Here is a 288,358-nt window from a genome sequence, read left to right as displayed (position 1 = left end):
ACAAGGCACTAAGTCTGGATGAAATCCTCTCCATTTGCCTGGATGGCCGCAGCTCCAATAACACTCAAGAAGCTCGACACCATCCAGGACAAAGCAGCCCACTTGATTGGCACCACATCCAGCACCTTCAACATTCACTCTCTCTGCCCTCAACAAACAGTGGTAGCAGTTTACAAGATGCACTGTAGGAACTCACCAAGGCACCTTTGCCAGCACCCTCTAAATCCACAACCACTAGCATCGAGGTGGGCAAGGGCAGCACCACCTGGAAGCTCCTCTCCAAGCCACTCACCGTCCTGACTTGGAAATATATCACCATTTCTTCACCATCACAAGATCAAAATCCTGGAACTCCCTCCCTAACAGCACTGTGGCTGTACTTACACCATTTGGATCACGGTAGCACAGTGGTTAGCACTGCTGCTTCACAGCTCCAGGGTCCTGGGTTTGATTCCCAGCTCAGGGCACTGTTTGTGTGGAGCTGGCATATTCTCCTCATGTCTGCGTGGATTTCCTCCGGGTTCTCTGGTTTCCTCCCACCGCCCAAAGATGTGCGGGTTAGGTTAAAGAACAACCCAGCACGGGAAACAGGCCCTTCGGCCCAAAGAGCCCACGCCGCCGCATCTTCCCACACCTACCCCGCCCTGTGTGTATGTGAGTGGAACCCCTAATGTAGCCAGATTCAGGGGAGAATAGTGTAGGGTCAATTTGGTACACCAATCAGCCTAAGAGCACATCTCTGGGGTGTGGGAGGAAACCGGAGCGCCCGGAGGAAACCCACGCAACCACAGGGAGAATGCGCAAACTCCCACAGACACAGGCCCAAATCCATGTATCTGCACAGCTAGCAGTGCTAGTCACTGAGCTGTTGTGGTGCCCGTCTACCGGTCCAGGATTAAGCACACACACCGACATGAAGTACTAGGCCACTCCCGGAACCTCCAAGAGCAGCCCACGCACAGCCCACCGTCTGCATGCCCCTCGTTTGACAATAAGGTGGACCGACACCTGTGGAATAAAAAGACAAAACATTAACATGTAACACTACATTTCCGGTGTCGTCCCGAGGCTCTGACCCCATTTAATACCCTCTACTATAACCCTCCATCCTTGTTTCGCTCATGTGTCTGTCTAAGTAAACCTTAAACAAGTCCAACGTGCCTGCCTCCACCACCCTACTCGGTAGCGCATTCCATACCCCATGACCCTCTGCGTGAAAAACCTTCCTCTCATATCCAAATTATACTTCTCTCCCCCTCACCCTTAGATCGTGACCTCTCGTAATTGTCCCCAATCTAGGGAAAAGCCTACCACTGTTGACTCTATCTATTCCCTTCAGTATTTTATATACCTCTATCATATCCCCCCTTAATCTCCGTCTTTCTAAGGAGAAGAGCCCCAGTTTCTCCAACCTTTCCTCGTAACTCAGTCTTTCCATGCCAGGCAACATCCTGGTAAACCTCCTCTGCACCCTCTCCAGGGTCTCCATGTCCTTCCAGCAGTAAGGTGACCAGAACTGGACGCAGTACTCCAAATGCGATCTAACCAACGTTCTGTACAACTGAAGCATTAGATGACAGCTCTTATACTCTATACCCCTTCCGATAAAGGCTAGCATTCCATAAGCTTTCTTCACAACCTTCTCTACTTGTGTCAACACCTTCAGAGACTTGTGCCCCTGCACTCCCAGATCCCTCTCTATTTCTATACTCTTAATCGGTCTACCTTTTATCACATAACTCCTCCCTGCGTTATTCCTTCCAAAATGCATCACCTCGCATTTGTCAGGATTAAATTCCATCTGCCATCTATCTGCCCAATATACCAACCTATCTATATCCTGCCGTGTCACCTGACAGTCCTCCTCAGTATCTGCCAATCCTGCCATCTTGGTGTCATCCGCAAACTTGCTGATCACACCACGTACGCCCTCTTCCAAGTCTTTTATGTATACTACAAAGAGGAGCGGCCCCAGTACTGAGCCCTGCGGCACACCACTGGTGACTGACCTCCAGCCAGAAAAGGACCCTTCGACTACTACTCTCTGTCTCCTATTGCCCAGCCAGTTTTCGATCCACCTAGCTACCTGTCCTTGTATCCAATGTGCCTTAACCTTTTCTACCAGCCTACCATGAGGGACTTTGTCAAACGCCTTACTGAAATCCATATAGATGACATCAATGGCTCGCCCATCGTCAACCATTGTTGTCACCTCCTCGAAGAATTCTACCAGATTCGTAAGGCAAGACCTCCCCCGAACAAAGCCATGTTGCGTATCTTTAATCAGATCGCGACGCTCCAAATGCTCATACATCCTATCCCTAAGAATTTTTTCCAATAATTTTCCTACCACTGATGTCAAACTCACTGGTCTATAATTACCAGGGTTATCCCTACTACCCTTTTTGAACAGCGGTACCACATTTGCTAACCTCCAGTCTTCTGGGTCCTCACCTGTGTCCAAAGAAGAGACAAAGATTTGCATCAGAGGCCCAGCAATTTGATTGGTTGATTGGCCATGCTAAGAAATTGCCCCTTAGTGTCCAGGGATGCATAGGTTAGAGGGATTAGTGGGTATAATATGCAGGGATATGGGGGTAGGACCTAGGTGGGATTGTGTTCGGTGCAGACCTGATGGGCCGAAGGGCCTCATTCTGCACTGTAGGGTTCTATGATTCTATGGCTCTATGATTCTAAGAAGGCCGCTCACCACCACCTTCCCAAGGGCAACTAAGGATGGGCAATAAATGCTGGCATAGTCAGCGACGCCCATGTCCCATAAATCAATAAAATTAAAAATGGAACTTGAGGAAAAGCTTTAATGTGGTGAGTGGTTTGGATCGGGAATGCACTGCCTGTGGTGGGGCTTTCCAAAGGGAAGTGGCTTAAAAGAAATAAGTTTCAGTTTTGGAGACAGGGTAAGGGTGTGTGTTGAGCTAGGTTGCTGTAGTGGAGAGCTGACTTGGACATGACGAGACCTTCCAGTGTTTAAGTGTCCAGACCACCAACAACCTGCCCTGGTCCCCCCATGCCGACACTATAGTTAAGAAAGCCCACCAACGCTTCTACTTCCTCAGGAGACTAAGGAAATTCGACTTGTCCACTACGACTCTCACATTACAGATGCATCATAGAAAGCACCCTTTCTGGATGTATCGCAGCTTGGTATGGCTCCTGCTCTGCCCAAGACCACAAGGAACTACAAAAGACTGTGAATGAAGCGCAGCCTATTACACAAACCAGCCTCCCATCCATTGACTCTGTCTACACTTCCCACTGCCTCAGAAAGCAGCCAGCATAATCAAGGACATCATGCACTCAAGACATTCTCTCTGTTACCTTCTTCCATTGGAAAAATAATACAGAAGTCTGAGGACACGTACCAACCGACTCAAGAACAGCTTCTTCCCTGCTGCCATCAGACTTTTGAATGGACTTATCTTGCATTAAGTTGATCTTTCTCTACACCCTAGCTATGACTGTAACGTTACATTCTGCACCCTCTCTTTTCCTTCTCTATGAATGGTATGCTTTGTCTGTATAGTGTGCAAGAAACAATACTTTTTATGGATCCCAATAAGTGACAATAATAAATCAAATCAAATCAAAAGCAGCAGGAAAATGTGTTCTGACCTTTCTCTGATTCTTTAAAAAGCTGATGTAAGAGATTATGAATATGTGAAATTGTCATGATAAACCCAATTGGAAATCTAGTGTCCTTACCCAGTCCAGCTTGCCTGTGACTCCAGTCCCCACTCATTATTGCTGTCTCAAGCGAGCTACTCTATTCCCTCAAAACTGCCAAGAAGAAAGCTCGCTACCTCTGCCATTTCAAAATAACTAGAGAACTATCATATTTTTTCAAAAAAAGAAGGTATTTACTGTCTCCCCTTGTGCCAGTTAAGTTTTCACTCAATACTATGCCTGAACAGTCCCTCCCAATATGGTGTTCTCGCAACCCTGGGCCAGATGGCGCCACGGCAACCGCTCCCAAGATGGCGCCTGAACCACCCAAGCTCTGAGTGTCAATCCTGGCCTATAACCTGCCCTGGAGAGGTTGCAGAAACAGTAAGAAGTCTCACAATGCCAGGTTAAAGTCCAACAGGTTTATTTGGTAGTAAACGCCACTAGCTTTCGTGGGTTTGCCAGGTGAAACGCAAGAAATGTTGGATTTGCCAGTGATATCCACAACCTGAAGATGAATCGATAAAAGGGGTACAAAGCACATATCAGTCATTTGTTTTATCACCCTTACACAACAGCAAAAGCTGGAGATAGGGAGGTTTACACTGACAGTTGGCCTTTGTGGCAACAATTCCTGCAGACAGCAGGCAGACACCGGGTCAGCAACTGCAGAGGTCATCCTACAAGGATTGACATTGCAAGAGAAGGAAACAATAAATGACCCAGTTTGTTCTTATCTGACCGAGAACCAGACCCCCCTGCTTTCTCCACTGACCAACAATGTTATCAGAAACTTGCAAGAAACGTGACACGAGATCCCAGGAGGACGAGGGACAGGAGCAGATAGGGTAATGTTCTGATCAGGCGGGGTCATCATGGGAGTATGAAGAGAGCAACGTCTTTAACCTTTCCTCATAGCTCAGATTCCTGATATCTAGTATCATCTTCAGTCTGTGTTTCTGCAACCTCGATGATAGCCATGATGCGGAGATGCCGGCGTTGGACTGGGGTAAACAGAGTAAGAAGTCTCACAACACCAGGTTAAAATCCCAACAGGTTTATTTGGTAGCAAACGCCACAAGGTTTCGGAGTTTGCCCCTTTGCCAGGTGGTGTCTCACCTGGCAAAACCCTGAAAGTTAGTGGCGTTTACTACCCACTAAACCTGCTGGACTTTAACCTGGCATTGTGAGACTTCTTACTGTTTCTACAACCTCTCCAGGGCAGGTTACAGGCCAGCATTGACACTCAGAGCTTGGGTGGTTCGGGCGCCATCTTGGGAGTGGTTGCCACGGCACCATCTGGCCCGGGGTTGCGAGAACACCATATTAGGAGGGACTGTTCAGGCATTGTATTGAGGGAAAACTTAACTGGCACAAGAGGAGACAGTAAATACCTTTATTTCTGAAAAAATATGATACCATCCAACACCCCATTGAATATCAGAAGCAGCAATTTACGCGTAGAAATTATGAAATGGTGTGAAACATCTGCCTCTGGCTAAAATAATTTTTCTAATTAAAATCCAACAACAGCTAAGCTCCCTTTAGCTTTCATCTTACCAGCCATTTTCCAGGACTGTTATCAATTCACTACTTGATATTCACCGCTCCAGACACTAGCAGCTCCCCACCAACTGGCTATCGTTGGTGGTGGAGCGGGGGAATGTTTAAGGTGATGGCTCAGGTACTGAGTACTGATCAAACAGGTTACTTTGACCAGGATGATGTCAAGCTAACTTAAATACTTAATATTCATGGCAGCAATGGATGTGAAAGTGGTGTTAACCGTTGCAAACGCTTCCCAATTGCAAATAGGTTTGAAGTGTTACACAGGGAGGTCTTGCTGCAACTGTAAAGGGCATTGGTGAGGCCGCAGCTGGAGTACTGTGTGCAGTTTTGGTCGCCGCACTTGCGCAAGGATATTTTGGCCTTGGAGGGAGTGCAGAGAAGGTTCACTAGGCTGATACCGGAGATGAGGGGGTTAGACTATGAAGGGAGACTAAATAGACTGGGTCTGTACTTGTTGGAGTTTAGAAGGATGAGGGGGGATCTTATAGAGATGTATAAGATAATGAAGGGGATGGATAGGGTAGAGGTAAAGAGATCCTTCCCGCTCAGAAAGGACAGCAGGACTAGAGGGCACAGCCTCAAGATAAGGTGGGGGGCAGTTTAGAACAGAGTTGAGGAGGAACTTCTTCACTCAAAGGGTGGTGAATCTCTGGAATTCTCTGCCCGTTGAAGTGGCGGAGGCTACCTCACTAAATATATTTAAGACACGGGTAGATAGGTTTTTGACAGACAGGGGAATTAAGGGTTATGGGGAGAAAGCGGGAAAGTGGAACTGGTCCATTTCAGATCAGCCATGATCTTATTGAATGGAGGGGCAGGCTCGAAGGGCTAGATGGCCTACTCCTGCTCCTATTTCTTATGTTCTTATGTTCTTACATAAGTGTTGCATTTTGGAAGGAGTAAGTAGTCTCATAACACCAGGTTAAAGTCCAACAGGGGTTTATTTGGTAGCAAACAAATCTACCAAATAAACCTGTTGGACTTTAACCTGCCATTGCGAGACTACTGACAGTGCCTACCCCAGCGTAACGCAGGCAACTCCACATCATGGCATTTTGGAAAGTCAAACTGGGATAGGACGTATACAGTGAATGGTGGGGTCCCGGGGAATGTTGAAGAACAGAGGGACTAAGGAGTACAAGTACATAGTTTGTTGAATGTAGTATCTCAGGGAGACAGGGTGGTGAAGAGGACATTTAGCACACTGGCCTTCATTAGTCAGGCATTGAGTATGGGAGTTGGGACACTATGTTACAGTTGTATAAGTTGTTGGTGAGGTCGCACTTGGAGTATTGTGTAGAATTTTCCTCACCCTCTTATGGAAAGACATTGGATAAACTGGAAACAGTGCAAAGAATATTTATAAGAACATAAGAACATAAGAAATAGGAGCAGGAGTAGGCCATCTGGCCCTTCGAGCCTGCCCCGCCATTCAATAAGATCATGGCTGATCTGTCGTGGCTCAGTTCCACTTTCCCGCCCTCTCCCCATAACCCTTAATCCCCTCTCTTATCAAAAACCCATCAACCCGCTTCTTGAAAATATTTAGCGAGGTAGCCTCCACCACTTCAACGGGTAGAGAATTCCAGAGATTCACCACCCTTTGAGTGAAGAAGTTCCTCCTCAACTCCGTTCTAAAACGCCCCCCCTTTATCTTGAGGCTGTGCCCCCTAGGCCTACTGTCTTTTTTCAGTGGGAAGAGTCTCTCCACCTCTATCCTATCCATCCCATATAAGGACTGGTGGGCCTGAGTTATAGGGAGAGATTGGCCAGGCTAAATACTTTATTCCTTGGAATATAGGAGAATGAGGGGTGACCTTATTGAGATATATAAAATCGTGAGGGCATACATAGGATGAAAGCATAGGGCTGGATTTCACTGTTCTGTCCACCATGGAAGAGGATGGAAAATCCTGCCCATAATCTTTTGCCCGGGGAAGTGGAATTAAAAACAACAGGGGATAGGTTTAAGGTGAGAGGGGAAAGATTTAAAAGTGACCTGAGGGGCAATTTCTTCACGCAGAGGGTAGTGGGTATATGAAATGAGGTGCCAGAGAAAGTGGTTGAGTCAGGTACAACAGTAACATTTTAAAAAGCATTTGGATATGTATATGGATAGGAAAGAATTAGAGGGATATGGGCCCAAGGCAGGCAACTGGGACTAGCTGGGATGGCACCATGGTTGGCAGGGACCGGTTGGGCCGAAGGGCCTGTTTCTGTGCTGTATTATTCTAGTCTGAGGATAAGGGGTAAACTTTTTAGAACTGAGGTAAGGGAAAATTTCTTCACCCAGAGTGCGGTGAACGTGTGGAATTCACTCCCACAGAATGTAGTTGAGGCCAAAACATGGTCTGATTCTATGTTTCTATTATTTTACAATCGCACAACTGCAGTATGTAACAGCCAATGAATTCCTGAACCTGTTCTTTTATAATTGGCCTCACCCCCATGTTACCCATATTACACAGCGGAAACCTTCTGTCTCCGCTTAGTGACCTGTGGCAGTGGGTTGCCTCAGAGTCAGTCGTTGTGGGTTCAAGACCCACTCAAGAGACTTGAGTGCAAAAATTGAGGCCAGCTCTGGATTCCATATTGAGAGTGTACTGAGGTTACACATTTGGTGGAAAGAGTTGGGAAAAAGATGCAAAAGTCTAAGATCACGTATCAACTGACTCAAGAGCAGCTTCTTTCGTGCTGCTGTCAGACTTTTGAATGGACCTACAATATATTTAGCTGATCTTTCTCTATACACTAGCTATGACTATAACACTACATTCTGCACTCTCTGCTTTCCTTCTCCCCTATGTACTCTATGAGCGGTATGTTTTATCTGTATAGCACGCAAGGAACAACACTTTTCACTGTATACCGATAAATTTTGATTTGATTTGATTTGATTTGGTTTATTATTGTCACATGTATTGGTATACAGTGAAAAGTATTGTTTCTTGCAAGCTATACAGACAAAGCATACAGTTCATAGAGAAGTAAAGGAGAGGGTGCAGAATGTAGTGTTACAGTCATAGCTAGAGTGTAGAGAAAAACCAACTTAATGCAAGGTAGGTCCATTCAAAAGTCTGATGGCAGCAGGCAAGAAGCTGTTCTTGAGTCGGTAGATACATGACCTCAGACTCCTGTATCTTTTTCCCAATGGAAGCTAGAAGAGAGAATATTCGGGGTGCGTGGGATCCTTAATTATGCTGGCTGCTTTTCCGAGACAGCGGAAGTGTAGACAGAGTCAATGGATGGGAGGCTGGTTTGAGTGATGGCTTCGCCACATGTGGCAATAATAAATCAAATTTCATAAAAAGAGTGGAATCGAGGGGCCACATGGCCTCTTTCACACTCCAGGTATGAGAGGCTAAAATCTGGCAAACACTTTCTACAGGTTAGGATTTCCCAGATGCTCAGCCTCACTTACTGGGAGTGAATTGGAGAGAACACTGTTGGTGCAGGACTGAAGGAGTGCTGCATCTTCAGTAGTGCTGTATTACTGAGAGGATGTTCAGCCTTGCTCTCTCAAGTAAGTGCAAAAGATCCCGTGGCACAATGGTTAGCACTGCTGCCTCACAGTGCCAGGGACCCAGGTTCGATTCCCGGCTTGGGTCACTGCCTGTGCGGAGTTTGCACATTCTCCCCATGTCTGCGTGGGTTTCCTCCGGGTGCTCCAGTTTCCTCCCACAGTCTGAAAGATGTGCGGGTTAGGTTGATTGGCCATGCTAAATTGCCCCTACTGTCAGGGGGATTAGTAGGGTAGATATGGGAATGGAGCCTAGGTGGGATTGTGATGGGTGCAGACTTGATGGGCCGAATGGCTTCCTTCTGCACTGTAGGGTTTCTGTGATTCTGTGAAATCTGGTGCAGGGCAGGGCAGATTTCCCCTGTGACATTTATACAGCAATTGACAAGATTAGATCGCCCATTATCTCATCAGTGTCTGTGCACAAATTAGTTGCTGCATTTTTTATATTACAGTGGAGTACATCTCGACATTTGGCTTTAAAGCACATTGGGGACGTCCTGAGGTTGTAACCATGGGAATACAGACCTTTCTCTTTCCGAATTTAATCACCACCAAGAGAATTAACTGTTCTTCCTCAATCACGTTCCCCCGCTCAGCCTTCTCTGCTCTGAGGGAAAAAATGCCCAAATTATCCAGCCTCTCTTTGTAGCTGAAACACCACAGGCCAGGCAACATCCTGGTGAATCTCCTCTGTACATCCAGTATCATCACAATCTTCCTATAGTGTGGCAATCAGAACTGCACACACTAGCTGTGGCCTAATCAGTGTGACCAATGTTTTACGCAGCTCCAACTAGTGTGGCGACAATAATCTCTCTCTCAATGCCAATAAAAGGAAGGAGATTGTCATCGACTTCAGGAAGCATGGAGAACATGCCCCTGTCTACATCAACGGGGGTGATGTAGAAAAGGTCGAAAGCTTCAAGTTTCTTGGTGTTCAGATCACCAACAACCTGTCCTGGTCCCCCCATGCCGACACTATCGTTACAAAAGCCCACCAATGCCTCCACTTTCTCAGAAGACTAAGGAAATTTGGCGTGTCAGCTACAACTCTCACCAATTTCTACAGATGCACCATAGAAAGCATTCTTTCTGGTTGTATCACAGCTTGATATGGGCTCCTGCTCTACCCAAGACTGCAAGGAACTACAAAAGGTCATGAATGTAGCCCAACCCATCACACAAACCAGCTTCTCACCCACTGACTCTGTACACTTCCCGCTGCCTCGGAAAAACAGCCAACATAATTAAGGAGCCCACACACCCCGGACATTCTCTCTTCCACCTTCTTCCACCGGGAAAAGGATATAGAGGTCATGTACCAGTTGACTCAAGAACAGCTTCCCTGCTGCTGTCAGACTTTTGAATGAACTTCCCTTGCATTAGTTTGATCTTTCTCTACACCCTAGCTATGACTGTAACACTACATTCTGCACCCTCTCCTTTCCTTCTCTATGAATGGTATGCTTTGTCTGTAAAGGGCGCAAGAAACAATACTTTTCACTGTATGCTAATACATGTGACAATAACAGATCAAATCAAATCCATATCCCCCTTCTCTTACATTCAATATCTAAGTTAATAAAGGCAAGTATCCTATTATGCCTTCCTTAACCACCTTATCTACCTGTCAGGTTATCTTCATAGATCTATGGACATGGAATCATAAAATCCCTACAGTACAGAAGGAGGCCATTCAGCCCATCGATTAATTTAGCATGGCCAATCAATCTAACCTGTACATCTTTGGAGTGTGGGAGGAAACCAGAGCATCTGAAGGAAACCCATGCAGACATGGGGACAACGTGCAGTCTCCACACAGACAGTGACCCAAGGATGGAAAGGAACCTGAGTCACTGGCGCTGTGAGGCACCGATGCACACCAAGGTCCCTCTGATCCTTTGTATTTCTAGGGTCCTCCTTACACTTTTCAAGGTTAAATTCCATTTGCCACAGTTCTGCCCATCTGACCGGCCCGTCTATGTCATCCTGCACCCTCAGGCTTTTCTCCTTACTATTTCCCACACCAACACTTTTTGTGTCATGTGTGAACTTACTGATCGTACCCCCTACAGTCACGTCCAGATCTTTATTATACAATGCATGCTCTGACTACTGACAATACTTGCCAGTATTTACCAATGAATGAGTTTAATACTAACAACAATTATCTGTATGGTAACTGTTTCCTATAAAGCCTGACTTTTACAATCTCTTAACTGTTATCGAATGAGAGGACTGTGTCACTCCCGCACTGTGACAGTGGCTGGATTTCTGCAGTGGCATTACAAGCATCTTCCCACGATGGGGGAGGGGAGAGAACAAGGGGCTACAGCGAGGACAGGAATTCAGCTAAGATGTATTTGAGGCTGGGTGCTGATCTCTGTATGTCTTTTACAGGAACTAGTTTTAGTTTGGTTTATTTCTTAGTGTCACAAGTAGGTTTACGTTGACACTGTAATGAAGTTATTGTGAAAATCTCCATGTTGCCGTATTGTTCGTGTACACTGAGAGAAAATTTAGCATGGCCAATGCACCTAACCAGCACGACTTTGGAGTGTGGGAGGGAACCAGAGCACCTGGAGGAAACTCACACAGACACGGGGAGACCCTGCACAGACAGTGACCCAAGCCAGGAATCGAACCTGGGTCCCTGGTGCTGTGAGGCAGCAGTGCTAACCACTGTGCCACCCTGTGTACTAGGCTGGCCTTTAACTATGGCAGCGATGACATTGCGAAGGAGGCCAATGGGCTAACAGTTAATACCTCATAAATAAAATCTCCTGCACTTGTTTTGGTCAGCTGAGGACGTCGGAGAAGAATTTTCCAGAATTTCCTTTCTGCTCTTCATGGCCCTGCTATTTTTAATTTTTTTTTGGCCAATGTTCTTTGCCTTCTGTGTTTTATCATTTGTTCATGGGATCTGGGTAGATTAATTTTATTAGCTACCCTTTATTATCTTTAAGAAGGTGATAGTGAGTTGCCTGTGGTTTAGGAACACCCACAGTGCTGATAGGCAGTTTCTGTTTCTGTAAAAAGAGGTGATGGCTTGTGGTATTATCACTAAACTATTAATCTAGAAACTCAACTAGTAGCCTGGGAACCCAGGTTCAAATCCTGCCATGGCAGATGATGGAATTTGAATTCAATAAAAAAAAAATCTGGAATTAAAATCTACTGATGACCATGAAATCATTGCTGGTTGTTGGAAAAACCCACCTGGTTCACTAATGTCCTTTAGGGAAGGAAATTTGCCATCCTGACCTGGTCTGGCCTACACGTGACTCCAGAACCACAGCAATGTGGTTGACTCTCACCTGCCCTCTGAAATGGAGCTGCGAGCAAGCCACTCAGTTCACAGGCAATAAATGCTGGCCAGCCAGCGATGCACATGTCCCAAGAATTAAAAAAAACTTACATTTCTAACTATACAGCCAGTGGATTGAGATTATTTTTCCTGCTTATGAAACAAGAATGATTCTGAATATCTCTCTTAAAGTTCCCTTTATCACCTTATAGTCACCAGCTGGTTTTTAGTTTGTTTAGTTTTTAAAGTTTATTTACTAGTATCACAAGTCTGCTTACATTCACACTGCAATGAAGTTACTGTGAAAATCCCCTAGTCGCCACATTCCGGCGCCTATTTGGGTACACTGAGGGAGAATTTAGTACGGTCAATACATCTAACCAGTACGTCTTTCAGACTGTGGGAGGAAACTGGAGCACCCGGAGGAAACCCATGCAGACACGGGGAGAACATGCAAACTCCGCACAGACGGTGACCCAAGTCAGGACTCGAACCTGGGTCCCGTGAGGCAGCAGTGTTAACCACTGTGCCACTGCACCACCCTTTGGAGGAGGCAATGGGATATGGAATGGGGTGAAGGTACAGAATGCAAGAGGAACAAGATGAGAAGGGAGGGGACAGCTGGGAGATGGTGGTGGGGACGATTGGTATTGGATGTAAGGAGAGAGAATGCAAGGGGGGTGGGGGAATGCAGAATAGAGTGTGGGAAGATGGAAAGCAGGGCAGTGAGGCGTACCTGAACAAGTCGGGAAGTGGGCAAGGGGGAAGGGTGGGGTGGTGATGGATCGGGGGGTTTGCGGAACAGAGTGTGAGGAGAGTGGGGAGGGGCAAAAATCAGCTTCTCTCTGCACCCACCGTGTAGGAGAGAGTGCCCTTACCCCAATCCCTCTCCACAGCTCTCTAGCAAATGTGGGGAAGTGGGGATGCAATGGCTTAGTGCTATTATCGCTAGACTATTAATCAGAAACTCAACTAATGTTCTGGGGACCCAGGTTCAAATCCTGCCGTAGCAGATGGTGGAATTTGAATTCACTAAGAAAAAATGGGTAATTAAGAATCTACTGATGACCATGAAACTATTGTCGATTGTCGGAAAAACTCACCTGGTTCATTAATGTCCTTTAGGGAAGGAAATCTGCCATCCTTACCTGGTCTGGCCTACATGTGACTCCAGAGCCACAGCAATGTGGTTGACTCTCAACTGCCCTCGGGCAACTAGGAGCAGGCAATAAATGCTGGCCAGCCAGCAATGTCCATGTCCCACGAATGAACTTCCTAAAAAGTGAGATGGTTTAGTGCCACGAGCTACATTCGCCGTGCTGCTGGGGAATGCCACAGATCCTCATCCCCCCCTGTCTCCTGCCTCCCTTGACCCAGGCTTTGTGTGGTAAGGGTAACTCGCAACTCACAGAGGGACGGGGAAAGGTGAAGATAACAATAACAACGAGAGCAGAAACACCAGTTTCATTAAGTGTCGAGTAACCCTCTGCACCACGTCAATGTTAGGGTTACGACAATATATACCCGTACACATCATAGCCAGTCAGGAGAGCGATAAATAACCTGGTCATGTTTAACGGAAAGGATCTCCATTCTCGCAGCAAGGCTCCGCACTTCCAGTGAGGTCTCTCCTCTTTTTATTATTTTCCAATTTTAAAATCTCAATATTTAGGACACACTGTAACCTCTCAGCTCATAAACCAAGGCAGGATAAAGGCTGCTCTGACAGCACACTTAAAGCCAAATGAGAAACACCAGCCCTCTTATTGCACAGCTGCAGGCTCGCACAATCTCGACACTATTAGAAAAGATCTGGCGACAATGACTGCTTCGTGAAGTCTGACTCCCTCCCGACCCCACGCACCCCAAACGTAACCACCCCGCAAAGCCCCGACACTTCCTGAGTCAGGATGTCGAGTGGTTTTCACCTCTGAGAACATTTCCCCTTCTGGCCTGCCTGACAAACCCATTGCTATGTGCGGAGTTTCGAAGGAACAATTCATTGCCCCGATTCCTTCGTTGCAATGATCTCAGCCCTGGCACGCACAGCCTTTGGGCGATGGAAGTTCCAGCTTCCCACCACCCTCTTTCCTGACAAAACACTCCTCGCTTTCAATCCTGAACAACTTAGAATCGTAGAGTCCCTTCAGTGCAGAAGGAGGACATTCGGCCCATTGACCCTGCACTGGCCACAATCCCACCCAGGTCCTATCCAGTCCATCACTCAAACCAGCCTCCCATCCATTGACTCTGTCTACACTTCCCACTGCCTCGGAAAAGCAGCCAGCATAATCAAGGACCCCATGCACCCCGGACTTTCCCTCTTCCACCTTCTCCCTTTGGGGAAAAAAATACAAAATCTGAGTTCATGTACCAATGGACTCAAGGGCAGCTTCAATATCCTGATTCCCTCCTCCCCCTGATATCCCTTGATCCCATTAGCGCCAAGAGCCATGGGTGGCGCAGTGGTTAGGACTGCTGTCTTACACCGCCAGGGACCTGGGTTCGATTCCTAGCTTGGGTCACTTTCTGTGTAGTTTGCACATTCCCCTTGTGCCTGCGTGGGTTTCCTGTGACTGCTCTAGTTTCCAGTGTGAAAGACGTGCTGGTCAGGTGGATTGGCCACGCTAAATTCTCCCTCAGCTTATCCAAACAGGCACTGGAGTGTGGCGACCAGGGGATTTTCACAGTAACCTCATTGCAGTTCTATTGTAAGGCTACTTGTAAGCTAATAGATAAACTTTAACTAATTTATTATGTAAATCACACAATGTTTTGGCTTCAACTACTTTCTGTGGTAGTGAATTCCACACACTCACCACCTACTGAGTAAGAAATTTCTCCTCACCTCAGTTCTAATATGTTTGCCCCTTATCCCCAAAGTATGACCCCCTAGTTCTGGGCTCCCCCCATTGGGAACATTATTTCTGAATCTACCCTGTCTAACCCTGTTAGAATTTAGTAAGTTTCTCTAGGATCCCTTCTCACCCTTCTAAACACCAGTGAATATAATCCTAACTGTCTTAAGCCAGAATTTTACCATCCTGCCTGCCACGAGAATTGGAGTGGGTGAAGGCGGACCATGGAAAGGTTCGTTGACTTCAGGCGGGGTTTTACAGTTTCAGGATAAGCTAGGCCGTAAAATCCCACCTTAGTCTCTGCTCATATGACAGACCTGCCATCCCAGGAACCAGACTGGTAAACCTTTGCTACTCTCTTTTACAAGGACGCTCCTCTTATAGCTAACAATAGTTAGGTAAAGGGAATGAAATGCAGAATTCAAATGTAGAACTCTAGTCATTTGTTCCAATTAACTGGAATACATTGCATGATGTCACCTATTTAAAAGTCAGTTGAATTTGACCTCAGGCAGGCAGACAATTTCTTTTTGATATTGCTGGAAAGAGGGACATGTCGCCAAGTTTTTCATCTTGAATTCATCAGGCTTAAAATGCGAGAATGCCAAATTTCAAGCAGTCAGGACAATCTATACAGCACGAGACAAGAATGCTGATTAGAAACACAGCTGTACGGTGGTTAGCACTGCTGCCTCGCAGCGCCAGGGACTCGGGTTCAATTCCCAGCTTGGGTCACCATCTATGTGGAGTTTGCACATTCTCCCCGTGTCTGCGTGGGTTTCCTCCAGGTGCTCCGGTTTCCTCTCATCCAAATATGTGTGGGTTAGGTGGATTGGCCATGTTAAATTTCCCCTTAGTGTCAGGGGTACTAACTAGGGGTAAATGCACAGGGCCTGGTTGGGATTGTGGTGGGTGCAGACTCGATGGCCCGAATGGCCTCCTTCTGCACGGTAGGATTCCATGATTCTAAACTTAGAAAGTTGGAGCAGGAGTCTGCCATACGGCCCATCGAGTCTGCTTTACCATTCAACGTGATCATGGCTGCTTCTCTATAGCAACACCAGACCCCCCATTCCCTTTGATGCCTTAGACTCTTGAAATTGATCTGTTTCCTTCTTCAATATAATCAGTAATTTGGCTTCCACAGTCTTCTGTGGCAGAGAGTTAGTTGGCAAGTCAACTCTGGTTGAGGCGTTGCCATGGAGAAAGCAACTATGGCTCCCCAAGCTCCCGGGTAATGTTAAAAAGAAGCAAGGCTTGAATGTATTCCTTTGTTTGCAGAGAATAAATCCCTTGTATGAATATTGGCTTTAGTAATGGAAGATTAACCAGGGCAGCATAAAGAAGTCAAAATAGGAGAACATTCAGGCAATGGTGATCATAACATAATGGTCACTATTGCCTAGTCCCTATGGTGACTTGACAATAGTCACTACGGCACCAATGGTCACTGTGCCACCAGGCACAGTGGGTTAACACTGCTATGTCACAATGCCAGGGACCCTGTTCGATTCCCACTTCGGTCACTGTCTGTGTGGAGTCTGCACCTTCTCCCTGTGTCTACGTGGGTTTCCTCTGGATGCTCCAGTTTCCTCCCACAGTTTGAAAGACATGTTGGTTAGGTGCATTGGGCTGACCAGGCACTGGAGTGCCGCTGACTCAGGGAATTTCACAGTAACTCCATTGTATGTTAATGTAAGCCTTACTTGTGACTAATAAATAAACTTTAAACTTCAGAACACCACTTCCAGCAATGAAGTTACTGTGAAATTCCCTGAGTCACCGCACTCTGGTCCCTGTTCAGCCCAATGAACCTAACCAACATGTCTTTCAAACTGTGGGAGGAAACTGGAGCTTGTGATTATCTTAGATTGGTTGTCTGTGTAACTACGAGCACACCCAGGATAATTTAGTAAGTGCTGCCCACTCACAGAATCGCATCCAACAGTAAATGTTTTGGGGTTTGCCAGTGTGGGCTGGTTGAGAATGGTTTATATTCTGCCTATTATGAATAGCCAAAGGAACTTGTAGTTTGATTCCATCAGCCAATCACTTGGACGTGTGGTCTATGTGCCTGACATCACATTGGTATTAAAGCTCATCCACCACATCGCTCAACAGTGTGACACGCAGAGCATCTCTCTGGAATACCATTGGTATAGCCATTGTCTCACACAAATTAACTTGCTCAACACCTTGAGATATTTTGCCTTTACAGAATAATTTGACCCTGACCAGACAGTTCCCAGGTCCAAAATCCAGCGTATAGAAACACAGAAACTAGAAGCAGGAGGAGGCCATTTGGCCCTTCGAGCCTGCTCCGCCATTCATTTTGATCATGGCTGATCATCGATTTTAATATTCTAATCCCCCTTCTTCCCATATCACTTGATCCCTTTAGCCCCAAGAGCTATATTTAATTTATTTTTGAAATCAGGCAACGTTTTGGCCTCAGCTACTTTCTGTGGTAGTGAATTCCACACATTCACCACCCTCTGGGTGAAGAAATTTCTCCTCACCTCAGTTCTAAAAGGTTTACCCCTTACCCTCAAACTATGCCCTCTGGTTCTGGACTCCCCCATCACCGCGACCACTCTTTCTGAATCTACCCTGTCTAACCCTGTTAGAATTTTATTAGAAGTTTCTATGTGATCATTCTCACTCTTCTAAACTCCAGTGAATCTTATCCTAACTGACTTAATCTGTCCTCATATGACAGTCCTGCCACCCCAGGGATCAGCCTGGTAAACCTTCACTGCGCTCCCTCTATAGCAAGGACATCCTTCCTCAGATAAGGGCACCAAAACTGCATACAATACTCCAGGTATTGCCTCACCAACGCCCTATACAATTACAATTTGATCCATTTGACCTACCACACAGCATGAATCTGATCAGGGTAATCATTGTCCCTCAGGATAGCTTTGACGCAATCTGTTCCTGCATCAAGCTTGCCCTGTGAGCAAATTTACAAGGCAGCTGTAAAGACTAATCTGGTAACATGTGGAGCTATGTGAATCCTCGTGTGTATGTTGACCAGTGAAGATAGGATAGTAACGGACTGAGGAGAGCCTATTACCGGGTACCTCGACCAGCACAGCGAGGAAGTGAGCCTAGTTAGACTGATCCATTTCGAAAGTGAAATTGAGCACAGGATGGAGTACATCAAGGTATGTAGGGAAATCTGAGATTGCAAGCTCATTTTGAATGTGCCATTGAAGGAAGCCATTGGCGTTAGTACCCCAATGCCACTATATCATGGCAGGACCAAATGGCCTACTCATAGAATCCTAACAGTGTAGAAAGAGGCCATTTGGCCCATTGCCAACCACAATCCCACCCTGGCCCTGTCCCCGTAACCCCATTTACCTTAGCTAGTCCCCCTGACTCTAAGCGGCAATTTGGCATGGCCAATCCACCTAACCCACACATCTTTGGGGTGCTTCTATTTTCCACGTTTCTACGGCAACCTGGGCATGTTACGATTTCCTGAATATATATTCATTGAACTTGCGAACTTCATAAGCATCAGTTCACTTCGCAACTCGCACAGACTATAGAAGCAGAGTAGAATTGTGGAAAAGAGGCACACTCTGCTTAAACATAGGAAACGTGGAGGCCAACTTATGTACAACAACCTCCCACCAATAGCAATTGAAAATGACCAGATTATCTGCTTTAAGTTTATTTATTAGTGTCACAAGTAGGTGTACATTAACACTGCAATGAAGTTACTGTGAAAACCCCCTAGTCGCCACTCTCAGGCACTTGTTTGGGTACACTGAGGGAGAATTTAGCATGGCCAATGCACCTAACCAGCACGTCTTTCAGACTGTGGGAGGAAACCAGAGCACCTGGAGGAAACCCACGCAGACACAAGGAGAATGTGCAAACTCCACAGAGTGACCTGAGTCAGGAATTGAACCCAGCTTCCTGGCACTGTGAGGCAGCAATGCTGACCACTGTGTCACTGTACCGCATTTTGTGGTGTTGACTGACACTTAACTATTAGCCAGGAGACCGTGGAAAATTGCCTTGTTCTTCTTCAAAATAGTGCTCTCGAATATCTTACATCTTGCCAAGCAGATAACTGGGGTCTGAGGCTAGCCACTTATCTGAAAAGTACCACCTCCAACAGTGCAACACAGGAATTGTAGTTGAGCCCATACATAACCCTGTTAAACTATTTCTATTGTTGTTCGACATCATTGCAATATTGTTTCCTATTCCACCTTCCCCCACCCACCAGCATCCCTCAGAAGGTCTATCATATCCCTCAAAATCAACATTTTCCAATGTATTAACCTGGCATTCATCTTACTCGTATCCTTCTCTTTAATCTTCTGAAATATTATGGTCACTATTACCTAGATGCTCCCCTACTTTTATTTCTCTAATCTACCCTAGTTCATTCCCCATTACTGAATCCAATAGTGAATCTTTCCTTGTTGAATTAGGAAGGAGTTTTGTACATTCTGTAGGAACTCCATTTCCTTATCCCCTTTTCTTAAGTATCCTTCCTAATTAATATCAGTGTCAGTGAAATCCTCTGAAATTCTTTGTGCTTTACTCAGTTCCATAATATGTTGGCAGATTTCTCCCTCTATTTCCCTTCCATTATGAGATGGTCTGTAGACTATAGCAGTGTGGTTGACCCTTTAACTTTTATCTTTAACCATATGGATCCATATGGATATTCATTATGATTATATGGACATAAATTTGTAGAGGGGAGTATGTAGCAGGACTGGGTGTCCTTGTGCACCAATCACTGAAAGTAAGCGCGCAGGTGCAGAAGGCAAATGGTATGTTGGCCTTCATAGCGAGGGGATTTGAGTACAGGAGCGGGAGTGTCTGAATGCAATTATACAGGGCCCTGGTGAGGCCAGACCTGGAGTAGTGTGTGCAGTTTTGGTCTCCTTTGCTGAGGAAGAATATTCTTGCTGTAGAGGGAATGTAGCAACAACAGGCTGATTCCTGGAATAGCAGGACTGAATATGACGAGAGATTGAAACATCGAAACATCGAAATGTAGGAGCAGGGGGAGGCCACTTGGCCCTTCGAGCCTGCTTCACCATTCATCATGATCATAGCTGAACATCCAACTCAATAGCCTAATCCTGTTTTTTCCCCATAACCTTTGATCCATTTGCCCCAAGTGCTATATCCAGCTGCCTCTTGAATACATTCAATGTTTTTGCATCAATTACTTCCTGTGGTAATGAATTCCACAGGCTCACCACTCTTTGGATAAAGAGATGTCTCTTCATCTCCATCCTAAATTGTCTACCAAGAATCCTCAGTCTGTGCCCCCTGGTTCTGGATTCCCCCACTGTCGGGAACATCCTCCCTTCATCTACCCTGTCTAGCCCTGTTAGAATTTTGTAAGTCTCTATAAGATTCCCCCTCATTTGTCTGAAGTCCAGCGAAAACAATCCTAACCTAGTCAATCTCTCCTCATACATCAGTCCCACCATCCCCGGAATCAGCCTGGTAAACCTTCACTGCACTCCCTCGAGAGCAAGAACATCCTTCCTCAGAAAAGGAAACCAAAACTGCACACAATACTCTAGGTGCGACCTCACCAAGGCCCCTGTATAATTGCGACAACACATCCCTGCTCCTGTACTCGAAACCTCTCGCAATGAAGGACAACATACCATTTGCCTTCTTTACCGCCTGCTGCACCTGTATACTTACCTCAGGGATTGGTGCACAAGGACACCCAGGTCCCTCTGCACACTCCCCTCTCCCAATTTACACCCATTCAGGTAGTAATCTGCCTTCTTGTTTTTGCTTCCAAAGTGAATAACCTCACATTTGTCCAAATTGTACTGCATCTGCCATTAATTAGGAAGAACAGGGAGGTTACTTATCTGTTGGAGGTGCAATATTGGTTCTGGCAGAGGAATAACAGTGTCTCAGAGCACAAATACATCATTCACTAAACATTACATCACAGGTTAGCAAGGCTGGAACAAAGCAACAGGCTTTATTTCCAGTGGGTTACAATTAAGAAAGGGGGGGGGCAGTATTAAACCTCTTCTCAGATCACATTTAACATGTAGTTCTAGTTGTCATTTTATAAAAAGGATATGGAAGAATTGAAGATGATGGAGTGAAGATTTACAAGGTTGGTTCTGGAAGTGAGTGGGTATACAGGAAAGGAGTAACCTCCTGGGTCTCTTTTCCCCCAGATACAGAAAGCTGAGGAGGTTGGAGTTAATATATATCAAAGAACAAGGGAAAGAACAGGCCCTTCAGCCCTCCAAGCATGTGTCCTAACTAAGCTAAATAAAACCCTTCTATCCTGACTTGGTTCATGTCCCTCTATTCCCTCCCTATTCATAAGAACATAAGAACATAAGAAATAGGAGCAGGAGTAGGCCATCTAGCCCTTCGAGCCTGCCCCACCATTCAATAAGATCATGGCTGATCTGTCGCTGCTCAGTTCCACATTCCCGCCCTCTCCCCATAACCCTTAATCCCCTCTCTTATCAAAAACCCATCAACCCGCGTCTTAAAAATATTTAGCGAGGCAGCCTCCACCACTTCAATGGGCAGAGAATTCCAGAGATTCACCACCCTTTGAGTGAAGAAGTTCCTCCTCAACTCCGTTCTAAACCGCCCCCCTTTTATCTTGAGGCTGTGCCCCCTAGTCCTACTGTCCTTTTTGAGCGGGAAGAGTCTCTCCACCTCTATCCTATCCATCCCATTCATCATCTTATACGTCTCAATGAGATCTCCCCTCATTCTTCTAAACTCTAACGAGTACAAGCCTAGTTTATTCAGCCTCTCCTCATAGCTCAACCCCCTCAACTCCGGTATCAGCCTAGTAAACCTCCTCTGCTCTCCCTCCAAGGCCAAAATATCCTTGCGTAAGTACGGCGCCCAAAACTGCACACAGTACCCCAGCTGCAGCCTCACCAGTGCCCTATACAGCCGCAGCAAGACCTCCCTACTTTTATATTCAATCCCCCTCGCTATGAAGGCCAGCATCCCATTCGCCTTCCTGACCACCTGCTGCACCTGCAAGCTGGGTTTTTGCGACTCATGCCCATCCTCTTAAATGTTGTTAATGTGCCTGCTTCCACCACCTCCTCTAACAGCACGTTCCAGGCACTCATCACTCTCTGCATGAAAAACTTTCCCTGTACATCTCCCTTAAACTTTCCGTCTCTCACCTTGAACCCCCTTGTAATTGACACTTCCATCCTGGGAAAAAGCCTCCGACTATCCACCCTGTCTCTAAGCCTCTCATAATTTTGTAGACCTCTATCGGGTCTCCCCTCAGCCTCCGCATTTCCAGTGAAAACAATCCCAGCTTTTAAATTTTAAACTTATGAGATGTTTTGAGAAAGTAGATTCAGGGCGGACAACTGAGAGAATGTGGGGAAGACCATAACTAAACGCCATCGATTTAAGATAGTCACCAAGAAGTCTAGGAATTCAGAAGAAATTTCTTCACCCAAAGAGAGGTGAGAATGTGGAACTCGCCACCACTGGGAGACGTTGGAGTGAACAGTATGGACACCAAGCTGGGTGGCAGTGTGTGCCGTGAGGAGGATGCCAAGAGAATGCACGGTGACTTGGACAGGCTGGGTGAGAGGGCAAATACTTGGCAAATGCGACATAATGTGGATAAATGTGAGGTTATCCACTCTGGTGACAAAAATGGGGCGGAAGATTATTATCTGAATGGTGGCAGTTTAGGAAAGGGGGGAGCGCAACGTGACCTGGGAACAGTCACTGAAGGTTGACAGGCAGGTACAGCAGGCGATAAGGGAAGCTAATGGCATACTGGCCTTCATAGCAAGAGGATTTGAGTGTAGGACTAAGGATGTCTTGCTGCAGCTATACAGAGCCTTGGTGAGATCATACCTTGAGTATTGTTTACAGTTTTGGTCTCCTAGTCTGAGGAAGGACATTCTGGCCACTGAGGGAGTCCAGTGAAAGTTCACCAGACTGATTCCTGGAATGGCAGAATTGACATATAAAGAGAGACTGGATCGACTGGGCTTGTACTCACTGGAATTGAGAAGAATGAAAGGGGATTCCATAGAAACATATAAAATCCTGATGGGACTGGACAGGCTGGATGCGGGAAGAATGTTCCTGCTATTGGAGAAGTCCAGAACTATGGGTTGCAGTCTAAGAATAATGGGTAAACCATTCAGGATTGAGTTGATGAAGAATTTCTTCACTCAGAGAGTTGTGAACCTGTGGAATTTTCTATGACAGAAAGCTGTTGGAGCCAGTTCATTAGATATGTTCAAGAGGGAGCTGGACATGGCCCTTGTGGCTAAAGGAACCAAGGGGTATGGAGAGAAAGTGGGAGTGGGATACTGAAAGTGCATGATCAGTCATGATCATATTGAATGATGGTGCAGGCTCGAAGGGCTGAATGGTCTACTTCTGCACCTATTCTCTATGTTCCAATGACCAATTTAAGGGGAAGCTTGATGAGGGAGAAGGGAATCGAGTGTTACGGTGATAGAAGTAGGTGAGAAAAGATGGAGGAAGGCTTGAGTTGGGCGCAAACACTGATTTGGACTTGTTGGGCTGAATGGCCTGTTGCTGCACCAGATATCCTCGGTGGTCCCAGTAATTGCCTTTGTATTGATATCCTGTTTCTCACTGTCTCCTGTGTTTCCATTCTGCACCTCATTCCCTCCTACATAAGGGATGCGTACCTGCTCCCAACTGCTGGGGAGGAACTTGGAAAGAATCATAGAATCTTACAGTGCAGAAGGAGGCCATTCGGCCCATTGAGTCTGCACTGACAACACTCTCACCCAGGCCCTAACCCCTTAACCCCATGTGTTTACCCTTCTAAATGCCTGACACTAAGGGGCAATTTAGCTTAGCCATTCCACCTAGCCTACACATCTTTGGACTCTGGGAGGAAACGAGAGCATTCAGAAGAAACCAACGTAGACACGGGGAGTGTTAAGAATGGGTTAACTGCAACCTTTCACTTCAGACCTCATTTGTATGTTAATTGTTTAATAGTACTCACCAGAATATATAAAGGGGTTTCAGGTGGCACTGGGTGTTGGGTGTGTATATGGAGTTATAAGAGAATAAAGTGAATTTGTGAAGAAATTGGACTTGCATCATCTTTTATCACTGGACTGCAACTGAGAGGCCTAACAGGGAGAATGTGCAAACACCACGCAGATAATCACCCGAGGCTGGAATTGAACCCGGGTCCCTGTCAGGCAGCAGTGCTAACCATTGTGCTACTGTGCCACTCTATTTGAAACTAGACAGGTCACAACCTTTGCCCTATCCCAGTCCATAGAATAGAATCCCTAGTGCAGCAGGAGGCCACTCAGCCCATCGAGTCTGCGCCGACAACAATCCCACCCAGGCCCTATCCCAGCAACCTCATGTATTTACCCTTCCAATCCCCTTAGTCTAAGGAGCAATTTAGCACGGCCAATCCATCTAACCCACACATCTGTAGACTGTGGGAGGAAACCAGAGCACCCGGAGGAAACCCACGCAGACATGGGGAGAATGTGCAAAGTCCGCATAGACAGTGACCCAAGCCGGGAATCAAACCCAGGCCCCTGGCACTGTGAGGCAGCAGTGCTAACCACTGTGCCACCTGAGGGGGAAGGGATTAATCCAGCTGTCGTGGTTCAGGTTGGTACAAACAAAGTAAACCAGATGTTGGGACCTGGTGAAAGAGTATCAGGAGTTAGGCTCTAAATTGAAAAGCAGGGCCTCAAAGGTAATAATCTCTGGATTATTGTCCATGCCAGGTCCAGGTTGCCATGGGATTGAGAGATTTAACATGTGGCTAAAGGGCTGATGTGGGAAAGATGGCTTCCTTTTCAGAGGGCACAGGCATTCGGTCCAGGGCAGGGGAAGCTGTACTGATGGAGCAGGCGCCACCTGAACTGGGATGGAACCTGAATCCTCATGGAAAGCGGGAATAGGGAGGTGGCAAAGGCTTTAAACTTGTAAGGTGGAGGGGTGGGGGTGGGGAATGAAAATAGTCTGGATGTCATCAAAACACAGGAGAAAAAGAGCAGGGGAAAGGATTAAAATAAGGGAGGACATTGACGGCAAGGGAGTAAAAAGAGTTAAAGAACAGGAGCCTCAAAAAAGATGGGTAGACATAAAGTGAGAGGAAATCTTATTAAAAATGAATAAAAATGTCTGGACAGCAGTGCACATTCTGTCTAATAAAACAGGAGCTGGAGGCAATTGTGTATTGAGAGGAACTAGTCGGGATTACTGAGGCATGTCTACAGTAAAATCAGAACTGGGAATCAAACACTGCAGGTGTAATGGACATTTTAAAAAGATAGCGAGGAAACACAGGGCAGTCAAGTCGCGATATTTATTCAGGGTTACATGCAGCAGAACAAAAGAGATGCAATTGTCAGCACGACAGAATTACAAACTTGAAAAAAAACTGGAGCAGGAGAAGGCCATTCGGCCCATCGAGCCTGCTTTGCCATTCATTCTGATCAGGGCTGATCACCCAACTCAATAGCCAGATCCCTCCTTCCCCCCACCCCGTATCCTTTGCTCGCTTTCACTCTTCTTGAAAAATTCAATGTTTTGGCCCCTATTACATTCTGCGATAGTGAATTCCACAGGCTGGCCACTCTCTGGATGAAGAAATATCCTCATCTCTGTCCTAAATGGTCTACTCTGTATCCTCAGGCTGTGACACCCCCACCACCCGCCCCCCCCCGCCCCAGTTCTGGACTCCCCCACCATCAGGAACATCCTCCTTGCATCTAGCCTGTCTAGTCTTGTTAGAATTTGATCGGTTTCTATGAGATTCCTCCCTTATTCTTCTGAGCTCCAGTGAATACTAACCGACTCAATGGAGAATGAAGTTGATTCGGAGACCCGGGTGCTGAACCTTAATAAAGGAAACTATGAGGATATGAGGTGTGAGTTGGCCTTGGTAGATTGGGGAGAGTTACTTATAGGGATAACAGTGGATAGACAATGGCAAACATTCAAGGAACGCATGAGGGAACCGCAGCAACTGTTCATTCCTGTTTAACACAAAAGCAAAATGGGTAAGAGGGCCAATGCATGCCGAACGAATGAAATTAGAGAGTATCTGATTTAAGGAAGAAGCATTCAGATTGGCCAAGAAAAATATTAGGTTTGAGGATTGTGAGCAGTGCAGAATTCAACAAAGAAAGACCAAGGGATTGATAAAGAAGAGGAAAGTACAGTACGAAAGTAAGCTTGCAGGGAACATAAAGACTGACGTTCAGAGTTTCTATGGATACGTGAAGAGAAAGCGATTGGTAAAGACAAATGTCGGTTCCCTACAGATAGAAACGGGAAAGGTGTAACTGGGGACAAAGAAATGGCCGAGCAACTGAATGCATACTTTGGTTCTGTCTCCACAAACAAGGCCACAAATTAAATGCCAGAAATGTTAGAGAATGCAAGATTTAGTGAGAGGGAAGAACTGAGCGAGATCGATATTAGTACAGAAATGGTGCTGGGAAAATTGATGGGATTGAAGGCGGAAAAAAAATCCCCAAGGCCTGATAATCTACATCCCAGAGTACTTAAGGAAGTGACTCTAGAAATAGTGAATGCATTGTTGGTGACCTTCCAGGATTTTATAGATTTTGGAACAGTCCCTGCAGATTGGTGGGTGGCTAATGTCACTCCAATATTCAAAAAGAGAGATAGAGAGAAAACAGGAAATTATAGACCAGTAAGCTTAACATCAGTAGTGGGGAAGATTCTTGAATCCATTATCAAGGACTTTATAGCAGACCATCCCAAAGGTAGGGGAGTCTAAAACCGCAGGGCATAGGTTTTAGGTCAGAGGGGAGAGATACAAAAGTGTCCAGAGGGGCAATTTTTTCCACACGGAGGGTGGCGAGTGTCTGGAACAAGCTGCCAGAGGTAGTAATAGAGGCATTCAGATAGTTATATGGGTACGATGGGTATAGCAGGATATGGGCCAAATGCGGGCAATTGGGATTAGCTTAGGGGTTTAAAAAAGAAAGGGCAGTGTGGACAAGTTGGGCCGAAGGGCCTGTTTCCATGCTGTAAACCTCTTTAGCTCTATGACTCTAAGGCAGTGACAGGATCAGAGTCAGCATGGATTTATGAAGGGGAAATGATGCTTGACAAATCTGTTGGAATTCTTTGAAGATGTAACTAGCAGAGTTGACAAGGGGGAACCAGGCGACGTGATATATTTTGACTTTCAAAAAGCATTTGGCAAAGTCCTGCACAAGAGATTATCATGCATGATTAAAGTGCATGGGATTGGAGGAAGTATAAACTGGTTGCAGAGTTTATAATTCCTACTTAAGAATTAAAGGGTGCTCTTCAAATTGGCAGGCAATAACTGGTGGGGTGCCACATGGATTGGTGCTGGGACCCCAGCTATTTACAATATATATTAATGATTTGGGTGGGTAACGAAATGTAACATCTCAATGTTTGCAGATGATACCAAGTTGGGTGGAAGGGTGAACTGTGACAAGGATGCAGAGACCCTTCAGCGTGAACTGGACATGTTGGTTGAGTGGTCAAATCAATGGCATATACAGTACAATTTGGATAAATGTGAGATTATTCACTTTGGAAGCAAAAACAAGAAGGCTGATTACTACCTGAATGGGTGTAAATTGAGAGAGGGGAGTGTGCAGAGGGACCTGGGTGTCCTTGTGCACCAGTCACTGAGGGAAGCATGCAGGTGCAGCAGACGGTAAAGAAGATAAATGGTATGTTGGCCTTCATTGCGAGAGGTTTCGAGTACAGGAGCAGGGATGTGTTGTTGCAATTATACAGGGGCCTTGGTGAGGCCACACCTAGAGTATAGTGTGCAGTTTTGGTATCCTTTTTCTGAGGAAGGATGTTCTTGGTCTCGAGGGAATGCAGCGAAAATTTACCAGGCTGATTCCGGGGATGACGGGACTGATGTATGAGGAGAGATTAACTAGGTTAGGGTTGTTTTCGCTGGAGTACAGATGAATGAGGGGGAATCTCATGGAGATTTATAAGATTCTAACAGGACTGGACAGGGTAGATGCAGGGAGGATGTTCCCGATGGTGGGGGAATCCAGATGAGGGGTCATAGTCTGAGGATTTGGGGTAGACCATTTAGGACGGAGATGAGGAGACATTTCTTCAACCAAAGAGTGGTGAGCCTGTGGAATTCATTACCACAGGAAGTAGTTGATGCCAAAACGTTGAATGTATTCAAGAGGCAGCTGGATATAGCACTTGGGGCGAATGGGATCAAAGGTTATGGGGAGAAAGCAGGATTAGGTTATTGAGTTGGATAATCAGCCATGATCGTGATGAATGGCGGAGCAGACTCAAAGGGCTGAATGGCCTCCTCTTATTCCTATCTTCTATGTTTCTAACAAATCTAATACCCCACATTTATCTGAGCTTCATTCGACAATTATGTGCCTCTTCTGCTGGTTTATTAATATCCTCTTGTAAATTGTTGAAGCCACTTTTATATTGACTAACCAGCATAATTTGATGTCGTTCATAAATTCAGAAATGATGTTTTTGGTTTTGATCCAAATCTTTAACCATTATTACGGTAAATACACTCCAGTAGTGAGAAACAGAGTTAGCAGCAGAATAACAGTACAGAAGACAGTGTGAATAACAATGCAGGGTGACTGAGACAGAGTAACAACGGAGTGGGCAGTGAGGCAGAGTAACAATGGAGTAGACGGTGAGGCCCAGAGTAACAATGGAGTAGACAGTGAGGCCCAGAGTAACAATGGAATAGACAGTGAGGCCCAGAGAAACAATGGAATAGACAGTGAGGCCCAGAGTAACAATGGAATAGACAGTGAGGCAGAGTAACAATGGAATGGACGGTGAGGCAGAGTAACAATGGAATGGACGGTGAGGCAGAGTAACAATGGAATGGACAGTGAGGCCCAGAGCAACAATGGAATAGACAGTGAGGCAGAGTAACAATGGAATGGACAGTGAGGCACAGAGTAACAATAGGCTTGGCAGTGAGGCAGAGTAACAATGGAATTTACGGTGAGGCAGAGTAATAATGGAATGGACGGTGAGACAGAAGAACAATGGAATGGACACTGAGACACAGAGTAACAATGGAACGGATAGTGAGGCAGAGTAACAATGGAATGGACAGTGAGACAGAGTAACAATGGAATGGACGCTGAGGCAGAGTAACAATGGAATGGACAGTGAGGCACAGAGTAACAAGCAAATGGACGGAGAGGCACAGAGTAACAATGGAATGGATAGAGGCAGAATAGCTGTGCAATTGACGCTCAGACACAGAGTAACAGTACAGCGTGCAGGTAACCGAGCAGAGCAGAACTCCCTCTGGCTGCATGACTCACACTGAATGTATACAGTAGCACAATTGTACGGAAGTATCTCAGAATGTAACTTGGTCTATGTAGACAACTTAAATTCCTGTGTGCCATTTCTAAGGGCTATTTTGAAATTTCTTTGACCGTACAGAATCACCGAAGAGAGTAATTTGATGTATGTGGAGGGCATGAATATTGTTGCACTTTGTTTGCAGGACAATTTGAAATGTTTGTAATGTCCTTCCAGATATTTTATGAATGAAGTATATTTTTGTGTCAAAAAATGCCTTGTACAAGTTGTGGGAGAGTAACAGTGTAAATTAGAGGGAAAGATGAAAGTAAGAAAGCGGGCAATAGACAGATGTAAAAGTAGAGAATGCTACAGGGCGGCACGGTGGCACAGTGGTTAGCACTGCTGCCTCACAGCACCAGGGACCCAGGTTCAATTCCAAGCTTGGGTCACTGTCTGTGTGGAGTTTGCGAAATTCTCCCTGTGTCTGCGTGGGTTTCCTCCGGGTGCTCCGGTTATCTCCCACACTCCAAAGATGCATTGGGCATGCTAAATTGCCCCTTAGTGTTGGGGGACTATCTAGGGTAAATGTATGGGGTTATGGGGATAGGACCTTGATGAGATAGTGGTCGGTGCAGACTCAATGGGCTGAATGGCTTCCTGCTGCGTGGTAGGGATTCTATGAAAACACCCTGAGTAGATATTAGAAAGAAGGGCAGCGTTAGTTAAGGAGGGAAGATGCATTGAAGAGAGACAGAATTTAGCACAATATGCATAAAATATGATTCTGTTGTGTCTCAAAACCCAATTGGAGTCACACAGTTACACAAAATATTATTCCTTTGCCCATAATCCTGGTCATGGGATCTGTTTGCACATCTATGCGTTATTTAAAGTATATCTCTAACTGGTCAATTAATAACCCATCCTCCCCCCAGGAACTGCAGTCCCACTGGGAGTGAACGGACCTGCGGAGGCTTTGAAGATTCATTTGACTACAGCTCCATCTACAGGCCTGAGGGAATTGGACTCTTCCTGGTCCAGTGGCGTATCGATCTGGGGGAACCCTCACCCAGGTACGTGGAGGGACTGGTGGAAGGTTTTGGGGTACTGCAGCAATGCAGTCTGCCATCTCGCAGGGTGCAATAAATGGGCATTTTGCATGCGGGCAGCTCAGAAGAAAGGCTGGCGATCTACATTTATGATGTGAAGATGCCGGCGTTGAACTGGAGTAAACACAATAAGAAGTCTCACAACACCAGGTTAAAGTCCAACAGGTTTATTTGGTAGCAAATGCCACTAGCTTTTGGAGCGCTGCTCCTTCGTCAGGTGAGTAGGAGTTCTATTCACAAACAGGGCATATAAAGACTCAATTTACAAATTAATGGTTGGACTGCAAGTCTTTACAGGTAATCAAGTCTTAAAGATACAGACAATGTGAGTGGAGAGAGCGTTAAGCACAGGTTAAAGAGATGTGTACTGTCTCCAGACAGCACAGTTAGTGAGATTTTACAAGCCCAGGCAAGTCATGAGGGTTACAGATAGCGTGACATGAACCCAAGATCCCGGTTGAGGCCGTCCTCATGTGTGCAGAACTTGGCTATCAGTCTCTGCTCAGCGACTCTGCGCTGTCGTGTGTCGTGAAGGCCGCCTTGGAGAATGCTTACCCAAAGATCAGAGGCTGAATGCCCGTGACCGCTGAAATGTTCGCCAACAGGGAGAGAACAGTCTTGCCTGGTGATTATTGAGCGATGTTCATTCATCCGTTGTCGTAGTGTCTGCATGGTCCCCGCAATGTACCATGCCTTGGGACATCCTTTCCCGCAGCGTGTCAGGTAGACAACATTGGCCGAGTTGCAAGAGTATGTACTGTGTACCTGGTGGATGGTGTTCTCATGTGAGATGATGGCATCCGTGTCGATGATCCAGCACATCTTGCAGAGGTTGCTGTGGTAGGGTTGTGTGGTGTTGTGGTCACTGTTCTCCTGAAGTCTGGGTAGTTTGCTGCAGGCAATAGTTTGTCTGAGGTTGTGCGGCTGTTTGAAGGCAAGAAGTGGGGGTGTGGGAGCGTGTGGGGAGAAAGCAGGATTAGGCTATTGAGTTGGACGATCAGCCAAGGTCGTGATAAATGGTGGAGCAGGCTCGAAGGGCCGAATGGCCTCCTCCTGCCCCTATCTTCCATGTTTCTATACATCATGTCGCACTGTAATAGTGTTTCAATGTGGGCAGCACGGGGGCACAGTGGTTAGCACTGCTGCCTAACAGCGCCAAGGACCTGGATTCGATTCCCAGCCTGTGAGACTGTGAGAAGACTGAATGTTCTCCCTGTGTCTGCATGGATTTTCTCCGGGTGCTCTGGTTTCCTCCTACAGTCCGAAAGACCTGCTGGTTAGATGCATTGGCCGTGCTAAGTTCTCCCTCAGTGTACAGGTGCTGGAGTGTGGCGACTAGGGGATTTTTCCCAGTAACCTCATTGCAGTGTAAGTAAGCCTGCATGTGGCACTAATAAAATAAACTTTATGATGCACCTTAAAGCCCACCTTTTTCAGTCAGCTGTACTCGTATCTTCTTCTTTAATTTTACTTAAATGGCTTTGGGCTTCTCAGGCAGAAGTGACACAGAACTCCCAATGGTTATCTTCCCAATATCTCCTTGAGTGACTCTGTGTCATCGTGTGTTTTATAATGCTCCTGTGATTAACTTCGGGGTGTTTTATTACATTAAAGGTGATACACAAATGCAAGTTATTGTTGTGCAGAGGTGACCTGGCTAAATTTGTCCCTCTCATCCTCTGCTGGCAGGGTAGGTTCACCCTACTGGGGGCAGGTTTCTGCATTTTCGACATTTCAACATTGAATGAAGTCCTTCATTGGTTCTGAAGCACTTGGGGACATCGTAGATAGATCGCAGAATCCCTACAGTGCAGAAGAAGGCCATTTGGCCCATCGAGGGGCGGCACGGTAGCATAGTGGTTAGCACTGCTGCTTCACAGCACCAGGGACCTGGGTTCAATTCCCGACTCGGGTCACTGTCTGTGCGGAGTTTGCACATTCTCCTCGTGTCTGCCTGGGTTTCCTCCGGGTGTTCCGGTTTCCTCCCACAGTCCAAAGATGTGCAGGTTAGGTTGATTGGCTGCGCTAAAATTGCCACTTAGTGTCCTGAGATGCATAGGTTAGAAGGATTAATGGGTAAAATATATGTAGGGATATGGGGGTCGGGCCTGGGTGGCTTTGTGGTCGGTACAGACTTGATGGGCTGAATAGCCTCTTTCTGCACTGTAGGATTTCTATGATGAGTCTGCAGCGACCACAATCCCACCCAGGCCCTACTCCTGCAACTCCACACATTTACCCTGTTAATCGCCTGAGACTAGGATCAACTAAGCATGCCAATCAACCTAACCCACACATCACAAGTAGTCTTATATAACACTGCAATGAATTTACTGTGAAAATCCCCTAGTCGCCACACTTCAGCGCCTGTTCGGGTACACCGAGGGAGAATTTAGCACGGCCAATGCACCTAACCAACATGTCTTTGGACTGTGGGAGGAAACCGGAGCTCCCTTAGGAAACCCACGTAGACACAGGGAAAGTGTGCAAACTCCGCACAGACAGTGACCCAAGCCGGGAATCGAACCCGGGTCCCTGGCGCTGTGAGGCAGCAGTGCTAACCACCGTGCCACCATGCATCCTGAGGAGATGAAATTTCTTTCCAAGCTGTTGTGGTAAATGAAGGGGGTATTTGCCAATTGTAACTTTCTCTAACCTGCTGAGTTGAGACCAATGGAGGCCCCGCATCCCCATACCTTCTTCTCACTGCCCTCCCTACTGCCTGTCACCTGTCAGCTGATGTTGCGGAGACTGCAGGTTGTTTATGGGTTTTCCCAGTGTGGAGTGTGGCATGGCATGGTGGCACAGTGGTTAGCACTGCTGCCTCACAGTGCCGGGAACCCAGGTTCGATTCTTAGCTTGGGTCATTGTCTGTGCGGAGTTTGCGCATTCTCCCCGTGTCTGTGTGGGTTTCCTCCGGGTGCTCACATTCGAAAGACGTGTGGGTTAGGCTAATTGACCATGCTAAATTGCCTCTTCGTGTCAGAGGGTAATTAACAGGGTAAAGGCATGGGGATACGGGGATAGGCGGGATTGTTATTGGTGCAGACTCGATGGGCTGAATGGCCTCCTTCTGCACTCTCAACTTTCTAGTTCTCAGGACCAATGTTGGCTTGTTCATTGGGCAGAAAGGGTTAAAGAATACATGCATATTCTGTCATCCCAGTCTGTTTTAGCAACGATTCCAAGGCTCCTCCTGGTTGCCAGATGTGGTATTATTTATTGCTGCAATAAATTAATTTCTCCCTGACTATTAACCAACTTATGGCCAATGACAAGCTTGTCAGCTACGCAGAAAATCTGTTCAAACACCAGTTCTGACAGAGAAGTGGAACCACACACTGGGCAACATGCTGTTTAGAGCCTGCATGTGCATTTCTTTAAACTCATTGAAACTGAGTGCTGGCCAGCCAGCGTTGCCCATATCCCGTGAATGAAATAAAAATAAAATCAACAGGGTGACAGTAGCTGAGATTTTCCAGCGGCAGAGGTGGAATTCCAGTGGATTTTCCAGCAGCCTGCGGGATCTTCCAGTCCTGCCGCAGTCAGTGGCCAGTTGCGCTGCTCGCTGGTCGCACCACTAGTGATCCTGTGGGTGGGAGAGTGACCAGAGATTCCGCCATAGGGAAGGCCTGGAAAACCCAGACAGGTGGAGTAGTGCTAACATCACGTGCGTTGCAAGTTCAAAGGAAGACTAAAGCTTTGAGACATAGGTTCAAATCCCACCAGTGGCAACTGGTCAAATTTATATTCCTATGAAAAATATAATATTTTGAAATTTAAAAGCTACTCTTAGCAATTGTGGCCATATGATTATTATCGATTCATGTAAAAACTCATCGGGTTGGTACATTGAGGAGACCATGCAGACACTACAACAACAGATGAATGAACACCACTGGACAATCACCAGGCAAGTCTGTTCTCTTCCTGTTGGCGAACACGTCAGCAGCCATGGGCATTTGGCCTCTGATCTTCGGGTAAACGTTCTCCAAGGCGGCCTTCACGACACACGACAGCGCAGAGTCGCTGAGCAGAGACTGATAGCCAAGTTCCGCACACATGAGGACGGTCTCAGCCGGGATCTTGGGTTCATGTCACGCTATCTGTAACCCCCGTGACTTGCCTGGGTTTGCAAAATCTCACTAACTGTCCTGTCTGGAGACAACACACATCTCTTTAACCTGCGCTTAATGCCATCTCCACTCACATTGTCTGAACCTTTAAGACTTGATTAGCTGTAAAGACTCGCATTCTAATCAGTATTCTGTAAACTGAGTGTGTGTCTTTATATGTCCTGTTTGTGATCAGAACTCCCCACTCACCTGACGAAGGGGCAGTGCCCCAAAAGCTAGTGGCGTTTGCTACCAAATAAACCTGTTGGACTTTAACCTGATGTTGTGAGACTTCTCAATGGACTTAACCAGCATGTCTTTCAGAATGTGGGAGGAAACCAGAGCACCCAGAGGAAACCCACGCAGATACGGGGAGAACGTGCAGTCAGTGACACAAGCCAGGATTCGAACCCGGGTTCCTGGCACTGTGAAATAGCAGTGCTAGCCACTGTGTTACTGTGCCATCCCTGTTTGTCAGACTTAGGGAGTCAAGGCAGCCTGAAGGGGCACTGGTTCACCTTCCCGCACTGCATTGTGGGGAGGTTGCTATGGGCATTATTACTGCAGAGCCTCGATGAAGGCCTGAGGCCTCTATCACAGGGTGGACAAAGGTGAAAGGAGCAGAGGAGACAAAATCAATCAAAGTAATGAGTGTGAGGTGATGGCAGTTTTAATGTAGGAGGGAGGGATGACTGAGAAAGTCAATCAGGAACACATTTACTGCATCTATTTTTTACATTTGCTATATTCCAAACTGTGTGCTTGTCCACATGTAAGGTATTATTTATTGATATAAAAAGCAAAATGCTGGAGATCTGAAATAAAAACTGAATGCTGAGACAAGCCAACATGTCTGACAGCATCCTTGGAGAGAGAAACAGAGTTAATGTTAAGGTGAAAGGGGAAATATTTACAAAGGACCTGAGGGTGGTGTGTAGGTGGACTGAGCTGCCAGAGAAAGTGGTTGGAGCAGGTACAATAGCAACATTTAAAAAGCATTTGGATAAGTACATGGATGGGAAAGGATTAGAGGGCCAAATGTAGGCAATTGGGACTAGCCAGGAAGGCACTGTGGTCAGCAAAGACGGGTTGGGCTGAAGGGCCTGCTTTGTGTTATGTTGCTCTATGATTCTAGGAATTTATGATCCTTCTTCAGAACCAGGGAAAATGCTGGGTCTCGTGCTGTTGAGAAAAGTGGTGACGAAGAGGTTTGGGGGTGGGGGGAAGGGTGAGGGGTGCGGGCACTTGCTCAGGTGGAACCAAAGAGAAGGTTAGGTTCGAGGATGGTGGAGATTAATCGACTAAGTTGTCTTAGCGGGAAAAGGCAAAGGGAGCGGTAACGAACAGACAAGGGAGTCAAGGGTCGTGGGGAGTAGGCAGAAAGGTGGAGTTGAGACCGTACACAGTCCAGAGTAGATAATAATGGCAGAAGAAAGATTAACTCTATCTGAAAGCAGAAACAGGAGAACATAGAATCCCTACAGTACAGAAGGAGGCCATTTGGCCTATCACATCCATACCAACCACAATCCCACCCAGGCACTACTCCCATAACCCTACACGTGGCACTGAAGTTAATTTAACATGGCCAATCACCCAACCCACACGTCTTTGGACTGTGGGAGGAAACCAGAGCACCCGAAGGAAACTCACGCAGGAGAATGTGCAAACTCCACACAGACAGGGACCTGGGGCTAGAATTGAACCCAGGAGAGGTAGCAGTGTTAACCACTGTGCTACCATGTTAGCCCAAGATATAGATGGTCACTTGTTGGGAGGTGGGGGGCGTGGAGGAGGTGGAATTCAAGATACTGCTGTTAACAGGGCTCGTGAGCGTATCCGACCTACTTCCCATACTTCTGTCCTCACCCCTACCCTTCTCTCCCAGACCATGATAGGGTTGCCTGTGCCCTGACTTGCCTCAGCATCAGCCTTCATATTTCTGCTATCTCTGATAAGATACCTCCACTGATACCTTCCCCGACCAGCATTGTGAAGGGAATGTTCCTTCCCCAACACCCTTGTCCACTCCTCTACCATCTTTGACACCTCATCCCCTTCCTACAGCATCTTCCCTTGTAATGGCAGGAAGGGTTTTACTTGCCTCTTTCCTCTCTCCTTCCTCACTGTCAAAGACAACAAACTCTCCTTCCAGGTATAGCAGAGACTCACTGATACTTCCTTCACTGTAACTTGTCCCAGATACAGGAACTCCCTCCCTAACAGCACTGTGGGTGTACCTACACCACAGGGACTGCAGCGGTTCAAATAGGTAGCTCACCACCACCTTCTCAAGGGCAATTGGGTGTGGGCAATAAATGCTGCCCTAGCCAGCGACTCCCATGAAGAAATCTAAATGAACACATTGTATTCATTGATCACACTGCAGTCTCCAACAATTGGGGACCAAATACCGTCTGGGTGACCATTCTATAGGACACTTTCATTCAATCTTCCTCAAGCATGGATGAGATAGAGAATCTGGTGAACTGTTGCGGCAACAATAATCTCTCCCTCAATGTCAACAAAATTAAGGAGATTGTTATCGACTTCAGGAAATGTAAAGGAGAACATGCCCCATCTACATCTATGGGGATAAATAGAAAGGGTCGAGAGCTTCAAGTTTTTAGGTGTCCAGATCACCAACAACCTGTCCTGGTCCCCCCATGCCAACACTATAGTTAAGAAAGCCCACCAATGTCTCTACTTTCTCAAAAGACTGAAGAAATTTGGCATGTCAGCTACGACTCTCACCAACGTTTACAGATGCACCATAGAAAGCATTCTTTCTGGTTGTATCACAACTTGGTTTGGCTCCTGCTCTGCCCAAGACCACAAGAAACTACAAAATGCTATGAATGTAGCCCAATCCATCACCAAACCAGTCTCCCATCCATTGACTCTGCTGTCAGACTTTTGAATGGACCTACCTTGCATTAAGTTGATCTTTCTCTACACTCCAGTTATGGACAGTTCTCTGAAGAGATTCTTTTCTTAGCAGCAGGGAAGAAGCTTTCTTGAGTCAGTTGGTATGTGACCTCAGACTTTTGTATCTTTTTCCCAAAGGAGGAAGGTGGAAGAAAGTATGTCCAGGATGTGTGGGATCCTTAATTATGCTAGCTGCTTTGCCGAGGCAATGGGATGTCTAGACAGAGCCAATGGATGGGAGACTGGTTTGGTGATGGATTGGGCTACATTCATGACCTTTTGTAGTTCCTTGCGGTCTTGGGCAGAGCAGGAGCCATACCAAGCTGTGATACAACCAGAAAGGATGCTTTCTATGGTGCATCTGTAAAAGTTGGTGAGAGTCATAGCTGACATGCCAAATTAGTCACACACACTGGTAAATAATTTACATTTGGTTCAAAGAAGTAGGTCCAAGACAATAGTTGTTTAACCGCGTCCTGTCTGTAATGTCATAATCTTTAGTGGTAGATGAATGGAATGTCCATTCAGACTTAATCATGTCTTTAAATGCAGTTTCGGAGCTGTTGGCAAGGACGTTCAGCTGTGTCCTGTTGATAGGTATAGCGAAATATCCCCTTTGTCTGCGCTGACTATTTCACACATATGCAGACAGCCAGTCTACACTGAGGGTGTAGCTAGTTTTCCTGGCCCCCTGGCCAACTGCGTGCTGAGCTCAGTTCTCTTCTCCCATATAAAGAAAGCTGCCCTTACCCCCTACCCCCAACCAACATCCCCCTACCCCCACCACTAGAAGGATAAGGATCCTTCACCTGAGAACAGAGTCAGGCTTAATTGCAAGTCATCTCAGGCAGCCTATTGATATTAGGTTTGTGTAACATCTTGTACAGAGTGACAACCACCAAATGGGACAACTATTTATTAACAGGGATAACTATATACCTATAACTTTGTGGGTAGTCAGTGGTATTGTCTCTGGATCAGTAATCCAGAGATCCAGGGTATCACTCTGGGGATCCGAGTTGGAATCCCACCATGGCAGATGGTGAAATTTGAATTGAATATAAATCTGGAATTGAAAGTTGGAATTGGAATTGCACCGTCCTTACAAGGTCTGGCCTACATATGACTCCAAATCCACAACAATGGGGTTGACTATTAATCCAGAAACTCAGCGAATGTTCTGGAGACCCAAATTCGAATCCCAAAAGTGGAACTTGAATTTTTAAAAAAATCGGGAATTAAGAATCCACTGATGACCATTGTTGATTGTTGGAAAAACCCATCTGGTTCACTAATGTCCTTTAGGGAAGGAAATCTGCCATCTTTACCTGGTCTGGCCTACATGTGACTCCATAGCTACAGCAATGTGGCTCTGGACTCAACTCTTAACTCCCTCTGAAATGGCCTAGCAAGTCACTCAGTTCAAGGGCAACTAGAGATGGGTAATAAATGCCAGCAACGTCCATGTTAACAACTGAGCAAAAAAAAAACCCCTTAAATGTCCTTGTGGATGGACAATAAATGCTGGCCCAGCCAGCAAAGCCCAAATCCCATGAACGAATAAAAAAAATACAGAGAAAGATGTGACCGATTACTTCGACTCCAGTCTCCAGACTGCCTGGGAGAGCCCCCACTCAGCCCCAAAATCTGCGCTCTTCAACCCAATTGGTCGAATTGGTCACATGATCCTTCAAAACCCTGGCCTCTTAAAGGGGCTTGCTACTACAACCCTCCAGGATTGATCTGAAATCTCCAGGAATCGTAGATCAAACTTTAGGACGTAACACCGGGACATTAAAAACGATTGGGTTTTTTTGTCATTTTCTTCGAATGAAAATTGGGGGAAAAACGGGTGGTCGGCCGACAGTCAGGCATCATCCAATTGGGTGATGAGTCTTGTTGCTTGGCGTAGGAAGGCAGTGCATCACAAAAATGGATGCGTTGGCTGAGCAATGGCTGGATCCATGTAATCAAACCTCTGGGAATACATTTAATTACACTTGAGAAGCCTAACCCACATCCCCTGACTAGGCCTCACTGGCCAACAGTGAGGAAGTGCCAGGGGATGACTGATGCCCTTTTGACCAGTAATGTGTCCAGTCTTTAGGGTTGTCCATGAAGTAAAGATCAAAATCCTGGACGCTTGCAAGCAAAGAGAGACCAAAGGAGAAAAATTACGGAATCACAGAAATAACGGAAGTGTTTCTTTCCTTATTTCTTGGCCGTAGAATGAGTGGATAGGGTGAGGGTTGGAAGAAAACCCCCTTTTGACAGAACGCAGTGGCGGGGCAGAGGGGGGGTTAGAGTTAACAGCTCTTAAGATTTCCCCCCAACCTCAGATTAGGTGTGGGTCAGCGAACCAGAGGAACTCCAGCCTGTTCAGGTGGTGAGTCAGTTCATTCCCAGACAGGGATAAAGAACACAGAATAAAGAATAAAAAACAGAGGAACATGCCCTTCAATCCACCAAGTCTGTGCTGACGCAGATGCCTATCTAACCTAATATTTTCTTGCCTCTGCATGGTCCGTATCCTTTTATTCCCTGACTATTCATATATTTATCCAGATACCACAAATATTTTATGCAGTTTTGGTCTCTTTTTCTGAGGAAGGATGTTCTTGCTCTCGAAGGAGTGCAGTGAAGGTTTACCAGGCTGATTCCGGGGATGGTGGGACTGTTTTTGCTGGAGTTCAGACAAATGAGGGGGGACCTCATGGAGATTTATAAAATTCTAACAGGACTAGACAGGGTAAATGCAAGGAGGATGTTCCCGATGGTGGGGGAGTCCAGAACCAGGGGTCACGGTCTGAGGATTCGGGGTAGACCATTTAGGTCGGAGATGAGGAGATATTTGTTCACCCAAAGAGTGATGGGTCTGTGGAATTCATTACCACAGGAAATAGTTGATGCCAAAACATTCAAGAGGTGGCTGGATATAGCACTTAGGGCGAATGGGACCAAAGGTCATGGGGAGAAAGCAGGGTTAGGCTATTGAGTTGGACAATCAGCCATGATTGTGATGAATAGTGGAGCAGGCTCGAAGGGCCAAATGGCCTTCTCCTGCTCCTATCTTCTATGTTCTGTGTTTCTATACCTCTTGAACATTGTTACAGAATCTGCTTCCACCATCTCCTCCAGGCATTCATCACCCTGTGCCTGAAAATCCTGCCCCTTCCATTCAAACTTTTTCCCCTCTCACTCTCAACCTTTGCCCCTGAGTAATTGACCCTTCAACCCTGGGAAAAAGACTCTGACTATCCACTCTAGCCAAGCCCGTTATAATCTTGTAAACCCCTATCAGGTCCCCCTCACCCTCTGACACTCCAGGGAAAACAATCCAAGTTTGTTCAGTCTTTCTTCATAGTCTATACCCTCCCAGCCAGTCAACATCCTGGTAAATCTCTTCTGCACTCTTTCCAATGCATCAACGTCCTTCTGATAGTGTGGTGACCAGAATTGTACACAATTCTCCAAATGCAACCTAACCAAAGTCTTAAACAGCTTAAAAGGTGATAAGCTTTTATGTAAGATTTGGTTTTAGGTTTAACAGTACACAGTTCCTGTGTGCCCTCTGCCCCTGCCCCCTCCTCTCATCCCCTGTGGCCTGCTCAGTTTCATAGCCTGCCTGCCAGACCCGGTGACAGAAGCATTGTGGGGCCAGTGATAATATTTTGAACTTGTTTGCTTACTTACTGTCAGCGCTGTCCGCACCTAGTTATTCACGGCGCCCCATCGAGTTGCACTTTGTTACAGCGATGACTGTTTATGGCCCGACGCGTTTGGCGGATTAGCCACAATTTATAGTTGGTGGACAGAGACAAGGCCCTCCCTCGCTGAGAAGCAAGCAGCAATCTCTCTGCAGGACATAGAAACCTTTCCCACTGTCAGGTTTCTGCTGACGGAGCCAGTTGTAGCCAGGTCCCTGCAGATATCACCAGGATGCCCTGTCCGGCTAACTGTTTTTACATAGAAACTAGAAGCAGGAGGAGGCCATTTGGCCCTTCGGGCCTGTTCTACCATTCATTTTGATCATGGCTGACCATCAAATTCAATATCTTGATTCCCCCTTCCCCCCCTATATCCCTTGATCCCTTTAGCCCCAAGAGCGATATCTAACTTCTTCTTGAAATCAGATAATGTTTTGGCCTCAACTACTTTCAGTGGGAGTGAATTCCACACATTCACCACCCTCTGGGTGAAGAAATTTCTCCTCACCTCAGTTCTAAAAGGTTTACCCCTTTATCCTCAAACTATGAACCCCCTAATTCTGACTCCCCCATCATCGGGAACATTCTTCCTGAATCTACTCTGTCTAACCCTGTTAGAATTTTGTAAGTTTCTATGAGGTCCCTTCTCATTTTTCTAAACTCCGGTGAATATAATCCTAACTGACTTGGTGTCTCCTTATATGACAGACCCGCCATCCCAGGAATCAGCTTAATAAACCTTTGCTGTACTCGCTGTATAGCAAGGACATCCTTCCTTAGATAAGGAGACCAAAACTGCACACAATACTCCTGATGTGGCCCCACCAATGAAACATCCCTATCCCGATACTCAAATTCTCTCATTCTGAAGGCCAACAAACCATTTGCCTTCTTTATTGCCTGTTGTACCTGTGTGCTTACTTTCAGTGACTTTCATATTTTCAGAACTAGTAAATGAAAGCATTCAAAAGTAGTTGAAAGGACACCATTATTTTAATTTCCTGATGATTTCCCTCTTTGGGTTTGCTCAGGAAAATGTCCTAGTGATTAATCCTTATTCTCTGGAGTTTCCAGGGCAATTCTGGAGGGTTGACAGCCCTACTCGGTTAAACTGAGCAAACATTCCCACCTTCCCTTTCTCAAACCCCATCCTTGCTGGGAAGGGTGGGCGCATGCCAACTACAAGATGCAGCAATTCCCGCAAGGCTCCTTCGACAGCGCCTTCCAAACCTGCAACCTCTACCACCGAGGAGGACAAGGTCAGCAGTTGCCTGGCAACGCCACCACATGCAAGTCCACTTCCAAGCCAGACACCATTCTGACGAGGAAATGTATATCGCCGTTCCTTCACTGTTATAGGGGCAAAATCCTGGCACTCCCTCCCTGACAGCACTGTGGGTGCACCTACACCACATGGACTGCAGCGGTTCAAGAATGTGGCTCATCGCCACTTTATCAAAGGCAGTTGGGGATGGGCAATAAATGCTGATCTAGTCAGCGACGCCCAGTAACAAACTTAGAAAAAATATATCATGGGTGTCAGCTATGAACCCCAATTTCTCCTTGACATTTCTCGGGGGCTGTTTTTCCTCTTTATTGGACCAAGGTAGTGCTTTTGTGATTCCTGACAAGGGGTTCCCAAACGCAATGATGAGAGGGAAGTGGACATTTTGTCAGTCCACGGATCCTGAGGCACTCCTGGTCAGGTGACTTGAGTATGCATAGGCCCAATGTTACACTCGGCTTGTTAACCACCTCCCCCCCCCATAATTAACCCTGGGATTAAGCATTAATCCCTTAGTAGCTAGTGATGAGTCACTTCCCAACTCAGCTTTCATTGAATTCAAAATGGTCATTATTCGGAAGAAAGCAAAAGGATAAAGTATAAAAGCAAACTGCTGCAGATGTTGGAATCTGAAACTAAAAGGGAAAACACTGGAAAATTTCAGCAGGTCTGGCAGCATTTGTAAGGAGAGAAAAGCTGGCGTCTCGAGTCCAGGTGACAGAGTTTGACAAAGGACTCGAAACATCAGCACTTCTCTCTCCTTACAGATGCTGCCAGACCTGCTGAGATTGTCCAGTGTTTTATCTCTTGGGGAAAGGATAAAGTTTTCTCTGTTTGTTTTTAAAGTTTATGTATTGGTGTCACAAGTAGGCTTACATTAACACTGCAATGAAGTTACTGTGAAGCTCTCCAAGTTGCCACAGTCCAGCACCTGTTCAGGTACATTGAGGGAGAATTTAGCACAGCCAATGCTTCTAACCAGCACATCTTTGCACTGTGGACGGAAACAGGGGCAGCCAGAAGAAACCCACACAGACACGGGGAGAATGTGCAGACTCTACATAGACAGTGACCCAAGCCGGGAATTGAACCTCTGTCCCTGGCGCCGTGAGGTAGTAGTGCTAACCACCGTGCCACCATGTTTTCCCAGGCCTTCATTGGGGGCAACTGTTGGCCAAGTTTGTAACCAACAAGTGGGAAAGATTAAAATATGTCAAAAATTGCTTTGGACAAATTTAGTGAACGTTCTAAAAGGTTCGACTGTGATCTGTCCTCATGTTTAGTAGTTACTCCTGACAACACAATATACAAAATAACAGTGGAAGGGTCACACAATTAGTCTTTTCAGTTGTTGGGAAGTCCAAAGATTCCCATCTGAAACAGCTCACCGTTAATTCTGTAATGTTAAACTGTTTTCAGAAATGGGTGGCACGGTGGCACAGTAGTTAGCACTGCTGCTTCACAATGCCAGGGACCTGGGTTCAATTCCCTCCTCGGGTCTGATTGTTGAAGCTGAGAGTGCAGGAAGGAGGCCAGTTTAAAGCCAATTCCAACTCTTAATGGAGAGGTCATTCATTCTCACTCTTGCCCTCCCCTTTCCTTCCAGTCTTCGCATGTTCTTCGCTTTCTTGAAGCATTTCTCCACTATCCTTTGTACTGCTTCCTGCTTTTCGACCTAGGATGTGGTGTTTTTGGGCGGGTTGTTGCTGAGCTGTTATTGAAAGCCAGCCATGGGTGCACTGGGGAGGTTTATTGTAGAATTTATACATTGGACATCCTTCCAACGAGCAAACTCAACTTGCCAATGGAGCTCTTTTGCAACCCGTTCTGAAGGAGTTTTCTTCTGCTGGTTGGCACTCAGCAGTATCTCACTTTCATGGGATGGTCTGATGTGGAGATGCTGGCGTTGGACTGGGATAGGCATGGTAAGAAGTCTCACAACGCCAGGTTAAAGTCCAATAGGTTTATTTGGAATCATGAGCTTTCAGAGTGCTGCTCCTTCATGAGGTGAGTAGGGATAGGTTTCACAAATATAGAGTATGTAGACAAAGACACAATTACAAGATAATGGTTGGAATGTGAGTCTTTACAGGTAATCAAGTCTTTATAGGTACAGACAATGCGAGTGGAGAGAGGGTTAAGCACAGGCTAAAGAGATGAGTATTATCTCCAGCCAGGACCGTTAGTAGGATTTTGCAAGCCCGCGCATGGGGGTTCAGTGTGACGGTGGCCCCTCCCTTGTCTGCTGGTTTGATGGCAATATTACGGTTGGTCTTGAAAATGCGTGGGATAATCTGGACAATACCAGGCTGCACAGACGAAGTGATACATGGTAGCGTGATGAGGTAACCGTATTCATCAGAACCAGGACTGGGGAACTCTACAATTGGCTTCAGTGCCTTTGCTACTGGTTTTTGAGCAAACTCGCCTGCAGGAAGGTATCAAGCACAGGGCTTTTGCACTCCACCAGGTTTTACTCTGGGTAGGGTGGCCGCCAATCTTTCCAAAGCCAAGACTGGGACATATTGAAAATGATTCATAAATCATTATGCAATTTAGCTATACAGGTCCACTGTTTGAGTCCTTATTTCAGCAAATTAAAGCAAGTGCGAGAATTTTCAAGCACATGTTCGGAGAAAGGTATCTACAACATTGTGGTAGCATGGCCCCTTTAAACCCTCTGTGTGAAAAATTGCCCCTCTGGACCCTTTTGTATCTCTCACCTCTCATCTTAAACCTATGCCCTCTAGTTTTACACTCCCGTACCTTTGGGAAAAGATATTGAGTATCTAGCTGATCTACACCCTCAATATTTTATGGACATCTATAAGATCAGGGAGGAGAAGAGAACAGACTGTGCATTCGTTCTGTCAGACTCTTATCTTGTATATACGTGTATTTGTTATATCAGTTAATAGATAGTTTTTGTTGAAACCACAGTGAGTCAAATTTACGACAAACATGATCTCAAAAACAGACCATTATGATCTAAAGCCTGTGTTAGAATTACGTTTTAAAGCAAGTTGCAATAAATTGAAGTTCATTTGCAAATCGGATTTCATTGAGTAATGGAAATTAAAGTGAAAGTTTGATAGTTTGATCGTATTTAGATGAGCACTGGAAACTTCATAACATTCAAGGGTATGGGACAAGTGCTGGAAAATATAACGAGGGGGATAGAATATAAAAGTAGGGAGGTCTTGCTGCGACTGTACAGGGCATTGGTGAGGCCGCAGCTGGAGTACTGTGTGCAGTTTTGGTCGCCGCACTTGCGCAAGGATATCTTGGCCTTGGAGGGAGTGCAGAGGAGGTTTACTAGGCTGATACCGGAGATGAGGGGGCTGGACTATGAAGAGAGACTAAATAGACTGGGTCTGTACTCGTTGGAGTTTAGAAGGATGAGGGGGGATCTTATAGAGACATACAAGATAATGAAGGGGATGGATAGGGTAGAGGTAGAGAGATTCTTCCCACTTAGAAAGGGTAGCAGGACTAGAGGGCACAGCCTCAAGATAAGGTGGGGGGGCAGTTTAGATCGGAGTTGAGGAGGAACTTCTTCACTCAAAGGGTGGTGAATCTCTGGAATTCTCTGCCCGTTGAAGTGGTGGAGGCTGCCTCACTAAATATATTTAAGACGCGGGTACATAGGTTTCTGATAGACAGGGGAATTAAGGGTTATGGGGAGAAAGCGGGAAAGTGGAACTGATCCACTTCAGATCAGCCATGATCTTATTGAATGGTGGGGCAGGCTCGAAGGGCTAGATGGCCTACTCCTGCTCCTATTTCTTATGTTCTTATGTTCTTATGTAAAATGGGATTAGCACAATGGTAGTTATTGTCGGTGCAGATCCGATGGGCCCAAGACCCTTTTCTGCGCTATACAACTCTATGGGAGGAAGGCACGGGAATCGTAGTGGGCGGGACACGGACCATGTAAATGTCCGTTGACCTCTGGTGGGATTTTCCAGTTTTGGGGCGAGCACGTCAGAAAATGCCGCCTATTGTCTCGATGATAGGATTTTTGACTCTGGGGGTTAGACACTAAGGTCTGTGCATAGGGAACAATAAAATACAAGCGTCCCACACAAATAACAAACTTGATCAGGAAATTATCGGGAAATTAAAATATCGCGGGGTATGTAACAACCTTGTTTATTGTCATTTCCACATGATGGGTTCTAACAATAGGCCAGAAGTTGGATTTTGGAACTAATGAAGGGACCTCAAGGGTGGGGAGATTGTGATGGCTTCAGCCAGGCTAATGAGGTTAGTTTAATTAATAGTTAAATCAGGGAGTCTCATGTTTCCTATTTAAAGCAAGTGTGTCAGACTCCCAGCCTGCATTCAGTAGGCAGAAACTGGAGAGCTCGTTGTGTACAGGTGTATGGTGTAAATAAAGTAACTTGGTGACTGGACTTTTGCCTCCATGGATTTATTAGAGATGTTGTTTGTAGCAATTTTTCAATTAAAAATTTGGTAGAACGCACTATGGATTAACTGTGCCAGTGTTGATTGGTGCTTTATCAATGAATGCCATCCGACTATCTCTTCAAATGGCACAGCACAGTGGCACAGTGGTTCCAGGGACAATGTTCAATTTTGGCCTCGGGTGACTGTCTGTATGGGATTTGTACATTCTCCCTGTGTCCACACGGTTTTCCACCAGGTGCTCCAGTTTCCTCCCACACTCCAGAGATCATAGAATCATAGAATCCCTACAGTACAGAAGGAGGCCATTCAGCCCATTGAGTCCGCACCGACCACAATCTCACCCTGGTCCTATTCCCATAACCCCACATAGTTACCCGCTGCTAAGCCCCCTGACACTAGGTTTAATTTGGCATGGCCAATCCAGCTAACTCACACATCTTTGGACTGTGGAAGGAAACAAGAACAGCCAGAGGAAACCTATGCAGACATGGGGAGAATGTGCAGACTCCATACAGAGTGACCCAAGCTGGGAATTGAGCCCGGGTCCGTGGCACTGTGAGGCAGCAGGTCTAACTATTGTGTCACTGTGCCGTCTCCTACATTTCTTATATTTGCTTATACTTTGAATACTTAAATTACAAAGATTTACCTCTCACACACCCACAGTGTACACACCCCCACCTCACACACCCACAGTGTACACACCCCCACCTCACACACCCACAGTGTACACACCCCCATCTCACACACCCACAGTGTACACACCCCCAGCTCACACACCCACAGTGTACACACCCCCATCTCACACACCCACAGTGTACACACCTCCACCTCACACACCCACAGTGTACACATCCCTATCTCACACACCCACAGTGTACACACCCCCAGCTCACACACCCACAGTGTACACACCCCCATCTCACACACCCACAGTGTACACACCCCCATCTCACACACCCACAGTGTACACACCCCCACCTCACACACCCACAGTGTACACACCCCCATCTCACTCACCCACAGTCTACACACCCCCACCTCACACACCCACAGTGAACACATCCCTATCTCACACACCCACAGTGTACACACCCCAATCTCACACACCCACAGTGTACACACCCCCACCTCACACACCCACAGTGTACACACCCCCATCTCACACACCCACAGTGTACACACCCCCAGCTCACACACCCACAGTGTACACACCCCCACCTCACACACCCACAGTGTACACACCCCAATCTCACTCACCCACAGTGTACACACCCCCACCTCACACACCCACAGTGTACACACCCCAATCTCACTCATCCACAGTGTACACACCCCCACCTCACACACCCACAGTGTACACACCCCCATCTCACTCACCCACAGTGAACACACCCCCATCTCACACACCCACAGTGAACACACCCCCACCTCACACACCCACAGTGTACACACCCCCATCTCACACACCCACAGTGTACACACCCCCACCTCACACACCCACAGTGTACACACCCCCATCTCACACACCCACAGTGTACACATCCCCACCTCACACACCCACAGTGAACAGCCAGTATTCAATAACAACTCTGTTAACATCTCCCATCCAATACCCCCAGTGTGAGCAGCCCCAATCACATACCCACCCTGTGAACTGGATGAACACAACTGATTTATTTTGACTTATTATTGTCACTGTTTTAATATACAGTGAAAGGTATTGTTTCTTTCACGTTATGCAGACAAAACATACCTTTTATAAAGTACCTAGGGAAGGAGGAAAGGGTGCAGAATGTAGTATTACAGTCATTACTCGGGTGTGGAGAAATATCAACTTAGTATATGGTAAATCAATTCAATTTGATTTGATTTGATTTATTATTGTTGCGTGTATTAGTATACAGTGAAAAGTATTGTTTCTTGTGTGCTATACAGACAAAGCATACCATACAGAGAGAAGGAAAGGAGCGGCTGCAGAACATAATGTTATAGTCATAGCTCGGGTGTAGAGACAGATCAACAAGGTAGGTCCATTCAAAAGTCAGCAGGGAAGAAGCTGTTCTTGAGTCGGTTGGTATGTACCCTCAGACTTTTGTATCTTTTTCCCGACGGAAGAAGGTGGAAGAGAGCATGTCTTGGGTGCGTGGGATCCTTAATTATTCTGGCTGCTTTGCCAAGGCAGCAGGAAGTGTAGACAGAGTCAATGGATGGGAGGCTGGTTTGAGTGATGGACTGGGCTTTGTTCACGACCCTTTGTAATTTCTTGTGGTCTTGGGCAGAGCAGGAGCCATACCAAGCTGGGATACAACCAGAAAGGATGCTTTCTATGGTGCATCTGTAAAAGTTGGTGGGATTATTTACGGGGACCCAAGACAACCAGTGTTCTTCAGTGGAAGATGTGAGTTTTCTTCTTTCAGACCCTGAGACTTACAGCATCACGTAGGCACTACTTTTCCAGTCCCGAACATTAATCCCTTCAATCCTGAACAGCCTAATGCCACATTATGTCAGAAATCCAGCTGCAAACTGCGAGGTAGTAAAAGTTTAAAAGTTTATTTATTAGTGTCACAAGTAGGCTTACATTAACACTGCAATAAAGTTACGTGAAAATGTTCTAGTCACCATACCTGTTCGGGTACACTGAGGGAGAATTTAGCATGGCCAATACACCTAACCCACACGTCTTTTGGACTGTGGGAAGAAACCGGAGCACCCGGAGGAAACTGATGCAGACACGGGGGAGAACCATGCAAACTCCACACAGACAGTGACCCGAGGTCAGAATTGAACCCAGGTCCCTGGCACTGTGAGGCAGCAGTGTTAACCACTGTGCCACCCACATAATAACCATAAAACCTGTCGATTGACGGATAAATGTTTTCTCGGAGGCCAGGAATAATGCACTTCTTTTCAGTAGTGTCATGGAATCTTTTACATCTTAAGACAACAGCCAGGGCCACAGCTTAACACCTCATCAGAAAGTCAGTGCCCCCTCCCCACATCACCCCCTCAGCACTGCACTGGCTGTGCCTGCCAGGGTTACGTGCTCAGGTTGCTGGAGTGAGACTTCAACACAAACTTCTATCTCAGAGGTGGGAAATGCTACCTACTGAGACCCAGGTGGCTAACTAATCTCTCCTCCTTTGCCTCGGTGCCAAGGTTTGTCTCCTTTCTGCACCAGTGGCGCACCTGGGGAGGATTTCCTGGTGTTAAAGGGTGCTGTGTCGCTGCAAGTTCCTCGGAAGGGAGGGAATTGGAGTCAAGAAAGCCATTTAAACTTTAACAAAGATCCATTGCTTCAATAGATTAAGCCACCTTTGACAAAACAGCTGGCAAAGCAAACTTGGCCCAGGGACAAGCCTGACAAAAGTCCTTTGACAACAACCATGCCCCTTCAGCTGCCCTTTATGATCAGGCCACCAACATCTTTGCAGCAGACGCTTACATTCTGGGTTAATTGCCTTTAAATTAAGTAACAATAACAGATGTACAATAAAAATATCACTAAAAGCAGTGTTTCCCTGCTCATTATCACTGGTTCCTGTAGTTTCAAGGAAAGTGGAAGTTCGTTGTTGTGACTGCACGCACCCAACTTGGACGTCTTACACTTAACCCTTCCTACACAAACTGAATTACTGCTTTCATTAGCTTGAAATAAATTTGGATTATATTTTAGTATCGCATGAAAAAAGACATTGGGTGAGATTCTCCAGGTTTCCAGCCTCGGGTTTCCCACTGGCAGGAGGTGGTGTGTTGTTTGTTAGTGGCGGGATTCTCTGGCCCCATCACTGTCAATGGAAATTCCCATTGGGGTCAACCCAAGCCAACACTTACCAATGTTATACTCCATCTGCCAGATCCTCGCCCACTCACTTAGCGAGATACCAACGTCAGGGGAAACCCATCGGCAGGAATGTGCTGCCGGCGGGACTGGAAAATCCCACCGGCATGAACGGCCGGAGGATTCTGGCCAAAATGTCGAAGGTCTTCATCTTGCACCCATCAGGACAATCATAACAACATAAGAAATAGGAGCAGGAGGAGGCCATCTAGCCCCTTGAGCCTGCCCCGCCATTCAGTAAGATCATGGCTGATCTGAAGTGGATCAGTTCCACTTACCCACCTGCTCCCCATAACCCTTAATCCCCCTATCAATCAGAAATCTATCTATCTGTGACTTAAACACATTTAATGAGGTAGCCTCCATTGCTTCAATGGGCAGAGAATTCCAAAGATTCACTACCCCCTGGGAGAAGAAGTTCCTCCTCAACTCTGTTCTAAATTGACTCCCCTGTATTTTGAGGCTGTGCCCTCTAGTTCTTGTTTCCATCCTAAGTGGAAAGAATCTCTCTGCTTCTCCCCTGTCTAGGTCCTTCATTATCTTATATGTCTCTATAAGATCTCCCCTCAGCCTTCTAAACTCCAATGAGTACAGGCCCAATCTACTCAATCTCTCCTCATAAGCTAACACCCTCATCTCCAGTACCAACCTGGTGAACCTTCTCTGTACTCCCTCCAAGGCCAATATATCCTTTAGCAAATAAGGGGACCAAAGCTGCACACAGTACTCCAGCTGCAGCCTCACCAGTACCCTGTACAGTTGCAGCAAGACCTCCCCACTTTTATATTCTATCCCCCTCGCTATAAAGGCCAGCATCCCATTCACCTTCTTGATCACCTGCTGCACCTGCAGACTGGGTTTTTGCGATTCATGCACAAGGACCCCCAGGTCCCTCTGCACTGTAGCTTGCTGCAGCTTTTCACCCTTTAAATAATATTCCATTTTACTATTATTCCTTCCAGAGTGGATGACCTCGCACTTGCCAACGTTAAACTCCATCTGCCAGATCCTCGCCCACTCACTTAGCGAGATACCAACGTCAGAGGAAACGGTAACTTTATGCTGTGTGAGAAAGAGGGTGCTTACAGGTTGGCAAGGACGGTGGAGGGGTAAGGGTTCTCTTGTTCAAAGGCACTCAATGTCTTATCAAGGGCATGGGAAGGGAGGGCCCTGCTGAAACCACCCCCTTTCAGCTGGCCTTCCCTCCACTCCTCCTCCATGCCCCACCCCTCTCCCCCACTCCTGACATCACTCACTTGTGTCTGGACCCCTCCTCAATCCGAGGCCTCTCTCTCACTGCCGTCTTTCCTGTTACTACCTTCATTTCTCCTCGGTGAAGTGCCCAGCACGTAACAGCTTGGCCGAGCACCTCGGACAAAGTCTCCTAATTGACTCTATAAAGGCTCAATGATGATTCAAGTTGTCCGCAGTCAACGTTTGAATGGTGGCACTGTGAGGGTGGACAGTTCTTCCAAAATGTTGCTCGTTGACCTTGAGGAGTCAGGTCGTTTTAGCTTCATTTCGGTAGATTCGAAAAAAGCACAGCCCACAGTAGCTGAGATTGTTTGGGAATGTAGAACATATGAACAACGAAGGCCATTCAGGCCCTCAGGTTCATAAGATATCGCTCTTGGGGCTGAAGGGATCAAGGGATATGGGGGGAGGGGGGATCGGGATATTGAATTCGATGATCAGCCATGTTCAAAATGAATGGCGAGGCAGGCTCGAGGGGCCGAATGGCCTACTCTTGCTCCTAGTTTGCTTCTATGTTTCTAAATAGACAAAGAATCCATTTCAGAGGATGGAATGTCGGATTTCCAACGCACATTGGGGGAACAGACGCGCTATTGGCTTGATGATAATGGGGCTGATTCTCCCAAAAAGATTCTAAGTGTTGAATTTATGTGAAAATTGGAGTAAATCCTGCTAGTTTTTCCAGCGGGAGTTTCCAAATGAATCTCCCACACACCGTGAGCTGCCGAGTGCCTCACGTGAATCAGGCTGAATAGCTGTGGGCTGGGTCTCTTCCCACTGGAACATTGCACTGAGTGGGTCACTACGCACGCGCCGATCTGTCAGCGCTGAGATCGGCACTGCCGACCTCCTGGTCAGTTCGATTGCCCCGCATCCTCCCCCACCAAATCCAGCTCTCCAACTCCCCATGGCCCAAAAACTGGGCCCCTGGACGTGACTGGCCGGCCTCAACACACTTCCGCGCCCCCCCCCCCCCCCCCCCCCCCCCCCGCCCCTGGCCCACTTCAATCTCTCTAACCCGCCCCCACACCAATCGCCCTGATCTCCCCCTTGTCCCACAATCCAATGCTCTGCAGCCCAACTCCCCCCCTCCAACAGACTGACCACCCCCCCACCTCAATGGCCAGCCCCAGTTGCTGGCCTCCCTCTCTCTGTTATTATGCCCTATAAGAAGTCCAACAGGTTTATTTGATAGTAAACGCCACGAGAGAGAGCGTGAGGGAGCATGAAAGAGAGAGAGCATGAGAGAGAGCGTGAGAGAGAGAGAGCGTGAGAGAGAGCGTGAGAGAGAGAGAGCATGAGAGAGAGCGTGAGAGAGAGAGAGCGTGAGAGAGAGCGTGAGAGAGACAGAGCGTGAGAGAGAGCGTGAGAGAGAGAGAGCGTGAGAGAGAGCGTGAGAGAGAGAGAGCATGAGAGAGAGCGTGAGAGAGAGAGAGCGTGAGAGAGAGCGTGAGAGAGAGAGAGCGTGAGAGAGAGCGTGAGAGAGACAGAGCGTGAGAGAGAGCGTGAGAGAGAGAGAGCGAGCATGAGAGAGCTTGAGAGAGAGAGAGTGTGAGAGAGCGTGAGAGAGAGAGAGCGTGAGAGAGAGCACGAGAGAGAGAGAGCGAGCATGAGAGAGCATGAGAGAGAGAGAGTGTGAGAGAGCGTGAGAGAGAGAGAACAAGAGAGAGACAGCATGAGAGAGCATGAGAGAGAGAGCGTGAGAGAGAGAGCGTGAGAGAGAGAGCACAAGAGAGCTGCAAAAGCAGCAAAGCAGGCTGTGAGAAAAGGAATAAAAATTGCTTAGCTTCTTCATACAGACTGAGTTTATTAATGTCCCTTAACTAGTCAGCAAACAGTATCAAATTGCGTTTGATCTTACCCCATGAAGCACTATGGGTTATATCTGTATATTATAGATGCTATATAAATGCAAGTTGTTGTTGATAAGATGAAATGCCAGTATTAGCTATGTGTGTTCACCACTTTTCTTCCCCCATCCCTGGAGACACTGATTCTCACTGGGGTACAATCCCACAGGCCACAGCACTGTACTGATAGCTTGCTCTGGAGGGTGTTCGCTACGAGGAGAGGTTGGAGAAACTCGATTTGTTCTCACTGGAACGACAGAGGTTGAGGGGTGACCTGATAGAGGTCTACAGGGTTATGAGGGGCATGTACAGAATGGATAGTCAGATGCTCTTCCCTAGGGTCAAGTATTAGGGGACGTAGGATTAAGAAGCCTGGGGAAACATTTAGAGATGTGCGAGGCAAGTTTTTTACATGGAGGGTGGTGAATGTCTGGAACATGCTGCCCAGGGAGGTGGTGGGGGCAGGTACAATAGAGGTATTTAATGGGCATCTAGATGAGTACACGAATAGGATGGGTATGGAAGGATATGTAAGTGCATATGGTTTTAGTTTAGGCAGGCATCATAATTAGCACAGGCTTGGAGGGCCGAAGGGCCAATTCCTGTCCAGTTCTGTTCTTTGATCTTTGCTATGGCCATTGGTAACACATGAGCCTGTAGGTTTATAGGATGTGGGCATTGCTGGCTGGGCCAGCATTTATTACCCATCTCTGAGGGCATATAAGAGTCAATGACATTGCTGTGGCTCTGTGTAGGCCAGACCAGGTAAGGATGGCAGATTTCCTTCCCTCAAGGACATTAGTAAACTGGATGGGCTTTTAAAGCAATTGAAATGATTTCATTAGACTTCTAATTCCGGATTTTCTTCAATTCAAATTTCACCATCTGCCATGGCAGGTTTCGAACCTGGATCATAGATTATAGAAACCCCACAGTGTAGAAAGAGGCCATTCGGCTCATCGAGTCTGCACCGAACACAATCCCACCCAGGCCCTACCCCCATATCCCTACATATTATACCCACTAATCCCTCTAACCTACTCATCCCTGGACACTAAGGGGGTAATTTCTTATCATGGCCAATCAACCTATCCCATGCATCCTTGGACTGTGGGAGGAAACCGGAGCACCCGGAGGAAACCCACGCAGACATGAGAAGAATGTGCAAGCTCCACACAGACAGTGACCCGAGCCAGGAATCGAACCCAGAACCCTGGAGCTATGAAGCAGCAGTGCTAACCACTGTGCTACCATGCCGCCCTAGATCCCCAGAGCATCACCTTTGATCACTGGATCACGAGTCCTTTGATAATACCACTGCGCCACCATCTCCCGCCAAGTTGAGTGGCAGTCGGCTGCTCTGCCAAGCTGAAGCCTATCTAATCAGCGATTAAATAAACTTTAAACTTATATCTGTGAGTTTGGCATGAGTCCTGGGGCTATAAGGCCTAAGATGTTGTTTGTGTTCATGCTGTACAAGAACGTTAGCGCTGCTGCCTCACAGCACCAGTTACCTGGGTTTGATTCCTGACTTTGGTCACTGTATGTGCGGAGTTAGCACATTCTCCCAGTGTCTGCGTGGGTTTCCTCTGAGTGCTCCTGCTTCCTCGCACAGTCCATATGTGTGCGGGTTAGGTGGATTGGCCATGCTAAATTGCCCCTTAGTGTCAGGGGACTAGCTAGGGTAAATAAATGGGGCTATGGGGATAGGGCCTGGGTGGGATTGTGGTTGGTGCAGATCGATGGGCCGAATGGCCTCCTTCTGTACTGTAGGGTTCTATGATTCTAGGGTGTAGAATGTTGGTTCAATTATACTTTGAGCACTGTAATAAATCTGGTCTCCCATAGACACACTGGAGCAGGTGATTAAAAGATTTACAAGGCTGATGCCAGAACTGAGACATCGTAACTGTTAGAAAATGCTGAACAGGCTATATCTCTTTTCTTTAGGAAGGAGAAAGCTGGAGGTGACCTAATAGGAGTCTTTAAAATGATGAAAGAGTTTGACAGGTTACACATAGAGAAAGTGTTTCCACTAGTGGAGTGTCCAAAATAGGAGCCATAAATATAAAGCTCTCATTCATAAATCCAATACAAAATTCAGGAAAATCATTGGAATTTGCTACCACAGAGAATGGTTGAGACAAATGGTATAAATGCATTTAAGGGAAAGCTAGATAGGTACAATAGGGAGAAAAGGATTGAAGGTTTGATGATGGGATTCGCTTAAATAGGGAAGGTTTAGGCTTGTGTGGAAACAGTGGCACAGGGTTTAGGGTAGCACCGTGGCACAGCGGTTAGCACCGCTGTCTCACAGCACCAGGAACCTGGGTTCGATTCCAACCTCAGGTCACTGTCTGTGTGGAATTTGCACATTCTCCCCATGTCTGCATGGGTTTCCTTCGGGTGCTCTGGTTTCTTCCCATACTCCAAAGATGTGCAGGTTAGGTTGATTGGCCATGCTAAATTGACCCTAGTTTTGGGGGGATTAGCAGGGTAAATATATGGGGTTATGGGAATAGAGTAGGATTGCTGTCTGTACAGGCTCAATTGGCCAAATGGCCTCATTCTGTACTGTAGGGATTCTATGATGACATAAATACCACCCACTGTTGGCACACTGGGCTAAATGCTTCTGTGCTGTAAGTTCTACAGGAAGGATTTTCCGGAGGTGCTCACCCCAAAACTAGAAAATCCCACCTGAGGTGAACGGATCTCCGCATGTCTGCCCAATGGCAGACGGGACGGGAAAGTGTGAAAGTTAAGTCTTAACATCACTGTTAAATCTGCTGGCTTAATTTGTACATTCACTTCATGCAACTAGACAATGTGTAGTTTACCCTGAATACCACAAAGTCTAAGGTTAAAGTTTATTTATAAATACGTTAACACCACAGTGAGGTTACTGTGAAAATCCCCAAGTCACCACACTCCATTATCGGGTACACTGAGGGAGAATTTAGCATGGCCAATGCATCTAACCAATACTTTTGGACTGTGGGAGGAAACCGAAGCACCAGGAGGAAACCCACACAGACATGGGGAGAATGTGCACACTCTGCACAGACAGTAACCCAAGCCGGGAATCAAACCCAGGTCCCTCACGCTGTGAGGCAACAGTGCAAACCACTGTGCCACCATGCCACCGTAACAGGCTGACAGTGTGGTGCATTTCTATCTACGTGTCAGATCAGGAGAGTACGGTAGGTGCTCGTCCCAGGGAAAAGGGATTTTATTAACTCTGTAGATTTAGGTTCTGTCTCTTTTACAGTCACATTTCCTTGTTGTTTGTGAGGTGCACTATGCCCCATTCAATTCATTCATGCATACACAGCAAGCCCTCACATCCAGCAGATTGTCCTGGTGTGTACAGTTCACTGCCGCAGAACTGTATTGAACAAGGCTGGGGGTTAGGTTCACGGATTGAGTGGGTTTGGTTGCAGAAACCAACCCGTATCATGAACATGAATAGTATCAGAGGGCGTGTGAATCGTACCACCTAGTGGATCAACACTGTGTTTGCCTGCCTAATGTTCAATCTTTAAAATGAAAGATATTGAGTGATAAAGAATATTCGGTAATCACTAATCCTAGTTTATTCAATCTCTCCTCATAGCCAACACCCTTGATACCAGGCGACATCCTGGTGAACCTTCTTTGCACTCTCTCCAAAGTTTCCACATCCCTCTGGTAATGTGGTGACCAGGACTGCGCACAATACCCCAAATGTGGCCTGACCAAGGTTTTATATAGCTACAACATAATTTCCCAATTCTTGTACTCAGAACCCAGCTGATGCCATATGCTTTCTAAATCACCTTGGCCATTTGTGTTGCCACCTTTAGGGAACTGTGGACCTGCACGCCCAGATGCCTCTGAATTTTAATGTTCTTAAGTGTTTTGCCATTCACAGTATAATTCATACCTAATAAAAGCAAATTACTGCAGATGCTGGAATCTGAAACCTAAAGGGAAAATGCTGGAAAACCTCAGCAGGTCTGGCAGCATCTATAAGGAGAGAAAAGAGTTGACATTTCGAGTCCAGTTGACCCTTTGTCAAAGCTAATTCACACCTAAATTTGATCCTCTAAAATGTATCACCTTGCATTTGTCCAGATAGAGTTCCATCTATCATTTCACTGCCCAAGTCTCCAATCTATCTATATCCTGTTGTATCTTCGACAATCACCAGCCCTATCAGCAACTCCACCAATCTTCAACTGCAAACTGACTGATCAGACCATCTACATTTTCCTCCAGATCATTTATATGTACTACAAACAACTGAGGTCCCAGGCTGATCCCTAGCTACAGATCTCCATTCTGAAAAACACCCATCCATCGCTACTCTGACCAACGCAGTCCTGTATTCATCCAGCCAGTCCATTCCAAATCCCATGTGATTTTGGTTTTTACATAAGAACATAAGAACATAAGAAATAGGAGCAGGAGCAGGCCATCTAGCCCTTCGAGCCTGCCCCGCCATTCAATAAGATCATGGCTGATCTGTTGTGGCTCAGTTCCACTTTCCCGCCCTCTCCCCATAACCCTTAATCCCCTCTCTTATCAAGAACCCATCAACCCGCTTCTTAAAAATATTTAGCGAGGCAGCCTCCACCACTTCAACGGGCAGAGAATTCCAGAGATTCACCACCCTTTGAGTGAAGAAGTTCCTCCTCAACTCCGTTCTAAACCGCCTCCCCTTTATCTTGAGGCTGTGCCCCCTAGTCCTACTGTCTTTTTTGAGCGGGAAGAGTCTCTCCACCTCTATCCTATCCATCCCATTCATCATCTTATACGTCTCAATGAGATCTCCCCTCATTCTTCTAAACTCTAACGAGTACAAGCCTAGTTTATTCAGCCTCTCCTCATAGCTCAATCCCCTCAACTCCGGTATCAGCCTAGTAAACCTCCTCTGCACTCCCTCCAGGGCCAAAATATCCTTGCGCAGGTGCGGCGCCCAAAACTGCACACAGTACTCCAGCTGCGGCCTCACCAATGCCCTATACAGCTGCAGCAAGACCTCCCTACTTTTATATTCAATCCCCCTCGCTATGAAGGCCAGCATCCCATTCGCCTTCCTGACCACCTGCTGCACCTGCAAGCTGGGTTTTTGCAACTCATGCACAAGGACCCCGAGGTCCCTCTGCACCGTCGCCTGCTGCAGTTTTTCGCCACGTAAGTAATAGTCCTTCCTACCATTCTTCCTACCAAAGTGGACCACCTCACACTTGCCAACATTAAATTCCATTTGCCATTTCCTGGCCCATTCGCCCAGCCTATCTAGATCCTTCTGCAGACTCTCCACACCCTCCGCACAATTTGCCTTTCCCCCAATCTTGGTGTCATCAGCAAATTTCGACACCCTGCACTCGGTTCCCTCCTCCAGATCATCTATATAAATGGTAAATAGCTGAGGCCCCAGCACCGACCCCTGGGGCACCCCACTAGTCACCAACCGCCAATCCGAATAGCACCCATTGACCCCCACTCTCTGCCTCCTATTTGACAACCAATCCTCTATCCACGCTAACACCCTACCCCCAACTCCATGTCCCCTGACCTTCTGCAATAACCTCTTGTGAGGTACCTTGTCAAACGCCTTCTGAAAATCCAGAAAGACCACATCCACCGGCTCTCCTCTATCCACTGCCCTAGACACATCCTCATAGAACTCCAGTAAATTTGTCAGACACGACTTCCCTTTAATGAAACCGTGTTGCGTCCGCCCTATCAAGCAGTCTACCATGTGAGACCTTGTCAAATGCCTTACTAAAGTCCATATGAACTACATCCACAGCCCTTCCTTCATCAATTATCTTTGTTATCTCTTCAAAAAACTCAATCAAGTTGGTGACTATACTTACCACCCTGCTTAACCCTAACCCTAAACAAATCATATAGGGAACGCAGTGGAAGTATAAGTGCCAAGACATGGGAAGACAACAAACCCTACAACCCACAACCTCCCCAGCAACATCCCTATCAGGAAACTTCCAGGACTTTTCCTCCACCACCTGACCTCCCCCCCACCTGCTTCCTCCACCACCCCCCCAAAAAAAAGTTTGAATCTGACTCAGCAACAGACTCAACAACCAGGAAACGCCTAAAGAAAACTCTCCAGCACACACACTACCTTGACATCCCCCCCAACCCCCAGAAAGGCATAAACTCCCAACCTGACAGTTCCCCCCCCCCATAACACACACCACCTCAACAACAACTTCCCCCCAAACCACCTAAGGTATGGCAGAACCAGACCATCGCTGTGTTTTCCTCTTCCCCCACCCCCATATACCCCCCTTTTTATTCCCCCACATGAGGGCACCCCCCCCATTCACCACCCCACACAAGTCCTGATCTGACCCTGCTTTAGAAAGCAGAAAAACACTTTAACAGCCAACTAAGAGCTTCTGAAGTGCAGACACTCTTTCACTGTGGAAAACTTTACAGCCAACTTACGCAGAGCAAGCTCCCACAGACAGTGACATGATAGTGATCAACTCATCAGCTTTAGAGACATTCATAGAATTATACAATCTTCCATGCAGAAGGAGGCCATTTGGCCCATTGAATCTGCACTGACCACAATGCCATCCAGGCCCTATCTCCATAACCCCATTCATTTACCCTAGCTAGTCCCCCTGGCACTAAGGGGCAATTTAGCAAGGCCAATCCACCTACCTGTGGGAGAAAACCGGAGCACCCTGAGGAAACCCACACAGGCATGGGGAGAATGTGCAAACTCCATACAGTGACTCAAGATGTTTCATTGTGATAGGGGGTGGTAATGCACTGCCAGAGGAGGTGGCAGAAGCAGATACAATGGCAACGTTTATGAGACATCTTCACAGATACATCAATAGGCAGGAAATAGAGGGATAGGGACCATGTACAAGCAAAAGTTCTCTGGTTTAGAAAGGTGTCATATGTCGGTGCAGGATTGGTGGGCCAAAGGACCTGGTCCTGTACTGTTCCTTGTTCTTTGATTGAGGGATAAATATTATCCAGCAAATAACTCCCCGGCTCTTCTTTGTAATAGTGCAATGGGGTCATTCATGGGCAGCTGAGAAGGCAGAGTTGGCCTCAGTTTAATAGCTCATCCAAAAAAACAGCACCTCCAGTAATGCAGCACCCATTCAGTACTGGGGGTGTCAACTTGGATCCTGTAAAGTTTATTTATTAGTCACAAGTAGGCTTACATTCACACTGCAATAAAGTTACTGTGAAAATCCCCTAGTCGCCACAGTCCTGGCACCTGTTCGGGTACACTAAGGGGGAATTTAGCATGGCCAATGCACCTAACCAGCACATCTTTCAGACTGTGGGAGGAAACTTGAGCACCCAGAGGAAACCCACGCAGACATGGGGAGAACGTGCAGACTCCGCACACAACTCAAGCTGGGAATTGAACCCAGTTCCCTGGCGCTGTGAGGCAGCAATACTAACCATTATTTCACCGTGCCGCCCTCAAATGTTTACTCAAACCTGGAGTGGGACTTGAACCCATGGCTTCCTGCCGCAGAGGCCAGAGTGCTACAGCATACACTCATGGTAACAATAATAAACTGATCAGCTGGCCTCCATGAATCACTGTCAGCGCTCACAGATGACTGTACCACGGATGAGGTTCCAGAAGGCAGTGGGCACCCTATAATGCCACCGGTATCTGCCCCTTCTATGGTTTTGTGAGGGAGGGTAGAGGGAGTTTCTGGTGGAAAGGTGATGGCGGGAGGGAGGGAAAAGCTGTTCTGCCATGATGCTCCAGCTATAAGACCAAAAGACATAGGAGCAGAATTAGGCCACTCGGCCCTTGAGTTCGCTTAGCCATCCAATCATGGTTGGTATTTTTCTCATCCCCCTTCTCCTGTCTTTTTCCCATAATCTTTGATCTTCTTATTAATCAGGAGCCTATCTATCTCTGTCTTAAAGACACTCAATGACCTGGCCTCTACAACCTTCTGCGGCAAAGATTTCCACAGATTCACCACTCTCTAGCTGAAGAAATTCCTCCTCATCTCTGTTTTAAAGGATCATCCCTTTAGCCTGAGATTGTGCCCTCTGGTTCTCATTTTCCTACTAGTGGAAACATCGTCTCCATGTTCACTCTATCCAGGCCTCGCAGTATCATATAAATTTCAATAAGATCCCCCTTCATCCTTCTAACTCCAATGACTACTGACTCAGAGTCCTCAACCATTCCTCATACAACAAACTTCATTCCAGGGATCATTCTTACAAACTTCCCCTGAACCCTTTCCAAGGCCAGTACATGCTTCCTTAGATACGGGGCCCAAAACTGTTCACAATATTATAAATGGGGCATGACCACAGCCTTAGGAGAACTTCAGAACTACATCCTGCCCTTGTATCCTAGCCCTCTGAACATGAATGCTAATATTGCATTTGTCTTCCTAACTGCTGACTGAATCTGCACATTAATCTTAAGAAAATCTTGAACAATGACTCCCAAGTCCCTTTGTGTTTCTGATTTCCGAAGCATTTTCCATTTAGAAAATAGTCTATACCGCTATTCCTCCTTCCAAAGTGCATAACCTCACACTTTTCCACATTGTATTCCATCTGCCACTTCTTTGCCCACTCTCCTAATCTGTCCAAGTCCTTCTGCAACCCCCCCGCTTTCTCAATACTACCTGTCCCTCCAAGTATCTTTGTATCATCTGCAAACTTAGCAACAGTGCCTTCAGTTCCTTCCTCCAAATCGTTAATGTATATTGTGAAGCGTTGTGGTCCCAGCACTGACCCGCGAGGCACACCACTAGTCACTGGCTACCATCCTGAAAAAGATCCCTTTATCCACACTCTCTGCCTTCTGCCAGTTAACCAATCCTCTATCCATACCAGGATCTTACCCTTAACACCATGGGCGCTTCCTTTATTTAACAGTCTCCTAGATGGCACCTTGTCAAAGGCCTTCTGGAAATCAAAATAAATCACATCCACTGGTTCTCCTTTATCTAACTTCCTTGTTACATCCTCAAAGAACTCTGATGGACATGACCTTCCCTTGATGAAGTTATGCTGGCTCAGTCCCGTTTTATAATGCACTTCTAAGTACACTGCAATCTCATCTTTAATAATGGACTGTAAAATCTTGGCAATAAAGGTTTGTGTAAAATAAAATCCTTAAAAATTTAATTGGAGGAGAATGTCTTGCTGTAAGATCTTACCATGCAGTGTCTGACCAATCTCAACTAGCCCCTGGCCTCAGGCAGAAATTGGACATCCCCTTTGTAGGGAGGACCATTCTGCTCCCATCACTCAAGCCTCGCCTCAAGATTGTTGCTTCCTATTGGAGGTGGTGGAGAGGGCAGAGAAACAAGGGCTTACGTTAAATGATAAGGGGTCAAAATTATGCTCTGTAATGTTATAACTAACATGTTAATGTGTTAAGTTGGCCAGCAATGTAATGGCATATAAACATACAACCTAGTTTATGACATGATAAATGGTACACAAATGTTCAACCAAATAACAATAAATTCCAATAGAGTTACGAAAACCCACCAACAGCTCTACTTTCTCAGGAGGCTAAGTAAATTTAATACCTCCATTATGATTCTCACCAACTTTTACAGATGTACCATAGAAAGCATTCTTTCTGGTTGTATCACAGCTTGGTATGGCTCCTGCTCTGACCAAGACCGCAAGAGACTACAGAGGGTTGTGAACATAGCCCAGTACATCACTCAAATCAGCTTTCCATCTATTGACTCTGCACTTCCCGCTGCCTCGGAAATGAAGTCAGCGTAATCCAGGAAAACATGTACACTGGACATACTCTCTTCCAGCTTCTTCTATCAGGAAAAAGATACCAACTGACTCAAGAACAGCTTCTTCCTTGCTGCTGTCAGACTTTTGAATGGACTATTGTGCATTAAGTTGATCTTTCTCTATACCCTAGCTATCACTGTAACACTATGTTCTGCACCCTCTCCTTTCCTTCTCTATGTATTGGTATGCTTTGTATAGCGCATGGGAAACAATACTTTTCACTGTATATTAATACATGTGACAATTATAAATTAAATCAAATCAATAAGGAAGGTAGGTATCATAGGCTGAGTTGCAAATTTAACTCAAAAATGTAACAAAGGTCCTTCCACGGGCAGGCACAAAAAACCTCAACAGTAAAACGAATGGTAAGGCTTTGCTCTATTATTCCTGTAAGCATATATATTTACTGACACCTTGATATATTTCCTCCCACTGATACCCACTTCACCGCCACCCTGCAATTTGTTAACTTGTCCAAGTGGGGATCTGTTTCTTACCAAGAAGAGCAATGTGAAGCACTTTCACAGGAATAAATGCTTCATGTCTGCAGCTTAAGCCAACTTTGATTGCTGGGTAATCCTACACTCTTTGTTTCGATCCGTCATTCTGGAAAAGAAGGAAGCCATTGTAGTTTAGGATAACCTTAGACATCAGGTTTAATCCAGCTAAACAGCGCAGTGTCACGGGAACCAAGTCTCTGTGTAATAACGAACAAAGCCAGTGGCCTAAATAGCCTTTTACAGTTAAAATTTGTTTTCCGTGCGAAGAGAACCAGCTGAGGCAGCTTTATTTGTGGCCCAAAACTTCTTTAAAAAAATGCAACTTTCCCGCTCTCATTCAGGCTTTCTTGGTCAAATCGCTGTTTATCAGGTGCATGTGGGTCAGTGAGTTTTGGTGGGCTATTTAGTCATGGCAGGGTTTTGGAAGGCACATTACTTCCTTGCTTCCCACATTCCTCTCCTGGTTTTCACCTTCCATAGACCCATAGAACCATAGAATTTCTACAGTACAGAAAGAGGCCATTCGGCCCTTCGAGTCTGCAGCAACTCTCCAAAACAGCAGCCTACTCAGGCCCCCAGCCCCCTCTGCCCTATCCCTGTAATTTCACACATTTCCAATGGCCAATCTCTCTGGAGAGAAGAAGGTTGAGAGGCGACCTGATAGAGGTTTATAAAATGTTGAGAGGTATAGATAGGGTGGATTCTCGGAGGCTATTTCCCAGGGCTGAAATGGTCGCTACGAGAGGACACAGGTTTAAGTTGCTGGGGAGCAGGTACAGATGTTAGGGGTAAGTTTTTCACTCAGAGGGTGGAGAGTGAGTGGAATCGCCTGCCGTCGGTGATGGTAGAGGCGAACTCGCCGGGGTCTTTTAAAAGACTTCTGGATGAGTACATGGATTTAATGAGATTGGGAGTTACAGATAGTTCTATGGCTTGGTAGGTATGGATATGATCGGCACAACTTGTGGGCCGAAGGGCCTGTTTGTGCTGTAGTGTTCTATGTTCTAATCCACCTAACCTGCACATCTTTGGACACTCAGGGGTGATTCAGGATGGCCAATCCACCCAATCTGCATATCTTTGGATGCTCAGGGGCAATGTAGGATGGCCAATTCACCCAACGTACACACTTTTGCACACTCAGGGCTGATTCAGGACGGCCAATCCACTTAACCTGCACATTTTTGGACTCTAAGGGGCGATTCAGCATGACCAATCCACCTAACCTGCATATCTTTGGACTGTGGGAGGAAACCGGAGTACCCGGAGGAAACCCACGCAGACTCTGGGAGAATGTGCAAACTCCACACAGTCACCCGAGGCCGGTGGTGAATTTGTGGAACTTGCTGCCTCATAGCGTGCTGGAGTCTGAATCATTAAATGGTTTCAAGAAGGGGATGGAACTATCTCTGATAAAAAAGAATGGGATAAAGCGAACATGTGGGGAGGTAGTTTTGTGACCAGGGATCTGATTGAATGGCGGAGCAGGCTCGAAGGGCTGAATTGCTGACTGCAGCTCCTAATTCATATTTGTATTCCTTCGTCCTTGCCCACATTTGCTGAGGGCAATTTAAAGTTGCTGTCACTGCTGCTCTCAGTAGTTAACCCAGTAGAAAGAAGTGGGCTTTATTTTGTCAAAATAACAATGGTGGCTACTGCAAACTCACCTAATTGAAACGCATATGGTTCTTAGAATAAAACAGTGCATGCGAGTGGAAATAGGACCCCCCACCCCGCCAGCCTATTTTCATCACTCCATCATAGAACCCTGTACCTTTAGGTTTCTAGGCCCAAAGCTCGCAAATTAATTCCCTAAAGCTCTTCACCTTTAAGAATCTCCATTAAATAGCACATCTCAGGGCCTCAGAGGATCCCAAAACTCTTTGGAGCCGATGTTTTAAGTGTAGTCACCACTGTAATTTGGTAATAGTGCAGCTAACTTGTGCACAGCAAGATCCCACAAAACAGCAATGCAACAATGATAAATAACCTTGTTGTGCAGAATAATTATTGGTTAGGACACTGGGGAGTACTTTCTGCTTTTATACATAGTGCTGTAGGATCTTGAATATCAGTCTGAGAGAACAGACAGGGACCTCATTTTGACATCTTAATTTGATTCACCTCAGCACTGCATGACAGTGTTAAGCAAGGTTTAACACTTAAGTCCCCAGAATGGGATTTGAACTCACAACCTTCTGATGAAGCCCCCTGCTGCAGCTGATCCGTGACTCACCTTCACGGTGGCACAGTGGTTAGCACTGCTGCCTCACAGCGCCAGGGACCCGGATTCGATTCCCAGCTGGGGTCACTGTCTGTGTGGAGTTTGCATGTTCTCCCCATATCTGTGTGGGTCTCCTCCGGGTGCTCCAGTTTCCTCCCACAGTCTGAAAGACGTGCTGGTTAGATGCATTGCCCATGCTAAATTCTCCCTCAGTGCACCCGAACAGGCGCCAGAGTATGGTGACTATGGGATTTTCACAGTGACTTTGTTGCAGTGTTAATGTAAGTCTATTTGTGATACTAATAAATAAACTTTAAACTTAAGGTTTAACATTAAACTTCCATCAGTTTTGATGATGGCATGCTTCAACAATGATGGAGCTGTTGAAGATTCATACCAATTCACAGGAGAGTGGTGGGGAAGGAGTGGTATTGCTGCTGGACTAGTAATCTAGAAATCCAGGGTAAACCTCTGAGACCCAAATTTGAATCCCACCACAGAAAATGGCAAAATTTGAATTCAGTTAAAAGTTTATTGATGACCATGAAACCATTGTTATTTTTGTAAAAGGAGGCAAGTGGTATTATTGCTAGACTATTAATCCAGGAACTCAACTAATGTTCTGGGGGACCTGGGTTCGAATCCTGCCATGGTGGAATTTGATTTCAATAAAACAAAATCTGAAATCAAGGATCTACTGATGACTGTGAAACCATTGTCAATTGTTGGAAAAACCCATCTGGTTCACTAATGTCTTTTAGGGAAGGAAATCTGCTGTCCTTACCTGGTCTGGCCTACATGTGACTCCAGAGTCACAGCAATGTGGTTGACTCTTAAATGCCCTCTGATCAATGGCAGCTAGGGATGGGTAATAAATGCTGGCCAGCCAGCGACACCCATGTCCCACAAATGAGTATTAAAAAAACTCATCTGGTTCACTAATGTCCTTTAGGGAAAGAAATCTGCCATCCATACCTGGCCTACTTGTGACTTCAGATCCGCAGCAATGTAGCTGAACCTCAGTTCAAGGACAGTTTGGGATGGGTGATAAACGCAGGCCCATCCAGAGATGCCCACATCTGATTAATGAATGAAAAAATAAATCAATCCCTATCTCCAATGGTGGAATGCATGAAGGATCTATAACGAGGTGGCACAGTGGATAGCACAGCTGCCTCACAGCACCAGGGACCCAGGTTCAATTCCAGCCTCGGGTCACTGTTTGTTGCAGTTTGCACATTCTCCCCGTATCTGTGTGGGCTGCCTCCTGGTTTCTTCTCACAGTCCCAAGATGTGCAGGTTAAGTTGACTGGCCATGCTAAATTGCACCTTAGTGTCAGGGGGATCAGCAGGGTAAATATGGTAGGTTGTGTGAATAGGGCCTGGGTGGAATTGTGGTTGGTGCAGACTCAATGGGCCAAATGGCCTCCTTCTGCACTGTAGGGATTCAAACTCTGCCAGTGCATTACATACCGGAGAGGATAGAGTGGCTTCGTACATCACTCTGTTCAAGGACAATTAGGGATGGGCAAAATGTGCTAGCCCACATCCCACTGAAGAATATTTCAAAAATGCATCCTTATGGCCCTGCATTATGGTCAGTGCACAGTGTGAAACAGTTTGAGGCACAGCATAAATGTAAGTATTATGAAGCTCGGTGCTGTCTTCAATTGGATGTAGCCTTGTTAGTGATAAGCCACACCAACTGTTTCCTCGCTGCGAGGTTCAAATACAGAGAGATATCAATCATGACCAGATTAAATGAGCGTTCCTGCGTTTAGGCAGCAAAGCAGCTGACAGATTTAGCAACTGTGAACGAGGGGTTGGCACAGGCATGGTTACCTTCCTGGTCAACCCTCATCATAGCAAATTACTCAGAACAGTGGTACTGTTTAACTACATGTGAATGTCACGAGGCCAGGTAATCACACAGGCCATTCATTATGCAAAATTTAGACACGGTGTGGCACTCACATAGCGCAACTGCTGTTATTAATTTCCACACAAAACATGTAGAACATTCCAGGCACCATTTATTCACATAGTTATCCAATGAATGACACACAAGCAATAATGTGATTTTTTTATCTCCCAGTCTTAAGCAGAAAAGTGGTATATTACAAGAAAATAGATGGCATTGTTAAATAAAACCTTTGACATAGCTAATGCAAGCTAACTGAAACCACGAGTTGTCAAGAATGCAGGTTTGATGGTGTCATGCTTAAGCAATCAGAGAAACTGAGTTCACAATACAATCATAGATCTATTCGTAATTTACTGCCAGGTAGGAGGCTATTTAGCCTAACATGTTCGAACCAGCAGACGAGTGGTCAAATCCAGCCTAATCCCACTTTCTGGCTTTTGGTCTGTAGACGTCTGTATTATGGCACATCAAATGTTTAAAGTTTATTTACTATTGTCACAAGTAGGCTTACATTAACACTGCAATGAAGTTGCTGTGAAATTTCCCTAGTCGCCACACTCCGGCACCTGTTCCGGTTCACTGAGGGAGAATTTAACATGGCCAATGCATCTAACCGGCATGTCTTTCAGACTGTGGGAGGAAACCAGAGCACCCGGAGGAAACCCACGCAGACACAGAGAGAATGTGCAGATTCCGCACAGACATTGACCCAAGCTGGGTATCGAACCTGGGTCCGTGGCGTTGTGAGGCAGCAGTGCTAACCATTGTGCCACCATGCTGTCCCATCAGGTGCATAAAAGCGAAATTTTTAAGTGCTAAGGAAGTCCCAGTCTCTACCACCCTTTTAGGCGAAAGAGCCATTCGGCCCATCAAGCCTACTTTGCCATTCAATTAAATCATGGCTACTTTCCTGTGCTATCTGCATTACCTTCAATGTCATTCATCTCAACAGATTTATGTCTTGAACGCGTTCAATGATTCAGCTTCCGCAGCCCTCTGGAGCAGAGAATTGCAAATATTCACCACTGTTATAACGCCCCATGAGGTCCTTGGGGAACTACTGATTGTTCTCCCAGTGGGGCTTAATGAGCGTGAGTTCCCCTGGTAACAGGCAGTGGCCTGCCCAGTTAGAACTCACCACCTGAGCCTTTATAAGACAGGCCCAGGACTGGGCCTGCTGAACTTCGGTCCCGAAGTATGGTGGTTTTACTTTGCATTTTGTCATAAACTATGTTCTTTTCCAGTCAAGCTTCCTGAGACATTATCACCAACTTCTGGGTGAAGAAATTCTTTCTCGGTTCAAACTTAAATACCCTGCCCCTTACTCTGAGAATGTATCCCTGGTTCCAGACTCACCAGCCATGGGAAACATCCTAGTCATTCAGTGAATTCCACAGCCCCAATAGCCTCTTGATAAAATAAACTTTCCCTTGAATTCCCTCTAAATCTCCAACCTATTTTTTTTGGAATGTGGGCATTGTTGGTAATGTCAGCATTTATTGCCTGTCTCTAATTGCCCTTGAATGGACTAAATTTAAAACTTTATTTATTTAAATTTTATTTATTAGTCACAACTAAGGTTTACATTAACGCTGTGGTGAAGTTACAGTGCAATTTCCCTGGTCACAACACTCTGGCGTTTGTTTGGGTCCATGCAGCTAACCAGCACATCTTTCCGACTGTGGGAGGAAACCGGAGCATACAGTCATAGAAGTTGACAGCATGGAAACAGGACCTTTGGCCCAATTTGTCCATGCTGCCCTCTCTTTTTTAAAACTCCTAACCTAATCCCTATTGCCCATGTTTGGCCCATATCCCTTTATACCGATCTTACCCATGTAACTATCTAAATGCTTTTTAAAAGACAAAATTGCACCCGCCTCTATTACTACCTTGTTCCAGACACTCACCACCCTTTGTGTGAAACAATTGCCCCTCTGGACACTTTTATATCTCTTTCCTCTCACCTTAAATCTATGCCCTCTTGTTTTAGATTCCTCTACCTTTGGGGAAAGATCTTGACTATCTAGCTGATCTGTGCCTCTCATTATTTTATAGACCTCTATAAGATCACCCCTCAGCCTCCTAGGCTCCAGAGAAAAAAGTCCCAGTCTATCCAGCCTCTCCTTATAACTTAATCCATCAAATCCCGGTAGTATTCTAGTAAATCTTTTCGGCACTCTTTCTAGTTTAATAATATCCTTTCTATAATAGGGTGACCAGAATTGCACACAGTATTCCAAGTGTGGCCTTACCAATGTCTTGTACAGCTTCAACAAGACATTCCAACTCCTGTATTCAAAGTTCTGACCGATGAAACCAAGCTTGCCAAATGCCTTCTTCACCCCTCTGTCCACCTGTGACTCCACTTTCAAAGAGCTATGAACATGTACCCTTAGATCTCTTTGTTCTGTGACTCTCCCCATTGCCCTACCATTGACTGAATAAGTCCTGCCCTGGTTCAATCTTCCAAAATGCATCACCTTGCATTTGTCTAAATTAAACTTCATCTGCCATTTGTCACCCCACTGGCCCAATTGATCAAGGTCCCATTGCAATTGGAGATAACTTTCTTCATTGTCCACTATGCCACCAATCTTAGTGTCATCTGCAAACTTACAAACCATGCCTCCTGTATTCTCATCCAAGTCATTAATATAAATGACAAATAACCGTGGACCCAGCACTGATCCCTGAGGCACACCACTGGTCACAGGCCTCCAATTTGAAAAATAGCCCTGTGCAACCACCCTCTGGCTTCTGTGAAGAAGCCAATTTTGTATCCATTTAGATACGTCACTCTAGATCCCATGAGATTTAACGTTATGCAACCAGAGCACCCAGAGGAAACCCACACAGACACGGGAAGAATGAGCAAACTCCGCACAGACAGTGATCCAAGCCAAAAATCAAACTGGGTACCTGACACTGTGAAGCAGAAGTGCTCACCACTGTGCCACCATGCCACTGCACGGTTCACCAAGGACTACCCTTCCAAGCCATTTCAGAGGGCAGTTAAGACTCATTGCTAGGGGGTCTAGATTCACATACAGACCAGGGCCAAGTAAGGGTGCCAGATTTCCTTCCCTTAGAGTGAACCAATTGGGTATAAACAATAATAGGTTCATGATCATCATTATTGAGACAAACTTTCAATTTTAGGCACTGGGTGATTTAATAAAAAAAGAAAGAATGTGTAATTTTTTACGAACAGAGGCTGGAATTCTCCCATCCCGCCCGCCACTGAAATTTTAACGGGCAGATTGCGGACAATGTGAAACCCCATTGACAGTCGGTCAGGAATTTCCAGGTTTTAGGCAGAGAATTCCACCCAGAATTTTAAATCCCATTAGCTACTGTGGTGGGATTTGAACCAATGCTCCCCAACATTATTAACCTGGGCCTCTGGGTTACTAGTCCAGTGGCACTGCCACTATGCCACTGTTTCCATCATACCCTAATCTATGTCCCCTTGTTGAGTACCTGTCAACCTAGAGCAATAGGGTCTTCCTATTCACCCTATCTGGAGCTTTCAATTATACACATCGCAGTTAGGCCTCTGCTCAGCCTCTTTTGCTCAATAAAACATCCCTGGCTTGTGCAATTTATCCTCATAACTGAAAATCATGAGTCCAGGCAATATCCTTGTAAATCTCCACCCTCTCTAGTGCAATCACATCCTATTTGTGATGGCCAGAACGGCACACAGTGTTTCTTCCATTGGATGTGGGTCAAGCCAGCACCTATTCACTATGCCCAGTTGCTGTTGAGAAGGTGATGGTGAGCTGCTGCCCCTGTGATGTAGGCACACCCACAGTGCCGACGCAGTGCTCTGATTCTGATCAACGGTTCCGCCACAGATCCATTCAGAATGGAGCCAAGCAAGGCAGTAACATTGCAGGATGTTCTTCTCCATCATCCATGTCTGTACTCTCTATCTCCATCCTCAGCCAGCTTCCCAATGGAGTGCAGCCAAACTCTGGAACAAATGGGGATCTGTTGAACCTCCACCACCTGCAGGACAAACCCAAGGATGTCATATCCTCCGTCATTCTACCACAGTATGCAGATGATGCTTGAGTCTGTATATATATCGGGGAAACAGCTTCAAGCCATTGTCAATACCTTCACCGAGGTGTATGAGGACCTTACACCAAACATCCGTAAGACAAAGATGTGTACCAAACTGCCCTGCCACACAGCACTACGCTCCAATACCACACCCCCATCCTCATTGAGGCTATGAAAAATGTGAACCAATTTCCATGCCTTGGGAGTCAATGGTCAACAAGGGCAGATATCGATGATGAGGTTTAACTTCAGTGTGTCAGATAGTGTATAAGATAATGAAGGGGATGGAAAGGTGTAAGATAATGAAAGGGATGGATAGGGTAGAGGTAGAGAGATTCTTCCCGCTCAGAAAGGACAGCAGGACTAGAGGGCACAGCCTCAAGATAAGGGGGGGGGGCAGTTTAGAACAGAGTTAAGGAGGAACTTCTTTACTCAAAGGGTGGTGAATCTCTGGAATTCTCTGCCCGTTGAAGTGGTGGAGGCTACCTCGCTAAATATATTTAAGACACGAGTAGATAGGTTTTTGGTAGGCAAGGGGATTAAGGGTTATGGGGAGAAAGCGGGAAAGTGGAACTGAGCCACTTCAGATCAGCCATGATCTTATTGAATGGCGGGGCAGGCTCGAAGGGCTAGATGGCCTACTCCTGCTCCTACTTCTTATGTTCTTATATTCTTATTATGTCAGCGCAACCTTTGGTTGCCTGAGGAAAGAGTGTTTGATTTGATTTGATTTGATCTTTGATGTGTTTTGATTTATGATTGTCACATGTACTAACTTACAGTGAAAAGTATTGTTTCTTGCCCGCTTTACAAACAAAACATACTGTTCATAGAGAAGGAAACAAGAGAGTGCAGAATGTAATGCTACAGTCACAGTTAGATTGTAGAGAAAGTTCAACTTAGTGCGAGGTAGATCCATTCAAAAGTCTGACGGCAGCAGGGAAGAAGCTGTTCTTGAGTCGGTGACCTCAGACTTTTGTATACTTTTCCTGATAGAAGAAGGTGGAAGGGAGAACGTCCGGGGTGCGTGGGGTCCTTAATTATGCTGGCTGCTTTGCCAATGCAGCAGGAAGTGTAGACAGAAGACCTGGAGCTAAGATTTGGTTCCAAGCTCATGGTCAACACTGCTGCAGTGATATCCGTCCTCCTATATGGCTCAGAGACGTGGACTATATACAACAGGCACCTCAAAACCCTGGAGAAATACCTCCAGAACTGTCTCCACAAGGTCCTGCAAATCCATTGGCAGGACCAATGTCAGTGTTCTCGCTCAGACCAATATCCCCGGTATTGAAGCATTGACACTCGATCAGCTCAGTTGGGCGGGCCATATCACCTGGATGCTTGACATTGGATTCCCAAAACATTTGGAACTTCAGCACAGCAAGCGAGTCCCAGGAGGGCAGAGGAAATGCTTCCAGGACATTCTCAAAGCCTCTTGAAAAATTGCAACGTCCTCACCAATACCTGCAAAGCCCTGGTGCAAGACTGCATGAAGCGAGGGGAAATGCCTCCAGGAAGGAGTTCAACATCTTGAGTTTCATTGTGGACAGCAAGCTAGCGCCAAACAGCAAAAGGAACATGTGGCAACCTGGGCACCTCACCAGCCGCTCCCCTAACCAACTGGGCACCCCACCCACCCACTCCCCTGACCATCAGGCACCCCACCCACCCACTCCCCTAACCATCGGGCATGCCACCCACACACTCCCCTAACCAAACGGGCACCCACCCAAGAACTCCCTAACCACGTGGGCACCCACCCATCCAATCCCCTAACCACCCAGGTACCCACGCACGCATTCCCCTCACCAACTGGCACCCCACCTACCCACTCTTCTAACCAACCAGGCATCCTACCCACCCACTCCCCTAACCATCAGGCACCCCACCCACCCGTTCCCCTAACCTCCCGGCGCCCCACCCACCCTGTCCCCTGACCATCGGGCACCCCACCCACCCATTCCCCTAACCGCCCGGCGCCCCACCCACCCGCTCCCCTAACCATGAGGCACCCACCCACCCACTCTGCTAACCATTGGGCATGCCACCCACCCACTCCCTTAACCATTGGGCACCCACACACTCACTACCCTAACCATTGGGCACCCCATCCACCTGCTCCTCTAACCAACCGGGCATCCCACCCACCCACTCCTCTAACCATCGGGCACGCCACCCACCCACTCCCTTAACCAACTGGGCAGCTCATCGACCCACTCCCTGAACCACCGGGCACTCCACACATCCACTCCCTGAACCACACGGCGCCCCAGCCACCTGCTCCTCTAACCACCATCTGCCCCTCCTGTGACAGGGAGTGTAGGTGGTGCATTGGACTCCTCAGTCACCTGAGAATTGATTCTTAGTGTGGGAAGCAAGTCATCCTCTACTCCGGGGGACTGCCTTCAACTGCAGTGAATTGACTTTGGGACATCACAAATTTGATTTAATTTGATCTCATTTATTATTGTCACATGTATTGGGATACAGTGAAAAATATTGTTTCTTGGGCGCTATAGAGATAAAGCATACCATTCATAGAGAAGGGAATGAGAGACTGCAGGACGTAATGTTACAGTCATAGCTTAGGTGTAGAGAAAGATCAACTTAATGCAAGGTAAGTCCATTCAAAAGTCTGGCAGCAGCAGGGAAGAAGGTGTTCTTGAGTTGGCTGGTATAAGAATCCAGACTTTTGTATCTTTTCCACGAAGGAAGAAGATGGAAGAGAGAATGCCTGGGTTGGGTGTGTCCTTAATTGCAGAGGGAGGAGCCAAGTTTGGAGATGGGTTTTGTAGGGATGATGGTGTTGAAGGCTGAGCTGTAGCTGATAAATAGGAGTCTGACATTGGTGTCCTTGTTAGCTAGATGTTCTGGGGTTGAGTGCAGGGCCAGGGAGATGGTATCTGCTGTGGACCTGTTGCAGCAATAGGCAAACTGTAGTGGATCCAGGTAGCCTGGGAGACTGGAATTGATTTGTGCCATGACTAACCTTTTGAAGCACTTCATAGTGATGGATGTCAGAGCCACTGGCCCATAGTCATTAAGGCACAGGTACTAGGACAATGGTCATCTTCTTGAAGCAGATTGGGACCTCAGATTGTTGAAAAGAGAAGTTGAAGATGTCTGTGAATATCCCACACAGGATCTGAGTGCTTGTCCGGGTACCCCATCTGGGCCGGTCACTTTCCGTGGGTTGACCTTCAAAAAGGTAACGTCCGAGACTTCTGGGGTGGAGGGCGTGCTCTCGCTGACCTCTTGCCCAAAACGGGCGTAGAATGTATTGAGCTCATCAGGGAGGGGTGCGTTGGAACGAGCGATTTTACATGCCTTCATCTTGTAGCCTGTTATATCTTGCAAACCTTGCCATAGTCGGCGGGGGTCGGTGTGGTTAGCCTGGGGCTCTAGCTTGGTTCGGTACTGTCTTTTGGCATCTTTGATGGATCTCCTTAAATCATATTTGGCTTTCTTTTATAGGTCAGGGTCGCCTGACTTGAACACCCCGGACCTGGATTTCAGCAAGCAGCGGATATCCCTGTTCATCCACCTGTTGGGGAACACACGGATTTGTTTCTTTAGCATACGGTCTTCTACACACTTAATAATGAAGTCAGTTACTATAGTGACATACTTGTTCAGGCTGGTTGCAGAGTTTTTAAATACTGAACAGTCCCGTAGGCGTTCATCCGATTCCTCAAACCAACATTGCATAAGTTCCTTTGACGGATTCTCCCATTTCAGTTTTGCTGGGAGCAGGGGCAAAGCCTTGTGGTCTGATTTGCCAAAGTGTGGGCAGGTAATAGAGCGGTAGACATATTTGATATTTGTGTAGTAGTGGTCTACAATATTTTGGCCTCTGGTGGAACAGAAGGCATGTTGGTTGTAACTTGGTAGGATGCTCTTGAATGTGGCCTGATTGAAGTCCCCAGCCACGATGAACAAGGCCTCGGGATGTTTTATCTCAAGGCTATTTGCGGTGGTGTATATTCCGCCCAGCTCTATCTTCATGTTCGCATGGGGTGGGATGTAAACTGTTATCAGGAAAACAGAGATGAACTCCCACGGAAGGTAGTAGGGGTGGCATTTTAGCCTCAGGTATTCTAGGTGCGGGGAGCAGAAACTCGCCAATGTTGCTATGTATAGGCACCATGAGGTATTGATTAGGAAGCAGAACTACCTCCCCCATCCCCCTGCACCCCCTCCCCGGATAGAGGTCTGGGCCTAGGCCATCATGCTTGAGCAGGTGAAAGGGCACACATCATAAACTGTTAATATTATTTTACACCAAACAGTAACCTGAGTCACCAGGGAAGCTCTAAGGCTATCATTTTAAGAACAGTCTTAGTAAATCACAGTTCTAGCTTCCTCATCATTGCCTGAGGCTGCTGTATGGTCCATTCAGTGAACTGAGAAGCCCTCTGGTTGCAGGGCACAGTCCAGTGAAGCAAGATTGAGCTACGTCTCCATGAAACAGAGCACCGCAATATGTCTGAGGTTAAAGTCCAACAGGTTTATTTGGCAGCACCAGCTTTCGAAGCGTTAAGCTCCTTCTTCAGGTGAGTGAGGATTTGTGTTCACAAACAGGGCATATCAAGACACAAACTCAATCTACAAGATAGTGTGACTTGCCCAGGCAAGTCATGGGGCAAGTTGTGTAACCCCCACAACTTGCCTGGGCTTGCAAAATCTCACTAACAGTCCTGGCTGGAGACAGTACACATTTCTTTAACCTGCGCTTAAAGCTCTCTCCACTCATATTGTCTGCACCTTTTAAGACTTGATTACCTGTAAAGACTTGCATTCCAACCATTAGCTTGTAAACTGAGTTTGTGTGTGCATATGCCCTGTTTGCGAACACAAGTCCTCACTCACCTCATAAAATCATCGAAAAACTACAGCACAAACAGGCCCTTCGGCCCACAAGTTGTGCCGATCATATCCCTACCTACTAGGCTTACCTACAACCCTCAATCCTATTAAGTCCCATGTACTCATCCAGAAGTCTCTTAAAAGGCCCTAACGAATTCGCCTCCACCACCACCGATGGCAGCCGATTCCACTCACTCACCACCCTCTGAGTGAAAAACTTACCCCTTACAGCTCCCCTGTAACAACGCCCCAGCACCTTAAACCTGTGTCCTCTTGTGGCAGCCATTTCAGCCCTGGGGAAAAGCCTCTAAGAGCCCACCTGATCAATACCACTCATCATCTTATACACCTCTATCAGCTCCTATCTCATCCTTCATCTCTCTAAGGAGAAAAGATCGAGCTCTCTCAACATATCCTCATAAGGCATGTCACTCAATCCAGGTAACACCCTTGTAAATCTCCTCTGCACCATTTCAATGGCTTCCACATCCTTCCTGTAATGAAGTGACCGAACTGCGTACAGTACTCCAAGTAGGGTCTGACCAGGGTCTTATACAGCTGCAGCATTATCTCCCAACTTCTAAACGCAATTCCTCGAGTGATGAAGACCAGGACACTATACGCCTTCTTAACCACATCCTCTACCTGCGAAGTCGATTTGAGAGTCCTATGAACGCGGACCCCAAGGTCCTTCTGATCTTCCACACTGCTAAGAGTCTTACCCTTAATATTATATTCCTTCATCCCATTAGACCTGCCACATTTATCCGGGTTGAAGTCCATCTGCCACTTCTCCGCCCAGTCTTGCATCCTATCTATGTCTCGCTGCAACTTCTGACATCCCTCCAAATTATCCACAACACCTCCAACCTTCATCTCATTGGCAAACTTACTAACCCATCCCTCCACTTCCTCATCCAGGTCATTTATAAAAATCACAAACAGCAAGGGTGCCGGAACAGATCGCTGGGGCACTTCAGTGGTGACAGACCTCTCCATGCAGAAAAAGACCCATCTATAACCAATCTCTGCCTTTTGTGGGCAAGCTAGCTCTGGATCCACAAAGCAATGTCCCCTTGGATCCCATGCCCCCTCAGAGTAGCGCTCTGAAAGCTTGTGCTGCCAAATGAAACTGTTGGACTTTAACCTGGTGTTGTGAGACTTCTAATTGTGCTTACTCCAGTCCAATGCCAGCATCTCCACATCATGAAACAGAGTACACAGTAGTCCCTCAGTTCTCTTTGAAAAGCGAGCCTGACTTTAAGTTTGTCTGGATGTTCAGAGATTGCATATTTGCCAGGAGTAAGCTGGGGAGGGACGCCTTGTTGCTTCGCTACACTTCACTCGCCTCTCTACAGGAAGGATGTGGAAGCTATTGAGAGGGTGCAGAGGAGATTTACAAGGATGTTGCCTGGATTGGGAGGCATGCCTTATGAAGATAGGTTGAGGGAGCTAGGTCTCTTCTCCCTGGAGAGACGAAGGTTGAGAGGCGACCTGATAGAGGTTTATAAAATGTTGAGAGGAATAGATAGGGTGGATTCTCAGAGGCTATTTCCCCGGGTTGAAATGGTCGCTACGAGAGGACACAGGTTTAAGGTGCTGGGGAGCAAGTACAGAGGAGATGTCAGGGGTAAGTTTTTCACTCAGAGGGTAGTGAGTGAGTGGAATTGGCTGCCGGTGGTGGTGAAGGCGAACTCACTGGGGTCTTTTAAAAGACTTCTGGATGAGTATATGGGATCTAATGGCATTGGAAGTTACAGATAGTTCTATGGCTTGTTAGGTATAGATGTGATCGGCGCAACTTGTGGGCCGAAGGGCCTGTTTGTGCTGCAGTGTTCTATGTTCTATGTTCACTCTCAGCTGAAGGCCTGTGCGTTTTCCATGCTTCCTGGAGTGGAGGCTTCTTTTCGGGCCTGAGAGACGGTGAGAGTAGTTTGCAGTGTTAAGGGTATGGCTTCCAATGACTTTGTGAAAGATGCAAGATTTTATTTTTTTAATGGGACTCGAGTTTCATACTTTGCCGTCGGCTCACACTGCTCTTTGAATTGCTTTTGCAGAGTCAGCTGCCAAGGGATACACAATGCAACATCATTGCCAGAGCCACCCACATTCTGAGCATTAAGATAAAGCTGACAGCAATTCTTCTTGGTTTGAAAACATTGCCTGTTTTGACATACATTATTCTTTGGAAACAATGCCATATCTATTACAAACTGTGAAGGAGAGGTCGGCACATTAGCCTCCTCATCAATGTGATGAAAGAAAAGGAACAAGCTGTCAGGGCGGTAGTGAAGGTTGTCTATGAAATATGTGCCCTCCTTCTTTGCTTTCATTGATTTTACTCTCTTCACTTTTTCAGGCTCTCCCTTCAGCTGCCTCAGGCCTTAAGTCTAATTTTCTCCCTAAATTTCTCTGTCTTTCTTCCCTCCCTAAATCCTACTCATCTTTCATTCCCTCACCCTACAGTATAAATATCTTTCACTTTCTATGCCTTTTAGCTTTGACAAAGGATTCGACGCATCAGCTCTTTTCTTTCCTCACAGATGCTGTCAGACCTGCTGAGATTTTCCAGCATTTTCTCTTTTGGTTTCAGATTCCAACATCCCCACTAATTTGCCTACCTTTTTGGCTAAGCTTTTAACCGTCTGTCTCATAATAACTCGGTGTTACATTTTGATTGATAATGTTAATGTAAAAAATTAGTTGGTGGGGGGTTTGGGCATCACTGGCTAGGTCAACATTTATTGCCCATCTGTAACTGCCCTTGAGAAGGTGGTGATGAGCTGCCTTCTTTCACTGCTGCAGTCCATGTGGTGTAGGTACACCGACAGTGCTGTTAAGAAAGGAGTTCCAGAATTTTGACCCAGCGATAGTGAAAGACTGGCAAAATAATCCTAAATCAGAATGATGTGTGATGCAGGTAGTGCTGTTCCCATGCATCTCCTCTCCTTGTCCTGCGAAGCGGTTGAAGTCGTGGATTTGGAAGATGCTGTCAAAGGGAGCCTTGGTGAGTTGCTGCCACGCATCTTGTAGACGGTACATCTACGTTCATCTGTGGTGGATGGAGTGAATGTTTGTGGATGGGATCAAGCGTGCTGTTTTATCCTGAATACTGTCAAGTTGAGGGCAGCATGGTGGCACGGTGGTTAGCACTGCTGCCTCACAGCAGGATTTGATTCCCAGCTTGGGTCATGGTCTGTGTGGAGTTTGCATGTTCTCTCCATGTCTGCATAGTTTTCCTCTGGGTGCTCCGGTTTCCTCTCTCACTCTGAAAGACGTGCTGGTTAGGTGCATTGAACTGAACAGCTGCTGGAGTGTGGTGTAATTTCATTACTTTGTTAATGTAAGTCTTACTTGTGACAAATAAATAACTTTAGTTTTAATCTTCTTGAGTGTTACTGAAGCTGCAATTATGCAGGCAAGTGGACAGTACTCCATCATACTCCTGACTTGGGGACTTCAGGAAGTCAGGAGGTGAGTTACTCACAATGTGCTCTTGTGAAACAGCTTGGGATGCTTTCATGTAAGATAGATGCCATTACATATAAAGTACATTAAGCAATGTATTAGAAGACATTTATTTTGTTTATTTATGGGCTTTTTATAGACTAAGTTGATGTGTAAATTGCTTCCAATTTTGACCTCTAGAAATATTTATATTGGAAACCTACTCAATTTAATTAGTAGTTTTGCCATCCATCAATTCCTGCACTTAGTTCAATTTCTAACAATAGAATTTTAACGTTCTACTCAGAAAACATCCTTTGTTCTCTTCAAGAGCTATCTGCTTTTTTTGAACATTATCACTGGCATTTTACTTGACCAGATTTCCAAAGGAAAAGGCTTCAGACCAGTCCTAAGATAAGGAGATATTGGCTATTACAATTTTCAATTAATTTACATAATGAAAAATAGAATTTCCTGCCTCAGAGGGGAAAAGGGGGATGGTACTGGAGTAGGGCAACTTCTTGTGAGTTGTCCCTGCTAATACCACCTTTTACTCATGTTCTATCCTCTTGAAACAGAACTCAATTTTAAGAACATAAGAAATAGGAGCAGGAGTAGGCCATCTAGCCCTTCGAGCCTGCCCCGCCATTCAATAAGATCATGGCTGATCTGTCGTGGCTCAGTTCCACTTTCCCGCCCTCTCCCCATAACCCTTAATCCCCTCTCTTATCAAGAACCCATCAACCCGCTTCTTAAAAATACTTAGCGAGGCAGCCTCCACCACTTCAACGGGCAGAGAATTCCAGAGATTCACCACCCTTTGAGTGAAGAAGTTCCTCCTCAACTCCGTTCTAAACCGCCTCCCCTTTATCTTGAGGCTGTGCCCCCTAGTCCTACTGTCTTTTTTGAGCGGGAAGAGTCTCTCCACCTCTATCCTATCCATCCCATTCATCATCTTATACGTCTCAATGAGATCTCCCCTCATTCTTCTAAACTCTAACGAGTACAAGCCTAGTTTATTCAGCCTCTCCTCATAGCTCAATCCCCTCAACTCCGGTATCAGCCTAGTAAACCTCCTCTGCACTCCCTCCAGGGCCAAAATATCCTTGCGCAGGTGCGGCGCCCAAAACTGCACACAGTACTCCAGCTGTGGCCTCACCAATGCCCTATACAGCCTATATAAGCAATCTAATAATGTTCTTACCTGCTACCATCAGATTTCTGAATGCCTTATGTAATATTAAGTTGATCTTTGACGAGCTATGACTCAAACACTATATTCTGCACCCTCTCCTTTCCTTCTCCCCTATGTACAATTTGGGCAGCGTGATTAGCACTGCTGTCTCGCAGTACCAGGGACCTGGGTTTGATTCCCGACTTGGATCACCGTGTGGAGTTTGCACATTCTCCCCATGTTTGTGTGGGTTTCCCCAGGGTGCTCCAGTTTCCTTCCACAGTCCGAAAGACGTGCTGGTTAGGGGCATTGACCCGAACGGATGCAGAACTGTGGCAACTAGGGGAATTTCACAGTCACTTCATTGCAGTGTTAATGTATTATTTGTGTTTAATAAATATATTTCGTTTTTTCTCCATGAACGGTATGTTTTGTCTGTATAGTGCGAAAGAAATAATACTAACATGTGTGACAACAATAAATCACATAATTTTCTTCTCTTCAGCACTGGATTTGATTACAGGTCGTTTTATAATTCATTTTACAATTGTAAGAAAGGTATTATTTTGAACGTGGTATATGTGAATATTGACTTTTATTGTACATTGCATTGACCATCATTGATTCAGCTGCAGCAATGAGCCTGCCTTTGATTGACAGCTGGGGACCGGAAGTGCTGGGTGACCGGTCCCTTCCGGCCGGCTGCGGGAAGATGGCGGCTATCGGCGCTTGGCGCTCTGTTTGCCGGGCGGCCAGGGCTCCCTCTCTCTGGCTTTCCAGCCAGCGCTTTTCACCAAATAGCGTTACCGGATCGCGACTGCAGCTGGCTCCGGCGGTGCTGGTACCAGCCCGAGGCCTGAGGGAAAGTGAGTGCAAGGGAGGGAGTCAGGCGAGGCCCCGCGGCTCTGACGCATGACGCTGGGTACCGGGCGTGAGAGGGGGCGGGGCCAGTGGCTGGAAGGGGGCGGGGCCAGCAGCAGGAGGGAGGGTAGGGCTTCGTGATTGAAGACGATCTGGGCGGGGTTCTGTGATTGACAGTGAGCCGGGGCGGGCCAGGCATCTTGGAGCGATTTGATTGACATTTTAAAGAACCCAGTCCATTGTTGTGTCATCAGGCTTGGCTTTTCTTCCTCTTCCCATCAATGCATATTGGGTCATAGATCATAGAACCTTTCAGTGCGGAAAGAGGCCCTTCGGCCCATCAAGTCTGCGCCGATCACAATCCCATCCAGGCCCTACTCCCATATCCCTACGTATTATACCCACTAATCCCTCTAACCTATGCATCTCAGGACACTAAGGGGCAATTTTAGCATGGCCAATCAACCGTGGGCAGCACGGTAGCACAGTGGTTAGCACTGCTGCTTCACAGCTCCAGGTCCTGGGTTCTATTCCCGCCTCAGGTCACTGTCTGTGTGCAGTTTGCACATTCTCCCTGTGTCTGTGTGGGTTTTCTCCGGGTGCTCCGGTTTCCTCCCATAGTCCAAAGATGTGCGGGTTAGATTGATTGGCTATGCTAAAAATTGCCCTTAGTGTCCTGAGATGCGTAGGTTTGAGGGATTAGTGGGTAAATATGTAGGGGTATGGGGGTAGGGCCTGGGTGGGATTGTGGTCAGTGCAGATCAGATGGGCTGAATGGCTCTTTCTGTACTGTAGGGTTTCTGTGATTCTAACTTAGATGGTATGCACTGTAAGCAGTCTCACAACATCAGGTTAAAGTCCAACAGGTTTAATTTTTAGCACGAGCTTTTGGGGCATTGCCCCTTTTGTCAGGTGAGTCACTCAACAACAGGGCACACTTTAACTTGGTGTTGTGAAACTACTTATTGTGTCTATCCCAGTCCAATGCTGGCAACTCCACATCATTAGATGGTATGGGATGTGCATTGGCTAGGTTAAGCTGGTAAGGATAATTAAAGTGTTGACAGTGGATATTTACAGAGGACATGGATAAACTTCAACAACTGTACATCTCTGCCTGGTGTAAGAGTACAACAGGGAAGATGGTTCAATCATGGATAGCAAGGGAAATCAGGAATAGTGTTAAAGCCAAAGAGGAGGCATATAAATTGGCCAGAAAAAACAGCAAACCTGAGGACTGGGAGAAATTTAAAATTCAGCAGAGAGGACAAAGGGTTTAATTCGGAAGGGGAAAATAGAATATGAGAGTAAGCTTACAGAAAACATTAAAACTGACTGCAAAAGGTCCTATAGATATGGGAAGAGAAAAAGGTTGGTGGAGACAAAAAGAACCCTTACAATCCGAATCAGGTGAATTCATAATGGGTAACAAAGAAATGGCAGATCAACTGAACAAATACTTGGGATCTGTTTTCACTAGGAGGACACAGATAACCTTCCAGAAATGCTAGGGGACCGAGTCCATTGTATTGGGGAAATTGCTGGGATTCAAACACAATAAGTCCCCAGAGCCTGCCGCTGTGCATCCCAGAATACTTAAGGAAGTGTCCCTAGAAATAGCAAATGCATTGATGATCATTTTCCGGCATTCTATAGACTTGGGAGAGTTCCAATGGATGAAGGATAGCTAATGTAATCTCACTTTTTAAAAAAGCAGCGAGAGAGAAATGGGGAATTATAGACCAGTTAGCCTAATATCGGTGGTAGGGAAAATGCTGGAGTCAGTTATTAAGGGTGTAATAATTGAACATTTGGATAACAGTGACAGGGTTGGTCTGAGTCAGCATGGATTCATTAAAGGGAAATTGAGCTTGACAAATCTTCTGGAATTTTTTGAGGATGTGACAAATATAGCAGACAAGGGTGAACAAGTGGATGTTGTGTATCTGGACTTTGAAAATGCTTTTGACAAGGTCCCACACAAAAGAATAGTGAGTAAAATTAAAGTTCATGGTACTGGAGTTAACGTATTGATGTGGATCGAGAAGTCACCCTTCATAACGCTGTTGCTGAATCCCATTACTTAATGACTGAGAGTAGACTGATGGTGATTGTCCAGTTCGGATTTGTCCTGTTTTTGTGCACAGGGCATCCTGGATAATTTTCCACAATGTCGGGTAGATGCCAGTGTTGCAACTGTACTGGAAAAGCTTGGTTAGATGTGTGGAAGGCCTGGAGCACAAATCTTCAGTGCTATTTCTGGAACATTGCAGGGCCCATTTCCTTTGCAGAACCTGGTGTCTTTCTGTGTTTCTTGATATCACATGAATTGTATCTGTGGTGCTGGGAGGCCTCTTGAGGCTGATGATGTGAAATCAGTCCTGTTGAAGATTGTGGCAAATACTACAGTCTTGTCTTTCACACTGCTGTGGGCTTCTCTGTCATTCAGGATGAGGATATTTGTGGAGCCTCCTCCTCCAGTGAATTGTTTAACTGTCCACCACCATTCACAGCTGGATGTAGCAGTTCTGCAGAGCTTGAATCTGTTCTGTTAGTTGTGAGAAACCTATGCATGCTGCTTCCACTGTTTGACATGCTGGTAGTCCTGTGTTGTTCAATCGTTTTTATAATCAACATCTAGATTAACGTTGATTAGGTTTGAACCTCAGGTAAGATAATTTTGGTTATTACAGATACAGGGACTAAAACAGTTAAAAGGACAAGGCATAACTAGAAGGTGCAGTTCCCAACAAGCATGTGAACGAGAAGGGGACAGAAATGTGTGCAGATAGGGTAAGATGAAGAGGAGTGGGAGGAGGCTTGTGTTGTTGGGCCAAATGGTCTGTTTCAATACGATTAACTCTATACCTGCTATTGGCCAGTTCAAGAGTAGTATGGTCATCAGAATGAAAATAAGTTAGCACGAGACTTGAAGAAACCCAGGAAAGGAGGGTAATAAAATCAGTCTGATAACAAGAGGGAACATGTCCCCACAACAAAGTTTGTCTTTATGTTTCAATCAGCTGAGGAGCTTAATGGGTGTAGGTGTGATAGTTCATTTTAAACGTTTAGCAGGCATATGTAGGGACCCTGTGAGGTTTACAGTATGGAAACAGGCTCTGTGGCCCAACTTGTCCATGTTGCCCTTTTTATAAACCACTAAGCTTCTTCCAATTGCCCATTATCCCTCTATACCCATGTAACTGTCTAACTTTAAAAGACAAAATTGAACCTGCCCCTACTACTACCTCTGATAGCTTGTCTAGACACTCACCACCCTCTGTGGAAAAAATTGTCCCTCTGGATCCTCTTGTATCTCTCCCCTCTCACCTTAAATCTAGTTTTTGACTCCCCTACTCTTTCCCTTGGAATTGTATATCAGACTTCTTTTGCCATTGGCAATTCTATGAAGAGTCTGGAGTGTATGATATAATGGGGTTTTATGTAATTTCCATATGGTAGATATTGGTTTTCAAACAATGCCATTTCTTTGTTTTACAGTTGTAAGGATCCAGGATGGACAGACCATAACGGTGAGTACGGCTTCCTCAGTGTCTCATTCAATCTAAAAATGTGCAGTGACTGAATCGTGCAACCAAAAGACAGCCAATTGCCACAGAACTGAGCCACCACACCAAGAAAAATCACTGTCTGAGTATAATATCTAGCTCAAGAGGAGGAGATCCTTAATTTCTCTCAATTATGGAACCTGAGTGAAGAATCAGACACCTCACAGATTGAAATATGGTAGGGGAAACAAAGGAAGGTTAAAGAGTTGTACTGTTTTATTGTTGGATAAAATTTTATGGGAGATGGGCGTTGCTGGCTAGGCCAGCATTTGTTGCCCATCCCTTGTTGCCTTTTAACTGAGTGGCTCACTTGGCCACATCAGAAGGAAATTGAGAGTCAACCACATTGCTGTGGATCTGGAATCACATGTAGACCAGACCAGTTAAGGATGGTGGATATCCTTCTCTAAATGACATCAGTGAACCAGATGGGTTTTCCTGACATTCGGCAATAGTTTCATGGTCATCGGTCGATTCTTACTTCCAGATTTTTTAAACTGAATTTAAACTCCACCAGCTGCCTCAATGGGATTCGAACCCGGATCCCCAGGACATTAGTTGAGTTTGTGGATTAATAGTCTCATGATAATACCAACAGGCTATCACCTCCCCTGAAAGTAGTCTACATTTGAAATTGCTTAGATGCAGGAAACATAAGAACTGGAGAAACAGGAGGAGTGGGCCACACAATCCCTTATGCCTATTCCGCTGTTTGTTAAGATGATTGATCTTCCACCAGAGGTCCATTTCCCCGTCCTATCCCCATTTTGCTGATTCTTAATTCCAGATTTTCTTTTGCATTCAAATTCCACCATCTGCCAAATTCAGGGAGAATATTGCTAAATCCAAGATCAGGCGATGAGGAAGCAGCAGATGCAGTGGGTACTGTTTCGGGTCCCCTGGACTATACTGGATTGTGAATCTTGAGGTTATAATTCTGCATTACGTGAAATACTGATGGAGAGAAGAATAAAGGGAAAAGGAACTGCATTTGTTTGTGAACTCAGACTTGATTCACGTTTTACTTTTTTTTATATTTTATATATTTTTAATATTTTTTGTATATATTTTTTAGTGCCACAAGTTACTGCGAAAATCCCCTAGTCTCCACACTCCAGGGCCTGTTCGGGCACACTGAGGGAGAATTTAGCATGGCTAATACATTTAACCAGCAAGTCTTTCAGACTGTGGGAGGAAACTGATGGAAACCCACACAGACATGGGGAGAATGTGCAGACTCCGTACAGACAGGGACCCTGATGCCTGGCATTGTGTAGCAGCAATGTTAATGATTGTGCCACTGTGCAGGTCCTCCACAGAATCTCAAGCATTAAACCATAAGGCTTCTTCATACTGCTTGCGTTGCAGAAGGTAGATTGGAATTCAGAAGACCCTTCAGTCCCCCCCAGCAACCCCTGTGTAGAAACGTACAATATTACACTATAAATAAAAGCATTAGCTCTACCATGCCTGTACCAGCTCTTCAGAATTCTTTTAAAGTTTACTTATTTGTTAGTGGCCACACTCATTGATTCTTCTTTCAGATTGAAGGAAAGAAAGTCGAAAATTCCCCTGTTGCTTCTGAACCTCCAAATCCTTCAGGGCAGTGCCCGATCTGCAGATGGAACCTGAAACATAAATATACCTACACAGTAAGTAGACTGCATTCAGGAATTATCCATTTGTGAACTTGGTGGTAAATAGGGGGTGTGAGAATGGGAACTTGGTGGTAAATGGGTTGTGTGAGAATGGGAACTTGGTGGTAAATAGGGAGTGTGAGAATGGGAACTTGGTGGTAAATAGGGAGTGTGAGAATGGGAACTTGGTGGTAAATAGGGAGTGTGAGAATGGGAACTTGGTGGTAAATAGGGAGTGTGAGAATGGGAACTTGGTGGTAAATAGGGGGTGTGAGAATGGGAACTTGGTGGTAAATGGGTTGTGTGAGAATGGGAACTTGGTGGTAAATAGGGAGTGTGAGAATGGGAACTTGGTGGTAAATGGGTTGTGTGAGAATGGGAACTTGGTGGTAAATAGGGAGTGTGAGAATGGGAACTTGGTGGTAAATAGGGAGTGTGAGAATGGGAACTTGGGGGTAAATGGGTTGTGTGATTCATAATAATCCTGGTAACTAAGGAAGGAAAATTATGAATCCAGCAGTGCTTGAATGTCCATCTGGCAGATTGGCACGTGAAGCATCACAAAACACAACCAATTTCATATCTTCCCGGTTCTCCTTGTGTTAGGAATTTAATTACACACTCGTCTAATTTTAACTTTTTTCATGTTTTATTAGCCTGCTGGATCTCTCTGACTGTAGCGCACTTCAACATATTGCTGAGCTCTAGGACTTCAACGAACAGCTCCCATCATGTCTTGTCAGTGTGCATAGCCAACTTAGCTGTCCTATCATATCATGTTCCCATTGGTCACATTACATCCAGTACAAAGTTGTCAACGGTTACATTCTAACACCGGTTACCATATTCCACAATTCCCATCCTATTCATGTATTTGTCCAGACGCCCCTTCAAAGTCACTCTACTATCTGCTTCCAGTACCTCCCCCGCCAGTGAGTTCCAGGCACCCACCACCCTCTGTGTAAAAAGAATTGCCTCATACAGCTTCTTTAAACCTTACCTTACCATCTTAAACCTCATGCCCCTTGTAATTGACTTACACCCTGGAAAAAAGCTTCTGACTACTCTTTGTCGATAAGTTTTCCATCTTGAATTCAACAAGGCAAACACAAGAATGCCATATTTTAAACAATCACACTAATTTATACGACAGAAGAGAAAGGGTGCGATTGATTCTGATTGGCCAAGGCCTTCTTACCTTGGAGCTTGGGCATCCTATAATTTCTTGATGCTTTTTCCATAGCGATGCCTCACCAATCAGAATTGACGTACCATCCAATCATCCCCTTTTGTTTTTATTCCTCCCTGGGATGCATGTGTGCTGACTGGACCAGCATTAATTGCCCATCCCTGATTGCCCTTGAAGGGACAGTTAAGAATCAACCGTATTGCTGTGGACCTGGAGTGACGTACAGGCTGGTCCCGTAAAGATGGCAGATTTCCTTCACTAAAGGGCACGAGTGAGCCAGATCGGTTTTTACTACAATCATTTCATGGTCATTAGTAGATTCTTAATTACAGATTTTTATTGAGTTCAATCTCACCATCTGCAGTCACGGGATTCAAACCCAGGACCCCAGATCGTTGCTCTGGGTCTCTGGATCACTAGCTGAGTGACAATATCGCTTTGTTACTGCCTCCCCTAAAAACCAATGATGCAGACTTGTCAGCTTTCATGAGCTACATGTGTACCATGACAGGAGGAAAACCTTTTTCTCACAGTAAATAGTTAGGATTTTGATTGCACTGTCTAAGAATGTGGTGGACAGAATGAGAGGTCACAAACACTAGGTTATAGTGTTTATAACAGGTTTATCTGAAGTCACAAGCTTTCACAGCACTGCTCCTTGGTCAGGTGAAGTGGCTCCCAGCTGAATTGATCCCGCAAAGGGATAAGATGGATGGAATGGCCTCATTCTGTGCTGTAATCCTTCTATGATTTTGTTGGACACCCAAATCTGCACGACTTTGTGTAGTCATTCCCCTCACCAGAACGCATCTTTGCCCTCAAAACTGGTTCTTTTAGTCTAAAACAGAATATACCTTTTGCACACCTTTCCAAGTATTCATTGACCAGACCAAGCAGAGATTTGGCTGAGCATTGCACAAGCATCACGTCGTGGCTAAGAATGCAGAGTTCACTCATTACTCTGCTCAGAAGACTGCTGCAAATACAGTGAGCAAAAACAGAAGCGCTAATTTATTCTGAGTTAATCAGAGGCCCTGCTGACGAGGAGGCTGAAAGCTGCTGTGGCAGCAGCAAGAGGAACAAAAGCATGTCTGCCCAATATCCTGGCAAAAAAATACTTTTCTCACAACCAGTGACAATCAGAATAAATAAATCACATTGACCACTCGTTCATCCTGTGTTTGCTTTAACGAAGCTTTGTTGTTGAATTTGCCTCCATAATGGTCACGACCATTTATCAACAGCATGATAGCTTTATATGTGCTTATCTGTCATTTTGGGAAGTGCATTGAGATGCCCTAGGTTCTGGACTGCAGCTCCTAAACCATTTGGCCTTTCCATTTCTCTCTCTGCTTTCTACTTCTTTGATGTGGAGATGCCGGTGTTGGACTGGGGTGGGCACAGTAAGAAGCCTCACAACACCAGGTTAAAGTCCAACAGGTTTATTTGGTATCACTCACCTGATGAAGGAGCAGCACTCCGAAAGTACATGATACCAAATAAACCTGTTGGGCTTTAATTGTCTACTTCTTTGACCAAGCCTGTGCTCACTTGTCTTAATAAATCCTGATCCTTTCATGGTCATCATTAAACTTTTAATTCCAGATTTTATATTGAATTCACAGTGGCATAATGGTTAGCACTGCAGCCTTACCGCACCAGGGACCCAGGTTCGATTCCTGGCTTGGGTCACTGTCTATGCAGAGTCTGCACGTTCTCCCCGTGTTTGCGTAGGTTTCCTCCGGATGCTCCGGTTTCTACCACAGTCCAAAAAATGTGCTGGTTAGGTGTATTGCGGTGATAAATTCTCCCTCAGTGTACCCAAACAGATGCCAGAGTGTGGTGACTAGGGGATTTTCACAGTAACTCCATTGCAGTGTTAATGTAAGCCTACTTGTGACAATAATAAATAAACTTTAACTTAATCATAGTGTTGAACAGAGACTGGAAACAGCACTGCGCTTGTCAACTGAGAGTGGTATAGTTTAGTAGTGGATCAACGAGGAGTGGTGGGACCTGGTGAACGTGTTGCACTCAAGATACGTGCTGTCCTGCACTGCTTTGTCATACCACAGTAAGTTTGTTGTGCATTCCTTTTAGCAGGCACCTGGGTGTGTTGGAAAAGTACACTGAGTACTTGTGGAGCAGAATAGTATAATTTGTTTCTCAATTCCAGTTTAGTGACTTATAAGCAACTGATTTTTCCTGTTCACTGGTTCTGCAGCCTTCAACTTCTCTGTTGCCTGCTGCATAACATCCATCGGAGCACGTAATCTCGACTGACCTCCCACTGCAGGGAGTGCTGTCCTGTTGGAGGTGCCATCTTTCAATAAAATGATGTTAAACTGAGGCCCCATCCGTGGATGTATAAGATCTCTAGCCACTATTTGAAGGAGAGCCGGGCAATTCTCCAGGTATCCTGATCACTTAACCAAATCTCGTTGTTCCCTTAACCAAATCTTCAAACATTAATTAAAAACAAAATGTCAGAAATCTGAAAGAAAAACAGAAAATGGTAGAAAAACTCAACAGGACTGGCAGCATCTGTGGAGAGAGAGACAGCAGAGCTCTGAAGAAGTCATACAGCCTTGACACATTAACTCTGTTTCTCACTCTGCAGATAACTTTGCATCGCCCCACCTTCACTCAGGCCCGAACACATTGGCACTGCCCCAGTACACACATGGTGCCCAATTAGGCATTGCCATAGTGCCCAGTGTATACTGCCCAGCCATGCCCCCAACCACCTGGGGGATTCAGTGGCCTCCCATCTCCCAGGTGAGGCCTTGGTGCCTGGTCTGTGCTGGTGGAGATTGCCGGCGTGACTTCATGCCAGCGAGGGAGAAGATTCCAGGAGGCCAGAAGATGCCATGCGGGAACACGTCGTTCTCGGGCATGAAGCCAATCTTGCTGGCAAAGGTGCGAATTGGATTTTATCCTCACCCACAGTTTTCCTGGCTCGTCACGCTGATCGACTGATGTGGCATGCCGGTAAGATTGTGCCCTTAGATTTGAAGGGTTTAAAGTGGTTGGGAGGGTTGCAATGGGGTTTTGCACTGGTGCTGAACTCATGAACCTATCACCTACACTTCTCCGATCCCGCTCGGCCCTAACACGAGCTGCGCCAAGTGTGACTCAGCTGGAAAATCGCAGCCATTTTCTTGTTATTATCACGTGGTTGGTTTTGTATTGGGACCTTGCCACCTCTTGATCAAATTTGCTGCCACATTTTGTATTTTTGACCAAACTTCAAAAACACTTTGTTGGCTGTGAAATGCTTTGAGTTATCCTGAGGGGAGGAGCTTGTATATTATAGATATACAAGTCTTTTTCCACCTTAAGTTCTATCTATGGTTGAGCTTAAGGTGATCTTCCACCACCATATCCTTTCAATCACAAAACACTGCCTGTATCCTCGCCTTCTGGCCCAGTTCAGCCTGGCTGCCATTTTACCTTCACCTATGCTCATGACTAGTTTGTCATTGGAAGTATTTCATATACTGGATTATTCTTTAAAGAGATGTTTGGCTGTGCCAGTAATAACCCACACACAGCCTAGAGATGAATGAGCATCATTCATGTCCTGTTGTGGGTGATATTTTCTGAGGGAGCAGTGCTGAACAAGATGTGAGGGCGATCTTCTGGCTTGGGAGGCGATTAAGGTGAAAGAGTTTTCCATCTAGATGGTATTTAACATTGATACCAGAGGGCAGTTGATCTTTGGTAAGGTGAATAGCCACTGTCAGGTAGATTGTAAGCTGTATGAGGCTATCCAGTCCAAACAGCAGTATAATGAGCAGATGGTGTGATGTTGGTTGAAGGAGTTGACGGTTTGATTTATTATTGTCACATGTATTAGCATCCAGTGAAAAGTATTATTTCTTGCATGCCACACGGACAAATCATAATGTTCATAGAGAAAGAAAGGAGAGAGTGCAGAATATAGTCATAGCTAGAGCGTAGAGAAAGATCAACATAATGCGAGGTAGGTCCATTCAAAAGTCTGATGGCAGCAGGGAAGAAGTTGTTCTTGTGTTGGTTAGTATGTGACCTCAGACTTTTGTATCTTTTTCCCAACGAGAGAAGGTGGAAGAGAGAATGTCTGGGGTGTGTGGTGTCCTTAATTATGCTGGCTACTTTGCTGAGGCAGTGGGAAGTATAGGCAGAATCAATGGGTGGGAGGCTGGTTTGTGCGATGGATTAGGCTTCATTCACGACCTTTTGTAGTTTCTTGTGGTCTTGGGCAGAGCAGAAGCCATACCAAGCTGTGATACAACCAGAAAGAATGCTTTCTATGGTGCATCTGTAAAAGTTGGTGAGAGTCATAGCTGACACGCCAAATTTCCTTTGTCTTCTGAGAAAGTAGAGGCGTTGGAGGGCTTTCTTAACTATAGTGTCGGTGTGGAGGGACTAGGACAGGTTGTTGGTGATCTGGACACCTAAAAACTTGAAGCTTTCAATTTTTTCAAGGATGTGCAAAGGTGTGAGGTTAAGTGGATTGGCTGTGCTAAATTGTTCCTTAGTGCGCAGATTAGATGGTAAATGAGCGGGGTTACAGGGATGGACCAGGAAGATGGGCCTGGGTAAAGTGCTCTGTTAGAGAGTCTGTGCAGATTTGATAGCCAAATGGCCTCCATCTGCATGACAGAGATTCTATTAATATGACCAGGATGCCAGGGATAATTCTCCCACTATTTCTTTTGAAATTGTGGTTTGGGATTTTTAATATTGACCTGAGAGAACAACTAGCGCTTCATTTTAATAGCATCTCTGACAGCATAGTACTCCTGATGTGGATATGCTGGCGTTGGACTGGGGTAAACACAGTAAAAAGTCTGACAACTCCAGGTTTCAGTCCAACTGATTTATTTGATAGTAAACTATCAAATAAATTGGTTGGACTGAAACCTGGTGTTGTCAGACTTTTTACTGAGCGTAGTACTCCCTCAGTACTGCACAAGTGTCAACATGGATCTCATGCTCAAGTCTCTGGAACAGGGCTTTAGCTCGCAACCTTCTGGCTGGGATCTGTGTGCACTGCCAACTGTGCCAATGTCACAAACTGTGGTTGGAGTGACCCCAGTGTGCCTTTGTCTGTGGGGGCAGCTCTCCCAATATTCAGCCTGGAATTCAGTTACAAGTGGTGTACCTCAAGGATCTGTTTTGGGGCCACTGCTGTTTGTCATTTTTATAAATGACCTAGATGAGAGTGTAGAAGGATGGATTAGTAAATTTGCTGACGACACCAAAGTTGGAGGAGTTGTAGACAGTGAGGATGGATGTTACAGTTTGCAGAGGGACATAGATAAGCTGCAGAGCTGGGCCGAGAGGTGGCAGATGGAGTTTAATACGGAAAAATGTGAGGTGATTCACTTTGGTAAGAGTAACAGGAGTACAGAATATAGGGCTAATGGAAGGATTCTTAGTAGTGTTGACGAGCAGAGAGATCTCGGGGTACATGTGCACAGCTCCCTGAAAGTTGGCACCCAGGTTGATAAGGCTGGTTAGAAGGCGTACAGTGTGTTAGCTTTTACTGGTAGAGGGATTGAATTTCGGAGCCGTGAGGTCATGTTACAACTGTACAAAACTCTGGTGTGGCCGCACTTGGAGTATTGCGTACAGTTCTGGTCGCCGCATTATAAGAAAGGTGTGGAGGCATTGGAAAGGGTGCAGAGGAGGTTTACCAGGATGCTGCCTGGTGTGGTGGCAAGGTCTTATGAGGAAAGGCTGAGGGACTTGAGGTTATTTTCATTAGAGAGAAGAAGGTTACGAGGAGACCTAATTGAGGCATACAAGGTGATCAAAGGATTGGATAGGGTGGACAGTGAGAGCCTTTTACCTCGGATGGTGATGGCTAACACAAGGGGACATAGCTTTAAATTAAGGGGTGGTCATTATAGGATGGATGTCAGTGGTAGGCTCTTTACTCAGAGGGTAGTAAGGTTGTGGAATGCCCTGCCTGCAGCAGTTGTGGACTCGCCAAATTTAAGGGCGTTCAAATGATCAGTGGATAGGCATATGCATAACATTGGAATAGTTTAGGTTAGAGAGTCATTAGATTGGTTCCACTGGTCGGCGCAACATTGAGGGCTGAATGGCCTGTACTGCGCTGTAATGTTCAATGTTCTATGGGTCAATATCGTAGATTTGTGCTGGGAGCAGCAAGGATTCACTTTGTCTATACAATAGATCTAGGAGGAAGGTTGAAAGAATACTGGGCTGAATGATCTCTTCCTGTGGTTTTATGGTTTGGAGTAGCAAAACAATTTGGGCGTCTTTTGCCTCACAATGAGCGGCAGATTAGCTTGTCTGCTACCTGCTCTGTGTAACAGAAACAGGTCGGGCGCACCTACCTCAGCAGCATCATAAACCCAATCCTGCTGTAAGGATAAAGCAAATTAGAAACAGGAATTTAGCCCCTTGATATTTAACACAATCATGGTTGCTCAATCTGTTAAGTCCTGTTTTCCTACCTTGATTGCTTACCACATAATACCCTTATCCAACAGAAATCTCAGTCAATTGTCCCAAACCTCAATGACTTTATTAGGGGGACAGCTTTCTCGACTTTCGCTACCCTTTGTGTGACTCAGTGATTCCCGAACAGCCGAGCTCAAGCGTTAAAGATTTCCACCCCCACCCCCCATCGGTCTCCGATCACCAGAAGGAATGATTCCTCCCCGTCCACTCTATCAGCTCTTTCAGTCATATTAAACAGCTTAATTAGGTCACCTCTTAACCTTCTATAGCCAAGGGATTAGGAGCCTAATCTTAACAGTGCAAACAGAAGAAGCCCATGTGTTTGTGTAAGAATCCAGCATGCCTGCAGAAATAGGCTGCCCGAGGACAGTGCACTGGTGTGGTCCTGAAACAGAATCCAGTTAAAACACCCCAAGTAAGCCAATTGTTGCTTTATTTACGGATTACAGATTTCCCCTCCTCCCTCAAACTCCCTTCACCTGTTGAAGCTATCGTTACACTATAAGAAAGGCTCAGCTGGATAATCAATATTTACCTCCAACTCTGGAATTTTGGAGCCTTTAGAAATTTCTTGTCCAGCTGAAGTTGGCCTGGTCCCAAGAATGCAGCAGTGCTGAATGCAAAGTCAGTGTGGCGAACAATGGGAGCTGTTTCTTCGTTCAAATATTGGGTGCTGGGCTTCCCTTGGTTTCTAAATTAGTATTTTACTCACTGAGCTCCGAAATTGTCTTAATTAAAAACAAGAATTTGCAGAACTGGCCGACGAGCTTGCAGAGGCAGGTGTCAGTATGTCACCTAAAGTGTGAGGAATTTCCTTTGACGGAGATCTGCTGAAATTGCTGTATCACTGAACTCCAGGCAGTGGTGGTCTGTAATCGGTAGTGGCGTTCAAAATGAAAGGGATCGCAAGTATACCCAAAGAAAGAAAACTGTCTGGGTTCAAAACAATGTAGTAAAGGGTGTAGTGATTCAGAACCTCATAGGCCAGGTTTGACAGGGAGGCGAAGGTGATGAGGTAAACGTGCCAAAGTATGGTTGGAAAGGCCTTGATTATTGCTACGAAATAAACACTTGTTTGAGTCACTGGAAATTTGTGGCAAGTCGTCTTTTTTGGGTTGGTAATTGCTTCTTTTGGGTGAGAGTGGAAGCGGCCAATGCCCTCCCTCATGCTGGAGGAGGGCTGCATAACACAAACATACAAATTTGGATCAGGATTCTATCATTTGGCACAGTGGTTAGCACTGCTGCCTCACATCACCAGGGACCCAGGTTCAATTCTGGCCTTGGGTCACTGTCTCAGCAGAGTCTGCAAGCTCTCCGTGTGTCTGCCTGTGGGTTTCCTCCAGGTGTCCTGGTTTTTTTCCCACAGTCCGAAAGACGTGCTGGTTAAGTGCGCTGGCCATGCTAAATTCTCTCTCAGTGAACCCGAACAGACTAGGGGATTTTCACAATGACTTCATTGCACTGTTAATGTAAGCCTACTTGTGACACTAATAAGTGTTATTATCCTAGAATCCGTACAGTGCAGAAAGAGGCCATATGCTCCATTGAGTGTGCACCAACTCAATGAACATCTTATTCAGGTTTTCTCCTCCCATCCTCCCCCCCCCATCTTGCACATTCACCGTGGCTAATCCAGCCAGCCGACATATCTTGGAGCACTAAGGGGCAATTTAGCAGGCCAATCCACCTAACATGCACATCTTTAGACTGTGCGAGAAAACCAGACCACCCGGATGAAACCCAGGCAGACATGGGGAGAATGTGCAAAATCCACACACAAAATCACCTGAGGTTGGAATCAAACCTGGGTCCATGGCACAGTGCTAACCGCTGTGCCACCGTGCCATGGAGGTGCCTTCAATCCCACTTTCCTGCCCAACCTCCCAGTCAGTAATTCTACGTCACTTATCATTTAACTTGCTGGTCTCCAAAATCAGTTAATCTTATTGGGTGAAAAGATTTTTCCTCATATCCCCTCTAATCCTTCTACCCATTCCCTTGTAATTGGCCCCCTCAGCTAGGGGGAAACGAGTCTTCTCTGGTTGTATTTACGTATCAACATTTTATTTATTTACATTGAAAACTTTTAAAGAATTTGTCAAGGCTTCACAAGGACATTTTTACTTCACTGTGGCTCCATAATTTCCCTCCTTGGTAGAGTGGAACTGAATGTTGCAGCACAATTGTTGAATGCCATAGAGTGAGATAAATGTCAATTCAATTCCTGCTCCAGCAAGTTTAGGGGACGCAATGGCCTAATAGTATATGATGAATGGGATGGATAGGATAGAGGTGGAGAGACTCTTCCCGCTCAAAAAAGACAGTAGGACTAGGGGGCACAGCCTCAAGATAAAGGGGAGGCGGTTTAGAACGGAGTTGAGGAGGAACTTCTTCACTCAAAGGGTGGTGAATCTCTGGAATTCTCTGCCCGTTGAAGTGGTGGAGGCTGCCTCGCTAAATATTTTTAAGAAGCGGGTTGATGGGTTCTTGATAAGAGAGGGGATTAAGGGTTATGGGGAGAGGGCGGGAAAGTGGAACTGAGCCACAACAGATCAGCCATGATCTTATTGAATGGCGGGGCAGGCTCGAAGGGCTAGATGGCCTACTCCTGCTCCTATTTCTTATGTTCTTATGTAATAGTATTATAGCTAGGCTATTAATCCAGAAACATTCTGGGGACCTGGGTTCGAATCCCACCACGGCAGATGGTGGAACTTTGATTCAATAAAAAATACCTGGAATTAAGAATCTACTGAATACCATGAAACCATTGTCGATTGTCGGAAAAGCCCATCTGTTTCACTGATGTCCTTTGGGAAGGAAATCTGCCATCCTTACCTGGTCTGGTCTACATGTGACTCCAGAGACACAGCAGCGTGGTTGACTCTCAACTGTCCTCTAAGGGCAACTAGGCTTAGGCAATAAATACTGGTCAGCCAGTGATACCCATGTCCCATGAATGAATAAAAAATAGATCTGGGGTTTAGGCTGGGTGCTTGGCTATAGGTTGTGTTCTGTGTACATTCTCTGACATGCTTCAAATCTTTGAGAGAGGAATGATTGTTTCATAGGCTCTTGGCACATAAGCTGCCTTCATCTTCCTCAAATCATGAACTTCATTTTGTGGAGGTGACAATCTATTGTAAAACAATAATTGTTTGGTGGCACAGTGGTTAGCACTGCTGCCTCACAGCACCAGGGACCCGGGTTCAATTTTCAGGCTCAGGTCACTGTCTGTATGGAGCTTGCACGTTCTCCCTGTGACTGCGTGGGTTGCCCCCAGGTGCTCTGGTTTCCTCCCACCGTCCAAAGATGTGTGGGCTAGGTTGATTGGCCATGCTAAATTTACCCTAGTGTCAAGGGAACAGCAGGGTAAATATGTGGGGTTATGGGAATAGGGCCTGAGTGGGATTGTGGTCGGTGCAGACTCGAAGGCTGAATGGTCTCCTTCTGCACTGTCGGGATTCTATGATATTAAACTGGAGAGAGTGCAGAAGAGATTTATAAGGATGATGCCAGGATCAAGGGGCTGAGTTATAGATAGAGATTGGACAGGCAAGGACTTTTTTCTTTGGAGAGCAGGAGACTGAGGGGTGATCTTCTAGAACAAAGAACAAAGAAAATTACAGCACAGGAACAGCCCTTCGGCCCTCCAAGCCTGCACCAACCATGCTGCCCAACTAAAACCCCCTACCCTTCCGGGGATCATATCCCTCTATTCCCATCCTAGTTATGTGTTTGCCAAGACGCCCCTTAAAAATCATTGTCATATCTGCTTACACTACCTCCCCCGGCAACGAGCTCCAGGCACCCACCACTCTGTGTGTAAAAAATCTGCCTCGCATATCTCCTTTAAACCTTGCCCCTTGCACCTTAAACCTGTGCCCCCTAGTAATTGACTCTTCCACCCTCGGAAAAAGCTTCTGAGTATTCACTCTGTCCACGCCTCTCATAATCTTGTAGACTTCTATCAGGTTGCCCCGCAACCTCTGTCATTCCAGTGAGAACAAACCAAGTTTCTCCAACCTCTCCTCATAGCTAATGCCCTCCGTAACAGGGAAAATCCTGGTAAATCTTTTCTGTATCCTCTCCAAAGCCTCCACATCCTTCTGGTAGTGTGGTGACCAGAATTGAACACTATATTCCAAGTGTGGCCTAATTAAGGTTCTATAAAGCTGCAACATGACTTGCCAACTTTTAAGCTCAGTGCCCCGGCTGATGAAGGCAAGCATGCTGTATGCCTTCTTGACTATCTTTTCCACCTGCATTGCCACTTTGCCTATCAGTACTCTTAAGGGTTCTGCCATTTACTGTATATTTCCTATCTATATTAGACCTTCCAAAATGTATTATCTCACATTTGTGTGGATTAAATTCCATATTTATAGGGGTGTATAAGACCGTGAGAGGCGTGGATAGGGTGAATGCACTCAGTACTTTTTCCCAGGGTGGGGGAATCGAGAACTAGAGGGCAAAGGTTTAAGTTAAGAGGGGAAAGAATTAATGAGAACCTGAGGAGCAACTTTTTTACGAAGAGAATGATATGTGTGTGGAATGAGTTGCTGGAGGAGGTGGTTAAGGCAGGGACATTGACAACATTTAAAAGGCATTTGGACAGATATGTGGATAGGAAATGTTTAGAGGGATATGGACCCAATGCAGGCAAATGGGGTTAGCTTAGATGGGTTTTTGATTGGTATGGACTAGTTTGGGCTGAAGGGCCTGTCTCCATGCCGGAGGTACTCTGATTTTAATAACAAACTGCACCTTGTTTTGAGGTGAGAGTTTTAAGTATCTGTTACCCCAGATGTCTGTACCTCTACAGAATGAGGGGGCAGAACCTGGAAGTTAGAATTCAGTCATGATGTCAGGGACTACAATGCGTTATGAGAATCTAGAATGATTTCTCTTACAGAGTTGTTGAGATAATCAGTCAGTTGAAAAGGTCAAAATGGAAACCATTAGATTTTTGTCCAACAAGGGTGTTTCCTGGGCTGATTTTGTTCTTTTGTTGTTTTATTATCCGTTATGTCTCTAAGGTAAGTTTAGACCCTTGGCCTATTCCTGTTCCTGTGCGAAGTGCTGCATGCACTCCCTCAACCCTCTCCACCACTTTGTGCTAATTGGTTAAGAGTCAGCTACTCTCTTCTTGATCCAATCTCTCCCTTTTCTCTTGTTGCTTCCCACCAGGATGTGCTCCTACTCAGTCAGTTCATCAGGTCAGACGGAGGGATGTTACCACGCCAGATCACGGGCCTTTGTTTCGAAGAACATAAAAAGATTGAAGTCTGTGTGAAGATGGCTCACCGAACAGGTAAGAGTGTGTGTGTGTGTGTGTCTGTGTCTGTGTCTGATATTGAGTTTTACCTCACGTTCTCATGAGCAACAGAGCGGCACGGTGGCATAATGGTTAGCACTGCTGCCTCACAACGCCAAGGACCCGGGTTCGATCTCCAGCTTGGGTCACTATGTGGAGTCTGCACGTTCTCCCCACGTCTATGTGGGTTTCCTCTGGGTTTTCCGGTTTCCTCTCTCAGTCGAAAGGTGTACGGTTAGGGGGATTGGCCGTGGTAAATTGACCCTTAGTGTCAGGGGGACAAACTAGGGTAAATGAATGGGGTTATGGGGATAGGGTCTGCTGGGATTGTGGTTAGTGCAGACTCGATGGGCCAAATAGCCTCCTTCTGCACTGTAGGGATTCTATGATGATTCAACTCTACTGTCCCTCTGTGTATTGAGTAGGCAGGCCTCTGGATCCACTGTAACCCCCTGGACTGCTGCCTTTTAACTAATTCACATTCCTCTCCATCGCAAGTCCTGTCTTTGAGCATTTTCTTTTCACCAGTGAAAAGAATGTATCGCAGTGCCGCGTGCTCTTTTCCAATCGCTTTCAGGCCCATGCCAGCCATGTCATTGCCCTATGAGATCACAACTTTCTTCACTGTCCATTATCTCCAATTGCAACGGGATCTTGATTAATTGGGCCAGTGGGCTGACGAATGACAGATGGAGTTTCATTTGGACAAATGCGAGGTGATGCATTTTGGTAGATTGAACCAGGGCAGGATTTACTCAGTTAATGGTAGGGCGTTGGGGAGAGTTACAAAACAAAGAGATCTAGGGGTACATGTTCATAGCTCCTTGAAAGTGGAGTCACAGGTGGACAGAGTGGTGAAGAAGGCATTTGGCATGCATGGTTTCATCAGTCAGAACATTGAATACAGGAGTTGGAATGTCTTGAAGTTGTACAAGACATTGGTAAGGCCTCACTTGGAATACTGTGTGCAATTCTGGTCACCCTATTATAGAAAGGATATTATTCAACTAGAAAGAGCGCAGAAAAAATTTACTAGGATGCTACCGGGACTTGATGGATTGAGTTATAAGGAGAGGCTGGATAGACTAGGACTGTAGGACTAGGGGTCACTGCCTCAAGATAAAGGGGGGGCGGTTTAGAACAGAGTTGAGGAGGAACTTCTTCACTCAAAGGGTGGTGAATCTCTGGAATTCTCTGCCCGTTGAAGTGGTGGAGGCTGCCTCGCTAAATATTTTTAAGACGCGGGTTGATGGGTTTTTGATGAGAGAGGGGATTAAGGGTTATGGGGAGAGGGCGGGAATGTGGAACTGAGCCAAGACAGATCAGCCATGATCTTATTGAATGGCAGGGCAGGCTCGAAGGGCTAGTTGGCCTGCTGCTGCTCCTATTTCTTATGTTCTTATGTACATTGGCCCTGCTAAATTCTCCCTCAGTGTACCCAAACAGGCACCAGAGTGTGGCGATTCGGGCATTTTCTCAGTAATTTTATTGCAGTGTTACTATAAACCTACTTGTGACACCAATAAATAAACCTATATCATTGTATACTCATTGAAAATATCATGACACATTCACTGAAATGGAAGACTATGAGATTGGCAGTGGGTTTAAAACCTTCGTCGCATGCAGCTAAGTTGAAAGTTAGGCAGATGTGTGCAACCGATTATAGCTCTGGTTTTACAAGCTAGGAGGCCAATACAGTGACAGTTGTTATCAACCCCGTGTCCAGATGCTGAAGCTTGTTTATGGTATTAATCTTGAACTTGACCTGATTGAGGAGATTGTAATCTTCATGTAAAATAAAGTGAAGAAAATCGGCCGTTGAAACTTGTTGAAAAGTCACAGGTTGTAAATGGCAGAGCTTCCGACTCCAGAGTGAAAGTCTTGCTGCAAATTATTAGTGTCCGGCTTGTCTGCGGGTTCCTAAATTGATTAATACCAAAAGAAGAACTGAGATGTCAAGGATATGAATGTGTTAGCTTGAAATATTCAGCAGGGAAGCGTGCCATCCGTCGAAGGGGGTTTAAGAACTCGCATTAATGACTGAAGTAATTTGCTTGGGTTTTCTGGACATGTTGATAAAACTAAAATCAACACTGAAGGAACTGTGTTCCTGTAGACACTGAGACCAAAAACAACTTCAAAGAACAACACAGCACGGGAAACAGGCCCTTCGGCCCAATGAGCCCGCGCCACCGTCTTAACAATGTAGTTTTTGTTCCTCCACCCTATTTGACCCGCTTTTTTGCACGTTTACCATCTGGCAAGTAAATCACCTTTTAATTAAAAGAATTTTGCGAATAAATCATTGTTGTTCCAGTATAAATTAAAACTCGAATTAATTTTTAGTAAAGCTTTCTGATAAACAAAACAAGTTTATTTCTTAAAAAAGTGATCGAGTGTTCCTTGCTTGAACGTAGCATTTTGCTGGCTGCGAGCGAATTCTAGAATGTTTCTGAGTTGGAGGATTTTTATGTGGTCCACCTCCTGGGTCTCCAGGCAACAGAGGCCAACCTCGAGGTGTTCAATGGCTTCAGACGCTTTTGGGGGTGGAAACTTTTCATTATCATCTTCTTGTGGCTTGAGAACCTGTACACTTGCTTCTGCCAGTGCTTTGGTTACGTTACGGACGATCTCGGCGTCTGTCAGATGCTCATATATTGGGCATTTGTCGTTGGCAGTGTGCCACTGGTGTAGCTCTTCTTTGCTGCATTCAGACAACTTCTCTGCCTCACGCACATCTTCCTGTGTGAAGCCGTAAAAACCTGACTCGTCATCATCTTCACCTTCAGGCTTTTCAGATAGTCTTCAAGCATTGTTGAGTCGGCTACAATTCTACCAATTAATTCCATTTTGATCTAAAAAAACACAAAATTAACTCACCAAAAACTTCTCAGTTCCCCGGAGAGACCAAGAAAAAAGGGTCCAATGATTCACTGCGTTATATCCGAATTCGCGCTAAATCAGGGTGCATAAAATCGGGGTTTCACTGTACCATTAGGCTGTTGCCCCCCTTGAGTGAGATTGAACCAAACAATGTTGAGACACCTTGTCACTGATCTGTGATCAACTCAGTAGAGTTCAAGTCTGTGTTTGTATCTGTAGATGAAGCTGTAGAGTGCTCTGACCAGTCTTGATGCATGAGAAAAATAGCCAAACCCTGGTAGTGACAAAGAACTCAGAAATGGTGAAAAGGTTTGAATTGATCAAGAAAAAGCAAATAAGAGGAGACCTTACAATGCCACTGAAGAAAGGAAAGGTCTGTGCTGAACATTGAAGCTTTGTACAAACTGGTAAAATGATAAGCATTTTGTTGTAGAGTGACTTGTATCTGAATGATTGTTGAGTAGCATTAGTCAGGTGCACCTGAAGAGCTAAATGAGAAAGACCAAATGGCCTCCCTTGTCTTTATTTATCTTTGTGTCACCTACAGGGCAGTGGCTGATGGCAATGTGTTATAATCCCAGTTTGAGGATCCTGCAGGAATGTAATATTTCCACTCCTCATACTAGCCCCTTTGTTGTTTTCCTGAGCAAAATTGCTACACCTTGAGCTCATTTCAAAGCTGTAATAAATGAAAAAAACTTAAGAACATAAGAACTAGGATCAGGAGTAGGCCATCTGGCCCCTCGAGCTTGCACCACCTTTCAGTAAGATCATGGGTGATCTTTTTGTGGACTCAGCTCCATTTACCTGCCTACTTACCATAATCCTTATTTCCTTTACTGTTCAGAAACTTATCTATCCTTGCCTTAAAAACATTCAGTGAGATAGAAACATCAAAACTAAAGTTTATTTGTTAGTCACAAGTAAGGCTTACATTAACACTGCAGTGAATTTACTGTGAAGCTCCCCTAGTTGCCACACTCAGCACCTGTTTGGGTCAGTGCACCTAACCTGCATGTCTTTCAGACTGTGGGAGGAAACTGGAGCACCTGGAGGAAACCCATGCAGACATGGGGAGAATGTGCAAACTCCACACAGATAGTAACCCAAGCCAGGAATTGAACCTGGGTCCCTGGCACTGTGAGGCAGCAGTGCTAACCACTGTCTCACCATGCCACCCGAAGAAACGTTCAGTCCATTACAGAGCTTGATTTTAGGTCCCAGAAGTGACCCATTGCATCTCACTGCCACACTAAGGCTTGTGATCGATGTGGATGTTGGAATCCTCCACACTGTTCATAAGAAACAGAAATTCTCCATCCTGTAACCTCCTGCCCAACAATCCTTTCTCAACAGGATTTCCAAAAGGAAAATTCATGTCATGTCATGTTTGTCATGTTTGTGGGATCTTGCTGTACACACCACTGCTGTGTAAGTCACTGAAGCACTAAGATGTTGTGTTTTGTACAAATCAAAGCCTGCCATTATTTTAAGACATTATTTAGTTCCACTTTGGATTTGAAATAAGGTTTATTTATTTATTAGTCACAAGCAGGCTTACATTAACACTGCAATGTAGTGTCTATGAAAATCCCTAAGATATCACACTCTGGCGCCTGCTCGGGTACATTAAGGGAGAATTTAGCATGGCTAATGCATCTAATCAGCACGTCTTATGCACTGTGGAAGGTAACCGGAGCACCCAGAGGAAACCCACACAGACACGGGGAGAATGTGCAAACTCCACGCAGACAGTGACCCAAGTTGGGAATGGACCCTGGGTCCCTGGCACTGTGAGGCAGCAGTGCTAACCACTGTCTTACTGTGCCACCTGTGTGACTTATGAAGAATCTTTCGGTTCAAATAGCTTTCTGCTGCCCATTTTTAACACACTTCCCTCTCTTTTTCTCTCTCTCTCTCTCCTTCTTCTCTCCCCCTCCCCACCTTCACCCTGCTGCAATCCCTTTTAATAAGTTAACTTGAGCTCATGACCCAGTTCTGCGAAGGTAACATTGATGTCCTACATTTTCCGTATTTTAAAATCACAAGGAAGAAATATCCAGTTCTGTATGTGCTCTCTTTCACCCCTACCCCTTGCATCATTGCCATTGAAAAAGCTACCTGTTAACCATTGACCGACCGTGTTATGTCAGATTCATGCTGTGAGCCACGTATGGCACCACTTGGCTGGGCACGCCGCTGGCAAGTGGAGCACTTTCACAGCCCAATTGAACAAACAAAGAGCTTTGCCTTGATTTGATATGACGATATACAAAGACTGGTGGAACATAATGTACAATTCATAAAATTGTACAGTGCCTAGCTGCAGTACAGAAGGTAATTTCCTGATTCCATTCTGTTGGCACAAGGCACATCTCATTCTTAACCATCTGAAGAAGACCATTGCAGGTCTGAAACTCTGTGACTATAGTTACTTGGGTAAACAGTATTTGCCTGCCAGGCGCAAAATAATGGGTCTTTAAGGATAAAGTACTTCCAGAAGTATTGTTTGACTGCAAATCAAAGTAGACATGCATGCATTTTCTTGTCCTCTATTATTTCTTCAGTGTTGTGTTACTTTGCTACATGATTTCCCAGCACATTCTTTACTTTAAGTGGTCATTGCAGTCATGATCTGTAGCACGTCCACATGTTTTTTTTTATTCTCTAAATCATCTTCCCAACCTTATGCAGCTGACTCCATATCCCTCTGACTTCAGTCTGTAAAGTGCGGTTATATGGCTGACCCCCTGCCTCACAGTGCCAGGGACTCGGGTTCGATTCCCAGCTTGGGTCACTGTCTGTCTGGTTTCCTCCCACGTTCTGAAAGATGTACTGGTTAGGTGCGTTGACCCTAACGGTGCCGGAGTGTGGCGACTAGGGGGAATTTCACAGTAACTTCATTGCAGTGTTAACGTAAGCCTTACTTGTGACTAATAAAACCACTTGGCCCATTGAATCTGCACTGACTGCAATCCCACCCAGGGTCTATCCCCTTGACCCTATGCATTTACCCTAGCTAGTCCTCCAGTGACTCTGGTACCCCAGTGACTCTGATCTGAGGAAGACTGTTATACATCCTGATGACAGGCTTGAAGAAGCTGGCTGCTCTATCTGGATTGCCAAAGATGTGCAGATTGGGTGGACTGGATATGGTAAATTGTCCCTTAGTCCCCCAGGCACTATCAGCATATCACAGAATCCTACAGTGCAAAAGGAGACCCACCGCGTCTACACCGACCACAATCCCATCCAGGCCCTATCCCCATAATCCCATGCTTTTAGCCTAGCTAGTCCCCCTGACATTAAGGGGCAATTTTAGCATGACCAATCCACCTAACCCGCACATTTTTGGGCTATGGGAGAAACAGCACCTGGAGGAAACCCACACAGACATGGGGAAAATGTGCAAGCCCCACGCAGACAGTAATCCAAGCCGGGAATTGAACCCTGGTCCCTGGCGCCGTGAGGCAGCAGTGCTAATCACTGTGTCACTGGGTAATTATGTGGGGTTACGGCATAGGGCCTGGGTGGGATTCTGGTCAGTGCAGACTCAGTGGGCTGAATGACCTCCTCCTGCACTGTGGGGATTGTATGATATATTTGGGAGAGTTTCATTGGCTCACTTGAAACTGTTAAAGTTGATTCTAATAGCATCACATGACTGGAGACCACATCTCATAGAAATCAGTACCCTGAATGTCAGTATCCCAGTGTCTTTAGGTGCGACAAATAAAGAGAAAAAACTGCTGGAGTGAAATGCTTGAAATGCACAATAAGCCTGTCTTAAAGTGGTAAAGAATTCATCTTCATCTTAAATGTTACCTTTTCCCATTACAGAAGCACTTAGGCTGACTCTTTCCAACAATTGCTGATTTTCATTACTTTCCTGTGTCTAATATGTTGCAACAATGCAGGAATCTTACTCATTCTGTTTTTTTTTTAAATTTTATTGTTCTTTCCTTCCTTGAGCTCATTCACTCAACTAGATTTATCAGGTGAAAGGTTTAGGGGACAGAACAACTCAGCTGTAGCAACAGCACTTTCAGAGCACTGATGAGAATTAATCCCCCGCATAGTTTTGACTTGGTATTCTTGGCCACTCCGATGAATGTTAAAGACCCTATGGCTGTCTGTCAGAGAAAAGCCAGGAAGGTGTCACTAAGTGTTCTGGTCAATAATTATCTCTCAGACAGCATCACTGAGAGCAAATGACCTGGTCATTGTTTGAATGCTGTTTATGGGAGCTTGCTATTTGCAATTGGTTACCACATTTCTGACATTTCAATAATGATGCCCTTAATTCTCTGTAAAGGACTTTGAAAATTCCTGAGGTGATGAAAGATGCTCGAGAAATGCAAGTCATTTCTTTCTTTATACATAGATATCAATCATAATGCAGGCAGTCCTTAAATTTACAAACCCCAGCTCACAGTAAAAGAACATATCAATGTCACTGAAGCAGGGGTGCATACGTTTTTCAGAGATTTTCATTTTAAACTCTTAAGTTACTTTAGCAGTTGCATGACAGAGCCTTGTCTAAATTTACAGCAAAATATTACAATTTACTTTTATCTTTCCAATTAAAATGAGAAACTGGAGAAATACAGTAGTTTGCTATCTGTGTATCTATGCCAGGTTTGCATAAAAGAAGAGGGGAAAATATGTAAGAAAAATAGCTTCCAGTTCTACTTGAGAGCTGTTAGACCATAACTACATACCTTGTAAAAGAGTTATAGTTTTAGGGTGTATCATTGAATGAGCTCAGGGAAAGTTTTAAATTGGATCTTGTGAATTTAGTGAATGGATTCGACCAGGGCCCATGTAAAGATGATTCCATGTGAGGGAGATCACAAATAGGGGCCAAAAGTGTGCAGTGGGGTAGTATTAGGATGCAACCAGGATATGAGGAAGTGCTCAGGGAGGGAGCCCCATCAACCAGTTGAAACTTTAGTGACAGGAGAGATGGCAAGGCCAAGAGGTGCTTGGGGCTATGGGATACACCCTAGCTATGATTGTAACACTACATTCTGCACTCTGTCTTTTCCTTTTTGATGAACGGTGTGCTTTGTATAGCGCGCAAGATACAATACTTTTCACTATACTAATACATGTGACAATAATAAATCAAGTGGGTGACGTGTTGGCACAGTGGTTAACACTGCTGCTTCACAGCTGCAGGGACCTGTGTTCGATTCCTGGCTTGGGTCACTGTCTGTGTGGAGTTTGCACATTCTCCTCACGTCTGTGTGGGTTTCCACCAGGTGCTCCGGTTTCCCCCCACAGTCCAAAGATGTGTGGGTTAGGTTGATTGGCCATTCTAAAATTGTCCCTTAGTGTCCTGAGGCGTGTAGGTTAGAAGGATTAGCGCGTAAATGTGTAGGGATATAGGGGTAGGGCCTGGGTGGGATTGTGATTGGTGCAGACTCGATGGGCCAGATTACCTCTTTCTGCACTGCAGGGTTTCTATGATTCTATGACATGGAGTGACGGTAGGATAGGACGAGTGGATGAATAACCATACCCATGGTAAATGAATAAGGTCATGATGTGGAGATGCTGGTGTTGGACTGGGGTAAACACAGTCAGAAGTGGACTCTATCTTGGTAAATGAATAAGGAGCAGGTTCAATCCCAAAGCCACCTGAATCATGGAGCGTCATGAGCTAACAAGGTGCACTTTGAAAATCAGAATAGGTGTCATCGGAGCAGCAAACTCCTCCACCCTCGCCCCCCCACCCCCCAAGGGCAACAGGGTGAAGACTGGGAGGATAATGAAGGTCAACTCAGGTTGATACTCCAGGGAGAAATTTCAGAGGTGGGAAAGTTCCCTTTTGCCTTGCAGAAGGCATGGAGGATCTGAGGACCAGCAATCCATTCCGAGCCAAAGAAATGATCTGAACTGGGGCAAAGAGAAACTTGTGTTGTCTTGAAAATCAAATGGCGTAAGATTGTGAAGGTTAGAAGTCGGCCAATTGGAAAATTGTAACTCATTTGAACAATTCTGGCCTCGTGTTATAAAATTCTGTCTCATCGGATAAATGGGCAGAGGGGGGCACTGGAGAAAGTGCAAACGAGGCTTCATCAGGATGATACCAGAATGAGAGGTAACAACCCTCAGAAAAGGTTGAGGTTAAAGGTTGAGGATATTTTTCTCTGGAGAAAGGAAATCCAAGAACTGACCTGACAGGGTATTCATTAGGGCCAATGTTGAGGTATTCCCACTTAGTGGGGGAAATCAGAAATAGGGGTCATAAATATAATATGGCCACTAATAAGTCCAATAGGGAGCTCAAGCAAGATTTATTCACTCAAAGTGAGAATGTGGAACTCACCACCACAGGAAGTAATTATGAGGTCAGGGAAAGATTTAATTTAGCAGAAACTAACTAAGTACAGGAGGGGAGAAAACGAAATGAAGGCTGTGTTGATCAAGTTAAATTAATTAAGTAGAATGTGAGGAGGATTGTATTATGCACAAACACTGGCATGAATCTGTTAAATTTAGAACCACAGCAGCATACAATTCCTACAGTGCAGAAGGCTGACATTTGGCCCAGCGAGTCTGCACAGATTCTCCGACAGAGGATCATACCCAGGTCCTATCCCCGTGCTCCCAATTATTCCCTCCCCAATCCGTCTAATTTACCCATCTTGGGACACTAAGGGGCAATTTAGCATAGCCAATCCACCTAATCTGCACAACTTTGGAGTGTGAGAAGAAACTGAAGCACCTGGTGGAAACCCAAGCAGACACGGCGAGTATGTGCAGACAGCATACAGACAGTGACCCGAGGCGGGAATTAAACCTGGGTCCCTGGCGCTGCAAGGCAGCAGTGCTAACCATTAAAGCCTGCTTCTCTACTGTAGATTTTACATACATATGCAGGTGGTTACGTGAAAGATTACAGCATTGTCAGCCTTGGTAGTAGCCTGTGTTTAATTTGTTTAACAGGATCTTGGGTCACTGTGATTGTTCACAAGACTTTCACAGGTTGGTGGTGAAATTTCAGTCAGGTATCCAGCCGTGATCCCCAGGACCACCTCACCATCTGCAGCCGGTGAGATGCACTGTCTTCTTTCGCCTGTTCTGCCATTTACTTTTTATAACGATAATACATCAAAAGTCTTGCCTATAACAGAAATTTCCTGTAACTATCACATTGCCCTCCTGTCACACTGATAACTTTAGGGGGCACAGTAGAACAGTGATTAGCACTTCTGCCTCACACTGCCAGGGACCTGGGTTCAATTCCCAGCTTGGGTCACTGTCTGTGTGGAGTTTGCATGTTCTCCCCATGTCTGCATGGGTTTCCTCTGGGTGCTCCGGTTTCCTCCCACAGTCCAAAGATGTGCGGGTTAGGTGCATTGGCCATACTAAATTTGCCCCTTAGTGTCAGAGGGATTAGCAGGGTAAATGCATAGGGTTACAGAAAAATATAGGGCCTGGGTGGGATTGTTGTTAGCGTGGGCTTGATGAGCTGAATGAACTCCTGCACTGCAGGGGTTCTTTGATTTCAGTGTTTCTTCCTGCTGGTTGAGCAGTACCATGGAAAATTGAGCATACTTATTAAATATTGGCCACCATCCTAACCAATAAACTGAAATAAGAAGATCCTTTGCTTTTAAACACACTTTTATTTTGAAATGCTGCAAGAAAGCAGTGACTTTTTCCTGAAGGGAATGATGCAAAGTAAGACATGACAATATGGTGGTTATTGTTCTCAACCAGCAACCCAGAGGTAATGAGTTCAAATCCAACTATGGCAAGTTGTAAATTTAGTAAATCTAGTAATTTACAAGCTGGCACCTGAAAACTGTCTGCCAGAGTTTTAGAGGTGGTTTATTAATGTCTTACAAGGAAAGGAATCTGGCACTCCCGATCTGGTTTGGTCAATTTGTACCTCAATAACCATGCCTCATGGTTAACTTTTCATCTCCATTTAACTGGCATAACCACCGCCCACTGCAAAGACAATTACTATGAATCAAGGAGCAGCCACCCAGTACCAGCCTTTTAAGGGTAGAATGATAGGATCTCTACAGTGCAGAAGGAGACCATTTGGCCTATTAAGCCTATATCGACCACAATCCCACTCAGACCTTATCCGCATAACTCCACATCTTTACCCTGCTAATCCCTTGACACTAAGGGGCAACTTATCATGGCCAGTCAACCAAACCCGCACATCTTTGGAGTGTGGGAGGAAACCGGAGCACCTGGAGGAAACCCACGTAAACAGAGGGAGAATGTGCAAACTCTACACAGTCACCCGAGGCTGGAATTGACCCCGGGCCCCAGGCACAGTGATGCAGCAGTGCTAACTACTGTGTCAAAGTGCCACCCAGGATAGGGTGCCCACTGGGGTTAGAGCCTGGGTAACTCGGAATGGGTAAAACTTGAAGCCTTGTCAGCATCACCCACATTCCAAATAAAGCACAGAAACCCCTTAAGGAACGTTCATCTAGAAACGCTTTTAATGGGCAAAGGAATCTGCATTTAGTAGAAGTTAAAAATAAATGCGTTACTTTGTATAAAGTACATAAATCTCAAGCCCTTCATATTGTTTAAACAAGCATAATAGGAGTTACTATTCTGTGAGATAGATATAGAACATTACAGCAGAGTACAGGCCCTTTGGCCCTCAATGTTGTGCTGAGCTATGTCCAACCCCAAGATCAAGCTATCCCACTCCCTATAATTCTGGAGTGCTCCATGTGCCTATCCAATAACCGCTTGAAAGTTCCTAAAGTGTCCGACCCCACTATCACAGCAGGCAGTCTATTCCACACCCCAACCACTCTCGGAGTGAAGAATCTGCCTCAGACATCCCTCCTATATCTCCCACCATGAAACTTATAGTTATGCCCCGGAGTAGTAGCTACATCCACCCGAGGAAATAGTCTCTGCACGTCCACTCTATGAATTCCTCTCATCATCTTATAAACCTCTATTAAGTCGCCTCTCATTCTCCTCCGCTCCAAAGAGAAAAGCCCCAGCTCCCTCAACCTTTCCTCATAAGACCTACCTTCCAAACCAGGCAGCTTCCTGGTAAATCTCCTCTACACTCTCTCCAATGCTTCCACATCCTTCTTATAGTGAGGTGCCCAGAACTGAACACAATATACCAAATGTGGTCTCACCAACATCCGGTATTGTTGCAGCATAACCCCACGGCTCTTAAACTCAATCCTCCTGTTAATAAACGCTAACACACTATAAGCCTTCTTCACGGCTCTATCCGCGTGAGTGGCACCCTTCAGAGATCTGTGGATAAGAACCCCAAGATCTCTCTGTTCTTCCACATTCCTTAGAACCCTGCCGTTGACCCTGTAAACCGCAGTCAAGTTTGTCCTATCAAAATGAATCACCTCACACTTATCAGGGTTAAACTCCATCTGCCACTTTTCAGCCCAGCTCTGCATCCTATCAGTGTCTCATAATAGATAGGACTGACCCAGATTTTTGCAGTGTACCATGACAGTTAGCATCCACTGCTAAATGAAAGATAGTTGTGGGTAAATTGGCACTGCTGTGCCACCATGGTTCAGTAACTTCCTCTGCCTATATCCATTTGCATCCATACACATTTGTAGTCCTGAGTGGAAATTTTACCTCCTTCTGTATTTGGATATCAGAATACAATTTTTGCTGTAGTCCCCACCCACACAGGGCAAAGCACTCGCCGTAGAGCCTTTTAGCTGCACCTGGCAGGGTTGTCATATGTAGGATGTTGCAACTGTGATGATACGTCGCTTAAGCTCACTGGGAGAATTCAGTGAGAAACCACAATTATTTTGATCAAGCTTTACCCATCCCGAGTTACCCATAGTTGGTGGTGGGTGGCTCCTTCTTGATCTCTAGTCATTGTCTCTGAGGTGGTATTGGAAAACATCAAGTATTTGAGCAGAGGCGCTGAATTAGGAAAATAAGAAATGGCCAGAGTAGGCCATTCAGCCCCTCATGATCGCTTCACCATTCAGTAAGATCATGATTGATCTGATCTCAACAAGCCTCTCCCCCCATCAAGACCCCCCCCCCACCCCACAACCCTGCTGCAATCACCATATCATCTGATTTCCTTAAGTCCAAAATTTTATTGATCTCGGCCTTGAATATGCTCAAATATTGAGCATTCACAGCCTTCTGGAGCAGAGAATTTCAAAGATTCACAACCCTCTGAGTGAAGAAATTTCTTCTCATATTCCAAATGACTGTAACCTCTGGGTCAAGACCCTCCACAGGTACAGTAAGCAATTCGGAAGGCAAGTGGTATGCTGGGCTTTATTGCAACGGAATTAGCTTAAATAAGTCTTGCTGCAATAGTGCTGGGTTTTGGTGAGGCCACACAGAATCTGACAGTGCAGAAGAGGCCCTTTGAGTCTGCACCGACTCATGAAAGGCCCTGACCTGCCCACCTAATCCCATTGCCAGCACTTGACCCATAGCCTTGAATGGTGGCATACTGTGCACTGATTTGGTCTTCACACACAAGGAAGACTATACTTGCCTTATAGGGGGTGCAGTGAACACATACAAGATTAATCCCTGCATCGAGAGTTGTCCTGTGTGGAGAGATTGAGTGGAATCAGCTTGCACGCTCTTGAATGAGAATGATCTCACTGTAACAAAAACAAACTTTGAGCGTGCTTGGCAGGGTGGACACTCCGAGACTTGCATTATGAGGAGGGATGAGGGAAATTTGGGATCTTCGTAAGAACAAAGAAGGTTAAGATCAGGGTATTGAAATCAGAGAGGCTTTGCTGTAGTAAATCAGCTAATGCTATTTCAACTGGCCACTGAGTCGGTGACTTAAGATCATTGCCAAAAATGACAAAGGGAGAATCATCTTTAAAAATGTGGTGCTCCAAGCATAGAATGCCCAACCAGAAATAGTGGAAACAAAGTCTGTGAAAGCTTTCAAATGGGGAAATGATGGCTATTTGAAGAGCTGGAACAGGCACGATGTCTAAATAATCACTTCCTGTGCTGTTTAAAACAAAACATCAAATGGCCTTATGTCACACTCAAAGAGGCATCCTAACTGCAAGTAATACTGTTCCGCTTTACAACTTGACTGCTGCAAATCAAAGTCAGAGACCTTAAACAAGAATCAGAAATGTGATCGCCTTCCATCCTGTGGACGTGCCCGAGTCATCACATCCACCTCCATGAGTGCTTACAAATGGCGGAGTTCTGCCCTGCTGGTGCATGGTGAAGTAGCCAGAGTCAGTCTATAAGTAGAACACCCGAAACTCTGCTCCAGGGATGTTTGCAAATGTGACATGAAAACATGATAATCAGACCTGGGAGTCGCTAGCAGGCGACAGAGCAAAATGTCGCCACGTCCTGTAGGCTGGTATGCAACGCCATGATGAACACTGGATACAGTAGCTTGGCAGCAGACACCAACACTAAACATAAATGAGTCACAAGACACTTTGCGGTGTCATGTGCAACACCTGTGACAGACTGTCCTCCCAAGCCATCAGCAAAGATGCAGCATATAGTCATAAAGTTTTACAGCACAGAAAATCATGTCAGTGCTGGCCATCAACCACCTAGTTATTCTAATCCCATTTTTCAGCACTTGGCCTTATATACTGTGGCATTTTAAGATCAAGGGATCTAAATGTTCCTTAAATATTGTGAAGATTCCTGCCTCTATTACCCTTTCAGTCAGTAAGTTCCAGATTCCCACCATCCTCTTAGTAGAAATGTTTTTTCCTCAAATCCCTTCTAAATTCCTGCCCATAACCTTAACTTGTATTGACCCCTCTACCAAGGGGAAAAGTTTCTTCCTGCCTACCCTATCTCTGTCTCTCATATTTTTCTGCATCTTGATCAATGCACCATCAGCTTTCTCTGCTTGAAGGAAAGCAACGCCAGCCTTTCCAGTCTCTCTTCGTAGCTGAAACGTTCCAGCCCAGGCAACATCCTGGTGAATCTCCTCTGCACCCTTTCTAGTGTAATCACATCCATTCTATACTGTGGTGACCAGAATTATACGCAATACTCTATCTGTTGCCTAACAAGCATTTCATACAGCTCCATCATAACCACCTTGCTCTTATATTCTATGCCTCGGCTATCCCCTATGCCGCCTTAACCAACTTATGTTACTGTCCTGCTGCCTTCAGGGATCTTTGGACATGCACCCCAAGGTCTGCTTGGTCCTCTTTACATACTAGCTTTGTGCTATTCATTGTGTATTCCCTGGCCTTATTAGTCACCCTATCTTTCTTTGCAGTATGCCTTCGTAGGTGGAAGAATGCTGGTTAGCCTGCCAATATGTTTTCAAAATTGAATGTTGAGAATTTGTGCAAAGAGGGAAAGGCAAGGTTGGCAGATGGATAACAACAGCAGCGTCTGCAACTTCCCCACAAGCTGCACACCATTCTGACTTGAAGCTTCCCTCCCTGTTGCTGGGTCACAATCCTAGAACTCCCTCTTTAACAGCACTTTGGGTAAAGCTGCACTCAGTGGACTGCAGCAGTTTAAGAAGGCGGCTCTCTGCCATCTTCTTCAAGGGCAATTAGCGATGAATGAAAAGTAAAGTGTAGAAAAGGTTTATACATTTTATTTAGTCCAAGTGTGTGTACTACATAGCGTCTGTTTTCAGTTGGGTGGGTGTCAAGCAACTCCAACTATTCAACTCTTACAGATTACGACACACTCCCATAGAGGCAGGATGGATTCATGCCAAGAAAGATGCACTTAACCACAGGTCCCCAGTTGTAAAGAAAACGTGATACAGATAAGAATTGCTCCTTTAACTTAATACTGGGTCTTTGGGTGGCATGGTGCCACAGTGGTCAGGGACCCGGGTTCAATTCTGGCCTCGGGTGATTGTGTGGAGTTTGCACGTTCTCCTGTCTCTGTGTGGGTTTCCTCTGGGTGCTCCAGTTTCCTCCCACATTTCAAAGATGTGTGGGTTAGGTGGATTGGCCATGCTAAATTGCCCCTTAGCAGAGTAACTACATGGGGTTAAGGAGATAGAGCTAGGTGGGATTGTTGTTGGTGCAAGCTCAATGGGCCAAATGACCTCCTCCTGCACCTCTTACCCATGTTAAATATCTTCGGATAGGCACAAGCAGCCTGTCTTTGCAATGTCCTCCTAAGTTCTGTGTTGAGATGTACATCAAGACTGGATTCACATAAAACAAGTGAATGTTTTTATTGAGGTGGAAAGGGAAGTTTTTGTAAATATTTAAAGCACGCAGCATGTTTTATACTTGGGAGTTTTCATTGCGACACGCTTACCAATTGTTCTGTTTCAACTTGCAAACCATTTGTAATTTTCCTTTCTTGAAATAAGATGTGGCCAGAGAAAGGAGAGCGCTAGTTAACTTTTTAAACTGAAGCTCTAACGTAGGTACTCCCAGTCTTTTGCTTCGGGATTGACCAGAATTTTTAATGTTTCAGTTTCTAATTTGAGAATCCGGTGGTGGAGAGGTGTGGATTCTGCGAGAGGAGGGGTGTGAAGACGATGAAAAGCTTTTTAAAACCCTGATCCCTGCACCTAGTGCAAAGAATGTTTGAAACCCTTCCCCGCCCCCAGCCCGCATTTTGCCCAGATCAGAAAATAACTTGCTGGGCAAGTTCACCAGCTAAATAAATGTGTCTAATTGATTCAAAAACAGGTGAAACATGCCCTCTAGAGGAAGCTCTTATGGTGTAATTAGGTTTCAAATCGCAGGTCTCTTTGTCAAGAGAGTCGTAGAGAGAGAGTCATAGAGGTTTACAGCATGGAAACAGGCCCTTCGGCCCAACTTGTCCAAGCATGCATTATAGTTCGCTCTGCTTTCGGAATCCAACAAAACAAAAGGGCCTTCTAAGTCTGCTCAGTACGTTTGAGGCTAACATAAACCTTAACTATTGGAAGGGAAAGAAAAGTGTTTGTATAGTCACCAAAACAGAATATGTTGGACAAAGAGGTGACACAGTGGTTAGCACTGCCTCCTCACAGTTCCAGGGACCTGGGTTTGATTCCCGGCCTGGGTCATTGTCTGTGTGGAGTTTGCACGTTCATCCCATGTCCGTTTTCCCGGGTGCTCCAGTTTCCTCCCACAGTCCAAAGATGTGCGGGTTAGGTTGATTGGCCATGTTAAATTGCCTCTTAGTGTCCCGAGATGTGTAGCTTAGAGAGATTAGCGGGGTAAATATGTAGGGTTATGGAGGTCGAGTTTGTTGTCGGTGCAGACTTGATGGGCCGAATGGCTTTCTTCTGCACTATAGGGATTCTATAAAACCAGCAGGTTTGACAGCGTCTGTGGAGAGAGAATAGATTCAGTGTTTTGAGTCAGGATGATCCTTCGAGGTTAGCCTGACCCTTTGGGGCTTCCAGATTTGAAACATTGGTTCTATTCTCGCTCCACAGATGCTGTCAGACCTGCTGAGAGTTTCCAGCATTTTCTGTTTTTGTTTCAGGTTCCAGCATCCGCAGTATTTTGCCTTTATCTTCGTGTTTATACAGCGCCTTTTATATTCTCTGGATATCTCAATGTACTTCACAACCAATGACGTACTTTTAAAATGTAGCCAATATTATAACATAGGGAAATACAGCAAGCAATTTGCATCCAGCCTTGAGATAAATGACAGTCTCTTTCTTTATTAGTGATGTTAGTTGTGGGACAAACATTGTCCAAAGCACTGGGGAAAATTCCCCTGCTCTTTTACATTTACCTGAGGGTCGAATATCTTACTAGGAAGATGTAGTTTACATGGATTTCAGCAAAGCCTTTGACAAGGTCCCACATGGGAGACTTATAAAGAAGGTAAATTCATGTGGGATACAGGGCAAAGTGGATTCAAAATTGGCTCAGTTGTAGGAAACAGTGGGTGAAGACAGAAGGCTGCTTTAGTGACTGGAAGTAAGTGTCCAGTGGCGAACCATAGGGACCTGTGTTGGGCCCCTTATTATTTGTAATTTATATAAACAACATAGGTGACTATGTGTGGGTAGGATTAGTAAGTTTGTAGATGGCACAAAGATTGGCCAGGTGCTTACCAGTGAGACGGAGTGACTTGGGCTACAAGAAAATATAAACGGAATGGTCAGATGGCCAGATAGGTGGCAAATGGAATTTAACCCTGAAAAGTGGGAGGTGATACATTTTGGAAGGAGTAATTTGACAAGGACGTACTCAATGAATGGTAGGACACTAGGAAGTTCTGTGGAATAAAGGAACCTTGGCGTGTTTGTTCACAGATCTTTGAAGGTGGAAGGGCATGTTAGTAGGGTGTTGAAAAAGGCATATGGGACACATGCCTTTATCAATCCAGGCATAGATCACAAAAACAGGGAAGTCATGATGGAGTTGTGTCGAACCTTGGTGAGGTCAAAGCTGGAGTACCGTGTGCAGTTCTGGTCGCCACATTATAGGAGGGAAAACCCTTTGGAGGAACTTCTTCACTCAAAGAGTGGTGAATCTCTGGAATTTTCTGCCCGTTGAAGTGGTGGAGGCTACCTCGCTAAATATATTTAAGTCACGGGTAGATAGGTTTTTGACAGACAAGGGAATTAAGGGTTATGGGGAGAAAGCAGGAAAGTGGAACTGATCCACTTCAGATCAGCCATGATCTTATTGAATGGCGGGGCAGGCTCGAAGAGCTAGATGGCCTACTCCTATTTCTTATGTTCTTATGTTATGTGGTTGCACTGGAGGGGGTGCAGAGGAGATTCACCAGGAGGCTGCCTGGGATGGAACATTTAAGTTATGAAGAGAGGTTGGATAGGGATGGGTTGCTTTCGTTGGAGCAGAGAAGACTGAGGAGTGACCCAATCGAGGTGAACACAATTATGAGTGACATGGACTGAATGGATAGGAAGCAGCTGCTCCCCTTAGTTGAAGGGTCAGTCACGAGGAGACATAAGTTCCAGGTGAAGGGCAGGAGGTTTAGGGGGGATGTGAGGAAAAACTTTTTTACCCAGAGGGTTGTGATGATCTGGAATGTGTTGCCTGAGCAGTTAGTAAAGGCAGGTTGCCTCACATCCTTTAAAAAATATCTGGATGAGCATTTGGCACACCGTAACATTTAAGGCTATAGGCGGATGGGATTAGGTGGGAGTTCAGGTGTTTCTAATGTGACGGAGCAGACTTGATGGTCCGAAGGGCCAGTTCTGCGCTGTGTAATTCTATGATTTGAAGATGGTACCACTGGTAGTGCAGTCCTCCCTCAGTACTACAAATTGTCCTGGATTACATGCTCAATTCACATCATAGGACTGCACAGGATGGGCAATAAATGTTGGTCTAGCCGGTGTTACGTCCAGCTGCAGGTGAGATTCTCCAAAAGTTGTTGATCAGGGCGAGACCCCTTGATTTGTCATTGTCCGACTGGGATACTCCCAAATTGTTACAAACCTGGGAGAGGACAGATGACTGCGTTCGTGATTTATTCAACCCGGCTTCTGCTGGTAGAACAAAGTTTAATCTAACAAACTTTCCTTTCCCTTGGATAACTTTTCCAGACCTAGTAATTATGCTTAAAAAGAAACTGATTAAACAGGCTTAAGATAGATCAAGTTTATTAACTACTAAAAGTGGAAGAAGAAATGGTACACACATGCATTTATATTCAGATGGATTGGAAGAAAGAATTGAGTCCAATAGTAAGTAAATACAATAAACAGAGAACAAAGAAAATTACAGCACAGGAACAGGCCCTTCGGCGCTCCAAGCCTGCACTGACCATACTGCTTGACTGAACTAAAACCCCTATCCTTCTGGGGACCATATCGCTCTATTCCCATCCTACTCATGTATTTGTTCAGACACCCCTTAAAAATCATATCTGCTTCCACTACCTCCCCTGGCAGCGAGTTCCAGGTACTCACCACCTTCAGTGTTTTAAAAAAAACTTGCCTCGTACATCTGCTTTAAACCTTGCCCCTCGCACCTTAAACGTATACCCTCAGTAATTGATTCTTCCACCCTAGGAAAAAGCTTCTGACTACCTACTCTGTCCATGCCCCTCATAATCTTAAATAAAAAATGTTACGGAATAGGCTTTGATCGCGAGGAGTAGATAATGAAGCATTATGGCTGTTACTGAGTACAGTTGATTTATACTGTCAGATAGTTGATTCTTCAATTCAGGTGGCTTGGTCGAGATATTTCGCTTTCTTTTTCCAGCTGTGATCCTCTTCCAATTTCCACAGTCAGAAAGAGAGTTTTTAGATATTCGTGCAAACACAGTTTCTGATACTGAGTGTCACATCTTCCCTATGGAAATCCTCCAGCCACTTTTCCTCACAGCACACACACAAAGCCCGACCAACAGAGCAAATGCAAGCAGGTAGTTAGGCAAATAGGACAGCATGCAAGTATTTTTTTTAACCCTTCTTTATGTATTCGAACTGGACTTAGAATCCACTAGTCGGTCGAGGGAGACTATTTTGCCCAGGTCTCTTAGATTATGGCCATTATGTTCCTGTGTTTTTACTGAAAATAGGGATGAGTCGTTGGATGTTTTTGGAAGTAGTTTGTCTGGAAACACAGGGAGGTGTTCCTTTGTTCCTGAGAGAAACCCCTGCAGTCATTCCTGTCAGTAGCTAACCAAGCATTCTCAGCCATCTTCAGTAGTTCGTGTCCATTATAAAATATAATTAAAACTCAGGTCTTTTAATAGTCCCATATTTCTGTGTATAATGTCACAGCTTTTTTCCAGGGCCCCAGGTTCGAGTCCCGGTTTGGGGGTGACTGTCTGTGTGGAGTTTGCATGTTCTCCCCATGTCTGCATGGGTTTTCTCCGGGTGCTTGGGTTCCTTACACAGTACGTAGTTGTGCGGGTTAGGTGGATTGGCCATGCTCAGTTGCTCCTTAGTGTCAGGTGGACTAGCTAGAATAAATCCATGGGATTATGGGGATAGGCCTGTGGTCAGTGCAGACTCGATGGGCCGAATGACTGTCTTCTGCAATGTAGGATTCTATGATTCTTTCCATTACTATAACACCAGCAACTTGAAATTTTTGGAATTCTCTATCCCAGAGACTGAGTAAGTTCAATCGCTGGAAGTATTCAGGACTGAGATTGATAGATTTTTGGGCACTAAGGGAATCTAATAATGCAGAAATAGGTGGGTAAGTGGAGTTGAAGTAGAAAGTCAACTATGATTTTATTGAGTGGCAAAACAGGCTTGAGGGCTGAATGGCCTACTCTAGTTATCACTTCTCTTTTCTTAAAAGGTCTGATCATCTGACTTTGAGGTGACAGTGTTATTGGCTGAACTATCGCTGACATACAGAAATGTTTGAGAAGGTTGAAAGAGTGACACAAGGCAATGGAGCAGCCAATTGCCAATATAATAAAAATAATGAGGGGAAGAAATTGGGGGAAGGGACATGCCAAACAGATCACTGAGATGATCCCTGTGACCTTTCAGAGTAGATCTCAAAGAATCATCTGAACTTTCTGTTGTAGAAAGTTCTCCCCACCATCTCTTCCAAATATAACCAAGAGATTGTTTAACAATTAAATTTCAGTGGTTTAGGGAGCAAGAAAGATTTGGGTTTGCGGGTGAGTTGGGGGGTGGGGGTAGTGTACTTGTCAGAAATCTTTGAGCTGTTATCTGGAAACAGAAAATAGGAGCAGGAGTAGGCCATTCCGTCCTTTGAGCCTACTCTTATTTATTATGATCATAGCTAATCATCCAACCTATTCCACCCTTCATGTCCTTTGATTCATTTAGCCCCAAGGGTTGTATCTAACTCCTTCTTGAAAACATACAATGTTTTGACCTCAACTGCTTTCAGTGATAGAGCATTCCACAGGCTCACCACTTTCTGGGATATAAAGACTACTTGCACCATGAAATACTGTGTGAAAATGCTTTCACAATGACTATATTCAATAAAGCACCAGTGGAGCTCTGTCTTCATTCATTTTCTGCCTCATGCTAGAGGGCTACTTCTGTGTTTATGTAATGTTTTTTTAAAAAAAGTACATATTTTCAGCTAAACCCTTGCTTTTTCGATCAGTTAAGTTGTATTTGGCTGCCTGTTACCCAAAGCTTGAGAGACCGATTTGTCTACTGCATGTCTGACCTCACATTTCGCCAGTTTCTCCAACCGCAGATGTTAATTTGATTCCTATGATCATCCTTTCTAAAGTAGCTGATTTGAAAACCTCCCCAGTTGAACATGAGCATTGTAGAAGAATAGGATTTCTGGTAGAATCCCTCCAGTGCAGAAGGAGGCCATTCAACCCATCGGGTCTGTAATGACTGACCTAACGCAGCATCTCACCCAGGTCCTATTCCCATTAGCCCACACATTTACCCCACCAATCCCCCCACTTTGCACATCATGGGACAGACACTCAGTGACAGGTTAGCATGACCAATTTGTTTATTCATTTCTTCCTCCTTGGGATGTAGGCATTGCTGACTGGGCCAGCATTTATTGCCTATTCCTGAGGGCATTTAATAGTTAATTATATTGTTGTGGCTCTGGAGTCACATGTAGGCCAGACCAGGTAAGGATGGCAGATTTCCTTCCCTAAAGGCCATTAGTGAACCAGCTGGGTTTTTGCAACAATTGACTTTGGTTTCATAGCCATCATGAAACTTATAATTCCAGATTTTCATTGAATTCAAATTTCACCATCTGCCGTGGTGGGATTTGAACACTGGGCTCTGGATTACTAGTCCAGTGACAATACCGCTACACTACTATCCATCTAACCTGTACATCTTTGGACTGTGGGAGGAAACTGGAGCACCTAAGACAAACCCATATGGACGCGGGGAGAACACGTAAACTTCACGTAGTCACCCAAGGCTGGAATTGAATCCGTGTCTCTGGTACTGTGAGGCAGCAGAGATATGCGCTGTGAGGCATTAGTGCTAACTACTGTGCAGCTGTGCTGCCTTCGTGATGCATCTGCTATGGCTCAATCAGTAGCGCTCGGACCCAGAATAAACTGATTGAGAGACTTGAGGAGAAAAAAATCTCAGCTGACACACCAGTGCAGCATGGAGGGGGGAAGGCCAGCACTGCCGGAGGTGCTGATGTGTCAAACGGAGGCATTGTGTCTTGTTTGATAATGTAAAAGACTCCACAGCAGTATTTCGAAGAAGAGTTTGAGAGGACGCCTCTGGTGCATATCCCTCAACCAGCATCACTTAATCCAGTTATTCATTGCTTACTGTGCACTAGTTAGTGACAGCACTTCCTACATTATAGCTTCAAAAAACTTAATTGGCTGTACGGGATGTCCGAAGGTCATACAAGATGGTTTTGCAGTCTAAGTCCATCTATTTTGCTCCATATCATATATTACCACACCAACCCTAATTCCTCAACACTCTTCCGTTTTGTAACCACAAATTAATTTATGTTCTATGCAAGTCAAATCAGCCATTCTCTGTATCTTCTAATTGCTGTATGTGAGCGTGACGCTCAAAGTGTTACATTTTCAGAGTCTTTAGTTTGTGTGCGTATGTGTGTTTTGGTGTAATACAAAAGCTAACTGCTGTGGTATTGCCAGTGACTTCGGCAGGGGGAAGAGCACTCGGTGAGCAAGATTCAAACTGTGATCACCCAAACTATGATAAAAGTTAGCTTGAGAATCAATTGTCCCTGTTGCTGAAATGATTGTTTTCTAGAAGAGGGAGAAGCTAGCAGGAGTGTTTGTATATGTTGGTGGCTGGTTTTGAGTTTTGTGTGTGTGGGAACTTTACTAGTATATGAACATTTAACTGTTACATCTATAAAAGACAGCTGCTGCTATAGTTACCAGTGTGTCACTAATTGCTTTTTTTTTAGGCTTGTTGCCAGACCACAAACCTGCCCTGCCAGAAGGTCATGTTCCAAAAAAACAGAAGCCCCACTTAAACAGGTAAGTGTTTTTATTTGATGTGAAAAAAAAGGATTGCTTAGGTTAAAAGAAAGCACAAAAAACAACATTGTCAAGACCTGTGGAATTCTCTTACTGAGCAATGGTTGCGGGCTGTGGATGGAAACAAACCATATTCCTTAGGAAACCTAAACGCTACAGTGCTCTGTCTCTGCAACAAGTCCATTAAAAAACTATTGGACCTTTCAGTAAATGGCGTTTAGGTGCATTTTGCCACAAGACAGCAGAACCAGGATGCTGATGGTGGTCTGAATGTTTTAATCATTGGGCTGCGGAACCAGGATACTAGACTGGCTGCATGGTGGCACGGTGGTTGGCACTGCTGCCTCACAGCGCCAGGGATCCAGGTTCAATTCTGGCCTTGGGTCACTGTCTGTGTGGAGTCTGCACGTTCTCCCTGTGTCTGCTTGTGTTTCCTCTGGGTGCTCTGGTTTCCTCCCACAGTCCAAAAATGTGGATTGGCCAAGCTAAATTGACCCTCAGTCTCATGGAGACTAACCGGGGGTTACTGGGATAGAGCCTGGTTGGGATTGTTGTTGATACAGTCTCGATGGGCCACATGGCTTCCAGTGTAGGGATTCTATGACTGTAAATGGTCAAAATCCTGCAGTTTCCACCCTGGCGGTATTGTGGATCAACTCACAGCACATAGTCTGCAGAGATTCAAGAAGGCAGATCACCACCACTTTCCCAAGGGCAACTAGGGATGAGCAATAAATGCTGGCCCAGCCAGTGACGCCCATGTCCCACAAGGAATAAAAAATGGTAGTCTTCATGGAACAAAGAAAATTACAGCACAGGAACAGGCCCTTCGGCCCTCCAAGCCTGCACCGACCATGCTGTCTGACTTAACTAAAACCCCCTACGCTTACAGGGACCATATGCCTCTATTCCCATCTCATTCATGTACTTGTCAAGATGCCCCTTAAAAGTCACTATTGTATCTGCTTTCACTACCTCCCCCGGCAACGAGTTCCCGACACCCACCACTCGCTGTGTAAAAAATCTGCCTTGTTTATCTCCTTTAAAACTTGCCCCTTGCACTTTAAATCTATGCCCCCAGTAATTTACTCTTTCATTCTGGGAAAAGGCTTCTGACTATCCACTCTGTCCATGCCTGTCATAATCTTGTAGACTTCTATCAGGTATCCCCTCAATCTCTGACGCTACAGTGAGAACAAACCAAGTTTCTCCAACTTCTCCTCATAGCTAATGCTCTCCATACCAGGTATCACCCTGGTAAATCTTTTCTGTACCCTCTCCAAAGCCTCCATATCCTTCTGGTGGTGTGGCAACCAGAATTGAACACTAATGCCAAGTACGGACTCATTAACGTTCTATAAAGCAACAACATGACTTGCCAATTTTTAAATACAGTACCCTGGCCGATGAAGACAAGCATGCTGTATGCCTTCTTGACCACTTTCTCCACCTGCGTTGTCACTTTGTGATCTGTGTACCTGAACACCCAGATCCCTTTGCCTATCAATACTTCAAAAGGTTTCTGCCATTTACTGTACATTTCCTTTCTGTATTAGACCTTCCAAAATGCATTACCTCACATTTGTCCAGATTAAACTCCATCTGTGATCTCTCCACCCAAGTCTCCAACTGATCTATATCCTGCTGTATCCTCTGATGGTCCTCATCGCTATCTGCAAATCCATCAACCATTTGTGTCATCCTCAAACTTACTAATCAATCCAGTTACATCTTCCTCAATCATTTATATATATTACAAACAGCAAAGGTCCCAGCACTGATCCCTGAGGAACACCACTTGTCACAGCCCTCCATTCAGAAACACACCCTTCCACTGCTACTCTCTTTCTTCTTTGACCGAGCCAATTTTGTATCCATCTTACCAGCACACCTCTGACGCTGCACCTCTGATCCCATGCGACTTCACCTTCTGCATCAGTCTGCCATGAGGGACCTTGTCAAAGGCCTTACCGAAGTCTATGTAGACAACACCCACTGCCCTACCCTCATCAATCATCTTCGTCACTTCCTCGAAAAACTTGATCAAGTTCATGAGACATAACCTCCCCTTCACAAAACCATGTTGCCTGTCACTAATACACCCACTTATTTCCAAGTGGGAATAAATCCTGTCTCGAAGGATCCTCTTCAATAATTTCCCTACCACTGATATAAGACTCACCGACCTGTAATTACCTAGATTATTCTTGCTACCCTTCTTAAACAAAGGAACGACTTTGCCTATTCTCCAATCCTCTGTGACCTCCCCTGTAGCCAGTAAGGATACAAAGATTTCTCTCAGGGCCACAGCAATTTCCTCTCTTGTCTCTCTCAGTATTCTGGGGTATGTCGCATCAGGCCCTGGAGACTTGTTTACTTTGATGTTTCTCAAGAACCCCAATACTTCCTTTTTGATCTCAACATGACTCAAACTATCTACACATCCTTTCCCAGACTCATCATCCATCAAGTCCTTCTCTTTGGTGAATACTGACACAAGTACTCATTTAATACCTCACCCATTTTCTCTGGCTCCACACATAGATTCCCTCCCTTATCCTTGAGTGGGTTAACCCTGTCCCTGGCTACCCTCTTGCTCTTTATATATGTGTAAAAAGCCTTGGGATTTTCCTTAATCCTGCTGGCCAATACTTTTTCATGACCCCTTTTAGCTCTTCTTACTCCTTGATTCAGTTTCTTTCTACTTTCCTTGTATTTCACACTTGCTTCATGTGTTCCCAGCCTCCTAGCTTTGACAAATGTTTCCTTTTTCTCTTTGACTAGGCTCACAATATTTCTTAGCTTGAACCTCACCTGGAGTTCTGCTCCCAGTCCTGGGCTCCACACTTGAGGAAAAATGTGGAAGCATTTGAGAGAGTACAGAGGAGCTCCACAAGAATGACTCCAGGAATAAAGAACTGTAGCTACGGGGATAAATTGGAGAGGCTGCGACTGTTTTTCTTGGAGAAACAAAGGCTAGGATGAATCATGATGGGGGTTTTCAAGATCATGAGGGGTACGGGCAAGGTAGATAGTGAGAAACTATTCCCACTCAAGATAGCATCAAGAAGAGAGGGCACAGATTCAAAATCATTGGTAAATGGAGTAAGAGTGATGTGAGGAAAGATTATTTTACTCAAAGGGTGGTTGAAGCCTGGGACAAACTTCCTGAGACTGTGGTGGAGGCAGGTTCTGGAGGTATTTAAAAGGGAATTGGATATCTGAAAAGAAAGAAAGTGCAAGGGTGCAGGAATAAGGTAGAGGAATGGTACTGGCTGGAATGCTCTTTCAGAGATCCAGTGCAGACTTGATGGACTGAATGGCCTCCTTCTCCATTGTGACACCGTGGAACCAAGAAACTGGACAGTAAATGGCAGCCTGACTGCTTTAACCAACAGGTTGTAGGACTATGAGTATTGACGTGTTTGAAATGTGGAATTTGTTACCACATAAAGTAGTTGAGGGAAATAACACAGATGCCTCTAAGGGAAAGAGCAAAGAAAATTATAACACGTGAACAAGCCCTATGGTCCTCCAAACCTGCACTGACCACGCTGCCCGACTGAACTAGCATGAACTAGCACTGAATCAGCAAGCTAGCTAAGTGCACATGGGAGAAAGGAACACACAGATCAGGCAAGATAAATCTGAGGAGGGGGGAGCTGATGTGGAGCACTAACACTGGTGTAGATCAGCTTGACCAAGTATGAGATAAATGCTGGCTTGTTCTAACTCATAGAATCACAGAATCCTACAGTGCAGAAGAAGGCCATTTGGCCCACGGAGTCTGCACTGACCACAATCTCACCCAGGCCTTATCCCCATAACCCCACCACCCCATGTATTTACCCTGCTAGTCTCCTTGACTCTAAGGGTCAATTTAGCATGGCCAATCCACCTGACCTTCACAACTTCAGACTATGAGAGGAAACTGGAGCGCCCGGAGGAAACACATGCAGACACGGGGAGAATGTGCAAACTCCACACAGACAGTGACCCGAAGCTGTAATTGAATGCGGGTGCCTGGCACTGTGAGGCAGCAGTGCTAACCATTGTGCCACCGTGCTGCCCCTGACATGAGAAAAGCAGTATTATATATTAGCAGCGCTTCTGTTTTGCTGATATTTTACCTCCAGTTTAGTATAACTGGTAGGGTATTGGAGATATTGGACAGTTAATGCAGTAATCATAGAACATAGAACACTACGGCACAAACAGGCCCTTCGGCCCACGAGTTGCACCGATCACATCAATACCTACCAATCCATAGACCTATCTATAACCCCCAATCCCATTAAATCCCATATCCTCATCCAGAAGTCTTTTAAAAGACCCCAGCGAGTTCGCCTCCACCACCACTGACGGCAGCCGATTCCATTCACTCACCACCCTCTGAGTGAAAAACTTACCCCTAACATCACTTCTGTACTTGCCTCCCCGCACCTTAAATCTGTGTCCTCTCGTAGCGACCATTTCAACCCGGGGAAATAGCCTCTGAGAATCCACACTATCTATTCCTCTCAACATTTTATAAACCTCTATCAGGTCGCCTCTCAACCTTCGTCTCTCCAGGGAGAAGAGTCCCAGCTCCCTCAACCTAACTTCATAAGGCATGCCTCCCAATCCAGGCAACATCCTTGTAAATCTCCTCTGTACCCTTTCAATAGCTTCTACGTCCTTCCTATAGTGAGGCGACCAGAACTGTGCACAGTACTCCAAGTGAGGCCTGATAAGAGTCTTATAAAGTTGCAGCATTATCTCCCGATTCCCAAACTCAATCCCTCAATTAATGAAGGCCAGTACACCATACGCCTTCTTGACCACATCCTCCACCTGCGAGGCCGATTTAAGAGTCCTGTGGACCCGGACCCCAAGATCCTTCTGCTCTTCAACACTGCTAAGACTCCTGCCCTTGATAGTGTACTCGTTCATCCCATTGGTCCTGCCAAAATGGACGACTACACATTTATCCGCGTTGAAGTCCATCTGCCACTTCTCCGCCCAGTCCTGCATCCTATTTATGTCCTGCTGCAACTTCTGACATCCTTCCAGACCATCCACAACACCACTGACCTTCATGTCATCGGCGAACTTACTAACCCATCCCTCCACTTCCTCATCCAGGTCATTTATGAAAATGACAAACAGCAAGGGTCCTAGAACAGATCCCTGGGGCACTCCACTGGTGACCGACCTCCATGCAGAAAAAGACCCATCCACAACCACTCTCTGCCTTCTGCAGGCAAGCCAGTTCTGGATCCACAAGGCCAAAGCCCCTTGGATCCCATGCCCTCTCACCTTCTCAAGAAGTCTTGCATGGGGGACCTTATCAAACGCCTTGCTGAAGTCCATGTACACCACATCCACTGCACTTCCTTCGTCAATGTGTTCAGTCACATTTTCGAAGAACTCAACTAGGCTCGTAAGGCACGACCTGCCCTTGAGAAAACCATGCTGACTATTTCTGATCATGCCAAACCTCTCTATATGCTCGCAAATCCTGTCCCTCAGAAGCCTCTCCATCAGCTTACCAACCACTGAGGTCAGACTCGCCGGTCGGTAATTTCCCGGGCAACCTCTGTTCCCTTTCTTGAAAATAGGAACCACATCCGCAATCCGCCGGAACCTCTCCCGTCTCCATTGATGACGCAAAGATCATCACCAGGGGCTCTGCAATCACCTCCCTCACCTCCCACAGTATCCTGGGGTACATCCCATCTGGTCCCGGTGACTTATCTATCTTGATAGAATTCAAAAGTTCTAACACACCCTCTTCCTTAATATCCACATACTCAATCTTTTCCATTTAAGAACATAAGAACATAAGAAATAGGAGCAGGAGTAGGCCATCTGGCCCTTCGAGCCTGCCCCGCCATTCAATAAGATCATGGCTGATCTGTCGTGGCTCAGTTCCACTTTCCCGCCCTCTCCCCATAACCCTTAATCCCCTCTCTTATCAAAAACCCATCAACCCGCTTCTTAAAAATATTTAGCGAGGCAGCCTCCACCACTTCAACGGGCAGAGAATTCCAGAGATTCACCACCCTTTGAGTGAAGAAGTTCCTCCTCAACTCCGTTCTGAACTGCCCCCCCTTTATCTTGAGGCTGTGCCCCCTAGTCCTACTGTCTTTTTTGAGCGGGAAGAGTCTTTCCACCTCTATCCTATCCATCCCATTCATCATCTTATACGTCTCAATGAGATCTCCCCTCATTCTTCTAAACTCTAACGAGTACAAGCCTAGTTTATTCAGCCTCTCCTCATAGCTCAACCCCCTCAACTCCGGTATCAGCCTAGTAAACCTCCTCTGCACTCCCTCCAAGGCCAAAATATCCTTGCGCAGGTGCGGCGCCCAAAACTGCACACAGTACTCCAGCTGCGGCCTCACCAATGCCCTATACAGCTGCAGCAAGACCTCCCTACTTTTATATTCAATCCCCCTCGCTATGAAGGCCAGCATCCCATTCGCCTTCCTGACCACCTGCTGCACCTGCAGGCTGGGTTTTTGCGACTCATGCACAAGGACCCCGAGGTCCCTCTGCACCGTCGCCTGCTGCAGTTTTTCGCCACGTAAGTAATAGTCCTTCCTACCATTCTTCCTACCAAAGTGGACCACCTCACACTTGCCAACATTAAATTCCATTTGCCATTTCCTGGCCCATTCGCCCAGCCTATCTAGATCCTTCTGCAGACTCTCCACACCCTCCGCACAATTTGCCTTTCCCCCAATCTTGGTGTCATCAGCAAATTTCGACACCCTACACTCGGTTCCCTCCTCCAGATCATCTATATAAATGGTAAATAGCTGAGGCCCCAGCACCGACCCCTGGGGCACCCCACTAGTCACCAACCGCCAATCCGAATAGCACCCATTGACCCCCACTCTCTGCCTCCTATTTGACAACCTTGCTGCAAACCTGTAGCAAAATCTCCCAGATCAGTTTCCACCGTGAATACTGAGGCAAAGTACTCATTAAGCACCTCTGCCATTTCTTCTGGTTCCACACAGACCTTTCCCCCTTCACCTTTTATGGGTCCTATCCCTTCTCTTCTCATTCTTTTACTTTCCACATATTTATAGAAGGCCTTGGGATTCTCCTTAATCTTAGCCGCCAAGGCCTTCTCATGACCCCTTCTGGCTCTCCTAATTTCCCTTTTAAGCTCCTTTCTACAATCCTTATACTCCTCAAGATCCTTAACATCTCCTAGCTCCCTGAACCTTTTGTACACCTTCCTTTTCCTCCTGACTAGGTTCACCACAGCCTTTGTGCACCACGGTTCCCGCGACCTACCAAAACCTCCTTGTCTCATCGGAACGTTGTCGTGCAGAGCTCCAGACAAACATTCCTTGAATATCCGCCACCTTCCTTCGGTACTTTTCCCCAAGAACGCCTCCTTCCAGTTTATTTGTCCAATTAACTTCCTGACGTCTTCGTATTTCCCCTTACTCCAGACAAACACCTTCCTAGCCTGCCTGATCCTATCTTGTTCCAATGCAATTGCGAAGGAGATAGAATTATGATCACCATTCCCAAGATGCTCTCCTACCGAGAGATCCGTCACCTGTGCTGGTTCATTCGCCAGTACCAGGTCAAGTACAGCCTCTCCTCTCGTAGGCTTATCCACATACTGTGTCAGGAAACCTTCCTGAACACACCTAACAAACTCCTCCCCATCCAAACCCCTTACCCTTGGGATATTCCAATCGATGTTTGGGAAATTGAAGTCTCCCATTACGACAACTCTGTTATTACTACATCTCTCTAGAATCTGTTTCCCTATCTGCACCTCAACTTCCCTGTCACTATTGGGCGGCCTATAGAAAACACCTAGCAAAGTTTTCGACCCTTTGCTGTTCCTAACTTCCACCCACAGAGACTCTGTAGATAGTCCCTCCACGGCATCCTCCTTCTCTGCAGCCATGACACTGTCCCTGATCAACAGAGCCACTCCACCACCTCTTTTGCCTCCCTCCCTGTCCTTCCTGAAGCATCTGAATCCTGGCACCTGAAGTACCCAGTCCTGTCCCTGAGACATCCAAGTCTCCATAATGGCCACCACATCACATTCCCAAGCAGCAATCCACGCCTTAAGCTCATCTACCTTATTTACTACCCTCCTGGCGTTAAAATAGATACACTTCAGCCCCTCAGTCTGGGCATTTCCCTTCTCCACCCCCTGTCTAACCTCCCTCTCATACTGCCTGCAGTCCTTCCCTACCTGGGAGCTAACTTTCTCAGTCCCAGTCTCCCCATCACAATTCCCTCCCCCCATTCTTTCTAGTTTAAAGTCCCCCCAGTAGCCTGTTTGTAATCTGTGTGCTTGTCTCTGGAGGAACTTTCTGCTTTTTTAATGCTTGAATTCTTCGATTGAACCACAAAATGTATTTTAGCCTCTGAAGGAAAAGCACAGCAGAAGGAAGTATACCCAGGTGTTTTGGATGGCTACCCAAGTCAAATGGACACTTCTGGAGGATACCAGCCCTCAGGGATATTAATGCGTGCTGCTTTCGTCACCTTATCTCCCCACATATTTTCAGTTGCTAAATGATAACTGAAGTTGTGTACACCTCTCCGAGCTGACAGATATATTTCATAACATGCTTTTTGCAATCAGCTGAAGGCCGTACTTGGGTGGTATGTAGTTATCCAGTTGGAGCATTGCTTGTATTCTAGTCGCGTAGGTCCAATGGAATAGCCTTATCCAGCACTCCTGGCTGGTGTCTGTCTGATCAAAGACCCAGTGGTTCAGATTAGGGAGCAGTGTTTTTGTTTTGTTCTTGACTGCATCACGTTATTTTCAACTGTACGCTTTGGGTGCTGACTTTTTTTGGTGACCGTCTTGCATTTCCCCCTGCTTTTTGTCAGCTCTGGCTGTCGTAGCGTCAAAGTTAGATTGAAACTGAAGTTATGTGAGACAGATGTGTTGTTTTCTGCCCAGGCCGTGTTTTGCATTCATTTTTCATGCATTGTAGATGAAGCCCTTCCGTGCCTTATCACATCTGTAACTCTGGAACTGGCCAGCGGGTAGCATGAGAGCAGCCGAGGGTTATCATCCCCCCAGATCTGTCTTTTCCTATTCCCCTCCCCATGTAGAAAAACATGAAAGCATATCGTGGGAGGGTTAACTGTTGCAAATTTAATTTAAATTAACTTGATGATAAAATGAGAAGCATGAGGACTGCTCTTTTCCCTGATAGTGTAATGTCAGAATTATGATCCATTTCCTTGCAACCTTTAATATATTTTCTAATTGATTTCGTAATTCCCTCAAGTGATTGGCTTTGATGCTACATCAACAGCCATTCACAGTGAAGTATGTCAAACCAACCTTGTATAGGTGGATTAGCCATGCTAAATTGTCCCTTAGTGACCCAAGATGTGTAGGTTAGGGAGATCAGTGGGGTAAATACATGAGGTTACGAGGATAGGGCTGGGGTGGGACTGGGTAAGATGCTCTGTTCAAGAGTTGGTGCAAATTTAGTGGGCTGAACGGCCTCCTTCTGCACCATTAGGATACTATGGAAAAAAAGTTCTCAGATCCTGGTTTCAATTCCTGGCTTGGGTCACTGTCTGTGTGGAGTTTGCACATGCTCCTCGTGACTGCGTGGGTTTCCTCCCACAGTCCAAAGATGTGTGGGTTAGGTTGATTGGCCATGCTAAGAAATTTTCCCTTAGTGTCCAAGGATGTGTAGGTTAGAGGGATTAGTGGGTATAATATGTAGGGATATGGGGGTAGGGCCCGGGTGGGATTGTGTTCAGTGCAGACTCGATGGGCCAAAAGGCCTCTTTTTGCATTGTAGGGTTCTATGATCTTCTATGATTTATGAAATCCTGTCTGAATCTCCTGCTCCTTCCTCTAAAACTATGACCCCTTGTGATTGACCCCCTCAACCAAGGGAACAGCTGCTTCTATCATGTCCATTCCCCTCATAATCTTATTCCTCTCAATCATGAATCCCTTAGCCTTCTCTGCTCTAAGGAAAACAATCCAAGCCTATCCAGTATCTCCTTATAGCTCACATGTTCCATCCTAAACAACATCCTGGTGAATCTCCTCTGTACCCCCTCTAGCGCTGTCACATTCTTCCTACAGTGAGGTGACCAGAACTGCACACAGTACTCCAGGTGTAGCCTATCGTTCTGTACAAGTCTAACATTACCCCCTTGCTCTTATACTTTATACAACGACTAGTGAAAGCAAGTGTCCCATGTGCCTCCTAAACTAATTCATGTGCTCTTCCGCATTCAGGGATCTGTATGTCTTTAGGGTTTTTGACAATTGAAGATAGTTCCAAGGTAACTATGACTGATGCTAGCTTTTATTCCAGATTTATTTAATTAACTGAATTTTAAATGTCCCCAGCTGCCATGGCTGGATATTGAACTTGTGGCCAGAATTTTACCAGCCCTGTGGAGGTAGTGGAGGCTGTGGGAGCATGGAAATTTGGAATGTAGAGGGTAGAGTGGGCTTCCTGCTGAGTTCCTGTCCCCAGGCGAATTTCCCAGGAGCGGGCAGGGAGTGGAATCGGCCATTTGCCTGCAGGAGGCTTTCTGGCGATCAAGCTTCAACTAAGAACTGTTTCCATCGAGGGAGGCAAATTTCCAGACATCGCACAGGCTACCCACTCTGTCAGGAGTCCAGCTATCGCACTGGAGGCAGCTTCACATGAGTGGTCCCAGTTGTGTAATGGCTGTAATTCTCAATGCTCGTGTCCCAAATCAAAGGGCGTGCCTTTGCAGCCAGCTCAGAGTGACTGACGTCTCCATGACTGCTATAGTGGATATGATGGCAGCCACTCTTCTCACAATGAAGGCATCTCCATTGCACTGTTGCTGCTCCTGCAGTTGACCCCTCGGAAAAGCCCACACTGTCAAAGGACACACTCCGGACCCAGGCTGTCATCCTCATTTAGACGGGCTCCCATGGGCAGCCTGTTAATTCTTGATCCTCCGCAGTTGTAACGGAATCTGTTTATAATGTGTACACCTCCTCCTTTGCTCCTTTTTCTAAAATGTTTAAAGTCTATTTATTAGTGTCACAAGTAGGCTGATGTTATCACTGTAATGAAGTTACTGTGAAAATCCCCTAGTCGCCATACTTCGGCACCTTTCGGGTACATTGAGGGAGAATTTAGCATGGCCAATCCACCTAACCAGCACGCCTTTCAGACTGTGGGAGTAAATCGGAGGACCCAGAGGAAACCCACGCAGACACGGAGAGAACATGGCAGATTTCACACAGACAGTGACCCAAGCCAGGAATCGAGCCCAGGACCGTGGTGCTGTGAGGCAGCAGTGCTAACCGCTGTGCCAAAGTACTTGTACAAAGCCTTCTGTGACTCTGCAAATATTTTATTTTCCTATACTCCTTTTTTGGCTTCACTATTTTTATTTGTCTAAATCTCCCTTGTTTGATACTGGTCCTAGTTGCTGTTGTAAATGTTGGCCACATACCCAGAAACCATTCTGCTGCCTTCAGGGTTTTGTAGTTATTTTTTCATCTGCTAATTCACTTTTTAAGCAGTTCACCGCTACCAATCAAAAACTTACCACAGCAAACTCCACAAGAATAAGTTGCAGTATTTAAAATAAAGGAATTCATTGCGGGGTGCTTCAGAGATGTAAACAGAAAGAAATATTGGGGGAGTTGGTGTAAACACCCATCTACTTTGGTGGCATATTTAGCAACTGTCTCTTGAGGGTTAAAGATTGAAACATTGCTGCTTTGCCACCACAATCTGCTTTCAAATAAGATCCATGTTTTCTTTTGATAACTATCACATTCTTTGCCCTAACTTGCAACATTGCCTCCAGCCATAGTTCAAAACTTAATCAGATTTGCTTATTAGTCAATAGGTGCTCTCCTGTGTGTTATGTATGTGCACTTTTCAGTCAGCCTCTGAGAGAAGTTAACTGAAATTTGCCAGTAGCGTCCACAACATGCAGTTTATATTGAAGTCAATTATGTTACAACACACAGTCTTAAGTTACATATTTGCTTCAAATGAGCCACAAAGATGCCACAAGGGAGAGATTTTTAAATGTCAAACGGGATAGTGAGATGTTGGGAGGAAAATGTTCCCTCCCTGCGGGAGCAATCCCAAGCACCATTAAGCATCAAACCTTGTGTGTAGATTTTTTTCCTCATTTGAACCTATCTTGGTTTGTATGCAGAAATCTCACAGGATGAGTTTTGGAAGGATTCTTAAGGGCACGGAGAAGTGAATTCAAAGCAAGTCACTTTCACTTTTGGGTGGCACAGTGGTTAGCACTGCTGCATCGCAGCACCAGCGGTCTGGGTTCGATTCCCGGCTTGGGTCACTGTCTGTGTGTAGTCTGCAAGTTTGCCCTGTGTTTGTGGATTTCCTCCGAATGCTCCGGTTTCATCCCACAGTCCAAAAGACGTGCTGGTTAAGTGCATTATCCATGCTAAATTTTCCCTCAGTGTATCCGAACAGGCATTGAAGTGTGGCGACTAGGGGATTTTCACAGCAACTTCATTGCAGTGTTAATGTAAGCTTACTTTTGACACTAATAAATAAACTTTAAAACTTTACTTTCAGTGCATTTTTTTAAGTTGATTTGATATTATTGTCACATATATTAGCATACAGTGAAAAGTTTTGTTTCCTGCTTGCTATACAGACAAAGCATACTATTCATAGAGAAGGAAATGACAGAGTGCAGAATGTAGTGTTACATTGGGCGTAGGGAAAGATCAACTTAATGCAAGGTGGACCCATTCAAAAGTCTGACTGCAGCAGGGAAGAAGTTGTTCTTGAGTCAGTTGGTACGTGACCTCAGACTTTTGTTTCTTTTTCCCAAAGGAAAGAGGTGGAAGAGAGAATGTCCAGGGTACGTGGGATCCTTAATTATGCTGGCTGCTTTGCCGAGGCAGCGGGAAGCATAGACCGAGTCAATGGATGGGAGGCTGGTTTGTGAGATGGATTGGGCTACATTCACAACCTTTTGTAGTTTCTTGCTGCCTTGGGCAGAGCAGAAGTCACACCAATCCGTGGCTGTGAATAGGCAACAGCTCAGTCAAACAGTTACCTCAGTCCATGCCAATGCAGTCAGACTTTACACTAGATAAGATGGGGAGGTAATGGTATTGTGGTTGATGAAAGGGAAGAGATCAGTAGAACCAGGAGGTAGATTGAGCCACAGGGATAAACTTTGGAAGCATGTTTCCTTATTTCTTTATCTTGCTGAAGGTTAGTGAGGGAATCCCTGCAACTCAGTAGCATTTGTTTTCCTAGAGAGGAAGGAAATGAGGAATGACAGTGAGCCTCTGGGTTTAGGAATGATTACTTGTGTTGTTCGCTGTGCATTCCTTGCTGTTAGCAGAAATGCACATTTATTTGCCCCATCACGTAATTTAAGCTTGGTTCAGGTGGCAGACACTCTTGTTTCTGAATCAGACTGTGTTCCAACTCTATTGTTGAGGCTTCCAAGTCTGTTATTGCAGACAGTATTCCAATTATTAGGAATCAGTCCTTTCATGACATGATAAGGTCATGCCTTCTACTTCCACTGTTTCAAGTAGATTTTAAAGGTCCCATGCTACTCAAAGAGAATCGTAGAATCTCTACAGTGCAAAAGGAGGCCATTCGGCCCATTGAGTTAGTACTGACCACAATCCCACCCTCGCCCTATCCCCATAACCCTATATATTTATCCTGCTAATCCCTCCAACCAACGCATCCTGAGACACTAAGGAGAAATTTAGCATGGCCAATCAACCTAACCTGCGCATCTGTGGAGTATGGGAGGAAACCGGAGCACCCAGAGGAAACCCACGCAGACACGGGGAGAACATGCAAATTCCACACAGACAGTGATCCAAGCCAGGAATTGAACCCGGGTCCCTGGCGCTGTGAAGCAGCAGTGCTAACCACTGTATAAAGTGAGTTCTGCTTGTGTCTTGGACCCATTCTTCCCTCAACTCCAGCACAGACTTAATTGTTCACCTAATTGTTATTTAAGGGATCTTGCTGTGTGCAAATTAGCTACAACATTTGTTCCCTTAAATCTACTCCAGTGTAGTTGACTGGGAAGAGCTTTGGGAGGTATTGAGGTATATAGATTTTTTTTAAACCCTGTAACAGTTGAAGTTTGTTAGCACCAAAGACCACGATGGGTGTTCTGAGCTTTTCTGTCTATGTATCATATGACGTGTTTTCCTGCATGTTAAAATCATGGTTCAGTGCACGTTCCTCCTCATCTAAATCATTCTTTTCCAGGATCACAAAACTGTGGAATTCCTCAACCCCTTCCTGCAGTTTTTCAAATGCTTTCCAATTTCTTTTCCGGCTAACTGGTATTCTGCACCCTGAGCCTTCACTGAGAAGAACAAAAAAAATCCTTTATAAACGTCAGTCCTTTCAAAAGGGACCGATTTCCTGTTTATTGTTTATAAGCTAAATTATGTGTTTATGTGAAAATGGCCAACAGCGTAATCTCTTCCGTTCCCTCAGTATCACTTTAACACCAGTCATTCTTCTTATTAAGCCTGAAGTAGCTCACATCTCCCTTCGCTAAGCTTGAAGAGTGAATCCTCTATGCCCTAATATTCATTTTCTGTGCCAACAGCGATTGGTATTAAAAGAATTATTTGTCTCTCTCCTGTGCTTCCCTTTTGAAGTAGATTATATTTGCTTGCTGTTTTTGTGCCTCTGGACCACATGGTACTATCTTGTGGACAGAAAACAACTTGTTGATGCAATCAGCTGCCTATCCTAGGAACACAATGCTCTTTGTCCCTGTACAGAATTCTTGTTTTGAAAAACAGATCGTCAGTAGACTTCAAACTGGGGCAGAAACCAGAGATTATTTTCCGGCTTCGGATGATTTCATCAGATGGATCGTCTTGTAGGTTGGACTGATGGAGTGAATTTTTAACAGAGAACATGGCCTTTCCTCCATGTCTCTCCTATCTTCCCCCGCTGAAAAATTATAGAATCATACAGTGTAGAAGAAGGCCATTCAGTCCATCGAGTCTGCACCGACCACAATCCTACCCAGGCCCTCTCCCCGTAAACTCTTGCATTTACCCTACTTCTGACACTTAAGGGGCAATTTAGCATGGCCAATCCACTTAACCTGTACATCTTTGGGAGGAAACCGGAGCACCCGAAGGAAACCCATGCAGACATAGGGAGAATGTGCAGACTCCACACAGACAGTGACCCAATCTAAAAATTGAACCTGGGTCTCTGGAGCGGTGAGGCAGCAGTGCTAATCACCATGCTACCATGCTGCATGTTGACAGGGTGTTAAAATCATAGCTCGGTGCACGATCCTTCTCATCTAAATCATTCTTTTTCAGGATCACAAAACTGTGGAATTCCCAAGGGAGAGAAACAAATAATTCCATTAATACCAATCACTGTTGACATCTAAAATGAATATTACTGAGCAGGGCGTTGAGAATTCACTGTTCAGGCTTTGCAGAGGGAGATGTGAACATTAATGTCTTTGGGTTGAGATTGTATTGCCAGCAGATAGAATGGGTTTGAAAACATGAGAAAATTCAGCTGAAGATGGGGCCATTCAGCTCATCTTGAGTTGGGTGTCACACTGCTTCCAACCCCAGCTGGCCAGTTCTGTGATTCCAGTCTGGCAGTTCCATTTCCCGCTACATCCTATCACTTGCTTTTAAAGCTTCAATGGAGCATTTGTTTGCTTTTATTAACATATGTTAGTACAGTGTATTTCCTGTGAGACAGAGGTGGCATAAGAACATAAGAAATAGGAGCAGGAGTAGGTCATCTAGCCCTTCGAGCCTGCCCCGCCATTCAGCAAGATCATGGCTGATCTTAAGTGGATCAGTTCCACTTTTTTCCCATAACCCTTAATTTCCTTGTCTATCAGAAATCTGTGGTGGTGGCACGGTGGTTAGCACTGCTGCCTCTCAGTGCCTCCCAGAGTCCAAAGATATGTGGGCTAGGTGGATTAGCCATGCTAAATTGTCCCTTAGTGTCAGGGAGACTAGCTGAGGTAAATGCATGGGGTTATGGGGCTAGGCCTTGGATGAGATTGTAGTCAGTGCAGACTCGATGGGCCAAATGGCCTCCTCCTGCACTGTAGGATTCTATGATAGCACAGGTACCAGAGTGGATCTTGAATCCGCTCTCTTCTAGCTCTGACGAGAATGCCACTAATTTTCAAACCCTGACATGTAAGACTATAGTAAAAAGTCTGACAACACCAGGTTTTAGTCCAACCTATTTATTTGATAATATACTCGCAAGCTTTCGGGTTAGCCCCTTCGTCAGGTGACCTGACGAAGGGGCTAACCCGAAAGCTTGCGAGTATATTATCAAATAAATAGGTTGGACTAAAACCTGGTGTTGTCAGACTTTTTACTGTGTTTACGCCAGTCCAACGCCGGCATACCCACATCATGTAAGACTATCCCAGAGAACCTGTATCAGCAGTTATCTCAGCAAGAGGTAATTTTTCTCAGTGGGTGACAAGTAAGAAAGGCAAGGATTGATGGGGATAAAAGAGAGAAAAAGAAACAATCAGAAATGCAAAATCCGCATTTTTATGAGGCACTTTGGTGCCAGTACATTAGCCTGACAGTACTGCAATCTGAGGATTCAAGTCATCAGTGTATTTTTCAATCTTTTTTGTTCAATGGTTCCATCTTGCCTCTTTCTGTGGTGCAGCTGAAGAGAGATGAATGTTTGAGGAAAACATGCTCCCAAAGTTTATTCCTGTGGCCCAATCTACCTGCTTCCATATTTACCTCTGCAATCGATTTTTACCCAGTAATCTGGTTCACTGCTGCTGTGTCAAGAAAAGCCACAGACTTATAAGGAATATTCTTGTCATGCCTTATGATATATTGTTTGTGTCAGCTCAGTAGTTCCAAGGTGCCTGTTGACACACAGTGTTGCTTTCAGCTGCAGGCTCTAACCATGTCCAATTAATAGCAATATTAGTGCGGATTAGATCCAGTTTGTACAAAGTGCTGCCTTCATATTGAATGACATTGTTGTGTACATATATCATTCCTTTGCTAACTTAAGTGTTTTTAATCTTATTGTAACATCTCAGACCTTGGCTGTGTAATGACTTTTCATGTCTAGATTTTCTTGGCACTGCAGAGCTGTTGCAGAGGACGACAGAATATTGGTGACTCATTCTGTGTGGGGCAAAACTTAGTGTGGATGTAAGAATCTTTGCACTATCCAATACATCTTTTACTTTCTCCAAAAGGGAATTTTTTTCCCTTGTTCCCATTTTTCCAGATGAGGGATGCAGCCCTGGGGATTGCAAAACTTCTTCATGTATCCATTGGTGAGTTAGGCAAGTATTACCAGGTCAGCATGAGATGGATGTTTGGAGATTGTAGATGCTTGCACAGTAAAGCACTCTCTGTTCTGCCCAGCAACATGCACTAAACCTAAACTCATACAAGTGCCATCTACTATACCAGTGTGTTATTTTTATGCATGAATCACAACCAGCGTTCTGATATCTCTCCAGGAAAGAGATTTGCTTCTGTATATACAGTTTGTGCTGTGGGGTGTAACCCAGTAAAGCTGGCTTAGATTTTGATTTGATTTATTTTTGTCGCATGTATTGATATATATTGTTTCTTGCACGCTATACAGACAAAGCATACCATTCATTGAGTACATAGGGAAGAAGGAAAGGGAAGGGTGCAAAATGTAGTGTTACAGTCATAGCTTGGGTGTAAAGAAGGATCAACTTAATGTAAGGCAGGTCCATTCAAAAGTCTGATGGTGGCAGGGAAGAAGTTGTTCTTGAGTTGGTTGGTACGTGATCTCAGGCTTTTGTATCTTTTTCCCAACGGAAGAAGTTGGAACAGAGAATGTCCGGGGTGCGTCGGATCCTTGATTATGCTGGCTGCTTTCCCAAGGCATCGGGAAGTGTAGACAGTCATTGGATGGGAGGCTGGTTTGCGTGATGGACTGGGCTACGCTCACAACCTTTTCTAGTTTCTTGCAGCGCAGAAGCCATACCAAGCTGTAATACATCAGATAAGGATGCTTTCTATTTTGCATTTGTAAAAATTTTTGGGAGTCATAGTAGACATATTGAATTTCCTTAGACTCCTGAGAAAGTAGAGGCATTGATGGGCTTTCTTAACTATAGTGTCAATCTGCTTAATCTCAAAGAACAAAGAAAATTACATCCCAGTAACAGGCAAAGTCTCACCTGTTCTCTGTTGCTGGAATTTTCCAGCAATGCAGAAAGCTTTCGGTGTTTGTAACTTGCTTGAGTATAAGGCAACATCCATTTGGATGAGGTGTAAGAATCTCTTTAAGATGAGGACACTGGAGAGAAACATAAAAGGCTGATAATTAATTATTCAGACTTCCGTTAGCTAAAATCACCAAGATCCTCTGTGACATGATGCCCGTTTGGTGCAGCCTGTATAAAGTTTTCCAGTTGTCAGTGTTTATACATAAACCCCTTTGTCTCCAACTACTGTTGCATTGTTGCTTCATCCGTATTAGCTTGGATTTATTGCCGTTACTCTAACTGGATATCTATTAGTTCCACAGATTGCAGTATTTGCCCTCCCAACTGCAAATATCAGCTTAACAGGCTTGTCATTTCACACTTTTATGCTTTCAAACTTCGCTGAAAGCTGAAATCACTTCTGCTGTTTTCTTTTTTGCTGCTAATGGCCTCTTGTATTTAATGGTCTGTGAAAAATTCAGCAGCAGCCCAATTTCTATCCACATTTGTGCTGCTCTCCAGCCTGTTCCACCTGGTTTGAATTTCTGAATGTTGAAGTACTTTGCTCTGTATTTACCCTTCCTTCCTGAGAGTGATCCCTGTCACTCTCCAATCCTAACTGTGTTGAATGCATGTTGGCGTGTAGATCCTCAGATATCCACTGTTCATGTGTGAGCCTTGATCATGAATATTAGCATTCTGTTGCAGATTTACTCACCCAGATGTCGCATCTGGTGCTTCCAGCTGGAATCTGCACAGCAAACAGAGCCAAGGCAGTTTCTCTCACTAATACTGTTGATGTTGAGACCAGTTAAAGTGCCATACTATTATCCAAGCAAAAGCCAGCAGAAAATGTCGATCAAACCTGGGATTTTTTGGTTTTCTGTGACAGTCACTAGATAAACTTGCTTAGCCATTGAGGAAGCTCCTAAGCCCTTGTTTTATTTTCAACAGCTCCCTCCAATTATTTTCCCACGGCTCTTAGAAAGACACTTACAAAAATGTTATCCAGCTGGATGGGACCACCCTCACCTTGTTCCATTCTTGTCCATCCACTTCTGGCCAGAGAATCTCCTGAAATGGATTCTCCTCTAGTTCCCGCACCAATGTCCACAGTCTGTGGAGTTCCCCCAAAAATTTGTCCTGGCCCCTATTTTTCATCGACATTGGCCCTCAGTGATATTGTCCAAAAATGCAACATCAGATGCTGCATGTACAGTAATGACACCCAGCAGTACATAGAAACATAGAAAATCGGAGCAGGAGGAGGCCATTCGATTCTGTTCCACCATTCATTATGATCATGGCTGATCACCCAACTCAACGGCCTGATCCCATCTTCCCCCATATCTTACCATTACCTCTCTCAAATCTCCTTGGTTTTGCCTGGATTTTCTCTGACCTTCTCCAGCTCCATAATCTCTTTGCTCCACTAATTCTGGCCTTTTGTACATCCCCGATTACTTTGTTTCCCTGTTGATGTTTGTGTCCTTAGCTGTCTAGGTGCTAAGCGCTGGACCCGCACCCTTAACCTTGCCACCTCATGTAATCTTGCTTGGCCCATCACATCAATCACAGATAAAATCATCTCTGATCACTACCTTGTGTAACTCATTCAGGCATTCCCCACGCCTGAATCCTATCTCCTCCTGTAGCCCACAATTCATTTACAACTGCACTTTATCCCAACAATCTAGATTTGCTCAACTCCACCCTCACTTCCACCTTTGACCCAAATAAAAACATTACTCTCCCACCATGGCTGTTTTGCCCTGGGTACAGCCCTCACCTCCATTCCCTTAAATCCAAGTACAAAGATGTGCAGGTTCAGTTGATTGGCTATAGTAAATTGTCCCTTAGTGTCAGAGGGACTAGCATGGTAAGAAGTGGACTTACGGGGATAGAGCCTGGGTGGGATTGTGGTCAGTCCGCACAAGTGGGGCCTTGCAAGGAACCCAGACTTCAGCTGTGATGCTGCCCAATCAATGCCTCACATCATTGAAGACTGACACAATTTAGCACTGGGCTCAGAGCTCAGTTTAGCCACTGTGGAAGCTATTATCTGGTTTGGTAATTGCTAGAGTGAGAGAATAATACTGCACGGCAACAGTCCCTTCGGCCTAACCGGTCCATGCCGACCATGGTGCCCTCCCAGCTAGTCCCAATTGCCCCTGTTTGGCCCGTATCCCTCTGATCCTTTCCCATCCATGTACTTATCCAAATGCTTCTAATTTTACTGTTATACCTGCCTCAACCACTTTCTCTAGCAGCTCATTTCATATACCCACCACCCTCTGCATGAAGGAGTTGCCCTTCAGGTACCTTTTAAATCTTCCCCCTCTCACCTTAAACCTATGCCCTCTAGTTTCCAATTCCCCTTCCCCAGGAGAAGGACTCTGTGCGTTCATCCTGTCTATGCCCCTTATGGTTTTGTACACCTTATTCTTCTACATTCCAAGGAATAAAGTCCTAGCCTGGCCAACTGCACCCTATAACTCAGGACCACTAGTCCTGGCAACATCTTCGTAAATGCCTTGTAACTACTGAACACACTTTTAAAAAAAAAGGAATGAAGTTTGATAGGTGAAGAAGCTCCAACAGGCTGCATCTTCAACCATGAGTCCTGTCAAGATTGTCATGGTAGTAGTGTGTTACTTATCACCGAATCACACCTAGGCCTAACTACTTACTCCTCTGGTGCTTTCTCCTTCTTTAATCATCATTCTGTGCCACCCTGTATAGTATGATAAAATATTTTCTCACCGAGATACTGTCAATGCTTTCCACCCTCTCAGCCTCTGCACCAATGACTTTTCAATGTCCGTGATTTCAACTTCCATCTCAACTCAGCATCTTCTCTCTTCTCTGAGTTCACTGCCCCTTTATCCTCCGTAAATCTTTATTTCCATGTAATCTCTCCAGCCCGTATTCACAGCCACACCTTTAACTTTGCCAGCTCGTAATCTTGCTTGGCCCATCACATCAATCACAGATAAAGTCATCTCTGATTACTACCCCTCTCCTCAAGAAACAACCCTTGATCTCATCTTTCTTGCAAGCGTCTTTCTGATCTCCAATCTCACTTTCCTCTCCAAAGCCCTTTACCTTGAGACCACTTCCCAAATCCCTGCCCATCCTTCCCAGGGCCCAATGTTTGAATTCTCCAAATCAGTTTCTGCCCTGCTGTCGTACTGAAATTGCTCTTATTAAAGTAATTAGTGGAATCCTGATTGACTGTGACAGAGGCAAGCTATCTCTCCTCATCCTGCTCACTCTGTCTAAATAAATTATGTCCACTGGTTCTCCTTTATCTAACTTCCTTGTTACCTCCTCAAAGAACTCTAACAGATTTGTCAGACATGACCTCCCCTTGACAAAGCCGTGCTGACTCAGTCCCATTTTATCATGCAATTCAAAGTACTCTGCGATCTCATCTTTAATAATGAACTCTGAATTCTTGCGAATGACTGAAGTCAGGCTAACTGGCCTATAATTTTCTGTCTGCTGCCTCCCTCCCTTCTTAAACAGCAGTGTTACATTAGCTCCTTTCCAGTCCTCTGGGACCCTCCCTACCTCCAGTGATTGTTGAAAGATCACCACCAATGCCTCCACAATTTTCCAAAGCTACCTCTTTTGGAACCATAGGGAACATCCGGTCCAGGTGACTTATCTACTTCAGACCTTTTGGTTTCCCCGGAACCTTCTCCTTAGTGATGACGAGTACACTCACCTGTACCCCCTGATTCTTCTAGAGCTCTGGCATCCCACTGACGTCTTCCACCGTGAAGATTGATGCAAAGTAACTATTCAGTTCCTTTGCCATTTCTTTGTTTCATTTTATTACTTCTCCAGACTCATTTTCCAGTGGTCCAATGGCTACTTTTGCCTCTTTCTTAGCTTTTATATTTTGAAAAATCTCTTCCTATCTTCCTAGCTAGCTTACACTCATATTTCATCTTCTCCCTCCTTATTGCTTTTTTGGTTGTCCTCTGCTTGCTTTTAAAGGCTTCCCAATCCTCTGGCTTCCCATTAATCCTTGTCACTTTGTATGCTTTTTATTTTGTTTTTGTGCTGTCCTTGACTTCCCTCGTCAGCCTTGGATGCTTCGTCCTCCCCTTAACATGCTTTCTCCTCCTCGGGATGAGTTTCTGTTGTGCCTCCTGAATAACCCCCAAAAACTCCTGCTATTGCTGTTCCACAGTCTTCTCTGCTAGGCTCCTTTAGCAATCAACTCTGGCCAGCTCCTCCCTCATGTCTTTGTAGTTACCTTTATTTAATTGTAATACCGATACTTCTGATTTCAGTTTCTCCCTCTCAAACTGCAGGGTAAGTTCTATCATATTGTGGTTACTGCTCGCTAAGGGTTCCTTCACCTTAAGTTCCCTAATCAAATCTGCCTCATTACAAATCACAAAATTTGTTCTGTAACTGCGCATTTAGGTACAACACCCTCATTGACCACCTCCCAATTTATACGTGTCACCTTTTTTGCTCTGCCTGAGATTCCTGCCATCTTCGATACTATCTGCTCTATTATGTGGGTCTTGAAATTTTACTAACCTCTCCTGTGCCTTCAGCTCCTTTAACTAGTTGAAAGACGTCAATATTAACTTGCACTTCTACCCTCTCCTTTAACTTTGATTTTCTAATTCTCAAAATAACTAAACCCTCCCCCCTATATTTAGTTTAAAGTTCTATCTATGTTCTATGTTCTATCTATACCGGCCTCCAAACTATCTGCATTCTGGCTTTTTGAACATCCCCAATTTTAATCACTGTATAATTGTGACTGTGCCTGCAGCTGCCTGGGGCCCTAAACTCTGGCATTCCCTCCTAAACCTCTCTCTTTCTCTTTCTCTTTCCTCCTTCAGGACATTCCACAAAATCTGTCTCTCTAAGCAAGCTGTTTGGTCATCCTCCTAATATCTCCCTCTATGGCTTGGTGTCATACTTCTATTGTGCTTTGTGAAGTGACTTGGGATGTTTTACTAGGTTAAAGATGCAATCTAATCTAGAATCCCTACAATGTAGAAGGAGGCCATTCAGCCCATTGAATCTGCACCAACTCTTCGAAAGAGCATCTTACCCAGGCCTTATCTCCATTACCACTTGCTTTTTCCCTGCTTCTCCACCTAATCTACACATCTTGGGACACTAAGGAGCAATTTAGCATGGCCAATCCGCTGAAAATCTTTGGACTATGGGAGGAAACTGGAGCACTTTGAGGAAACCCACACAGACACAGGGGAAACATGCAGACTCCACACAGGGGATCTCATAGAAACGTATAAAATTCTAACAGGGCTAGACAGGATAGATTCAGAAAGAATGTCCCCAGTGGCGGGCGTGTCCAGAAATAGGGGTCATAGTTTGAGGATAAGAACTGAGGTGAAGAAAAATTTCTTCACCCAGAAGGCAGTGAATGTGTGGAATTCACTACCACAGAAAGTAGCTGAGGCCAAAATGTTGTGTGGTTTCAGGAAGAAATTAGATATCGCTCTTGGGGCTAAAGGGATATGGGAGGAAGGGGGAGTCAGCTATTGAATTCAATGATCAGCCATGATCATAAATAGTAGAGCAGGCTCGAAGGGCCAAATGGCTTCCTCTTGTTTCTAGTTTCTATGTTTCTATGATAATGCAGCTGTAAAGCAGTTTAGGACTTGGTGCAGTATTAAAGATGCACGTATCTGCAATTTGTTGTTGGTAATGAGGACAGTTGCGGTGCAGAATGGAACATGATGACTGCCGAGTTATGGAGACCAAGGAAATATCATGCCAAAGCAGGCAGCTGCTGAAAGATGAGCTGCAGCTCTGACAGGAGATTTATTGCTTCATCTTTTAGAGGGTGGGGAGCAGGCTGCCAAACCTTGAGCTGAGCTATTGATGATGATGGAAGGAATGGGATCAATTTGTCCGCAAGGCCACTTTCCCATTCCACATTTATTGATGATGTAACATGAACCAAGTGACATACTGGTGCTTTAGCCAACATCGCAAGAAGCCGCCGAAGGAAGGTCAAATAATTCTCTTCTCCTGCAATACGCATGCAAAAGGAAAATCTTACCCAGCTCCTCCTGCGCAATCTAATCGCAGAGCTTCACTGATGGCTAGAAGTAGGCCATTCGGCCCATTAAGTCTGCTCCATTTAATGAGATCGTGAGTAATCTGATATGATAATCTTCAGTGATTCTTTCTCACTGCATCCCTCCTTGATTCCCTCACTGATTAAACATTGTCTTTAGTTATTATAGTTGGGAGAAAACTCAACCATGCTTGTTTGGAAATCACAAAGGATAAGGATCCCTCAGAAAGAATAGACAGACTCTTGCTTACAGGTTGCATATTCTCACCACTCTGAATAAAGATGTTGCTCCTGAATTCCTCATTGGGGTTTATGATTGATTAATCTTATATTTAGGACACCTCATTCTGGTTTCACCAGAAGGTAGGAACATCTTCACTATGTCTACCTAATCGAGACCTTTCATAATCTTCAAGATAGGTTCAGTGCTCAGTCTTCTCTTTCTAGTGAAAAGATACACAGCCTGAACAATCAGTCCCATTAGGTATAGCCCCTCAATTCTGGTATCATCCGAACAATTTTTTTCAACTTAGTGCAGGCCTGTATATCTTTTTTCTAATATGGAGGTCCAGCCCGTTAGCGCTCTGAAAATGTAGACTAGCTAAGATATAGTTAAAAGTCCTTTTCAGTTCTGTTCCTCTGGAAATGAACTGCAATCTTTTTGTTTCTTTTTAATGGCCTTTGTCATTACTTTTAGTGATTTGTAATCTGCACTGCCCTCTGGATCTCTCGGCTCCTTGAATAAAAGCAAAATATTGCGGATGCTGGAGTCTGAAACAAAAACAGAAAATGCTGGAAAATCTCAGCAGGTCTGACAGCACCTTTGGGGAGAGAACAGAGCCAACATTTTGAGTTGTCCCTAGTCTCCCTCCACAGATGCAATCAGACCTACTGAGATTTTCCAGCATTTTCTGTTTTTTTCCCCTCTGCTCCTTTACTTTCTTTGAAGACTTATTTTCCAAGTATTATTTGGCCTCCTTATTCACCCAACTACATATATATATGTATACATATATACACACCACCTCACAGTTAGAGATAATAAGAAAAGAAGCTGTCAACTGCAGGAAAATATCAGTGGACTAGTCAGGTGGGTGGTGGGCAAATAGAGTTCAGTCAGAAGAAGTGTGAAGTAATGCACTTGGGGAAGACAAAGGAATAAAGGCTAAATGGCAGGATACTGAGGCGTATCGGGAAACACGGGTGTGCATGTCTGCTGATGCCTGAAGATGGCTGATCAGGTGTATAAGGTGGTCAAGAAGTTCTTACGGTATACATTCAATGGCATTAGCATCTCTTCACTATCAACACTCTGTGGATTATCATTAACCAGCGACTGAACTGGACTAGCCATAAAAATACTGTGGCTACCAGAGCAGGTCAAAAGCTGTGGATTCTGTGGTGAATAACTCATCTCTTGACTTCCCAAAGCCTGCCACCTTCCAAGAAGCACATGTCAGGAGTGTAATGGAATATTTTTTATTAGTGTCACAAGTAGGCTTACATTAACACTGCAGTGAAATTGCTGTGAAAGTCCCCTGGTTGCCACACTCCAGCGCTGCTTGCCTGGATGGGTGCAGCTTCAACAATACTTAAGAAGCCCAATATCATCCAGGACAAAGCAGTCTACTTGATTGGCACCCCATCCACAAATATCCACTCCCTTCACCCAGGCGCACTGTGGCAGCTATGTATGCCATCAACAAAATGCACTGCTGCCAACCATTTGCCATTATTTTTCTGTGGCTAACGAGAGGCTTGAATGACTAACTTCCCTTATATTTCTTGTCCAGTCCCTTCAGGTTTGGAAAATTATCCGCCATATCTGCAGTGGGCCTTGTAACTCATTAACCAGCCAAGGCTTCTCTTGTGGTTAACCATAAAGATAGATACACCTCCCCCTTGCTGTTGCACAGTGCACTGCTGTGTTACACAGTTGGCCATTCCAAAAGCTGAATATGTACTATTTCATTTTACTGTGGCATGGTATTACACAGTCTAGGTGCAAAATCCTGAACACTATAGATACTGATCCCTATTGTGCTTGAAAAGTAGACATGCCAGCCATGCTTTATTTAATCTAAGCAGAGAGGATTAAAATGATTTATAGCATACATGAAGTAAAATATGTCTCATGAATTTTTGACCTTGGAGTACCTATAAAATGAGTCAGCACTTGCCTCTTGATGCTTTAACACGTTGAAATCCAGCCTGATATTTTACCAGATGCATTAAGTCATTTCAAAGAATGGAGAGTATGGCGTTACGCACCTGACATTATCTGATAAGATGGAACATGCTGTGTAACTTGTCTGTTGTGGGGCACCTTGTACTTCTTATCTTCTTTGGCTTGAATTGTTTGGGCCAGACCCATCTATTCCGCTGTGACTCTGCAACCCTCAATCCATCATTTGTCTGCAATTCTAGTGAACATGCCTTGCCTGAGTTTCTGTACAACATGCCTGCCAGGAACGTACAGGTGAATTGTTCTTCTATCAGCGTGGGAGGAACGGGGATTAGCTTCACATCTGACTGGGGACAGCTTTTATTTATTCTTGTGTGGGGTGGGTCAGAATTGTTGCTCCTCTCTCAATACCCTTGGCTTGCCAGGCCATTTCAGAGGGCAGTTAAGGGTCAACCACATTGCTGTAGGTCTGGAGACACCTGAAGACCAGACCAGTTAAGGAGGCAGATTTCCTTACCTAAAGAGCATTAAGTGAACCAGATGGGTTTTTCAAACAATCGAGAATGGTTTCATGGTCACCACTACTGGAACTAGCTTTTCAGTTCCAGATTTATTCATTGAATTTAAATTCCACCAGCTGCCTTCATGGAATCTAAACCGGTTTCCCCAGAATATTAGTGTGGGTGTCTGGAAACTAGTTCAGTGGCATTGGCATTATGTCACCATCTCCTCCACCATGGGTTAGCATTCTATCCTTTTGTCTTTGGTACCTAGGTTGAACCCAAACCACAAACACCTCCAGTGGGATACAAACCATTTTGGTGCGCTGGTGCTAATAACCCTACATCTATAAGAAACCACTTTACCTTGCAATAGAGAAAATATAGAATTTACTATCACAAGGAGTGGTTGGAAGGGGTAATATTTAAGGGGAAGTTAGCTAAATGCATGCAAGAACAAGGAATATAAGGACATGTAGATGCGGAGAAGGAGTTTCATGTAACGTGATGACGTTGAGGAGGAGTTTCATATGAAGTATAAATCACAAAGTGGAACAGAATGGCACAGCACAGCTTTGGCTGATAGATAGCAAGTACAAGTGCCAGACAATGCCATCTACATCAACAGAGAATCCAACAGTCTTCCCTTGACATTACTGAATTCCCCACTATTAACATCCTGGAGTTAGCATTAACCAGAAACTGGACTGCACCAGCCACATAAATACTGTGACAACGGAAGCAGATCAGAGGCTGGGAATTCTGCAATGAGTAAGTTATCTCCTGATTCCCTGAAGCCTGTCTATTGTCCACAAGTCCAGATTTTGATGGAATACTCCCTCAACACCAATTTGTCATTCAGTCATATCCTGCCTGAACTGTACCTCAACTTTGTTTACCCACATTTGCTCCGTATCCATCAATACTCTTGGCTAACAAAACCTATTTGCCTGTCTTTAAATTCTAAGTTGACTTCTATGGGAGAGAGATACCCATCTCCACATGCTTTTGTGTGGACACAGTAAGAAGTCTCACAACACCTTAGGCTGATTGGTGCTAAAAAAAAGTCCCTAAATTAGTCGTCCCTCAATCTGGTTATGGTTCCATTATTCTGGAGTCCAACAGGCGTAGACAAAGGTCATAGGTAGAAGAAGGCACTCACAATGTTAAAATGGCGGCGTGGGCTCGTTGGGCCGAAGGGCCTGTTTCCCATGTTGTGTTGTTCTTTGTTCTTTGTTCTAACACCAGATTAAAGTCCAACAGATTTATTTGGTAGCACAGAGCTTTCGGAGCGCTGCCCCTTCATTAGGTGGGTCACACACCTGATGGAGGGCTCCAAAAGCCCCATGCTACCAAATAAATCTGTTGGACTTTAACCTGGTGTTGTGAGACTTCTTACTGCACCCACCCCAGTCCAACGCCAACATTTCCACATCATGCTTTTGTGTGGAACAGTTTCAATCTGATGGTATTCCAAAATGACCTGGCTCCAGTTTTAAAATTATATTGCTTTTCCTGACATGTATTAATAATCTAGACCTTGGTGTGGACAATTTCAACATTTGCAGATGATACAGAACTTGGAAGCATTGTGAACTCTGAGGTGAATAGTGTAAAACTTCAAAAGGTCAAAGACAAGTTGATAGAATGGGCAGATAGGTGGCAGATGAAGTTGAATGAGGACAAATGTGAAGTGATGTATTTTGGTCAGAAGAATATGAAGAGATAATATAAAATGCAGGGTACAATTCTAAAGAGGGTGCAGGAGTAGAGGGTCCTGGGTTTATATTTGCATAAATCATTGAAAGTAGTAGGGCAGGTTGAGAGTGGGGTTAATGGAACCTACAGTGTCCTAGACTTGATTAATAGCAGCAAAGAGCAAGGGAGACCGGAGCTGTTTTCCTTGGAGAAGAGAAGCCTGATAAGAGGTTTAATAGAGATATCCAAAATCATGAAGGGTTTGGACATGGTAGTTAGGGAGAAACTGTTTCCAATAGGTTGGGAATTATATCTGCTGTAACTTTTCTCACGTGTGTAGACTTCTCTATTCCCTTTGTCACTTGCTGTTCCTGTCCACTACTGTCTGTCCCAACATTGTGCCCTGTGGATGTACAACATTCTGCAGCTTTATCCAAGTTATTGATGTTTCTGGTGAACAGATCCATGCCAGTTTGATCACAGGGATATCTAGCAGGTCATTCAAGTCACAATTAATCACACAGAGTTTATGCATATTTCTGTAAATGTCTGAAAGGGGTGCTTGAGTAAATTCATAGCTACGATGATGAATTATTCACCCTCCCCAAGTGAATGGAGGCTTTTCTGGAGCTCATGGTGAGGCAGTTTGCAGGAATTGAGATGGGGCTGAGTGTGAAGGTAATTTAACTTTTCATTTTGGAGGGCACTTTGAGAGTGTGGGAGGGAGAGAAGGTGTCAAATGGTTGCGTGCACCTGATATGAGCTCACAAATTCTGGAAATGAGCCTGGCCAACTCCAAGCTGCAATGAATGAACATGGCAGATGTTTCTGATGCTAGAAGTCATCAATCTGTTGAGCAAAGTCAGGCAGAAAGCTGAGGTAGTGGGGTTTCTTGCAGTGTCTGACTTCAGTCCAATAGTCAGGAGCTCAGAAATGCAAGTTAGTTTCGTGCGTGAAGATTGCCTGTAATCTAATGATCTGAAGTTGATTCAGCACTGCTGTGTGGAGAAGAACCTGATGGAAAAATAAGGGGGAAGTTGATTTGATTTGTCTACCTCTCCCCTTATGAACAAAACCCTCTCCCTCCTGAGGGATTTGCCGCCTTGTTGAATTGCTGTTTCAAGGGCACAGTTCGCAATTCACGGATCCCACTTTACATAACCCTGGCAGTGCCAGAAATACAATAGTAAAATGAGTGTGAGAATAGGTCAAGGGAACATGGCTTCAACATCAGAAGCAGCAAATTGAGAAGCATTTTCAGAAAGTTCTTCATTGACCAACATTGAGGATATGGAGCAGGTATAGCAGCTTGCTGAATGAACCTTCTTCACCTTTAGGTATCTTGTGAAGTTAACCCAAATACCAAGAACAGCTATTTTTTTTCATTCATTCATGGGACATGGGTGTCGCTGGCTGGCCAGCATTAATTACCTATCCCTAGTTGCCTGAGTTGAGCGTTGAACACATTGCTGTGGCTCTGGAGTCATTTGTAGGCCAGACTGGGTAAGGACAGCAGGTTTCCTTCCCTAAAGGACATTAGTGAACCAAATTAATTTTTTTGACAATTGACAATGGTTTCATGGTCATCAGTAGATTCTTAATTCCATTTTTTTTTAAATTGAATTCAAATTCCACCTCCTGCTGTGGCAGGATTCGAATCCAGAACATTAGCTGAGTTTTTGGATTAATAGTCTCGCGACAATATTACTAGGCCGTCACCACCCTTTGTTATATTTCTAACTTTTCCCAATTCTGATGGACCTGAAATGTTAACTCTTTTTCTTGCTCCGTAGATGCTGTCAGACCTGTTGAGTCTTACCCGCATTTTCTGGTTTTATTTCAAATTTCCAGCAACCACAGCTGTTACCTCTGTTCCAGTGATCATGGTCTTAACAAACCTGACTTGTTTTCTTTTAGAGACCAGAGAGACGCACCTTTAAAATTGCATAATTTCCCAAGCCGTCCCAGCCATGAGGAATTTAATGATAAACATTGTTTCAGCCCCTGTTTTATTGTTTTACCATTTGCAATGCCAGTTGTATTAGTCTAGGCATGGGTTTCAACACTGGAACATAGTTGGCTGCTGGCACCATCAGTACCAAGCTGCGTCTGCCCTGAGCATGCACTGTAAAATATGCTGCTGCCTCCCACTGTTATGATGTAGAGTCATTGCTACTTAGACTAGCATTGCTAAAGCCTGAGAGGTCAGGAACTTACTCCAAAGTTCACTCTTAGATTCCATAGAATCCCTACAGAAGCCGTTCAGCCCAGTGACTTTGCACCAGTTCTCTAAACAAGCATTTTACCCGCACCCTTTGGACTCTTCATTTCAACAGATCTGTCTCCCAGCTTTTGAGTATTGAGCTGAACTTTACGGCCAATCGATGTTCCTGACTGTGGGCCCTTGGCTCCTCCAAAGTGAAATCCTGTTTGAAATATGGAGCGCCATGGTTAAAAAAACAGCCTTGGAATTTGATTCTGAAATCCCGGAATAGGGTATCTAGGATTGCAAATCCTAGGTACTACCAATTTCTGCTACCTCAATCCATTTGAGACCATTTGAATGAATGCATCTAGACTAGGGCATGATGGCAGGGTGCTTGATCGTGGACATTTGATCTTGATGCCATCTGCCCTTCCTGTGCAGACTTTGTAACAATGCTAAATTGCCCCTTAGTGTCCAAGGATGTGTAGATGGATTAACCATGGTAAATATGTGGGGTTACAGGGATAGGGTGGCAGGAGGGACTGGGTAAGATGCTCTTTGGGTGAGTTGGTGCAGACTTGATGGGCTGAATGGTTTCTTTCTGCACTGTGGGGATTCAGTGGTTCTATGGATCGCTAGATAGTGGTCAAGGGTCAGAACAGTAACTGTATGTCCTTTCCTTTCCCCAAGGACAAGGCTGGCTTTTCTAAAATAAAAGTTGGCTCAGTTTTACTCATATTGGAGATCATAGATCCTGCACAGAAGGAGGCCAGTTGGCCCATTGTATCTGTACTTGGAAGTGGTAGGTCTTTTACAATCATTTTTAAGGTTCCTCCATGAAACTCTTGCTGTCCATTTGGAAAGGCCGTTTGACCTTGACGTGTTGGGGTAGAGTCAGGAACTGATGTTTGAACGTGGGAGTTCCATCGACTGGCTTGCCGGGGCCCCATCTGGAAGATATCCTCCGGGACACTTACTTGCTCTCCTTCCCCTCCTCTCACTTTCCTCTCATCTTTGCACGATGTATTAGCTTTGGAACAAAGCTACATCCTGGTGTTTGTGGCAGCGCCTTAGAGAAATGCGGCAGCAGTCACTGAAAATGAGTACGAAAAGAGAAAGCTAGCTGAAGTGCTTTCTTTACCATATTTTTGTAACATGTTCTAGGTTGTTGCTTAAGCACTCAACCTTCACTTTTGCTGTTTGACGTCAACCTGGTCCCCTCATGCGCGCTACAGATCGAAGCAGCTTCACAACCCTTGACATTCTTTGCAGCCAGAGTGCGGTGGAGCCTAAAAGCCGCGAGCGATTAGAATTCGAATTGCTGACCCAACCATTTTGCACAGTTGGAAGTAGAAACAAATGACGTGAGTTTGTATGTCAGCAACTAGTGGCAACGATTGTCCTTTGTTTGATAAAGTACAGTAGGAGCACCCTCGAGATCATTGAATCCAGGATGCATTCACATGTGGAAGCTACGCTATGTTGGACAGCTGCATTTGCCAGCCTCAGGCTTGGTGTTCCTGTCATTGTTGCTGGGTCAAAATCCTGGAACTCCGGACCTAACTGCACTGTGGGAGCACTTTCAATACACACACACACACACTCACACAGCAATGGTTCCTCCATCACACAGACAGCCACGATTCCAGAAGAAGCAGCTCATCACCATCTTCTCAGGGGCTACTAGAACAGCGCTTCCCAAACACACGTCTGCTGTGACCCTGTTTCAGTGCACTATACTTGGTGTGACCCAGGGTGAACTTTGTGGCAAGGTTGGGGTATTGGAGGGGTGGGGGGAGAGTTGTTGAGCAGAGTGGAGATCCAGACAGCTGGGACACATGTGCAAAAACAAGTGAGACATCCGCCATTTTGCAGGCTTGTTGGTGTCAGAGCTTATTGGATTTGGTCATGTTCAAAGGCAGAAGGAATTGTGCACATTTAAGAAGCCTCACAGCCGACCTCAGGAATGTTTTTGCTCCATGCTCTGCCTCGGAGCTTGCCATCACCAGCTATGGCTCGGGCACCCCTGAATTAGGGAATGGGCAGTAAATCTGTTGCCCTTGCCAGTGAGTTTCAAGCCACCTGGGAATGATTTTTGTTTTGAAAGAAAATCTCAAATTCTCTGTTTGGAATGGATTGGGAGAGATGGTTTGGGATTTGACAGGATTTAAGTGCCGAGTCTAACCAGAATCCGTTTAAGAACAAGCAAGTTCAGCCAGATGGAAAGGCTGCTGCTTCCTGAAACAAATGATTGAAAAAGTGTTTTCCAGTACATTTAACACTGCGACTAAACACACTATCAACTCAACTGGGAAGGAAGGCTGTTGAGTTTTTATAACGCTGCGAGAAAAGGAAAATGACCAGTTGTTTATTGTTCTGTGGAGACTCTCCTCCTTCAGGGCAGTTTCAGACTTCTTTCAGCATCTTCCAGCTCTTGTTCAGGGGAAGGGACCGTTCAGAGGCCTGGAGGAAGCTGTCTGCTAATTTTCTCTGGAGCACCATGAGAAATCAGTCACATTAAAAGAGTTTGGTCCCTCCTGACAGCTGTGTAACATACGCCTTTCTCACTGCTAGCAGCTCCATGAGCTATGATCAGGTCAGGCATTGTTACCTTGCTTGGCATAGGATCGAAAAGACAAAGACAAAAGACCATAAAAACAAAAAGACAAAAATTGTCACTGCACAGGGGGATTGAGTGTTGCTGCCATTACGGGACAGTGGGTGGCATGGTAACACAGTGATTAGCACTGCTGCCTCAGTGCCAGGGACCCGGGTTCGATTCCCAGCTTGGGTCACTGTATATGTGGAGTTTGCACGTTCTCACTGTGTCTTCATGGGTTTCCTCCGAGTGCTCTGGCTTCCTTCCACACTCCAAAGTTATGCAGGTTAGGTGGATTGGTCATGCTAAAATTGCCCCTTGATGTCAGGGGGCTCAGCAAGGTAAATATGTATGGTTATGGAGATAGGGTTTGGTTGGGATTGCTGTCATTGCAGGCTCGATGGGCTAAATGGCCTCCTGCACTGCAAGGATTCTATGAAAGAGGCAAAAACCTTGTAACATTTAAGAAGTACTTGGACTATTTGGACTTATGAAGCCACAAACCATGTGGGATTGATTTGGATGGTTACTTGTTGGCTACTGCCGATACGATGGCCTTCTTCCATGCTGTAACCTTCTATGATTTCTTTCTGTGGCTTCTTTGAAGGTTACAGGAAATGTTGAACAGGCCGTTTAAAAAGAAGAAATATCAGAGTTCAGGCTTTTTAAACAGAAACATGGAGTAAAATTTATGCCTAGCCTTTAAAAATCAACTTGTCAGGCATTACTTGTCGGAGTATGTTCAAGGTTCACTTGGGGTGTGTTCAGAGCGCAGTTGGAGTGCGTTCGGGGTACGGTCAGCTGCAGTGTTCAGTCCTGGGCACCTCACCTTAGGAAGAATTGTCCAGACCTTGAAGGAGATATAGAGAATTTACCAGAATGGTGCTGGATGAGGAATGTTAGTTCCATGGTCAGACTGGAAAGGCTGTTTTTGTTCTCTTGAGAGTAGAGCAGGTTAGAAGATTGGGTGTGGGTAGTTGGATTTGAGAGTGGTTCTGATGGAGCGGATGTGCTGCCAGTGATAGAGATGGATGTTAATCAGATGAAACAGACAAAAGATGATTGACAAAGAAAACCCAGGGAGAAAATGAAAGTGAGTTGTTGAGAGCTGAAATCCACTACTGATGAACGAGTGGAAGCCGATCAAAGAACCCTTTCAAAAAGGAATTGGACAAATACTTGGAAAAGACAAAATTTTCCAGCCATCGGAAAAGGGCTGGAATGTAAGATCAATTGGACAGCACCTTCAAAGAGCTAGCACAGACAGGATAGGCTAAACGGACTTCTGGCCTGTGTCATTGTATGGTTCTCATATTAACTTAGCAAGAACTGGAGGAATTTGTATAGAGTGGGACTGGGCCTATAATGTGAGAAATGTATTCATTAGTGTCACAAGTCGGCTTATATTAACACTGCAATGTGAAAATCCCCTAGTTGCCACACTCCGGCGCCTGTCTGGGTACACCAAGGGAGAATTTAACATGGCCAATGCACCTAACCAGCACATCTTTTGGACTGTGGAAGGGAACCGGAGCACCCGGAGGAAACCCATGCAGATATGGGGAGAATGTGCAGACACCACACACACAGTGAGCCAAGCCAGGAATTGAACCTGGGTCCCTGGTGCTGTGACGCAGCAGTGTTAACCACTGTGCCACCATGCTGCCCTAAAGGTTAGGTTAAAGCTTTAGGATCATTAGGATCTTAATGAAACGCTAATGAACACTGGGCAATTTTCCACAATGCTGGGAAGATGCCAGTGTTGTAGCTGTACTGTAGCTTGGTTAGGGGCACTATAATCTCCTTTCCTGTTGTGACTGAATTAAAAGCCACCACCATCAAGTTACTGGACAAAAATACTTCATTTATTTTTCAGACTAACTCTATTGTCTGCATGAAGTACTGTGGAGTACTGTGGAGTAGCTGGAGTACTGTGTGCAGTTTTGGTTGCCGTACTTAAGCAAGGATATTTTGGCCTTGGAGGGAGTGCAGAGGAGGTTTACGAGGCTGATGCCGGAGTTGAGCTATGAGGAGAGGCTGAATAAACTAGGCTTGTACTCGTTAGAGTTTAGAAGAATGAGGGGAGATCTCATTGAGACGTATAAGATGATGAATGGGATGGATAGGATAGAGGTGGAGAGACTCTTCCCGCTCAGAAAGGACAGTAGGACTAGGGGGCACAGCCTCAAGATAAAGGGGGGGCGGTTTAGAACGGAGTTGAGGAGGAACTTCTTCACTCAAAGGGTGGTGAATCTCTGGAATTCTCTGCCCGTTGAGTGGTGGAGGCTGCCTCGCTAAATATTTTTAAGAAGCGGGTTGATGGGTTTTTGATAAGCGAGGGGATTAAGGGTTATGGGGAGAGGGCGGGAATGTGGAACTGAGACACGACAGATCAGCCATGATCTTATTGAATGGCGGGGCAGGCTCGAAGGGCCAGATGGCCTACTCCTGCTCCTATTTCTTATGTTCTTATGTTCTAAGGTATGTGGAATATACATTTCATAAAAAATACTTTGCTGATACAGTTAAAGGCTGCTCACTTTCAGCTTTGGGTCATACTTGGAGAGATCAGTTTGAATCTTACAATACAGACAGCACGGTGGCACAGTAGTTAGCACTGCTGCCTCACAGTGCCAGGACCTGGGTTCGATTCCTGGTTTGGATCACTGCCTGTATTAAGTTTGCACTTTCTCCACATATCTGCATAGGTTTCCTCCAGGTGCTTCGATTTCCTCCCACAGTCCAAAGATGTGCAGGTTAGGTTGATTGGCCATGCTAAATTGCCCCTAAGTGTCAGGAGGATTAGGAGGGTAAATATGTGAGGTTATGGGAATAGGATCTGGGTGTGATTGTTGTTGATGCAGGCTCAGTGGGCCAAATGGCCTCCTGCTGCACTGTAGGGATTCTTTGATTTTATAGGGTGAAGTAGCAGGGATTATATAAAAGTGCTGAGAATGCTTTTCTTATCCACATATACAGATGTTCTTCCATCAGTCATGTAACCCAACTTTATTAACTTTGCAATGACTGGTTGCTTTGTGCAGAATAAAAGATGCACACCACCAGTGTAAGAGATTAAATGACATTCTGATTCACAATGCCACAGACTCCTTCCTCAGTCCGGAGTCAGCTGATTGAAGTTCTGTCCCATATTAGTGGGCCATATTTATGAGATGAAGAATTGGAATTTGAAGCATTTAATAGGCGAAGGGCCCAAATATGCAGGATCAGATACACAGAAGGTGATCTGGGTTTTACAAATTTGATGAGGTAGTCTGGAGTTGTTTTGATTGTGGATATTTGGGACGTTGCGTTCCAGTTCTGGGCATTTGCACAACTCAATCCTGTTTCCTTATCCTGCTGGCAGACTTGTAGACCACAAAACACCAAGTCTAGGAGTCTGCCCTCAGGATAAGAGAGGAGGATTTATTTGGGTGAGACATTAAGACCCAGCTCAGAGAATCCCAAGAAGACCAGAACAGTAGAAAATACTGTTGGTGTTGATGTTACAGATCTGACCAATGTTGTGTGCTCACTAAAATCCTGACCAGGCGAATGACTTAACTGTATATGCCTTTTAAAAATAAAGGCTTGCTTTCACACAGCGATGAACACACCTGTCAATATCTTCAACTGCTTACATACAGTAATAACAAGCAGAATAACTTGTTATGTGGGCAGTATTTGCAAGGCAAGATTCCACCAACAGCAATGAGAAAAAGGGGCAAATAAGTAATTGCTAATGGTGTTGTTTTTTACTCTTTCATGGGACAGCCAGCAGTTTATTTCCCATCCCCAGTTGCCCTTGAGAGAGTGATAATCATAAGCACCCTTTTCACGCTGCAGTCCACGTGGTAGGAGATAAGACAACAACAACTGTTTGTATTTCTATAGTACGTTTAAACATAATGAAACATCGAAGATAGGAGCAGGAGGAGGCCATTTGGTCCTTTGAGCCTGCTCCACCATTCATGGCTGATCTCAACTCAAACATCTCTTGGTGTTTTTCACACAAGCAGGTTTTGGGAGCAATGAGAGATGGGTTTTAAGGAAGAGAGACAGAAGTTTTGGAAGGGAATTCCACAATCACAGGAGTAGTTATTTATGACATGGTTTGAATTTGGTGCTTCGTACATTAACCCCTCCAAAGATGCGGACCTTGTCGAGTCTTCCACTGAAGTATTAATCTGGAGCAGGGTCTGAATATACAGCCTTGTAACTCAAGCAGGAGTGCAACCAGCTGAGAATAGATGGATTTCAGTCTGGTTTATTCAGCAGACACAGCTGGTGGGCAAGGGAAACCCTGGCTTCACAAGAAGAAGCATCATTCAGTTACTAGGGGGCACAGGTTTAAGATACAGGGACAAGGTTTAAAGGAGATGTGTGAGGCAGGTTTTTTACACAGAGAGTGGTGGGTGCCTGGAACTCGCTGCCGGAGGAGGTAGTGGAAGCAGATATGGTAGTGACTTTTAAGGGGCGTCTTGACAAATACATGAATAGAATGGGAATAGAGGGATGTGTTCCTGGGAGGATTGAGGGTTTTAGTTCACACGGGCAGTGTGATTGGTGCAGGCTTGGAGGGCTGAAGGGCCTGTTCCTGTGTTGTAATTTTCTTTGTTCTTTGTATTAACAATGTAGACATGGATATTTTGGTGTTGACATGGGTGGTTTATTTTTCTTCTCTCTTTGCAATATTAGACTGATTGCGTCAAGCAATGGCTAAGTGTATTAAAAGCACTTTATTGCAGACTGGGAGAATTAACCAGCTGCTGTCATGTTATTTTTAACCTTTTATTTATCTTTTATAAGCCGCAGTAATGAACTCCCGAAGGTTATCTACTTTTTAAGAAAGGAAAGGAAGTTACTTTCACAGCTGTAATTAATGACTGATTTCACTGAGGCGGAAGAACAGTCATTAATGACGCTAATTTAACTGCAGTGTCTCATGCCACTGTGTGACTCATTGATTTATCAGCCGTTCAAACAAATTTCACCCAGTACTCAAAACTCATGAGGTAGCTCTCCCCTGCTGCCTCAATTGGTCATCTGGCCAGGGTGTTCAGGCTTCATTTCCTGGTTGCTCTCAGCAATTGAGGCTGTGAATTTGGCCTTGTTTCCTTTAATTAGGGGAGGAGGAAGGACACATATCAGGCTGTTTTGTTCTTGCTCGCTCCCTGCTGACTCCTGTAGAAAACGTGTGTGTGGACATCACCTGACACATCACCTGGAGAAATGACTTCCTCCATTTCCAAATGGCCATGCAGCCTTGACTAGCTTATTAATCCATCACAAACTCTCCATCTCCTTGTTCCTCACTGTTTTCCAGTTTCAGAGGTGGCAGGTGCCAACCTCATTGGAACACCAGTTTTCCATCTATAAGCTTTAACCACAAGTGGCATTAAGCTTTAGTTATCTATCTAGTGCTGGCCTGGCTGAGAGGAGGTAACACAGCATAGATTTTTGAACCAAGCCTGGTCTCTGTACACGTCAGCAGCAACTCATTATTTAAACTTGCTGAGTCGTCCGAGTATCTCTCAGTTGCTGACATAACCAGAAAATGTCCTTTTATCCCTAAGTGTTGCTTGGAGCATGCACTTTCTGTAAGTGCCAGACTTCTAAAAGCATCACATTTCATTGTATTCAGTCTCGCCCTGAGCAACACGATGTGACCTCTGCACGTATAAATAATAAAACTCGTGTGTGTGTTTTTTTGCACAGATACCTCACTCGATGGTCAATTGACTCAGTGAAGCCTATCTGGAAGAAAGGCATGAAGTGGTGTAAGGTTCGCATGCCCGTTGGAGACCCAATACTGAAGAATAATATTGTCTATGGGAAAAAACCTTGTTATATCAAACATTGATAAGGACATTGTAGTAGGATAACCGACTGAAGCTCCAAAATACTTCAACACATTTCACAAACAACCAGATCATTTGAAGGGGTTTTTGAATAACGTTTATTCAAATCTAGATAGATTTCATGAATTGCCAGTTGTGATTGTGTAATAAATACAGAATATGTAATTTTTTGAAGTTGATGAATTAAAATGAGGGAGATGACTTAGCCTCGTTTCACTGAATTTTTCTTTCATTGAGTTTTGGGATTGCTGTGGCTATCATATCATGAACGGGAAATCGATGTTCCTCTCGCCCAGGCCTATGTAGATGTAGCCATGCTGGGGAGTCTCTGGCACATGGAAGAAAGTGAAGCCGAGCCACAGGAGGTTTCGAAGAATGACCAACTTGTTACCCCTCTCATACTGCAAACTCCAGAACACTGCAAATCCAAAAACACACCACATTTGTTAATCTCCTGTCTAGTCAGAGATTAGGCTTCCAAACCCCTGCATGGATGACGATACCTTGCCCTGAACCAAAGTCAGCACCATACATAATTAGTACAAGCAACAGAAGTAAGATTCTAAGCCATCAAGAGTACACAATCCAGTGGGACTGCATCAATAACCATTCTTCAGACAATACAGGGCTGTGGCTGACTCATACAGTGCTCCTTTTCTTCAAGGTGCTTTACTGAAGGAGATGGCTCAAAAAAGGGCAGGCTGTATATTCTCGATACAAAGTTAAAAACTAGAAGCAGGAGTAGGCCATTCACCCTTTCGAGTCTGCTCTGCCATTCATTTTGATCATGGCTGATCATCAAATTCAATATCCTGATTCCCCCTTCCCCCATATGCCTTGATCCTATAGTCCCAAGGGCTGAATCTAATTTCTTCTTGAAATCAGACAATGTTTTGGCCTCAACTGCTTTCCATGGTAGTGAATTCCACACATTCACCGCCCTCTGGGTGAAGAGATTTCTCCTTACCTCTGTCATAAAAGGTTTACTCCTTATCCTTAAACTATGATCTGTAGTTCTGAACCTTGGCTCGGAAACATTCTTTCTGAATCTACCCTGTCTAACCCTGTTAGAATTTTATAAATTTGTACGAGATCTCTTCTCACTCTTCTAAATTCCAGTGAATACAATCCTAGCCAACTTAGTCTCTTCTCATATACCAGACTTACCATCCCAGGAATCAGCCTGGTAAACATTCACTGTACTCCCTCTATTGCAAGGCCATCCTTCCTCAGATAAAGACACCAAAACTGCACACAATTCTCCAGCTATGGCCTCACCAATGCCCTACACAATTGCAATAAAACATCCCTATCCCTATACGTAAATCCTCCCACTATGAAGGCCAACATAGCATTTGTCTTCTTTACTGCCTACTATACCCGTGTGCTTATTTTCAGTGACTGATGGACGCGGACTCCAAGGTCTCGCTGAATATTCACCTCAGTTTACACCCATTCAACTAATAATCTGTCTTCCTATTATTGCTACCAAAGAGGATAACCTTACATTTATCCACATTATACTGCATCTGCCATGCACATGCCCACACAGCCTGTCCAAATCATGTTGAAGCATCTCTGCATCCTCCTCAAAGCTCACCTTCCCACCCAACTTTGTATCATCTGCAAATTTTGAGAAAATATATTCAGTTCCCTCTTCCAAATCATTAATATATAATGTAAACAGTTGGGATTCTAGCACAGATCCCTGCGGAATCCCACTAGCCACTGACTACCAATCAGAAAAAGAGTCATTAATGCCAACTCTTTGTTTTCTATCTGCTAACCAGCTTTCTATCTGGCTCAAGGCATTACCTGCAATCCCAAGTGCTTTAACTTTACACAGTAATCTGTTATGTAAAATCTTGTCAAAAGCCTTCTGAAAATCAAAATAAACCACATCCACTGGTTCTCCTCAGTCAACGCTACTTGTTACATCCTCAACAAATACCAATAGATTCATCAAGCATGATTTCCCTTTTGTAAATCCATGTCTGATTATACCACTGCCTTTCAAATGCTGAGTTATGAAATCCTTGATAATGGACTCTAGCAACTTCCCCAAACTGACATTAGGCTCACTGGTCTACAGTTTCGTTTTCGCTCTACCTTCCTTTTTTGAATAGTGGGCTTACATTAGCTACCCTCCAATCTGTAGGAACTATTCCAGAGTCCAAAGAATTTTAGAAAATAACGACCAAGGGATCTACTATTTCCAAGGCCACTTCCTTAAGCACTCTGGAATGAAGATTATCAGGACCTGGACATTCATCCACCTTCAATCCCATCAATTTCCTCAAAACCATTTCGCCACTAATGCTGATTTTCTTCACCTCCTCACTAAAACAGGTTTCTCTCAGCACTTCTGGCACATTATTCATGTCTTCCTTTGTGAAGACTGAAGCAAAATACAAATTTAATTTCTCAGCCATTTCATTATTCCCCATTATGAATTCTCCCATTTCTGACTGTAAGGGGCCTACATTCGTTTTTGTCAATCTTTTTATACTCCGAGAGAAACTTTTACAGCCAGTTTTCATGTTCCATGCCTTCTTATGTTCATACTCCATTTTCCCCTTGGTCCTTTTTTGCTGAATTTTAAACTCCTTCCAATCCTCAGGCCTATTGTATTTTCTTGCCAATGTGTATGCTTCTTCCTTGAATCTCATACTATCTTTAATTTCCCTTGTAAGCCATGGTTTGGCCACAATTCCCTTGGCACTCTTGTGCCAAAAAGGAATAAACAACTTCTGGAGTTCACCTCTTCCTTCTTTAAATGCCTGCCACTGCCTGTCCACTGTTTTCCTTTTCAGTAATATTTCCGAGTCCATGGACAGTTCATGCGTCATACCATCATAGTTACCTTTATTGAGATTCAGGGCACTGGTCACAGAATCAACTATTTCATTACCCGCCTTGATAAAGAATTCTATCATATTATGGTCACTCGTCCCCAAGCGTTCTCTCACAACTAGACTGCCAACTAATCTTTCTCATTGCACAACACCCAGCCCAAGATGGCCTGTTCCCTTGTTGGTTCCTCAGCGCATTTCAATGTAAAACCATCCTGTATGTCCTCCAGAAATTCCTCCTTTGTTGTACTGTGGCTAATTAGACTCTCCCAATTTATATGCAGATTAAAGTCACCCATAATTACAGATGTTCCTTTAACACATGCATCTCTGATTTCCTGTCTATGCTTTTCCCAATATTACCTCTACAGTTTGGTGGTCCGTGTACCACTGCTACCAATGTTTATTGCCCCTTATTGTTTTTTAACTCGACCCACACAGCTTCCACATTATCCATGCTAATATCTTTCCTCAATATCGTATCAATATCAACTTTGATCAATAATGCAACTCTATCACCTTTTCTTTTCCGTCTGTTCTTCCTAAACACTGAATAGCCCTCAATGTTTGGTTCCCATCCTTGCTCACCTTGGAGCCAAGTTTCCATAATGCCAACTATTTACACCCCTTTACATCTATTGTATGGGGAGGAAAGTTGGCTGTAGTGATGAAGTTCTTTCGAACATATAAGAATATTAGAATGCTGGAGGGACCAAGATTGAACCTATTTGGTTCTGGGTGAGAAACAACAGAGATGGCGTTACTGGGTTTATTCCAACAGACGTCAACCAGTAGGAAAGATATAGACAGAAGAACAAATTTTTAGCGGAATTACCAAGAGGTGTAAAGACTAAAGTAGTAATAAAGTGGAATTCCAACTGAACTTGCCTCCACCTCACTCTCAGGCAGTGCATTCCAGACCCAAGCACCTCCTATCCTCATGTCACTTTTGCTTCTTTTATTAATTACTTCAAATTTGTGACCTCTCATTCTTGACCCTTTCGTGAGTGAGAAGTTTCTCTCTATCTATTCACTGCAGACCCCTCATGGTTTTGAACACCTTTATACGATCTCTCAGCCTTCTTTTCTCCAAAAAAAAGTCCCAACTTATCTTCATAACTGACGTGGTTTATCCCTGGAACCATTCCCGTGAATCTTTTCTGCACCCTCGCTAATGTCTTCACATCATTTCGAAATACAAATTCTTGGGGACCGTTCTCTGAGAAATTCTAAGGCCCTGATCGTACCAAAATCGAGGCGGGCAAGGCTCACAGAATGGCATTCTCTGTTGGCCTCGGGTATGATCTTATGAACCTCGAGTGAGACTGCTGGGAAAATTCCAGCCCAAGTGTTAAATTTGCATAAAAAGTGGAGTAAATCCCGCTTGTTTTTACAGTGGGAGTTCCAAAATGTATCTCCCACACTCTGTAGAGTGTCTCAGTGTGATCACATTAAAATTCAGTGGGTAGGGCCTATACCTGCCTGGAGGGCTGTCAGTATAGCACTGAGTGGGCCACTGTGCACGTACCCATTTGTCAGTGCTGAGATCAGCGCACGTGCAGTGGCCCTGCACTGCCAGCTTCCCGATTGCTGGCCAGCCCCAGGAACATGAACCCTGCCTCGTTGGCCCTCCACCCTCCCCTCCACAGCCCGATCACACTTAGGCCCCAATCCCCTCTCCACCCCCAGCCTACCTCAGTCACTGCCCACCTCCCACAGCCCCAATCTGTTCAATGACCCTGACCACCGCCAGCCCCCCCAGCCCTTATTCCTCCTGGCAGTCTGAACCCCCACACCAGTGGCAAGCCCTGAATGCTGGCCTTCCTTCTCGGCTTGCAATCTGTATGCAGAGTGGCAGCGGGGCCTCCCCCCACCCCCCCACCACTTGCCCCCAGAGGCCCTGCCGCTATCATGCCCCACTCTATTAGGCCCCTCCCCCTTTGCATTGCCCCATGCCTGATGAGTCAACCAAGGTGCTCCCTGGGTATTGGCACTTTGCCCCCTGCACCATGCTGGGGGCACAGGGTGGTCACTGCCAGGGTAATAATGCCCAAGCGTAACTCCTCCTCACCACCCCACCCTCTGGGGTGACCCTGATTGACACCACCCTCAACTCCAGTGGGGTCAGGCCACTAGCTCGCCGAAAGTGGAGAGCTACTGTAAACCTCGCTGGAGTGAAACACTCCTGACAGGGGGGAGATACTTCAGTTCTGGGCCTGCTAATCAAACTTAGAACCACAGAACTATAGAACATTACAGCACTGAATCAGGCCTTCTGGTCCTTCTTGGCTGGGCCAACCCATTTTCGGTCTAGTCCCTAGATCTGCACCTGGACCATATCTCTCCACACCCCTCTCATCCATGTACCTGTCCAAGTTTTTCTTAAATGTTAAAAGTGAGCCCGCATTCACCACTTCATTCCACAGTCCCACCACTCTCTGTGTGAAGAAGCCCCCCCTAATATTCCCTTTAAACTTTGCCCCCTTCACCCTTAACCCATGTCCTCTAGTTTTTTTTCTCCCCTAGCCTCAGTGGAAAAAGCCTGCTTGCATTCACTCTATCTATACCCATCATAATTTTATACACCTCTACCAAATCTCCCCTCATTCTTCTATGCTCCAGGGAATAAAGTCCTAACCTATTCAATCTCTCTCTGTAACTCAGTTTCTCAAGTCCCGGCAACATCCTTGTAAACTTTCTCTGCATTCTTTCAACCTTATTAATATCCTTCCTGTAATTAGGTGACCAAAACTGCACACAATACTTAAATTTGACCTCACCGATGTCTTATACAACCTCACCATAACATTCCAACCCTTATACTCAATACTTTGATTTATAAAGTACCAAAAGCACTCTTTACAACCCTATCTACCTGCGATGCCACTTTTAGGGAATTATGTATCTGTATTCCCAGATCCCTTTGTTCTACTGCACTCTTCAGTATCCCACCATTTACCTTGTATGTTCTACCTTGGTTTGTCCTTCCAAAGTACAATACCTCACACTTGTCTGCATTAAACTCCACCTGTCATTTTTCAGCCCATTTTCCTAGATGGTCCAAATCCTTCTGCAAGCTTTGAAAACCTTCCTCACTGTCCACTACATCTCCAATCTTTGCATCATCAGCAAATTTGCTGATCTAATTTACCATATTATCATCCAGATCATTGATATAGATGACAATCAACAAAGGACCCAGCACTGATCCCTGTGGCACACCACTAGTCACAGGCCTCCACTCAGAGAAGCAATCCTCCACTACCACTCTCTGGCTTCTTCCATTGAGCCAACGACTAATCCAATTTACTACCTCTCCGTGTATACCTAGCGACTGAACCTTCCTAACTAACCTCCCATGCAGGACCTTGTCAAATTGAACAGTTGACCTTGTTTATTGAAGCTTCCTTACTAATAGTGTGGGGAATATGTGAGGCTTTTTAATTGCACTTGCCAAACTTTCAATGACTTTATGGAAAAATCTGTTTCCTTCCAGTGCTGGAAAAAAAATCATCAGTTTTTCAGCTGACTTCTCATCGAAGACCATGTAAAGCATATCTAATGCTGCAGGGAGAGTTCATTTCTCTGCAACAGTGTGGGGCATTTTCTCTTTAGTTCTGTGGTAAGCTACCATGTAAGAGGCTCACTATGCTTTGTCATTCAATGTTAAATTTCTGCTAAGAACTTGAGCTGACAATTTCAGTTCTTGCTGCAGCATTTAAAATTTATTTATTAGTCACAGGTAAAGCTTACATTAACACTGCAATGAAGTTACTGTGAAAATCCCCTAGTCAGCACACTCCAGTGCCTGTTCACGTACACTGAGAGAGAATTTAGTACGGCCAATGCACCTAACTCTCATGTCTTTCAGACTGTGGGAGGAAACTGGAGCAAAGCCATGCAGACACAGGGAGAACGTGCAGAGTCCGCACAGACAGCGACCCAAGCCGGGAATTGAACCCGGATCCCTGGAGCTGTGAGGCATCAGTGCTAACCCACTGTGCCACCGAGCTGCCTCCTTTCTGAAAGAACCCAGGTCCCTGGCGCTGTGCAGCAGCTGTGCTAACCACTGTGCCCGCGTGCTGCCCATACCTAAGGACGGATATACTAGCTATTGAGGAAGTGCAACGAAGCAAAGATCCCACAAATATCAACGAGGCAGTGACTGTTTTTGCCAGTGGTGGAGGGAAGAATGTTAGGCAGGCAATGCAGGGGAGAGAGCCTAGGGCTTAGTTAGTTTTGTTCAAATTGTGTGCTGCTGCCTAGGCAGTACTAATGGGTGACGCACCCTAGCAGCAGGGCTGGTGCAGAGAACTGACCCTGTTTGAGAGATGCCCTGGAGTGCTGCTGGTAACCAGGTCATCTTCCTGGAGAGAGTCAAACGCTACCATCTGCTGCTTAGGAAGCCATTTTGTCAAAACAGCCGGCGTTTGTAGTTTCTTGTGTTGCTGAGCGTCTGACGTTGTAGCTCCCTGAAATGTGAATTACTGCTTTGTTTGTGCTCCATTTAAAAAAAGATTTTAAAACATGAAACCATCGAAGTTGCACCTGTTGATGTATCTAATAAAACCTTGGCAATACAAGCTCTGAATTAGGCTGAAAAGCACTCGATCTCTGGAGAGATTTTCTGAAACCTGTCCTGTCACTAAAATTGATACATTGGTCAAATTGTGTGTGTGTGATAATAAAATATAAAATAATTCTCACAAATCAATGGCCTCTGCCACCAGGCTGCACATTAAGTTTTATTTTTCTCTGGAAGGGATGTGGGGCACCTGAGTATATTGTGCACAGGATATTTATTGTGCTGCTGTGAAACAGAGCATTGATTGAAGAGTGAGGCACCAGCAAGGGATTTATTTAATCAGCTCAAGGTCTCTATTCCAGTCTCAAACATAATGGATTATTGCCATTAGCAGATGGACACGTTGATAATAAGCCTTTTATACGGAAATGGTTCGACAAAATACTCCCTTCTTGGAGCAACCTGACATTTAAAGTTGAAGTAAAAGCACCAACACATTTTTATTGCCCAGGCCCTGTGGACCTCAAATTGAAATTATTGGTGAGGTAACAAATTGAGAAGCTGCGGCTGAATTTTACAAGGTGTTAAAGGTCACTGCATCCATCTGTCTGCTGAACTTATTAACGTGGATCCTGAAACGTGTGTGTGTGTATGTGTGTGAGTGTGTGTCTGGGTGGGGGTGGTGGTGACTGTGTGTGTGTATGGGGGGTGTGTGTGTGTATGGGGGAGTGGTGTGTGTGTGTGTGTGTGTGTGTGGGGAGGGTGGTGGGTGTTTGTGTGTGTATGTGGGGAGGATGGTGGGTGTGTGTGAGGAGGTGGCTTTGTGTGTGTGTGTGTGGCGGGGGTGTGTGTGTGTGGGGGGGGGTGGGGGAGTGAGTGTGTGTGTGGTAGGTGGGTGTGTGTGCAGGAGGGTGTGTTTGTGTGGGTGGGGTGTGTGTACATGTGAGGGTGTGTGTATGTGTGCAGGAGGGTGTGTGTGTATGTGTGTTGGGGGATGGGAAGGAGATCAGGCAGAGATGTTCAGATGTGCCAAAGTTTGATTTAAAGGAAACACACCAACTCTTATTGGATGAAGAGAAGGTGCGCATTGTCTATTGGAGAATTAATGCTGGGAAGCACGGAGGGTAAAAAATAACGGGGTTTTATTTACAGGGTGGTGTTCACTCTGGCAGTTTCCCCACACTAGCCACGTGTGATGTTAACTCCAGTGAATAATGAATACATTAATACACACCATCCAATCGCCCCCATACACAGACACAGTCACCACCACCCCGACCCAGACACACTAAGAATCAATAACAATATTGTTTTTAGCAATGAGAGGATGGCTTTTCTGTGCAAAGTTAGAGTGATAGTCACTTATTCTGACTGTGATGCTTCCATGTGCATCTGGAAGGTGACAATCAATCTAGAATCATATGAAGCAATTCTTTAACCATAGCTGTTGCATGAATATGGCCACTGGCACAACTACTGGGACAGGAAGAGCTGCACCATGTGGTTCTATGTAATAACAGTGACTACATTTTAATAAGTCATTCCCTGTTTGGGGCATCTTAATGAAACATCTTAATGAAGGTAAGGGGGCATGGAGTTGGGGGGAGGGTGTTAGCGTGGATAGAGGATTGGTTGTCAAACAGGAGGCAGAGAGTGGGGGTTAATGGGTGCTATTCGGATTGGCGGATGGTGACTAGTGGAGTGCCCCAGGGGTCGGTGCTGGGGCCTCAGCTATTTACCATTTATATAGATGATCTGGAGGAGGGAACCGAGTGTAGGGTGTCGAAATTTGCTGATGACACCAAAATTGGTGGAACGGCAAATTGCGCAGAGGGTGTGGAGAGTTTGCAGAAGGATCTAGATAGGCTGGGCGAATGGGCCAGGAAATGGCAAATGGAATTTAATGTTGGCAAGTGCGAGGTGGTCCACTTTGGTAGGAATAATGGTAGGAAGGACTATTACTTACGTGGCGAAAAACTGCAGCAGGCGACGGTGCAGAGGGACCTGGGGGTCCTTGTGCATGAGTCGCAAAAACCCAGCCTGCAGGTGCAGCAGATGGTCAGGAAGGCTAATGGGATGCTGGCCTTCATAGCGAGGGGGATTGAATATAAAAGTAGGGAGGTCTCGCTGCAGCTGTATAGGGCATTGGTGAGGCCGCAGCTGGAGTACTGTGTGCAGTTTTGGTCGCCGCACTTACGCAAGGATATTTTGGCCTTGGAGGGAGTGCAGAGGAGGTTTACTAGGCTGATACTGGAGTTGAGGGGGTTGAGCTATGAGGAGAGGCTGAATAAACTAGGCTTGTACTCGTTAGAGTTTAGAAGAATGAGGGGAGATCTCATTGAGACATATAAGATGATGAATGGGATGGATAGGATAGAGGTGGAGAGGCTCTTCCCGTTCAGAAAGGACAGTAGGACTAGGGGGCACAGCCTCAAGATAAAGCGGGGGCGGTTTAGAACGGAGTTGAGGAGGAACTTCTTCACTCAAAGGGTGGTGAATCTCTGGAATTCTCTGCCCGTTGAAGTGGTGGAGGCTGCCTCGCTAAATATTTTTAAGACGCGGGTTGATGGGTTTTTGATAAGCGAGGGGATTAAGGGTTATGGGGAGAGGACGGGAATGTGGAACTGAGCCACGACAGATCAGCCATGATCTTATTGAATGGCGGGGCAGGCTCGAAGGGCTAGATGGCCTACTCCTGCTCCTATTTCTTATGTTCTTGTGTACACTGATAAAAGCAGCATTTTTATCTCTTTGACTCATGCAGTTAGGTTAGGTGAGGTGGGAGAACGTCATGAACCCATACCCTTTAACCCATGCAAAATTTCAAGGTCACTCAAATGCTGACAAAATGACTGACAAGTCAACTTGTTGATTGAGATGGGGATATGCTGGCCAGGAAAGCAAGAGAGTTTCTCTGCTCTGCTCCCACTATCAATTTTCTCAGGAAAGTAATTGTGATTAGAGATGAGAGCCTCTCACATTAAATGGCCAAACAAAATGATTGAAGATTGGTACTAAACAAGTGATTGATGTCTGGATGGCACTGGTGTAGCCTCCTGGTCTGTGACTGAACAGTGCACACTGTCCACGCCCCTCTTCCACAGCTATGGACAGTCAGAAGCTTTCTCTTGGGGTGGAAGAGTCAATTACTTCGGAACACTTGTTTAAGGTGCGAGGGGCAAGGTTTAAAGGAGATATAGGAGGCAAGTTTTTTTTTACACAGTGTGTGGTGGGTGTCTGGAACTCACTATCAGGGGAGGTAGTGGAAGCAGATACGACAATGACTTTTATGGGACATCTGGACAAATACATGAATAGGATGGGAATAGAGGGATATGGTCCCTGGAAGGGTAGGGATTTTAGTTCACTCGGACAGCATGGTCGGTGTGGGCTTGGAGGGCCAAAGGGCCTGTTCCTATGCTGTATGTTTCTTTGTTCTTTGTTCCTTGTTATATATTTATCGCCTCGTGCCCTGGAGAGGAACACGCGGTGTCTGCTGGCACCAATGAAGCCTTCTGTGCCCGGCGGGAACCGCAAGGACTGGGGTGCGTTATTGACCCCTTTAATCACATTTTGTTTTGAGTTTTTAAGTTTCCTTTGAGATTCTGTTTACTTTGATGCAGAATCCTTATAAAGAGCTGCCTTTTCAATTTATCCCACACTTTGGTAATTTTGTTTGCTTGGTCGATGAAAAGAAGTATTCACATTGTCCGCACATGCTGTCCTTTAGAATTGCCTACAGCAAGACGACCAATATAGATTTTTTTGTGCATGCTTTAAGAGAAATGGTGCAAGTTTATGTGGATTAATGGTTCTGTTCTCCTTCACATAAGGTGGTCAGATTAGAAAGTTCAATGGAACATGCCTGCTTACATTCAGTGAATTCTGTGCTTATCGAAAGAAGGTGAGGGATGGGGAACGGAGTACACTATAATTCAGTTGGCTGCCTGCAGTATCAGGAACACCCAGGTTGTGTTTGACACTCTTGATGTTAAGTGTCCTCTAATCTGCCCCCTCCACAGCACCAACTCAACTGTACCAATTTCAATCTTACCACATACTCCCCCCCATCACTACCCACACTCCCCCACACACATCACAGCAGCCATCCTTTGTCTATATAGCAGCGAACTTAGTAGCAAATAAATCGTTTTATGCCGTGATCTACGCCAATTGAGATTACATAACATAAATAGAAAATATAGCATAGAAAAGGCCAATTGCCCCAAAAAAGCAGATCCGTGGACATAATTCTCCCAAAAAAGTCTCAGCATCGAATTTGTGGGAAACTGGTGCAAATCACACCAGTTTTTTCAGTGCAGCTTCACACTCGAACCTCTCTCACTCTGTGCAATGCAGAGGTCACAATCGTGGGGCAGGGCCTATTCACACCAGAGGCTGACAGTTCCCCAACTCTGCGCATGCGCAGCGTCCCAGATTATCAGCCTGCAGTTTACCTGGCCAGCCCAGGACCCATGCAGTGCTGTCCCTCCACATCCACCAACCAACAACATCCCCCCCCCCCCCCCCGCCCCAACCCCCCCATCCCCCCCACACCCCAGCCCGATAGTGGCTCCCCGTCCATTCATGGGCCAGCCCCGATTCCCCTCCCCACCCCACCTCCCCCGATCTCCAGCCCTCATGCCCCAGCAGCGACAATCTCTTGCCACACCACCCCCTCCACCGCCCCAGCAGACCCACAGCCCCGCACATCCAACTGGCACACCCACCCGGCACATCATCCAGGCTGACCCACCCAGGCTGACCACTACCTCGCACACCGTCCCCTTCCCCCTCCCACCCAGGCTATCCCAATCACTGGCCTCCCTCCAGCCCCAACCAATCCCAATGCAGAGTGGTAGTGGGATCCCCTACCCCCACAGATCGCCTCCTTGGCCCCACCCTCAGCTGGCCCTGACCCTTAGACCTTACCCCGAAGCCACACCCTCTTGGCATTGCCTGATGCCTGATGGGCAGTGCCAAAGTGCCCCCTGGGCATGGACACTTTGTCTCTTGGGCAGTGCCAGGGGACCAGGCTGGCACTGCCAAGGTGCCCATGCCCAGGAAGCACCATCCCCCTGCAGCATTGGGGAGCTCCTTAATTACAGCAGGGTTGTCCTGCTAGTTCCCTGTAAGTAGAGAGATATTCTGAACCCCACTGGAGTGAAATATTCCTGATGGGGTGGGAGATGCGAGTGGGCCCAGAGAATTCAGTCCTGGGTCCACTAATCAAACTAAAATAAGATTAAAAACGGATGCAAAGTACTTATCTTGTTTTCCCCCAATTTCCAGCATTGCTCAGACAGCGCTGGATATCCGGCACTGGGAGATGCACACACAGCCGGAACGCATGCACGAATCTCGTGAACTGGCCAACATGCGATTCTCCCGGCCAGACTCACTAAAAAAACTAGCGCAGTGGGATGGGATAATCACCCTCCCTACCCTCATAACTCTGTTTATGCCACATATGAACCTGCTCCCTTTCTCCCTCATGTACTTACTGATCCCCTTAAAAGCAGCTACAGTGTTTGCCTCAGTTATTCCTTTAATTATTTATTCAGCAAATGCAAATCCCGAAGCAAAGCCATAGTTGTTTATTTGTTGAGTTTACGGCGATTAAAATGTCATTTAGTCTGTAGAGGGGAAACATTCCTCAGCAATGTACACCATTTTTTTGTTTTTTGACAAGTGCATAGGGAGTTTGTACTGAGACCCCAGCAGTGGGGTTGGCTGGACATGAACTCTAGCCTGTCTTGAACCTATTTGGCAAGGACCACTCTCGCCATGGTAGCTCCAGTTCAACAGGCTATTTTCAATAAACCAGAACTTGATCACGTGTTGTCTCCCTTATAGAAACCAGCTGGGTTAACATTAAGGATGATCTCGAAGATCATGGCTGATCTGATTGTCACCATAACTCTACGTTACTGTCAGTCCCCGTTACCTTTGAATCCCCTGTAGATCAAGAGACTATCTAACACAGCCAGGAACCTTCTGAGAAAATAAATTTCTCCTCCTCTACTTCTAGATTCCCTCACAAGGTGAACAATCCTCCCAGCATCTACCTCCTCAGCGTCAAGTCCCATCAGAATCACAGAATCCCTTCAGTGCAGAAGGAGGCTAATCGACTCATCGAGTCTGCACTGACTCAATATCTCCACCCAGCCCACCCCCACTCTATTGTCATAACCTCATGTATTTACCTCACTAATCCTCATCTTGGGACACTAATGGGCAATTAAGCAAGACCAATCTACCTAACTTGCACATTTTTGGACAGTGGAAAGAAATCAGATCACCTGAAGGAAACCCACGCAGAATCTTTTACCTTTCAATAAGATTACTTCTCATTCTTCTAAGGATATATACTCTACCTGCTCAATCTTTTCTCATAAGACAAGCCCTTCATTCCAAGAATCAATCAAGTGAATCTTCCCTGAACTGCCTCCAGTGCAAGTCTATGTATCCCTCCTTAAATAAGAAGACTGAACTGCATGCAGTTCTCTAGGTGTGATCCTGTATAAGATTTCTCAATTTTATATTTCATTCCCCCACAAAAAGATCATTGATGTCCATATTAGTAATAAATTACAAAACGGCAGCCAGAAGGATGGCCTAGTGGTACTATCGCCAGACTATTGATCCAGAAACTCAGCTAATGTTCACCTAATGACAGAACATTATGGAATTTGAATTCAATAAAAAAAAATCTGGAATTAAAAATCTACCAATGACCATGAAACCATTGGCAATTGTCAGAAAAAACCCACCTGGTTCCCTAATGTCCTTCAGGGAAGGAAATCTGCCATCCTTACCTGGTCTGGCCTACATATGACTACAGAGCCATAGCAAAGTGTTTGACTCTCAGCTGCCCTCGGGCAACTAGGAATGGGCAATAAATGCTGGTCAGCCAGCGATGCCCATGTCTCAAGAATGAATAAAAAAAGAAGCTGGAACCTTCCTTAATCTTTCCCCTTCTTGAGCCCAGGGGCACTGAGGATGCTTGCTGGTTCCCACCTGTGTTCTATGTGCAGGCTATTAATGACTGACACATTAATGGCTGACAATCATATAAGAACATAAGAACTAAGAGCAGGAGTAGGCCATCTGGCCCCTCGAGACTGCTCCGCATTCAATAAGGTCAGGGATGATCTTTCCATGGACTCAGCACAACTTACCCACCCACTCACCATAACCCTTAATTCTTTTACTAATCAAAGATTTATCTATCCTTGCCTTAAAAACATTCAATGAGGTAGCCTCAACTGCTTCACTGGGCAGGGAATTCCACAGATTCACAACCCTTTGTGCAAAGAAGTTCTTCCTCAAATCAGTCCTAAATCTGCTTCCCCTTATTTTGAGGCTATGCCCCCTAGTTCTAGTTTCATCCGCCAGTGGAAACAACTTCCCTGCTTCAATCTCATCTATTCCCTTCATAATCTTATATGTTTCTATAAGATCCCCCCTCTTTCTTCTGAATTCTAATGAGTATAGTCCCAGTCTACTCAGTCTCTCCTCATAAGCCAACCCTCTCAACTCTGGAATCAATCTAGTGAATCTCCTCTGCACTCCCTCCAGTGCTAGTATATCCTTTCTTAAGTAAGGAGACCAAAACTGTACATAGTACTCCAGTTGTGGCCTCACCATCACCTTATACAACTGCAACATAACCTCGCTGTTTTTAAACTCCATCCTTCTCGCAATGAAGGACAAAATTCCATTTGCCTTCTTAATTACCAGCTGCACCTGCAAATCAATTCCTTGAGATTCCTGCACAAGGACGCCCAGGTCCCTCTGCACAGCAGCATGCTGCAATTTTTTACCATTTAAATAATAGTCCATTTTGCTGTTATTCTTACCAAAATGGATGACCTCACATTTACCAACATTGTACTGCCAGACCCTCACCCACTCACTTAGACTATCTATATCCCTTTGCAGATTTTCAACGTCCTCTGCACACTTTGTTCTGTCACCCATCTGTATCATCTGCAAACTTTGATGCACTACACTTGGTCCCCAACTCCAAATCATCTATGTAAATCGTAAACAATTACAGTCCCAACAATGAGGCATACCACTAATCATCATGCCCACTCTTTGCCTTCTGTTAGTTAAGCAATCTTCTAGCCATACTAATACATTACCCATAACACTGTGCACCTTTATCTTATGCAGCAGTCTTTGATGGAGTGCCTTGTCAAATGCCTTCTGGAAATCCAGATACATCACATCCACAGATTCCCCACTGACCACTGCACATGTAATGTGCTCAAATAATTCCACTAAATTAGTCAAACATGACCTTCCCTTCATGAATCATGCTGCGTCTTATCAATAGGACAATTTATATCTAGATGTCTTGCTATTTTTTCCTTGATGATAGATTCAAGCATTTTTCCTACTACAGAAGTTAAGCTAACCAACCTATAGTTACCCGCCCTTTGTCTACCTCCTTTTTTAAACAGTGGCTTCACATTTGCTGTTTTCCAATCTGCAGGAACACCCTCATGTCCAGCGAATTTTGGTAAATTACCACTAGTGCATTTGCTATTTCTCCCGCCATATCTTTTAGTACTCTGGGATGCATTCCATCAGGACTAGGAGACTTGTCTACCTTTAGCCCCATTAACTTGCCCAACACTACCTCTTTTGTGACAATGATAGCTCTAGGTTCTCACATGCCATAGCCTTCTTGTCATCAATTTTTGGCATGTTATTTGCGTCTTCCACTATGAAGGCTGACACAAAATATCTGTTCAATGCCTCAACCATTTCCTCATTTCCAGTTATTACATCCCCCTTGTCATCTAAATATCAAATCACTATATGTGGTAATAGCAGCAAGTGATATGGTAACATAGTCACATAACAAAAATTCTGAGGAGAAACAAGGAGAATGTTTTACATACAAATATATGAATTAGGAGAAGCAGACTACTTGAGCCTATTCAGCAATGACAAAGGGTCATCCAAACACGAAACGTTAGCTCTGTTCTCTTTCCACTGATGCTGTCAAACCTGCTGAGATTTTCCAACATTTTCTGTTCTTGTTTCAGATTCCAGCATCCGCAGTATTTTGCTAGTATTTTGGATCATGGCTGATCTAATTGTCACCTCAACCCCACAAATTCACCTACTCCCAATAACCATTCACCTCCTTATTAATCAAGAATCTATCCAGCTCTGCCTTAAAAATATTCAAAGCCTCTGCTTCCACTGTCTTTGGAGGAAGAGAGTTCCAGAGACTCATGACTGTCAGAGAAAAACATTCTCCCCATCGCCATCTCAATGAGCGACATTTTATATTAAAACAGTGACCTCTAGTTCTCCAACAAGAGGAGACATCCTCTCCACATCCACTCTGTCAATACTCCCACAGGAATTTAAAGATTTTGATCAAGTTGCTCCTTACTCTTCTAAGCTCTAGTGGAGAAAAGCCTAGCCTGTCCAGTCATTCCTCATGAGACGACCTGCTCATTCCTGGTATTAGTTTAGTAAACTGTTTCTAACGCATTTACATCTTTCATTAGATAAGGAGACCTGTACTCCAGTACTCCAGATTAATGTGTTCTGATTTTGATTACATTGCTGAAAGGATGATGGAAGCAGACTCATTAGTAACTTGAAGAAACGCAGGGCCATGGGAAAAAGAAATAGACAAATTGGTAGCTCTTTAAAGGGCGTCTGGACAAATACATGAATAGGATGGGAACAGTAAGAAGTCTCACAACACAAGGTTAAAGTCCAACAAGCTTATTTGGTAGCACGAGCTTTCAGAGTGCTGCTCCTTCATCATTGACTCACCTGATGAAGGAGCGGCGCTCCGAAAGCTCATGCTATTAAATAAACCTGTTGGACTTCAACAGGTGTTGTGAGAATCCTTAAACTGGCTACCCCAGTCCAACGCCGGCATCGCCACAGGATGGGAATAGAGGGATATGGTCCCCAGAAGGGTATGGGGTTTTAGTTTACAAGGGCAGCATGGTCGGTGCAGGCTTGGAGAGCCGAAGGACCTGTTCCTGTGCTATAACTTTTTTTATTCTTTGTTCTTTTAACTGGCATAGCCATGATGGGCCAAATGGCCTTCTTCTATTTTGTAACTTTCTATGATTCGAACAAATGCCACTGTATTTCCCTTATACAGTCAACACTTCACCCAAATAACAGAAAGCATCTTATATTGAATGTTTTTAATACATTTGGAACTAATATTGCTCTGCATCATTTCAAATGTGAAGTATGCAGTAACAGGCAAATCAGCCTGTCATAACATCCCAATTTTACAGCAGTCCTGTAAGGAATTCCTTTCTTTTGGCTCACTTATCTTCTATAATGGCCTGCCCTAAACTTGCTGCTTCCACTGATGAATGGATCCAGCTGCTTTGGAAGCTAAAATTCAAAAGTTTTCAGAAATTTCTGCAATTTTACACTTACATTCTTCCTGGCAAGTAAGCATGTGTTGTATTGCCAAAAATAATCAAGGCATCTTGCTTGGAGAATTTCTCTGTTCTGCCGTTCAAAACAAACTTATTTCAAAATGAAAAATATCCCACATCCCGCCAAAAAATAAGGGTTCCCGGCACCGTTAGTCTATCTCTTGTTCCAGTTAGTTACAGCCTCTTCAATCCAGTAAATCTCACAGTGAGATAGCAATGTACAATTTTGGATAAGAAGGGTGAATAAAGGCCCATTTTAATTCATCAATCCAGATAAGCCCTTAAATTGCCCCATTTCATCATTCAACTGTTTCTTACAAGATTCCAGAGTTTGCTTCCGCTACTCAGGAAACTGGGATTAGGCTGGCTGCCTACTTGTTGACTGGCGAGGACTTGACGGGGAAAATGGCTTTTCTTTCATACTATAAATTCCATACTCTGAATGTTTATTCCATACGCTGACCACACTTTGGATAAAGAACTTCAGACCTAAATGTGTCATTTAATAGTTTGAAATGTGTCTCCTGGCCTGTCCTCGCCATATAGTTTCCCTATGCACTGCCTGGGAAGATTGTGGAGACCAGAAACCTTACAACCTTTTAAAAAATAGTTGGATGAGCACTTGAATCTTATGATATTTTAAGTGTTGGGAGTCAGGAGGGGAATTACTTGCTGTAGTATTACTAGCCTCTGACTAGCTCTTCTAGCCACTCTGTTTATGTGATGAGTCCAGTTGAGTTTCAAGTCAATGATAATCCCAAGGATGTTGACAGTGGCAGATTCAATGATGGTAACATCATTCAATGTTAAGGGGTGGTGGTTAGGTCACCTCTTATTGGTGATGGTCATTGCCTTGCATTCATGTGGTGTGAATACTTGTCAGCCCAAGTCTGGATATTATCCAGTTCTTGCTGCATTTGAACATGGACGGCTTCAGTATCTGAGGAATCACAAATGGTGCTGAACATTGTGCAATCATTGGCAAACATCCGATGGAGGGAAGTCATTGACGAAGCTGCTAAAGATGGTTGGGCCTAGGACACTAGTCAAAAGGGCCTTGATGTTAAGGGCCATCACTCTCATCTCACCTCTGGAATTCAGTTCTTTTGTCCACGTTTGAACTAAGATTGCAATAAGAAACATAGAATCTTTACAGTGCAAAAGGAGGCCATTAGGCCCATCGAGTCTGCACTGATCACAATCCCACCCAGGTCCTATTCCCATAACCCCACATATTTACCCTGCTAATCTCCTGACACTAGGGTCAATACAGCGAGGCCAATCAATCTAATCCGCACGCACATCTTTGGACTGTGGGAGGAAACCAGAGCACCTGGAGGAAGCCCATGCAGACATGGGGAGAATATGCATCTCCACACAGTCAGTGACCCAAGGCCGAAATTGAACCCGGGTCCCTGGTGCTGTGAGGCAGCAGTACTGACCACTGTGCCACCGTGCCAGCCCACGAGGTCAGGAGTGTGAGACCCTGGTGAAATCCAAACTGGGTGCCACTGAGCAGGTTATTGCTGAGCAGGTACTACTTAGACCATAAGATCATAAGACATAGGAGCAAAATTAGGCCACTCGGCCCATCGAGTCTGCTCCGCCTTTCAATCATGGCTGATTTTTTTTTCTCCTGATAGCGCTGTTTATGAAACTTTCCATCACTTTACTGATGATCAAAAGTAGGCTGATGGGCCGTAATTGGTCAGGTTGGATTTGTCCTTTTTGTGTACAGGACATACCTGGGCAATTTTCCACATTGTCGGGTAGATACAATGTTGTAACTGTACTAGAAGAGTTTGGCTAGGAAAGCAAGTTCTGTAGCACGAGTCTTCAGTACTATTGCCAGATTGTTGTCAGGGCCCATTGCGTTTACAGTATCCTGTGCCTTCGGCCATTATACAAATATGTGGAGGAAAAACGACTGTTTGAGCGCCAAGAATCATTCAGTTAAGTCGTTAATAATCTGATCACTTTCCATCACTTTTTGAGGGAGGCATGAGGATGCTGAGAGGAATGTTACCCCTTGTGGGGGAATCTAGAACTAGGGGGGAGGGGCACAGTTTAAATATACGAGGCCTCCTATTTAAGATGGAAATTAGAAGGAATTTCTTCCCTCAGGAAGTCAATAGTCTTTGGAATTCTCTTTCACAGATATCGATACAGACTGAAACACTGAATATATTCAATGCTATATTTGACAGCTTTTAACCTATATGGGGGTCAAGGGTTACGGGGTTAGGCTGGAAATTAGACTTGTGGCCACAGTAAAATGAGCCATGATCTAACTGAATGGTGGACCAGACGCTAGGAGCTAAATGATCTACTCCTGCTCCTATTTCTAATGTTCCTACGAGGATAGATTTGTTAGCTGACCAATGTTGGGAGAGTGAGAAGGGTCTATTGAAATCTTTTGGTCAATTACCCTAGGGGAGAGTAAAGCAGGGAGAAGTATTTAAAAATAAACTTAACTACGAACTATGTAGATGATCTAATTGAAAAATACAAAATTCCTACTAGGCTCAACAAGGTAGATGCAGGAGGGCTATCTCCTCTAGCTGGAGGACAGTCTCAGAATCTGGGACAGGCAATTAGCATAGAGAGGACGTGGAATTTCTTCACTCAGAGACTGAATAAACTGGGCTTGTACTCGTTAGAGTTTAGAAGAATGAGAGGAGATCTCATTGAGACGTATAAGATGATGAATGGGATGGATAGGATAGAGGTGGAAAGACTCTTCCCGCTCAAAAAAGACAATAGGACTAGGGGGCACAGCCTCAAGATAAAAGGGGGCGGTTTAGAACGGAGTTGAGGAGGAACTTCTTCACTCAAAGGGTGGTGAATCTCTGGAATTCTCTGCCCGTTGAAGTGGTGGAGGCTGCCTCGCTAAATATTTTTAAGACGCGGGTTGATGGGTTTTTGATAGGAGAGGGGATTAAGGGTTATGGGGAGAGGGCGGGAAAGTGGAACTGAGCAGCGACAGATCAGCCATGATCTTATTGAATGGCGGGGCAGGCTCGAAGGGCTGGATGGCCTACTCCTGCTCCTATTTCTTATGTTCTTATGTTCTTATGATGAATTATTGGAATTCTCAATCCCAGAGGGCTTTCCAGGCTCAGTCATTGTGAATGTTGAAGACAAGAGATCGATTTGAATTCAACATGGTGTTGGAGCATGGCTGCTTCTTGCGAGCTGTCCCCAGCGTACCCTCTAATTCGATCTTTTGTTCTTATTCTCACTACATCCTGAGCCCTCTCCTTTCCTTCTCCACTATGTACTCTATGTATGGTATGTTTTATCTGTATAGCGTGCAAAAAAACAATACTTTTCACTGTATACCAATACATGTGATAATAATAAATCAAATCAAAGCAAATCAAAGATAGATGTCTGAATAAGTTCATTAGATACAGGAGCAGGATCAGGTCATTCGGTCCATCGGGTCTGCTCCATCATTCGATCATGGCTGATATGCTCCTCATCCCCAATTTCCTGCCTTCTCCTCATAATCTTTCAATTCATTACCAATTAAAAGTCTATCTAACTTCTTTTAAATATATTCACTGTCTCAGCATCCACTGCACTTTGGGGTAGTGAATTCCAGGGATTCACAACACTTTGGGAGAAGCAGATTTTCCTCAACTGTTTTAAATTTGCTACCCTTTTCCTAAGACCATGGCCTCTCTATAGAACCATAGAAAATTACAGCTCAGAAACAGGCCTTTTGGCCCTTCTTGTCTGTGCCGAACCATTTTTTGCCTAGTCCCACTGACCTGCACTTGAACCATATCCCTCCACATCCCTCTCATCCATTAACCTGTCCAAGTTTTCCTTAAATGTTAAAAGTGACCCCGCATTTACCACTTTATCCGGCAGCTCATTCCACAATCCCACCACTCTCTGCGTGAAGCCCCCCCCGCTAATATTCCCTTTAAACTTTTCTCCTTTCACCCTTAACCCATGCCCTCTGGTTTTTTTCTTCCGTACCCTCAGTGGAAAAAGTCTGCTTGCATTCACTCTATCTATACCCATCAAAATCTTATACACCTCTATCAAATCTCCCCTCATTCTTCCACGCTCCAGGGAATAAAGTCCTAACCTATTCAATCTCTCTCTGTAACTCAGCTTCTCAAGTCCCGGCAACATCCTTGTGAACCTTTTCAGCACTCTTTCAACCTTACTTACATCCTTCCTGTAACTAGGTGACCAAAACTGTACGCAATACTCTAAATTTGGCCTCACCAATGCCTTATATAACCTTACCATAACACTCCAACTTTTATACCTGAAACTCTGATATATCTCATCCTAGAATGCCCCACAAGAGGAAGCATCCTTCATCTATACCTTTTATCATCTTGTATATCTCAATTTGATTTCCTGTCATTCTTCTACATTCCAGAAGTATAGGCCTAAACCGTTCAATCTCTTTTCATACAACAAGCCCCTCATCTCTGGAATCAATCTAATGAACCTCCACTGAACTGTCTCCAATGCCATTACATCTTTCCTCAAATAAGGGGACCAAAATTGTGCACAATACTCCAGTGCGGCCTCACCAATGCCTTGCATAGTTTCAACAATACTCCCTTACCTTCACATTCTATTTCTTTAGCTATAAATTTCAACATTCCATTTGTTTTCTTTAAATATAAAGGGAAAAGGTGTTCAGGTAGAAAATCAGCCATAATTTCAGCCAGAACTGGCTTGAAGAATGAATGTCCTACTCCTACTCCTGTTTTCTATGTTCTTACATGAGAGAATAAAGATCATTGCCACAAGTCAATAACATTAACCTGCCTTTCTCTTTGAGATGCTGACAAACCTGCTGTGCATTTCCAACACTATCTGTTGTTTGTTCCGTCTCAAATGCATTCTATCCAATGTTAACAGCAGTTGCAAAACGCTGGCTCTGCCATCTCCCTATCTCTCTGCTCTATAGCACCAATGTCCGAAAATCAACAACACTGAAAAGACGCAGGAACTGTCAGGGTCAAAGCAAGTCCAAAGTATTTAGTTGTTGAATCATTACGCTCTGGGATTGCTGCAGCATAGGGAAGAAGGAAAAATCAGCCCAGTGTCAACACTGGGAGAGAGACAATTAAAGATAACAAAGTCTTGGGACCAAGGGGCAAGGTAATTAAGATTAAACATGGAAGGGTCACTACAGTCCAATTCACACATAACTATATAAATAAAAACAAGGAGGTAAAGAGAGTTCAGAGGGTCATAGTTAAAGGATAAAGGAAAGTTCAAAGGGAGTCATTCTTGCTCAAAGTGCTCCCAGCTGTTGGGTCTACTGATTTGAGGGTAATGTAGATAATTCCCAGCCCCCGCTGCCATCTCACCATGCTCAACTTGGTGAGAGAAGGAATTCCAAGGTGAGGGTTTAGCCCAGTAAAACTTGGATAGGTCACATTGCTGCCACCACAGAGAAGGATGCACGGCCATCTTCCCCCATATCCCTCTATATTCATTAAGATGGGTATCGAGAAATATGGCCAAATGTGGGCAATTAAGACTAGCTGAGTGGTTGAAAACTGGGTGGCATGGACAAGTTGGGCCAAAGGGCCTACATCGCTGCTGTAAATCTCTCTGACTTGAAGTTGGTTCAAGTGACTATAATCACCTCTTCCGAGGCAAAAGCAGAGTTGCCAATCCTCCAAAATTAACCTGAAGTCTCCACAAGGATTATTCTTCAGGACAGAGCTGTGAACAACCTGGGAGAAACATCATCAGGTTGTTAAAAAGAAAATCATGTTTGGCCACTTTCATTTATCAGTTGCAAAACTATATCGGAGATTTGAGGTGGGGGGTAGAAATGGCTTGTTTGAATAATGGAAAACATGAATTTAGTCTGCTCCCTTTCCAATTGGCCAACAGGAGGCTGACCAAATGAGGGAAACAGGGATGGGACAGGGAAGGAGGTCATATGAAAAATCCTTCTGGAACACACCAAGGATGAACCTCAGTCAACTTGACTTAACCTAATTCTGGGAAAACAGAGCTTAACAGAGCTACATATTTGGAAATAGAAAGAGTAAAATGTTTTACCATCCCCTCAAAAGATTAATTTTAATAGTTTTGAGTTTAGTTTATTTATTTGTCACAAGTAGGCTTACATTAACTCTGCAGTGAAGTTACTGTGAAAATGCTCTAGTCACCACATTCCAGTGCCTGTTCGGGTACACTGAGGGAAAATTTAGCACGGCCTGAGCCATCACATCTTTCGGACTGTGGAGGGAAACCGGAGCACCTGGAGGAAACCCAAGTAGACATGGAGAGAATGTGCAAACTCCACATAGTCAGTGACCCAAGCTGGGAATTGAACCTGGATCTCTGTGAGATAGCAGCGCTAACCTCTGTGCCACCATACTGCCCAATGCTACCTAAGTATCATATTACTGGAACATACCTAAGTACTTCATGCATTGAGGGCTTTTTTTGCATTGCTGGCACAGAATTGTAGAATGATAGCGCAAAGGGTGAATCCAATTAATCCCTTTTTAATGTTTTTTCCCCTAAAAGTATTTAACTGATTCCCTTTTGAAAATCATTTTTGAATCTGCTTCCATCATCCTTACTGGCAATGCATTCCAGCTGGCAAAAACTCCAAGCAAAATAAAGTCTCCATATCTCACCTGTGGTTCGGGTGCCAATGATTTTAAATCTGTGATAGGGGCGGCTTAAAGCAAACCAAAAGGGTAAAGCGAGATCGCTAAAATCAAAAGTGTATCTTGATCAGCTGAAGAATCATTTTGTTAGTAAATAAAAATAACCATGCTGTTTATGTAAAAAGCTTCAAGAAGCCACTAAATGACAGTCTTGGGGCCAGAAATTCCTCCTGTCACTGATTTTAATAGGAGAGTATTTCATCTGACTCCAGTAGAAACTATTGGGTGGCACAGTGGTTAGCACTGCTGCCCCACAGTGTTAGGGAACCGCGTTTGATTTCCGACTTGGGTCATTGTTTGCACATTCTCCCGGTGTCTGCATGAGTTTCCACCGGGTGCTTCGGTTTCCTCCCACAGTCCAAAGATGTGTGGGTTGGGTGGATTAGCCATGCTAAATTGCCCCTGGTGTCAGGGGGAACTAGCAAGGTAAATACGTGGGATTACAGGTATAGGGCCTGGGTGGGATTGCTGTTGGTGCAGGCTTGAGGGGCCGAATGGCCTCCCTTTCCACTGTGGGGATGCTATGCTAACATAATTAGCAAGAATTAATTGTGGTTCTCAGGCTGGTAATTCTTATGCTTGGGCGCCTTGCCATTAAGCCTTCTATCAACCGAAGGGAGGTGTCTCAAGGTAATTTCACTAGATGTAGCAGGAATGAATTTGGAGAAGGCTGAGGGCCATTTCGGAGCCATTACTTTACGGAATTATTTCCATCCATTTACTCGTAATAACAATGGAGGGGAGGGTGGGGAAAGTAGGGGTTACAGAGGAAATACTTTGCACATAATATACTCCCTTGGGCTTCCCTATTACAACTTTTCTGAACCTGGACACAATTCAATATTCCCAATCCTTTGAGGATATTTTAAGCACCAATTAAGATTTATGCTTCATTAGCAATGGTATCAGATGAACTAAAATGTAAACATTGGAAAAACTATGCCAAATTATCCTCAGGGGAAGAGTGGTGTGTGTGTGTGTGTGTGTGTGTGTGTGTGTGTGTGTGTGTGTGTGTGTGTGTGTGTGTGTGTGTGTGTGTGTGGAAGGAGGCAGAGACCAAATGAAAGCCAGAATTGGAGAAAAGGGACGAGAGTCATATAAGGCAACTCTTGTCTTCCTCAGGCACACTGATTACAAAGAAGTGTTTGAAAAAGGTTCAGCAGTCAGGTACAGTGTGGAGAGTCAATCTGACGAGAAAGATAGACAAAAGACAAATGCTATCCAATTACTGGAGAATACAATTGGGAAGAAAACTGAGGAGGTATGGTGGCACAGTGGTTAGCACTGCTGCCTCACAGACCCAGGAACCTGGGTTCAATTCCAACCTCGGGTCACTGTGTGGAATCTGCACGTTCTCCCTGTGTCTGCGTGGGTTTCCTCTGGGTGCTCCAGTTTCATCCCACATTCCGAAAAATGTATGGTTAGATTGATTGGCCATGCTAAATTGACCCTAGTGTCAGGGGGATTAGCTAAGGTAAATATGTAGGATTACAGGAATAAGGCTTGGGTGGGATTGTGGTCAGTGTAGGCTCAATGGCCGAATGGCCTCCTTCTGCACTGTAGGGATTCTATGAAAACACCAGGATGAGGAGTGTACAGTTAATTGAAAGGAAGGCTATGAATGAACAGATAATTAATTCCATCAAACCATCTATCTAAGCCATGTCTCTTTTCCCAAACCATTCACTTCCCGTTTGCCAATTAACTTTCTATCCCAGCTGCTACATTTCCTCGTAATGTAACTTACTGGGGATCTTCAGAAAATCTGGGATGTGGATGTTGCTGCTAAGGCCAGCATTTACTGCTCATCCTATTGCCTTTGAGAAGGTGGCAGTGTCTTGACAATTGAGTGGCTTGCTAGTCCATTTCAGTGAAATTGTTGTGGTCCTGAAGTCACATATGGACTAGACTGAGTGACTATGGCAAATATCCTTCTTTCTTTCCCAGAAGGACAGATCAATTTTTACAATAATAGTTACCTCATGCTCAGCATTCCAGACACTGGCTTTTTAATTAATTGGAGTTCAATTCCCCAGCTGTCAGGGTGGGATTTAACTCCCCTCTGCAGATCATTAGTTCAAGCCTCTGGATTGGAACAAAAAACCTAGCACAGGAACAGGGTCTTCGGTCTTCTCAGCCTGTGCTGGGCTTGATTCATCAAACATGATGCCCTAACTAAACCACTTCTGCTCTTACTCTGTCCATATCCCTCTATTCCCTCCCTATTCATGTACCCATCCAGATACCTCTTAAGTGTTGCTAATGTGCCTGCTTCCACCACCCACTCTGGCAGCAGGTCCCAGGCATCCACCACTCTCCACATGAAAAACATTCCCTGCACATCTCTCTTAAACTTTCCTCCTCTCGCCTTGAACCTGTGGCCCCTTGTAATTGACACTTCCACCTTGGGAAAATGCCTCTGACTATGCACCCTGTCTATGCCTCTCATAATTTTGAGGACCTCCATCTCCCCTCGGCCTCCACCTTTCCAGTGAAAGCAATCTTAGCTTATTCACCCTCTCCTGATAACCAACACCCTCGAGACCAGGCAACATCCTGCTGAATTTTCTTTGCACTCTCTCCAAAGCTTCCACATCCTTCGGGTAGTGTGGTAACCAGAAGTGAACGCAATACTCCAAATGCGGCCTAACCGAGGTTTTACATAGCTGCAACGTGATTTCCCAACTCTTGTACTTGATGCCCCGGCCAATGAAGGGAAGCATGTCATATGTCTTCTTAATCACCTTGGATACCTGCACTGCCACTAAGAAAATCACTGCTGTTACCTTTATGAACCTTGATGATGTTTCACATGTTGGGTCTTGGTTTTTGCCTTAGGTTTCTCAATTTAAGAAAATGGGTAACAGAAGTGTGTAATGAAGATAATTCTAAGTATCAAGAACTTGTTATAAGGAAAGGCAGTAAAGAAATGACTAAGAAACAAAGGGGCCTGCCACGGAACCACCCTGCAGTTGGTGATCATGGAATCGGCTTTCTTCTGAGGCTAGTAAATTTTTTATGAAATGAGACAAAACTTTGAATAACTTTCTTTAGCAAAGAGACTGTGGAGTTGTGTAACTAAATTAAAGATTATGAAATGAGCCAACAGATTTAGCAGGGAAATTGAGCGTTATGGGGAAAGACTTAAATACCAAGAGCCAGGTTAGGGCTGAGGAGATGAGGAGTAAAAAAGGAAGTGAAACAGGTGTTTTACATGTATGGATTAATGAAATAATGGAATAAATTAATAGGGAAGGTCACTGAAGCAGGGATATTAGTTTAAAGTTCAATTACATAGAGTCCATAGAATCCCTATGGTGCAGAAGGAGGCCATTCGGCTCATCAAATCTGCACCAACCATGAAACCACCCAGGCCCTATCTCCATAACCCCATGCATTTACCTTGGCTAGTTCCCCTGACACTAAGGGGCAATTTTAGCATGGCCAATCCACCTAACCGCATATCTTTGGACTGCGGGAGGAAACTGGAGTGCCCTGAGAAAGCCCACTCAGACATGGGGAGAATGTGCAAACCCCACACAGACAGTGATCCAAACCGGAAATTGAACCTGGATCCCTGATGCTGTGAGGCAGCAGTGCTAACCACTGTGCCACCACGCTGCCCTGTTACAGTTTAGAAATGACTGTAGATAGAATTCATGAACGATATTTCACATGTTTGCAAGAAGTTCCTGTCTGTGAATGTAACACAGGTCCTTCCCAGTGACCATGTCTGCAGTAAGTGCTGGTTGCTGGAGGAGCTCCAGCTCAAAGTAGATGATCTGGCCTCTGAGCTACAGACACTGAGGCTCATCAGGGGGAGGGAGGGTGCCATTGATAATGGGGTGCAAGAGACATCCACGCCCCCCAGACTGGCTAACTCTAAGGGTCAGGAACAGGAGGGGGCTGCGGAGAGGAAGAAGGGTGGGGACTGGAGGAAGGAGGGTGGGGACCGGAGGAAGGAGGGTGGGGACCAAGTGCCTCAGCCTCTCAATCTGCATAACAGGTTTGAGGTTCTTGCTTCCAGTGTGGACGAGAACGAGGGCTGTGAGGTTGGTGAGCAAACTGCACACGGTACAGTGATGCAGACACAGGTCATAGGCAAAGAGAAGGTGAAAAGGAACGTAGTAGTAATTGGGGATAGTGTGGTTAAGGGTATTGACACTGTCCTTTGTCACAATGACAAAGTGCACAGAAGGGTGTGTTGTTTGCCTGGTGCTCGGGTACAGGATGTCGCATCTGGGCTGCAGAGGAACCTGGAGTGGGAGGGTGAGAATCCGGTCATTGTAGTACATGTGGGTGCCAACGACGTAGGCAAAATGCGAACTGAGGATCTGGGGAGGGAGTTTGAAAAGCTGGGAATGGAATTAAAAAGTAGAACCGACAAGGTGGTTATCTCTGGACTACTGCCTGAACCGAGTGCAGACGGGCGTAGGGTTGATAAGATTAAGGAAGTGAATGGGTGGCTCAGGAATTGGTGTGGGAGGAATGGGTTTGAATTTATGGGGCATTGGCATCAGTATTGGGGGAGGTGGGACCTGTTCAGGTGGGATGGGGTTGGTCTGAACCGTGCTGGGACCAGAGTCCTGGCTAATCGTGTAAATAGGACTGTAGTTAGGGCTTTAAACTAATTAGAGGGGGGGAGGGTGCAAGGGTAGGTGACATTACGGGGTCTAAAGTAAAGGAGAGGGTGCAGGTAAGGGAGGAGGCCAAGGATGTCCCAATAATAAAAGGAGTAGGGGGCGTGAGTATGGTTGGCAGTGTTCTGGCAAATAGGGTACAGGTGAAGGCTGGGATGAAGGCACTTTATCTGAATGCATGAAGCATTCGGAATAAAGTGGATGAGCAGCTGGCACAGATCGGCACAAATGGATACGATCTGGTGGCCATTACAGAGACGTGGCTGCAAGGTGACAGGGACTGGGAGCTGAATATTCAGGGGTATCAAGTATTTAGGAAGGATAGGCAGGAGGAAAAAGCGGGGGGGCGTAGCTCTGCTGATTAAGGATAGCATCAGGGTGGTAGTAGGGATGATATAGGAACCAAAGAGCAGAACATGGAATCGTTGTGGGTGGAGATTAGGAACAGCAAAGGGAGGAAGACGCTGGTGGGTGTCGTTTATAGGCCTCCAAATAATCTGGAGGTGGGGTGGGCTGTTAACGCGCAAATAAATGCGGTGTGCAGGAATGGGACGGCGATAATTATGGGGGATTTCAATCTACATATTGATTGGTCGACCCATGTTGGACGTGGTGGGCTTGAGGAGGAGTTCTTGGAATGCTGCCGGGATAGTGTCCTCAAACAGTGTGTGTTGGAGCCGACGAGGGAGCGAGCTATCTTGGATCTGGTGTTATGTAATGAGGCGGGTAGAATTAGGGACCTTGTGGTGAAGGATCCTCTTGGGAAGAGTGATCATTGTATGGTGGAGTTTCTGATGCAGATGGAGGAGGAGAAAGAGGGTTCCCGGACATGTGTCCTTTGTTTGAACAGAGGGGAGTATGGTAGGATGAGGGAGGAATTGGCGAATGTTGATTGGGGGAGTGTGTTGGAAGGTAGGTCTGCTGAGGAACAGTGGAGGATCTTTAAGGAGATCTTTCTTGGTGCTCAGCAGAAATTTATTCCGATGGTTAAAAAGGATCGTAGGAGGAGAGGTAATCAGCCGTGGATAACGAAGGAGGTGAAAGAAAGTGTTAAATTAAAAGCGGATGCGTTTAGAGTAGCTAAGAGTAGTGGGTGAGAAGAGGATTGGGAGAGGTTTAAATATCAACAAAGAATGACAAAGAAGTTGATAAAGAAGTGTCGGATAAACTATGAAGCTGGGCTAGCGCTTAATATAAAAAAGGATAGCAAGAGTTTTTATAAATACATAAAAAGGAAGAGGCTGGCTTGGGTGAACGTTGGACCCTTAGAGGATGAGAGGGGGGACTTAGTGGTAGGGGATGGGGAAATGGCTGAGGCCCTGAATAACTTTTTTGTTCCGGTCTTCACGGAGGAGGATGTGAATAATTTGCAGGGTGTTAGCGATGGAAAGATGGTAGGAGTGGAGGGCCTGAATGACATTATTGTTACTAGAGAGGCGGTGCTCGACAGACTGGAGGGACTGATTGTGGACAAGTCCCCAGGATCGGATGGAATGCATCCAAGGGTTCTGAAGGAAATGCGGAGATGATAGTGGATGCCTTGGTGATTATTTTCCAAACGTCGCTGGATTGCGGGAAGTGCCGGAAGATTGGAAAACGGCTAATGTTACGCCGTTGTTTAAGAAGGGTGGCAGGCAAAAGGCGGGGAATTATAGGCCGGTTAGTTTAACGTCTGTTATAGGAAAAATGTTAGAATCCGTGATCAAGGAGAAAATAGCGAGGCATCTTGAGGAGAATTGTTTGGTAGAGCAGACGCAGCACGGTTTTGTTAAGGGGAAGTCGTGTCTGACGAATTTATTGGAGTTCTATGAGGATGTGTCTAGGGCGGTGGATAGAGGAGAGCCGGTGGATGTGGTCTTTCTTGATTTTCAGAAGGCGTTTGACAAGGTGCCTCACAAGAGGTTATTACAGAAGGTCAGGGGGCATGGAGTTGGGGGTAGGGTGTTAGCGTGGATAGAGGATTGGCTGTCAAATAGGAGGCAGAGAGTGGGGGTCAATTGGTGCTATTTGGATTGGCGGTTGGTGACTAGTGGAGTGCCCCGGGGTCGGTGCTGGGGCCTCAGCTATTCACCATTTATATAGATGATCTGGAGGAGGGAACCGAGTGTATGGTGTCAAAATTTGCTGATGACACCAAGATTGGTGGAACGGCAAGTTGTGCGGAGGGTTTGGAGAGTCTGCAGAAGGATCTAGATAGGCTGGGCGAATGGGCCAGGAACTGGCGAATGGAATTTAATGTTGGCAAATGTGAGGTAGGAATAATGGTAGGAAGGACTATTACTTACGTGGCAAAAAACTGCAGCATGCGACGGTGCAGAGGGACCTCGGGGTCCTTGTGCATGAGTCACAAAAACCCAGCCTGCAGGTGCAGCAGGTGGTCAGGAAGGTGAATGGGATGCTGGCCTTCATAGCGAGGGGGATTGAATATAAAAGTAGGGAGGTCTTGCTGCAGCTGTATAGGGCACTGGTGAGGCCGCAGCTGGAGTACTGTGTGCAGTTTTGGTCGCTGCACTTACGTAAGGATATTTTGGCCTTGGAGGGTGTGCAGAGGAGGTTTACTAGGCTGATTCCGGAGTTGAGGGGGTTGAACTATGAGGAGAGGCTGAATAAACTAGGCTTGTACTCGTTAGAGTTTAGAAGAATATGGGGAGATCTCACTGAGACGTATAAGATGTTGAATGGGATGGATAGGATAGAGGTGGAGAGGCTCTTCCCGCTCAGAAAGGGCTGTAGGACTAGAGGGCACAGCCTCAAGATAAAGGGGGGGCAGTTTAGTACGGAGTTGAGGAGGAACTTCTTCACTCAAAGGGTGGTGAATCTCTGGAATTCTCTGCCCGTTGAAGTGGTGGAGGCTGCCTCGTTCAATATTTTTAAGACGCGGGTTGATAGGTTTTTGATAGGCAAGGGGATTAAGGGTTATGGGGAGAGGGCGGGAATGTGGAACCGAGCCACGACAGATCAGCCATGATCTTATTGAATGGTGGGGCAGGCTCAAGGGGCTAGATGGCCTACTCCTGCTCCTATTTCTTATGTTCTTATAACACAAATATTAGCCATTGTATTAAATAGATTAATTTTGCGAATGAAACAGAGTGCAACACCAAGTGGCAGCTTGGCTGAGTAAGCAGCATTTTTGAGTCAGTGGGGCATGGGTTCAAGCTTTATTTGGAACTTCAGTACACAATCTGAGATGACACTTTGCAGGAGGACAGAGGGAACTGTCAGAGATGCTGCCTTTGGAGGAAATGCTAAACTGGTCTGCCTGCTCTCACAGTTCAGATAGATCACGAAGATCCAATGGTGGAGCTCGAAGGATAGGGAGTTCCCAAGAGCTTCTGGCCAATATTCCTCTCTCGACCCGAAACCGATAGGAACAAGCAAATCTGCTGGGCCTCTTGCCAATGACCTGACATTCCACCATCGTCACCACCCTATCACATGACAGCAGAACCCCAAGGAACTTCAGAGCTTGTAACTTGAAGCACTATCATCATTAATGATTAATAGCAATGCCCCCGATCACGCAGTTTAAACTGTACATCTTCTGACTAATGTCAAAATTCTTCAAATTCAAGCCTGCTCGTGGGCCCAGTACAAGGGAGTACATAAAAAGTGATAGCAGAGTTCAATAGCCTGCTGTCCTGACACTTTCCTGTAAACAGTTCCCCCGTGACCGAGTCGTTTCCCCCGCCAACACCTCCTTCCCCACCCTCCAACCCCAATAAATGTGAGCGTGGAGCAGAAAAACATGCAGTGATTAATGAACACTTGTAGTTCAAACTGACAATTCACATAGGCTGTGTTGGTGAATTATGTTAAATCCCTTTTCCTTGTCACTGACCACCCTCTCATACACATCCCCATGAGATGGTTCACCTTTTAAGTCAGAAAGAAATTGTGAAAGAAATGAAATTGTGAAATGGCAAAAGGTAAAAATGTTGATTTTCCACTGTTGTGGGAAATGTGAGCATTGATGAAATGGGGTAGCAGGAATGATGCAGGGGCCCCTACTGAGAAATGGGAGCACGTTGCACCCAATATACCACAATTCTGCACTGCCTCATTACCCCCAAGTTCAACAACAACCAATGTCATTAAGATAGTGCCTTTAATACAAAACACCTTAACAGAGAGTTTCACACAAAATTCCTGTGAAAATTGAGCAGAAAGCCTGGAGACAGTAAAACAAAACCCATAGTGACCATAGCAACAACTTCCATTCCTCATGCAGAAAGGCTCAAAGCAACTATACGTGGAGGAAGCCAGGAAAGTTGCAGAGAAAGGAGACAGTCAATGGGTGAAAGAAGAATTCTGAAGCCAGGGAATGAAGTGGTTTAGGAAAAGAGATTCAGCTTTAGTGGGTGAGATAAAAGTCAGACTTTCATATACCTCAAGCAGTATAGGAAGACTGGGAAGGCCAGGCTGCTGTACCAGGCAATGGTGGACAAACAGACACACCGATGAATCTGCCAGCCAATATATGACAGATGACATTAAATATAATAAGTGAAATTGGAGATAAGGATTGAGACGTAGCTTCGATCACCTCTTGGGCGTCCAACGCCCACCTGATGTAACTTTTAGCTGAGCCTACATTCAGGTGCACAGCACACCCATCTGTTTTAGGGCAGAATGATCCTAAATTGTTTTAAGACTCTGGTTGTAAAGTCTGCAAAGTACAGAGAGGACAAAGTCCATTTTTAACTGATCAGCGAATGGCCTAACTAACCCCCTCCTCAAAGTGCATTCCTGATGGCCAATCTTCAAAAGGATCCCTTCAGGAGTGCTCTTTCTGACACCATCAGCACCCTGCTATCAGTCTGCATTTGCCCTTTTCGGATTCAGCTTTGTGCACTCAATTTCAGCCAGCATAGCTGAGGCGCAGACTGGATTTGTCTGCCTCGCCATGGCCAACTCGTGCGTATTGCAGATCCACTGCCAAATGAGTGCTTTGGGCCTCTTGATGCTGGTTTCAGGCGGAAACTGAAATAAATGTTATCACCATGAGCTTAAGTAGCTTTTAAACCAGCCACATTGCAATCTGAAGAAGCTCAGCTCGCGGTTAAAAGAAGATATGAAGCAGAGCGGATAAATACTTGCAGGGGACAAAATTGAAGAGCAGGGAGGTGTGACTAATTGGGTTGTCTACAGAAGAACTAGCACAGGTAGAATGACCAATTAGTCTTTTTTCTAGCTGTGACACTGAAGCAGGTGGCCTTACCAGGCATTACCTTCTGTCTGGAAAACTAAAAATGTTGGACTTTTTTAAATTAATTCATGGAACATGAGCATCGCTGGCTGGCCAGCATTTATTGCCCATCCCTAGTTGCCCAAGGGCAATTGAGAGTCAACAACATCATTGTGGCTCTGGAGTCACATGTAGGCCAGATCAGGTAATGACAGCAGATTTGCTTCCCTAGTGAACCAGACGGGTTCTGAATGTTCTAAGAACATTAGTGAACCAGGAGGGTTTTTCTGAAAATTGACAATGGCTTCATGGTCATCAGTACGTTCATAATTCCACATATTTTCTATTGAATTCAAATTCCACCATCTGCTGTGGCAGGATTTGAACCCAGGTCCCCAGAGCATGAGCTGAATTTCTGGATTAATAGTCTTGCGACAATACCACAAGGCCATCACCTCCCCATACAGCAATCTCTATCAGCTTCTGAAAAAGCAGGTTAATGTTCAAAGTGGGGCACTTCTTTGAAGCTATTCTGAAAGGGTCTTGCTTGAAGCATCAAGCTGTCTGCTACCTTTCAGACATTGGCTGATCAATGAGATATTTTCTGTTTTCAGCATTTGGAGTTGCCTTGCTATCTCTGGAGACCTGTGCCTTCCTGTTGTCTGCATTAGTCTATGACTTTTAATAGCTGGCTTCAAGTCGCTCACAGAGTTCCCAGCATTTGTGGATTAAATTAGATCACTTGGCTTGATGACAGAAGCCAGAGGGTGGTTGTGCAGTGTTGTTTTTCAAACTGGAGGCCTGTGACCAGCGGTGTGCCTCAGGAATCAGTGCTGGGCCCACTATTATTTGGCATTTTATATTAATGATTTGGATGAGAATATAGGAGATATGGTTAGTAAGTTTGCAGATGACACCAAGATTGGTGGCATAGTAGATGGTAAAGAAGGTTATCGAGGATTGCAACGTGATCTTGATCAATTGGGCCAGTGGGCTGACGAATGGTAGATGGAATTTAATTTAGATAAATGCGAGGTGCATTTGGTCGATCGAACCAAGGCAGGACTTGCTCAGTTAACAGTAGGGCAATGGGGACAGTTATAGAACAAAGAGATCTAGGGGTACAGGTTCATAGCTCCTTAAAAGTGGAGTCACAGTGGACAGAGTCATGAAGAAGGCATTCGGCGTACTTGGTTTCATTGGCCAGAACACTGAATACAGGAGTTGGACGCCTTGTTGAAGTTGTACAAAGCATTAGTAAGGCCACACTTGAAATACTACGTACAGTTCTGAAAGGATATTATTAAACTAGAAAGAGTGGAGAAAAGAATTACTGAGATTCTACCGGGACTTGATGGTTTGAGTTATGAGGATAGGCTGGATAGACTGGAATTTTTTTTTGCTGGAGCATAGGAAGATTAGGGGTGATATTATAGAGGTCTATAAAATAATAAGGGCAATAGATCAATTAGTTTGTCAATATCTTTTCCCAAAGGTAGGGAGTCTAAAACTAGAGGGCATAGATTTAAGGTTAATTTAATAGGATGATGATAATGAGAGGGGAGAGATACAAAAGTGTCCATAGGGGCAATTTTTTCACACAGAGGGTGGTGAGTGTCTGGAACAAGCTGCCAGAGGTAGTAATAGAAGCAGGTGCAATTTTGTCTTTTAAAAAACGTTTAGACAGCTACATGGGTAAGATGGGTGCAGAGCAATGTGAACCCAACATGGACAACTGGGACTAGCTTAGGAGTTTAAAAAAAGGACAGCATGGACAAGTTGGGCCGAAGGGCCTGTTTCCATGCTTAAATCTTGATGATTTTATTTATGCAAGGAAGCTATGAAGATTCACATGATGCTGAAAAACAACAAGGCAGTTGGAAAAAAAATGAGATCATATTTAGGGGGAATCTAAAAGAATTGTTCAAAATTATGGGCAAGATTCTCCAGCTATTCACATCAGCCAGAGTCTCCTGTCCCACTGTAATGAATGGAGATTTGGCTGAGCGCCAAATTCTCCATCCCGTCTGGCCTTGACAACGGAGCATGAACAGTCAGAGAACTCGGGCCTAAAGGTCAAATTCCCCTCCGTTTCAATTTTCACCTCTGTAGTGGGTTGGATCTCAAATAATGACGAGACGGAATACGGGAATGAAATAGAGAATCTGGTGAACTGGTGCAGCAACAATAATCTCTCCCTCAATGTCAACAAAACAAAGGGGATTGGCATCGACTTCAGGAAGTGTAAAGGAGAACATGCGCCTGTCTACATCAATGGGGACGAAGTAGAAAGGGTCGCGAACTTCACGTTTTTAGGTGTCCAAATCACCAACAACTTGTCCTGGTCCCCCCATGCCAACACTATAGTTAGGAAAGCCCACCAATGTCTCTTATTTTCTCAAAAGACGAAGGAAATTTGGCATGTCGGCCACGACTTTCACCAACTTTTACAGCTGCACCATAGAAAGCATTCTTTCTGGTTCACAGCTTGATATGGCTCCTGTTTGGCTCAAGACCGCAAAGAACTACAAAAGATCATGAATGTAACCCAATCTATCACGCAAACCAGCCTCCCACCCATTGACTCTGTCTACAATTCCCGCTGCCTCAGCAAAGCAGCCAACATAATTAAGGGCCACAAGCATCCTGGACATTCTGTCTTCTACCTTCTTCCCTCGGGAAAAAGATACAAAAGTCTGAGGTTATGTACCAACTGACTCAAGAACAGCTTCTTCCCTGCTGCTGTCAGACTTTTGAATGGACTTACCTTGCATTAAGTTAATCTTTCTCTACACTCTAGCAATAACTGCATTCTCTCGTTTCCTTCTCTATGAACAGTATGCTTTGTCTATATCGCACACGAGAAACAATATTTTTCACTTTCTGTTAATATATGTGACAAATAATAAATCAAATTAAATCAAAAGTTTCCTGGCATCTGCTCCTTCAAAGGAACTCCTGAGCATATGAAATGGTTTGGAAGATCTATTATTAACAAAGGGACATAAAGAGCATTACCAGATGCATGAAGAGGTGAAATTAGAAGGAATTTCATCCGTTTATTAGAATGTGGAATGTTTGCTAATGTGCCTATTGAAGGCAAGTTGAGGAGAATCTGATAAGCTTATAGGGGAGAAAAGTATTAATGGGTGCAGGAATCGGTCACAGAAATGAGATTCACTGGTTCTGGAACACAGTCAGCAGCAGGACAGGTAGAATGGCTGATATAGTTGAAAAAGCTAAGATGATTATACTAACAACCCAATCCATTGGCCGGATTTCTTGCGCTAACATTCTAACATTCTGATATTATTTTGAACTGTTTATGAAACCAAACAACACCCACATTCCCACATAAGTTGCCAATGGTCAGCAACTAGCACCATCAATGCTTGGTTCACAGTTACTTGCTGGGAGGTGAGCTGGAGTGCCTTTCTTTTACTTGTGGAGAATGCCAGTCTGATTTTGCTTGACTCTGTAGAAGCTGTGGCCTTTTTAGCAGCTCGCAACAGCTTTTCAAAAATAAAGGGTCATTCATTTAAGACGGAGATGGGGAGAATTTTTTTCTCTCGGGGGTCATGAGTCTCTGGAAGTCTCTTCCTTAAAAGACAATTTCAAAAGACTACTTCATCATTTAGCTCATTAGTTTTGAAAAAAAAAATTCCAGTGACTTACTTTTCAACTCGTCGTCTTCGAGACAATTAAGAAAATCGATGGATTCCTCCAGATTGGCTTGTGACAGCACCGATCTGTACTTCCGCTTGACAGAAGTGGTGAAGTGAAGATAGGATTGCAACTTCCCAGCCTCAATCACTGACAAACCTGGGGCCAGAGTCAGAATGGAGAATGTCATTAGAGAGACAAAGCCGCCAACTGGTCAATCTTCTAAAGCATCCTGATAGCTATAAGCATTGGATAAGTCATTACATAAGAGGTATTGTAAAAATAAAACCCGTATTTCTACCACATCTTCCACAAGGCACGCATGGTGGCACGGTGGTTAGCACTGCTGCCTCACAGGGCCAGGGACCTGGGTTCCACTCCTAGCTTGGGTCACTGTCTGTGTCGAGTCTGCACATTCTTCCCATGTCTGTGTGGGTTTCCTCCGGGTATTCCGGTTTCCTCCCACAGTCTGAAATATGTGCTGGTTAGGATGCATTGGCCGTGCTAAATTCTCCCTCAGTGTATCCAAACAGGCGCCAGAGTGTAGTGACTCAAAGGTTTTCACAACAACTTCATTGCAGTGTTAATGTAAGCCTACTTGTTTAGATACTAATAAATGAACTTAAAAACAAAACTTCACAGTCAATGAAGCACCCAGAGGAAGCCCACACAGACACAGGGAGAATGTGCAAACACCATACAGACAGTAACTCAAGCAGGACATCAAACCCGGCTCCCATGCACTGAGGCAGCAGTGTTAAATGCCACAGCCAATTTGCAAACAACAGGCTCCAAAAAACAAAATTGAAATAAAGGTCCATATGTTTATGTTACTGGCTGAGTAATAAATATTGATTAGAAGAGTGGGGAGAACACCTCACCTTTTCATTGAACGAGTACCATGGGATCTTCTACATCCATTTGAAGAAGCAGAGAGGCCTTCACTTTAATTTTAAAAAACTGCACTGGAGTTTCAGCCTAATTATGTGTTGCATAACTCTGTAACTCAGGGGCGATTGTCCAAACACTGAATTGCAGCTAATATGTACATACATATACCATATATTATGTCACTGGCTCAGAAGCCAGACCGTACTGGGTAGATACTAAGGTGGACGCTGAATCCTTCAGATTAGAAGTACATTTATCTTTGCGTCAGTTCTGTGTCTGACTCTCATTAAAAAAAAACTACCTGCCCCATACTGGGAAATTATCAAATCAAACTACCCAGGGCTCTGCATAAATAGTTTAATTTGTCTGATCTTGGATGCAGAAATCACAGGAGGTGACAATGAGTCAGTGCAAGGCATTTTCATAGTGGTACCTGGAGTACTGTGGACAAAGGATAATGACAACGCCTCTACTTTCTCAGAAGACGAAAGAAATTTGGCATGTCAGCTACGACTCTCACCAACTTTTATAGATGCACCATAGAAAACATTCTTTCTGGTTGTATCACAGCTTGGTATGGCTCTCCTCTGCCCAAGACCGCAAGGAGCTACAAAAGATCGTGAATGTAGCCTAATCCATCACTCAAACCAGCCTCCCATCCATTGACTCTGTCTACACTTCCTGCTGCCTCAGCAAAGCAGCCAGCATAATTAAGGATGCCATACACCCCAGACATTCTCTCTTCTACCTTCTTCCTTCGGGAATAAGATACAAAAGTCTTAGATCACATACCAACCAACTCAAGAACAGCTTCTTCTCTGCTGCCATCAGACTTTTGAATGGACCTACCTTGCATTAATTTGATCTTTCTCTACACCGTAGCTATGACTGTAACACTACAATCTGCACTCTCTCATTTCCTCCTCTATGAACAGTATGCTTGTCTGTACAGCGCGCAAGAAACAATACTTTTCACTGTATGCTAGTACTTATGACAATAATAAATCAAATCAAATATGCAGGCCTTGGACGGACTGCAGAAAACAGCAACCAAACTGATATCTGGTGAAAAACATCTGAGCAATGAAAAAAGTTTAGAGAGTCTACGACTGATGAAGCAAAGCTATCAGCTAGAGATTATTCAACTATCCAAATTCTTCAAAGGAACAGAAGGACTGGGCATGAAGCTGATTATGTCATCAGCAGTGGGCGTGGGGGGGGTTCTCACTCTCAGACGGGGTAAGTCCTGTCATAGCCCTCTCGCAAGAGTTAGCTGCCATAACAAAATCTGCACCCATGTCAAATGGACCCAAAACAATCACGTCCCAAACTCCAAAATGGGCTCTGGCAAAGGGTCATCCAGACTCGAAACATTGTTTCTATTCTCTCTCCACAGATGTTGTCAGAACTGCTAAGATTTTCCAGCATTTCCTGTTTTTGTTCCAAAACGAGGTTCAACCTTCAAAGAGGGATAGTATTAAAGGTAATTTACATGAAATTATTCAGTTTGGAACATATGACTCAGGGAGTGGAAACATTTAAAGAAAACTAAAAAACGAGAGAGAAAACCTGGGGAGAAACATGTTAGTTTTCAGTCAGAAAATTGCCATGTTTTTGGGAAAATTCCTCCTTTTTTTAGATTTCTCATTTCAGAGACCTTTGAAGAGTTTCAAGATAGTGTGAAAGCCAACAGGAAATAGGGGTGGAATTCCAGTAAGGGATGATTTGCAAAAGAGGAAGTGAAACCACAGGCTGTCAAGCAGGATTAGACTCTGTCTACATTGCAGTCAGCTGAATGGGGTACTTGAGGTGCAGTCAACTATGAAGGGAATTCAAACTAAACACAGACTGCTGGATGCTGATAGAAAGCCTTTGATCTGACAGCTGGATCATTTACCACACATTGCATATTGAACTTGTAATAGATCAAAGGCTTTTAGTGCAATGGAGAGGGGTTCAATGAAACCCAAAAAGAAAATGTTGGAAAATCTCAGCGGGTCTGACAGCACCTGTAAGGAAAGAGCTGACATTTTGATTCCAGACGACCCTTTGTCAAAGTAGGGTTTCAATGATTTCAGCTTGCTGGGAAGCCACAATAACTTCAAATCAAAGCTGTGTGTATACACTGGGGCTGAGTACACAGCTGGGCAGACTGGAACTCCCCCACCCCTCACATCTAGGGAAATTGACATCTTTTTGTCAGAGGGGTCAGCTCACACCTGCAGCTACTGGCAGGGAGAAAGGAAAATCTCTGCTGCAGAATGGAGTGCTGTGATGATTTAAAATCTTGCCAGGTGACTAGCAGAGTGAGAGGGGATGGTGCAGATTAAAATGACCCGGCCACTTCAGAATTTGCATAGCTGACAGGCAGGAATGAAGATGTTGATTTCGGAGCTGCCTGAAATCAACATACCAGGGGTGATCTTCAGGTCTGCCAGGGATAGAAAGGGCAGTTCAGCCATCCTGACAGAGAGAGGCGAGGACAACCTTTTCGCCACCACCACCACCCCCCCCAACCCCCAACACCACCTTCCCTGCCCCCAGCCTAAGCCCAACCAAGTTGCAGAGCCCTTGCGGGACCTCTATAGTCTGGCAGCAGCAGCAGGGCAAATAGGCACTGGACCTACCTCCTTGAGCCCTCTTGGGGCTCCAAGGTGCCAGCCCAGGGTGTCGGTGCCTACAGCAGTGCACTGTTGGCACTGACAAGGTGCTTCACCTGAAGGGAGGCTGAGTAGGGATCTGAGGAGGGCCCTGAAGGATGAAGGAAGCTGAGTGGGGGGTGGCACAGGGGGTCATGCCTGCATGGTGTACAAGGGAGTCAGCCATTATTTGTGGGTGAGGGGGAAGATGCCCCTCTTTGGTGAGGGGGTTGGTGGTGTTCCCCAGGTCAGTGGGGCGGGGTGGGGGGAGGGGTACTGCATTTCATTTTTTTGAGGGAGGAGGTCAGCAAACAAGTGAGAAGGTTGGGTCACCATGTAAAAGGGGTGGCCCAGTCTCAGGCCAGTGGGGTTGGCTGGTGGTTTGCCAACTATGCATAAATCAGCATATATCAACTAGCAGAATCCCAGCTGATAGACATTCTCACCCCGATGGAAAATTCTCCAGGTTTCCAGCTGCCGTGGGCCATTAGGAAGCAATTCTCCTAAATTAGAATCATGGAGTATTAGAGATATATGGCATAGATACAGGCCCTTCGACCCAACTTGTCCAGGCCGCTCTTTTTTTAAAACCCCAAAGCTACTCCCAATTGCCCGCATTTGGCCCATATCCCTCTACATCCATCAAACCCACGTAACTGTCTAAACGCTTTTTAAAAGATAAAATTATACCTGCCTCTACTAATGCCTCTGGCAACTTGTTCCAGACATTCACCACTCTCTGTGTGAAAAAAATGCCCCTCTAGACCCTTTTGTATCTTTCCCTTCTCACCTTAAACCTATGCCCTCTAGTTTTAGACTCCCTTACCTTTGAAACCAAACGTCATAATGGTGAGATTAATGGAGTGATCCGCGCTGGTGTGTCAGGTGCACTCTGCACCCCAATCCTCCCACACACTCTCACTTCTTTGGAGAGTTGGCAATTTGGCGCCTGTACAAGGGAGGAGGAGGCGGGGTCTAAACAATCTGCAGAACCCAGCTTCAGCACACTCAGGTGCCATTTTGCAAGGGTGCCCAATCTCACAGTGCACTGGGAGACTCCATCCCTCCATGGATATCGGGATCTCCCTTATCAGTGGCAGGTGATCCCATCTCCAACACTGATTGCTAGCACAGGGCATCGGGGACCCTCCTAATGGGTCCCCCTGTCTGATCTCCAACATGTTCCTCCATCATGATCCCTTCAACATAACCCCCCATGTCATAGTAGCCTCTTTTATCGTTCCTGGCACCCCAGCACATTGGCAATACCCAAATGATACCAGTGCCCAGTGGCCACTGCCAGTGTGCCAGGTGGGCAGTGTCAGGTGTCCCTAGCAGTTGAGCACTGCCCGGCCATGCTCCCAACCATCCAAAAGCTTTAACAGCTCTGAATTTCCTGGTGTAACTATTGTGTCAGTCTCCACTGAAGACTAGTAGTGAATCTGGCTGTTCTCACACTGTGTCTGAAGGCCAATGAATTCCATGTTCTGGGATTTAAATATGCTAATTAGCCACATGCCCATCCAGTTTGCACCATTGGAAAAGGGTCGGGAGAATATTAAGTAATAACCTGTAGGTGTTTGATGTCATTCCAGCACGTGATACCTGAACTTAAAGGACTCATTACCTTCAAAACTCCTGTTCTTGTGAATCTGTTCAAGAGGTGTTTTGACAAAAGCACCCCTGGGAATTATTGCAGCTTCCCTGTTTATTTGTTCAATCGTAGCAGTCAGACGTTCTTCCTCCTTTATCTTCAACTGAAACAAAAATGCACGTAAAGTTATGTTCAAAAGGCTCTGATGATTGTCAATTGCAACTTACGTTCAGCTCTCATTTCTATCCCTGCTGATTTCTGGGACTGACATCCTGTTTTCTCGGGACTAGGGAGAAAGTGGAATTGAAGGAAATTGGTATAAGAAGGCTGCATTGGAAAAATTAATGGGACTGAAAGTTGATATACCCCCAGGACCAGATATCATGCATCACAGAGTGTTAATAGAAGCTGCTATAGAGATAGTGAATTTATCTCAGAAACATAGAAATTAGGTGCAGGAGTAGGCCATTCAGCCTGCACTACCTTTCAATATGATCATGATTGATCAAGCACTTTCAGAAAATATCCCATTCTTGCTTTCTCTCCATACCCCTTGATCCCTTTAGCCACAAGGGCTACATCCAGCTCCCTCTTGAACATATCTAACGAAGTGGCCCCAACAGCTTTCTGTGGTAGAGAATTCCACAGGTTCACAACTCTCCGAGTGAAGAAGTTCTTCCTCATCTCAGTCCTGAATGGCTTACCCCTTATTCTTAGACTGTGACCCCCTAGTTCTAGACTTCCCCAAGATCAGGAACATTCTTCCTGCAACTAGACTGTCCAGCCCCATCAGGATTTTATATGTTTCTATGAGATCCCCTCACAATCTTCTCAATTCCAGTGAGTACAAGCCCAGTCGATCCAGTCTCTCTTCATATGTTAGTCCAGCCAGTCCAGGAATCAGACTGGTGAACCTTGTCTGGATTCCCTCAATAGCAAGAATGTCCTTCCTCAGACTAGGAGACCAAAACTGCACACAATACATAAGATGTGGCTTCACCAAGACCCTTTATAACTGCAGCAAAACATCCTTACCCCTATACTCAAATCCTCTTGCTATGAAGGCATGCAAGATTCTACAGAGTCTGGAATGGTTCCAGAAGATTGGAAGGTAGCAAATGTCATCTCAATATTTAAGAATGGAGGGGCATGGGATAGGAGGCAAATTACTGACATGGATTAAGGATAGGCTAACAAGCAGAAAATAGACAGTATAAATAAATGGGTCATTTTCGTATTGGCAGGCTATGGCTAGTGGGGTAACATGAGGATCAGTTCTTAGGCCCCAGCTGTTCACAATGTACGTCAATAATTTAGATGTGGAGGCCAAATGTAATATTTCCAAGTTCATGGATGATATAAAGCTAGGTGGGAATGTATGTTGTGAGGAAGATGTAAAGCAGCTTTTGGAGGATTTGAACAATCTTAGTTAGTGGGCAAGAACATGGCAGATGGAATATAATGTGGAAAAATGTAAGATTATCCATTTTGATAGAAGGAACAGATGTACAGGGTATTTCCTAGATGGTAAGAAGTTAGAGAGTGTAGGTGTACCAAGAAACCTGAGTGTCCTTGTCCAAAAGTCTGACATGCAGGTGCAGTAAGCTATCAGGAAGGCTAATGGAATGTTTATTATCACAAGAGGATTTGAGTACAGCAATACTTAGGTCTTGCTTCAATGTGTAGAAGCTTGATTAGACCATACATGGGGTACTTTGCAGTTTTGGCCCCCTTGACTCAGAAGTCTGTCATTGGCATAGAAGGAGTGCAACAAAGGTTCATCAGACTTATTCCAGGGATAGCATGGTTGTCTTATGAAGAGAGATTGAGTAAATTGGGCCTGTATTCTTTAGTGTTTTGAAGAATGAGAGATAATCTAATTGAAATCTACAAGATACTTAAAGGAATAGACAGGGTGGATGCAGGTAAGATGATTCTCTTGGTTGGGGAGTGTAGGGCCAGGGGACATGATTTTAACATAACGTGGAAGCCACTCAGAAACAAGATGAGAGAAATTTCTTGACACAGAAGGTTGTGAATCTTTGGAAGTCTCCACCACAGAGAGCTGTGGAAGCTCAGTCATTAAGTATGCTTAAGGTAGAGATTGATATATTTCTGATTAACAATAGTTTCAATTGTTATGGGGATAGTGGGCATAAAAGACATTGAAGTGGCCCATCAGCCATGAATGTAGAGCAGACTGCCTGGCCAATTCCATCTCCCCCAGGAGCTATATTTAACCTTTATGACCCAGGGGACACCCTCACGACAGGTTCACATCTAGGTGAGCCTGTTGTAAATGGCATTGACATGTCCATCGGCTATCTGGTGAGGGGGGACATCCCAGAGAGAGTGCTTCCTAATGACATGCTAATGTATTAAAATGAGCTTTTTATGGTCCCATGGCATGATTCACACCACTCCACCAGAAAGAAACCGGGAAGATTAGAACTCGGGAACAAGCTGGTGTGATTCCCGTTCTCCACATTTCGAGCACACACTGCCAGTCCCATAGACAGAGTGTGGGCTCATAGTCTCCCTGGGTACTTTGAGTTTTCAAACCCATCACCCTCTCTCGCAGATTTCACAATTGATGGCAGACACTTTGACTCGATGGTTCTGCACTTTGGAATTCTCTTCCTAATCCTCTTTGCTTTGCTACCTCTTCCTGCACAAACCACACTTTTGATTATTTCCCCCCTCATTCCATCAGTTAAGCACCTCAGAACATTACACCACATTAGAGCTGTTGCATAGATAAAGGGTTCCTCTTTATAAATCTCCAAGTGCAAGAGTTCAATGGGTGATGGCTGCCTTCAAGAGCATGGGCCAAGTATACCCTATTTATAGATGAGCCAAGAAACTGTGCTCACAGGCTGTCTGAGTGTGGAAAGCATCGCAGCTGAGCTAGATTGCTCCAGTGTTGAAGTTGGTAGAAGACTCAATCTCCAACAAGACTAGAATCGGGTCAGAAAGCTGATTTTAGGCTGTATATCCTAGACCTGAAAGAAGCAAGATGCCAGATAATGTATCCCTGACTACATTTTGGGTCATCTGGTGATGGTGGCATAAGCCTCGACAAAATTCAGTCAGGACCTAGTTACACTATCTCTCCACCATCTTCACAACTTCTCCCTTTTACTACGCAATAATACTATGCATTGGCTATTCTCGGGCAAAAACGATGGGTATGTCTTGTGTCCACTAGCACTTATTTCGCCATCAGCAACAACCCACCACATGTGGGTCCCTTGGCACCTAGCGAATACTCGCGCTTCAATAATATTTAAACGAGTACCCAGTCACTTCACAGAAGTAACCTGGACTTCCAACAGGGTCAAGCTATTTACTGACGCAGTATTCTGAGGCCTTCTCCTATCATTGCCATCCTTGTAGCCCTTTAAGACTAATTTGCAAACATTTCTAGTATTTCTAAATGCTGACTTATTCCATTCTAAAAGCTTACACTAACCTCCAAATCGCCTCCTTCTCCTTCAGTCTTCTTAACTGTTATAGTCTCGTACTCATGAGAAGGATCACCCATGAAGCGACCTTTAACACGCAGGGAATTCTCTATCATCTCGTCTGTTGCTGGAGGCAACAATTTCCAATCCATGCAGTTCAAACTGTGCAAACAGGAACACAATCAACACACATCATTTTCGTTAACTTTGGATGAGGTGAATATAATTAAAGGGAATGTCATTCTGATCACCATTGGACTAGCAGTTGTCACAAAGAAGCTCTACTCAAGACATTATTAACCTTTTCTCAGGGACCTGTCATGCATTTGCCAGAATTCTCTTTCAGTACAAAACTCAAACATCTCCCAATGACACTGCTCGCAGTTAGGTTGCTGTCACCATCCTTGGGGCTACCACTGACCAGAAACTCAACTGGACTCACCACATTAACACAGTGTCTAAGGGAAGATTAGAGGCTAGGAATACTACAGTGAGAAACTCACTTCCTGACTCCACAGAGCCTATCCACCGACAACAATGTACAAGTCAGGAGTGTGATGGAATACTCCTCGCTTGCCTAGATGCGTGCAGCTCCAACAACACTCAAGAAACTTGACGCCATCCAGGCCAAAACAGCCGCTTGATTGGTACCATATCTACAAACATCCACTGCCTCCACACTCAGTAGCAGCAGTGTGTACTATCTACAAGATGCACTGCATCAATTCAACAAAGATCCTTAAACAGCACCTTCCAAACCCACAACCACTTTCATCTAGAAGGACAAGGGCAGCAGATACATGGGAACACCACCACCTGCAAGTTCCCCTCCAAGCCACTCACCGTCCTGAATTGGAAATATATCGCCGTTCCTTTGCAGTCACTGGGTCAAAATCCTGGAATCCCCTGCCTAACGGCATTGTGGTCAACCCACAGCTCATGGACTGCAGCATTTTAAGAAGGCAGCTGAACTGTCCTCTGAAATGGCCTAACAAGCTATTAAGTTTGATGTAATTAGGGATGGGCCACCCTTGCCACTGATGCCCATATCCTATGAAAGAATAAAAAGAAGACAGAGGGTGATCTTACCAAAAAAAATTCTAGGTGCTGAATGAGTATGAAAATGAGAGAGAATCGTGCCCATTTTTGGGCAAGCTCTCAGACAACATTGTACAGCACTTAAAAAATACCCAAGTGTGATTCTCGCCAGCGGGGGGAGTAGGCGGAGTTATTCACCCCAGGAGGCTGACTACTGAGCTCTAGGGACACCATTGCGTAGACACCCCACTCTTCCAGTGCACTGAGAGATAGGGTATAGGGGAATTATCTCCCAAATAGCGCATACGTTCCTCCTAATGTAAAATCTGCCACACATGATGGGTTAGTTTGCAAGCTTATCATTAATTAGAAGATATTGTTGTGCAATTAGAAGTCCAAAGGAGGGAGAGGACAGTGCCCATAAATCCTCAGAGGAGTACACCTTTTCAATAATGATCACAATCTTCAGGAAGTAATATCTGTAGCTAGAAGGGATGAAGTGAATTATGAATACAAGGATGGGGTGTTCTTTTGTATATCGCAGCACAGGGCTGAAACTATGCAAACCAGTTCAGATCATCTTGGCATTTCAGAATCATTGCCTCATGATTATCAAAGAACTATTGATGCAAGACATTGCCCCATTCCAGAATCAGGAAACATGATGCACTGCATGTCTGAATATCTGTGCAGGCATTTTGTCTGATATCTAAACAGTGCTGGCTGAAGCAACAGTGGTCCCCTCTGTTAAAATGGGAGTTCAGTAATATATACTACGTTGCACAGTTTTCAAATTATGTGGCTCTGAATTGGACCCCAGCTTATCTGAATATTTTAGAACTGAGACCTAGTTACTCTGCGCTGAGGACTGAGCACTTCACTTTTATAATTGTGGGAGAGATTTGTGTTAATTAGGACGGCTAAGTTATACAACCCTAAATATACAGAGTGCCTGGTAAATGCATTCCCAAGCAATTCTCATGGAATAAAAGCAAAGTATGTGATTGACATCATGAAGCAATTCATTTATTGCCTTTGTCAATAAAACAGTAATTCATCACTTCATATAAATAATGAAACTACATATAAATGTATAAAGATAAATAAGACATAAATGTACAAAAGCTATTTTCCACACTGGCAAATGTTCATTGAAATTGTCGCTTATATAATTTTGCAATTTTCCAACTGCAATGAAGATCAAAAAAGATAGGACAATCGGACAGATCTTCATTAAGACAACACACCAATCATAAGGCAAGGTAAAGGTCGGAGGGTATGGGAGAAGAGGGCATACAGACTGGGGAGGGGAAAGACTGCAAATAGAGACATAGCAAGGGGAACAGTTGGAGTGAGACAGCTGGAGCCAGAGTTCAGAGAAGGATAAACAGTGGCCAGTTGCTGCATAGTGGGACAGGTGAGAGAGAGATAGTGTCCAGTTTCTGCAATGGGGAAATCGCAGCTTCTGGTTGGCAAGGCTTTGTGCCACCCCAGGGAAATTCACTCGGTGTGTACAATAATAAACCCAGAGATGAAGATTAACGCAAACAAAATGAATAACGAAGTCAGTGATTGAGATCATGACATAATCAGAGAGGGATGAGAGGCGGGCATTCACTGGTGCTTGGTTTAGTAAAATTGACAGTGGGTGACATCTGGATCCAGTTCAAGTCAGCTGGAAAGTACTGGTGCCCCTTGGTGACTACACAGATACTGGTAGCCCCGACCAGATTTCCAATATGTCCAGTAGGGTCATCAGTTGCTACCAGTAAAATCCAGCTGAGATTTGTTCAGAAAGGAGGTAGACAAGAGGCGTGAAACTATAGCCCGGTTAGCCTAACTTCTGTAGTGGGGAAAATGCTTGAATCTATCATCAAGGAAGAAACAGCAAGACATCTGGATATAAATTGTCCCATTGGGAAGACACAGCACGGTTTCATGAAAAGCATGTCATGTTTAACTAACTTACTGGAATTCTTTGAGGACATTACCAGCGCGGTGGACAACGGGGAACCAGTGGATGTGGTCTATCTGAATTTCCAGAAGGAAACTGACAGGGTGCCGAAGGCCACTGCATAAGATAAAGGTGCATGGTGTTGTGGGTAATGTAGTAGCATGGTTAGAGAATTGGTTAACTCACAGAAAGCAAAGAGAGGGGGTAAATGGATGTTTTTCTGGTTGGCAATCAGTGAACAGTGGTGTGCCTCAGGGATCAATGTTGGGACCACAATTGTTTACAATTTACATAGATGATATGGAATTGGGGACCAAGTGTAGTATCAAAATTCGCAAATGACACTAAGATGAATCGTAGAGCAAAGTGTGCAGAGGACACAATGTCTGCAAAAGGATAGAGAAAGTTTAAGAGGGGATGACACTGTGGTACAGTGGTTAGCACTACTGCCTCAAAGCACCAGACCCGGGTTCAATTCCTGGCTTGGGTCACTGTCTGTGCGGCGTTTACACATTCTCCCCGTGTCTGCGAGGGTTTACTCTGGGTGCTTTGGTTTCCTCTCACCTTTGCATGGTATCGATTCCCATGGCAGGCGGGAATGGAAAATTTTGCCCTCTGTTTCATTTAAAGAAACAGCACCACAACTGTTCTGCTTCTTTTATAAAGCACAATTTTCTCCAACTTCCTCCCAGATGGAAAAGATGTGGTGGATTGGCCATGGTAAATTCCCCCTTAGTGTCAGGGAACTAGCTAGGGTAAATGCATGGCATTGTGGGGATTGGGCCTGGGTGGGATTGTGGTATGTGCAGGCACGATGGGTCGAATGGTCTCCTTCAGAACTGTAAGATTCTACGATTCTATGAATGGGCAAGCATCTGGCAGATGGAGTACAATGTTGGTAAATGTGAAGTCATCCATTTTGGTAGGAAGAATAGCAAAATGGACTATTATTTAAATAATAAAAGATTGCAGCATGCTGCTGTCCTTATGCACAAATCACAAAAAGTTGGTTTGCAGGTGCAGCCGGTAAATAAAAAGGTAAATGGGATTTTGTCCTTCATTGCTCGAGGGATAGCATTTAAAAACAGGGAGATTATGTTGAAGCTGGACAAGGTGCTGGTGAGGTCACAGCTGGAATACTATGTACACTTTAAGTCTTCTTACTTGAGAAAGGATATACTGGCCCTGGAGGGGTGCAGAGGAGATTCACTAGGTTGATTCCGGAGTTGAGAGGGTTAGTTTATAAGGACAGACAAGTAGACTGGGACTATACTCATTGGAATTCAGAGGAATGAGAGGAGATCTCATAGAAACATATAAAATTATGAAGGGAATAGATAAAATAGAAGCAGGGAAGTTGTTTCCACTGACAGGTGAAACTAGAATTAGGGGGAATGACCTCAAATTAAGGGGGACCAGACTTAGGACTGAGTTGAGGAGGAACTTCTTCACCCAAAGGGTTGTGAATCTGTGGAATTCCCTGCTCAGTGAAGCAGCTGAATATTTTTAAGGCAGAGATAAATAGATTTATGAACTGTAAAAGAATTAAGGATTATTGTGAGTGGGTGGGTAAGTGGAGCTGAGTCCATGAAAAGATCAGCCATGATCTTATTCAGCAGGCTCGAGGGGCCAGATGGTCTACTCCTGCCCCTATTCCTTATGCTCTTAAATGAGTTGGTGCCAATGCAGGCCAATTCAGACTTGAGCTGGTCTGAACTGGCTTTTCCATCTGAGAGGAAGTTGGAGAAAATTGTGCTTTATAAAAGAAGCAGAACAAATGTGGTGTTATTTCTGTAAATGAAACAGAGGGCAAAATTTCCATTCCTGCCTGCCATGTGAATCAGTGTAAGAAGTCTCACAACACCAGGTTTAAGTCCAACCAGTTTATTTGATAGTAATCCCACAAGCTTTTGGAAACAGTGTTCCTTCGTCAGGTGTGTGGAAGATTCATCACATGAGAACCTTCCACACACCTGACGAAAGAATACTGTTTCCGAAAGCTTGTGGGATTACTATCAAATAAACTGGTTGAACTTAAACCTGGTGTTGTGAGACTTCTTACTGTGTTTACCCCAGTCCAACGCTGGCATCTCTACACCATGGGAATCGATACCATGCAAAGGTCCGTTGACCTTAGGTGGTATTTTCCGGTCTTGGGGTAAGCTTGGCCGGAAAATCCCACCCAGAGTGTTGATTTTGGAAAGCTTTGTGAAGTGTTCAAAGCAATAGTTAAAGTGTGATACAGGCTCGAGAGCTGTTTTGGACTCGGCAGAAGAACAAAATTGAGAACATAGATGAGGATAGATATTTGATGATTGAGTAATGAAGCAACGGAGAGGGACTGTGAGTAATTTGGGAAGGGGGTCATGGGTATGAGATTTCTAATCTGGGTTATGGAACTGAACTATTATTATGAAGTTTCACCCCTTAGGGAGTTGGATGTCTTCACTGGTCTTCATTGCCTCTCTACATTTTGGGTCGGGTGGGAGAGAGGTAGTGTCTAGTTTCTGCAATGGGGAATGGGGAAATTGTAGCATCTGGTTGGCAAGGCTTTGTGCTACCCCAGGAAAATTCACTGATTGGGTGTAAGAATAAACCCAGAGCTGAAGATTAATGGAAGATTAGGCCTTTGCTACATGTAAACAATTTACCCTGGACCACGTTGACCAATTAATTCTCTTCACAATCTGTACAATTCAATAATATCGTCTCAAAGTCTCCTGGTTGTTTCTCGAAAAATGAGCCCAATTGTCTTAACTTTTCCTTATAAATTCCCGATGACAAGAAACCATAACTCACTATTCTGTGGCACCATCTGTTCCTGATGTTTCAAAGAACTGGACCACTGCATATCCATGCATAAGTATCAATCACTCGCTTCCTCTCTCCCATTACCCATTTCAAAATTTTGCCCCAAGCAACACAAATTTTTTGCTCTTTATAGTTTCTAAAAGATGTGCTTTGAACCCAAAGTTATTGCAGCTCATGGTAAATTGCCGGAATCAGTGAGCCATGTCTGCTATATTCTGTGCATGATATCACAGGATTAGACAGGCTAAGCTTCATTCCAGTGTGTTAAGTCGCCTGGCGCAATGAAAATAATCATCAGATATAATGGTTCTAACTCATTCTAATTTGAGAAATGCAATCAAATAAACACAACTAATTGTGTTTGAGATTACGATTAAAAATGACATTTTCACAAGACCTTCTTAAGCTGCATTATTTTGACATTGCTTTAAAAGCATTGGGATATCAAAATAACGTTCCAGGACCAAGCACTTTCAGCTGCTTCATCATCAGATCAGAAGTGGGGATGCTCTCTGATTGTTGCAGTTTTCAGTACCATTCATGACTTTTCAGATACAGATGCTGTTCCTAACCTTTTGCAGCCATATGCTTGATTTGATTTGATTTTTTGTCATATGTATTGGCATACCGTGAAAAATATTGTTTCTTGCACATTGTACAAAGAATACAGCTCAAAAAGAAAGAAAGGCAAGGATGTAGAATGTAGTGTTACAGTCATAGCTAGGTTGTAGAGAAAGATTGACTTAATATAAGGTAGGTCCATTCAAAAGTCTGATGGCAGCAGGGAAAAAGCTGTTTTTGAGTCGATTGGTATGTGAACTCAAACTTTTGTATCTTTTTTCCAACAGAAGGCGGAAGAGAGTATATCTGGGGTGCATGGGGTCCTTGACTATGCTTTTCTGAGGTAGCAGGAAGTATAGACAGTATCAATGGATGGGAGGCTGGTTTGAGTAAGAGACTGGGCTTTGTCCACTACCCTTTGTAGTTGATTGCGATCTTGGACAGAACAGGAGCTATACCAAGTTGTGATACAACCAGAAAGAATGCTTTCAATCGTGCATTTGTAAAAGTTGGTGAGAGTCGTGGCGGAGATGCCAAATTTCTTTAGTCTCCTGAGAAAGTAGAGACGTTGGTGGGCTTTCTTAACTGTAGTATCAGCATGGAGGGACCAGGACAGATTGTTATTGATCTTGTTACAAGGGAAACACTTAGGCCTTTGAATATCACTTCCACTCTCCCCACCTTCCTTTCCGGTCTGAGGATTAATTCCTGGGGTATTCTGCCTTCCCTTCCCTGGCTTCTTATCTTTCTTTCACTTTCCCACCTTCTACTTCTCAGGACAATTTAGACCACATGATTTGGCACCCTATCCACCACCTTTAACATTCACTCTCCCTACCACTGACGCACTGACAACAGGGTGTAGCATCTGCAAGGTGCATTGCAGCAACTTATTCCTTTGACAGCACCTTCCAAATCTCTAACACCTCAAAGGACAAGGGCAGCAGATGCACGGGAACACTACCACCTGCAAGTTCCCCTCTAAGCCACACACCATCCTGATTTGGAACTGCATTGACGTTCCTTCACTGTCATTGGATTATAATCCTGGAATGGTGGGTGTACCTTCATCATGTCGACTGCAGTGGTTTAGGAAAACATCATCACCTTCTCAAGTGCAATTAGGATGGGTTATAAATGCTGGCCTCGACAGCAACATTCACATCCCATGAACAAATAAAAGACCTTGTCAATAACTATTCAATTTACCATTGCATCGCACATGATCCAAGACCATGTTGAAGTTTCCAAACAATATTCAGAAGATAATTGGATAAATATTTGAAGGGAAAAAATTTGTCCATCCTTGGGGAATGAGCAGGAGAGAGGGATATATAGGAGAGTTACCAAACAGTTGGCACAGGCAAAATGGACAAATTATCTTCCTCTGCACTGTTTCATTTTATGATTCTCTGAACTTCCGAAGAAAAGCCCAATACAACAGTGATTTTATTATCACATTACTTCTCAGTTTTATGGTATTGTAACAAGATAATTTCATTGTAATCTTTGTAACATTTATATTCGACTGCTTACTATATTTAAAATATTGATGTAGTATTGATATATCTTCTAAATATTTACTTATACATCAACATCATGTTATTATTCATGGTGTTCTTCTATATGCAGTTCTCCACGTACCTGTAAAAGGACTTCCTGCCTCACATTTGACGCATCTCCATGTTTTCTAAGATCCTATTATTAAAACAGGTGACTTTTGAGACTGTACAGTGGTCAATTCAGGGGTTTGGGAGCATGTTTAGGGTTACGCCATGGAGGTTTCAGAGTTATTGGTGGTTTTTGGGGTTACAGATTAGAGTTAATGCATAGGGTTAGGTTGTGATGTTTATGGTTTGCAACTAGTGCATGGAGAAAGGTTTTAATATTTGGGATTTAGAATTAATTAGGGGAGATGATGGCCTACTGATATTATTGCTAGACTATTAATCCAGAAACTCAGTTAATGTTCTGGAATCCCGGGTTCAAATCCCGAAGTGGCAGAAGGTGGTATTTGAATTCAACAAAAAAAAATCTGGAATTAAGAATCTACTGATGACCATAAAACTATTGCCGATTGTTGGAAAAACCTATCTGGTTCACTAATGTCCCTTTAGGGAAGGGAATCTGCCATCCTCAACCAGTCTGGTCTACATGTGACTCCAGATCCACAGCAACGTGCTTGACTCTCAACTGCGTTTGGGCAATAAATGCTGGCAAGAAAACAACACCCATGATCTATGAATGAATTTTTAAAAAAATTAGTTAGCATTTTATGTTTCGGGTTTACTGTTTAATGTTTAGGGTTTAGTGTTAAAGCAGGCTGATTCCAGGGATGAAGGGACTGATGTAGAGGAGAGATTGACTAGGTTAGGATTGTTTTCACTGGGTGAGGGAGAGATCTCATAGAGACTTATAAAATTCTAACAGGACTAGACATAGTAAATGCAGGGGTATTTCCAAAGGTGGGGGAGTCCAAAATCAGGGGTCACAGTCTGAGGATTCAGGGTGGATCATTTAGGATGGAGGTGAGGAGACATTTCTCCAGCCAAAGACTGATGAGCCTGTGGAATTCATTACCACAGGAAAGAGTTGACGCCAAAACATTGAATGTATTCAAGAGGCGGCTGGAAAAATCACTTGGGGCGAATGGGATCAAAGGTTATGGGGAGAAAGCAGGATTAGGCTATTAAGTTGGATGATCAGCCATGATTGTAATGAATTGCGGAGCAGGCAAAATGGCCTCCTCCTGCTCCTATCTTCTATGTTTCAGTGTTAATGTTTAGTGTTTAATGATAATGTTTAGTGTTTAATGTTTAAGGTTTTGGGTCTAGTGTCTAATGTTTAATGTTTAGAATGAGGACATGATGCATTGCCCTTCTTTTGCTGCAGTTTGCACTGCTTCTCAGTCCCTTTACCTGTACAGATTCTTGTTGCTTCCCAGTCCCTTTACCTGTACAGATTCTTGTTACTTTCTAACTCCTTTACCTGTACAGACTCTCGCTGCTCCCCAGCCCCTTTACCTGTACAGACTCCTGCTGCTCCCTATCTCCTTTACCTGTACAGACTCTCGCTGCTCCCTATCTCCTTTACCTGTGCAGACTCCTGCTGCTCCCTATCCCCTTTACCTGTACAGACTCCTGCTGCTCCCTATCTCCTTTACCTGTACAGACACTTGCTGCTCCCTATCTCCTTTACCTGTACAGACTCCTGCTGCTCCCTATCTCCTTTACCTGTACAGACTCCTGCTGCTCCCTATCTCCTTTACCTGTACAGACTCCTGCTGCTCCCTATCCCCTTTACCTGTACAGACTCCTGCTGCTCCCTATCTCCTTTACCTGTACAGACACTTGCTGCTCCCTATCTCCTTTACCTGTACAGACTCCTGCTGCTCCCTATCTCCTTTACCTGTACAGACTCCTGCTGCTCCCTATCCCCTTTACCTGTACAGACTCCTGCTGCTCCCTATCCCCTTTACCTGTACAGACTCCTGCTGCTCCCTATCTCCTTTACCTGTACAGACTCCTGCTGCTCCCTATCTCCTTTACCTGTACAGACTCCTGCTGCTCCCTATCTCCTTTACCTGTACAGACTCCTGCTGCTCCCTATCTCCTTTACCTGTACAGACACTTGCTGCTCCCTATCTCCTTTACCTGTACAGACTCCTGCTGCTCCCTATCTCCTTTACCTGTACAGACTCCTGCTGCTCCCTATCTCCTTTACCTGTACAGACTCCTGCTGCTCCCTATCTCCTTTACCTGTACAGACACTTGCTGCTCCCTATCTCCTTTACCTGTACAGACACTTGCTGCTCCCTATCCCCTTTACCTGTACAGACTCCTGCTGCTCCCTATCCCCTTTACCTGTACAGACTCTTCCTGCCATTCAGCTCGTCCCTCTCCACCCCCTGCAGGATGAAGTAGTCGGCGTTCAGGCCGATGATCTTGCCCCAGAAGTAGACCTTGCTGAACTTGTAGTTCTTCTTGGTGATCTCCAGGGAGACGTTGAGGGCGGCCTGCTGCTCGGGGCTGAGCAGCAGCCCGTTGCTGGCCACATGCTCCAGGTACTGGTGCAGGGACTCGGCCTGCATGCTGCCCGGGGCCCGGCCGCTGGTTGCTAGGGGAGAAGCCGGGTCCTCCGCGTCGCTGCCCTGGTTACTGTTGCCGGGCGACGCGCGAGCGGGAGGTCAGAGGGCGCCCAGCCCCGCCCCCTCCAGCACCTCCTGCTCCTCTGTCTGAGCTCCAAGCATTCCCAATCTTCTCACATCCACCATCTACTCACACCCTGTGTGGATAATAGGATTGCCAGCTCCCCGAGATTGGCCTGGAGTCTCCAACAACTGAAGATTAATTGTGTACTGTGCTGCATTCTGTACTGTGGGCAGTTCTGGGCGCCTGTTCGGGTACACGTCCCGAAGGAGAATGTAGCCTGGTCAATGTAGCCTGGCCGGTACGTCTTCCGGAGGGGGGTGGTGGAAAGCCGGAGCACCCGGAGGGGGCCTACGCGGATACGGGGCGGGGGGGGAGAATGCAGACTCCGCACAAACAGTAACCCAAGCCAGGAATTGAACCCGGGTCCCTGGCGCTGTGAGGCAGCAGTGCTAACTGTGTGCCACCGTGCCACTCTATGGATATGTACCGGTGCTAACCACAGTGCCATCGTGCCGCGTCGCGCTATCCTTTTGTAAAATATGGAGATCAGAATGATGAACAGTACTTCAAGTGTGATCAAACCAAGATCCTACACAAGTTTAACATTACCTTTCTGCTTTCCAATTTATCCCTCTATAAATGAAGCTTGGTTTTCTTATCTTTTCCACCCTCATTGCTACACAATGACTCCTGAATGTGGACTGTAAAATAATGAGGGGCACAGATCACATAGATAGTCATTACCTTTTCCCAAAGGTAGGGGAGTCTAAAACTAGAGGGCATAGGTTTAAGGTGAGAGGGGAGAGATACAAAATTGTCCAAAGGGGTGGTGAATGGCTGGAACAAGCTACCAGAGGTAGTAGTAGCGGCAGATATAATTTTGTCTTTTAAAAAGCATTTAGATAGTTACATGGGTGTAGAGGGATATGGGCCAAATGCAGGGTAATTGAGATTAGCTTAGCAGTTTTAATAAAAAGGGTGGCATGGACAAGTTGGGCTGAAGGGCCTGTTTCTGTGATGTAACCTCTGACTCTGACTCTATTAAAGAAATGATATTATTAAACTAGAAAGAGTGCAGAAAAGATTTACTAGGATGCTACCGGGACTTGATGGATTGAGTTATAAGGAGAGAGTGGATAGACTGGGACTATTTTCTCTGGAGTGTAGGAGGCTCAGGGGTGATCTGATAGAGGTCTATAAAATAATGAGGGGCACAGATCAGCTAGATAGTCGATATCTTTTCCCTAAGGTAGGGGAGTCTAAAATGAGAGGGGTTAGGTTTAAGATGAGAAGGGAAAGATACAAAAGGGCCCAGAGGGGCAATTTTTTCACACAGAGGGCGGTGAGCATCTGGAACAAGCTGCTAGAGGTAGTAATAGAGGCAAATACAATTTTGTCTTTTAAAAAGCGTTTAGACATTTATGTGGGTAAGATGGGTATAGGGGGATATGGGCCAAATGCAGGCAATTGGGACTAGCGTAGGGGGTTTAAAAAAAAGAGCAGCATGGACAAGTTGGCCAAAGGGCCTATTTCCATTCTGTAAGCCTCTATAATTCTATTGCGGTCTTATATTAATAAGGGGATCAGGGTTAATGGGGCAAATGCAGGAGAAAGGGGATGAGAAAAATATCAATCATGATTGAATGACGTAGCAGACTCAATGGGCCAAGTGGCCTAATTTTGCTCCTATGTCTTATGGTCTTATCAATCTCCAATTCTGTACAACCCTGGAGAAAAATTTGATTTGATTTACTATTGTCACATAAAGTTTAAAAACTTGAAGTTTATTTATTTGTGTCACAAGTAGGCTTGCATTAACACTGCAGTGATGTTAATATGAAAATCCAAAGGTCACCACCCTCTGGCACCTGCTCTGAGGGGGAAATTAGCATCGCCAATACACATAACCAGCACGCCTTTCGGATTGCAGAGGAAACTGAAGCACCTGGAGGAAACTCATGCAGACACACATGTATTAGGATACAGTGAAAAGTATTGTTTCTCAAGTGCGATATAGCCAAAGCATATTGTTCATAGAGAAGGAAAGGAGAGGGTGCACAATTAGTGTTACAGTCATAGCTAGGTTATAGAGAAAGATCAACTTAATATAAGGTAGGTCCATTCAAAAGTCTGATGGCAGCAGGGAAAAGGCTGTCCTTGAGTTGGTTGGTGCAGACTTTTGTATCTTTTTTCCGATGGAAGAAGGTGGAAGAGGGAATGTACGGGGCGCGTGGGGTCTTTAATTGTGCTGGCTGCTTTGCTGAGACAGCGGAAAGTGTAGACAGTGTTAATGGATGGGAGCTTGGTTTGTGTGATGGATTAGGCGTCATTCAAGCTGCCAGAGGTAGTAATAGAGGCAGGTACAATTTTGTTCTTTAAAAAGTACTTTGATAGTTACATGGGTAAAATGGCTATAGAGGGATATGGGCCAAACATGGGCAATTGGGACTATCTTAGTCATTAAAAAAAAGGGGAGGCATGAACAAGTTGGGCCACAGGGGCTGTTTCAATGCTGTAAACCTCTATGATGTTATCTACTATATATTCATATCCTGCATGGATAATAGGATTGCCAACTTTCCAGGATTGGCTTGGAGTCTCCAGCAATTGAAGATCAATCTCCAATTCTGTGCAACCCTGGAGAAAAATTCATCAGGACATTATTTAGTGGTCATTTTCGTCCTCACTGGGCCAAAAAGTCTTCCTCCATGCTGTTCATCTCTATGACACTATGAACAGATATGAAAATATTGAAACAAAATCTCAGCAAATCTATCAGCATCTGTGCAGAGAAAATAGAACCAACGTTCCAAGTCTGGATGACCCTTCGTCAATTTTCCAAGAATGTTGGCACTCCATAAACTGAGGCAACATCCAATTTGCAGAATGGAATATGGATGCATTGCCAAAGATTCTGTATATGACAAGGTAGCCAGAATGAGAAGATCAGTATCACACCCAAAGCTCTGTTTGCAAGCCCCTGCACATTGATTTTCACACCTGACAGACACTAGCTGACAACAGAGGAAGATGAAGGTGGTTTTTAGATGGAGGCTGTTGCTTTCAATTGGGTGTGGGAATGGGGGAATTTTTTGTTGACGATAAGAGACAGAGTGGGTTTGGTCGCGGGGTGAGAGTTGCTGGTTTTAGGCAACCAAAGCTTATAACTTACCTTGTTGAATCTCATTCTTCTGTAAAAGTCATATGTGGGCAGATATGCAATCAGTGACAAAAGGCACCAAAGCCAAAAGCAACAATCCACAACAACACCTGATAACTGTGCGTGGATTGGTCTTTTTAGCTTTGAGCAAAAGTGCACCACATGAAGCCACCCCTCTTCCCAGCAGATCTGTTTAGATGGAAGGATGCTGCAATGAAATTCTGAGACTTACTGCCAACAGAATACTGCTAAAGCTTACTGTGAAATGCCACAGGATAGCCTTGGCGCAGTTGACTGAATTACTATGCAGACAAGAATTGGGCAAATACATTTTGTAAATGTGTTGAATGTCAAATAATTCTCTTCAAAGAAAAAAATGATTATTTGTGCTGTGAGGAAATTTGAAAAGGTGGCCAATTGTGTCTTAAACTAAGACAATTCAAAACTTGCAAGGCAAATATCTCTGTGCAAAGACGTACAAAATTTATTTAACACGTAAGACATAGAACAAGACAATATAAACGTACAGCCAGGTTAAATAGCTCTGGAACACAGCGACAGAACCTCTCCAAAAGATCTGAAGTACATAGTCAAAAATAGATCAATTATAGTTCTTTTTTGAATGTAAGCAATTGGGATTAGCTTAGGAGTTTAAAAAAGCGGTGGCATGGACAAGTTGGGCCGAAGGGCCTGTTTCCATGCTGTAAACCTTTATGACTCTATGAATCAATAATTTCACCTTTCATTAGCTTAACATTAATTTCATTTAACAATGATACACCAATATAAATCTCTGTCAAGTACCTCAGCCAACCATATGATACTTAATAGCATGGTGATATTTTATTTGTCCTTCTGATTCCCATTTTCCATGGTAACAGCAGACACTACCGCAAGGTCAAAATGGACATTCCCACCCAGCTCACTGCCAAGTTGATTAAATATGTGTTCCTGCATCCAGGTTCATATCTATCCTGGTGTCTGGGCAATGAATGCATTTATTCACTAATGCTGCATAGTGCGAACCTTCATAAGAACTCTACCCACTCAGGCTGCTGCTGACTAACAAGTTCCCAAACCTTTGGCTTTGACCTTTACTACCATGACTTTCATTAATTTAGCTTGACCAAAGTGAACAATGCCTTGGAAATATGTTAAAATATTATAAAATATCAGCATATAAATTTAAAAATCACGACTATTTGTTTTGATTCATTTACTGCATTTACATTTGTGATAGCTGGCCTAAGAATCATTTAATTCCTTACTGATTCCTTGTCCTCTAAAAGACTGCATTCTGCTTATAAACCTGATTAGCTGGTTAGAAATCCTGTTCCACAATTTGTGATCCCAGGTCAGAAGGTCCTATGTTCGAGACCTATTCCAGAGACTGAAGCACAACATTGAGATTGACACTAAAGCACAGCACAAAGGAACGGTGGACTGTTGGTAGATGCTGTCCTTTGGTTACATGGAAATGCCCAACAAGATTCTATTATCATAGAATCCGACAGTTCAGAAGGAGGCCATTTGGCCCATCGAGTCTGCACCAACCACAATCCCACCCGAGCCCTATCCCCATAATTCAATGCATTTACCCTAGTTAGTCCCCCTGACACTAAGGGATAATTTAGCATGGTCAATCTACCTAACTTTCACATCTTTGGACAGTGGCAGGAAACCAGAGCACCTGGAGGAAACCCATGCATCACAGGGAGAACATATGGACTCCACACACACAGGACCCAAGACGGGAATCAAACCTAGGGTCCCTGGCGCTATGAGACAACAGTGCTAATCACTGTGCCACCATACTGTTCATGCTGTCAGGTGGATGTGAAAGACACTATTTTACAAATTAGCAAAATCTTCTCAGTGTCCTGATTCATCAAAAACAATTTTAAAGGAAAAGGTGAAACGTTTGCAACAACATTCAGACTTATAGGTATAGGTATTCTAGACTTATAGGTATAGATCATAGGTAGGGATATGATCGGTGCAACTTGTGGGCCGAAGGGCTTGTTTGTGTTGTAGTTTTTCTATGTTCTATGTTCTAATGTTCAGCCAGAAGTGCCGAGTGGATGATCCATCTCAGCCTGCTCAGCCAATTCAATTCACTGCGCATGATATCAAGGAAAGTCTGAAGGTGCTGGAAATGGCAAAGGCTAGGGGCCTTGACAACCAGATTGTAAAAGTCAGGTGACAGTGAAATACCTGCAGGACCACGGTGTCAGTATTCCCAACCGCCTGCACACCATTGTCATCTCGGTGCAGCATGATGAGGAGGTCCCCCTGGGTGAGGTGAAGGACAAGGTGGTCAAGGCCATCGTGCTTTCCGAGCACCTGGACAAGGAGACCGTCTGCCATCTGCAGTCCAGTTGACTTGAGCTTGTCACTCTTCTGTGCGGTGGGCTGACGTGTACAGTCTAAGATTAGCTTTTGAGGCTGTTTGCTACATGTGCTTCAAGTTTTGCTGCTTTCTTTTGCCTGAAAGCAAGTGATGTAGTGCTACACCCCCTCCAGCCAACTGCACTATCGGAGCTGAGACTTTTTTCCCTGAAGTGTAGGAGGCTTTGGGGTGATCTTATAGAGGTCTATTAAACAATGAGGGCGAACATAGAACAGCTAGACAGTGAAAATCTTCTCCCAAAGGTAGGGGAGTCTAAAACTAGAGTTTAAGGTGAGAGGGGAGAGATACAAAAGGGTCCAGAGGGGCAATTGTTTCATACAAGGGTTGGTGAGTGTCTGGAACATGCTGCCAGAGGTAAGAGTAGAGGCGGGTACAATTTTTTTTAAAAAAATTACACGCGTATAAAGGAATTTGGGACTGACTAGCTTAGTGGTTTAAAAAAAAGGGGTGACATAGACAAGTTGGGCCAAAGGGCCTGTTTCCATGCTGTAAACCTCTGACTCCGACTCTATAAATATTCTGGCAATAGGATTGAAAACTTGTGCTCCAGTACTTGTTGCGATCCTAACCTAGCTGTTCAATGGCAGCTACAATATTGGCATCTACCCAGCATTGTGCAAAATTGTCCAGGTATATCCCACACACAAAAGGTAGGCCAAGTCCAACGCAGCTAATTACTGCCCATCAGTCTACCCTCTGTTGATTGGAGTCACACTGGACAAAGAAAGATCATTGTGTTTATTGCTAGTCAATCACCTCAGCTCCAGGACATCTCTGCAGGAGTCCCTCAGGGTAGTGTCCTAGGCCCAACCATCCTCAGCTTCTTTATCAATGACCTCCCTCTGTCATAAGGTCTGAAGCGGAGATATTTGCATCATTTGCGATTCCCCAGATACTGAAACAACCTATATCCAGAAGGAGAAAGACCTGGACAATATCCAGCCTTGGGCTGAGAAGAGGCAAGTAACATTCATGCCACACAGGTGCCCTCAATAACAAAGGAGAATCTAACCATCTCCTTTGAAACTCAATGCCGTTACCATTGCTGAATTACCCACAATGGGCAGGCAATGACATCGTGGTATTGCCAGTGGACCAGGAATCCAGAGACTCGGGATAATGTTCTGGGGACCCAGGTTTGAATCCCACCATGGCAGTTGGCGGACTTTGAATTCAATAAAAAAATTGGAATTAAGAATCTACTGCTGACCATGAAACCATTGCTGATTGATGAAAAAGCCCATCTGGTCCACTAATGTACTTTAGAGAAGAAAATCTGCCATCCTTACCTGGTCTGGCCTACATGCGACTCCAGAGCCACAGCTCTCAACTCTCAACTGCCCTTGGGCAACTAGGGTTGGGCACTAAGTGTTGGCCAGCCAGCAACGCCCATGTCCTACGAATGAATAAAAAATAATCAACATCCAGGTGATTCATTGACTAGAAACACAGCTGGACGAGCCATATAAATACCATGGCTACAAGAGCAGATCCAAATGTGAGTAACTCACTTCCTGACTCACCAAAGTCTGTGATCCATCAAAAAAGTACACGTCAGGAGTGTACTGGAATACTCTGCATTTGCATGAATGAGTGCGGCTCCAACAACATCCAAGACACTCAATACCATCCAGGACAAAGCAGTTGCTTAATTGCTATCCCTTCCACAAACACTCATTCCATCCACCACCATCACACAGCGGCAGCCATGAGTACCATCTACCAGATGCAATGCAGAAACTCAACAAAGCACCTCATATAGCACCTTCCAGTGACATGCCCTCTACCATCTGAAAAGCAGACACCTGGAAGAAATTCCCCTCAAAATCGCTCACCTTCCTGACTTGAAAATATATCTCTGTTCCTGCATTGTCGCTGGGTCAAGATCCTGTATACCCATCCCTAACTGCACTGCGGGTGTACATGTACTTTGATTTGATTTGATCTGATTTATTATTGTCACATGTACTAATATACAGTGAAAAGTATTGTTTCTTGCGTGCTATACAGACAAAGCATACCGTTCATAGAGAAGGAAAGGAGAGAATGCAGAATGTAGTGTTACAGTCACAGCTAGGGTGTAGAGAAAGATCAACTTAGTGTGACGTAGGTCCATTCAAAGGTCTGATGGCAGTAGGGAAGAAGCTGCTCTTGAGTTGGTTGACACATAACCTCAGACTTTTGTGTCTTTTTCTTGGAAGAAGGTGGAAGAGAGTATGTTTGGAGTCTTTAAGCCTTAAGGTCTGTAGCCTTAATTATGCTGGCTGCTTTTCTGAGGCAGTGGGAATTGTAGACAGAGTCAATGGACGGGAGGCTGGTTTGAGTGATGACCTGGGCTACATTCATGACCCTTTGTAGTTTCTTGCAGTCTTGGGCAGAGCAGGAGCCATATCAAGCTGTGACACAACCAGAAAGAATGCTTTCTATGGTGGATCTGTAAAAGTTGGTAAGAGTTGTATCTGACATGCCAAATTTCCGCATGGGCTGCAGCATTTCATTAAGACGGCCCCCCCACCAACTTCTCAAAGACTACCAGGGATGGACAATAAATGCTGGTCCAGTCAGTGATGCCCACAATGAATGAATATTTAAAATAAAACCAATAATTTATTTCATTGTTGTTTGGTGTGTCAGATGTCATATTTTGGTGTCAGAAAATTTTCACTGGAAGTAAAGAGGCTTGAGATGTCATGAAAGACAATACATGAATGCACGACTTTTATCAGTTACATTCAAAAATTGCTAATGATTTAGCCATTGCTTGAGTTTTTTGCAGAGTAAATAGCAAACAGCTTTTAACAACTGCACAAAATGCGTTTAACAATTATCATATTCTACATGAATGCATAGGGATAAAAATACCAAAGTGCTATGAGGCATTCTAAAAAAGACAGTAAAGTTTATTTATTAGTCACAAATAAGGCTTACATTAACACTGCAATAAAGTTACTGTAAAATTCCCCTAGTTGCCATATTTGGGCACCTGTCCAGGTCAATGCGCCAAACCCGCGCGTCTTTAAGACTGTGAGAAGAAACTGAAGCATCCAAAGGAAACTCATGCAAATACTGATGGTGACCCACGCCAGGAATCAAAGCCGGGTCCCTGGCACTGTGAGGCAATAGTGCTAATCACTGTGTCACCGTACTGCCCCAATGTACAGGAAGATACACATGGTTATTTTGTGATCAGGTCCAGCTATCTATTATTCTATATGTAAACCATCTCAATTTCCCAATTTGACTCCACTCTGTAGTCAATCACAGGTATATAAACCATCTGAATCTCTCGATTAGATTCCAGTCTGTAGTCACTCCCAGGTATCCATTATTCTATATATAAACCATCTGAACCCCTGGATTAGATTCCAGTCTGTAATCACTCCCAGGCAGAGGGACCTCGGGGTCCTTGTGCATGAGTCGCAAAAACCCAGCCTGCAGGTGCAGCAGGTGGTCAGGAAGGCGAATGGGATGCTGGCCTTCATAGCGAGGGGGATTGAATATAAAAGTAGGGAGGTCTTGCTGCAGCTGTATAGGGCATTGGTGAGGCCGCAGCTGGAGTACTGTGTGCAGTTTTGGGCGCCGCACCTGCGCAAGGATATTTTGGCCTTGGAGGGAGTGCAGAGGAGGTTTACTAGGCTGATACCGGAGTTGAGGGGGTTGAGCTATGAGGAGAGGCTGAATAAACTAGGCTTGTACTCGTTAGAGTTTAGAAGAATGAGGGGAGATCTCATTGAGACGTATAAGATGATGAATGGGATGGATAGGATAGAGGTGGAAAGACTCTTCCCGCTCAAAAAAGACAGTAGGACTAGGGGGCACAGCCTCAAGATAAAGGGAGGGCGGTTCAGAACGGAGTTGAGGAGGAACTTCTTCACTCAAAGGGTGGTGAATCTCTGGAATTCTCTGCCCGTTGAAGTGGTGGAGGCTGCCTCGCTAAATATTTTTAAGAAGCGGGTTGATGGGTTTTTGATAAGAGAGGGGATTAAGGGTTATGGGGAGAGGGCGGGAAAGTGGAACTGAGCCACGACAGATCAGCCATGATCTTATTGAATGGCGGGGCAGGCTCGAGGGGCCAGATGGCCTACTCCTGCTCCTATTTCTTATGTTCTTATGTTCTTATGTATCCATTATTCTATATATAAACCATCTGAACCCCTCGATTAGATTCCAGTCTGTAATCACTCCCAGGTATCCATTATTCTATATATAAACCATCTGAACCCCTGGATTAGATTCCAGTCTGTAATCACTCCCAGGTATCCATTATTCTATATATAAACCATCTGAACCCCTGGATTAGATTCCAGTCTGTAATCACTCCCAGGTATCCATTATTCTATATATAAACCATCTGAACCCCTGGATTAGATTCCAGTCTGTAATCACTCCCAGGTATCCATTATTCTATATAGAAACCTTATGAACCCCTCAATTAGATTCCAGTCTGTAATGAATCCTGTAATGTATCCATTATTCTATATATAAACCATCTGAACCCCTGGATTAGATTCCAGTCTGTAATCACTCCCAGGTATCCATTATTCTATATATAAACCATCTGAACCCCTGGATTAGATTCCAGTCTGTAATCACTCCCAGGTATCCATTATTCTATATATAAACCATCTGAACCCCTCGATTAGATTCCAGTATGTAATCACTCCCAGGTATCCATTATTCTATATAGAAACCTTATGAACCCCTCAATTAGATTCCAGTCTGTAATGAATCCTAGGTATCCATTATTCTATATGGAAACCATGTGAACCCCTGGATTAGATTCCAGTCTGTAATGAATCCCAGGTATTCATTATTCTATTTATAATCCACTTAAACCCTAGTTTACCTGTTCCTTTTATGTTCAGTGGTTAATACTTTGGAGATCTTTGCAAAGTGAATGAAGCAATTCTTGCTTCCATGATAACTGAACAGAGATTGCACTTGTGTGGAAGGGATTACCTGACTGTATCAACACAGCAAATGTGCTAGGGGAAGGAACAGTGCCCACCTGATTTTCCCACTAATCTATCGCAGAGAAAGGATTATGCTCCAAGGCAATGAAATAAATCCTCTCAAGTTTATTGCAAGCAAATTTGGATCGCTGAACTACAAGATGTATTCATTCTGTTCCGTGCAGTTTCTAACCATCTCCCACCCTGCCACCCCCAACAGAGTTTGTAAGTTAAATCCTGGACCATCTTTCACCTCAGACTATTCTAATCTTGTTATAAACACGTCGCAATGTCTGTGTTTGTGGAACCAGCATGTTGTTTTCTCTTTTTTATTAAATAAATCGTGCGCTTCCCCTATATCTTTAGCTTCCTAATTCCACATGTTGCTTTCTCAGTGTATCGGATGTCAGAGCTCCGTAATCCCTGCCTTTGATCCCTTTATAGGTGCTCAATGCACCAAATCAGCACCTACCATCTTGATGCCCATCACTTACCCGCATCGTGGGCCAGCCATCAAAAGGCCTCATTTACTTTCTTCCTCAAACTAATAACATCTGTTCTACAATTACCACTTCAAAGAGAGGCAGTCAGCTGCTTCTCCTCCTCTTTTCTATTCTTTCCCTCTCCGACCATATCTGTCCCGTGATCTGGATGGTTGTGAATGCCCTTGCCTCTGCCGCTTGTCAACATACTGACTACCAGTAGGCTCCTCTGGTATTTCGATTATTATCACCTCTTGGGCCCACTTAATTTGTGCTCAAAACGTCTCCAAAACAAAAATACAAGCCTTTCAACCTGCACGCCGTCATGCAAAAAAAAAAACAGTCTCAACTATCTTTTTGTTACATCGAACGAGTTGATTTCTGCGATCAAACCGCAGACTTTCAGATGGTGAGGATTGCGTGTACACTGTGAGATCTGATGCAGCCACTGCAAAGGTCTAGTGGATCGGGTGTCTTGTTCCACACAATGGCTGACTCCGTGTAGTTAAGGGCATTGCAATACTGGATTCCTGCTTCTTCCGTCGGGAAAAAGATACGGAAGTCTGAAGTCACGTACCAACCGACTCAAGAACAGCTTCTTTCCTGCTGCAAGCAGACTTTTGAAAGGACCTACCTCGCATTAAGCTGATCTTTCTCTACACCCTAGCTATGACTGTAGCACTACATTTTGTACCCTCTCCTTTCCTTCCTTCTGTACGTTATGCTTTGTCTGTATAGTGCGCAAGAAACAATACTTTTCAGTATATGCTAATACATGTGGCAATAATAAATCAAATCAAATCAAATCAAATCAAAATAAAATGCTGCTTAACTAAAACGATATGTGAACTTATGACTATTCTTCAAGACATGCTGGTTAGGTGCATTTACCTGTCGGTGCCCGAGTGTGGCAACTAGGGCAATTTCACAGTAGCTTCATTGCAGTATTAATGTAAGCCTTGCTTGTGACGAAGAAATAAACTTCAAAAAAAGACTTCAAAGTTTTGACTCTAGCCTATTAATATATCCAGTTTGTAAACCCTGAGAGTTTCCTTCCTTTGACTGCTAAAGAGACCATTTGGACTATTGCAGTCACTGATATGAAAGAAGATTCCAGGTGGTACATTTGTGCAGTTGACACATGATGTGAACCAAAAACATTTTTCCCACATCTCCTTTATTTCTAAGGTTGCCTCCAAGAGCCTCAGTTTTTAAATCATAGAAACCCTACAGTACAGAAAGAGGCCATTTGACCCTTCAAGTCTGCACCAATCACAATCCCACCCAGGCCTTATCCCCATATCTCTATATATTTACGCACTAATCCCTCTAACCTACACCTCTCAGGACACTAAAGGCAATTTTTTTTAAGCATGGCCAATCAGCCTAACCCGCATATCTTTGGACTGTGAGAGGAAACCGGAGCGCCTGGAGGAAACCCAAACAGACACGAGGAGAATGTGCAAACTCCATACAGTGACCCAAGCCAGGAATCGAACCCAGGACCCTGGAGCTGTGAAGCAGCAGTGCTAACCACTGTGCTACCGTGTTGCCCAAAGTCACATGTCGTACTGTTCCCCTGACCCTCAAGATGCAGGAGCGTCTTTATCTTGATGCACTCGATCATCTGTTTTGGCATTATTGCAGTGAAAGCCAATCCAAGGCCTCAATACACATGACCACTTCAGAGATATTAAGAAGCAGCCACATATCACACCATGGGTTTATCTACAACAACATAGACTCCAGAGATTCAAGCAAATAGCCACCATCAATTAAGGGGGGGTAGTTATAGGACGGATGTCAGCGGTAGGTTCTTTACCCAGAGGGTGGTGAGGGATTGGAATGCCCTGCCTGCTGCAGTTGTAAATGCGCCTAGTTTGGGGGCGTTTAAGAGATCCGTGGATAGGTTTATGGACGAAAAGGGATTGGTTTAGGTTAGAGGGTCATTGTTTTTTAACTGGTTGGCGCAAATCGTGGGCCGAAGGGCCTGTTCTGCGCTGTAATGTTCTATGTTCTATGTTCTATCTCTTCAAGACCTCTTGAAGATGGGCAATAAATATGACAATGTTCAGTGGCAATCTGCGTGAGAGATAATTCATGTCGAGAATGTGCTACCAGGGGGAATCTCATCTCACCTCAGCGAATCCCATGATACCTAAAGAAGTCACACTGGGGGCGATTCTCTGACCTCGCCATGCCTGGCGCAGATCGTGCCAATCCCGGGGAATTACGTGCGGAGCTAAAAATTGCTTTCATGCCCGCCGCTAACAGTTTGTGATGCTCCCGGCCCCTTCCTAATGGTGTGGACTAGATTGTGCCCAGAAAGGGCACAAGTCCAATTAGTATATTTGAAGTAGCATTTAAATATCAACTGCTAGCGCAAAACATTTACCGGCCTTTAGGCGTGGTGCGATGACGGTGAGAATCACTGGTCTTCACCTGAGGAAAGACCTGGTGCATTGGTCACGCTAATAGTGGAGGGGCAGCCCAGAAGCCATTGAAGCCCATGGGGTCCTGCCCATGCAGTACCCATCGTAAGTGCCCACCTGCTGGTGCCCACCTGGCACACTGGCAGTGCCCTGTGGTGGCCACTGAACAGCCCAGCAGCGAACACCGGAGTGCCAGTTGGGTATAGCCAGTGGATCAAGAACAGTACTAAGAGGATGGGGCCTTTATGGGGGCATGATGGGGGCACCATGCAAGGGACATCTGACCGGGGGTGGGGGGGGGGGGTGGCGGTCATGCAGAGTTGGATCATGAGGCAATCATGATGGGGAAAATTCGAGGGTCCTTGTCGGGGAGCATGTCAATGGTCCTGATGGAGGGGGCACATGTCGGAGGTCAGGCAGGGGGAAGATCGCGGTGTGGCACACGCCTGAGAAACTGGCATGGATCACTTCATTATTCTCACCATTATAAGAAATTTTTAGGGATAATTCCACCCATTTTTTTTCCTGTATTACTACAATGACTACACTTCGAAAAAATGTGCTCACTTGAATCTGAAGTCACCACAAATCCATACAGATTGTACGTTGTTATAGCTGGTGCGATTCATGTAGCCCAAATCCACCTCTCCTTCTGGTTTGATTGCACAGAGTACCAGCCTTGCCTTTAAGCATTCCATCTGACTCCTTTCTTTGATCTTCAGCTTCGAAGAACAAACAAAGAACAGTACAGCACAGGAACAGGCCCTTCAGCCCACCAAGCCTGCACTGATCATGTTGTCCTATTTAGACCAACAACCAGCCTCCCTCTATTTCCCATCTGTCCATGTGTCTATCCAGGTAAATGTTAAATCTCAGTAATGTGTCTGCCTCAACCACCTCACTTGGCCCCCACATCCTCTGTGCAAAAAACTTCCCTTGCACATCTCCACTGAACCTTTCCCCCCTTACCTTGAACTTGTGCTCCCTTGTAATTATCATTTCTGCCCTGGGGAAAAGCTTCCAACTGTTCACCCTATCTATACCCCTCATAATTTTATAAACTTCTATCAAGTGGCCCCTCAGCCTTCGCTTTTCTAAGGAAAACAATCCCAGTTTCTTCAATCTCTCCTCATAGCTATACCAGGCAACATCCTGGTAAGCCTTTTGTGTACTCTCTCCAAAGCCTCCATGTCCTTCTGGTAGTGTGATGGCCGGAATTGGACACTGTATTCCAAATGTGGCCCAACCAACGTTTTATATAACTGTAACATAATTTGCCAACTTTTGTACATCTGATGAAGGTAAGCGTGCCACATGCTTTCTTCATCACCTTTTCCACGTGTGCTGCCACTTTTAAGGATCTCTGGAGTTGCACGTCTACACCTCTCTGTGTGTCTACGCTCCTGATGCCTCTGCCATTTATTTTATAGCTTCCAGCTGAATTCGATCGACCAAAAGGCATCACCTCACAGTTGTCCAGATTAAATTCTATCTGCCATTTCTCCAACCAATTTTCTAGCCTCTCTACATCCTTCACTGCGATGTCCTTTACACTTCCCAGCTCCACGTCGAAAACGTGTCACTTCAGGAGATTGGTAAGGCCCGATTCTGAATCAGGCATTCAGTTTCCTTCAGCCCAATTTAGTCAGATCTTTTCCAACCAAGTTTGACCCATTTGTGCCAGACAATTGCCTTTGGCTATGTGTAAGGTGCAAAGGACAAAGCCAAGTGTCCATTTAATTGTTCTGTTGCATCAATACAGCCCTTCAATGGCATCGCTTCACCAGTGTAAGCCTTGAACACAATTCTTGGGGGTCTCAGTGGAATATATCAGAGCTTTTCTGTGTAGATAAGTCTCTGGCACCAGCGAGCCTGCTGCCACAGTGCCCATCTCCATCTTTATCGGCTGTTCTACCAGGAGTGGAGTGACTCAATACCTATTTGCAGCACAAACAATGACAATTCATCCTCAGACGGTGAATCAAGTCTTCTTTCATGTATTTGTATTACATGGACACTTTTTCCTTTGCTTTGCTTGAGGGTTGCTTTATTCAGCCCTTGTTTTTCACTACTTTTTTTCCTCCAAAGCTTGCTCCTTTTTCCAATATGTGCACTCAATGTGGCCTCTTTCTTCTGCACATGGTATCTTTGCACCAACAATTTGTTGCTGATGTCCAGTCTTTGCACATTTATTATAAGTACAAATCTGTGTTTGCATTTCGGCAGGCGTTTTGTGAATCCTTGAACTCAACTGCTGAGCTTCTTTAGCTGCTAACTCCATTGATGCAGCAACTTTCATGGCTTTCGTTACAGTGAGGTTGCTTTCAATTAATAACCACTGTTGAATTGCCTTGCTTCTCGAACCGCATACTAGTCTCTCCCAGATTGTATCATTTAATACATCCCCAGACTCACCAATGCTCTGCCAGTCTTTTCAAGGTAGCCACAAGTTAGGCAATTGATTCCCTGTCTTCTTAGAATCAAAGAATCAGATAGTGTAGAAGAGGACCTTCGGCCCATCGAGTCTGCACCGACACATGAGAAACAACTGAACCCCCATTTAATCCCATCTACCAGCACCAGCCCACAGCCTTGAATGTTGTGACATGACAGGTGCTCATCCAGGTATCTTTTAAAGGATCTGAGGCAACCCGCCTATACCACCCTCTCAGGCAGCATATTCCCATTCGTCACCACCCTCTGGGAAGGAACGGTTTTCCTCACGTCCCCCCCAAACCTCCTGCCCCACACCTTGAATCTAAATCCCCTCGTGACTGACTCTTCAGCTAAAGGGAACAACTACCCCTTATACACTCTATCCATGTTCCTTATAATCTTGTAACCTCCGTCAGGTTGCCACTCAGTCTTCTCTGCTCCAACGAAAGCAACCCATCCCTATCCAACCTCTCTTCCTAACTTAAATGCTCCATCCCAGGCAGCCTCCTGGTGAATCTCCTCTGCACCCCCCCCCCCCCAGTGTAAAGGACATTCACCCTCTTGGTTGCACTTTTGAGATCTAAACTTTTCTGCAATGACGAAAGATTTTGATGATTAGTGACCCTTGCAAAATTTCCACCATTTCTTTGTGTGTCTTTTGTGCCTGGCTTTGCCAGCTACACCAGACTCCTGAGGAGGTTACATAAGAACATAAGAACATAAGAAATAGGAGCAGGAGTAGGCCATCTAGCCCTTCGAGCCTGCCCCGCCATTCAATAAGATCATGGCTGATCTGTCGTGGCTCAGTTCCACTTTCCCGCCCTCTCCCCATAACCCTTAATCCCCTCTCTTATCAAGAACCCATCAACCCGCTTCTTAAAAATATTTAGCGAGGCAGCCTCCACCACTTCAACGGGCAGAGAATTCCAGAGATTCACCACCCTTTGAGTGAAGAAGTTCCTCCTCAACTCCGTTCTAAACCGCCTCCCCCTTATCTTGAGGCTGTGCCCCCTAGTCCTACTGTCTTTTTTGAGCGGGAAGAGTCTCTCCACCTCTATCCTATCCATCCCATTCATCATCTTATACGTCTCAATGAGATCTCCCCTCATTCTTCTAAACTCTAACGAGTACAAGCCTAGTTTATTCAGCCTCTCCTCATAGCTCAATCCCCTCAACTCCGGTATCAGCCTAGTAAACCTCCTCTGCACTCCCTCCAGGGCCAAAATATCCTTGCGCAGGTGCGGCGCCCAAAACTGCACACAGTACTCCATTAAACACCCTGCCATTATGCTCAGGAATGTGGGAATTTCCATTTCTTCTGCCATCTTGTAGCTTGTACAAAATAGTCAAACTGTTCCATATACAAGCTCCTTTGCCCTATATTAATAGAATCATAGAATCCCTACAGTGCAGAAGGAGGACACGTGCCCCATCAAGTCTGCATTGGCCACAATCCCGTCCAAGCCCCATCCCCAGAATTCCACGCACTTACCCTAGCTAATCCCCCTGACAGAACGTGCAGATTTCACACAGACAGTGATCCAAGCTGGGAATTGAACCCAGGTCTCTGGCACTGTGAGACAGCAGTGCTAACCATCGTGCCATTGTGCCAGTCCCTTGGTGCCAAAAACGTCCCCTGTATTCTCTCAATGGAAGGATTTGTATGTGTACAGTGTGCCACGAAGTATTAGCGAACGTTACCTTACCTCTCTTAAAACAAAGCACAATTTAGCTTGATTTTCTTGTTTCAAAACATCCCCAGCTCTCAATTCGCTGCCGCAGAGTAGTTGTTACTCACAGCTACTGAGTACATTGTGGCTGAGGCACGTGATGAGCTTCTCATCAAAGTTCTTTTCTCTGAAATTCTTTCGTTTCCTCCTGGTAGTTGCAAGCGTTGTTCATCCGATCCTCGTCGCCAGTTTTTGTGTGTAGTGTTTGCAGGATTGAAGCTTGGAGGCCATGGAGGTTCAATGAACTAAGAGCTTAATGAAGGTGACGTGTTCACTCAGGCTGTGATCTTACTCTGAACAATTACCCCATAAACGGTCAAAGACGTCACCTCCAATGTACCCTGTTCTACTTCAATCCTGTTGAAAAGAAATCACTAGAAATACACAATACCTTTATAGTACATCGGCAGTGATGGGGGAACAGGATACTACGTAGCGGGGAGGAGGGATCTCCCTGTGGATTTGCAAGGGGGGATTAGATGAAAAGTTCACCACCTACTGGTGGGAGTGTGATGATGCGAGGGAACAGTTGGCTGAGTATGGGTAGCATAATAGTTATACTGTTAGGCTAATTACCCAGAGGCATGGACTAAAGAGTTAGATGTCTGTGTTCAAATCCCACTCCAGTAGCAATTGAATTTGAATACAGATAATTAAATAAATTTGGAATACAAAGTCTGGCGGTTGGCGGTTGGTGACTAGTGGGGTGCCCCAGGGGTCGGTGCTGGGGCCTCAGCTATTTACCATTTATATAGATGATCTGGAGGATGGAACCGAGTGCAGGGTGTCGAAATTTGCTGATGACACCAAGATTGGGGGAAAGGCAAATTGTGCGGAGGGTGTGGAGAGTCTGCAGAAGGATCTAGATAGGCTGGGCGAATGGGCCAGGAAATGGCAAATGGAATTTAATGTTGGCAAGTGTGAGGTGGTCCACTTTGGTAGGAAGAATGGTAGGAAGGACTATTACTTACGTGGCGAAAAACTGCAGCAGGCGACGGTGCAGAGGGACCTCGGGGTCCTTGTGCATGAGTCGCAAAAACCCAGCCTGCAAGTGCAGCAGGTGGTCAGGAAGGCGAATGGGATGCTGGCCTTCATAGCGAGGGGGATTGAATATAAAAGTAGGGAGGTCTTGCTGCAGCTGTATAGGGCATTGGTGAGGCCGCAGCTGGAGTACTGTGTGCAGTTTTGGGCGCCGCACCTGCGCAAAGATATTTTGGCCCTGGAGGGAGTGCAGAGGAGGTTTACTAGGCTGATACCGGAGTTGAGGGGGTTGAGCTATGAGGAGAGGCTGAATAAACTAGGCTTGTACTCGTTAGAGTTTAGAAGAATGAGGGGAGATCTCATTGAGACGTATAAGATGATGAATGGGATGGATAGGATAGAGGTGGAAAGACTCTTCCCGCTCAAAAAAGACAGTAGGACTAGGGGGCACAGCCTCAAGATAAAGGGGGGGCGGTTCAGAACGGAGTTGAGGAGGAACTTCTTCACTCAAAGGGTGGTGAATCTCTGGAATTCTCTGCCCGTTGAAGTGGTGGAGGCTGCCTCGCTAAATATTTTTAAGAAGCGGGTTGATGGATTTTTGATAAGAGAGGGGATTAAGGGTTATGGGGAGAGGGCGGGAAAGTGGAACTGAGCCACGACAGATCAGCCATGATCTTATTGAATGGCGGGGCAGGCTCGAAGGGCCAGATGGCCTACTCCTGCTCCTATTTCTTATGTTCTTATGTTCTTAAAGTCTGCCATCCTTATTTGGTCTGGCCAATATCTGACTCTAAATCATCAACAATGTGATTGTCTCTTTACTGAACTGGGCTAGCATGACACTTGTCCAAACTTGCCATATGTCCAAACTTGTGCGGGATCAAGAAGATAGCTCACCATAACCTTCCCAGTGGCAGCTAGGGATGGGCAATAAATGCCGTACTGGTCAAGTGCTGCTCACATTCCATGAATTAATTTAGAAATATCTTTCAGGAATGAGATAAAGTATAAATTTAAAGTTTATTTATTAGCGTCGCAAGTAGGCGAAAATCAACACTACAATGAAGTTACTATGAATGTCCCCTAGTCGCCACACTCCAGCGCCTGTTCGGGTACACTGAGGGAGAATTTAGCATGGCCAATGCGCCTAACCAGCTTGTCTTTCAGACTGTGGGAGGAAACCGGAGCCCCCGGAGGAAGCCCACGCAGACATGGGGTGGATGTGCAAACTCCACACAGACATTGACCCAAACCAGGAATTGAATCCGGGTCCCTGGCACTGTGAGGCAGCAGTGCTATCCACTGTACCATCCTGTTTTGTGAGTTAAGGGTATGGAGTAAAAGAGGCACAGATTAGCTATAATTTGATTGAATCATGGTACAGGTCGGATATTACTAGGAGGCACAAGTTTAGGGTGTGAGGGGCAAGGTTTAAAGGAGGGTATATGAGGCAAGTTTTTTACACAGAGGGTGGTGGGTGTCTGGAACTCGCTGCCGGAGGAGGTAGTGGAAGCAATTACAATAGTGACTGTTAAGGGGCGTCCGGGCAAATGCATGACTAGGATGGGAATAAAGGGATACGATTCCCGGAAGGTCGGGGGTTTTAGTTCAGTTGAGCAGCATAGTCAGTGCAGGCTTGGAGGGCCGAAGGGCCTGTTCCTGTGCTGTAATTTTCTTTGTTCTTTGGTCTTTGAGTGAGCGCCGCTCTGTTATGAAGAGCATTCAATTGGCAATGGCTCTGCCTACGACCATGCAGAACCAAATATCTCAGGTTCAATCCACTTGGTTACTTAGCTATAGGAAGGAGACATGACAATTTGCCTCAGTACCATCCTGCATCAAGGAGAGGAAAGACATATGACAAGGCTCTCAATCCCTACCAATTGATTTCTGCTGGAAAAATGTGCAGACGTCAGGATGTTAGGCTCAGGACAGGCTGGCGAAGGCTGATTCCTCCACTGTCCAGCTTTTCAGATAAGGATTATCCGTGTGGATACAGTATTGGGCAGTTTGTACCTTTGGTGCCAAATAAAATGTGAGAAAGGTGGAGGATAAGAAGAGAACAATGGCAGTTTACCTTCAAAGAAAATTAAAAACACACATGACAAACACACATTTACTAGAACAGGCGCCAGAGTGTAGGGGAATTTCACATCACTTCATTGCAGTGTTAGTGTAAGCCTTATTTGTGATTGATAAACTTTACTTTTAAACACACAGAAACACAAAAACAGACACACAAACTTGTGGACACATATGTAGACACACAGACACGCAAGTGACAGGATGGTGATGGCCTTGTAGTATTGCTAGACTATTAAAGCAGAAACTCAGCTAATGTTCTGGGAACTCAGATACGAATCCCGCCATGACAAATATCCGGAATTAAGAATCTGCTGATGACCATGAAACCATTGTCAATTATTGGAAAAACGCACCTGGTTCCCTAATGTCCTTTAGGGAAGGAAATCTGCCATCTTTACCTGGCCTGGCCTACATGTGACTCCAGAGTTACAACAATGTGGTTGACTCTCAACTGCCGTCGGACAACTAGGGATGGGCAATAAATGCACCCATGAATGAATGAAAAAATATTTTCAGACCCCCCCCCCAGCCCACCCACCCCTCAACCCCACCCCACACGCACATCCAAAAACATAAATAGGAATAGACAAATACGCAGAGGCATACACACAAATGCATGCACAACTAACCACACACAGAACTACACAGGCAGACACATATAGAACATAGAACACTACAGCACAAACAGGCCCTTCGGCCCACAAGTTGCGCTGATCATATCCACACCTACCAGGCCTATCTATAACCCTCAATCCCATTAGATCCCATGTACTCATCCAGAAGTCTCTTAAAAGACCCCAGCGAGTTCGCCTCTACCACCACCGACAGCAGCCGATTCCACTCACTCACCACCCTCTGAGTGAAAAACTTACCCCTAACATCTCCTCTGTACCTGCTCCCCCAGCACCTTAAACCTGTGTCCTCTCGTAGCGACCATTTCAGCCCTGGGAAATAGCCTCCGAGAATCCACCCTATCTATTCCTCTAAACATTTTATAAAATATATACCCACAGAGCTTCACACGTACACACACACACCTCAAAGGGGAGCTCCTTTGGAATGCTTCTAAATTGACTCAACTTGGTCTAACGCCCAGCGTGTAATAAAGGTTTTCATTAACAAACTGTTTAAGTCTTTTCTTCTCCCAGTAGAAAGACAGGCACAGGGTCATCCGCAGAAGAATTAAACGCCTCGATAAAGGTTATGAAAACCCTTGTGGTATTTCTCGATTTCTCGTTTCAGACATTTCTTAATGTAATCCATGCGTTTCCACCCCCCAAGGCCTCCCCGACAAGCTCCTCCCTGCCTTTGCAACAAACCCGTTCAATCAGCAATATTTGTTTAGACTGCAAACTTTCCTTCCAGGAGCTTCATTTGCAGAAAGTGCTACTGCTATTTGGGAGGGTGGGGGTACTTGACAGGGTGAAGACCGGGAATTATTTAATAAGTTCCCATTAAACCCATAATCTCCAGTGTATTTCTGCATGGGTTAAAGTTTGAACAAGTTCGAAGCCAGTCAGGGCAGTGAGAGAGTTGCAGTAATCTACAAACATCAGATTAAGAACATAAGAACATAAGAAATAGAAGCAGGAGTAGGCCATCTAGCCCTTCGAGCCTGCCCCGCCATTCAATAAGATCACGGCTGATCTGAAGTGAATCAGTTCCACTTTCCCGCTTTCTCCCCATAACCCTTAATTCCCTTGTCTATCAGAAACCTCTCTACCCGTGACTTAAAAATATTTAGCGAGGCAGCCTCCACCACTTCAACGGGCAGAGAATTCCAGAGATTCACCACCCTTTGAGTGAAGAAGTTCCTCCTCAACTCCGTTCTAAACTGCCCCCCTTATCTTGAAGCTGTGCCCCCTAGTCCTACTGTCCTTTCTAAGCAGGAAGAATCTCTCTACCCTATCTAGCCCCTTCATTAAAAATAAAATCATTATCCCACACGTGAAAAAGAGGTGACAGCATAGAAATTGCTAACTGAACAAAAAACAAAGAAAATTACAGCAGAGGAACAGGCCCTTCGGCCCTCCAAGCCTGTACTGACCATGTTGCCCGACTGAACTAAAACCCCCTACCCTTCCGGGGACCATATCCCTCTATTCCCATCCTATTCATGTATATGTCAAGACACCCCTTAAAAGTCACTATCGTATCCATTACCTCTCCCAGCAGCGAGTTCTAGGCACCCATCACCCTCTGTGTAAAAAACTTGCCTCGTACATCTCCTTTAAACCTTACATCTCTCACTTTAAACCTATGCCCCCTAGTAATTGATTCTTCCACCCTGGGAAAAAGCTTCTGACTGTCCACTCTGTCCTCGTCCCTCATAATCTTGTAGACTTCTGTCAGGTCACCCCTAAACCTTTGCCATTCCAGTGAGAACAAACCGAGTTTCCCCAACCTTTCCTCATAGCTAATGCCCTCCATACCAGGCAATGTGCCGGTAAATCTTTTCTGTACCCTCTCCAAAGTCTCCACATCCTTCTGGCAGTGTGGTGACCACTGTGATATTTGTTTAGTATATTTATGTTTTCGGACAAATGCCAGCCTTGTGTAGTACACATGCCTCTGATTCTCACTCCAACACTTGAGCACGGGATCCAGGCGCTCTTTCTGACACGATATTAAACCTGTCTAACCCCCCCAGGTGAATGTAAAGGTTCTCATGGCACCTGCTTGAACAGGTATCCCGGCCAAGGTTTATCCCAAGTGAAATACTATTTCACCCACTTACACTGAGATTATGCCCTCTGGCCCTATACTTTCTCACATGGGAAAACAACCTTTCAGCATTATCCTGACAAGCCTCCTGAGAATCCTATATGTCTCAAAAAGGTCACTTTTCATTCTTCTCAATGAGTGCAGGCCCAATCCACAATAGTTTGCTCACCGCGGCAACAGGTCCACAGCAGACACTGTCTCCCTGGCCCTGCACTCAGCCCTGGAACACCTAAACAATAAAGATATCAATGTGAAACTCCTATTTATTGACTACAGCTCAGCCTTCAAGACCATTACTCTTACGAAACTCATCTCCAAACTCTGGGGCTCGGTTCCTCCCTCTGTGACTGGATTCTAAACTTCCTAACCCAGAGTAATATACTCTCTTCCACCTTCTTCCATCAGGATAAAGATACAAAAGTCTGAGGTCACGTACCAACCGACTCAAGAAAGTTTCTTCCCTGCTGCCATCAGACTTTTGAGTGGACCTACCTCGCACTATGTTGATCTTTCTCTATACCCTAGCTGTGACTGTAACATTACACTCTGCACTGTAGCATTTCCTTCTCTATGAATGGTGTGCTTTGTCTGTATAGTGCGTAAGAAACAATACTTTTCACTGTATTTAAAATGTGAGACAATAATAAATCAAATCAAATCATAATCTCTCTTCACAAGAAAATCCCTCCATACCTGGCATCAACCTAATAAACCTAGACTACCTCCAATGCCAGTATGTCTTTCCTTAGATAAGGAGATCATAACATTTAGCCTCCTTGATGTGTTGGAATGTTTTCCGAGATGAAAGGAAGTAGATACATGTCAATTAACAACCTGTGTTCGTCCAAAAGTGCGATATAGCCAACAAAGCATTTTTGAAGAATTGCTACTTTTCTACTGTAAAGTTTATTTATTTGTATCACAAGTAGTTTTACATTAACACTGCAATGAAGTCGCTGTGAAAATCCCCTAGTCACCACACTCCGGTGTCTGTTCGGGTACACTGAGGGAGAATTTAGCACAGCCGATGCAACTAACCAGCACGTCTTTCGGATTGTGGGGGGAAACCGGAGCACCCGGAGGAAACGCATGCAGATACGAGGAGAACATAGAAAATCCACGCAGACAGTGACCCAATCCGGGAATCGAACTCGGTTCCCTGGCACAGTGAGGCAACAGTGCCAACCAGTGTGCCAGGAAATGTGGCATAGCAAGATTCTGCGACCAGCAATATGATAATCTGGTTTTATCGTGTTGTTTAAGGGGTAACTGTTGGCCAAAGTACTCAAGACAACTCTCTCGCCCTTCTTCAAATAATGGGATCTTTCGCACTCACATGAGAGAATAGTTGTGCCTTTGGTTTAACGTCTCAATGGAGGAATGAAGTGGGATAGGTTCTTGGTCACCTGAAGATCTTCCCATGAAGAACCTGGATGAGTCTGACAAGGCTTCTTGGCGGAGTTCAATGTACAAACTACCAAACAAACCCTGGGATCAGACTGGCACGATTTCCACGACTCAGTGACATATCGAATGACACTAAAAATGCCACTCTGCGAGTGATGCTTTTATTCCTCACCCTTCAATAATAGCTCCAAAGTGAAAGCTGTTTAAACATGCTCTTCCCCAATCTGGAGAGCAAAAGAGTTGGGAAAGGACACGATGGGAAATGTTATGGGGATGTGCCATTTTATTTGAATACATTCTTACACTTTGCAGAGTGGAAGGTTTTAAAAAATGAGGCATCACTGGATTGGTCAGATAAACTCAGAGGTGATAGGTAAAAGGAAAATTGGGATATGAGCAATCAAGTTTTATAAATTGCCCTAAATTTATAAATTGCCCCCAAAAACAGCCTTTTTTGATTTGATTATATTATTGTCACATGTATTAGTATACAATTAAAAGTATTGTTTCTTGTGCACTAGACAGACAAAGCATACCATTTCGGAGTTGAGGAGGAACTTCTTCACTTGAAGAGTGGTGAATCTCTGGAATTCTCTGCCCGTTGAAGTGGTGGAGGCTATCTCGCTGAATGTATTAAAGTCATGGGGAGATAGGTTTCTGATAGACAAGGGAATTAAGGGTTATGGGGAGAAAGCGGGAAAGTGGAACTGATCCACTTCAGATCAGCCATGATCTTATTGAATGGCGGGGCAGGCTCGAAGGGCTAGATGGCCTACTCCTGCTCCTACTTTTTACGTTCTTATGTTCATAGAGAAGGAAAGGAGAGAGTGCAGAATGTAGCGTTATAGTCTTAGCTAGGGTGTAGAGAAAGATCAACTTAATGCAAGGTAGGTCCATTCAAAAGTTTGACAGCAGCAGGGGAGAAGCTGTGCTTGAGTCAGTTGGTATGTGATCTCAGAGTTTTGTATCTTTTTCCCGATGGAAGAAGGTGGAAGAGAGAATGTCCAGGGTGTGTGGGATCCTTAATTATGCTGGCTGCTTTGCCGAGGCAGCGGGAAGTGTGGACAGAGTCAATGGATGGGAGGCTGGTTTGCGTGATGCATTGGACTACATTTACAACCCTTTGAAGTTTTTTGCGGTCTTGGGCAGAGCAGGAGCCATTCCAAGCCGTGATACAACCAGAAAACATCTTGATGAATCAGCAATTAATGATAAATAAGTCTTTCAAAATAAGCAACTGTATCTGAAACTTAAATCTTTAGCCTTTACTGCAAGGGATCCATGTTGTCTCCTGATTAATGGTGCCCATACTGTTCATCCTCTTGTACTGATGGGATGACTTTGCCCACCTCCAATCGTATGTCACATTTGGCTTCACACTCCAGACTTTGGTACGAATTATACCTTCCGTGATGAGTCAGATACATGAAACACCATTGCTGAGAGCATACGCAGGTACAGGGTCTCAAAGGGGCAACATCGAGACTGACTGAGTACACACCACATTTTGGATCTTGCCAGTTTTCAAGTCCAGCCAGATTGGGCTGGGTCAGTTTGGGCCAAACCAAGTTGGGTGAAGTCAAGGATCGCTCGAACCCCACGCAGCGTGGGAAAAAGACTGGTTGTAAAGCAGATAACCAGATAGGCCCACCAATGCAGCACCTAGCCAAACAAGCTGGTGAGTTATTTTACTTGTTTAGTAAGAATTAAGATTCATGCATGGCAGCTTGTAAACGTGTTCGGTTTTTAGACATCTCTGATTTTTGAATAGCTAGATCTGAGACATTGTGCATATCCAGAGAATTGTACAGCACTTTAGAAGACCATTCAGTCCATCATGCCTGTGCTGGTTCTTTAGCTATCCAGTTCGTCACAAATCCTCTGTTGTTTCCACATTATCCCTGTTAATTTTTGTTTTTCTAATATTTATCTAATTCTCCTTACAGTTAAGATTGAATTTCCTTCTGCCAAGTTTACAGGAAGTGCATTTCAGATCATGGGGATAGACGGTGGTGTAGTGGACAGCAATCCAGAGGGCCAGGCTCTGGGCTCCCGGGTTCAAATCCTACCATGGCAGCTGGTGGAATTTAAATTCAACGAATAAATCTTCAGTTAAAAGCTAGTCCCAGTCACGGTGAGCATGAAACCATTGTCACCTGTCCTAAAACCCATCTGGTTCACTCATCCCCTTTAGGGAAGGAAATCTGCCATCTTCACCTGGTCTGGCCTACATGTGACTCCAGAGCCACAGAAATGTGGTTGGCTCTTAAATACCCTGTAAAATGGCCTGGCGTGTCACTCAGTTCAAGGGCAATTAGGGATGGGCAGGAAATGTTAACTTTGCCAGTGATGCCCACATCCCATGAAAGAATAAAGGACGAATAACCATAAGAACTAAAGTTCAACTTCCATGAACACATGCTGCATCTTATCAATGGAGCAGTTTACACCCAGATGTCTTTCTATTTCTTTCTTGATGATAGATTCAAGCATTTTCCCCATGATAGAAGTTAAGCAATCCGACCTATGGTTAACCTGCCTTTTGTCTACCTCCAATTTTAAACAGTGGCATCACATTTGTTGTTTTCCAATCTCCGGGAACCACCCCAGTGTCCAGCAAATTTTGGTAAATTACCATTTGCTATTTCTCCTGCCATCTCTTTTAGTACCGTGGGATGCATTCCATCAGGACCAGGAGACTTGTCCACCTTTAGCCCCATTAACTTGCCCAACACTACCTCTTTCGTGACAATGATAGTTTCTAGGTCCTCACCTGCCGTAGCATTCTGGTCATCAATTTTTGGCATGTTATTTGTGTCTTCCACGGTGAAGACTGGCAAAAAATACCTGTTCAATGCCTCAGCCATTTCCTTATTTCCAGTAATTACATCCCTTCTCATCCTCTAAAAGGCCAATGTTTACTTTAGCTACTCTTCAGGACTTTAGACCTAACATAGGAAAGTACGAATTAGGAACAGGTCACTCGGCCCCTCGAGACTGTTTCACTGTCGAATAAGATCAGGGCTGATCTGATTGTAACCTCAGCTCCTCATTCCTGCCTAATTCCCAATGACCTTTCACCTCCCCTTGTTAATCAAGAATCTATCCAGTTCTGCCTTAAATATTTTGTCCGAACACTCTGGTGAAGATGTTTTGCATGCCTTAATGCATTAAAGGTGCAAAATAAATGCAAGGTTTTTTTTGTTGGTCTGAAAAATGTGATATATTACAGTGTGATACTGGAGGGTGATGACTTGCACTTAGTGCATTGGTCTCCTCTGATACCTTCATGCAGGGTAGCATTGTGGCACAGTGGTTATCGCTGCTTCAAGGACCTGGGTTCGATTCTGGTCTTGGTGATTGATTTTTGACTTAATTTGATTTATTATTGTCACATGTGTTGGTATACAGTGAAAAGTATTGTTCCTTGTGCAATAGATAGACAAAGCATAACATTCATAGAGAAGGGAAGGAGAGAGTGCAGAAAGTAGTGTTACAGTCAAAATTAGGGTGTAGAGAAAGATCAACTTAACAAGAGGTAGGTCCATTCAAAGGTTGAGGCAACGGGAAATGTAGACAGTGTTGATGGGTAGGAGGCTGGTTTGCATGATGGATTGGGCTATATTCACGATCTTTTGTAGTCCTTGCGATCTTGGGCAGAGCAGGAGCCATACCAAGCTGCGATATAACCAGAAAGAGTGCTTTCTGTGGTTCATCTGTAGAAGTTGGTGTGATTTACAGCTAACGTGCCAAATTTCCTTAGTCTTCTGAGAAAGTAGAAGCACTGGTGTGTTTTCTTAACTATCGTGTTGGCTTGGGAGAACCAGGACAGGTTGTTGGTGATCTTGACGCTCTCTACAATTTCTACACCATCCCCATTGATGTAGACAGGGGCATGTTCTCCAATATGCTTCCTGAAGTCGATGACAATCTCTTTTGCTTTGTTGACATTGATCGAGTGGAAAGTCACAGGCTTTGTTGGTATTGATCGAGTGGATTCTCAGAAGCTTTTTCCCAGGGCTGAAATGGTTGCCACAAGAGGACACAGGTTTAAGGTGCTGGGGAGTAGGTACAGAAGAGATGCCGGGGTAAGTTTTTCGATGATGGTGGAGGCGGATTCGATAGGGTCTTTTAAGAGACTTTTAGATAAGTACATGGAACTTAGTAAGATAGAGGGTTATAGGTAAGCCTAGTAATCTCTAAGGTAGGGACATGTTTGTCACAACTTTGTGAGCCTGTATTGTGCTGTAGTTTTTCTATGTTTTATGTTCTAATCTAACCTTCAATCCACTCATCCGTGGACCACATGGACAGGAGTAACCCAATGAGACTGTTACGATACAGAGGTTAATCCCCTTTGCCTCCCATTGTAATCAGCTACAATTATTTGGGAAGGTGTTATCTGTTCTTCTTTCAAGTTGAGAGGTTCATTAAAATAAAGGCCTGACACTCGCTTTAAGTGAATAGTTAACAAGGTATTTTAGTTAAATAACCAGGAACTTTAATTAAACAAGTAACACATTAATTAAGGTATATTTTGACTGAAATGCTGTTCAAATAACACTAGGAACATCCATTACCAAAACAGTAATAACAGAATTTTTGTCACTCTCAAAGAAGATATACATAAGAACATAAGAAATAGGAGCAGGAGTAGGCCATCTAGCCCTTCGAGCCTGCCCCGCCATTCAATAAGATCATGGCTGATCTGCAGTGAATCAGTTCCACTTTCCTGCTTTCTCCCCATAACCCTTAATTCCCTTGTCTATCAGAAATCTATCTACCCGTGACTTAAATATATTCAATGAGGCAGCCTCCATCACTTCAACGGGCAGAGAATTCCAGAGATTCACCACCCTCTGAGTGAACAAGTTCCTCCTTGACTCCGTTCTAAACTGCCCCCCCTTATTTTGAGGCTGTGCCCCCTAGTTCTGTTTTCCTTTCTAAGTGGGAAGAATCTCTCTACCTCTACCCTGTCAAACCCCTTCATTATCTTGTAAGTCTCTATAAGATCCCCTCTCAGCCTTTTAAACTCTAACGAGTACAGACCCAGTCTATTCAATCTCTCTTCATAAGCTAACCCCCTCATCTCCGGTATCAGCCTGGTGAACCTTCTCTGCACTCCCTCCAAGGCTAATATATCCTCTCGCAAATACAGAGCTCAAAACTGCACACAGTACTCCAGTTGTGGCCTCACCAGTGCCCTGTACAGTTGCAGCAAGACCTCCCTGCTTTTATATTCTATCCCCCTCACGATAAAGGCCAGCATCCCATTCACCTTCTTGATCACCTGCTGCACCTGCAGACTGGGTTTTTGCAACTCGTGCACAAGGACCCCCAGGTCCCTCTGCACCGTAGCATGCTGCTGCTTTTCACCCTTTAAATAATAATCCCTCCTACTACTATTTCTGCCAAAGTGGATAACCTCACATTTGCTAACGTTATACTCCATCTGCCAGGTCCTCGCCCACTCACTCAGCCTATCCAGATCTCTCTGCAGACTTTCCATGCCCTCCACGCAATTTGCTTTTCCACTCATCTTCGTGTCATCAGCAAATTTTGTTACCCTACACTCAGCTCCCTCCTCCAGATCGTAACCAGGCTTGAGGGAATTCAAAAGCTTTTGGAGGTCTGCAGTAGTTGTCTGCTGTCTGTAAGGTCTTTCTGACTTGATATCCTTCTGTTAGATAGCTGGATAATTCTCTGAAGAGATATTTAAACTGGCAGGAGTGAAGAGCTGCTCTCAGAGATGAATGCTGGCTTTTGATTGGCTGCCCTGGTCTCTGGGGATGTTGTCCCAGAAAACACTGTCGCTTTGGCCTTTTATACCTGTCTTGGCCTCCCAATTTACTTACCCCAGGATTGGTCAGATGCTGTCAACACTATCAAATTTAAATTTGATGGGATCTTAATTGTCCCTTTTAAACTGATAGGCTGGCAGAATGCAAAAGCTTGTTACCAAGTCAATCCTGATGCTCGCTCCTTGAAACAATCTGGAGTTTGTGTTTCTGCATTTTAGCACAGAACTCAGAAACAGCTTTTAAAGGGACTATGCGCTGTTTTCTTTCCCTCTCGCATTTTTTGCGACTCTTTTGTATCTTTACAAACATTCTTTATATCTTTACAAATTCAACACCACAACAAGACAGCACCCAGCACCTTGTGAAGGGCTTTTTGGGACATGGAGCATAGATACTGACCTTGCCATGACCTTGCCATTGATGCACACATCCCAGAGCCAATGAAGAGAACGGTGAGAGCAGTATGAAGAGTTGAGGGCTCCCTGACCCTGGTGACACGGATGAGGTTGTTCACTCATTTCCTCCTCTGCAGAGCTGTGGCATTTACTACTCCGACGGCCAACTCCCAGGACAGCTATGGTGAGTGAGCGGGCCTCCTGCTCCCATCTCTGGGGAAGAGGACATCCTTCCTATCCTCTACGGCCTGGGAGAAGTTGGGTCCTCAGTGATGCCAGTGCCTGCTGTCTCCTGGCAGCCATGTTTGGATCCTGGACTCCTGGCTTGACAGAGGAATGGCTGCCCACCTGCCTTTTAAATATGGCGGTCGATTGTCTTCCTGCCCACGCGCCTTCCTTTTTCATGTATGACCAACGGCTGCACAATTAATGAGATAAGCAGTGCGCAATTTGGCCTCCTCACCCATTACCCCCACCCCACGTTCCTGCTTCCGCCACCAGACCAAGGCCTGGAATGGTAATTTCTGATGTGGAGATGCCGGCGTTGAGCTGGGGTAAACACAGTAAGAAGTCTGACAACTCCAGGTTAAAGTCCAACCAACTTATTTGATAGTAAATATATTGAATATTGAATACATTGTTGATATTGAATATAAAAGTAGGGAGGTCTTGCTGCGGCTGTATAGGGCACTGGTGAGGCCGCAGCTGGAGTACTGTGCGCAGTTTTGGTCGCCGCACTTACGCAAGGATATTTTGGCCTTGGAGGGAGTGCAGAGGAGGTTTACTAGGCTGATACCGGAGTTGAGGGGGTGGAGCTATGAGGAGAGGCTGAATAAACTAGGCTTGTACGCGTTAGAGTTTAGAAGAATGAGGGGAGATCTCATTGAGACGTACAAGATGATGAATGGGATGGATAGGATAGAGGTGGAGAGACTCTTCCCACTCAGAAAGGATAGTAGGACTAGGGGGCACAGCCTCAAGATAAGGGGGGGCGTTTTAGAACGGAGTTGAGGAGGAACTTCTTCACTCAAAGGGTGGTGAATCTCTGGAATTCTCTGCCCGTTGAAGTGATGGAGGCTGCCTCGCTAAATATTTTTAAGACGCGGGTTGATAGGTTTTTGATAAGCGAGGGGATTAAGGGTTATGGGGAGAGGGCGGGAATGTGGAACTGAGCCACTTCAGATCAGCCATGATCTTATTGCATGGCGGGGCAGGCTCGAAGGGCTGGATGGCCTACTCCTGCTCCTATTTCTTATGTAAACTCACAAGCTTTCGGGGTTTGCCCCTTTGTCAGGTGAATGGAGAGTTCTAGCCTCAGACAGAGCATATAACACATCCACAAACATTCACTCCCTCGGCCACCTTCTAAACCCACCACCACTTCCATCTAGAATGACAAGAGTAGAAGATACATGGGAACATCACCACTTGTAAGCCATTCAGCCTAACCTGCACATCTTTCGACCGTGGGAGGAACCCTACGCAGCTATGGGGAAAATGTGAAAACTCCACACAGTTACCAAAGGCAGGGATCAATCCCGGGTCCCTGAAGCTGTGAGGCAACAGTACTAGCGACTGTGCCACCATGCCATCCCTTTTGATACCCAGGGTCTGTTAATTTTTATAAGAAATGCAAGGCGATATATCCAGTGAAAATACAGGGTTTGATTTTCACTGTACTGTATACGAGATAGAGCATTCACTATAATATATACAAGGTGTGATATTCATTATAATCTATACAGTATGTGATATATCGGTACACCAAAGGATATATAGTGTACAATATACTATATGTAACCTTGTTTTAGAAACTGCGCTTGCAAACTAATCCATTAGAAGTTCTGTGGAGCTGTGTTAACTGCACTCAAATACAAAAGAAAATGTGGTGGTTCTGCATATAAATGTTTATTTTTGCTGGCTTAGTCCTCACATAGTTGACCAATCAGACTGGTCAATCTCGTATATAAAATCATTCTGACAAGAGTTATTTCATTGTTCATTGAATCCTCTGCAGCTTATCTATCATCTAACTGATCTTGCTGCCTGGGTCAAGGGAATGGCATGGCGGCACAGTGGTTAACACTGCTGTTTCACAGCGCCAGGGACCCAGGTTCGACTCCTGGCTCGGGTCACTGCCTGTGCAGAGTCTGCACCTTCTCCCCATGTCTGCGTGGGTTTCCTCCTGATGCTCCGGTTTCCTCCCACACTCCAAAGGTGTATCGGTTAGGTGGATTGGCCATGCTAAATTGCCCCTTAGTGTCAGGGGGACTAGCTAGGGTAAATAAGGGAGGTTTCAGCGATAAGGTCTTGGTGGGATTGTTGTCAGTGCGATGGGCTGAATGGCCTCCTTTTGCAATGTAGTGATTCTGTGATTCCATGTGACCCTGCAGCCTGGGCTGATTGGTGGAGGAGTCTGAGCCAATCAGGGCATGGATTGAAAGAGTATAAACCACTCTGGGTTAATTTAACCCAATCATTGGCCACGTGGACCATGGCGCTGCAGAATTTCAACAATTCCTTGATACTGACTTGCAAAGATAATATCATTGCTTAATTGTGCCATGGATCAGGCTCAGAGTAAATGGATACTTTTTGAGTGGGGATCCTCTGTTAATCCAAGCCCAAAGGGACACTCTGTACTCCTGAGATTTATCCACATGCCCCATCCTTATTCCAAGACCAGAGGAGGCTTCTCAACTTTCACTGCTTTCCCATCTTTTCCTCCCCCTCTGTTATTTCACCGCACCAATTTACACTTCCTCCAGACACATCTTTTATTCCTTTACTTGTCTCATTATCACTCTACTTTGTGTTGCACCCATATCCCACTTACCATTCAGCTGCCCCTACCACCCACCACACCGCAGATCTTCCAAAGAACAAATAACAAAGAAAATTACAGCACAGGAACAGGCCCTTCGGCCCTCCAAACCTGCACTGACAATGCTGCCCGTATGAACTAAATCCCCCTACCCTTCCGGGGACCATATCCCTTTATTCCCATCCTATTCATGTATTTGTCAAGACGCCCCTTAAAACCCACTATTGTATCTGTTTCCACTACCTCCCCCGGCAACGAGTTCCAGGCACCCACTACTCTCTGTGTAAAAACATGCCTTGCACATCTCCTTTAAATCTTGCCCCTTGCAACTTAAACCTGTGCCCCCTAGTAATTGACTTGCCTACCTCTGGGAAAAAGCTTCTGACTATCCACTCTATGCCCCTCATAATCTTGTAGACTTCTATCAGGTCGCCCCTCAACCTCCATCGTTCCAGTGAGAACAAACCAAGTTTCTCCAACCTCTCCTCATAGCTAATGTCCCCCATACCAGGCAACATCCTGGGAAATCTTTTCTGTCCCCTCTCCAAAGCCTCCATATCCTTTTGGTGGTGTGGCGATCAGAATTAAACATTATATTCCAAGTGCGGCCTAACTAAGGTTTATACTGAACACTATACCCTTTCCCTTGACCACTATTTCCCTGTCACTCTTTCTTCCCATCACCACCTTCTCTGCCTTGGTATGAGCTTAAAACCTGTTAAACCTTCACTGCCATCTACTTTGTTTATTCATTCAAGGGACATGGGTGTCACTAGCTGACCAACATTTATTGGCCATCCCTCGTTGCTCAAGGGCAGTTGAGAGTCAACCACATTGTTGTGGCTCTGGGGTCACATGTAGGCCAGATCAGGTAAGGACGGCAAATTTCCTTCCCTAAAGGACATTGGTGAGCCAGATGGTTTCTTTCTGACATTGGTTTCATGGCGATAAGTTGATTTTTAATTCCAAATTTTTTTTTGAATTCAAATTCCCCCACCTGCTGTGGTCCCCAGCGCATCAGCTGAGATTCTGGATTCATGGTGTAGTGATAATACCACTAGGCTGCTGGTGACTTGTCTGAAAGGCTGGGTTGGATTTGTCCTTAGGCTTCAGGGACCTTGGGGTCCTTGTGCATGAGTCGCAAAAACCCAGCTTGCAGGTGCAGCAGGTGGTCAGGAAGGCGAATGGGATGCTGGCCTTCATAGCGAGGGGGATTGAATATAAAAGTAGGGAGGTCTTGCTGCAGCTGTATAGGGCATTGGTGAGGCCGCAGCTGGAGTTCTGTGTGCAGTTTTGGGCGCCGCACCTGCGCAAAGATATTTTGGCCTTGGAGGGAGTGCAGAGGAGGTTTACTAGGCTGATACCGGAGTTGAGGGGGTTGAGCTGTGAGGAGAGGCTGAATAAACTGGGCTTGTACTCGTTAGAGTTTAGAAGAATGAGGGGAGATCTCATTGAGACGTATAAGATGATGAATGGGATGGATAAGATAGAGGTGGAGAGACTCTTCCCACTCAAAAAAGACAGTAGGACTAGGGGGCACAGCCTCAAGATAAAAGGGGGGCGGTTTAGAACAGAGTTGAGGAGGAACTTCTTCACTCAAAGGGTGGTGAATCTCTGGAATTCTCTGCCCGTTGAAGTGGTGGAGGCTGCCTCGCTAAATATTTTTAAGACGCGGGTTGATGGGTTTTTGATAAGAGAGGGGATTAAGGGTTATGGGGAGAGGGCGGGAAAGTGGAACTGAGCAGCGACAGATCAGCCATGATCTTATTGAATGGCGGGGCAGGCTCAAAGGGCTAGATGGCCTACTCCTGCTCCTATTTCTTATGTTCTTATGTATTCGGGACTCTGATATTAATAATATGCGAAGGGGGTGAGTGGGGAGGCTGTCCAGCAGAATGCGGACATCTTGAAGATTTGGAGGGATGGAGGAGGTTACAGATTAGGCTGAGGTTGTGGTCGTGTTCGAACATGACCTAACAGCAATTCAGCAATCAGACAGTTATCTGTCAAATACAATTCAAAGTAGTTGATTACAACAGAGTAGATTTTTTTTTGTCAATAAGTACAGAGAAGTCATGTAAACAGACAGTATATTTTTATATATGGAGAAGGACAGCCATCTAGGGACAGAGATGTTTAAGAGCAGGCTTGTAGGAAAAAGACATTCTGAATACCAGCTGGAATCTGAGAATTGGTGCCTTAGGTAAAAGTGTAAAGAATCAGCGGAAGACCGCAGTCCGAGTTCCCTGACATCTATTTTTATCAAGGATGTGGAAAATGTTTAATCTGTAATCGCTGGTATTACATCAAATATGAGAGGTCCAAGCAAAAAAGGGAAGATTTGAAGAAAAAAGAGGAAGTTTGGGCTGTATTTGCTGCAGCTGAGAGGAGTCAGGGAAAAATCTAACAGACATGTTTCAAAGGAGTGGACTTCATAGGACAGAATAGAATCCTACAGAGTAGACCCATCGAAACTGGTCAGAAAAGGCCACAGACCTCAAATACAACACATTGTCAGAATACGGACAACACTGCCACTGGTGGTGATGGAAGGTAGAGCATCCAGGCCTCTGAAGACAGAATTAAATTCACTTTTTTCAAGCTTGTATAAAGCTGCTCTTGATCCCAATATTCCCTCAAAGGCTTCATTGCCAATTTTTGTCTGATTTACGGCCCTGTCAATCACCCAGGGATGTCGAGGACAACTTAATCCCCTCCCTAACACTTCTCCAACCTCCTTTCCTCCTTTAAGGCTTTTCTTAACCAGAGTTTAAGACTCTCTGATCTAATTGCTCCAGATGGAGTTCAGTGCCAACCTTTGTTTGGTAGCTCACCTATAAAGCACATTTTTACAGTCCAGAATCCACGCTGTTTTGGCATCTCTGCAGATGAGGTTATGGACACTGGAGACTCTCAGTCATGATGTGGAGGTGCCGGCGTTGGACTGGGGTAAACACAGTAAGGACCTGGTGTTGTGAGACTTCTTACTGACTCTCAGTCTAACAGTGCTTCGATGCACTGGGACAGATTGCAAACCCCTTAACCCTGCATCAGACTGTCCACCCCTCCCCTCCCCCCTCCCCCGACTGAGCACCGTGAGAGTTGGCATCGTTTTATGAGATTATAGTAGTTGATGGTGGGGGGGTGGAGGCAGGGAGGGGGAGGGAAATAACAAATTAAAGTGGTTCTAGTTGGGAGAGAGAGTGGAATTCAAGTATAAGTCATCAGCAATGTTAGCGCTCTAGCCTCTGAGTCAGAAGATTGTGAGTTTAAGTTCCACTCCAGGGACTTGAGTACATAATCTATGTTGAAGTTTAAAGTTTATTTATTAGTTCCAATATTAACACTGCAATAAGACTATAAGACATAGGAGCAGAATTAGGCCAATCAGCCCAACAAGTCTGCTCCACTTTCAGTCATGGCTGATATTGTCCTTATACCCATTCTCTCTTCATTCTCCAGTGAAGTCACTGCGAAAATCCCCTAGTTGCCGCAGTCCGGCGCCTGTCCGGGTACACTGATGGAGAATTTAGCGTGACTAACCAGCATGTCCTTCAGACTGTGGGAGGAAACCAGACCGCCCACACAGACATGGGGAGAATGTACAGACTCCACACAGACAGTGACCCAAACCGTGAATTGAACCCGGTTCCCTGGTGCTGTGAGGCAGCAGGGATAACCACTGTGCCACCGTGCTGCACCCAGTGCAGTGCTGGAGAATCGTTGTGCTGTCAGGGGTGAAGTTTTTAAAACGCGGAAGCTCTCTCAAGCATAAATAAGAGTCCCCACGGCCTTCAATTGCGGGAGAGAACCTAGTGCGCATGGGTAGCACGGCAGTTAGCAATGCTGCCTCACAGCTCTATCCCTCTATCGCCATCACTTCCACAGATCATCTGGACAAATTAATGTTTACGAGATCTTGTTTTGTACAAATTAATTGGAGCACCAACATAGTGTCTGCGTGGATTTCCTCCGGGTGCTCCGGTTTCCTCCCACAGCCCAAAGATGTCACGTTGGGTGGTTTGGCCGTGCTAAATTGCCCTTAAATGTGCCAGGACGTGTATGTTGGAGGGATTACACAGAAAATAGACGCAGGAGTAGGCCAGTTGGCCCTTCCAGCCTGTTCTGCCACTCATTTTGATCATGGCTGATCGTCCAGTTCAACATCCTGATCCCTGCCCTTATCCCTCCCCCCCACCCCCCCATATCCCTTGATCCCTTTAGCCCCAAGAGCGATATCTAATTTTTTTCTGGAAATCCCGGTCTCAACCACATTTGGTGTTAGTGAATTCCACACGTTCACCTCTCTCTCTGGGCAGCGGGGCAAATATATGAGATGATGGGGATAGGGCCTGGGTTGGGATTGTTGTCGGTGCAGACTCGAAGGGCTGAATGGCCTCCTTCTGCACTGTAGCAGTTCTAATACCCTCTTCGAGATTTACAACATCACTTTCACAGATGATCTGGAAAATGGTCACAATCCTGTTTATGAGATCTTGTTTCGTACAAATTAACTGGAGCACTGATGTAGTGGCTGGATTTCGGAGGTACCTAATCGATTGTTGAGTGCTTTGTGACGTCCTGAGGTCACAAAGGATTCTCTATAAATGTCCGATCCTTCCCCAGAAGAGCTTTCTTGTTGAATTTAATGCTCATTTGCTGAAGCAAACCAAACCCAGAGCACAGGGACTTGGGCACTGGGGGGGATGTCAGACAGCACCTCAGGGTTTTGTAATGAAGGCATGGAGGAAAGAAAACATGGTTAATGTCGCCCTCTCTCTTCAACAATGAGGCACTGCAGCTCACTGCGCGGCAAAGCAGTTTTGTCCTCTCCATGGAATGGTCCAGCGTTTGTGGTCAGTGCGAGCGAAAGAGTGTTCATTGCTAACTTCCCCTGATCATTCAGACAGCAGTTTAAGCTGGCGATCTCTGTGGCGAGAACTTCAACTCAATTGGTTTGTGTTTGATTGTGGCGTTTTCTTTAATGGAGATTCCCAGTGTGTTACTGTGGAGTCACTGGTGGACAGAGTGGTGAAGAAGGCGTTCGACATGCTTGGGCTTCATTGGTCAGAATATTGAGTACAGGAGTTTGGACGTCTTGTTGAAGTTGCATTAGTAAGGCCATACTTGGAATACTCTGTGCAATTCTGGTCACCCTATTATAGAAAGGATATTATTAAACTAGAAAGAGTGCAGAAAAAATTTACTACGATGCTATCGGGACTTGATGGATTGAGTTATAAGGAGAGGTTGTATAGGCTGGGATTTTTTTCTCTGGAGCGTAGGAGGCTGAGGGATGATCTTATAGAGCTCTATAAAATAATGAGGGGCACAGATTAGCTAGATAGTCAATTCTTCTCCCAAAGGTAGGGTAGTCTAAAACCAGAGGGCATCGGTTTAAGGTGAGAGGGGAGAGATACAAAAATGTCCCAATTTTTTTCACATAGTGTTTGGAACAAGCTGCCAGAGGTAGTAGGAGAGGCGGGTACAATTTTGTCTTTTAAAAGACATTTAGACAGTTACAGGGTAACATTGGCAGAGAGGGATATGGACCAAACGCAGGCAACTGGGACTAGCTTAGGCATTTAATAAAAGGGGTGGGTGGACAGGTTGGGCCGAAGGGCCTGTTTCCATGTTGTAAACCTCTATGACTCTACTGCAGCGATGTCATCGAGGTGCCCCAGCAACCAATTACACTGAAGGATTCTCACAGACAGCCCAGGATGGAAATGGGGAGCGCTAAAAAATCAAATCACTTTTTAAAAGATTGGTCAGAGTGTCGAATGAAGATTGGGAAATATATGTGGTGGCAAGGTGGGAGCTCAAATACCAACAACACACTTGTCATTTAAAAAACAACATTTGAACGTATCTAGTAATGAGCTGGAGGATATGGGGGATTTGTGTGAGATGGTTAGTACTTCTGTGTTATTGCCAGCCAGACACTTCCGCTTTACATTTGGGTGGACCTCATTAGTGACCCTTCATACTCTCAGCTCTGGCTAAGGGTCATCCAGACTTGAAACCTTGGCTCTATTCTCTCCCCACAGATGCTGTCAGACCCACTGAGATTTTCCAGCAATTTCTGTTTTTGTTTCAGATTCCAGCATCCGCAATATTTGGTTTTTATCCCCTCGGCTCTCCCTTATAATTCCAACTAACTGGCATATTCTGGTATCTCACCTTGGCTGACTAGCTATACTGTGCAGGTGTATCATCAGTTTTAAAGCGGCACGGTGGCACAGTGGTTAGCACTGCTGCCTCACAGCTTCAGGGACAGGGGTTCGATTCTGGCCTTTGGTCACTGCGTGAAGTCTGCACATTCAATATCCAGGCTTCTGCTATTAAATGGTAAGTAATATTTATGCGCCACACAAATGCCAGGCAATGACCATCTCCAACAAGAGAGGATCTAACCATTGGCCCTTGACATTCAATGCCATTACCATTGCTGAATTCCCCCACAATCAACATCCCGGAGGTTACCATTGACCAGAAACTGCACTAGACTAACTAACTCACTAGCTTTTGGGTTAGCCCCTTCGTCAGGTGAATGGAGAGTTCTGGCCTCAGACAGAGCATATAAAGCACAGACAGTTTACAGATTACTGATTAGAATGTGAATCTTTACACCTAACCTGCTGTTCAAGTCTGTTGGCGAACACTTCAGTGGTCACGGGCATTCGGCCTCTGACCTTCGGGTAAGCATTCTCCAAGGCGGCCTTCACGACACACGACAGCGCAGAGTCGCTGAACAGAGACTGATAGCCAAGTTCCGCACACATGAGGACGGCCTCAACAGGGATCTTGGGTTCATGTCGCACTATCTGTAACCCCCGTGATTTGCCTGGGTTTGCAAAACCTCACTTACTGTACAGTCTGGAGACAATACACATCTCTTTAAACTGTGATCAGTGCTCCTTCCACTCACATTGTCAGCCACTTTAGGACTTGAACTGCAGGTTAGGTATAAAGATTCGCATTCTAATCAGTAATCTGTAAACTGTCTGTGCTTTATATGCTCTGTCTGAGGCCAGAACTCTCCATTCACCTGACGAAGGGGCTAAACCGAAAGCTTGTGAGTTTACTATCCAATAAATCGGTTGGACTAAAACCTGGTGTCCCCAAAGACCACCCACCATGTACAAGGCACTAAGTCAGGAGTGCGATGGAAAACTCCCCACTTGTCTGGATAAGAGTAGCTCCAACAACATTGAAGAAAATCAACACCATTAAGGACAAAGCAGCCCACTTGATTAGGACTCCATTCACTAATCTGAACTCTTGGGACAGAGGTTCAAATCCCATCATGGTGGCTGATGGAATTTAAGTTTAGTTACTAAGACTGGGACTGAAAACTAGTCATGATATGGAGATGCCGGCGTTGGACTGTGGTAAACACAGTAAGAAGTCTCAAAACACCAGGTTAAAGTCCAACAGGTTTATTTGATAGTAAAGGCCTCGGAGTGCAGTTCCTTCGTCTCTCCACTCACCTGACGAAGCTTGCATTCTGAAAACTTGTGGTGTTTACTATCAAATAAACCTGTTAGACTTTAACCTGGTGTTGTGAGACTTCTTACTGAAAATGAGGGCAGGATTTTCTGGCCATAATTACTGCCAAAACTGCTATCAGGGTGCAAACACTCCGCTGGTTGGAGTCATACCTGGTACATAGGAAGATGGTTGTGGTTGTGGCGGGTCAGTCATCTCAGCTCCAGGACCCCTCTGCGGGAGTCCCTCAGGATAGTGTCCGAGATCCAACAATCTTCAGTTGTTTCGTCAATGACCTCCTCTCCATCATAAGTAGGGGTGTTCGCCGATGATTGCACAATGTTTAGCACCATTTGCGACCCCTTAGATACTGAAGTAATCTGTGTCCAAATGCAGCAAGACCTTGTCAATGCCCAGGCTTGGGCTATTAAGTGGCATGTAACATTCATGCCACACAAATGCCAGGCAATGACCATCTCCAACAAGAGAGGATCTAGCCATCGGCCCTCGAAATTCAATGGCATTACCACAATCAACATCCCAGGAGTTACCAAACTGAACTGGCCTACCCATATAAATACTGTGGCTGAAAGAGCAGCACAAAGGTAAGGAATCCTGTCGTGAGTAACTTACCTCCTGACTCCCCAAAGCCCACCCAACATCTACAAGGCAAAAGTCAGGAGTGTGATGGAATACTCCCCAATTAAGATTTTTTACACAGAGAGTAGTGGTGCCTGGAACCGTTGCCAGGAGAGACAGTGGAAGCAGATACGGTAGTGACTTTTAAGGGGTGTCTTGCCAAATACACGAATAGGATGGGAATAGAGGGATATGGTCCCCGGAAGGGTAGGGGGTTTTAGTTCAGTCGGGCAGCATGGTCAGTGCAGGCTTGGAGGGCTGAAGGGCCTGTTCCTGTGTTGTAATTCTCTTCATTCTTATCCCCCCATGTCTGCGTGGGTTTCCTCTGGGCACCACGCTTTCCTCCCACAGTCCAAGAATGTGCGGGTTGGGTGGGTTATCCATGCTAAACCTGTGGGATTATAGGGATAAGGTGGGATGATTTGATTTATTACTGTTACATGTATTAGTGTACAGTGGAAAAGTATTTTCTTATGCGCTATACAGAAAAAAAAACATACTGTTCATAGAGTACATACAGAATGAAAGCAGAGAGTGCAGAATGTAATGTTACAGGCTGGAGTGAAAGATCAAGTCAGTGCAAGGTAGGTCTTCTGTCGGAGAATCAGTGCAGGTTTCCTTGGGACAAATAGTCTCTCTCTGTACTGTAGAGATTCAATGGTACCAAGTGTGGAGAGCGTCTGTCACCCCTCTAAGTGCACGAGAGATGGAAGAGGCAGATGATCCTAGTAACAGGACAATGGCTCGAAGCGAAGACACCTCCTAGAGGTGTGATATATCCAGGCATTCTTCCGACAGAGGACTCATGACCAGTCACCCTGGAAAGGATTGGGAGCTTACCTGGGATCATCCCAAAATCAGCAACACAAACTTGAAGCAAAAGAAAGCTCGCGGTAGGAGTGAATCCAACCTTCCAGAAGAGGATGGGGCCTGACGAAGAAGAAAAATTAATTCAACAACACTCTACATTGCCTAGCCATCAATCAAATAAAAACATAGAAGTTTACAGCACAGAAGGAGGCCATTCGGCCCATTGTATATGCACCGTTCGTGGAAGATCTATCCAGCTTGTCCCATTCTCCAGCCCTATCTCCATAATTCTCTAAATTCATCACTTTCAATTATATATCCAGCTCCCCTTTCAAACCTCCTGTGGAATTCACCTCCACCTCTCTCCCAGGCAGCGTGCTCCAAATCCCAACACTCCTGAGTGAAGAAGTTTCTCCTCATCTCACTCCTAAATCTCTTACTGACCATCTTGAAACTGTGACCCCCTGGTTGCTGACATACCAACTCGTGAAAACAGAATATCCTTCTTTACCGTGTCAATATTTGTTCACAATTGTGAACACGTCAATAAGGTCACCTCTTAACCCTCTCTGCTCCAAGGAGGATAAGCCCAAATTCTCTAATCTTTCCTTGGATCTAAAATTCCTGGTAACAAAGAACAAGAACAGGCCCTTTGCCCCTCCAGGCCTGTGCCAATCATGATGCCTGCCTAAACTGGAACCGTATGCACTTACAGAGTCCATATCTTTCCATTCCCATCCTATTTATGCACTTGTCCAGTTGCCCCTTAAATGCCGCGATCGTACCCGCTCCCACCACCTCCCCAGGCAGTGTGTTCCACCACCCTCTGTGTAAAAAACTTGCCTCGCACATCTCCTCTGAACTTTTCCCCATGCACCATAAACCTGTGTTCCCTCCAGACCAGGCAATATCCTGGTAAACGTTTTTATACCCTCTCCAAAGCATCCCAGTAAATCTCCTTTGCCCTGTCTCCAGGGCTTTAACATCCCTCCTTAAGATGCCCAGAACCAGTCCTATTGCCTTCCTCTATCACCATAGCTCTGCAACGTTAATCCCCACAAACACTCATCCAATTCTGAAATTATCGATTCTCTACACTTCCACCACCCTCGTGGCCAACGGGTTCCAGGTGATTTTCACCCGCTGTGTAAAAAAGTGGCACGGTGGCACAGTGGTTAGCACGGCTGCCTCACAGCGCCAGGGACCTGGGTTCGATTCCCGGCTTGGGTCACTGTCTGTGCGGAGTCTGCACGTTCTCCCCGTGTCTGCGTGTGTTTCCTCTGGGTACTCCTGTTTCCTCCCACAGTCCGAGAGGCGTGCTGGTTAGTTAAAGTTAATTTATTAGTCACACGTAAGGCTTACATTAACATTGCAATGAAGTTACTGTGAAAATCACCTAGTTGCCACACTCCACCATCTGTTTGGGTCAATGCGCCTAACCAGCACGTCTGTTTGGCCTGTAGGAGGAAAGCAGGGCACCTGGAGAAAACCCATGCACACACGGGGAGAACATACAAGCTCCACACAGAAAGTGACACAAGCCAGGAATCAAACCTGGATCCCTGGTGCTATGAGGCATCAATGCTAACCACTGTGCCACCGTGCCATCAATGGGTCATGCTAAATGCAGAATGGTTATGGAGGTTGGGCCTGGGTGAGATGCTCTTTTGAAGAGTTAATGCAGACTTGAAGAGCCAAATGGCCTCCTGCACTGTAGGGATTCTATGATTCTATTCTAAGGTTCTTGCCAAAACAGCATTGGAGATGGTGGCACAATGGTTAACGCTACTGTCTCACAGCGCCAGAGACCCAGATTCAATTCCTGACTTGGGTCATTGTCTGTGTGGAGTTTGCACATTCTCCCCGTGTCTGCGTGGGTTTCCTCTGGGTATTCCTGTTTCCTCCCACAGTCTGAAAGACGTGCTGGTTAGGTGCATTGGCCATGCTAAATTCTCCCTTAGTGTACCTGAACAGGTGCCAGACTGTAGCGACTCGGGGATTTTCACAGTAACTTCATTGCAGTGTTAATGTAAGCCTACTTGTGACACTCATAAATTAATTTCTTCTTCATGTTGCCAGGTGTCTCTTTCCCAAAAACTTGAATCTTTGTCCTCGAATCCTTGTGCAATCAGCTTTTGTCTGTCTAATATAAACCTATCAAACACTTTGTCAACATCCTCCTTCAATCTCCTTTTGCTCCAAGGAGAACAGCAAGCTAACCAGTGGAGTTAAAATACCTCATCCGTACAATCATCACCTGCAATCTCTCAAGGACTTTCCCAACCATTGTAAAGTATGGTGACCAAAACTATCCATAATTCTCTGGTTGTGCATGAACCATTGTTACAAAGGCCGCAATATTCTCTTTCCAGATAATAATGGCTGTGTTAGAACATAGAACATTACAGCGCAGTACAGGCCCTTCGGCCCTCGATGTTGCGCCGACCAGTGGAACCAATCTAATGACCCTCTAACCTAAACTATTCCAATGTTATCCATGTGCCTATCCACTGACCATTTGAACACTCTTAAAGTTGGCGAGTCCACAACTGCAGCAGGCAGGTCATTCCACGCCCTTACTACCCTCTGAGTAAAGAGCCTACCTCTGACATCCGTCCTATAACTACCACCCCTCAATTTAAAGCTATGTCCCCTCGTGATGGTCATCACCATCCGAGGAAATTGTTGGTCCACCATTTTCTCTTTCTTACTTCAGATTTGTGGGCCGCACACTGGCTCAGTGGTTAGCACAGTGGCAGGGACCTGGGTTCGATTCCGGCCTTGGGTGACTGTCTGGGTGGAGGTTGCACATTCTTTCCCAGGTTTTCTCCTACAGCCTAATGCTTGCAGGTTAGGTGGGTTGGTCTTGCTAAATTGCCCTTGAGTGTCAGGGATAAATACATGGTTATTAGAGGGTAAGGGCCTAGGCATATTTGTTGTCAGTGCAGGCTGAATGGCCTCTTTGTGCACAGTAGGGATTTTATGATACCATAGAACCCTACAGTGCAGAAAGAGGCCCTTCGGCCCATCGAGTCTGCACCGAACACAATCCCACCCAGGCTCTACATATCCCTACATATTATACCCACTAATCCCTCGAACCTACGCATCCCTGGACACTAAGGGGCAATTTCTTAACATGGCCAATCAACCTAAACTGCACATCTTTGGACTGTGGGAGGAATCTGGCAAATCCGGAGGAAACCCACGCAGAAACGAGAAGAATGTGCAAACTCCACACAGACAGTGACCCGAGCCGGGAATCGAACCCAGGAACCTGGAGCTGTGACGCAGCCGTGATAACCACTGTGCCGCCCGACTCAATTATGATTCAATGATTTCCAACGTCTGGCCTTTCTCCTTGTTGATTAATTTAACTCCACCTTTCAGGATTTTTGTTTCCTCTGTCTGTCTTACTCGCCACGATTATGGTGCCTCAGTCAAATCCATAATCTGATCTGAAGAGGTCCCAGACTTGGATAAAGAGTCTACACACTAGCTGTGTAGCCTGACCATATTGTGGGAAAGTACATATCTAATTCCTGGCGTAGGAGGCAACCCCAGAATCAGGCCAGCGGTTAAAGAGAAAAAAAAGTCTAAATGTTTATTTATTATCTAAAGATGGAATGATAGGCAAACAGACAGTGGGCAGAATCCAAATTCGGGCCAAGAATCTACCAGCTGTGGTTACTGAACCAAACAAAGAAAGCTGATGGGATATAGAATGAGAAGGAATGATTCATAATTTAGTTTATGACGTTGCACAATTCCACCTAGGCAATGGAATACTTTCTGTAATATAATCAGTTGCTGCGAAGGAGGTTCCACAGCCAGCAATGAGACGAATGACCAGATAACAAAAACAGAAAAAATGCTGGAAAATCTCAGCGGGTCTGACAGCATCCGTGGAGGGAGAATAGAGCGGAGTCCTGATGACCCTTCGTCAGAGCTGAGAGCAAAGAGGTGGTGTGGAATTGGGTGAAGGAAATGTATACGAGGATACAGGAGTCTGAGAAAGCGCTAAGAGCGTCCGTTGAGTGATCAGTGTGGGAGAATGGCAGAACGCAGGCACAGATTGTTAAAGGACTGCCTGTCCTGAAAGCGGGGAGGGAAGAGGGGGAAGGGTTTGGAGAGAAGGGGAGCTGGAATGGAGAAGTGGAAAAATAGAGGTGAAAAAGGACGATGATAAAATGGATGAATGAAAATCCCCTAGTCGCTACACTCTGGCGCCTGTTCAGGTACACTGAGGGAGAATTTAGCATGGCCAACGCACCTAACCAGCACGTCTTTCAGACTGTGGGAGGAAACAGGAGCACCCAGAGGAAACCCACACAAACACGGGGAGAATGAATGAAGTGAAATAGGGAGTAAAATAAATGGAAATGGTGTGAGGGTGAAGGACAGAGTATCCTCTGAACTCAATAGTCAATCCAGAAGGCTGTACAGTGCCCAATGAGGTGTTGTTGCTCCAGTTTGCGTTGGGATTCGCTAGAACAACGCAAAAGGCCAAAGACGGACATGTGGACAGGAGAGTAGGGTAGTGTGTTGAAGTGGCAAGCAACAGGAAGGGTCTGGGTCATGTTTGTGGACAGGGCGAAGGTGCTTAGCAAAGTGATCACTCAGCCTGTGTTTGGTCTCTCTGACTGGGAGCAGTGAATGCAATAGATCAGTTTGAACATAAGAACATAAGAAATAGGAGCAGGAGTAGGCCATCTAGCCCTTTGAGCCTGCCCCGCCATTCAATAAGATCATGGCTGATCTGAAGTGGATCAGTTCCACTTTCCCGCTTTCTCCCCATATCCCTTAATTCCCCTTGTCTATCAAAAACCTATCTAATCGTGACTTAAATATGTTTAGCGAGGCAGCCTCCACCACTTCAACGGGCAGAGAATTCCAGAGATTCACCACCCTTTGAGTGAAGAAGTTCCTCCTCAACTCTGATCTAAACTGCCCCCCCCTTATCTTGAGGCTGTGCCCTCTAGTCCTGCTATCCTTTCTGAGCGGGAAGAACGTCTCTACCTCAAGGGTACCTTGAAGGAGGTGCATGTGGAGCGCTGCTTCACCTGAAAGGACCTGAGACAGTGAGCAGAGAGGAGGTAACGGGGTAGGTGTTACACCTTCTACGATTGCATGGAAAGGTGCCGTAGGCTGGAGGGTGAGGTATTGGGCATGATGGAGGAGTGGACCAGGGTGTCCCGCAGAGAGTGGTCCCTGCGGAATGCTGACAGAGTGGCGGGGGGAAGATGCGTTGGGTGGTGGCATCGTGCCAGAGTTGGCGGAAATGCTGGAGGACGATCCTTTGAATGCAGAGACTGGCCGGGTGCAAAGTGAGGACAAGGGGGACCCTAACCTTGTTCTGGGAGGGCGAGGAGGGAGTGACAGCAGTGGCCCTGGGGATGGGTCGGACACGGTTGAGAGACCTGTTAAACATAGTTGGTCGAAAGCCACCATCGAGGAAGAAGGAAGGCATATCGGCAGTGTATCTTGGAAAGTGGCATCTTCAGGACAGATATGGCGGAGGTGAAGGAGCTGAGAGAATGGAATGGATGTGGGGTGTGATGAGCTGTAGTCAAGGTTATTGTGGGAGTTAGTGAGCTTGTAGTGGATACTATGACCAGATAATTTGTTTTTAGCAAGGACATTGTTAACAATGCTAAGATTCATGATCACTGCCTTTGGAAATGTGTTGTTCGCATGAGGCACACTTGATTTGTAGTGAAACCTGGAAGATTATGTACGTGGAGATAATAAGGTTCCAGAATGAGAATGTGCTCTGTGCCGTGTAACGCTGAGGACTATCTCCTACCTGCGAGTGAGTCTTCCCCTTTCACAGGGGTATCCTTAATAAGCCTTCCTGATGATTCTGCTCTCTCGCTCTTTTGTAAAGCCCTGCTGACAGTCCTGACATTTTTGGTCATCTTTTGCGAATAGGTTTGAAAATTGGAAGGAGGGGGAAACAAGTGTCGAAGAGATGAACCTGAGATTGCCAGCTCTTGTTGAATATCTTCCTGGAGGTTTGATCACATGACTCCCTACCTCACACACACTCACGCTATTGGTCCCCTGACATGTCCAATCACCCAATGCACTGTCTTCTCACATCCAGTCAGAAAGAGGTTTGATTCTGAGTCAAGCTGCTTTTTCCACCTACAATATTTATATAACGGTTAAACAGAAGTGTCCAAAAACAATGAACCAAAGCATTTTCTTTAATGAGCGCCTGAGTTGCTCAAGGCAGCGTCCTGGAGTTTAATCTTCAAATTCTGAGCCACTCCAAGCCAATCCTGTCCAATGTTAGGACAATGTCAGTCTTCGTGCAGGATCCCCATGGCAATGCTACCTCTTTGATAGGGAGTGATGCTACCATTCCTTTAAAGCATAGACACAATGGACCTCTTTATTCTGGGCCATAAGCCCACAAGAGCAGAAGTAGGCCATTAGGCCCATCGAGTCTGCTCCGCCATTCAATCATGGCTGATAAGTTTCTCAATCCCATTCTCCTGCCTTTTCTCGGTAACTTTTGATCCCCTTACCAATCGAGCGCCTCTCTACCTCTATCTTAAATACACCTGGCCACCACAGCCTTCTGAGTCAGCGAGTCATAGGGGAAAAACAGCGTGAAAACAGGACCTTCAGTCCAACTTGCCAAGGCTGCCCTGTTTTATTAACCACTAAGCTAGTCCCAATGTGGCAGTGAGTTCCACAGATTCTAACAATGGAAACTCCTTCAGGTAACGGGGGCACTTTCGAATCCCAGCAGTTTAATTTGAAAGAATTCAACAGAATCAAATTTGCCAAAGTTGAGGTTTATTTCAATCCCTGACGCTGATCCTAAAGGAGGACCGTGGGTCAGACCCTGGGCCAGGAATCTCCTTGGGGGCATTCATCACAAACAACTTGGTGTAAAAATATACCTTTGGTCTTTTTGATTGAAGTTGAGTGAGGCAGCAAATGAAGGCTGACAGTTCTTGGAATTGGGCAGGGGGGACATATTTTCCTTGAACGCTGGTGCAAGTTTAGTAAAATAAACAGGCAGCAGTTGTGATGTCCCTCAAACCTGGATCTTCATCCAGCCATGAAGGTTGATTTTTCCTTGGCCAAACATTTTGTTACGCATCTGAGATCATTGCTCAATATCTGCCAGTATGGGGCCCTCTCAGCTGTGTTGTCAGGTGACTGAGGGTGTGCGTGACTGGAGCACAGTTTCCTTTTATATCTGTCTCAAATCCTTAATGGATTCTTTTGATATTATCTGACTCCCCCTCGAGACATGGCTTGAGATCAATGGAAACCAAAAAACCTTCCTCCCACTGTTCCCGGTCCCTGCCTCCCCCCACCACCCATCACCTCCCACCTCCCCTCCCCTCCCTCAGTCCTCTCTCACTAGCCTCTACTATCTGGTTCATTTGAAGATTCCGGAGTGGCTGTAGGCTAGGATAAGATGTTATAGAACCAGCGTGTCTCACTGGCTGTTCTCTTAAGTTCCACTGGAAGTATCTAGGTGAGGAAGAACGTACAAAGAGAATTACAGCATGGGAACAGGCCCTTCGGCCCTCCAAGCCTGCACTGACCATGCGGCCTGAGTTAACTAAATCCCCTCCCCTTCTGGGGACCATACCCCTCTATTCCCATCCTATTCATGTATTTGTCCAGATGCCCAACAGCACGGTAGCACAATGGTTAGCACAGCTGCTTCACAGAGACAGGGACCTGGGTCATCGTCTGTGTGGAGTTTGCATGTCCTCCCCGTGTCTGCATGGGTTTCCTCCGGGTGCTTCGGTTTCCTCCCACATTCTGAAAGACGTGCTGGTGAGGCGGATTAACCTGAACAGGCGCTGGTGACTAGGGGATTTTCACAGTAACTTCATTGCAGTGTTAGTGTAAGCCTTACCTGTGACAAATAAATAAACTTTACTATTGTATCTGCTTCCACTATCTCCCACGGCAGCGAGCTCTCAACACCCACGACCCTCTGTCTAAACTTACCGTGTACATCTTCTTTAAGCCTTGCACCTCACACCTTGAACCTGTGACCCTCAGTAATTGACTCTTCCACCCTGGAAAAAGCTTCTGACTACCACCTTTAGCAGCGCTGCAATTCTGCGTTGGTTGTGGCTCAGCGGTGGATCAAACTGGTCAGAAACTGCCGGCCTCTGGTTTTGTGGCCCTATGTCATAACAATGCGGGTGTGTGGTGAGACCTACACAGTGTGGACTCAAATAATACCAAGAAGGGACACTGCTGCTTATTCTGCATACTGCATATGTGTGTAATGAAAGAACCACAAAACTCACATTTATATACCACCTTTCACAGTTGATTAAGTATTTTTGAGATGTGGTGGTTACTGGTATAATGTGGGCAATGTTATCAAGTGACAGAGAATGCTCTAGGGACCAAATGCTTTCTAATATGCTGGCGTCATATTGATGGATGAGATAAGTTTTGCTCAATGGCCTTTGTCAACCTTAATTATCCTGCAAACAGAGGAGGGAATCAAGGCTGGAGTTATGTTTATTTTGTTGCAAATGGTAGTTTACTGAGCTGGCTTTGTGGGCTGAGGTTGCCGGCACGGGAATGTGTAATAGGCTCACAGTAAATCGATAACCTACTTTATACTGCACATGATTCCTAAGAATCTTTTCCATGACTTCAATCTTGACCTTTTGTCTACTTGCCAATGATCCCACTTTATCTTGGTGCTTTTATGAGTTTTTTGAGGTGTTGAAATAAAAACATACAGAATAGGAGCACAAGTAGGCCATTCGGTCCCTCAATCCTGCTCCACCATTTGACCAGGTCATAGAATCATGGCTGATCTGTTTCAAGTTCCACAACCCACCCCCTCAATCACCTTTGATTCCCTTGACTGACAAGAATCTATCTACTTCCACCTTGAAAATATTTAATGGGTGCAGAAAAGATTAGCCAGGATGTTAACAGGGTAAGGTAGCCAAATAGATACAAAACTGGCTTGATGACAGAAGCCAGAGGGTGGTTGTAGAGAGTTGTTTTTCAAACTGGAGGCCTGTGACCAGCAGTGTGCCTCAGGGCTCGGTGATGGATCCACTGTTATTTGTCATTTATATTAATGATTTGGATGAGAATTTAGTAGGCATGGCTGGTAGGTAAGTTTGCAGTTGACACCAAGATTGGTGGCATAGTGGAGAGTGAAGAAGGTTATCTCAGATTGCAATGGAATCTTGATCAATTGGACCAGTGGGCTGATGAATGGCAGATGGAGTTTAATTTAGATAGATACGAGGTGATGCATTTTGATAGATTGAACCAGGGCTGGACTTACTCAATTAATGGTAGGGAGAGTTACAGAACAAAGAGATCTAAGGTTACATATTCATAGTTCCTTGAAAATGGAGTCACAGGTGGACAGAGTGGTGAAGAAGGTATTCGGCATGCTTGGTTTCATTGGTCACAACATTGAATACAGGAGTTGGGACATCTTGTTGAAGTTGTACAAGACATTGGTAAGGCCACACTTGGAATACTGTGTACAGTTCTGGTCACTTTATTATAGAAGGGAATTATTAAACTAGAAAGTGTTCAGAAAAGATTTACCAGGATGCTACCATGACTTGATGGATTGAGTTTTAAGGAGAGGCTGAATAAGCTGGGACTTTTTTCTCAGGAGTGCAGGAGACTGAGGGCTGCCTTTATAGAAGTCTATAAAATAATGAGGTGCAGAGATCAGCTAGATAGTCAATATCTTTTCCCAAAGGTAGCAGAGTCTAAAACTAGAGGGCATAGGTTTAAGGTGAGAGGGGAGAGATACAAAAGTGTCCAGAGGGGCAATTTTTTCACACAGAGCGTGGTCATTGTCTAGAACAAGCTGCCAGAGTTTGTGGTAATAGAAACAGGCACAATTTTGCCTTTTAAAGAGTGTTTAGATAATTACATGGTTATGATGAATATAGAGGGTCTATTGCAGGCAATTGGGACTAGCTTAGGGGTTAAAAAAAGGGCAGCATGGACAAGTTGGGCCGAAAGGGCTACTTCCATGCTGTAAACCACTGTGACTCTATGATGTTGCCCTGCTATGGAGGGCATTAGCTATGAGAAGAGGTTGGAGAAATTTGGTTTGTCCTCACTGGAATGATGGAGGTTGGGGGTCAACCTAATAGAAGTCTACAAGATTATGAGGGGCATGGACAGAGTGGATAGTCAGAAACTTTTTCCCAGGGTGGAAGAGTCAATTACTAGGAGGCATAGGTTAAGGTGTGAGGGGCAAGGTTTAAAGGAGATGTACGAGGCAAGTTTTTTACACAGAGGGTGGTGCGTGCCTGGAACCCATTGCTGGAGAAGGTAGTGGAAGCAGATATGACAGGGGCGTCTGGACAAATACATGAATAGGGTGGGAGTGGAGGGATACGATTCCCAGAAAGGTAGGGGGTTTTAGTTCACATGGGCAGCATGGTCAGTGCAGACGTGAAGGGCCTCTTCCTGTGCTGTAATTTTCTTTGTTCTTTGTTCATTGTACTCCTTCAAAGAATGCCAATAAGTTAGTTAAACATGTTTTTCCTTTCATAAAACTATGCCAACTCTTCCCAATTACCCCTAATTTCTCTAAGTGTCCAGCTGTAACCTCCTTAGTAGTTGATTCTAATGGCAGATATCAGGCGCACTGGCCTAGTATATTGGGATAAAGTTGCGTTGCGTGTTCGATATTGAAAATATATTGTAGTGAGAAGCAGCAATGGGTAGAGTCATCAGACTTCCTGATCAAGAAAACACAAATACAATTGTGAACCATTCAGCCCATGTCCTCTAGCCCTTCAAAATGTTGTGCTACACAGAGATACCTGCAGACTCCAATGCTTCTCACTGCGAGTGAAGACCTATCTTGTTCAATCATTCCATTTTGCTTTTGCTCAGGTGAGTTTAATTTTCTACCCTGTTAGATTACTGATAAAATAGAATCTAATTGCACACCTTGTATGAAATAAAAGTGTTGAATAATAACTTGTACCCAGGCAGGAGAAAGTCTCCTACTCCTTGAATAGAACAGAAAGGATTTTGTGCAGTTTACCTGGTTTACAAATATTACTCTTCCTTGCAGATGTGAATTTGCAGTCACTGTGCAGTCACATAAGGTGCAAGTTACAGAATATGTCATTCAGGACGCTACCTGGGATGGAACAATTCTGTTATGGTCCAGTGGAGGGGGCAGAAGGACTTTCAACAAGAACTCACGCAACAGACTATTATGTGAGGTTAAATCACTTGAGATTGAAGGTAATGCCTTGAGATGGATAGAAAGCTGATTAGTGATAGGAAGCAAAGAGTTGGCATAAATGGGTCATTTTCTGATTGGCAGTCAGTGACTAGTGGGGTTCTGCAGGGATCCGTGCTAGTATCCCATCTGTTCACATTATATATTAATGGTTTGGAAGAGGGAACTGAATGTATTATCTCCAAATTTTCAGATGGTGCAAAGTTGGATGAGGGGATGAGCTGTGAGGAGGATACAGAGATGCTTCGGTATGATTTGGGCAGGCTGAATGTGTGGACGTATGCAATGCAGATGCAGTATAATGTGGATAAATTATCGACTTTGGTAACAATAATAGGAAGACAGATTGTTACTTGAATGGGTATAAATTGAGAGAGGTGGATACTCAATGAGACCTTGGTGTCCTCATGTATCAGTCACTGAAAATAAGTGCGCAGGTACAGCGGGCAGTAAAGACATTAAATGGTATGTTGGCCTTCATAGCGAGAGGATTTGAGTATAGGGATCAGGATGTTTTACTGAAATTGTATGGGGCGGTGATGAGGCCACACCTCGAGTTTTGTGTACAGATTTGATATCCTTACCTGAGGAAGGATATACAGCGAAGGTTTACCAGGCTGATCCTTGGGGTGGCAGGTCTGTCATATGAGGAGAGACTAAAAAGAGTAAACCTTTTAGAAGCGAGGTGAGGAGAAATTTCTTCATGCAGAGGGTGCTGAATGTGTGGAATTCACTACCACAGAAAGCAGTTGAGGCCAAAACATTGTGTGATTTCAAGAGGAAATTAAATATAGCTCTTGGTTGGTTAATGGCTCTCTCGCGCTTCAGTGTATAAAAGTGGTTCAGGCTGGGTGGTTCCGTCTTACCAGACTCTGAAGTCAAACGATGAGAAGGGGTAAGGCAATATTGGGCTGACAGTTAAATCATGGGTGATTAAACATTGGAAGATCGTGTAAACTGAGCTTTACCCTCTGTGTTAATTTTTAAGTTGAGGAAACCCACGCAGACATGGGGAGAGCATGCAGACTTCACATGGACGGTGACCCAACAGGGAATTGAACCCGGGTCCCTAGCACCGTGAGGCAGCAGTGCTGAGTGCTGTACCACTTCGCTGTTCCATCAGAGGAGTGCGTCAGGTGGGATAAAGCTGTCAAGCTCCAAACTCCCATTGCCTGAGTTTTTCCGATAACCATTGGAGGCAATGTTTCCTGGTGTCCAGAATGTGACCCCTGTACTTTCCACAATCTGAATGCCCCAGGATTTGTGGGGTTTACTTGGCCTGGGACTGGTATTTTGGGCTGGAAGGGAGTAGAGGAAGAGAATGTTGGAGATGGTGGCCCAGCAGTGAAAAGAAGCATTTGAGGCAGTTCTTACCTGGAATGGACAGTAAGAAGTCTCACAACACCAGGGTTAAAGTCCAACAGGTTTATTTGGTAGTAAACACCACTAGCTTTCAGAGCGCTGCTCCTTCGTCACCATTGAGAGGGTGTTGGTGAAGGAATGGAAGGGGCAGTATTGAGTTCAGTGATCAGTCAGGCCAGTCATACTCTACATATGAATTAGGAGCAGGAATAAGCCACTGAGCCCTTCAACCTACTCCACCATTCAATAAGATCATGTCCAATCTGGAATGTGCTGCCTGGGAAGGTGGTAGGGGCAGGTACAATAGTGGCATTTAAGGGGCAACTAGACAAATATATGAATAGGATGGGAATAGAAGGATATGGACTCCCTAAGTGCATACGGTTTAGTTCAGGCAGGCATCATGATCGGCACAGGCTTGGAGGGCCGAAGGGCCTGTCCCTGTTTTTATTTTTTGTTTGTTCTTTTCCTGCCTACTCTCTGTAATCTTTGTATCCCGTTCCAGGCAATAATCTGTCTCACTCAGCCTTAAATAAATTAATTGACCCTCATTTTGATTTGATTTGATTTGATTTATTATTGTCACATGTATTAGCCGAAGGTGAAAAGTATTGTTTCTTGCACACAATTCAGACAAAGCGTACTGTTCATAGAGAAGAAAAGGAAAGGGTGCAGAATGTAGTGTTACAGTCACAACTAGGGTGTGGAGAAAGATCAACTTAATGCAAGGTAGGTCCATTCAAAAGTCTGTCAGCAACAGGGAAGAAGCTGTGTTTCAGTTGATTACTACATGACCTCAGACTTTTGTATCTTTTTCCCAATGGAAGAAGGTGAGGGGAGAATGTCCAGGGTGTGTGTGGGGTCCTTAATTATGCTGGCAGCTTTTCCAAGGCAGCGGGAAGTGTAGACAGAGTCAATGGATGGGAGGCTGGTTTGTGTGATGGATTGGGCTACATTCATGACCTTTTGTAGTTTCTTGCAGTCTTGGGGAGAGTGAGAGCCAAACCAAGCTGTGATACAACCAGCTTTCTATTGTGCATCTGTAAAAGTTGGTGAGGGCCGCAGCTGTCATGCCAATTTTCTTAGTCTTCTGAGAAAGTAGAGGCATTAGTCAGCTTTCTTAATGTAGTGTCGGCATGGTGGAGACTTGGACAGGTTGTTGGTGATCTGGACACCTAAAGACTTGAAGCTCTCGACCCTTTCTACTTCGTCCTTGTTGATATAGACAGGGGCGTGTTCTCTTCTACGCTTCCTGAAGTCGATGACAACTGCCTCTGTTTTGTTGATATCGAGGGAGAGATTATTGTTGCTGCACCAGTTCATCAGATTCTCTATCTCATCCCTGTACTCTGTCTTGTCATTGTTTGAGATCCGACCCACGACGGGTGGTGTCATCAGCAAACGTGAAAATCTAATTGGAGGGGAATTTGGCCGCACAGTCATAAGCATATAAGGAGTATAGTAGGGGGCTGAGAACACAGCCTCGTGAGGCACCGGTGTTGAGGATGATCGTGGAGGAGGTGTTGTTGCCTATCCTTACTGATTGTAGTCTGTGAGTTAGGAAGTTCAGGATCCAGTCACAGAGGGAGGAGCCGAGGCCCAGGCCATGGAGTTTGGAGATGAGTTTCATGGGAATAATAGTATTGAAGGCTGAGCTGTAGCCAATAAATAGGAATCAGCATAGGTGTCCTTGTTATCTAGGTGTTGCAGGAAGAAGTATTTAGATATGCACATTTCTGTGCTGCGGACCTCTATGACTCAATGATCCTGCCTCCATCACTCTGTGGGGAAGGGAATTCCTCACACATACAGCCCACTGAGTGAAAGCAATTCTCCTCATCTCCAAATTAAATGGGAACCCCTTATTTTTAACCAAATCTCCTCTGGATAGAAACACATTTGGCCCTTTGAGCCTTCTCCGCCATTTTTTATAAGCGTGGCTGATCATCGAATTCAATATCCTGATCCCCACCTTCCCCCATATCCCTTGATCCCTTTAGACCCAAGAGCTATATCGAATTTCTTGAAATCACACAACGTTTTGGCCTCAACTGTCTCTGTGGGAGTGAATTTCACACATTGACTCCCCTCTGGGTGAAGAAATTTCTCCTCACCTCAGTTTTAAAAGATGGACCCCTTATCCTTGAACTGTGACCCCCTAGTTCTGGACTCCCCCACTATTGGGAACATTCTTTCTGAATCTACCCTGTCTAACCCTGTTAGAATTTTAAAAGTTTTTATGAGATCCCCTCTCACTCTTCTAAACTCCAGTCTGAACTGACTTAACTTCTTATATAGAATCATAGAATCCGTACAGTGCAGAAGGTGGCTATTCAGCCCATCGAGTCTGCATCGACAACAATCCCATCCTGACCCTATCCCCGTGACTCCACATAGTGACCCTGTTAATCCCCCTGACACTAGGGCCAATTTGGCATGGCCAATCCACCTAACCTGCATGTCTTTGGACTGTGGAAGGAAATTGGATGTTCTCTGCAGACATAGAACATAGAACATAGAACATTACAGCGCAGTACAGGCCCTTCGGCCCACGATGTTGCGCCGACCAGTTAAAAAACAATGACCCTCTAACCTAAACCAATCCCTTTCCATCCATAAACCTATCCACAGATCTCTTAAACGCCCCCAAACTAGGCGCATTTACAACTGCAGCAGGCAGGGCATTCCAATCCCTCACCACCCTCTGGGTAAAGAACCTACCCCTGACATCCATCCTATAACTACCTCCCCTTAATTTAAAGCCATGCCCCCTCGTGCTAGCTTTCTCCATCCGAGGAAAAAGGCTATCACTATCCACCCTATCTAAACCTCTAATCATCTTATATGTTTCAATAAGATCCCCTCTTAGCCGCCTTCTTTCTAGCGAAAACAACCCCAAATCCTTCAGTGTCTCCTCATAGGACCTCCCCTCCATACCAGGCAACATCCTGGTAAACCTCCTCTGCACCCTCTCCAAAGCCTCCACATCCTTCCTATTATGTGGGGACCAGAACTGCACACAATACTCCAAGTGCGGCCGCACCAGAGTTGTGTACAGTTGCAACATGACGCTGCGACTCCTAAATTCAATCCCCCTACCAATAAACGCCAAGACACCGTATGCCTTCTTAACAACCTTATCTACTTGATTCCCTACTTTCAGGGATCTATGTACACATACACCTAGATCCCTCTGTTCATCCACACTATTCAGAGTCCTCCCGTTAGCCCTATACTCGACACATCTGTTATTCCTACCAAAGTGAATTACCTCACACTTCTCCTCATTAAACTCCATCCGCCACCTCTCGGCCCAGCTCTGCAACCTGTCTAAGTCTCCCTGCAAACTATGACACCCTTCCTCACAATCTACCACACCTCCGACTTTGGTGTCATCAGCAAATTTACTAATCCACCCAACTATACCCTCATCCAGATCATTAATAAAAATTACAAACAGCAGTGGCCCCAAAACAGATCCCTGAGGCACACCACTCGTAACTGAACTCCATGACGAATATTTACCATCAACCACCACCCTCTGTCTCCCATCTGCTAGCCAATTCCTGATCCAATTTCCTAGATTACCCTCAATCCCATACATCTGCATTTTGTGCAGAAGCCTACCATGGTGAACCTTATCAAACGCCTTACTAAAATCCATATATACCACGTCAACTGCCTTTCTCCCATCCACCTCTTTGGTCATAGGGAGAACATGCAAACTCCACACAGACCATGACCCAAGGTCAGAATTGAACCTAGGTCCCTGGCCCTGTGAGGCACTAACCACTGTGCCACCATGCCGTGATGTGGAAATGCTGGTGTTGGACAGGGGTAAACACAGTAAGAAGTCTCACAACGCCAGTTAAAGTCCAACAGGTTTATTTGGTAGCAAACTCCACTAGGTTTCTGAGCTAGCGCCCACTTACCTGACAAAGGAGCAGTGCGGTGTTTGCCACCAAATAAAACTGTTGGACTTTAACCTGGTGTTGTGAGACTTCTTACTGTGTTCACCATGCTGTGACAGACCTGCCATCCCAGGAATCAGCCTAGTAAACCTTCGCTGCACTCCCTCTAAAACAAGGACATCCTTCCTCAGATAAGGACACCAAAACTGCACACAATACTCCAGGTGTAACCTCACCAATGCCCTGTACAATTGCAGCAAAACATCCCTATCCCTATACTCAAATCCTCTGTTTCAATTGGATCACCTTTTATTCTTCTCGAAGTCAGTGGATAAAGTGTCAATCTGATCAAAAGTTCCTCATATGGAACGCCCCCACCCTGTCCCAGGAATCAGTCATGTGAACCCACTCAGAACTGCTCTGAATGCTGACCTGCAGCAGTAATTGCAATGTTACCGTGGCCTATTTCTCTTCCCTGGTTTGACAGCTCTTTGGATTACTGGCAGCTCTCTCCTGGTTTATTTTTATTGTCCTGGACTGCCTCCAGCCCCCATGCCCTGACTCAACCTCGAATCAATCACAAACCTTACCCACATCATCACATGCCATATCCCAAACTCAATCCTTAACTGGCTGGTCACTCACTTGAGGCCCTGCTCCTTTCACTGGGGCCCAAGATTGTTATTTTCGACTGTCCACCACAAATATGTTTGGATATCGCTGTGTTTTCTTTCTTTCATGGGATCTAGGTGTTGGTGGCTCTACCAGCATTTATTGCCCATCCCTAATTGCCCTTGAGAATGTGGCAGTGAAGGCCGCGTTCTTGGACCGCTGCAGTCCATATGATGTAGGTACGCCCACAGTGCTGTTAGGGAACGTTTTAAAGTTTAAAGTTTATTTATTCATGACACAAGTATACTTACATTAACTCTGCAATGAAATTACTGTGGAAATCCTCTTGTCGCTACACTCCGGCACCTGTTCAGGTACACTGAGGGAGAATTTAGCACAGCTAATACACGGAACCAGTCTGTCTTTCGGATTGTGGGAGGAAACTGGAGCACCCAGAAGAAACCCATGCAGACATGGGGAGAATGTGCAAACTCCACACAGACAGTGACCCAAGCCTTGAATTGAATCCAGGTCCTTGGCGCTGTGAGGCAGCAGGGCTAACCATTGTGTCACTGTGCAGCTGGGGAAGGATTTTGACCCAGCAATGAAGGAATGGTGACATATTTCCAAGGCAAGAGGGTGAGAGGCTTGAAGAGGAACCTGCAGGTAGTGGATGTTCCCAAGTGTCTGCTGCCCTTGTCCTTCTAGTCAGTAGAGGTCACAGGTTTGGAAGGTGCTGATGAAGGAGACTTGGTGAGTTGCTGTAGTGCATTTAAGTAGGTGATACACTGTGAATCAATGGTTGAGGGAGTGAAGCAGGAGTAGGTCATTTGGCCCTCTGAGCCTACTCCGCCATTCATTTTGATTATGGCCGATCATTAAATTCAATATCCTGATCCCCTTTCCCTCCCATATCACTTGATCCTATGGCAATTTCTTCTTGAAATCACACCACCTTTTGACCTCAACTACTTTCTGTGGTAGTGATTTCCACACATTCATCACCCACTGGGTGAAGAAATTTCCCCTCACCTCAGTTCTAAAAGGTCTTACCTTCAAACTATGACCCCTTGTTCTGGACTCCCCTATCACTGGGAACATTCTTTCTGAATCAACCCTGTCTAATCCTGTTAGGATTATTTTATCTCACTCTCCTAAACTCCAGTGAATATAATCGTAACGGACTTCGTTTCTCCTTATATGAAGGTGTTGGATGAGGTGTCAATCAAATGGGCTGCTTTGCCCTGGATAGAACAAAGAAAATTACAGCACAGGAACAGGCCCTTCGGCCCTCCAAGCCTGCACCGACAATGCTGCTCGACTGAACTAAAACCCCCTACCCTTCCGGGGATCATATCCCTCTATTTCCATTCTATTTATGTACTTGTCAAGGTGACTCTTAAACGTCATTACCATATCCACTTCCACTACCTCCCCCGGTAACGAGTTCCAGGCACCCACCACTCTCTCTGTAAAGAATCTGCCTCGTACATCCCCTTGACTCTCGCACCTGAAACCTATGCTCCCTAGTAATTGACTCTTCCACCCTGGGAAAAAGCTTCTGACTGTCCACTCTGTCCATGCCCCTCATAATCTTGTAGACTTCTATCAGGTCGCCTCTCAACCTCCATCGTTCCAGTGAGAACAAACCAAGTTTCTCCAACCTCTCCTCATAGCTAATACCCTCCATACCAGGCAACATCCTGGTAAATCTTTTCTGTATCCTCTCCAAAGCCTCCACATCCTTCTGGTAGTGTGGCGACCAGAATTGAACACTATATTCCAAGTGCGGCCGAACTACAATTCTATAAAGTTGCAAAATGACTTGCCAATTTTTCAACTCAATGCCCCAGCCGATGAAGGCAAGCATGCCGTATGCCTCCTTGACTACCTTCTCCACCTGCGTTGCCACTTTCAGTGACCTGTATACCTGTACACTCAGATCTCTTTGCCTATTAAGAGTTCTGCCATTTACTGTATATTTCCTATCTGTATTAGACCTTCCAAAATGCATTACCTCACATTTGTCTGGATTAAACTCCATCTGACATCCCTCTGCCCAAGTCTCCAACTGATCTATATCATAGAATCATAGGACCCTACAGTGCAGGAAGAGGCCCCAGCCCATTGAGTCTGCACCAAACACAATCCCACCCAGGCCCTACCCCCATATTCCTACATATTATACCCACTAATCCCTCTAACCTACACATCCCTTGACACTAAGGGGTAATTTCTTAGCATGGCCAATCAACCTAACCCGCACATCTTTGGACCGTGGGAGGAAACCGGAGTACCCGGAGGAAACCCACGCAGACACGAGGAGAATGTGCAAACTCCACACAAACAGTGACCCGAGCCTGGAATTGAACCCAGGACCCTGGGGCTGTGAAGCAGCAGTGCTAACCACTGTGCTACCCTGCCGCCCAATACCCTACTATTTCCTCTGATGGTCCTCATCGCTATCCGCAAATCCACCAACCTTTGTATCGTCTACAAACTTACTAATCAATCCAATTACATTTTCCTCCAAATCGTTTATACATATTACAAATAGCAAAGGTCCCAGCACAGACTGTGTCAATCTTTTTGTGTTTTATCTGAGTTGCACTCATCCAGCTAAGTGAAGAGTATTCCATCACACTCCTGACTTGCGCCTCTCCCTTTAGATGTAGTTTTCAGGCTTTAAGTTGCTGTCGAAGAAACCTAAAAGTTAATGGGATGTTATTGTTTATTGAGAGGGGAATTGAAAGGAAAAGTAGGGAGGTTGTACTTCAATTATACATGGCATTACTGAGACCACATCTGAAGCAAAAACAGAAAAATGCTGGAAAATCTCAGCAGGTCTGACAGCATCTGTGGAGAGTGAGTAGAGGAAGAAATCTCGCAACACCAGGTTAAAGTCCAGTTATTTGGAATCACAAGATTTCGGAGTGCTGCTCAGTCAGCTCCAAAAGCTCATGATTCCAAATACCCTGAACGCGCGTGATAACAAAGATTCACCTGAGGAAAGAGTAGTGTTCCTAAAGCTCGTGATACCATGTAAAACTGTTAGACTTTAACCTGATGTTGTGAGACTTCTTACTGTGCCCATCCCAGTCCAACGCCAGCATCTCCATATCATGGAGAGAGAGTAGGGCCAATCATAGAACGAGGCCATTTGGCCCATCGAGTCTGCACTGATCACAGTCCCACACAGGCCTTACTCCTATATCCCTACATATTTTAACCAGTAATCCCTCTAACCTATGCATCTCAGGACACTAAGGGGCAACTTTAGCATGGCCAATCAACCTAACCCGCACGTCTTTGTGGGACGTAAGCGGAGCACCGGGAGGAAACCCACGCAGACATGAGGAGAATGTGCAAACTCCACACAGACAGTGACCTGAGCTGGGAATCGAACCCAGGTCTCTGGAGCTGTGAAGCTACAATGCTAATCCCTGTGCTACTCTGCCATCCCAATGTTTTGAGTCTAGGTGACCCTTTGCCAAAGCTGAGAGGAAAAAGAGTATTGTGAATGGTATTGGTCTCCTTATTTTAGGAACTATAGCCGTCCAGTTTACCCAGACTCATACCAGGAATTGGTGAATTGTTTCATGAGGAAAGCCTAGGTTTATATCCGGTCAATGGCAACCCCAGAATGTTGATAGTGGGGATTCAGTGATGGTAATGCCATTAAATGTCAAGGAGAGGTCGTTGGATTCTTTCTGGTCAGATCACATTTGCAGTATTGTGAACAGTTGTGGGCCCCATATCTAAGGAAGGATGTGCCGGCCTTGGATAGGGTCCAGAGGAGGTTCACAAGAATGATCCCTGAGATTAAGAGCTTGCCGTATGAGGAACGGTTGAAGACTCTGGGTTTGTACTCATTAGACTTTAGAAGGATAAAGGGGGATCTTATCAAAACTTACAGGATACTGCAAGGCCTGGATAGAGTGGATATGGAGAGGATGTTTCCACTAGTAGGAAAAACTAGAACCAGAGGGCACAACCTCAGGCTAAAGGGATGATCCTTTAAAACAGAGATGAGGAGGAATTTCTTCAGCCAGAGAGTGGTGAATCTGTGGAATTCTTTGCCGCAGAAGGCTGTGGTAGCCAGGTCTTTAAAACAGAGATAGATAGGTTCTTGATTAATAAGGGGATCAGAGGTTATGGGGAAAAGGCAGGAGAATGGGGATGAGAAAAATATCAGCCATGATTGAATGGCGGAACAGACTCGATAGGCTGCGTGGCCTAATTCTGCTCCTATGTCTTATGGTCTTTTATTGGTGATGGCCATACCTGTGTGGCAGGAATGTTACTTGCCATTTATCAGCCTAAGCCAGACTTGTCCAGGTCTTGTTGCATAGGGGCACACGCTGCTTCAGTACCTGAGAGGTTGTGAATGGCGCTGAACACTGTGCAATTATCAGCAAACATCCCCACTTCTGACCTTATGATGGAGGGAAAGTCAAGGATGAAGCAGCTGAAGGTGACTAGGCCGAGGGCACTACCATGATGCTCTGCTGCAGTGATGCCCTGGGACTGAGATGATTGATAAGCATCTTCCTTTGTGCCAGGTATGACTGCAACCAGTGGAGAACTTTTCCCACTCCTTGATGCCGTACTCAGTCAAACGCTGCCTCGATGTTACTCCCACACCCACACTTCAGCCCTTGTGTGGACCGAGGCTGTAATGAGGTCAGGATCTGAGTGGTGCCTGGTGGTTTAACAAAAAAGATGGTGCCAAGGAGATAGAAGGAAAGACAGAACGAGAAAAGAGAACAAATAACTTGCTTTCCTACATCGCCTCTCATGATGTCCCAAAGCAGCTTACAGCTAATGAAATACTCTTGAATTGGGGTATTGACTACAAAATGTCAGAGATATGGCAGCCAATTTGTGCAAAATCTGTGACAATGAACAATTTATTTTTGAATGATGTTGCCGCAGGGGTGAATATTGAGTCAGGACACAGGGAAAAAGCCCTCCACAACTGGATCTTCCACAGAGTGCTGACAGAGCCCCAGATTTTAATGTTGCAACTTTATCAGACCCTTGTCAGACCTCACTTGGAGTACTGTGCGCAGTTCTGGTCGCCTCACTACAGGAAGGATGTGGAGGCTATTGGGAGGGTGCAGAGGAGATTTACAAGGATGTTGCCTGGATTGGGAGGCATGCCTTATGAGGATAGGTTGAGGGAGCTAGGTCTCTTCTCCCCGGAGAGACGAAGGTTGAGAGGCGACCTGATAGAAGTTTGTAAGATGTTGAGAGGAATAGATAGGGTGGATTCTCAGAGGCTATTTCCCAGGGCTGAAATGGTCACTACGAGAGGACACAGGTTTAAGGTGCTGGGGAGTAGGTACAGAGGAGATGTCAGGGGTAAGTTTTTCACTCAGAGGATGGTGAGTGAGTGGAATCGGCTGCCGTTAGTGGTGGTAGAGGTGAACTCGTTGGGGTCTTTTAAGAAACTTCTGGATGCGTACATGGGATTTAATGGGATTGAGAGTTATAGATAGGCCTGGTAGGTATGGATATGATCGGTACAACTTGTGGGTCGAAGGGCCTGTTTGTTTTATAGTGTTGTATGTTATATGTTCTATTAAGGTGGCAATCAAAAGATTACACTTAAGACAATGCAACGTTCCTTCAGCACTGCGCTGGTGTGTAAGCCTGGATGATGTGCTCCAGTCTCTGGAGTCGGGTTTGAAGCCAGCCAGCAACACCGAGCCAAGGCTGACACCATGAACTCCAGGATCGAGTTGCAATTAGTTCATTAAATCAGCCCTTGTAGCAAATTAGTTCTTGGCCACTGCGCAATTCAGGCAGCTGTTTTCGCAGGTCACGTTCATACTTTCTCCTCCATGCCATCCTCCTGCCAACTTGACTCTTGTTAAGCACTTGGGCGTTTCAATCCACATGGGATGGCATCAGCAAACTTGGCGCATATTTTCAGCAGGCAACCATGGCTTGTCTTCATATGTTTCCCAGCTGTTTTCCACATCCATGGGAAAATCTTGATAGACGCTGTTTGGCAGAGGAACTAAGGGTCAAATGGTTAGACCTCGCCCACTCAGGCCTTAATTTGTTTCCCTGGGGCAAAACTTTAAATAACCGTTTTATTTATTTGCCTGCTGCACGATTACATAATTTATTTCAGGTACTTAAGAGGCAGTCCCACCCTGCCTCCCCCCCTACCCTGCTCTCACTCCTTCAACATTTAGACTCAAGCAGGGATTTTTCTCTCGCTCTGGACACTTTGAGAAGCATTTTTAAGCCATGGAGGTAGAGTCCATACAGTGAAGAAAAGGCCCTTCGGCCCATCGAGTCTGTACCGACAATAACTACCACTAAATGGGATTGGGAGTTACAGATAGTTCTATGGCTTGGTAGGTATGGATGTGATCGGCGCAACTTGTGGGCCGAAGGGCCTGTTTGTGCTGTAGTGTTCTATGTTCTAAAGTTGTGCTCGTCCCATTTTCCTGCACTTGCCCTGCACTTGTGGGATTCACTACCACAGAATGTAGTTGAGGCCAAAACGTCAGATTTCAAGAAGAAATTAGATATAGCTCTTGGGGCTAAAGGGATCAAGGGATACGGGGGGAAGGTGGATTCAGGATATTAAATTTGATGATCAGCCATGATCAAAATGAATGGCGGAACAGGCTCGAAGGGCCAAATGATCTACCACTGCTTCTAGTTTCTATGTTTCTAAGTCCCATTTCCTTGAATGTTACGATGTTTCCAAATACTTTTTAAAGTTTGTAAGGTTTCCGGCCTCCAGTACCTTCCCAGGCAGTGCATTCCAGATTCCCACCATCATCTGAATGAGAAAAACGCTTTCTCAAATCCCCTCTGAATCTCCCTCACCCTAAAACTATGCCCCCTTGTGATTGACCCATCAACCAGGGAGAACAGATGCTCCCTACTCACCTTGTCCATATCCCTCATAATCTTAAATACCTCAATCAGGTCCCCCCTCAGCCTTCTTTGCTCTCAAGAAAACACTCCAAGCCTCGTCGTTCCTTATAGCTCATATCCTCCATCCCAGGCAACATCCTGGTGAACCTCCCCTGTACCCGCTGTAGTGCAATCACATCCTCCCTATAGTGAGGTGACCGGAACTGCACACAATACTCCAGCTGCGGCCTAACCAATGCTCTGTGTAACTCCAACATTACCTCCCTGCTCTTACACTCTGTACAACAAAGTGAGTCTCCCATACGCCTTTTTAACTATCCTATTCATGTGCTCTGCTGCGATCTGTGAATGATTATTCCAAGATCCCTCTGTTCCATCGACCTTGGTGTAGACACGATTTACAGAAACGTTCCCTTCAGGATGAAGGATTTCAGTCATGTGGCGCACTCGCCTTTATCAATCGAGATAGATTGCAAAAGCAGAGAGGTCATGATGGAGTTGTGTAGAACTCTGGTGAGGCCAC

The 288,358-nt window shown here is 45.2% G+C and overlaps 2 protein-coding genes across 2 annotated transcripts; one reads left to right on the top strand and one right to left on the bottom strand.

The window, feature by feature from the left end:
- The first annotated feature begins 82,501 nt into the window (after window positions 1-82,501).
- Window positions 82,502-164,160, top strand: mrps18a (mitochondrial ribosomal protein S18A). Its single transcript, XM_080193010.1, has 6 exons — window positions 82,502-82,677; window positions 86,174-86,205; window positions 87,786-87,893; window positions 100,741-100,864; window positions 124,528-124,600; window positions 163,808-164,160. Exons 1-6 carry the CDS (start codon window positions 82,524-82,526, stop codon window positions 163,950-163,952), a joined length of 636 nt encoding a protein of 211 aa, XP_080049136.1. The 5' UTR covers window positions 82,502-82,523; the 3' UTR covers window positions 163,953-164,160.
- Window positions 164,025-221,033, bottom strand: rsph9 (radial spoke head component 9). Its single transcript, XM_080193009.1, has 5 exons — window positions 220,753-221,033; window positions 210,534-210,687; window positions 207,095-207,224; window positions 201,950-202,096; window positions 164,025-164,368 (listed from the first exon to the last, which is right to left on the bottom strand). Exons 1-5 carry the CDS (start codon window positions 220,977-220,979, stop codon window positions 164,208-164,210), a joined length of 819 nt encoding a protein of 272 aa, XP_080049135.1. The 5' UTR covers window positions 220,980-221,033; the 3' UTR covers window positions 164,025-164,207.
- Between the last annotated feature and the right edge of the window lie 67,325 nt (window positions 221,034-288,358).

The sequence above is a fragment of the Carcharhinus amblyrhynchos genome, chromosome 7 (assembly GCF_965287045.1).
Source record: "Carcharhinus amblyrhynchos chromosome 7, sCarAmb.v2.hapA, whole genome shotgun sequence".
In the NCBI taxonomy this organism is placed as follows: domain Eukaryota; kingdom Metazoa; phylum Chordata; class Chondrichthyes; order Carcharhiniformes; family Carcharhinidae; genus Carcharhinus; species Carcharhinus amblyrhynchos.
The sequence above is the reverse complement of the archived record's forward strand: the minus strand, read 5'-3'. Positions and strand labels throughout refer to the sequence as shown.

Excerpts from the sequence above, each read along its gene's own strand:
- mrps18a (XM_080193010.1), top strand. The coding sequence starts at position 82,524 with ATGGCGGCTATCGGCGCTTGGCGCTCTGTTTGCCGGGCGGCCAGGGCT. Across the intron at positions 100,865-124,527 it reads GAAGATGGCTCACCGAACAG|GCTTGTTGCCAGACCACAAA; the intron begins GTAAGAGTGTGT and ends CTTTTTTTTTAG. Across the intron at positions 124,601-163,807 it reads CAGAAGCCCCACTTAAACAG|ATACCTCACTCGATGGTCAA; the intron begins GTAAGTGTTTTT and ends TTTTTTGCACAG.
- rsph9 (XM_080193009.1), bottom strand. The coding sequence starts at position 220,979 with ATGCAGGCCGAGTCCCTGCACCAGTACCTGGAGCATGTGGCCAGCAAC. Across the intron at positions 207,225-210,533 it reads GAGAAGGAGGCGATTTGGAG|TTGAAGATAAAGGAGGAAGA; the intron begins GTTAGTGTAAGC and ends TTTTTGTTTCAG. Across the intron at positions 202,097-207,094 it reads CAAGAACAGGAGTTTTGAAG|GTTTGTCAGTGATTGAGGCT; the intron begins GTAATGAGTCCT and ends CTCTGGCCCCAG.